General features: G+C 46.9%; 9 protein-coding genes across 24 annotated transcripts; 5 read left to right on the forward strand and 4 right to left on the reverse strand.

Annotated features, from left to right (window-relative positions):
- Positions 1-4,694: 4,694 nt before the first annotated feature.
- Positions 4,695-27,129, forward strand: SNED1 (sushi, nidogen and EGF like domains 1). 6 transcript variants are annotated; one of them, XM_050308217.1, is made up of 33 exons: positions 4,696-4,987; positions 7,916-8,203; positions 8,672-8,812; positions 9,504-9,666; positions 10,612-10,737; positions 10,860-10,973; positions 11,739-11,849; positions 12,095-12,208; positions 12,331-12,447; positions 12,705-12,830; positions 13,088-13,192; positions 13,628-13,741; positions 13,875-13,991; positions 14,430-14,546; positions 14,625-14,741; positions 14,972-15,085; positions 15,166-15,339; positions 15,514-15,627; positions 16,498-16,611; positions 17,033-17,146; positions 17,228-17,341; positions 17,917-18,213; positions 20,297-20,480; positions 20,567-20,679; positions 21,179-21,457; positions 21,840-21,984; positions 22,295-22,377; positions 23,123-23,209; positions 23,409-23,525; positions 23,994-24,081; positions 24,671-24,754; positions 24,951-24,989; positions 25,371-27,129. In XM_050308217.1, the coding sequence occupies exons 1-32, from the start codon at positions 4,784-4,786 to the stop codon at positions 24,985-24,987; spliced, it is 4,332 nt and encodes a 1,443-aa protein (XP_050164174.1). In that variant the 5' UTR covers positions 4,696-4,783; the 3' UTR covers positions 24,988-24,989; positions 25,371-27,129. The 6 variants fall into 6 exon arrangements, with proteins under 6 accessions (XP_050164176.1, XP_050164179.1, XP_050164174.1 ...); XM_050308216.1 differs by having other exon boundaries at positions 11,736-11,849; positions 25,371-27,128; XM_050308219.1 differs by lacking the exon at positions 23,123-23,209 and having other exon boundaries at positions 4,695-4,987; positions 11,736-11,849.
- Positions 27,130-27,212: 83 nt separating this feature from the next.
- Positions 27,213-28,411, reverse strand: MTERF4 (mitochondrial transcription termination factor 4). Its single transcript, XM_050308223.1, has 3 exons — positions 28,063-28,411; positions 27,808-27,992; positions 27,213-27,725 (listed from the first exon to the last, which is right to left on the reverse strand). Exons 1-3 carry the CDS (start codon positions 28,409-28,411, stop codon positions 27,372-27,374), a joined length of 888 nt encoding a protein of 295 aa, XP_050164180.1. The 3' UTR covers positions 27,213-27,371.
- A 691-nt stretch (positions 28,412-29,102) lies between these two features.
- PASK (PAS domain containing serine/threonine kinase) lies at positions 29,103-45,511 on the reverse strand. Of its 2 annotated transcripts, XM_050308531.1 has the most exons (16): positions 45,321-45,511; positions 44,191-44,426; positions 42,937-43,107; positions 41,663-41,803; positions 40,975-41,109; positions 40,006-40,293; positions 39,534-39,633; positions 37,838-38,012; positions 35,793-36,535; positions 35,025-35,206; positions 34,381-34,548; positions 33,507-33,632; positions 32,772-32,906; positions 31,144-31,343; positions 29,778-29,911; positions 29,103-29,541 (listed from the first exon to the last, which is right to left on the reverse strand). In XM_050308531.1, exons 1-16 carry the CDS (start codon positions 45,490-45,492, stop codon positions 29,381-29,383), a joined length of 3,267 nt encoding a protein of 1,088 aa, XP_050164488.1. In that variant the 5' UTR covers positions 45,493-45,511; the 3' UTR covers positions 29,103-29,380. The 2 variants fall into 2 exon arrangements, 1 of the variants encoding a protein (XP_050164488.1); XR_007627955.1 differs by lacking the exon at positions 29,103-29,541 and having other exon boundaries at positions 29,819-29,911; positions 30,842-31,343.
- A 973-nt stretch (positions 45,512-46,484) lies between these two features.
- On the forward strand, positions 46,485-61,658 carry PPP1R7 (protein phosphatase 1 regulatory subunit 7). 2 transcript variants are annotated; one of them, XM_050308719.1, is made up of 11 exons: positions 46,487-46,558; positions 47,245-47,322; positions 47,491-47,613; positions 51,226-51,281; positions 52,216-52,281; positions 53,012-53,142; positions 54,027-54,189; positions 57,317-57,433; positions 58,677-58,781; positions 58,944-59,030; positions 61,261-61,658. In XM_050308719.1, exons 2-11 carry the CDS (start codon positions 47,280-47,282, stop codon positions 61,435-61,437), a joined length of 1,068 nt encoding a protein of 355 aa, XP_050164676.1. In that variant the 5' UTR covers positions 46,487-46,558; positions 47,245-47,279; the 3' UTR covers positions 61,438-61,658. The 2 variants fall into 2 exon arrangements, with proteins under 2 accessions (XP_050164677.1, XP_050164676.1); XM_050308720.1 differs by lacking the exon at positions 47,245-47,322 and having other exon boundaries at positions 46,485-46,558.
- A 1,112-nt stretch (positions 61,659-62,770) lies between these two features.
- On the reverse strand, positions 62,771-102,039 carry HDLBP (high density lipoprotein binding protein). Of its 3 annotated transcripts, none has more exons than XM_050308716.1 (28): positions 101,891-102,039; positions 83,769-83,836; positions 83,124-83,236; positions 82,040-82,194; positions 81,397-81,612; positions 79,582-79,788; positions 78,901-79,116; positions 77,878-78,084; positions 77,576-77,683; positions 76,935-77,039; positions 76,412-76,490; positions 75,640-75,779; positions 75,249-75,353; positions 74,864-74,977; positions 74,449-74,535; positions 74,162-74,293; positions 73,630-73,848; positions 72,582-72,803; positions 72,139-72,357; positions 71,319-71,457; positions 70,769-70,923; positions 70,044-70,148; positions 69,203-69,337; positions 68,518-68,661; positions 68,167-68,352; positions 66,417-66,533; positions 65,804-65,932; positions 62,771-65,169 (listed from the first exon to the last, which is right to left on the reverse strand). In XM_050308716.1, exons 3-28 carry the CDS (start codon positions 83,197-83,199, stop codon positions 65,083-65,085), a joined length of 3,804 nt encoding a protein of 1,267 aa, XP_050164673.1. In that variant the 5' UTR covers positions 83,200-83,236; positions 83,769-83,836; positions 101,891-102,039; the 3' UTR covers positions 62,771-65,082. The 3 variants fall into 3 exon arrangements, with proteins under 3 accessions (XP_050164673.1, XP_050164675.1, XP_050164674.1); XM_050308718.1 differs by lacking the exon at positions 101,891-102,039 and adding an exon at positions 101,836-101,852; XM_050308717.1 differs by lacking the exon at positions 101,891-102,039 and adding an exon at positions 87,944-88,051.
- A 44-nt stretch (positions 102,040-102,083) lies between these two features.
- SEPTIN2 (septin 2) lies at positions 102,084-121,504 on the forward strand. The gene is made up of 13 exons (XM_050308234.1): positions 102,084-102,156; positions 104,764-104,796; positions 105,893-106,013; positions 109,173-109,259; positions 110,159-110,282; positions 111,585-111,719; positions 111,952-112,069; positions 113,412-113,513; positions 113,792-113,937; positions 114,569-114,652; positions 116,414-116,471; positions 118,325-118,437; positions 118,830-121,504. The coding sequence occupies exons 2-12, from the start codon at positions 104,788-104,790 to the stop codon at positions 118,427-118,429; spliced, it is 1,089 nt and encodes a 362-aa protein (XP_050164191.1). The 5' UTR covers positions 102,084-102,156; positions 104,764-104,787; the 3' UTR covers positions 118,430-118,437; positions 118,830-121,504.
- Positions 121,505-132,042: 10,538 nt separating this feature from the next.
- On the forward strand, positions 132,043-199,892 carry FARP2 (FERM, ARH/RhoGEF and pleckstrin domain protein 2). Of its 7 annotated transcripts, none has more exons than XR_007627873.1 (28): positions 132,043-132,124; positions 136,645-136,868; positions 151,334-151,438; positions 152,829-152,871; positions 156,551-156,629; positions 157,292-157,389; positions 159,423-159,537; positions 168,621-168,768; positions 169,476-169,565; positions 170,664-170,827; positions 170,972-171,040; positions 171,601-171,658; positions 172,329-172,569; positions 183,335-183,513; positions 183,835-183,924; positions 185,164-185,297; positions 186,161-186,242; positions 187,100-187,337; positions 188,110-188,240; positions 188,955-189,023; positions 189,408-189,497; positions 189,843-189,863; positions 190,122-190,204; positions 192,283-192,401; positions 193,159-193,322; positions 195,260-195,399; positions 196,005-196,112; positions 196,863-196,898. XR_007627873.1 is itself a non-coding variant. In XM_050307771.1 (28 exons), exons 2-28 carry the CDS (start codon positions 136,665-136,667, stop codon positions 198,233-198,235), a joined length of 3,165 nt encoding a protein of 1,054 aa, XP_050163728.1. In that variant the 5' UTR covers positions 132,043-132,124; positions 136,645-136,664; the 3' UTR covers positions 198,236-199,892. The 7 variants fall into 7 exon arrangements, 5 of the variants coding, with proteins under 5 accessions (XP_050163728.1, XP_050163730.1, XP_050163729.1 ...); XR_007627874.1 differs by having other exon boundaries at positions 195,287-195,399; XM_050307771.1 differs by lacking the exon at positions 195,260-195,399 and adding an exon at positions 198,145-199,892 and having other exon boundaries at positions 196,863-197,014.
- Positions 199,893-201,572: 1,680 nt separating this feature from the next.
- On the reverse strand, positions 201,573-219,507 carry STK25 (serine/threonine kinase 25). The gene is made up of 12 exons (XM_050307774.1): positions 219,376-219,507; positions 218,458-218,584; positions 212,129-212,359; positions 210,892-210,948; positions 210,339-210,447; positions 208,953-209,110; positions 208,506-208,691; positions 208,226-208,371; positions 207,273-207,387; positions 206,906-206,977; positions 204,305-204,441; positions 201,573-203,692 (listed from the first exon to the last, which is right to left on the reverse strand). The coding sequence occupies exons 2-12, from the start codon at positions 218,506-218,508 to the stop codon at positions 203,653-203,655; spliced, it is 1,302 nt and encodes a 433-aa protein (XP_050163731.1). The 5' UTR covers positions 218,509-218,584; positions 219,376-219,507; the 3' UTR covers positions 201,573-203,652.
- Positions 219,508-234,723: 15,216 nt separating this feature from the next.
- BOK (BCL2 family apoptosis regulator BOK) lies at positions 234,724-253,432 on the forward strand. Its single transcript, XM_050308316.1, has 5 exons — positions 234,724-235,008; positions 235,850-236,208; positions 240,051-240,179; positions 247,775-247,938; positions 252,280-253,432. Exons 2-5 carry the CDS (start codon positions 235,986-235,988, stop codon positions 252,403-252,405), a joined length of 642 nt encoding a protein of 213 aa, XP_050164273.1. The 5' UTR covers positions 234,724-235,008; positions 235,850-235,985; the 3' UTR covers positions 252,406-253,432.
- The last annotated feature ends 17,116 nt before the right edge of the window (positions 253,433-270,548 follow it).

A 270,548-nucleotide genomic window follows, 5' to 3' on the forward strand; every position in this document is an offset into this window, starting at 1 on the left:
GTTCAGGGGGCTGTCAACACCTAACATGCATTGCCCCTAGGGCCCCAGGCGTGGGTGCAGCTCTGTGTCCCTGGCCTCTGCTGGTCCTGGGTCCTGCTCAATCCCCTGCTCAACCCCCAGCTGACCTGTGGAGCTGGGATGGAGCAATCCAGCATCCAGCCCCCTCCCCTATGGCCCTTCATCTGCCATGGCCTGTTGCTCAAAGCATGGTTCTTGTAAAAATGCGTAAATATTTATACAAGAATAATTTAAAAAACATGGTCTGTCAAATAATCAAAGCAGCAGAACATCCGAGGAGCTTTCAGCTGGATTGGGAAACCTCGTGTTGCTTTCCGATGCCCTGCTGCAATGCTGGGGGTGCTCATGGCCAGCCCCAGCCCTGTGGGATGCTGGATTCGCGGACACAAGTTCACAAGAACTTTGAAGTCTTCATTAACGTCCCGTGGTAGCGAGTGGCTTTCACTTACAGCAACCCAGCTGCCTGCTGCAGGAATCAGAGCCAGGGATGGGGCCTCACCAAGCACTGGTTTCAGCCTCCTGTCCTGGTTTCAGCACTGTCCTCTGCACTGGGACTGCACCAGGAGCGGGAGATATCCCTGGGTGAAGTGTTTTGTCCCTGTCTTCCCCTGACCTGCATGGCAAGGCCAGGGGTTGAAGGATGGCAGCTGAGCTGGCAGGGTGACCGCTGGTGCTATGGGGTGGCTGGGGTACTCTGCTCTGGCACCCTCCAGAGCTGGCAGCACCCTCAGCATTTCAAAAGCTTGCCTTTTGCAGTGCTGGGGTGAGAGCCTTGGACCAGGGAATTCCTCTGGGGAATAGGATTTGTGTTCATCCCAATGGTCCCACCTCCTTGTTTATGCTGGTGTCAGCAGATGCCAGCAGAGCCACAGCTCCTCTCCTGTGTCCTGGTGGCACCATGTCCACCCAGCACCACCGAGCAGCCCTGAACTAGTGCTCCCCAGGGGAACAGCACCTGGAGCCTCCCAGTCCCATGTCCTTCTCTTGCTCTGGGGCTCCTCTGGCTAGGGCAAGTTATGAGACACAACTGCCACCCAGTGATGTCCCTGCCACAGTAGCTTAGATGACACATGGCCAGCAGATGGCCGTGTGGTTCAGGAGGGGTCCCAGGTGGCAGGAGAAAGTGAAGGGATAGGAGAGGGAAGATGTTCCCCCTGTTCCCACAGCCCTGTAGAGCAGAAACAGGCATTGCTGGGGGCTCAGGCAGTGCACAGGGAGCGGGAGCTGGGTGTTGCAGTAACCTCCATCCTCCTGGCTGCTCTCCAGCCCCTTCCCACCACCCACATCTGTGTGTGCGATCTGTGTTGCTGCATTCTTTGAGACTGAGCCAGATAAAGAGTTCAAACACTTTCATTAAATGTCAGCTCCCCGCAAACTCTCACACACCTCCCTGGGCTACCTGGCTGCCTCTCCCACCCTGGGGAGGGGGTTCCTGGGACCAGTTCTCCCCATGGGAGGTGATGCTTGTGCAGCACATGTGTTCGGCATCCGCAGGGAACAACACTCTTTGGGCTCGGTCCAACTAGCTGCAAAGGAGGGAAGAGCCAAATCCAAACCATGTGCTGACCTGCAGCCCCCTCTGTCCTAATGCATCCATGCTGAATGCACTGTGGATCATTAATAGCTCCCCAGGTCCCTTCCACACGTCCTGTCCCCCAAGCACAGAGTCTGGCCGAGATGGAGGGTGGATAGGGTTTTGTGCTCTTTTCCAGTGGTTCTCTAGGACTGCCTTTTGTGAGAGGTAGTGGGCAACCACAGAGCTGTGAGCGGCAGCTGGGAGGAACCTGGAGGCAACTGCTTGTGTATTTGGGGCAACCCTGAAACTGTGATGCCAAGCAGAGACAGGCTTGGGGTCACCAGAAGGATCTCTGCCTCTATCCCTTGTTTTTGGAGGTGACATCCACCTCTCCCTCTGGCACAGCTTTGCAGTGGGGAGCTGGTCCTGTAGCATGCTGGTGCCAACTGGTCTCCTCAACCCCCTTGCTGGGTGCCCATGGAGTCCGGGTGGAAGCACCAAGTCCAAGCACTCTGGGACCTATGATGGGGTGATTCCCTGGGGAGCATCCCCGGCTGCAGGTGCCAGGGAAGCTGGAATGAGCGTCAGGATGCCCCTGGGACCTGCACGGTCCTCTCCACAGCCTGACAGCCCCCTTGGGATGGGTGTGGTGGGTCCTGCCCCCATTTTGAGGGCCACCAAGGAGCTGGACACAACAAAGGTGGTGTCCAGGTGGAGGAAAGGGGTATCTGTTTCTGGAGAGGGAGCGGGTGGTGGAGGACAGAGTTTGGCCAGATGGTGTGGGGAAAGGGCTGCTTTCCCCCGTGCTCCCCCCAGCATTTTCAGCACAGAGCCCAGCTTCACACCAGCTCCAGCTTTGGGCCCAGAGGAAATATCTGCATCTGGGGCCCACAGCTGTTCTCCCCGCTCAGTTTACTGCTTCCAATTTAATGTCCTGGTGAGTTGGGCTGGGATGACATGGGGGGAGCATTGTGATGCTTTTCTGTGAGAAGCGTGCCTGGAAGAAAATCCTCCCTTCACACTCACGATGGCTGCCCTTCCCCTCTCATGGAGGAAAACCCACCCTGAGAAGCCTAGGATGGCCCCTGTGGGGACGCTCATGGCAGAGGGGCAGGTTGGTGCCACAATGCCCCGGTGTTCCTTGGAAGCTGAGCTTGCAGCAGGGCCTGGGAGGGCACAGCAGAGCCAGGATATGGGACTTCTGGGGTCATGGGGCTCACTCTCACAGGTGCAAGGTGGTAGATGGTTACAGGCAGAAGACCCCCCTGCCGAGTCACTCCCCAAAAGAGATGGGTCTTGGTTGCACCCCCAAGCCACAGATGGGCCGTGTGGGGAGGATGGCAGTGCCCCTCCTGCCTCCCCCCACAGCATCCCCTGGGGCTTGGGCTAGGGCAGGGTTGTGCAGCCTAATGCCTTCCAGAAGATCAGCAGGGAATGGCCAGGGAGGGTAATTCATATCAAACCCATAAAACCTTTATTAGTGTCCCGGGGGAGAAATCCGGATGTGGCCGTTTATTTATTTTGGAATTCGATTTTTTTTTTTCTCTTTTCCTTTTAACATTTTCTTCCTAGAGATTTTTAAAGGGACAGAGTCACCTCTGTGGGATTGGCAATGGGGCTCAGCCAGGGCTGCCTGCATTGAGGGCATTTGGTCCTGGAGCACTGGTGCTGGCTGAGATGCACTGGCTTCCTGGGGGTCAGGCTGATCTTGGGGTCCAGCTTTGGGGCCACTCGGAGGGGAAGGAGGTCCTGGAGCTGTGAGGGACTGTGGGGGGGTCATGCTGCCCCAGAGCCCCACAGTGTGCCCCTGAGTGCTGCATCCCTGCTTCCCACTTTTTGCCTTCCACCCTTCACCCCACGCCTTCGTGTCCTTAACTACAGAGAGATGATGATCCCCATGCCAGCAGTGCGTGGGTGAGGATTTTGGGAGCACCCTTGTGCTGATGGCAGAGCACAGCCCCCGGTGAGGCAGACTTTCCGTGGCAGTGTCCATGGCCGGTCCTCACCCAGTCCCAATGTTGTTCACTCTTTACATAATTTGTTCCTTGGCCCCTTTTCAGGTGTACCTCGCAATCCTGACAGCAGAGGATATTTATACTGCAGGGGTGTGGAATAACATGGAAAACCTCTGGAGCTGGGAATGGATTCCCACATTGTGCCAGCACCAGAGGTAGGTGGTGGGCCTCCCCCGTTTTTCTGGGCCTGGAGGGGCTCTCCCTCACATCCACCCTGGCACTTTGGATGCTTTTGCCGTGGGACAAGTTGGGCACCAGGAGATGGAAGAGGACCCTGAGCCCCCCACCCCCAATCCAGCAGGTTCCCTCACCCCAGCATCTGCCCACGGTGGCATAGGTAGCGCTCATCATTAATTGATAATTAATCAGAATCAGTTTTTGGTTGGTCTCTCCAGGGGCAGCCTTCCACTTTCCTGGGAGCTCAGCCTCTCCCAATAAAACCATTTCCCGATGATAAACGTAGGGTGGGTGTGTTTGTTTTGCTTGTTTTTTTTTTTTTCTCCAGTAGACAAAGAAGCCCTTGAGCCTGGAGCGTAACCTAAAACATGGCATTCCTGAAAAGAATTTCCTGATAATATTTTTAGCACCTGGAAAAAAAAAAAAAGAAAAAAAAAAGAAGGGGGGGGGGAAGCCAAAAAAAAAGGAAATGACACAGGTTTTTTTCTCTCTTCCACTCTTTTTTTTTTTCCTCATCCAGTCCGGTGTTTCAAGGGAGCAGAGGGGACCGCTGCTGAGCCACTGCTGGAGGGAGCGGCTGGTCGCGGAGGGGGGCTCTGCGCCCACGCGTGGTTTCGGGTGGGAGCTGCTCTTCCCGCGGGAGGCAAAAGGGGAGGTGGTGGGAGGGGGGGCACCCCCTGGCTGTGGTGCCCCACGCGCGAACCCCCTCCCGTGTCCCCCTCCTCCCACGCCGCCCGTGGGGGACCCCGCCCCCTGGCCCCGCCCCCCGGCGCGCCGAGCGCCCATTGGGTGGCCGTGCCCGGGCTATGCAAATGAGGCGCGGGGGCGGGGCCCACGCGGGGCAGGCCCTGCCGTGCGCTGCGCTGGGCGCGGGTCGCGCTGAGCTCCGCGCCGTCCGTGCCGGCACCGCTCCGGCAGCGCCTGCCCTGCCCTGCCCTGCCCTGCCCTGCCCTGCCCTGCCCTGCCCTGCCTTTGCCCCCTTCTCTTCCCTTCCCTTTCCCCGCCATGCCTCGGTGGCTGGTGCCCCCGTGAGAGGCGAGCGGCGTTGCCGGCGGCCATGCGGGTCCTGGCAGGTTGGGCCGTGCTGGTGGCCCTGGGCGAGTGGCTGTGGGCTGGTGGTGAGGTGCCGCTAGGGGACTTCTACCCCTTCGGGCCGGCCCAGGGCGACGCCGCCACACGGAAGCAGGACGACGGTGGCTCCGAGCTCCGGCCTCTCTCCATCCCCTTCCCCTTCTTTGGTGCGGGGCACACTGGCCTCTATGTGAGTAATTTCGGCTTATTTCTTCTTATTTCCTCGTGTTTCCTCTGATTCACTCCCACTTGTTTCCTCCTATTTGCTCCCTCTTATTTGTTTCCTGCTCTACCCTCTTATTCCCTCTCTCCTATTTATTTTCTCTTCTTCCTCTCCTCTTCCCTGTCCTGCTCGGATGAATCTGAGTTTCCTTAAGGGCCATCAGATGATCCCTGCTTAACTGGAAGCATCAGAAGAACTAGCAGTGTGCCAAGGGTGATGCAGTGGCCCCTGGGCTTGGGAAGCAGGCTGGACCCCTGGCTCAGTGTGAGGGGGTCCCCAGGGAGAGTCCTGGCCCTGCTGTACTGGGAATCCTGGGCAAAGCGCTCACCTGCAGTGGGGAGCCTGCACTTAGCCCTGGCTGGAGCCAGCAGTACCTGCATACCCACACCTTGTGGGCCTGACCTGGTGACATGCTGGGGGATCCCGGCAGCAGGGATCCCTGGACACATCTGGTGGGCAAGAGCTTGGAGCTGGTGTGCTGCAGCCCCGGCATGGTGGTCCCTGGCTGGCGGCCCTTGGGGGCAGTGGTGGGGCTCTGAGTGTGATGCAGAATAAACGTGCCCACCCTTTGGGCTGCCCATTTGGCACATTCCACTTGCCTGTGCCCACTGGGCTCCTGGGACTACTGGTGACATACTTCCTTGCAGCCCCCAATCCACCTGGAGGGGACTGTGGCCAGAGGGCTTGAGTCACATCTGGCCCGTCATATCCACCGCAACTATGGCCATTGGGCAGAGGGGCACCTCTGAGTAGCTGGCTGTCCATGGAGTCTTTTGGGTGGTGCTGCCTTGTGTCCTGGAGTGAGATCTGGACTCTCCACAGCAGTTGCCACCTGGCACAGTGAATCCTTCAGTTTCCTGGTCCATTCTCCCTGGTTTGCTCTGGACTGACTGATGATCCAGACCCAGCTGGTGGAGGAGAGGGCTGAGCATCACCTTGGTGCCATCCTGCAGCTGGGGTCATGTACTGTCCCACTGCTTTGGCTCAGCACAGGGTGTGCTTGGTCCTACCTGGTAGTGTTTTTCCCTGATCAGAGTGCCAGCCCTGCCATGGAATGGGAGGGACCTGGGCTTGGAGTGTGGACCACCGTGAGCAGATAAAAAGGTTGGGGAAAGCCAGGTGATGTGATGATTGTCCCATACAGGGTCCACAGTGCGGCTCTAGGTCTTGGAGGGGCTGCAGGGGTCAGAGGGCAGTACATTCCCTTCCCCTGAGCCAAGCCCTCCCTGGCTCTGCAGAGAGCCAGCTTGCCTGCCCCCAGCGTGGGAGTCCATGTGGCAGGGGCTCTCCTGCCCAAGGGAGCTGCTGTCTGGGGGGACTGGAACAGGGCTGGGCTCACCTGGAAATCTCTGTCCTCAAGGGCTGTCTCCACCCCCTTCTCTTTCACAAAACCCAGCAACAACAAAAAAAGTCCTTCTTGGCTCTGGTTCTCTCCCATCTTGCTTTAATCAAGGGAAGAATGTTCCTCTGCAGACACAGTGGGGTTACGGAGGCTTTGGGAAAACAGAATCCTCTTTCCCTTAGTCACAGTAAGGACTGCCCAGTGTTTGAATGGAAGGGCTGAGGAACCCTCCTTGGGAACTGGGGACCTTCCCTAGGGGCTGCACAAGGCCATCACAGCTCAGCCCTGGCCCCCTGCCTGGGTGTGCTGGCAGCTGTGGTGAAGGCATGCTGGCTTCCCCATGGCTCCTGGGGATGCTGGCTCCCGGCTCCTTGTCAGCCTGTGAGTGTGACACCGGTGCCTGCCCTGTGTGCTAGAGCTGCTCTCTCCACTTGAGAGCCTCTTGCCTGCACTATGTCCCCCTTTCCCACCCTGCAGCCTGGGGGCTTGCCAGAGGCAGACATTGTACACTGGAGAGCTTGGCTGGGGGCTGTGTGCTCCTGCCTGTCCCACTGTCACTTGAGGGCTGGGGAATGGAGAAGCTGGGAGCTGCCTGCCCTTCTGAACCTGGCAGAGTGCTGGCAGGGTTTCCTTCTGGGAATTTGAGAGCTCAGAGTGAGAGCATTTCCCTTTGATCCCTGCCCCCTCACAGCTTCTTCAGGCAGGCAGGGTATTTCTTCCACTTCCTCACTCCTGCTGCATCTGCAAGCCTTGAGGCAGCACTGCAGGCAGCAGCATCCCCTATTTCTAGCTTCCTTACCTGGGCTGAGAGCGGCCTCTGCCACACATCCCTGGGCCAACCATAACTGCCCCAGTTAATTAGTGCCAGGGAACAGCTTGGAGCATCTCACCCTGGGGGTCTGCTGTCCCCCACTTTAATGAGAGCAGCCTGCTGGAGCACTGGGGGCTTTGCGTGGGGTGGTGGCCCTTGATCACCTGGGGACCACAAGCCCCTTGGTTCACTTGGAATGCTATGCATGCCGGTGGATGGATTGCTGCCCAGCGAGGCTCAACACATCCTGGGCCAGTGCCCACATGGCTCAAGGACAACCCCCCCTGCCAGGAGGGTCACAGTGGTGCCTGGCTGCAGACCCCAGCCCCCTGGCTGCATGTGAGCTGTGAGAGCAGGGAGTGAGCTTGGCCCCTCACCCCGGCCGAGAGCACTGCCGCGAGATGGCCCCGTGCACTGGGCACTGTTTGTTTAAAGTGCTGGGCTCCTGCAGTTTTCGCAGCTGTTCCCTTTCCTCTGGCCCGAAGAACAGGGCTCGGTTTGTTCAGGCCGTTGCCTGCAGCTGCGCTCCAGCAAGCAGGCGGCCGGGGTGGGGGACTGCGGGTGTTGTGGGTGCCGGGGCACGTCTCGTCTCTGCTTCTAAGGACAGGAAGGGGAAGTGCTCCAATATTTGTGGAAAGGGGAGAGGGAGAGAAAGGTGAAATGGAAAGCACCTCTAAAACACGGATTCCTGCCGGCAGCGGGAGTTAACTGACCATCCGTTTCTTTTCCTCCCTCTCCATAGGTAAACAACAACGGGATCATCTCATTCCTGAAGGAGGTCTCCCAGTTCACACCGGTGGCCTTCCCCATCTCCAAGGACCGGCGTGTGGTTGCTGCTTTCTGGGCGGACGTGGATAACCGGCGGGCAGGCGAGGTGTATTACCGAGAGAGCACCGAGCAGCCCATCTTGGAGAGGGCGAGCAGGGACATTGCTCAGTATTTCCCTGAGTTCCCTGGATTTTCTGCACAGTGGGTCTTCATCGCCACCTGGTACCGAGTCACCTTCTTCGGGGGCAGCTCATTTTCACCAGTGAGTAACTGGGGCGAAGCAGCCACCCCAGCTCCATGCCTTCCATGGTGGTGTGGCTCCTGCCACATGTGTCACGGAGCTGGAAGCAGGGCTGAGTTGACCACGATGGCTCCATCCACAGTACGTTGCTGTGACAGAGCAGCGGTGGGCTGGCAATACCAACCCTCCTCTTTGTGCCACGTGGGGGCTTTATGTCACCAGCAGCCACCTTCTTGTGCAGCTACGAGGTGCTATTTTCCTTCCAGATGCCCGATATCCATATTTCCCCCCCTTTTCCTGGGAGGAGAAGCAAGATCTTCTGGCTGGTGATCACAGTGTATTATGATTAAAAATAATTAAACTCAAGTGCCTATTCTCACAGAGGAGGACTGGGGTCAAAGAAACAACCCTTTGCAGAATGTTCCTTCCGTCACTGTATTTTCTGACGGTTCATCTTCCCTCACTGCTTTCTTCCCCTCCCTGCCGCAGGTAAACACTTTCCAGATCGTCCTCATCACGGATGGCAAGCTCTCCTTCACCATCTTCAACTATGAGTCCATCACCTGGACGACGGGTATGCACGCCAGCAGTGGGGGGGACTTTGCCGGGCTTGGTGGCATCGCGGCACAGGTAAGCGGTGAACATGGCCCCTGGGGCTCCTCGGTAGCACATCCGCCCTGCGAGCTCATGGCTCCTGGTGGTGGAAAACCTGCCCCTGCTTTTTTTTTTACTTTTCCCCCTTCCCTCCCCTCTTCAGAGTTCTTAAATATCTGTGTGTGCCCTGGCTCCCAAAGCTGAGACCATACAGGGGGCTTTGTTATCCTGAAACCACAGGTCTTTGCCTTGGCTGCTGCCTCATAGTCCCTTTTCCTTCCTAACCTCAGCCTTTAAGAGCAGCTGCCACAGCCAGCATAGCTTTTGCTTGTATTTTTATTTCTTCCGTGTGTGTGTTATGTTTAAGGGAAAAAAAGCCAACACCCACACCCGCAAAAACCCCAATACCCACTTGGATGTGTGAATTTACCAACAGTTGATCTGTGCTTGGCTCCCTGCCTGCCAGCCTGCAGCAGGCAGGGTGCTGCAGGTGGAGGGGAAGTGGATGGGATTTGAATGCTGGGGGAGAGACTAAACAAGCCTAGCAGCCACTTCACCCTGTGGTCCCAGCACGTGGCCAGGGCTGAGCGCTGGCCGGTGGCATGTGGAAGGGAACAGTTGGTCCGAGCAGTGCCACCAGTGGCACTGAGTGGCAGGAGAGAAGAGTCCAGTTGCCTTTCCCCATGCACTGGTGATGTCTCTTTACCCTCTGCCCTTGTCCTCCCAGGCAGGTTTTAACGCTGGTGATGGAAAGCGCTACTTCAACATCCCTGGATCCCGCACTGATGACATCGCTGACGTGGAGATGACGACAAATGTGGGTATCCCCGGGCGCTGGGTGTTCAGAATCGATGATGCCCAGGTGCAAGTGGGGGGCTGCAGCAATACAAGTAAGAGGACAGCAGTTAGGTTTACTTAACTCCCAACCCGACCCCGCACTGTTCTCCAGCCCCATCCTTCCCTGCCTCAACCCCCACCTCCGCGGGGTGGAAGAGATGTCTCAAAGGGCTTTGGGGGGAGAGGGGAGGCAGCCATGGTGGGGACTGTCTTCAGCACTGGCCATGGCTTGGGATGGCACCTGTGGGTGCCCTGGGGCTGGGAAGGGGCTGGGAGAACAAATGGGGAGGGGAGGAAGATTTCTGAGATTAAAAGATCCTGTGGGGAGTGATGAGGGAGGCTGGGGAGGAGGTGATGCACACAGGTGGGACTCCACCAGCCCACTGCCAGACAGGGCATGAGGGGCCATCACCCCTGGGGAGTGCACATGTCTGTCAGTCCCAGGAGGCTGGACTGAGCCATGTGGAGGGCTGCTCAGTGCCAGCCTGCCATGTGGGGCCAGGTTGCCAGGGTCTGGGCCACAGTCCCCACCCCAGGGGTCAGGGGTCCTGACATGTCCCCCATGGAGCTGCTGGCCTCCAGTTCCTCATCTCCACTCCCCTTGACCATTTGTTTGCCACACGTGATCTGCGTGTCTTGTGTGTTATCGGTGGATTTGCTGTACATGGGCTGTCCTGTCCCCTTTCTCTCTGCCCTGGATGTGTGAGGCCATGTCCATGTCCCTCCAGCCAGTGAGGCAAACCACGTGCAGCCTCTCCCCCTTGCACAGGAGGAATAAAACTGCTTCCTGCAGGAGGAATAAACCCCTTCCTGTCTCAGGGGAACCCTTGAGGAGCAGACCCTGCCCCACCATCAGGCAGGCAGCCCTGTGGGCTCCCTGAGCACCCCAGGGAGCTGGGTGGGTGCAGACACAGACCTTGGCACTGGTGTGGCTGGAAGGCGGCGGGTGAGCCCTGTCAGGGCAGGGGCTGATGGAGGGGCACTGCCTGTCCCCACAGCCTCTGTCTGCCTGACGCTGCGGCCCTGTCTAAATGGGGGGAAGTGTATTGAGGACTGCATCACAGGGAACCCCTCCTACACCTGCTCCTGCCTGGCCGGCTTTACTGGGAAGAGGTGCCATGTTGGTGAGTGCTTGGCTGCAGGGAGCAGGTCTTACTCCCGCTGTCACTGCTGCGTGCTGGCAGTCTGTGTGTCCCTGCTGTGCCCCTGCCCTGAGCTCCTGTCCCCATCTGGGGCTCTGTTTCAGATGTGGATGAGTGTCTCTCCCACCCGTGTCAGAATGGAGCCACCTGCCTCAATGGTGCCGGCAGCTTCACCTGCAGGTGCCCACCAGGCTTCAGAGGCAACAACTGCGAGACCGGTGAGCAGTGCAGCATTTGCAGAGACCCCAGGCTTGAGGGGCACTGCTGCTCTCGGGGAGGGCTCTTCAGACCAGAGCTCCTGCAGTAGCTGCTGAGCTCGAGCAGTTTGTGACAGCCAGTTTGGATTTCAGCTTGCTGCAGGCAAAGGAAGCTTTTCTCTGGCCATGAGCCCTTCCTGCTGCAGACTCTTCTGAGGGCTTGGCTCAACACTGCCGCCAGCACTCTCCTACCACCACGCCCTTAGTGAGAAAAGTGCTGGTCAGTTCTCAAACAGAAGCTTTGCAGGCCCTGCTTTTGCAGGTGATGCTCTGGTCCCAAGCCCTTCGAAGCTGGTGGGGACTCTCCCAGTCCCTGGCAGGGGCCATGGTGACTGGTTTCCTCCGCTGCTGGCCTCTACCTGCCTGTGGAAGTGCCGCCAAAGCATTTGGCTCCCAGCAAACTGCCATGCTAGTGGAGAAGGCAGGAAGGGAGTTGACTTTTGGGAAAGGGAGGGAGGGAGAAATGCCCAGCGCAGCATACTGACATCCAGGAGATGCAGGGGGTTGAAAGAGCTGAGCTGCCTGAGGAAGGGTTTTGGGGACAGTCATGACTGTGGACATGGCCACTGTCTCCTGACAGAAGGTGCGCTGGTGGCACTGAAGTGTGCTCTCTGCTTGGCCCTGGTATCACCATGGGTGTAGAGGGTGCCACTTGCTGGTCCTGCACTGGGGTTGACATCCTCCCTCTTTTTTTTTTTTTTTTTTTTTGGTGTTCCTCTGCAGCAGAATCACCCTGTGAGAACAGGGTGTGCCAGAATGGTGGGAAATGCGAGGTGGTGAACAGGACAGCGGCATGCTTCTGCCAGCCAGGGTTCACAGGGGTGGACTGCCAAACAGGTGGGTGACAGGAGCAGATATACGGAGTGGAGATGGTGACATTTCGCACCTTGACAAGCTGCCTTCCCACCCAGCTTCACTCCTGGACATGGTTTCGGGAGGGGAACACTCAGAATTGCCAGTGGCTTGGATGGTTTTCCATCTGTTGCCTTTGCTCTCCCAAGCCTCATCTGGGCTGGGAGGCACTGGATAAGCTGGTTGTGTCCACACATGACCTGACCATCTCTTCTGGCTTCTCTTTGCAGAGGTGAACGAGTGCGAGTCCAGCCCATGCCTGAACGGTGGGCACTGTGTTGACCTGGTTGATAACTACACCTGTGTGTGCCTGGAGCCCTTTGTGGGACAGCGCTGCGAGACAGGTGCCTGCACCCCCAGTTGACCCATGCCAGGGACTGTGTCCCCTGTGTTCTGCTGGCCATCGTGGCCCTGTCCTGGGCCTGGGTTCTCCTCATCACTCACTCCTTTGCTTTCCCTTTCCCAGATTCGTCTTCCTGCGAGGACCGGAGCTGCCAGAACCGGCAGACGTGCAACTACATCCGCCCTGGCCGCTATATCTGCACCTGCTCCCCGGGTTATTACGGCAACAACTGCCAGTATGGTGTGTGGGGTTGCACCTTGACCGGCCTGGCATGGGAGCTGCAGTCAGGGGAGCCGGGCGGGAAGGGGCGAATACTGTAAAGGGGCTGTGTCAGTCATAGGCACTGCTGAAACTGGTGGGCAGCGTGTGTGGAGGGGCCATGGTGCTGCCAGGAGGGAACCCCCTCCGGTGAGGCTGCTTGGCTATGCTGGGGCCTCCAGCGGGACCCCCAGTACAAAGGGTGGACCCCTCTGACTCAGGCTCCCCATTCCTTGCAGGTGGGCCCCGCATGCCTGGAGCCTGCCTCTCCCACCCGTGCCAAAATGCAGGCAGCTGCCTGGAGACTGAGCAGGGCTACGTCTGCGAGTGCCAGGAGGGCTACACTGGACAGGACTGTCGAGACCGTGAGTACCAACCGAGGGGTCTTGCTAGTGGGGTTTAGGATCTCAAGGGGAGCCTTCATCCTCCTGAGAGGGAGAAGCGGCAGCTCCAGAGAGCCTGTTCAGAACAGCGGGTTTGTCCTGCTGAATGAGGCTGTGTCTGGATGTCTGGGGGCCTCAGGGCTGCTGCTCACCTGAGCTTCTCCTGGCAAGGCTGCTTGTCTGTCCTGGCTCTACAAGAAGGAGAGATCCTGGGAAGCTCCTATCCTCCTCTCTTGCAGAGCTCTCTGAGGGCTGTGAGTGTCGCAATGGGGGCAGTTGTCTGGAGGGGAACGTCACCATCTGCCAGTGCCCTCCTGGCTTTTTTGGTCTCCTCTGTGAATTTGGTAAGTGGAAGCTTCTTGCTCACTGTGTTTTTTCACTCGGGAATGCTTGAACCAGGCAGGCTGTGGGCAAGCAAGGAGAAACTGCCCATGCCTGAGCCTAGCACAGTGCCAGGGGCACACAGTGAATTTGAGCCTGGAAATATGTCCCCTGGTGAGATGGCAGTGTTTCCATCTCTATCAGTCCCCCTTGAGCCGTGCCTCTCCCAGTCTCTGCCCCAGCCCAGCTCCCATGAATGGGGAGGGAGTCGCAGCCTTTGTGTGCTCCCTCTCCAAAGGCATCCAGGCTGGACATTGCCACTTGCACTGTCTGTACCATGGGGTATAGAATGTCTGTCCCATCTCATTGGACCCTGAAAAGTTAGGAAACCCCTGTTTCCATCTGGGTGTCCTCCTGCCACTGGCTGAGGAAGGCTGGCGCTGCCCGTGTGTTTGCAGAAGTCACCACGACACCGTGCAACATGAACACGCAGTGCCCTGATGGCGGGTACTGCATGGAGTATGGCGGGAGCTACCTCTGCGTCTGCCACACCGACTACGGCACCAACCACAGTAAGGCTCGGCCCTGGGGATGCGAGAGCAGCCCTGGGGTGGGGGTGAGCAGGGAGCACTGTCACCAGTGGGGGAGCTGCCCTTGTATCCCTGGCAATATGTCCTCAGCGAAACACTGTGTTTGGCTTTGTAGCGATGCCGTCCCCCTGCGACTCAGAGCCCTGCCTGAATGGGGGGTCCTGCAAGGTTCATGACGACTCCTACATCTGCGAGTGTCCTCAAGGCTTCCTTGGCATGCACTGCGAGAAAGGTACGTGCACAGTGCTCCCTGTGGCCCCAGCACCTGGCAGGGGGTGGGAGAAAAGCTTAGACCTTTCTGTGAGACGAGCAGTAGCTTGCAGAGCTGGACGTTGGTGTGGGTTATCTCATCCCATCCTGCAGGGTAGATGAGGATTGTATGGCACCCAACAGTTGCAGCAGCTGATACAGTTGTTTCCTGTACAACACCATCGGTGTTGGAGTTTTTTTACATGCCTGAGCTTCTGCCCTTGGGAGCAACTGCCAGTCTCTGGCTTGATGTGCCTGCATGATATGCCCCAAGGGCCCATCATGAGTCTGCATGGGCGTGATTTTGGTGGTGTTGGTGGGCCCAGGATGCACTTAGCTTTCCTGCAGTGAGGGGTTTGGTGGGGTGCTGGCGGGAGGCAGTGGCTCCGGGTGACCACTGCTCTCGGCGCTCTCTCTGCAGCCAAGCCTCGGCTCTGCAGCACAGGGCCCTGCCGCAACGGGGGCACCTGCAGGGAGGCGGATGGCGAGTACCACTGCACCTGCCCCTACCGCTTCACCGGCAAGCACTGCGAGATCGGTACGGCCCCCCGGCTCCCCTGCGGGGACCAGAGGCGGCGGCTGGCCCACTAGGCTCATGCCTGCCCTATGCCCCCAGGTAAGCCAGACCCCTGTGCCTCGGGGCCCTGCCAGAACGGGGGCACCTGCTTCCACTACATCGGCAAGTACAAGTGCGACTGTCCCCCAGGCTACACCGGGCGCCACTGCGAGATTGGTAGGTGTGAGGAGGGAGTGCCGGTGCTGGCAGCTGCTGGGGGGGATTGACAGGCCTGACAGCCGTGACACCAGCAAGCAAACCTTGCTGCTTGCTTTAAGCCCCCTTCCCTGTCATTTGAAGTGCTGCAACTCTTCCTTGTGCCCTGCTGCAAGGGGAAGGGGGCTAGCTCCGGTTTCTGAGCTCTGCCAGCTCTGCAGCAGCTGTTTTTTACTCTGCTTTTCTTCCAGTGCCCTCCCCATGCTTCCTTAGCCCCTGTGAGAATGGAGCTACCTGTGAGGACCTCGGTGGGGGCTATGCTTGCACCTGCCCCATGGGCTATGTAGGGAAGCACTGCCAGTCTGGTAAGGGTCTTGAGCTTCCCCTTCCGGCTGTGGACTTGGGGTGCCTGTGGGGGCCCCACTCATCTCCTGTCTCTCGCCAGAGGTCGACTGTGGCATCCCCAGCGATGTGAAGCACGCCCAGGCCTCTTTCAACTCCACCAAGGTGGGCTCTCTGGCTGAATATCAGTGTGAGCTGGGTTACACCCTCAGTCAGCACAACCATCCCCGTGTCTGCCACATGCCAGGTGTCTGGAGTGACCCCCCGGAATGTGATGGTGAGGAGTGCTGGGGAGTGGACAAGCCCTGAGGCACCATCCCAATGGGCCATGGTCACAGCTGTGGTTTGGTGACCCCAGGACATGTATTCCAGTTGTCCCCTGCCCCCCCAGGGATCCCTACCCTGTGCTCACGTCTCTCACCTTGTCTCTCCCGTGCCCAAATACCTGCAGAGATCGATGAGTGCCAGTCCCAGCCCTGCCTGAATGGTGGCCAGTGCAAGGACCGTGTCGCTGCATTCCTGTGCCTGTGTGAGCCGGGTTACGCTGGGCACCACTGCGAGTTGGGTAAGAGACCGTGCCAGGCATGCTCCAGGACTGTCAGTCCCTTCCACATCCCCCAACCCTTGGGAAACCCCAGTGGGTTGTGAATTCCATGGCCAGGAGCTAAGCTACCTGCTCTTTGTGTGTGCTTGGATCAGCCTGAGGCAAGGGCTCCTCTCCCAGGGCTTCTGAACAGCTGTGGGATTTACCACTGGAGAGACACTGCTCTTGGTTGGGCAGAGGAACAGGCAGGACTGTGGGGGCATGAGGGCTATATCCCTCACTAACAGATGCTGCATGGGCATCTCTGTTGCTGGCAGGGCAGTGACTTCTGCTGACGCATGTTTAGGCCAAACAGAGAAGCTCCAGATCTTGGGACCTGGATGGGAAGTTCCCTGTGTGGCTCCAAAGCTCTCAGCCACAAAATGGAGCGAAAAGCAGCTTGAGGTCACATGTATTTGACTGTGCTCCCATGTATGCTTGTCATTGTGGTTGCATGTGCATGCTGGTTGAAGGGGATGATGGGCAACATAGTGGGTGGTGACCTCCAGCTCAGCTCCCTGGGGCCTGGGCAGAGGTCAGTGGTAGGAGAAGGTGGGCTACCTGTCAGGGGTTAGATGAGGGGACATGCCACAGACCTCCTGTTGGATCTCTTGGTGCAGCCCCACACTGCCAGTTGTGTCCCTGAGGGAATGTTCCTGGTGCCATGTGCCTGCTGCAGGGGCAGGTGTGAGGCAGTTGACATCCAGTAGCAGGGATGTTCCTGGCCACTGGGACCCAAGTGTCATGGGGAGGGTCCATGCCTGTTGAAGAAGCGCTGCCTCCCTGAGCCCTGTCCCCAGCCAGCAGCTATCTCAGTGCTGAGCTGGTGTCTTTCTTTCTGCTGGTCCCCAGATGTTGACGAGTGCCAGTCTGAGCCCTGCAAGAACAGCGGGACCTGCCAGGACCTCCCTGGGTCCTTTGCTTGCTACTGTCCTGAGGGCTTCCTGGGGACCCAGTGTGAGACAGGTAGGGACTCTGCCTTCCCGAGGCAATGGGAGGCTGCACTCTGGGCACTGGGACATGACCAGGGCCAGTACCAAGACCAGCTGGTCATTGTCTTGGGCACCTTGACCCCAAGCCATCACTCACTGTTTCACCTCCTTGCCTGCAGTTTTGGGGGCAGAACTGAAAGTGCTCTGATGGGGAAGGAGCAAGGAATGAGGTGTCTGCCAGTTACGGACCCCCTTTCAATTGTGTACACCCCTGCCAAGGGATGTGGCCACCACGGTGCTTGGAGGGAATTCAGTGTCCAACTCAGCTGTGCCAAACCCTGGGCTACACACCTGCCCTGCTTCCCCCTTGGGGTCGGTTGGCATTGCTTGCCTGTGGGAGCTGCCTCCTGGCAGACCAGGGGCCTTGCTCACCACTGGCCTCCTCCCACCTCCAGAAGTGGACGCCTGTGAGTCAGACCCTTGTCGAAATGGAGGGCACTGTGAAAGCTACGGGGGCTCCTACCTCTGTGTGTGCCCAGAAGGTTTCTTCGGCTACCACTGTGAGACAGGTGAGGCAGGCAGGGCAGCGCAGGGCGGCCGCGGGGCCAGTGGCACTGCTGACACTGCTGAACCCAGCACCTCTCCCACAGCCAGTGACCCGTGCTTCTCCAGCCCCTGCGGGAGCAGAGGCTACTGCCTGCCCAGCAACGGCACCCACAGCTGCACCTGCAAAGTCAGCTACACAGGCAAGAGCTGCGAAAAAGGTAAAGGCCCTCAGCAGCAGCAGCAGGATGTGGTGTGGGGCTCGACGCCAGCCCGGCAGTGCCCACCACCCACAAGGGGCTCAACATCCGGGACCAGCAGCACTCCCTGAGGCAGACAGGGCTGGGGTCTCGCCTTGGGGGGCAGCCCGTGCCTCACCAATGCGGTGGGTGGGTGCTGGCATGCTGAATCGATGCCACAGGCGCTGGGCTTGGCACCAGGATGCTGGGGACAGGTTTTCCCTGCAGCAGTGTCAATCCCTCAGATGCCCTCAGGAGGGGAGGCTGAGGTGTTTGAGGGAAGCCTCCTGACACTGACCTCCCCAGGATGCCTCGCCCTGTGCCACAGTGGCAAGCGCTTGACCAGGGAGTGATGCCAGGGAGTACTTCCAGTAACCTGGCTCCTCCTATGCCCACCGGGCCAGAGGTGGCTTGTGCCCCCAGAGCCCCTGCCAGATATGCCAAGGGAGACAGTGACAGCCCTGTCCTCCCTCACTGCTCTGCCGCTCACTGCCGGGGTCTGTTCTCTAAAGATTCATGGCGTTACCTTTCCCTTTACTTTTGCTCACACCCTGAAGAATTGCTGCCACCAACCTCATTAAAGGTGGAAAGGGTGGAGGACACTGGTGTGTTGATTTCTTGGCACCCACCTGAGGACGCAGCCGCCAGGCAACTCATTGACGGCTACGCCGTGACGTACGTATCCCTCGACGGCTCTTACCGCAGGACAGATTTTGTGGACCGAAGTCGTTCTGCCCACCAATTGCGGGCACTAACCTCCGGCAGAGCCTACAATATTTCTGTCTTTTCAGTCAAACGCAACGTGAACAACAAGAATGATATCAGCAGGCCCGTCATGCTCACCACGCGCACTAGTGAGTAGCGCCCCTGGGGGGATCACGGTCGTGCAGCCCCCGCAGGTGCCAGGGCTTGTGCTGCCGCCTCCAGCCTGCCGCCAGCTCCAGCGTGGTGTCACACCTGGTGGGTTTGCTGGTGCAGATCCTCAAATCCAACCAGGGGCCTCTGGAAGGTGCTCGGCACAGAGAATTGCTGTTCTCTTTGCTGTGAGTAAAAGGAGATGGACCCCCTGTGGCTCACCCTGTCCAGGGGCTGTAAGGGAACTGGTCACAGGGACTGCTCCTGGCTCCTGTTTATCAGGACCAGGCTGTGCTGCTCCTGGTCACTGTGCCCAGGGTAGCACTGACCCCTTGAGCTGCTTGGCTGAGCTGCAGAAGCCCCCAGGCAAGGTGGGCAGCGGGGTTTGTGTCATCTCTGCCAACAACAAGCACTGTGGGTGAGGCACCCTGCCGTGGCACTGGGCTTGGTGTTGGGATGTGTGAGGGCAGAGACTGACAGGGACCTCTACTCCATGGGCACAGTGATGCCTCTGGGACATGGACAGGCAGAGGAGCTGTGATCCTGCTTTTTAAGGATTGTAGAAATCAAGAGCAAGCAGGGTGGAGGGAATTAGACTTAGGAAAGATGGTCTCTGAGGAGAGGAGGATGGTAGTGGGCCTGTAAGCCACATGCCCCGCAGCGGGCTGAGACCAAGTGAAGCACAGGGGAGGAGATAGCAGCATGGTGCTGGGCACAGCATCTTGTGGGGCCTCAAGCCAGGGCTGGATGCTGGTTGGTCAGTGGGAACCGGGCTTGGGATGGCCCCTTGAGTGTGCCATGGGCTTAGCAGTCACTAGTGGTGTTCCCCAGGGCTCAGTTTTGAGGCTGGTCCTGGTTAACATCTGTATTGATGATCTGGATGTGGGGATTGAGTGCACCCTCAGTGGATTTGCAGACTGGCACCAGGCTGGGTGGGAGTGTTGATCTGCTGGAGGGTAGGAAGGCTCTGCAGAGAAACCTGGACAGACTCAATTATTGGGCCAAGGACAACTGCAGGAGGTTCTACAAGACCAAGTGCTGGGTCTTGTACTTGGGTCACAACAAGCCCCTGCAATGCTCTAGGCTTAGGGGGAGTGGCTCGAGAGGTGCTCTGCAGGAAGGGAGTTGGAGGTGCTGGTTGACAGCAGGCTCAGTATGAACCAACAGTGTGCCCAGGTGGCCAAGAAGGCCAGTGGCTTGTGTCAGTATCTTGGCTTGTATCAGCAGTAGTGTAGCCAGCAGGACTAAGGCAGTGACCATCCCCCTGTACCCAGCATTGGTGAGGCTGTATTGTGTTCAGTTTTGGGTCCTTCGCTTCAGAAAGGACATTGAGGTGATGGAGCATGCCTAGAGGTCAACAAGGCTCATGAAGGGTCTAGAAAATATGCTTTCAGAGGAATGACTGAGGGACCTGGGTTTGTTAGTCTCAAAGAGGAGGCTTGGGGGGGGATCTCATTGCTCTATACAACTCCCTGAAAGGAGGTTGTAGTGAGGTGGGGACTGGTCTCTTCTTCTATGCCTCTCACTGTTGAGAGGACAAGAGGAAATGGCCTTAAACTGAGACGGGAGATACAGATTAGATATTAGAAAAAAATTTGTCACTGTTAGAGGGGTCAGGCATTGGAATAGGTTGTCCAGAGAGGTGGTAGAGTGATCACCCCTGGAGGTGTTCAAGAGGCACCTGAATCTGGTGCTGGGTAATGTGGTTTCGGGGTTACAGTGGTAGTGCTGGGTGGATGGTTGGACTGGATGATCTTCCAACCCTGATGATTCTATGATTAGGACCAAGCCTGGGCACTATGGCCCCTTTGGAGCTTTTGATGGCACGCTGGGGCCAGAGTGGAACAGCCTCAGGGGTGCCTCGGGTGGCACAAGGCCCTGTGGGCATGCAGATGGATGTGCCTCCCCCCTGCCTTGAGGTGGTGAGGATGGGAGAACATGAGTTCAGCAGGACAGGTGGCACTGAGCGGCTCCACTGGGGAAGCTGATCCAGAGGTGCAGGCAGGACCCCCCTTGGGGGCACATGGGGAAGGAATGGGGTGACCCATAATGACCACAGCCCTCTCCGCTTGCTCCGGCCAGGACCGCGTCCGGTGGAAGGCTTTGAGATCACGAATGTGACAGCCAGTGCCATCACGGTGCAGTGGGCCCTTCACCGGCTCCAGCACTCCACTGTCAGTAGGGTGAGGGTCTCCATCCACCAACTGGGGGACCTGGCAGGCCGCACCGTGGAGCTGAACAGCAGCGTGGCCAAATATACCTTCCTGTGAGTGAGGCAGTGGTGGGTGCCAGGGCATTGGCCCCCCAGGCTGCCCTGCTTACCCCTTCCCACCCTACCTTTCTCTTCCACAGGGACCTGCAGCCAGGAGAGAGATACATCGTCCATGTCACGACACTGAGCGGTCTGGGGACCGAAGACCACCCCTCAGAGAGCCTGTCCACAGCCCCTTTTCATGTGTGGACGAGTGAGTGGGGTTGCCTTTGCCACCCTGGCTTGGTAGGCGCAGGGGCTTGGCAAAAAGCTGTGGAGAGGGGAAGGTGTGGGAGCTGCCAGGCTGCCAGCACAGCGGGCAGGAGGTGTGCAGGCAACTCTGGTAAGGGCAGGAAAGGTAGTGGCATGTCCTCCCCTGCAAAACGTTGTTCACTGTCTGAGACCAGCATGAGCTCAGCCCCATGCATCACCCACGTGAGCCAGATTCATCCCCTGCTGTCAAACAGCTAAAGGGCGAGGGCAGACTTGTGTGCTAGGGTGCAGTGAGGCTCTGCCTGTCTTGGCAGGGACCCAGCACTGCACATCCCCTCCTGGTGCATCCCACGGCTGGAGCAGAGCTCAGGGCTGGTCTGGGCAGTGCCAGGCAACCTGGGGCCCTGGTACACTCGTAAGGTGGTGTGAGCAAGTGGGGCAGTGGCCATTCAAGGATACCAGCTCTGACCATTTTCTTTCCTACCCCCTGCCTGCCACAGGGCCTCTTCCCCCGCAAAACCTCACCACCTCACATGTCACTGCCACTTCTGTGTCCATGGCGTGGGAGCAGCCGCCCGCCGGCACCATGGAGGGGTACATCATCAACGTCACCACTGCTCAGAGTGTCAAGAGCCGCTACGTGCCTAATGGGAAACTCGTGTCCTACACGGTGCGGGACCTGCAGCCTGGGCAGCGGTACCGCCTGTCCGTGACAGCTGTGCAGAACACGGAGCAAGGCCAGCTGCACAGCGAGCCTGTCCACCTCTACATCACCACCTGTGAGTGCTTGCGGGTCTCTGCTGGATTGCTGCAGCACAAGGGAGGCAATGGGATGACAGGGAAGCAGGCTCTGGAGCGGAAACCAGTTGACCAACAGAGAGCCCTTGCTGCCCCAGCACTGGGTGTCTGCACCAGGCTGTGGGGACAGAATACAGGTCCATTGCAGAGAGGTGGGGTTGCAGGATGCTGCCTCTGTTAGTGAAGGGCAGATGCAGAGCCACAGCTTGGTGATGGGCACTTGCAGCCCCAGGGTATGCACAGTGTCACCAGACAGCCCTAAATGGCAGCCTGGGATGGGATGGAATGATGGGACTGGCTAGGAGGTGGGTTGCTGTGCTGGCTCATGCTGCTACCCACTAAGCCTCACCTTTTGATCTGCAGTGCAGAGGGATGTGGCTCCAGAGAGACGGTGGAGCCAAGCTGGACACCCCCGGGTTCTGCGCAACAGGCTGCCCCCAGCTTTCCTGCCCGAGCTCCGCTTGCTAGCAGATCATGACACAGCTGAGGAGGCCTCACCAGCCCCCAGGTAGGCACTGCTCCAGCACTCCTGGCTCTTCCACTAGCACTCGGCCCAAGCACTAGGCTGAGCCAGCCCCTTTTCCCAGATCCCATGTGCAGATGTCTGCAGGGTCGAGCTCTGCTCCTGCTGGAGTGTAGCCTCTTGCCCACCCGCTGGGGTCCTAAGCCAGGCAGACCCTTGCTCTGTGAGCAGGTCCCCTGCAGGACTCGCACAGAGCCTGATGTCACCAGTGTTTGCTTTACCTAGCTGTCATGAACCCCAGCACGAGGTCTGGGGCCCCCACAGTGCCCTGTACCCTTACTCTCTCCTCTCACAGGTTCACAGAGCTGGTGGATGGCAGGGGGAGAATCAGCGCCAGGTTTGGCCCTGTGTTGGGAAAATCCATCACTGTGAAGACACGTAAGTGCTCCGTTACCTTTCTGTCCTGATCCTGTCATCCAGTGGCATCTCCTGCATCTTCCCCCAGGATAAAGTGGGAGCTGGGCAGGTTGCTGTAGGGCTAGGGGAGCCACAGAGGAGGGTGGAGCTGTCTCACCCAGCCCTGGGCAGGCAAACATCTGCTAGACCCCTGCCAGGGAAGAGGGGTGACTCACAGCCAGTAGGGGAGCCCAGAGAGTGACCCTCACTGATGGGAGGCAATGCTGACTGTGGCATGGCTTGCCAGACAGTGGCCTCACAGCCCTCCAGCACAGTCCCTGCCTGCCCAGCAGCCTCAGTCCCCACTGCCAATAACAACCTCGCACCCGAGGAGGGCACCTGGGTGAGAAACCCCTCAATAGTCCAGCCCTAACACCCCATTTTCCATCCCCAGAAGATGAGGGGCACAAGTGCCAGCCCAAGATACTCTAGCAGGCTGGGGAACCCCATGCCATGGGGTGAGGAAGGAGCCTGGCACACTTGCCTGAGGGCAATCCGGGCTTGCTGCACATCCTGGCTCTGCCTCTGCAGGACTCTGTGTCCCTCAGCCCTCCAGGAGGCGTGAGGGGATCACCCCAGTTCTAGGGATGCCAACTGAGAAGGGCTAAAGCAGTGCCTCAGGCCTGACCAGTGCCCCAATACTGCGGGCAGGCTGGATCCCCTTGGAGGGGCTGCCTTTGGGTCTGGCTTTGGCCCAGAGGTGACGTTTGGCCATCTTGTTGTCCAGAGCCAGAGGCTCCAGTGAAGCTGGAGAACACGGAGGTGTCCAGCCGGGACAGTCTGGCACTGCAGCTGCATGAGGCGAAGAGCAGGAGTAAGTCCCAGGGGAGACCCACAGCAGCACGGACCCAGCCCTGGCCCCACAGACAGGGTGCTCAGCACCAGCCTCCCTTCCCTGGGGGCATGGCATGTGTCCCTGCCCACCATCTCTCCCTGGGAGCATCCTGGCATGCTGGGGGCTTGTTAGGGCTGTGCTATGGTCCCAGGGTCTGACGGCCAGGCATTTTTTACAGGAGAGGGGCGGAACTGCTCCACAAATCCCTGCAGGAATGGAGGCACCTGCACCAGAGACGCCGAGTCCTACCACTGTGCCTGTCGCCCAGGGTTCAAGGGCCGGCTCTGCCAGCTGGGTGAGTGCCAGGCTGTGCCAGAAGACCAAGCTCCCTCCTGCAACGCCAGGCTGGTGGCTGTCCATCATGAGTTCCCCAGGACGTAGATCACCCAGCGCACCATGTCAGCACCCGGGGCCTCCCACCACACCTAAGGTCTATTAGAGATCAGTGTCATGCTGGCAGCTGGGAGAGGGGCTGCTCTTGGCAGTTTGGGGAGATGTGAGAGTGCAGGTCTGCTCCCCACTCTTGGCTGAGCTCTCCACCTCTGTCTGGGAAGGCCAGGCCCCTGCCTTGCCCACAGAGTTGCCTAGGCACTGCGAGGCTGGGGGCTCCACTTCTCCTGGTGAGTCACCTCTTTTGAGCCCAACTGTCCAGCACAGCCAAGGAGAAGCCAGGCAGGCCTCACCAGCCCCTTGCCATGGGGCACAGGCAGGCAGGACCAGGGATGGGCTCACTGATAGCTCCCCTCTCCTATTCCCCAAGCAGCCTGCAAGAAGGTGCCACACTCGTGCACGCGGCTGTACTCGGAAACCAAGTCATTCCCAGTGTGGGAAGGAGGCACCTGCCACTACCTGTGAGTACTGCCTGCAGGTTGTGCTCCCCCCTTCACCCTGTGCTCCGAGCTGGGGATGTCTCCCCATGGCTTGGCTTTGAGGAAGGGAGAGCAAGTGTGAGGCTGTCTCCAACCCCAGCTGGCAGCTGCCCCCTCCCCAGTGCAGGGTATGCAGCCTGTCATGCCCCTGTGGCTGCCCCTCAATGCATTTCAGGGCAGGGTGTTGCTGAAGCAAAATCTCTGTACTGGTGTTACCCACCCCCACGGCAGCAAGGTTGTATTTGGTGTGCGTGACCCCCAAACAGCAGCAGATCCCACCCAGCTCCTGTTGCCTCTCCATGTACAACCAGAGGGCTGGGGGAGCCCTGCTGCAATGCCAGGGCATGGGAGGCTCTGTTGTCGCCCCCTGTCTCCTTGTGACGGAAGCAAAAAGGCCTGGCTATGTGAGGATCAGCCCTCAGGCACACCAGGCCTGAGCCCCGTTCCTGCCAAGGATGGCTACTGCATCCTGGAAGGAAACAGGGAAACACCCAGACTCTACCTCAGCACTCATAAAAGCACATCTTGTCCCTGTTGTTCCCTACATGTCACCCCTCCACTGTGTGTGCAGGTACAGGAGAGTCTACAAGGTACACCAGGACGTCTGCTACAAGGAGAGCTGTGCGAGCAGTGGTTCCGAGAGGACAACCAGCAGGTACAGCCAGCAGCAGCACACTGAGCGTGCCAGCCTTCCTGTGACCCTGGACAGGAGGATGCAGCTGGCAGGTGGTCCCCAGCATGCATGGGCACACTCAGGCTGGGGTAGATTGGGAGAGGGGTGCAGGCATGACTGCTGCGAGCAATGTCCAAGGGGCACAGGGCTGATGGTGCTCTCCTCCCTTCTCTTCCAGAAAACCAAGCAACAGTCACACACTGAAGAAGCCGTAGAAGTAAGTACCTGTTCCAGCCCTCCTCAGCCCCAGGCAGCGGCAGTTCTTGTACAGGGAGTCGGGGAGGTGGAAGGGTGGAGGCCAGGGCACACCTGTAGCTCACCCCTCCCATGTTGAGGAGGTGTGAGGGCTTGTGGCTGAGGGCTCCTGGTTGTGTCTGGGATGGAGGAGCAGAAGGCAATGTTCTGCTTTCCCCTGGCTCTGCAGCTTCATGAACAAGAGATTGCTGCACAGATTCCTGCACAGGCGGAAGCTGGAGCCCTGGAGAGGGCAGGTCCCCTTCTCCCAGCCTGAGATGGGTGCACAGGGTGGGAAGAGACAGCTGTGGGGCTTTTGGGGGATTCCGCACACCAGCTTAATTTTCCTCCTCCTCCTCCACAGGGTTTAAAGCAGTAGAAGCTTCATCTTTCCACATCTAAGGGCTTTTTGAACACCAGGAAGATCAGATCTGCTCACTGCGTTGAAGCTCACTGCTCACAGCAGGGGCACCTTCCTGCCTCGTGTTAGCCTCTCCCTGTCCTCCAGCCTGTTAGGCAGCCAGGTCAGCAGACAGGGCAGTGCTCACTTCCCCCTGCCAGCCCAGCACTGCCTTTGCTGGTTTGCCTCCCTCCGGCCGCCTCTCTGCCCCTGAGGAGCTGAGCACCAGTACCCCCAAAGGGGCCAGCCCTGCTCGGGCCCCCCAGCCACTCTGCACAAGCGATGGGCTCCCCGCTCCACTCAGGGATCAGCCCAGCAACTTGCCAACAGCATCTGCACCAACCTGTTTTTGTAATCCAAGGTTATAAATTACCTATAACCCTCAAATAAAACAGTTTAATGCAGAGCAAAAAGCCTTAGCCATCAACTGAAACATGGCCCCCAAAAATCTGCTCGGAGGAAATGTTCCAACCTCTCTAGATGAGTTAAAAATGGTGAGCAGCTCCGAGCAGTGAGGCGAGCATGGACAGTGGAGGCACATTTCTGTTTCCTCTGCTCTAGTAGGGGAAACTGATGCAGCTTCTTCTGCCTGCCTTTTTTCTTTGCTTTGTAAACAATTCCTAGTTTTAACCAAATTTCCAGCTCAAAAACCAATAGAGCACCTAGAAAGAATTCTAAAAGTGATCTCTAGGTGAAGTCTGTCAGCTGAGGCATGCCACTGCCACCACACTTGTTGTAACTGCCCCACATCACCACAGGGCCCAGCAGAGGCTGGTGCCAATGCCAGCCCCACATGCCATCCCCCTGTGCTACTTCCAGCGTTTACCTTCCCTGTGCCAGCAGCGCTGTGGAGTGTGTGGAGGAGAGAACCAGCACACAGCACTGTGGCAGGGCAGGCAAAGAAAGAGTGTAGTTTAGAAATGTTCCTAGTTTTTGTGAGTTTGTATGACAACACTAGTTAAACATAGATTTGTGTATTAATGTACACAGTGTATATTATAAATTAATACATACCAGAGATATATCGCAGTTATGGTATAGAGCATTATGTCCCCAGCAGCGTGGGGTTATCCCAGGGGGGAGACCCTCCCCTCCCACCTAGCATCACTGAACTCTATAGCTCAGCCATACCTCTCAAGTGGCGGCCTGGAAGTTGCTCTTGGAGCGGGACAGGCCTAGGAGTTTCAGTGCTCCTGGCATCACCCTTTTCCTGCCAGGAGCAGTGTAATAATAGTGCTCAGCAGAGACAAGGTAAAACCTTGGCCCCCTGGCCAGCAGGATGCTGTGCTCCTCCACTGCCTCTATCTCTCATCCCAGAGGAGAGACATGTTTTGTATTCCTCCAAGACTGTCTGGTCCTGCTTCAGCTATATGGCAAGCACAGCAGCACTACCTCCCCAGGGCAGGAGAGGAAGCCTGGGACGAGCAGGGCAAGGAGAAACCCAGGCCAGCCTCTGTTCTCTGTGAGGGACATGAAGGGTTTAGGGCCATGGTAAGAAAGCTTTTGCATCCCTGCCCTGTCAGCCACGAGATCAGTGCTGACACTGGCTGTGGAGGTGGAGGCAGCCCTGCCATGGGACAGTCCTGTTTCCACAGGGCCTGTCCCCACAGCCCCGGGAAGTCTGGTCCTGCTGCCAGCTGGCATAGCAGCCCACTGCCTCCCACCCTACAGCTGGCAAAGTATGTAATGCAGCCTTGGAAATAAATTGGGGGGGGTGTTTGTTTTTTTTAAAATAAAAACACTTTATGGAAACTGGATTTTTTTAAAAGTAGTTGGTCAATGGCCAATGAGGAAGAATGAGTGGTGTTGTATTTGACAGACTGGATTTATTGGTGCCCCACACATGGGGCCCTGCAGCCACCATGGCTCTTACTGATGCGGGGTGAGAGCCCAGAGCACCCATGGGTGCAGTGGGGTGGTGGAGTGCACCAGCATGGGAGGGCTTGGGCACCTCGGAGCCTCACCTCACTCTGGGACTGTTTTACTTCTTTCACTGTCCAAATCATCTTCCTCTTCATATAGTGCATCCACTTCCTCCTCCTTCCCCTCTTCCTCCTCCTCCCGAGCCAGCAGTTTCTTGAAGACCTCATACTCCTCTGCGGTAGAGCAGGCCAGGTTGGCCACGAAGTCTTTCTCCGGGAGCTGAAGGATGTCCTTCAGTTTTGGGTTACTGGTTTGTATCTGCCCTTTGTATGGGGTCTCGTAGAGCCCCCGGCGCTCTAGGAAGATGTGCCGGTTCCGGAGCTCGGCAAAGGGCATTTGGAAGAGTCGAGCCTTCACCATCTCCTTCTGCCGGACCCCCATTCTGAAGTAAGCGTACTGCGGGCGGGACGGGGGGTGTCAGGCACAGCCCCATCCCCGCGGCAGGCTCCGGCAGGGAGGGGGAGATGCCGATCCTCACCTGGAAGTGGTGATGGAGGCTGCGCGGCTCCTCCAGCAGGACGGCGGGACAGGTGCCCAGCACGTCCCGCAGCTGCTCCGCCGTGAAGAGGCAGCGCTCCCGCAGCAGCCGCACCGCCGCCGCCAGCCTCTTCCGGGGCACGGCGAAGAGCTGGGGGCAGCGGCTCACGGCCCGCTGCAGCCGACCTGCGGGCACAGGGTCAGCGGGCCGGCCCGAGCCCCGGCGTGCCCCCCAATCCTCCCAGCGCCGCCCTACCTCCGTCCAGCCCCAGGCGCCGCAGCTCCTCGGCGCGCTCCCGCAGCCGCTCCGTGGGCAGCCGCAGCAGCGCCGGGCTCTGCTCCAGCAGCGCCAGCGCGGCCTCGGCGCTCAGCCCCAGCAGCAGCAGCTGCGCCGCCGCCGCCTCCCGGCGCTCGGGGTCGAGCCGGGGCTGCAGCCCCTGCAGCCGCCGGGCCTGCTCCTGAGTGAAGCCCATGGCCCGCAGCGCCGCCGCCTCCCCGCAGCCGCGGCGCGGGCACGGCCAGGGCGCAGCTCCGAGGAGCGCCCGCCCCGCCACCACCACCGCCCGGCCGGCCCCGCACGGCAGCGGCAGCGGCAGCCCCGCCATGGCCCGGCCCGGCCCCGCGCGGAGCGGGCGGGAGGGCCCCGCCGCGCTGCTCCGCCCCCGCCGCCCTGGCAGCGCTGGGAACCAGGAGGAGCGGCCGGGTCAGAGCCAGGCGTGGCCCTGTCGGCCTGTGCCTACCCCGGCACGAGGGGTGCCTTGCTCGGGGCAGAGCTGAGCGGTACCGCGGGCGGAGCGCCTTGCGCTGCCCATGGCCTGCAGAGGCGATGCCCGGGTCATCTTCCCGGGCCGGAGCCGAGGTGCAGCCCCACTGCGGTGCTACAGAGCAGTGTACCGTGAGGGCAGCTAGTGAGGAGTTCGGATGGAGACAGCAGGGTCCAAAGATGGATTCAGAGCTAATCTTTAGTAATTTACGTGGCTTTAAGCTGAGTCCTGTTGCTTCTCTGCAAAGCTGCAGCTGCAACCGGCAGAACTGCTGCCTCTCCCACCACTTCCTCACAAGCAGCCTAACCCTGAGCTGCACCCCGAAATGCTCCTGTTACCTGTGTCTCAATCAAATTCTCTTTATTGAATCTATTTTTTCTTTCCAACATCTTTGTCTCATCAAAATCAAGGACTACATTCCTGGCTATAGAGAGGACTCTGACATAAAGAAAGGACACCACCACCCCAGTCCCCCACCCCCAAATCATGATTATATGTCTGGTTTTAAGGCTCCTTTGCACACAAATACTCCAGAAAACACCCAGAGGTGTTATCACTAATTTATTCATTCACTTTTTAGAAAGATATAAAAACTACATATAAAAAGTAAAAGCAGACAATAAATATATATTCTGAGTTATGGACAGTTTGAACAACATTAAAATCTTGGCCTCACAGGTTTGAAGCACGTCCTGAGTAAGAACACTAATAAACTGTGCACACATGGGTATCAGCAGGTGACCTTTGGTTGGGAACTATCCCACTAACACTGTTCAGATTTCTATAGATCACTGCTGGATGAAGAAGCCTTCAGGAGGTCTCACCTGGCACAGCAGAGATGTACACCTCTTCCCAGGTGTAATCAGCCAGGTTCACAGGTTGCCGCAGCCAAGGATCCTCTGCCAGCACAGCTAGAGTCATGCGCTGCTCTGGAATGGGGTGCAGAAGCCCAGCCATGAGATCCATGAGACCTGGGCAGAGACAGCACAGGGATGGCTCAGGCTGTATTTTAGGCAGGCTGGGAATGTGAGATATGATTTATATTCAAAGATTGACAAATCCCCCAAACTCTGCTGCACTGAGCAGCTTTTAAAGTCATCACAGAGCACATTGGGGAGTTTCTTTTCAGGCTTCCCCTTTACTTGTGTTGAAAAAACACTGCTTATACTTCCCCACTCCTTTAAAAAAGCAAATGGAAAGAGCTTACCATCTGACACGGGGCGAGGAGGATTCAGGACAGCTGCCAGGGCCTCCTCCAGCTCACAGAAGGGATTCTCCCCAAGCACCAAGGTGTAAAGGGTGATGCCAAGCGACCACATCTCCAGCTCAGGGCCACGGTACCTGTGCAGAGATAAGCTTGCCTAAACTCAGATTGCAAGTATATACAAAAGTATATGCAAAAAGAGTAACAACAAAAAAGGAGGTTGACAGCCCTTGTGCCCAATTTTTATTTTAACACAGGAAGTTTGTGAGAATTCTAAGCAGGTTCTCATGTGTTTGAGGAGTCTGCATTATCCTTCTCCAGGAAATAAAACCACCACAGAATGGCCAACCAGTTTCTGTTGATGAGTGTGTGTAACGTGCACCCAGATTTCCACACCAGTAAGCTGGTGACAAGAGAACTTACCCCTCCACCTTCTTCACCATAAGCCAAAACTATCAAGTAAATATTTAACTGGAAGAGCAAACAGGTCCCCCCAGCCCTTTCAAAACAAAAAAATTCCATTTGAGAAAACATGACAGTTCTATCACACAGTAACAGGGAGAACTCCCAGGGCAGAGCTGCTTGCTTCGCCTTCCATCTCATTCCCAGTGGGAATTTCCTCTCCTCCTGTCATTGCTTGTTCCCCCTACCCTGTTATGAGGAGCTGCCTGAAGGAGCAATGAAAACAGCAGTGAAGGTGGGAGCAAGATACATACAGGCACATACAATTACTGCAGGCACCACCTTGGGATGGGGAGGTTTCCTCGTGGATCGGGTACAGGACTGCCAGCTGCCAGGTACAGAGTACTTGGAGAGAGAAAGGACAGGGAAGAGATAGCCAAGATTCGGGCAGCACATCCAAAACAGCAGCAAGAGAAGTTGCAAGGGAAGAACCCTCGAGTCCCAAGGAGCACAAAAATCAGTGGGGAGATGAACAAGGATTCAACTGCAAAGATTCAAGTACAGGGAAGCACGTAGGAAAGGAGAGAACACACAAGATGACAGTGTGAGAATACAAGGCACAGACACATGAAGAGCAGGTGCTATTGACAGCAATACTTGCTTACACCACCTGTCTAGAAGAGCAGCTTTTGGTAGAGAAGGCCTGACAACAGACTTAGAAACAACTTTGTACATATTCAAGCTTTTACAGCTGATTTCTGTCACCACAGTGCCCTACTTTGTATGCACTCAAATTTTCACAAAGGATTTCTGTCACTGCAGTGCCTTGAATCTCGCTGCAGTTTCCTGTGGTTAGATACTCTAGCAGAGTTCCAATGGCACAGCAACTTGGCTTCTCTGTTCCAGCCTTGCACACATGGGCTTTTGGTGTGATGGCACAAAAATAGCTTTTCAGAGGGTTACATACGGTTTGCCAGACAGCACTTCTGGTGAGCAGTATTCAATTGTCCCACAGAAGGTATAAAACAATTTCCCAGGTTCCAGGTAAGCAGCTGAACCAAAGTCCACTAATTTAATTGTGAAATCTGCAGCAATGACAATGTTTTCATCCTTGATATCTCTGTGAAGGATGTTCCTACAGTGGAGATACCCAACAGCTGAGACAAGCTGAAAGAGGAGCAAAGAACTAGGTGTTACTACATGGAGGTGTCCTGGATAATCGACGTGGCATCACAGTGTTCCAAGAGTCACATTTCAGCTTGTTTTGACACTATCTAAACAATACATACATCCTAATTATGGTAACTGGAAATGATCCCAGGTCCTCCTGTCAGCATTGCTGCAGTGGGTGCTGCAATGCTCTTGGGAGAGACAAATACAAAAGGCTTTTCTTGCTTTCCTCTCACAAATGTGCAGGAGGAGGGGATGCTGCAGTCATGATGTGATCATTTTTTTTGGTGAGAAGCTTCAGAGCTCACTGCTACAATCCTGTAGGTTACTCTATTTTTATCCCAGCTTCACTTGGAGGGTCTTTTGGCTTCCCCAGAAAGATATTACTGTGCACCTCCCATACTGCAGGATGACAAAGCATTTAAGAGTACAGTTTGGTATAAATAATAGAGTCACTCCTCAATTCCATTCCTCTTCCTGCACAATTCATGCATTAGTGCCATAATTAAGGATAGCATCAGAATGATACTACCTTGGAGACATTCGTGATCCCTACAATGCATTTAACAAGAAAAGCAGATGGCTGAGGGAGAAAAGGTTCTATTTATAATCCTCCGCAGAGAAATGCTGTACAGATCTGAGGAAACAAGGCAGCCCTACAAACTGCAGGCTGCGTTAGAGAAAGGGCTGATCCATCACAAGGCTAAAGGGACATCAATACCTCAGATGAGGGGAGGGTGGGCACAGCAGGGATGTGGGGGGTTGAGCATGTGCTTAGCTATTCCTGCATACCACAGAGCAAGGAATTTACTCCAGAACTCAGGAGGGGGTGTTACTTGGGGCCTGCTGCTGTGGTTAACTCTCTGAACAAAGGACAATTCAGCTCTCAATTCACCTGCTGGGCACCTTCCTGACCCACAGGAAAACTACCCTGAGTTACTTTGCATTATGCCGCTTTAAAATCCAAGAGAATTTCTTGATTTAAAGAACAGATCCCTTTACCCCTATAACCAGTCTAAACAAAGAGCTGAACTAAGTGAAAATGTGGCTTTTGTGGAGCTTGGGGCAGCTTCTGTGAGCTTCCTTCCTCCCTCAGAGAAAGTGTGACTGCTACATGAATGGCATCCTGGTGACAGGGGCTGTGTGCTGCCCCAGTCACAGCTGAGGGGCCGTGGTTCCACTGGAAACCCTTACAGGCAGTAAGGTCCTGCAAAGGTTTCTCTGTTACAAGTTTCTAGGTAAACCTTAACAAGGTTTCTTCAGGCAGCGTTTCAATCAATCCTACACACTAATGAGGAAAGCTTCTGCAGGTATTGAACACGGCTCCAATTCAGCACACCAGCTGATTAGCCAGTATGAAGTGAAACAGGGCCCTGGTTCTTATATTAACCAAATCTTACCTGCATGTAGCATTTGTGCTCTCACCTGTCTGAATATATAACTCGCTAATGGCTCATCCAAGTTGGGCTGATTATCAATGAATGTAAAGAGATCCAGACCAGAGCCATGCTTCTCCATCACCAGCTGGAAAAAGCACTCATTTTCAAATACATCCAGCACCTATAAATAACAGACTGGTTTAATCATGTGCTTCATCCTCAAACAGCCTTTTTTTTTTTAAGCAAACACTGCTCTTCTCTTGGAGATTTAATTGATGTATATTATAATCTTCAAGGTCTCATTTCACTGAGCACAAATGTTTCTTGAAAAGAGTACAGAGCTAAAACCGAGAGCAGAACTAAACCTAAGAGGAATTTGCTTTCTGAGGAAAAAACACACGACCCCCAAACCAAAACCAACAACCCCAAACCAAAGAGGACGAATCAAGATATGTATCCAGATTATTTACTGAACGAATACATGTTCAGATGTGACATCACACTTCCAAGATATGCATATTACCATCTTGAAATAGCGTACAGGCTTTTTTTCTGTTAAGAGTCACATCTTCAGATCAGTTTGGGGTAAAAGTGTCAAAGCAAGTGGTAGTCTGCTGTGACACACACTCCTAAACAAAGCAGGATAGATAGGTTCCTTTTTTTCCCCACAAAGGCAGATTCAGTACAGGATACTTCACTCCTGAAGAGGAACAGGAGACACCAAGTATTCAAAGGAACCACCTGATGCAGTGCAAACGGCATTCACTCCAAGTCACTGTACCTTAATGATACTGGGGTGCTGCAGCTTCAGCAGGATTGCAATTTCTTGAGTGACCCTCCCCAGCTCGGGATCATCTACCCAGCAGTCCTCCAGCACTCTCTCCTTCCAGATGAACTTCACGACAACCTACACAGACAACAGCATTCAGCATCACCTGCAAAAGCACCGCTTTGAGTGTCAGGTAAGTTAATTTCCAGGAACTCTGTTAGTCACTCATATTAACTAGAAGGCTGGAAGTAACCCAATGTGAACAGCTATATTATCTTTAAAGATTTTTAAAGCAATTTAATCCTAGAAGCCAAATGATGCACATAAATGCACATATTTATTGCTGTTCTGAATTCCAAAGGCTTTGACAGGCCAGCTGTCTTATCAACCAGTTACAGCAGTGGTGGCACACGAGTACAATGGAGGGAAATGAGCACTTAACATCCATGCAGAGAAACACCAGAGCTTGCTGATACTTCTGCTGATAAAGAGGAGGATGCCGTAACATAAACATCTCTACTCCATATCCTTGAGTCATGGCACAATAAAGACTTTGAGGTTTGCCATTTTCTTTAGTAACAGAAGACTAAAACCTGTAATTCTGTTAAGCCTAATGTTAATTTCTTTCAACAGGTTCAATTAGCTACATTCATCAGTTCATTAGCTCATTCTGCACCTGTTGTCTCACATTCATACATCAGTGCAAATGTTTTGCTGTGCTGTTTCCATGAGGCTTGCTTTTTCAGATTTCTATTTAAATGAAGCAAAACCCCAAACTACCAAACAGAAGCTTCTAACAGTGTAGTGTTGACAGAATATGAACACCCTAACCTTTCAGTTTTCATCCCAAATAATTATTGCAGTAGAGCTGAAAGAAATACTTCACCTCCTGATGATCTTTCTTGCCCCTGGCAGTCCAGACAAAGCCAAAAGCGCCTTTGCCAATAAGACTGAGAGTGCTGTAATTTTTTGCATATTCTCCCTCACAAGCTCTTAATCCTTCAAGTTCTTCAGCTCTTCGGGAATTATTGAAAAGTGAAGTTGATCTGCTGGCCTAGGTACATATAGATAGGTAACAACAGCAAAAAAAAATGAGCAAGTCACGGAATCTTGTTTATAAAATGAATAAATACTGAAAAGAACATACAAATCTGCAAGAATTGCTAAAAGGTGAAATCTTTGGTTCTGAGAGTGAGAACTCTATGTTGATACAATCGTCACCAGACAAGTTAAGTACAGGTCTAATCTGCAGTACATTTCAATACACAGCAGCTCCTTAGAGTCTCCTGCAGATCGGAACTGTGTTGTTCAGGTTGGAAAGCTACACTAAACTACACTAAACTGCACACCAGAAATGTTACAACATAGCAATTTGAAACTTTTTTCTTTTTAACATAAAAGTAGGGAAACAAAGAAACAGCAATATGCACCCCTCCACCTCATAACGTTAATTTGAAAAACTTTTTCAACTTCAAATTAACAATCAAACAAGGAAAGAAATGCTCAGTATTCAAAGGCAGGATTTCTTACTTCTCCAAGACTGTTTGTAGAAAGATCAGCAACAGACTGGGCAGAGCTTGCTAGGCTGGAGAGCAAAAGCTGGGTCTTTGCTACAGCTTCCTTCTGGCTCTGCGAAAGGTCTTTCACCACCCAGACACAGAAAAGTGCAGTGGGGTCCTGCAGTTCTGCACATTTCACCTCAAAGAGTACACCTGTAGGAACAGGTGAGGAAGTTAAAATGGTAGAATGCAACCTTAGCGTTTAACAAGACCACAGACATTTTAGGACAAAATTCTGAGCTCTGAACAAAGAGCAATTCATTTGGGGAACACCTTCTCAGTAAAGAATCATCAGAGGGGCTGACGCCAGCATAGCTATTCTGGAGGTACCTCTCAGCTACCTCCACAGTTCCCACCTCCAGCAGAAGCTTTTGTCAGTGTCCAATTGTGATTATTCATTTTGCATTGTTATTCTAAATTACATAAAAATGGAGCTTTTACAGCTTTACAGTGGAGTTTGTATTTTCTGTTCAGAAAAAGTTATCAGGTTCAAACTTTTTAATTGTGTTCTAAGAATATTTCTGACTCTTCAGTAGGGATTAATATCTTAACTTTGTATTTTATACCACCTCCATTTCTAATACCCTCTGAATAGACTTAAATACCAGTTTTTCTTCTAGATGCTCCTTCCCTTCTCTCCACTGTGAGCTTCTAACCAGAACTGTCTGCCTTCTGCAAAAATGTGGTTTAAAAGAGCACCCTGATAAGAGTCTTGGGAAGGGGAGAAGGTTTAACTTACTGAACTGTGAACCGTCTCTGTGACAGCAATTCCCAGTGTAGCTGCCTTCCAGAATCTCCCAGGTCAAAGGAGCTGCTGGATTCAGCCTTCCTTCTCGTTTCACCGGGGTTGATGTTACTTTTCTCTCCATGTTTTGCTGCCTCTGGCAGGTCAGCCACCCAGAACCAGCTTCTGTGGTAACACCACTCAGCAGCTGCTTTCCTTGGCCAGTGGAAAAAGCGCTGTTTGTCTCAGTTAGCACATTGGAGTCCTCTGCATCAGACGAGCATGCTCCTACAGGAGCTGCAGTAACACCTAAAAAACTGTCTGAGTTCCCCTTGACACAAGTATTCAGACCCAGTACCTCAAGACCAGAGCAAATACAGTTCAGTTCAGTGTCTGATTGTTTAACATCTTCAGAGATTGTGGCAACTCCCGGTGCAGAAGCACTGTGACCCGTTTTATTTCCTGAACAAACATCACAGACAGTATTTCTTTCATGTGCAAAGCAGGCTGGAGCATCATTTGGCAGGCAGTTTTCAACAACAATGTGCTCAAGGCTGGAATGCTCTGCGTCACACCTCGAGTTTGTTTTTGACACCTGACCTGTAACCACGTGGCTTTGAAAATCTTGTCTGCAGTCCAGTGCTGTCCCAGGCCATGGCTCATCCATTGTTGGTGTTCCAGGTGAGTTACAGGTAACATCAGAAGGCAGCTTCACTGGGCCATAGGATGAGGTATTTGGAATGTCTTCTAGCCTAGAACTAACAGGCAACCAGAGAGCATCTTTTGAGAATTATCTGATCCTGAAGTTTCCACTGCTCTACACTGTTCCACTGCTCTGATCGTGTCAAGGCAGGTTTTGGGATAAGGCTCTCTGGTGGACTGACAGCCCATCAGTAAGCAAGGCTGTCCTCATTGCAAAGATTCAAAGTTGTCAGCAACATCATGATGCCAAAAGAATGAGAAAACTGTCCTGCTGTATCCTACTCTTGTTACTATGGTCACTATTTAAAACTTGCACCGATTGTTTTAAGTTTGAAAGAAAAAGGTAGAAAGCTGTTGGCACAGGCATCCAAAATCCTAACAAATTTTCCAAAGAAGAGCAGGTACACTCAAACGGCACTCTTTCCCTATGGATAATTTCCTTCTCTAGCTTAATTTCTAAATATAGATCACAAATCATTTGTCATCACAAAAAAAGCCAATACATGTGGCAGGATACTTCCAGTTTCGAGAACAGGAGATCCATTGTCTGTCCAACAGAAGATGGATGTCCCCATCCATCAGTTTATCCAGGGTTCACTGAAGCCCAAGGTATTGCACAAGGTGTTTTGCAAGCATCTCCATCAGTAAAAAAGCAGAGTAGAAAAACAATGGAGCAGAGCACTTACAATCCAAGTATGACGTGAGAGACATAAATCCAGGAGAGCACCAACAATGAGACTGTCAGTCTCTTTAAAAAGCAGCAAGAATGGTGCTGTAATAGTCTATATCTTAAAATGGACAGCAAATACTTCTCAAGGGTTAGAATTTTTAATGTGGAAGGCTTAAAATTTGACTTGCAGTAAACCATGAGCATCATATATGTACTTGTACAGAATTTCTAACCTTGTAACAGGAAAAAGACCTGGAAAGGTAGAATAAAAATGACTGGACTTTAGTAACACAGTACTCTGTTTTAATGGATGACCTGACAGTTACACTGAGCCCCAAAAGGAATAACATTTAAAATTCACTCCAGGTAATCTGGCTTCAGTGCAACACCAGCTGGAAGGAGACAAACATTTGCTGTTTATGATCTCATGAAGGCAAAGCCTAATTACCTTCCCTAGTCTGGGTGAAACATTTGGTCCCTTTTAGAGGTGGAATTCCTGTAACTTTACAATGGTAGGTTGTGCAAACCAAAATAAAAATCTAAGGTAGGCAAAGCTCAGCCTGTCTTGCAAACAGCACTCAGATTCTAAAGACAGCAAAATGTGGAAGGCCCTTGTTACACCTTCCCACAGCTTGCCACCACAGCTCTTCATTTTCCCAAGTGAATATGCAGTCCATGAAATGCCTACCTATTAGTGGGGGTGGATGCCACTTCAGGAGGTGAGGGAGGAGAAAAGAAATTGGTGCCATCCTTTTGTTTATTCTTGTCATGTATTAATTTGTCATCTTTGCGTCTTTGTTCCAATTTCTGCTCTTCATCTCGTGACAGAAGGTGTGCTAAAGATGCTGCCAAGAAGCTGCTGTCTGTACCAAAGAGGAAACAAAATCATACCAACTTAACCTTTTATATTTAGTCTTCAGAGGCTACAGTGATTAAAAATAAACCTGGAACTGCCTTGGTCTGTCTTGTCCCTAAGGAATTGAGTATAAAAGACTTGATTAAGGCAAAACAGTCAAAATATGAGCATTCCACTTCATTTTTAGAAATCATCACATGCAGGAATCTACACATTTTAGGGCTGACAAAATCTGCTTTTCTATCGAAGCTCTTGAACAGGTATTGGTATCATGGGTTAGCAGCTTGAACTGAAGTTCAGAGACCTAAAAAAAGGCCAATAACATATAGAGACTGGAATTAAAATGATCATACAAGTAGCAGCAGCAAAAAAAAAAAAAAAGAAGTACAAACCACACACATATACTGTCCATTCCAAACACATAAAATTACAAGGTTTGTACTGGATTTATATAATTCACTGAAGTTGTAAGATAAAAAAAGTACACCATCCAAATATATTTGAAAGAACAAGACATAAAGTTCTTTCGTTTTCCAGTGACAACCGATCAGAAGAGAAAACATGAGTTTGGAAGATGAAGTAAACCAAGTATTGTTGCTGCAGAAGAAAGTAATGAGCAACGAGATTTGAATCTAGAACAATTCTTCCATTAGTAATACCTGAGTGTGCCAAGATTGCTTCCTCACTGAAGAACTGAATTATTCCTAGATTAGTGGCATCATTTTAAAGAATTACCTAAGAAACTGTCTAGGAACTCTTCTTTGTTCCAGTGGGGTGCTTTGGTATCAATGTAGATGAGCATTTCTGAGCAAAGAGAAAAAGAAAATGGGGAAAAACCCAAAAGGAGACAAAACCAGCAGAAGAGATCTCCTGCAATATGGATGAAAGCGTGCATTTATTCTCTGTGCTGGGCTGAGCTAGCCGGAAAGACGGATTTGGAAGCACGAGGCTTCCTTGCTTCTGTTTATTCCTGTTGTGTTTAGAGAAGTAAAATTTTGATAAATTTTTCATAAATGCAGCAAAATGCATCAGAAGAATATGTGATGCCTCCCTAACTGAAACACCAAAGCCACATAACATTGACTATTACCCAGCAACACAAGCCAATTCAGAAGAATATTAGATTTTCCCCTTAAAATATTGATCCTAAGCATCTACAGCTCTGCTGCAGTACAGTCACAAAAGCTGTACTTTACACATCTTAAAATACCGAAGGATCCTAGCAGGGGAGGGAGGGGAAGTGCTTTGTTAAATATAAGCATTCTCTATTGACAGTGTAACTTCCAGCTTGGATATCCAGTTTCATCTTCCTGGCAACGAAGAGAGAAGCACAATCTTAGGTGAATAATTCTCTTTACCTGAACTTATAGTGGAAACCCAGTTCAAAAACTGCATGGGGGGATGTTGCTTTTATGAAGAATGTTCCCATGTCTGCAGATGAACCTCTAGTCCCTGCTCTTTTTCCCTTAGTTACAGCAGCCAGAGCCAGCTGTAGGGCAGGCAGTAACACCTTCAGAGAGGCACTCACCCTCTGTCCCCGTGGAGTCGTCCAGAGGAGGTAAAGGCAAAGAACACTCACTGCTTCTCTCCATGTTGTTATAGAAACCAGGGATCAGGAATGTAATGTTCTAAAACAAAGAATGAAACCTTATAAAACTAAGCCAGCTCTCACAGGGTGGGGGCAAATGCTAACAATCTGTGTTTGTGAACCTGATTCTCATGGATAGCCAGGCAAAAGTGATCCACATGACTAATGGAGAAAATAGGATTGTGCAGTTTGCTTTGGGCTGCTTGAATTCCATATCTATAGCTCCTTAGCACTGCAAGTCTTAGCAATTACAGCACAGGATTGGTGCTGTATCATCCTACACCTCACTGACCAAATACAAGGAACACAGGTTTTGTCACAAACAAGGAGTGTAAAAGACAACTTCACAATTCCAGTGGATATGCTGCCAGACATAGCAGTCTTCTGGGAGGGTTTAAGCCTCTTATCTTACCTTTCCCAACAGTTCTTTCTTCTCATAGCCAAAGAGCATTAAAGCAAAACTATCGTTGATGCCACAGATGATTCCATCTGACTGGACAGTAATAAGACCACTGATGGTGGAGAAAACCACAACTGTAGCAGAGTACTGACAGCCTGGGAGAGAGCCTTCTGCCTGCAGAATCCCATCCTTCTGCACCCTTCCTTGGTCCTCCTCCAGAAGGCTGACTTGCAGCTTTAAACTGAGAGGAAACACGTTACCCTCTCTGGATCGGCCTACAGCTCGCTGGGTCCTGAGGGTCTAAATTAAAGCAAAAAAAACCCACAAACAACCAAACAAAACTCAAACAGAAAACCTCTAACTAACCAAATGTTTTGGCTTTATTCCAGAATTCATATAAAGTGACACAGGCATTCTTAGGAAAAAGGAGTAGGAAAAGAAAAATGAACCAAACTTGTGAATATCTAAATGAGCAATATCTGGTTTTCTAAGGATTTGGAACCTAGTGTTGAACTCCTATATAAATATCTGGATGATGAAGATCAGTCCATACTGCAGCTTTTCAGCAAATTAGGCATTCATAAGAAGGCCTCTAAACTCCCTAGATGCCCAGTTTCATGGCATTTTCAAGATCTGGGTATTCTTTCACTCCTCAGACAGACATGATTAAAACGGACTAAAAAATTCAAAGGAACCTTAGAGGGCTTACAGAGACAGCACAGTGTCCTAAAAAACCACAGTACTGGAGAAAAGTGTCTTTCTCCAGGACAGATTCCACAGTGAGAGGTCAGGGCTTGGTCTCATTCCTACTTGGGAACTCTTCAGACAGCAGCTCCACAAATGAGCAGCAAACCCTTTTCCAGGGGATTTAGGGTTCTCTCTGAAAAGGCTGTTTCCTGTTTCATGAAGAGTGAAAACAGCATGCACACGTGTTCCAAGTGGGCAGGCTATGGAAGACTAAGGTTGGTGCTTATACTGTACCTTTGGGATTTTTTTGCCTAGAGGAGGGATCTGCACAGAAGGAATCAGGTCCTTTATGTGGAGCCCAACTATTTCTTCCGATGTTGGGTAGCCATGGAGATGGGCAAAAAGGAGGTCACATGATGTAATCTCTCCCTTGGGAAGAAAATTTTACAGGACTGTTAAAATTTTAGCATTTTAGCCACAGTCCACTCAATCCTTTGACAATTGTTTCTGTAAATATCTAAGCAACGGAAGGAAATTTCATTCTGCAGTCCCCTGGTGGACACAACTCGCTCCGTAAAAGCAGACACAGCATAATGCAATACTCTGACATCACTGTGCAAGGAGCCTGCCCTTTCCCTGGGGAAGAGGCAGGGGAGTCCAGCACTCCTCACAGAATGTTCCTCAGCAAGCTGATCCCTTCACAAGAGCATCTGTGTCACAAATAACCACCCCTCTGCCAAACTGCTCCAGTCCCTGGAGGAGAGACAGCGTATCTTTATGTGGGTTGCAAAACACATCAAGGTGAGCCACGTGGGAGATCCGTGCACAGGTCCTGCAAGCACAATCCCAGTTTCAGGCTCTGCTGTGGACACACTCCATGTTCACAAACAGCAATCTGTGCCTGCTGCCTTTGGGATACGTTTGGCTCACACATAAACTCTCACAGATTACAATGTCATTCGACTGTTAGGAAAACACTCACATCAGCCCTGAAGCAAACAGAAGCTGAAAGTCTTTCCACTGGTTCCAGCACAACCACACAACGCTGGGTGTCCTTGCTTCTTATTTGCCTCTGCCAGACTGAGACGGGGATCTTCTGGTTGAGGCGGCCTGTAACATCCATCTTCCCCCAGGAATCAGAGATGGACACATCACTTACTAAGACTGTGGTTACTTAGCAAGAATTTCAAAGAAGAGTAAGATATTGAGGTAAGGTATCTCCCTGCCATTGTTAGAAGAATGTTGTTTCTTGACTACTTTTTATTATTTTATGAGAAGAAACAGTTTTAATACAGAGATGAAAAGGTCTGAAAATAAACCACTGATCATACACAAAACGTTACTTGGGTATTGTCTCTCCTTGCCTGAGGAAGACTGAAGTTATTTCCTTCAGCAGAATAAATGAGCCACTCTAGCACCTTGCATTTAGTGAGAAGTGCCTCTCAGAGATGCCTCTCAGGATGCCCAGTGGTGCTAAAGAACACTCCCCATTAGTAACACAGTTCTTACTTTGAGATGCAAAAAACAGTGGTTTAACTTCTTATGGGAGTAGATTCTCCTCAGATCAGAAAATGTTTATTTATCTTATAGCCTGCAAGGTTTATATCAAGCCTTTTATGTGATCTTGACAGAATGGGTTTACGAATTATGCAGTGACTCCTATAAAGCACTTGGAATGGCTTGGAATTAGTGCCTTTACCAGATATTTAATTTTAATCTTGGGTTTCACTGAATCAAACATTTTTTTCTTTCTCCCCCCATATCAAACTGAGGATTCAGGAAGATGAAGCTCTAAGATACTGACAATTTCAGTACAAAAATAACACACCAGGAAGAATATGAGCTCATTTTCCAAGGATTTTCTACTGACAGCTCAGAACAGTAGCAAAAGGAAATAATTTTGAGACATTTCTAATGCACTTCTCTTACAAACAACCCCATTCTAGGACAAATATCCATTCTATTCTTTTACACAAAACTATGGTGTTTTGGCACCAACACTTCACTGGCTCGTAACTTTATAATATGCACAATGCAACTTAAGATAATTTATAATATATTTTTAAGGGCCAGACGATTGGGAACTTTTCCATAATAGACTTTTTCCATCTTAAGCAATTCTATTGATTTAAGTTTTTTTAAAATCTAATGTGCTTTAAGTTCTGATTTGGTCAAGTTATGGTTTAAAAGTTTGCAGATGTGTGAATTCAAGGGGATAAAGATGGTAGGGAATATTTCCTTGAACATTTCACGTACCACAGTTCCTGAAAGCACCGATGACCATTCATAAGTTTCTAGGTACTCCTCACCCACAGCTTCCCACACCTCTTGACTGGGTTTGGATATCAAGTGGGACAGCTTTTGGCCAATGAGTTCCTGACTGCTGCACCCAAGCAGCTTGCAGGCTCGATCATTAGCCACTAAGATCTAGAAAAAAAAAACCAGAAACAAAACAAAACAAAGAATAAAAGCTGTAAGTTTTGTTAATAGGCCATCATGTCCTCAGGTTACTGTTTTAATGTCTTGTAATATCCCTTCCTCTTCTTGAAAATGGACCAGTTCTTTAGAATTCTGGGTTTGTTAAAGTTTCTTAATCTAGGACATTACTTGCCCACATATCTTCTTGGTTAGGAGGTTTTGAGACGTTGCTTTCCATTTAGGTTTCCTGCTCTCTTTTAACTGTAAATAATTGCATCCATGGAAGCAAAACTACAAAGCTGTACTTGCAAGCAAAGCCTAGGCAAGCCACAAAATCATATCCAGCCTCTAAGGTGTGCAGTGATCATACCAGTCATCGACACACTTGAGCCTGTGTTCACAGAGCAAGTCAGGATTAAATGCCTTTAAGATGGGTAAAACCGAACTGTCAGTTCAAGCTAAAAAATGGCACAGACCTTTTGAAGTTTTCAGGACTCAATTTTAGATTCCTTTCACGACAGAAACAGAGAACTACTTCCCAACATAAAAGGCATATTTACTGGGGCAGATAAAGAGACTTTGAGCCACCACAAACACATCCCAGGCTTGGTACTTTACAGAGGAGAGGCTTGAAGCACATTCTGCTGTTGCATTCTTCCCTCATGCCACTACATAGCTGCATTCTTATAGAATCATAGAATAATTTGGGCTGGAAGGGACCTTGAAGACCATCCAGTTCCACTCTCCTGCCATGGGTAGGGATACTTTCCTGTGGAACAAGTTGTTCCAAGCCCTGTCCAACCTGGCCTTGAACACTTCCAGGAATGGGCAGCCCACCTCCCGGGGCTGTTTGAAATAAGACTCGAGACATCCACGCTTCTGCCATTACCTTGTATATTTTTCTAACTACGACTTGCAATGGAAATAAACTCATTGTCAGTCTTTGGAAGACTACTGAGCTGGAGCAGACTACAAAATGCCTTCATAGCACTCTGATTACACGTAGGAATAACAGCCATTTTAGCCTGTCTGATGTCACACAACCTGCACCAGTTACAGAGAGCTCAGTGCAGCAGGCAGCCCTGCAAATACCTCTGTTGTGCTGGCGTCCACGGTGAAGATGGCTTTGTTTGGGTTGCGTGCAGCAGCTGGGAGGTGCTGGCTGGATTCCTCCACAGCAGGGGCGTGCAAAAAGGAGCAAGAAGCAGAGCTTGCAATGGAAATGGAGAGAGAGGCGGAATCCCACTGAGCCCATGAGTTACCAGTTTTGCTGGAACAAATGTTACGAGCTGTCAGTGAGGACAAACAGTAGGAGCTCCATTTCTCCCCTAGGAAAAGAGAAAGATCAGAAATGCAGCTGTAACAGGAGTGTCAGAGGAATGAATTAAAAAAATAAAACAGGGACACTCCTAATAAATGTATCTTTTGGAATCACAGCCACCAGAACATGTAAAATCAGTCCACAGACTAAAAAAACTTGCCAAGGTCCATAAGTTTCAACCAGCCTACTTAACTTTCATTTTTCACTCAGCAGATTTTAAAATGTTTTGAAATCTTTCAAATTAAAGAAGAAATGGTTATTAAATAATTGCAGTAGGTGCTGAAGCCCTTATTAAACACTGCATTTGTCAGAAACCAGTTAATTAGCTGTTTACACCAAAATACCTCTGCCTACACCAATGTTTCAAGCTACACAATGCCAAGTGATTGTACAAAAATTTTCAAAGGTTTTGCCTGTAAAGAACATTTCTCTCAGAAGGGGCATGAGCAGACAAACACCATCACTCCAATCCCAAATCAGTAAGGAGCTTTGAAGGTTTAGCAGTACTAGAAGAAGCATTATGAACAACTCATCACAAGGACATTTCTGCATTTATGCAGTGCACACAGTATGAACACACCACGATAAAACAAGGAGACCTGTGTCTGGACACACTGACAGATTCCAGTATAACAACATTTTTCTCCTCAGTTGGAAATCTTTTGTGGTTTAGATAATTATACAGGTTGGCAGGGTGGTCTGATGGCAGGCAATAAAAGTTGCCCAGGGACAAGTACAAGTGCAGAGCACCTATCCAGTAATACTTCCCCTGTAAACTCCTAGCCTGCAGTAATCCACCACTCAGGTGCTTACTGAACAAGTGTCACCTCTAGGTTTGGGGAAGGGGAGGAGGAAGATCTGAAAGCTCCATGGGAACTCAATCTCTCAATACAATGCTCACCAGACAGAGATGCTCTAAGCCGACAGAGTCCAGAGAGACGACTTTTCCTGCTCTTGTTGCCCCAGGGGTAGGATCTACTTAGCTTATCGGAATCATTCAAGCAGGTAAGGACTAAACCCGTTGATGAAGGCAGGCGGCCCCCTTCAGAGGCGCTATAAGCCTTGGCTGCCATGATCCCGCTCTGGTTGCCACGCCACACCCAAGGAGCTGCAACAGAAACAGAGGGGATTGAATCAGCCTCGCGGGCTGGCACTGATGCTCACAGGTAGCCCTGTAATTTACAGCAATACACTCATTCCCTGTGTGTCCTGATCGGTGTTTGGTCTGTGCGGTGACTCGGTTGACTTATCGTTCTGCCCTGCTGGTGCAGGACAATTGTGACCGACATGTCTCTGCCAGGTCTGCTGAGCACCCACCCAGCACCCTCTCCCCGTTCCGGCCGGTTTTAGGAGCAAAAGCTTTGGCACTCTGGGAAGTCACTCCTAGTTTTGAATCAGCAAGTGTGGCACAGCCTTCCTCCCTCCCTCCCTCCCCCCGCCAGAGCGCTGCCCGGGCCCCTGCGGCCCCACCACGACCACACAGCGCGGCACGGTCCGGCCCGGTCACGGTCAGGTGGGGTGCGGCCGACGGGCTCAGGTCGCCGCCACGGCCACAGGTCGCCAGGGGGCGGGACACAGCAGCCACGCCAGCCAATGAGCAAAGGCGTTGTGGAGACAGGCACGGAGCGGAGCCAATGGAACGCCAGCGCGGGAGAAGGCAAAAGAGATTTGCGTCTCCCGCCTCACCCTCCCCTTCCCCGCCGCCGCCGCCACACGCGGGGCCCCGCGCCCCGGGCTGCAGGCCCGAGGCAGCACGGCCCACCTGCTCCGGGGCGGAAGGCTGCAGGTGGGCAGCGATCCTCCGAAGGCTTTGCAGGCGGAAACGCGCAACGCGTCGGGCCCGAGGCGCTGGTGGGGAGGGAGCGGGTCCCCGGACGCCTCCCGCCCTGCCCGTGGGGAACTACAGCTCCCAGGAGGCCGCGGGGCGCGCTGGCGCGCGTGCGCGCGAGGAGGAGGCAGAGGCGGGGGCGCTGCCCTGCCCCCTGGGCGCTCAGCCTGCAGGTGATTGGCTGCGGCGCGGCGCCAGCGGCGGGCCCTGATTGGCTGTGCGGGCGGCGGGGGCGGTTTCCGGAAGCGGCGGCGGGAGGAGGAGCGCGATGGCGGCGGAGAGCGGAGCGGGCCCGCAGGAGATGATGGAGGGTGAGAGCCCGCGGCGCTGCCGCGGCTGCCGCGGGGGCTGGGGCGGCGCGGCTGGCTGCTCGGGCGCCGCCGCCTGGCGAAAGGGCTGCCAGCTGCACGCCGACGGACTTTTGGCCCCCCGCGTCCGGGCAGCCCCCGGGTGCCCACCCCGAGAGCCGCTGGCCGCGGGGCCGGGCCCTGGCGGGGCCGCCGGGCACGGGGGGACGGTGTGGGTCACCAGGGCATGGCGTGGTGCTTCCCCCGGGCCCCCCCCGTGGGGTTCCGTGCGCCAGGGGAGGAAGGAGAAGGGTTGCGGAGGTGACTGTGACATAAAAAATAAAGATAATTAGAAAGAAACCAACCTTCTGACTGGCACTGGTTTTCCTGAGTCCCCCGATGAAAGGAGAGCAAATACTGAGGGGGGGACGAGGAGGAGCGAGGAGCTTCAGGTCCCAGGCCCAGGGTGGCCACCGGAGCTGTGGCTCTGTAAATATGAAGGGATCTATCAGGTTGTTGTGGGGAGACTGTTGCCTTTATCTGCAGGGATTTTTTTATTGATGCCTTCACTTCTTCGTGTCATTGGTACTATTGTACATGATACTGATTTTTTTTCCTAAAACCTTTTAAAAATGTAATAGTTCTGATTCCATCTCCGTAATCTTTGGAATTGCACTTAATTGATCTAAGAAATTTCCTTTTTCCTCCAGTCTTCTTCCCAGATTGTTGGTTTTAGGAAGATGTGATGGGAGGAAAAAGTGCATCCAAAATCAAAGTAGAAACAAGGGGTAAGAGGCCTTTTATTTAAGACTAAACCTTTCATTTAGTTAACTTAGGATTTCTACTAACTGCATAGTGGTATCTGTGAACCCTGGTTATTATTTCTGCTTGCTGCTCCTCCCCCCCGTGCCCCACTGCTGGAAGTGCCTCACTGTGCCGCTCTGTGTCTCCTGCAGTGGACAAGCGGATCGAGTCGGAGGAGTCTGGGGACGAGGAAGGGAGGAAGCAGGCGGTTCGCCTGGTGGCAGACCTGAGCCAGCAGAGCCTGAGGGATGAGCAGAACGGCGAGAACTCTGCAGGTACCGTGCCAGCCCCGGCGTCCCCTCGGTGCAGCAGCCCCCCGGTGCTCCTCCTGCCTGTGTCAGTGCTGGTTATCAGCACCAATCTGCCCCAGAGCAACCTTTAAATTTGAATAAATGGTAGTGTTATCATAGCTAGAATAAAGCTTCATGCTTTTTATGGAAGTACCTTCGATTTATTATTATTATTATTATTTTTAGATTTAGATTTATTTATCCATCCGTGTTTCTCTTCGAAACGTTCAATATCAAAACGCGAAACATCTTTATGCCTACTTTGTTCAGGGTGGAAATGTAGAAAATTAATTGGGAAAGGTGCTGGAAATGTTCACTGGAAATAATCCCAAGCAGCTTTTCATAACTGCTGTAGTTTATGTAGTCTTTTACCTGAAGAGTTGCCAGATTCCTCTGGAAGGCAGTGAGGACTATTCCTAGGTGGATTGAAGGGAGCCAACAATTTTTATTTTTTTTATTTATTTTTTTTTTAAATTTTAATTTAAAGATTCTGAGACATACCAAAATTATATCTTTGAATCCTCTCAGATTTAATCTTTTGCTACTGTTGCTACTGTTTGTATTAGAACACAGGGTAGAAATGTTGACAGACTTTTTTTAAGCCTGTGCACGTTTGGCGGGCGGGTTTTCGGTGGATTGTGTGGAATTTGTCAGAGCAGATCCATGTCTGCAACCCCTGTGTGGTGATATGATCCGGGCTTCTGGTGCTAGCTGACAGTCTGAGGTGTAACAGCATCCTTTTGATAGAGCTGTCCATCTCATTATTGTTGGTCTGGTACTGCAAGGGAAATAATGCAGCAAATTTTAATTCTTTTTGACTACACATCTACTGCAGATCCCTTCTCTTAACCTTGCACAGTGGGATTTGACAGAGTATTTTTGAACTAGTTATTTAAATTGTTAATGTCAAATTAATTTAAATTGTTATTTAAATCTCATATCCTAACTAAATGCACTCCATGTAGGTCTGATTCCTTGCTGATAGTTTAAAACCCCTTTATATTAATTAGAAAATGCTGTGGTGATGCCTATGAAAGAGCACACTTTGCAAACTGTACATCCCAAGCACTGTATGATTCATACAAAAAAGGAGATAAGACAGTGCTTACATGCCTGGAACCACGAGTGTTTACTCAGCTGGTGTGACTTAGCTGTGTGTTTAGGGTTATATTGTGCACTTTGTTCCCCTGGAAATTCTATTAAAGCAAATACAGAAGTGACGTACTTTTATTCCAGTGAAAGCAAGAAAAACACTTTCAGATTTAATTGCTGAATTACATTTGTGTACTATTTAATATCATGACTGTATTGCTACTCTTTCCAAACTGCTTGCGTTAAAAAAACTTCAGCTAGGGCAGAAACCAAACAGAGGAATAATTTTTGAACACTTGAGATAGTTTTCACAGTCAGCTTTGAGTTTCTCAGCTGCAAGGGAAAATTAAAGAGTTTTCCACATTTTTTCCACAGAAGATCATAAGTAGAAAGAGAGCTTGAGCAGCTGAAATTTCAAATTCATCATTTAACTGATTCTCTGAGGAATAGAGCCTCTGGTTAGAAAGCTTATAACTGAGCTATTTATAATATTCTTCGTGCGTATGCAGATAAAAAGTGTAGTTAGGCTTTTTGTTGCTTTAAATGCTTGTGAGACCGTGAACTTACGTAACTTGGTAATGACTGTTCCTAGTGTGGAATTTGGGGTTCCTGAATGGTGGATTTTTTTCCTGACTCTGCAAAGCCACGTGTCTTGCAGGCATAGGTTACACAAAACTTCACTTTTGGAACTTCACTGCCACAGCAATGGGATTTTTTTCCCCCCTTGAGAAACGTGTTCTGTTGGGAAGTGTGGAATAAAGCAGTTTGCAAGGGAAATTGCAGTCCTGGCTGTAATGTCGGTTTAGAGTGTTTTATATCCAGTCAGTTCATAAATAAAGTGACTTTAAATTTGCTATAACTCTTCTTCTCTTCCTCTCCTCTTCCTCTTCTCTTCCTCTTCATGTACTTTAACATTTTCATACCAATACTGACTCAGAACTGATATCAGATGCACATCTCACTCAGGCTGCTGTATGGAGCACTTTATACACAGTACACAAACTTCATGAGGGTTGCCTCTGTTACATAACTGCAGTGCCTGCATGTTCAGTTTTAATTGCTTTTATTTATTTCTTCATTTAATTGGTTTTATTTCAGTGAGTTTGATACGTATCCTGTGTGATTTGCTCTTACATGCTTGGATTTGAGTGCTGCTTTCCCACGCTGGCTCCACCACAACGGGTCTCTCAAAGCCACATGGCAAAAAAAATAGGAGGAGCTGCCCCTTGACAGGTCCCAGAGCAGAGTATTTAACACATTGCCTAAATCAAATGTGCATAAATGAAAATGTTCAAGCCTGCCAGCCAAACAAGGTCAAAGGGGAACAGCCTTGGTAGCAGAAGGGTAGGGTATCCCATTCCCTTGCTGAAGTGGATAGCTTTGATCTGCAATGAAAATAAAGAAATGCAAGGGTTGCCCACGGCTGAATTGCTGACAGGCAGACGTACCCCTGTCAGTTTTGGTGGCATTTCTATCCTGTGTTCAATGTCCCCGAGCCTCCCAGCTCATTTTGGATCCCCAAAATAAAATCTATGTTCCCTGCTAATTTAGACTGTAAAAAAAAAAAAAAAAAATTAGAAGATGAGGATTGCTTTTCAGTCTTAACTTCTGTCAGTCAGTTCACTGAGTCTCTCTTTCCTGTTTGAAAGCCCAGGCAAGAGCAGCAGCCCAAATACAGGAAGGTCAGTGATGATCTGTAGACTGTCAAACCCTTGTAGTTTGATGACAACATTAAAAATTGTGATGCTTGCACTGTTTGTCCTTACACTGCTACTTAGAAGACCAAGCATCAGAAGGATGTTAAATACAGGAACATTTGGCATTTACAAGGATGTGGTTACCGTGCTGGGCTGTGAAAATAGTCACTACTACTGGGTTAGTGGAATGAGCTTGCATACAGTAATGCAAGAGTCAGTGCAAAGCCTTTGGGCTTCGTGACTGTAATTAAAGTTGCTTGTTTTTTTGGTAATAGTTAAACACATGAAGTAAAAAAGCTTCCATGTTGTATGTCAGTTTTGCAAAGCTGACTCAGGCTTTAGGGTTTTTTTTTGGAAATTTATGCAACTGGCACACCTTCTTCAGTAAATGGGAATCTGCATGAATTATTCAGCATGAAATTCTCCAGTAAACTTCCCTCCTTCCTGTGCTGTGGTAGAAGCACAGCAAATACTGGGCTGCCTTCCAGAGCTGTAAAGGCATTTCCCAAGAAAATGCATTCAGTGTGATACACAATGTTGTCTGGCATAGTAGTGGGTTCAGCCAAACAAAGGAAGGGAGATCCATCCAAAAATGTGCACAACAGTGACATAAACTGGCAGTGCTAATAAAAAAAAAAAAAGCTGAAGGATAGGATTGTTGAGGTGCTTGGTCGTTCCTGGTGCTCTCACTAGACAGTTTAGATTCCCTTTTGGCAGTGTTTTATTGAGTTGTCAGAGGAGCACAGGCACCTTTCCTGCCTTTAGCTGTCAGGTACAGAGGTTCATAATGTATTTGCTTCTTGTGCAGGAGAAGCAGAGACACCAGTGGACATGGAGACTATTAGCCTGGACCCAGAAGCTGAGGTAAAGGCAGATTTTTGTCCTTATGGGCTTTATACAGCAGGAAGCAAAGGTAGGCAAAGGCAAGTATTGAAACCTGGTTAAAAGATCTGATTCTTCTGAAGGTGCTGGCTACCACAATCCTCCACAGAATTGATTCAGAGCCTTTAGACTAGAAATAGAGGTGTTCTATTCTTGATCAGTAGCTGAAACATTTCCTTAGGACTTTAGAATTTTAAATTAAACACAGAGGCACTGAAAGTGAAGCTGTGCTGCAGGAGGGGCTACGAGCCTCTGTGAGAATATCTTAATGAACTGTTTGCTGCTGTGAGCCCTGTGATTTGGAATAGGCACAGTGACTTATCCAACCTAATGCCTTGGCATCAGCAGCCTGGTGAGCCTGTGAGCTGGAGAGCTTTTGAGCTTGGGTGGGGAAGTACTCTGCTTCTCTTTGACCTGCAAAACTGGAGCATCTGGGGCTGAACAGCACAGATGTGAAGGGCATCAGCTGATTGCCAGTGCAGAGCTGATGTTCACAGAACCACCGGTTATTCAAACTGTCAGTGGTTCCTGCTCATCTGAGGCCTGGAACTGGAAAAGTGTTCCAGTTAAGCCCTAGAAAAGCAGGTAAGAGAACTTTATGCAAAACTTTTTCATGGTAGACAGCAGAATTTTTCTGTCTCGATAAATTCTGAAGATTTCTAATTTTGGCAAAACAGTGCTCAGGCTCAGGAAAGGGCTGTTGCCTTTTTGCAGCTGACAAACTTAGGACAGTGCTTCACCTGTGGTGGTAAAATCATGTGCCAAACCCAACCTCCAAAAGCTGTTTGAAGGGAAGTTTTAATGAGCTACACATTTCGTAAGACTGTAATTTTCCTTACTTCAAAGGACCGTGTTGGGTCTTGGAAGACCAGGTTTGTTTTGAAATAACTGCCAGATCCCTCCATTTCTCTTTCAGGATGTTGACTTGAATCATTTCCGAATTGGGAAGATTGAAGGATTTGAGGTGCTCAAGAAAGTGAAGGTAAATAGGGAATAGAGTCCCTGTTCACTCCAAAAAGTGAAGGTAACTAGGGAAGAGAAGTCCTAGGGAATAGAGAATGCTTCTTGGAACTGGGCATTTTGTAGATCTAACCTATAAGAGGACAGATATAGAGTCTCTTTTTGGCTGAGGTCTTAATGAGTTCACTTTAGCTGAAGGAGGTAGAGTTTGCCCGTTTGCCAAGTAGTTATAATAAAATTCCTCAGATTTTGTAAGTTACTTTTGGAAGTGGATGAGAGCAAATGTATCAGGGCACATCCTAAGAGATACGTCCTGGACTTGTACAGCAGGCTGAACATAGAATAACATGGGTGGGAAGGTACCTCTGGAGGTCTCTGGTAAATCCCTGCTCAAAGCAGGCCCAGTTAGAACATGTTGCCTAGGGCCTTCTCCGAGCTCTTGAGTATTTCCTAAGACAGAGATTATGTAGCCTCCCTGGGCTGCTCTTAGTGTCTGACCATCCTAGTTAAAAGATGTCCTTCTGTAGAGCTGGAATAAATCAAGAAATGATTGTATTTAAAAAAAACCCAAACAAGCAACCAAAAAAAAAAAAAAAAAAAACCCCAAAACCCAACAAACCAACAACAACCAGCAAAACCTAATCAGGAACCACCCTGCACACATACCTTATTGTCTGTAAGCCAAAAGACATTACATGCTGTCCTCCATATCCATTTTCCTGTTTCTTTTTAAACTTTCCCCCACCAATTAGACCCTGTGTCTCCGTCAGAATTTGATTAAGCACATTGAGAACCTGGAGCAGTTGCAGACCTTGCGGGAGCTGGATCTCTATGACAATCAAATCCGGAAGATTGAGAACTTGGAGACTCTGGTGGAACTTGAGTGAGTCCAGTGGAATCACTAGGATTAGGCTGGGGGTGGTTTGTGACTGCATTACTCAGGCTGGACTTTTTCCAGTGTTTATCACGCAGGCCCTTTCTCAGAATTCATTTGAGTGCTCTGTGAAGGATGATGTCTATTCTCTATTGATATTTAACCTGTGCAGTAAACTAGTTTCATTATCCTGAAGCTCCCCAGGGACAGGCAGCTGGAAATGAAACCTGTGCTGTGTAAGGCAGTGAGAATGACAGGTGGTTGCAGCTTCCATGCAAGTGTGGGAGTGCTCAGGCACCCCTTGCTCTTGGCAGCGAGAGCTCTGTGTAACAGGTTTTCATTCCTGCAAAAATGACAAGAGGTTTCAGGTAAGGTTATGATTTTTTTTTTTTTTTGGAGGGTGTTAGGGAAGGAGTAGGGGCCCTTCACAGTTTCTGGCACTTGTCTGGGATCACCCTGGAGATACATTACAAAACTGTTCCCACTGGGGCATGGACTGGCCTACTTCTCATGGTCACAACTGCTTCCTGCCTGTGGGAGGCCTTGACATGGTCCTATCAGAGGCAGATCTTGTAGGCAAATACCTTTCCCAAGGAAAATGCAGATTGGCTTCCTCCCACAGTGGCTCCATGGCTGGGCTAAATAATGGCTGTCTTCTGCATGTGTCAGATGATTTTTTTAAATTTTTTTGCTGACACACTACAGAAATATTTTGAAAGTCATATTTGTTGTATTTTCTGATAGAAAGAAATTACACTCATGACTTTAGATTCAAGGCCTAGCAAAGGCTTGATCTCTGCAGATAGTGAGGTTCCCCACCAATTTACAAGTGCTTCTTTCAGAATAATGAATGCCTGATGGACTGATGAGATCTTTGGTTTGTTTTACCTCAGGATCCTGGACATCTCCTTTAACGTTCTGCGACACATTGAAGGACTAGATCGGCTTACCCAGCTTAAAAAACTCTTCCTTGTCAACAACAAAATCAGCAAAATTGAGAATTTGAGCAACTTGCAGATGCTACAGATGTTAGAGTTGGGATCAAATCGAATTCGGGTAGGCTTGCTCTACAAGATGTTAACTGGAGAGTTTTGAGCTCTTTGGCTTGGGATTAGCATTTTCTGAAAGTGCACTTTGTTGACTTTGACTTGCAATTTTGTTGTTTTTTATTGTTCTAGTCATTCACTGTTCTTATTGCTGTGCGTGCTGGATCCTTTCCTTATGCATTAGTGCTTGGCTACTAAATCACTATTTATGAATTTCTGTCTTTAATGAACTTGTGTATCCCCTGTGTGCTTCCTTTTTCAGGTCATAGTTTCCTCCTGCTAGAGAGCCAAGCCTATCAAAACTAGCATTTGTTTTCTCTTACCTTTTTGCAGACTGGTGCTGTGTCGATGAAACCTGTTGAATGCAAACTTGAGTTTGATTTGTATGTGTAGTTGACAGCCTGCTGTGGCAGTCAGTCTCGCTCAGGAAAAAGATTTTCTTGAGGCTTTGCTCTGAAATGCCTCAAAAACCTGGTGCTGCACTTCTGATTGCTTTTGGTTTTTATTGTTCAGTTTGTGACTTTTTCAGTTTAGGTGACTGAAAGTCTGTGCCACTTACAGAGCAGCAGTTCTGAGTAGTCTCTCCTGTCCCTAAGGTATGATTCTCTGTATTTGCCCAGTTTGTAAGACAACTGGTTAGACAGGTGACACAACACACTTGCAACATGCAAAGTAAACTTGTTTGGTTTTTTTTTTTGAAGCTTTTTCGATTACATATTCTTTAGAAAATACTCATAACAGATGAGTGCATTTCAATCAGTGTGGCCTAAGCTGGTGCTCCCCATTTACAGTCTCTGAGAAATTACTCGTTATGCTGAAAGAACAAAGTTGAACAAGATCTGTATTTCCTCTTTATTTCAGGACTTGTGGAAGCACATTTTGTAGAAAAGAAGGAAACTTCAGCTACTAGAAACAGCTTTTTAGGGCAGAAATGTGTGTTGCTTTTTCGAAGTGGAAGAATTTTGGTTTGTTCCTAAAGCTAAACCGGACTGAATTTTTTTCCAACCAAAGAAACTTCTGCTTTGGAAATGAAATTATTTAGGGGAATAAATCTGTCAGATCAGATGAGGGATTAGGAACCTTAGGGTTGCATAGGTTGGGGGAACAGGAGTTATAGAGAAAAGCACTTTGATTTTTCAGAAACAGAACAGGCTAAGCATACTGATCCTTACATTTCAAAAGCTGGGTTATGTAAAACTGTACTGTATTCCATACCTAAGCATCTTTATCCTCTGGAAAAAAAGAAATCCAGCTACATTTCTGAATTGGTACTTAGGTGCTGCACTTCCAATAATGTCAAGCCAAGGAATATATTTTAAACAATGAGGTTATATATTTTATGTGTGTATTCTCAGTGTTGAGCCTGAGCACATTAACAGAGCAACTGAACCCCCCCCCACCCCTGAAATTGTCACGGAATGGGTAACAGAAACTTCTTAAATTACTTTATTTTTAGTGGGGTTTTTTTCTGTTTTTATCTGTTAATTCTATTCTGACTTCTTCAGACAACAGTGCTCTGTGCTTCTAATTGCTTTACTGGAGTGACTAACCTCTGCCTAAGCGTGGCATGAAGAAATCTCATGTTATTTGAGGGCACCTAAGAACTCTTGTCCTAGTTTTCTGTTGCTAGGGTGGCTTGGCTGGATGTTTTAGGGGTGGCCGTATCCTTAACTTTTTAGGGTACAAGCCTGTGGACTGTTCAGAGCGCTCTTGGCTCTGAGGTGCCCGATTGACTCCTTCTCTGTACACCAAAGCTCTGCACTAAGGCTGTTTTTCTCTGCTGGACACTCAACCTCTTGGTGTGCACTCACCCTGCAGTCCCTCATGACTTAGCACTTGTTGCTCTGTTCCTTTTTGAATGAATGGTGGGGAGAAGAACTTTAAGTTTGAGCTGACACGTTTCATGCTTTTTTCTCAGAGTTGGACTGAGGCAACTATAATGCAAGCACTTCTTTACTTGTTCCTTAGGGTTTTGTCCCCTCATGTCCATCTGTCCCATTCTTCTCCCTGTCCTGAGTCTTCAGTGTTTCCTCCTCAGGGCTAGGGGAGCTGCCAATGAGCAGCAAATCTGTCATTTTTCTTGCAAGGTCATAACAGGGGTAAGTCCGTAGGCTAGAAAGAGAGTGAATCCAAATTTGAGCTGCTTAACACCTTCTGTTCAGTCTTTTGGCAGTTGTGGGATGGAGGTTGAAAAGCTTCTTTCCTTTCCAGAGTGTCTCTGTAAGTTCACAGTGTGTGTGTTTGTGTCCATCTTCCTCTTCTTTCTGTTATACACGCACAGGTAAATGTGCACCCATGCTCAAACACACAGTAATCCCAGTGGTGCTAGGACTCTGTGGCTTGTCTCTCCAGCACTACTGATCTGAAACTCTGCCAGGCAGGAAGAATGTGGGAAAGCTGAGATGTCACAGCCTCCTTGAGCACAGAGGCACAGCTCTGGGTGTGTCTGTGTCCATATTGTTATTCTTCTCTGAGCTGAAGTCTGGTTTTAAAATTCTTACCTCTTTTAACAGTATCCTGGTCTTTTAATTAAGAGGTTTTCCACTGAGAAAAAAAGTGTTTTCTTTCCTTTTATTTTCAGGAGCCTTTTATAATCCCACCCCTTTCCCCATTTTTTTCCCCGTTTTCACTCTTCTGTTCATGCTTTCTCCCTTCCTCTGTAAATAAATAATATGACTCTCCCTGATACCTCACAGAGATCCTCATCTTCTCCCACTGAAGGCTGAGCTCAGGAGTTAAACTGGTACAGTGTATATGTTCTCCCAGTAGCATGTGTGTTTAAAACGTGTACACCACTTAAACTGGTATGTGTGTGTTCTGCCAGTAGCATGACTACATAGCCCAGTAGTTACATCTATTAACACCTAAACCTGTGAGACAGTTAACCTTGCTTATGGCAGAGAAGCTGAACAACTTGCCTCTGTGTTATGCAGTCACTGATTCTCAGGACTAACTTTGCAAACTGCGTTTTCTCCTCCCAGGTTCTCTTTCCGTTCACTAGTGACACACTTTTCTTGCTTCACAAATCTTCTGCCCTGGATGCACCGGCTATAACATGGCTATAAAATGGCAGCCACGTCTACCAAGTGGAGTTTTGCCTCACAGCAGTAACACAGTCTCCTCTGGTCATTCTGCAGGCAATTGAAAACATTGACACCTTGGCTAATCTTGACAGTCTGTTCCTCGGAAAGAATAAAATCACCAAGCTCCAGAATTTGGACGCACTGACAAACCTGACTGTGCTCAGCATACAGGTATTGGTTTTATTCTGAACAGCCTTTGTGCCTCAAAACATTTTGTGATTTATAATCAGCTCTTCTGAATCACAGAATGGTTTGGGTTAGAAGGTTACTTCCAACCCAAATGTAGTTCCAATCTCTTGCTGTGGGCAGGGACACCTTCCACTAGCCCAGGTTGCTCCAAGTCCCTTCCAGCCTGGCCTTGGACACTTCCAGGGATGGGGCAGCCACAGCTTCTCTGGGCAACCTGTGCCAGGGCCTCACCACCCTCACAGGGAAGAATTCCTTTCTGATATGTAATTAAACCTGCCCTCCTTCAGCTTAAGGCCATTCCCCCTTGTCCTATGTGAAAAATCCCTCTCCAGCCTCCTTGTAAACCGCCCAGCAGCAGGTCTGCAGTGTTGGAGTTGAACTCCTGTACTGGAAGGAAGTGTGATATTCTCCTGTGTTGTCTTTTCTCATCCTTTCATGCTACTTGAGATTGACAGCCACCGATAAAATGATAAATGTTTGATTTTTGTGGAAGGAAGAAGAGGAAATGAATGTTAATCCTGCATTTCGTTCCTGAAATACTGTTTCCTAATGTGTTACAGTAACATCTGATGCATTACCCCGGGAAGTCCTTATAATGGCAGTGACTCAGTGTTGCTGCCTTCTTCCTGAAGAGCCAAGAGCCTGGACTAAATGAAATCTATTCTTAATGAGCTTTTGGAGAGCTCATTAAAAAGGTGGAATAAAAGATACTCAGCCAGTTGCTTTCAGAGAGTCCCCTTCTCATCAGTATGACAACGCTGGCACATTCTAATGTCTCTTACGGCTGTTGGCAGGACAGACGTGCTGGCTCCGTGTGGTAGCACCTGCACTGCACCGTTGTTCCGTAGGAGGTGCAGCAGAGTGCAGTGGGATTGAGGTGCTGTAACCTCTCCACTGACCATCCCGTTAAAAAGACCTACAAAATGAACGCTGTTCATGCATAGGCCTGTTGCTTGTAAAGACACCAAGTGGAAAGCTTTCAGGCTGCACATTTTGATGGGAAGGTCAGAGTCTGATTCTTCTAAACTTGGAGACTGTGACTCCCATGGTACTTCCTCATGCATCAGTGATGCAGAGATCAAACAGCTGAGCTCACGAGGTCAGTGTGGGCCCAAGCAGACTATCTCCCCTTCCCAGCCATACTTCGGAGAAATGGTTTTTCCCCAGTGACTCACATGGGTTTGAGTTTATTTGGAGTGGTACTAAACAGCTGCTACACTTCCAGAATAACCGTCTGACCAAGATTGAGGGGCTGCAGAGCTTGGTGAATTTGCGGGAGTTGTACCTCAGCCACAACGGCATCGAAGTCATCGAGGGACTGGAGAACAATGTAAGCAGGCTCTTGCTGACTGTGCAGCACAATTGTTGCCCTAAGCTGCTCCTGTTAATGGCTTCTCTGGAAGTTTTTGTTCAACTCGGGGCCTAAAAAAAAGTGGGACAGAGAAGATGAAAAGAAATCTGGTCTAATATTTTTCATGTTTGCTTTGTCTAGAACAAACTCACAATGTTGGACATTGCATCCAACAGAATCAAGAAGATTGAGAATATCAGCCACCTAACAGAGCTGCAGGAGTTCTGGGTAAGCACAGGCCAGAGGCTATTCCCTAAAATGTCTGTACAGCAGTGAAACCCTTCTGATGGGCAGCATGTGGGTATGTGTGTCTTGGAGTGAACTCCTCTAGATCTGGTGATCAGCTTTAAGATCTTGACAGTCTGCATGGATAAAGTGTCTGGTGGTTTTCCCTAAGGAAAGAGAAGAGCTTAAAAAATTCTTTGCAGAGCTTTGCCAAGTGTAAGGAAGCCTCTGTCTGCCTAGGAAATAAGCCCTGCCTTCACGCTCAGGGTGGTTATGAAACAGTCCCACGTGTCCTATTTCTTGCAGCTCATCTTTTTCTAAGTGAGCATGACAGAGCAATGGGGAAGCACAGTGCCTGTTCAGAGCAGAGCTGGTATTTTTAGGGCATTATAAATACGAAGAAAATTAAACCACCTTCTGGTTTACTTCCATTCCTATGAGGTAGATAACAGCTTAGGGTTGCTTCTGTTTCCTTCTGGCACCCCGAATCGCTAAGCCCTTTGTGATTCCTAAGTCAGCTCAGGAAACTCAGAGACACCCCCTCCTGAAGCATGAACACCCTGCCATGTTTGGGAGCTGTGTACAAATCTGCTCATGTGAAAAAACGGGGAAGAAGCAGCAAATGTTCATGAGCTGGCACGGGCTTCAGCTCTTGAAGAGTTCCTGCATTCAAGGCTGAGAATAAGAGCTGTGCGTCATAGTGTCTGTTGTTTGGAGTTTGGTTATTTAAACTGTTGAGCAGAGGCTGAGAGAAAAGGAGTGCAAAGCAGCTTCAAATGAAACCCAGCTAGGGCCTGTAGTCCTGTCCCCTTGGGTCATTTCCCTAGTCTTTCAGTGTGGCTTAGGAGACAGCTGGGAGTGTTACCTGTCCCCGCCTGTTCCATAAGGAACTCTTTAAGTAACAGGAGCTGAGAAACCCATGACACCTTTTGGGCAGTAAAAGTGAGGCAGTTCAGTGTTGCTGGTGTGGGGCCTGTCCTGCTCTTGTGCAATTTCCTCCAGTCTTCCTCTTTGCTGCTGCTCTGTTTACAGGAGGTGTCAGCATTGCACTGCTGGTTGCACTTGTACTGAAAGGCCACATCTGAACCTCATTGGATTGGTTTGCAAAACCACCAGTGTGTTTGGAGTCCTTTGACAGAACATGCCCTGGCCAAGATCTGTTAGCTGAGCCTGAGAAATGCTCTCCTGTCTTTGTTCCACTTCTATGTTAAAAAAACAGAGTTGTGTGACAAGGAGCAGGGCAGAATTTTCTTCAATGCAAGCGAGTGTTGTATCTCCCAATTTATATTTTCACTGACTGCACAGTTAAAGCCACATAAAAATGTCCTTTAACACCTTAAGGAAGCAGAATTTAAAATCCTAGACACTGTGGGAGTCTTCTAGCAGTTTCCCAATACCACATCCACAGTGGTGGGACTGAGACATCTCGAGGTTGAATGACTGGGCTGAAGTGACATTGTGATGAGCTGTAGCAGAATAAGACACTCCACTGTGATTTTTTTATATTTTATGTGAAGGTGGCATTGCTGTGGTGACTCCTCTGTATCCAAAAGCAAAGGGTGCTTGTGTCTCAGGGTTGGATATGTGGCATGTGGCCACCTTGCAGCTTTGCTTCCTTGTTGGGCAGCTGAAGCACTCATTCCTTTGTGTGGGAATCCCTTTGCTGTGCCAGCAATAAGACAGGCAGAGAACCCAAATTAGAGAGCTTGGCATTTTCTCTGGAGTGCAGAAGCAGTTTTTGTGGGGAAGTGATGTAGAGGAGAGAGGAAAATGTTGCTTTTGTCATTGTGGGACCTTTTTTTTAATATTTCCTGGGAAGCTATGAAAGTAAAGATATATAGATGTCCCAGTGGAAATAAATATTGATATAAATATTTCCAGCCCATAAATGCACAGTGTATGGGTGGGAGATGGTATAGAGACTGGCCCGGTGCCTTGCAGTGTCTTTCCCTGCGTAGTGGTTGGACTGGATGTGCCATCTGAAGGGCAGAGCAGCCACCAGGAGGGTGTGGGTGAGGAGGGAGTAGTGGCGAGGCCGGGGGTGTGAGGCAGGAAAGCCCATCTCAGAGGTTCCAGGGGGAGAAGGATCTTGTAGTCAGGGTCTTCTTTGATGCATGTGATGCTTGTGCAGCGATGTTGCCCTGGGAGCAGCGATCCTGGGCAGCACTGGGTTCCTGTGGGCAGGCCTGGCGTGGGGGTACAGTGGGTGAGTGTGCCTGTGTGTGCCCTGCAGATGAACGACAATCTCGTAGAGAGCTGGAGTGACCTGGACGAGCTGAAAGGGGCCAAGAACTTGGAGACTGTATACCTGGAACGAAACCCTCTGCAGAAGGATCCCCAGTACCGACGCAAAATCATGCTGGCCCTCCCAACTGTCCGGCAGATCGATGCCACATTCGTTCGATTCTGAGCCTCCTGCTGCCCTCTCTCCCCTGCCCTCCTCTGAGAAATGTCCCAGCAGGGTTTTTTATCCACTCACCACTCCCCAGGTCTTCAGTACACTGACACTCATGGGACAAATAGTCAATTAAAAGCACTGAAACCAGATCTAGTGTACAATGCACTCATTGTTTTTGAAATGTTGTTGTTATTATTATTATTATTATTAAATCTTAACACAAGAGCCTTCAATGTGCCTATGTTTGTTATTTCATGGGGGAGGTTTTGCCAGAAAGTGTTTGCAACAGACTGAAGCCACGTGGAGCTGCTTGCTAACTGTGTTGACTCTGTGACAGACCTTCATGTTAGGAATGTCCTCGCAAACACCATGTCAAGGCTCAATGGTGATGTGTAGAAAGGTGAGAAAAGATCTGATGGAGATGCCTAGCCAGGTTAGTTACCACGTGTGAGTCAGTGCTAAATATCTGCTGGTAGAACGTGGGGCTGTGGGGGGAGTAGCCTTTTTGCAGTAATTTTATTTTTTTAAGCATAGGTACGAGCTCATGAGAAGGTCGGGGACAAACTGATACTAATATATTAATGGTGAGCAAGGTAAGGGTTTGTTAGGACTTTGACAGTGTTTGCCATCAGAAAATATGAATTATGTCCTGCTTCCACTGAACATGGTGATGTGGCATTGCTGTCCCTCTGAACCTCTCTTTGATCCGGGCAATTAACTGCATCCCCCCAGCAAATGGAAAACCTCCCAGGGGAATGCTTGCTGTCTGCCACTGTGTTGGTCTGACAGTCATGTCATCAGCCCAGGGGAATGAGTTAGAAACAGGCGTGTTGTGTGAAAATTTGCTCTCAGTGGTAGTTTGATTCATTCTCATCTGACATGGATTTGAATCTTTGGAAGAGTGGGAAGAATCCCTTCCTCAGCAGGAGACCAGAAATATTAAGCAGGACAGTGTAGCCTGGTGAAAGATTTTAGTTTCCCTTTGTGGGCTATGTGCCATTTGCTCACCTGCAGCTCTGCTGTTCTGGTTGCAGAGCAGCTGAGCAAAAGGGACCATAGCTAGTGCCTCCCTCCTGTCCACTGCGCTGGCAACGTCCCTGGCACTCCCTTCCTGAGTGCCAAGTGGGATGGTGCCTCCCTAGAAAGAGGGCGTAGCCTCCACCACTGCCCTTGCCTCCTCCCTCGATCCACTGGTTGCTGTGGGAGTCCCACCCCATTAAGGGTCCGGCCACAGCAGAGGGCTCCAGTGTGCAAGCTGGAACTCCTCAGCCCAGGCTAAACCGGGCCCAGCATGGGCTGCTTTGGATCTCACCCCACCAGCAGAAATAATATCCACCACACTCCAAGCTGTTTCAGGTTTTATTTTAGAATTTATAAAATTCCAGTGTCATCCATACTCATGAGCCTTTTTACATGTTTGCATATAGTCTCCAAATTCCAAAGTTAAGGCCAAGGGATCATTGCTATGGAAACGTACAATATGGAAGACGTCAAAGAGAGGAAATGGACACATGCCACCGTCTGCTGCGGAAGGAGGGTGGTGGGGGGGACAGTACTAGGTACAATCACTTCATGACCTTCTTTATAGTGGAGGGTTGGGCTGTGGGGCATGAGCCCATGGCAGTGGGTGCCCCGGATGTAACTCAAGCCTTGCTGTGCAACTGGTGAGGGCACAGGGGCATTAAGAGGAGGAGGGTGTGGTAGGCTTGGTGATGCAGGACAGGCCTAAGCTACAGGGTATTAACCATTTTTTGACAGACACAGATGAGAAGGTATCACCCTAGCTCTGCTGGACCCCTCCTGTCTCCCCTGCTGGAGGCAAGGCTACCCTGTCCTTCCAGGGCAACCAGACACCCCACAACGGGCCATGGTCCATTTCACTTGGTTCTCAGACTTAAGGAGAGCACTGTGAGGTTTTGATTTGACTTCTGCATAGCAGTCTCTGCCAAGAAGAGCTGGCGCGGGAGGGAAAAAGCATCGGCATGTTCAGCCTGCCCCATGGAGAGAAAGACAAGAAGGCTAGGCTCAGCCTGCCAGAGTTTTGCTCCCTCATCAGCACTAGAGAAGAGAGGCTCGGGACTCCTGCTTGTCCAAGAGGTGAAGCAGCTGGGATAGAGGAATGGCTCAGACTACAAGCTCTGTAGGACTGAGGCAGGGGAGTAGGGGCACATGGAAACTCCATGTTCCATGCCTCCCTCCACAAAGATGTGGTTTTCCTCTTACTGGCTGGAGGAGCTTGGACACAGTCCCCTTCAAGCAAGTCGTGGCAGGGCCCAGGTACAAGTGGCCCCGAGTACAGACCACGGATGACCTTCTACCACCATATGATGGAGGCCTCGGGAGGGCTTAGCCTACACTTCAGTCAGAGCAAGAGCCTGACTCACACAACCTTTGCAGCCAAGGGCTGCAGCACAGCTGCGCTTGTGGCCCTGGGGCTGAGCCCTGTGCTAGCTCAGCACAGTCTTACGGAATCACAGCCTGCCTCAGTGTCACCTTGCTCAGCTTCCCTCTGGAGCAGCTCCCACAGCCACGCAGAGACACAAGGCTCCTCTTGCTTCTCCTCCACGCTTCTGCTCTGGCTGCCCAGGCAACAGCTGGAACAGCTGCTCACCCATGACTGCTGAGAGGCCCCCATCATACTGACATCTGAGGTAGAAAGAAGGCAATAGGAACGGTGTCACTGCCGCTCACGCCGAGCTGCTGCAGCGCTAGCAGGGGACCACAGCTCCTCTGGGCCGTGCGTCCCACCAGCTGCTCCTGAGCCGCGCCACCACGGTGACCTCAGACGACCCAAACCTGTCCCGTCCGGTCACGCTGCCACGTGCTGGCTCTCCTGCCTGCTCACAGAGACCATGGGGAACTAGGAGCGGGGTCTGTCATCAAGCACTGGAAGACTGGCCATGTGTGCAGGCTGGGGCTGTGCTTGGTGTGGCGCAGGGGCGCACGCTTGCTGCACTCACGGGTGTTTTCCTGACCAGGGTAGCCGTATGTTGTTCCATCTCTGTTGCCTCTACAACCTATTGAAGGTTTTGTTCCTCAAAAAGCAAGTTTCTAACCTTTTAGATTATTTTAAGCTCTCCCCACAGTCAGCTATCAGCATTAAATGAATTTTTGGCGGTTAAAAGGAAAAAAAGTTGATTGCACTCTACAAAGGTAAGGTAAGGCCTGGGATAAACACAAAGGAAAGAGGGCAAACGTTTTGGCTTTAGAAAGTCAAGGAAATTTATTTCCTGAGGTCATGAGACAGGAAGTAGATTCCTAGCCACAGTAAAGGAGGTCTCCTAATGAAGGCGAGAATGCCTAGTCAGACATGCTCAAGAGAGCAGATTGCTCTGCTAGCGCTTGGGAAGCTGCAAATCTTAGCCACTTGGAGTCAATTATGAAGTTTCTAACAAAAACACACACATTTAGTGTTTGAATCTGAGTGGAAGCCTTGTTCCAAAGGAGGAAAGAATATCCATCAAGAGATGAGGGTGGGTCCTAGCCACGGTGATAGCTGAGGGGAGCAGGATGGGGTCTAGCACTCCAGACACCATTAGGAGACCTCTTGGGGCAATTGACTTGTGCTCCAGCCGCTGGGTCAGATTTCAGACAGGAAGTATTTGTGGCAGGTTAGTGTCAGGTCAGCGGGCTGGAGGAGTTTCTGCTTCCAGGTCATTATCGTTTGGGTCCCCAGGGAAGAGTCTTGGGGGCCACTTGAGCCCCAAAGCTGGGGAAGTCTTCAGAACTGCTCATATCAGGGGCCTAGAGCAAACAAAAAGGGAACAAGTTAAGCTCCTGCCCTGCTGTGAACCTACACGGTGAGGCCCTGAGCTAAGCGGCATCATTGATGTCCCAGGAGCAGAGACAACAGGGCAGGGACAAAAAGGATCATTGTAACATAGAACTGCCCAGGGTGGAGCGTGGAGCCATCTAGGGATGACATCAAGGAGGGTGCAGAAGGCAAAAGGGTTCCAAAGGTTCCAGCTCAGTAACTGGGCCACTGGAGCAGGGTCACACCAAGCCTGCAGCAGTGCCAGGACAGCTGAGGATGAGCTGCCACACGCTCCAGCTCACAGCTGCAAACACTGAGCCAGTTCTGTGCTGCAGCAAAGGGCACCCTGTCCCTACCCCTAAAACAACGTGACCTGGCAGGACACTTTCTGGTAAGGGTACCCCATTCCCCAACAGCTCCACAGTGGGGTAGCCAAAGTGGGCTTTGAGAGCTAGAGAGGAGAGCCCAGGCCTGTGCTCAGTTTGCACAGGCCACAAAGAGCAGGAGGGCCCTTCACAGCTTTCTCTGTCACCAAGGAGGGAGAGTGTTCTGTGTCCCCAGCCCAGATAGGAGGGTCCCCATGCCCTGTGGCCCCAGCCCACAGCAGAAGCAGCACTCACTCACCTTCTCGTTGTTGACAGTGGCCCAGGGGGCATCTCTCACCACAAAACCCTTGGATGGGGCCTTGGACTCTTCATGTGAGGGGGGCTTCATATATACCTGCATCGCCTCATTGTCCACCACATCTGCAAGCTGCAGTAACACAACCAATAAGGGGGGAACTGGATATCTCCTCAAGTTGGTATAACATGCCCACTCTCTATCTTACCAGCTGCAACCCATTCAAGCTCACCAGCTGTTCTACAGTGACTGAATACAGTGTTTCAGCATTAATCTGAGAGCCACAACTCCTAACTGGTGCAAGCTGCTGCAAGGCAAGCGCATGCACATGCTGGGATGTCCCAGCATTCTCTCTCACTGTCCTCTCCTGGACAGAGGGGGCAGTCCAACTGGTTTGAGGGACAGATACACAGGGGGCTGACTATCACCTGCACAGGGCTTAAGTTCTCCAGTGCAGTGGAAGAAAATACCACTTCTTGGTATTTTCTGAGTATATGTCTGAGATATATATAGAAGTATGTATCTTCCTGGTATATGTCTGAGATACTTCAAACATCTAACTCTGTGGCAGGGGAAATTCTTGCTAAGCCCCCCCACAGATTTGCTGAACACTTACATATTCCTCCTCCAAGTTCAGGATGTGATCAATAGCTTCTTCTACGTTCTCAGGGAGTCCTGTCACAGTCACACAGTTGGGGTCAGGAGCTCCACTCTGGGGAAAGCGAATATCCACCTGCAACAAAAGAAACAGGACAGGACTTACACCTGCACATCTGAAATGCCACAGACTCCCCACAAGCCTCATCATTAGGATTCACAAATCACCGTCTTTTCACAGCCACTGGTCTGTTTAGGACCTCCATAGCTCAGACACCAGGGGGTAAGCCGGAATATACCTGTCCCAAAGCTTACCAAGTTTCCTGTGAAGGAAAGCAGAAGAGTCTTTCGAGCATCCCCTGCTGCTCTCACTCCCAGAGGCTCGCTGCTATCTGGGCAGCTCCTGCAGCAGAGGCAGGGAGCATTTCCAGACAGTGTCCTTGCACTGTTACAAGCATTTTTACCACCGAGCCACCAACATCATGAAGCACAATGAGCTTTTCTGTGTCTGACACAGAGTAATCCTGGGCCAGGTGAACAGGGTCGAGCACGGCAGTCTAGAAACAGGCAGTGTAATGTGGATGATGTAGCTTCCAGGGGTTTGCTTTGTCCTAGTTCTTGGTTGTTTTTAGACTGGTACTGGGGGAGAACATTAAGCTGTGGGAGCCCTCTTTGCCATACTGCCTTTGCCTGGAGACTGTGAAGGTGGCGCAATTTTTGGGAAGAGGTTTTTTCTTGGTTCTCGGTAGTGAATGCCCTTTTGTGGATAGGGCACCTTCTTTAGATATACTTTTTGCTATTACTACTGCTGTTTTATTGTGATTTTAGTACACTGTTATTTCAACTCAATCTCTCCTTACTGTCCCTTCATTATTGGAAGGGGCAGGGGAAAGGGAGTGGCTTATTTGGAGTTTAGTTTCCTGCTGGTTGTTAAAACCAGCACAACCCCAGGGACTGCGCTCTCTCACAGCCTGCCTTCCAGAGGGATGCAGGAAAGCTGCACAAGACAGGACCAAACCCAAAGACTGCTCATTGGGGAACCAAACAGCTTGTTTCAACAACTGAGTCCAGCCAAGATCCAAGTCTCCAAAACCCCATTCCTCTGGATTCACGTTCACTGCTGCCCCTGCAGTAAAACCTGCTGCTGATGCCACATAGCTGAGGAGGTCTAGGCACAGCTTCCTCACAGAGACACCAGCAAGAGACCTGGCTGCCCACTCTAGTAATCAGAGTAGCTGACATAACCACCTCCTCCTCTCTCAGAAGACCAGCTGTGATTCTGTCTGCAAGAAACCCAACAAAAGGGCTGCAGAGAGGGACAGAGCTCAGTGCTGCTTGCAGGGCTGATCCAGAGCAACAAGGAAGAATTCTCAGGTCCTCTTCTGGCTGGGTTCCATCAAAACAGGAAAAGTTCCTAGCCTGGTTCTCAGAGGAATGTGACTCAGAGCTGAGGTAGTGTGGGGATGCTTCGGCTGGTGTCTGGATGCAGTGTCCAGACAGCCCAGATATCCTGGGCATACCAGGGTGCCCTGGCCCAGGGATGCTGCTCGTATGCTGGTGGGAACACAGCTGGAGGTGAGCAGGGCAGCACTGGCTTTCTTTTGTGTCTGTTGCAGCTGAAGGTGCTCAATAGGCACAGGACACAGGGACCACAAGATGTGAGCCTCAGGCTCCCGAATTCAGCACCAAGCTGGTACAAAGCTCTTCACACAGGAGCAACTGGCCACTCAGGTCCAGCCTGACCTCTGCTGTGTCGGCCCACCACTCACCTTGAACTCATCCATGATTTTGCGGATGGCTTTACCACGTGCACCAATGATGCGCGCATGAACACGATGGTCCAGGGTCACATCCTCAGAAACCATCTGCTCCAGCTCCCCAACAATCTTCATGATGGCATCCCGGGCAGCCTCGGCGTTCTTCTCATAGCCAGTGATGGTGATCTGGTCTTGGGCCTGGGGCACAGAGACATGTTGAGAGACCAGGCTCATAAGCAACTTCTCTCCGCTAATCCCCTTTACCATCCACCTTATCCAAAGGCAGTGGAGAGAGTTCAGAGCTCTCAAGAAGATGCTCAGAGACAAACACCAGCCATTCTTGTACTAACTCTGATGTCTCACCTGGCTTTCATCATCCTTGTCAGGGAACTGGATGTTGACCTCATGCTCTGTGCGTATCTGGGTGATCACTGCTCCCTTCCGCCCAATGATTTTAGGGTGATACTTGGGATCCACAGTGACTGTCAGCTTGAAGCTTCGCAAGGCCTGGAACAGGAGAAGCAGAGTGAGAGCAGGGAACACACCACAGCTGGTCCAGTGACATCCACTGAAGTCCCAGCATTTCCTTCTGACTTCTGAAATGCATGGAATATAATCTGCAGCACCATTGTTAAAGTGTACATGGTTACAGAAGAGTGCCCAAGCTATCTGCTGGGGCCTTGTGCTTTCACCAAGTTCAGTAGGAAACTACAAACAGCAACCAACCACCCAACTCATCCCTCACTTATTTATTCAGAACTGTGGTAAGGATTCAGTAAGGACAGGTACAGAGAGACTGCCAGCACAGTGAGATTCCTACCCAGCAGTATCTCGAAGGTATGTGAAGGTGAGAGAGACTCCGACAGTCCAAAGTTACATCTCCAAACTCTCCCATCAGTTTGTGTTAAATGAGTTACCTTTGGTTAACTCATTTAACACCCACAGAACAGCTAAGGCTGGTCTTAAATGGTGAGGAGTTCCAGGAGTCCGTGCCCAGAGGCTGAAGCCATGTTTGTTTGGAAGGAAGAAGGACAGGCACAAGCCTTACCCGATCCTCTTGTTCAGCTTGCAGCTCCTTCACTCTTTCCAGTAGCCCGGCCTTGGCACGGTCCAGGTTGGTAGCCAGCCCAGTGATGGTGATGATATCCGACTGCAGCTCAGGAGCAGGCACCTGGATGTTCACCTGAGTAACAAGGAGCAATTACCATTTTGTACCACTGCTTGTTCTGTATCACCTGTGATGCCTCTCACTGCAGGTTGGCATCTCACTGGTCTCCCCTGCCACCAAAGGCCAGCTCCCACCCAGGCAGCCTAAAAGCCACAGAATGGTTCAGGTTGGAAAGGACCTCTGAAGGTCACCAAGCTGGGCCACCCAGAGTCAGTTGCCTGGGACCGTTTCTAGATTGTTTTTGAAGAGAACTCTGTTTCTCCAGCCATTATCAGGCTGCTTTGCTGCAGGGCTTCAGCCCCCAGCAGTCCCTGTACCAGCCCAGAGAGGTCAGGAAACAAATACATGTTCAATAGCACTGTCTGCAGCCAACAAGCACCAACCCTGAGAGTCCCTGTTGGCTCTGGGGAATTCTCCTGAATGGGCAGGCACAGCTGTTTCCCATGGCCCGGGAGGAAAACAATTCTCACACTGGTGAGGAATCCCTGCAGACGCCAACCAAGTCGTGCAATGCTCACAACATCAACACTGATCATACAGCTTCAGCACGAAACCTGCTGAGCCCTGGAGCCAGGGACCAAACCACAAAGGGATCAATTTCCTACTACCTGGTCAAGTTGTAACAGACCTGAGTATGTTGCAACTGACTGTCACCACCTTAAACACGGTCACTTACAGATTCTCCAGGATAGAGGAGATGGAAGGAAGGGGAACAACTTACTTCAAACTCATCCATCATTTTGCGGATCCCACTTCCTTTCTGGCCAATGATGTAACGGTGAAGATCAAAGGGAACTTCCACCTCGATGGTGACAGGAACCAGAGCCTACAGGAGATGGAGCATAGTTTACCAGTGAAAAGACTTCTCCTGTCTCCCAGCTTGCTGTATACTTGCCCAAAAGAATATGTTGCTGAACTGAGGTACATTTCCTTGTAGTCAGGATACAAACTCTACAGGAAGAGAGAAAAGCTGGGAACACCAAGATGACCTGTTGTGTGTTGAAGCATGTTTTCCAAACAAGCAATCTGAAACTTGGGGCACAGGCTATTTTCATATCCTTGGCATTTTCCAAGTCTAGCAGAGACTTGGAAAACATAACTATGAGAGGATGGCAAGGTCTGCTAAAGCTGGAATGATTCAGACTCAGTCAAACTCCTCCTCATTCCAGCTGTGCTCCATAAAACAAGCATGTCATACTTTTATGGCAAATAACTTGGGGCCGCCTACAAGCTTTGCAAGGTCATGCAAAGTATAATACAACTGAAGTCACCAGGCTAAGCCACAGAGCAAAGGGGCTGCCCTTGAGTGGTGCAGACTCCCTCTACAGCCAGCAACACTGATCACCTGCATTGCACCCTGCACTGACCAGCTTTTACTACGACCACCAAAGCTTACATCCAGGCATCAATATCTAAACAGGGTAAGGGGTTGAGAAAGCCACACACCTGCAGTGCCTCCTTTGCTGCCTCGCACTTCTCCCTGCGGCCAGAGATGATGATGATATCACACTTCTTCGGAGAGCTGGGATCTGTGTCCTTCCCATCCTTGCCTTCCCCACCTTCCTCACCATTCTCCTGCACAGCTGGATCTGCAACAGGAGCTGGAAACATGGAAAGTCTTGTGTTCAATGCACAGAGCCCCATCCTTGTTCATCATCCCCCCACCTTCAGATCCTCAGGCTCAGCCAGCAGTGAGAGCTCAGAGAGACCTTGGTAAGCTCGTAGAGCCCTTTTTGTTGGGGTAGGTCCTCGTCCTCCCTGCACTCTGCAGTTACATGTCCACAATGCCCAGGTCTGTGGTTTGACCTCCTAAAAGTGTCCCTCTTCCCAAGAGGGTTAAGGTTGATGCTAAGCCCAGATTCAAGGACACTGCAGAAACACCAGGGATCAGTTTTCCATAGATTTTAAATAGAACATGTCAATTGTATGGAGTGCTGGCACATTACACTTATTTAATCATCCCAACTTCCACGTGAACATGCATCCATAGGTATACCTGGGTTCTCCTCCCTGTCAGGGAATTTGATCTGGACACCATAGTCCCGGGTGATCTGCTGGATCCGGGATCCTTTGGGGCCCATAATGGAGCGGTGGAACTTTTGTGGGATGGTGCATTCGATTGTCACTTGAGCTTCCTGTGGGAAAGCAGAGTTGCTCTATTGCAATGTAGCCTCTTTCACACCAGAAAACAGGATGCTTGTGCATGGTGAAATCCAAAATTGGACAGAGAGGAGTCAGAAAAGATAAAGTTTTCCTAGAATCATTCTCTCTTGGAGAAGTTAGCAGGGGGTTTAAAGAAGACTATCTCCAACCCAGAATATTAAAGGCTTCCAAGAGCAAAGCTCAAGCTCTTTATTACCTTTAAGAGAAGGATGCATTAAAAGGAAGGAAAAAAGATAAAGAATAAATGAGGGAGGGAAGGAGGAACGAGAACAGGTTTGACAGTTGGCTGCTTCCAAAAGCAAATACTAACAGCACAAGAAACCACAGAAAGCAACCACTGCCCAAGACCAGGCATGGAGAGGCACAGGAAGGCTCTAATCTTTTAATGTCTAGATGTACACCAAGGAGTGGTCTCCTACTTCCACTCCTAAAGACCAAGAAGATGGTCAGAGGAGGCAATTCCTTCACACAGCATTGCCATTTTGGAGCCAGCTGCCACTCCCCAGGCTGCAGACTCCATATGTTGACAGCAAAGGTTCAAATCCCAGAACTACCATGGGACTTGTTCTCATAAAGCTTGGCCACACAGCAGGTTCAAGGAGGGCACTGCTGAAGTAACGAAGTACAGAAGAAACAGTTTATCTGCGACATACCAGGTCCTCGATGATCTCCTGGATGCGTTTCTTGGCTGCCTCCACACAATCCTTGGCTCCCTTGAGGGTGACTTTATCACTCTGGGTGCCAGAGCGTGGGAAGCTGACCATCACACCACCATATTCATCTGCAATCTCACGCAGAACTTGTCCTCTTCGGATGACAAAGTGGCGGTGGTGCTTGGGGTCAACCACCATGGAGTCCTCAACCACATTATCCTGCCAATAGATGACAGCTAGTCAGCCCTGTCTGTCCTGGTGATAAGCATGAGATGGCTGCACTCAACAGCAATCAGCTTACAACCTCACCCCAAAAAGGTTGAATGATCTTCCTGAGCTCCCATGAAGGGCAGCAAATGGTTTTAGGACAAGCAGGTCCTCCATACTGACTTGTTACATCTTGCTACAGTGAGAGGAAGGAATGTAGAAAAAGTAGATCATACCAAGTTCTTGATGAGGGCCTCCAACTCCTTCTGTGCCTCTTTGACAGCCTCCTCCGTTCCCATGATAGTGATCAGCTCCTGATCTTTGTCCTCAGAGGTGGGGAAGATGATGCGGGCCCCAGTATTGTCACGCACCTTACGGATGTTGCCACCACCCTTACCAATGAGGAACTTGTGGTACTCTGGCTTTGCACGGAGGTCCACGGTGTAACTCTTTGTTTGCTGAAAGGAGCCAGAGACCCGTGGAACGTGTCAATATATAGAAAATAATCACCAGCATCAACAGTCAGCACGTGGGTATGTTACCCGCACCCACACACAGAGTGTTGCAAGAACAAGGTAGGTAGATGTAGTATGCTGTCAAAGTAAAAAAGGTATACAATGTCTTAAAATTAAAAACACTACCCCAAAGATGTTCTCGGGGCTGGAAATCTAACTGTACACTCAGCATGACCAGTGAGAATACAAGCAGAGACTTCCCTAGAAGAAGGGTCTGACCCTCACGCAAGGCAATACAACCACTTGCTAACTGACTGCTGCAAGCCAGGCCACAGAGGCAACCATCCAATTCACATAGGGAACATGTTCACATGCTGACCCCAGACAGGGGCTTTTGCTATTAAAATGACCAGTCAGTCAGTCAGCCACAACAACAAGCAATGTCTTGTAACCAGAAGTTCTCAAACCTAGACACACATAATGAAATGGAAGAACTGGAGCTGAAATTCAGAGATCAGGAAAAAAAGTGAAGGACATCAGCAGAAGTTGTTTTGGAGAAGTGTAGATACCCAAGTGCATTTAAGCCACAAGAGCAGGGAGCCATAACTCTTTGAGTGTGTTGCCAGCCTGGGCAGAGAAGCATTACAGCCAGTTCTTCTATCCATGAGGGGCAGAAGACCCTTGTCCAATCTGTACTCAAATTCCTCAAAAGAGGATTTGTCTGTCTGATGTGAGAGGCTTCCCAGCAGGCAGAGGGAATCACTTCAACCTCCAAAAAGAAACAGCTGGCCAAACCAAGCTGTTCCTTCCCCTATGAGACAAGGCTCACCTTCTCCTCTGCCAGATGCAGCAGCTGTTTCTTGGCTTTCTCCACATCCTGGGCTGGGCCCCTGATGGTCACGGTGTCACTCCCAGAGCCCTCGGTGGGGAAGTGGATGTGGACTCCACCACACTCCTCCATGATGGAGCGGATGAAGCGGCCTTTGGCGCCAATGAGGGAATTGTGCAGTTTGGAAGGAATGGAGACCTCCACTTCTGTGATGTTGGCCTAAGGGAGGACAGTATGGGGTGTTAGTTCAGCTGCAGCAATGTGTTTGCACCCACTCTGCTTTCCCTCTAACTCCCACATTGCCAGGAGCTTTGCAGGAGCTGTGTGTAAGAAATGCCTGACCAGAGGGAATTGAGACTGGTCCCTCCTAACACATGAGCAGCCACAAACTTCAGTTGAAGTGTCAAGACCACACTGACACCCACATTTGTCTCCTCCCTGCCCAACCCCACTACAAGCACTTCTATATTTATACCTCTTATATTTATATTTTCATGCCCCTCATCTGCCACAGGCCAGTTGTTTCACTTACCAGTTCCTTCTGGATAGCCAGAATTCTGTGGCGAGCAGCCTCACAGTTGGCTTTCTTGCCTGTGATAACAATTGTCTCCGAGTTGCTGTTCTCTGCTGGGAGATCAATTTTGGTGTTGCTTTCTTCACGGATCTGCCACAAAAAAAACCCCAACAAAATCATTTGATAGGTGTCCCATGTTGGAAAAAAAGACCTCAGAGGTTTCATTTTGCACTACCAATGAGCAGGAGGGACCTGGTTGCAGCCAGTGACCACAACAGGCACTGGAGACAGGAAAGATATCTTACCTTCTTGATGTTGGCACCTCCTTTCCCTATGATGTTCTTGTGGAATTGTTTGAAGATGGGAACAGAAATAGAAAAGCTGTTTTCAACCTAAGGGAGAAAGGAAGGGACAACTGAAGATTACACTGTCATGGTAAGTGAAGCACCATCCCAGGAATTGGATAAACAAGCTCCTGACAATAGGCTTAGACCCAAGGAATTCTCTGTACAAGAGACTTGCATGAACAAGCAAAGACAGGTACCTTCTCCTATGGCCCTTATATAACAGGCATTACCCACCTGCCCCCATCCAGATAGAACAATGTCCACAGCTCCCTCATCTTGAGCTGTGTCAGCCCTAGCCAAGCTACTACAACTTGCTCTAATCCAAGGTTATCCAGATATGGGGGAGAGAACATCAGACTGAAGTTTCCCTTACCAGGTCTGCCACCATCTTTTGCATGTACTTGGTGCACTTCTCCACCTCGTTTTTGGGACCTCTGAGTTGGACGATGTCACTCTTGTGTGCAGGGTCTGGGAAGTTGATGATAACCTGCAGGAGATGGTCATTTAGAGTCAACTCAAGCAAATGCAAGAATTGTGTCAGACACGTGCAAAGGTTGGGGAGATCCTGCACATCCCCTTTCTCTTTTGTTAGCAGTCTCTGGCCAAAGGGACCATCATCTCAAACATACTAGATGTACGAGCAGCTACACATTTCTCATACTTACAGAGACACTAAATTTATGACTTTAGTGACAATGTGTCTACTACCCAAGCAGGAAATATCCTCTCTGGATTCCTTCCCTCCTAGAAAGCCTTACCTCTGGGAATTTCTCCCGGATTTCCCGGATCCGCTCACCCTTCTGCCCAATGATGGTCCGGTGAAATTTCTGCTCAATGATTAGGTCCTTGGTGCGTTCATTTTCCTGTGGAGAAGAGAGTTTACATGGAGTGTTCAGCAGGAGAGCCACAAACTCATAATCACCAGTTTGCTGCCTGACAGTTCACTTGCCAGCATTGTCTCTCTTTTCTCCTCCAGACATAATTCACTCTTAAGTTGACAGGAAAGGGGATCCAAGGGAATAGAGGAACTTGCACTTGTCATGAGATCCAAGTGCTCAGTAGGCTAGGGGCACACACCTGCACCAGAAGGTTACCAGGAAACATAAGAGCCCAAACCCTGTGGCCTCCCAAGCATCACATCCCACTAACCATACGGGAAGCGAGTTCCAGCAGCTCTTTCTTGGCCTGTTGGACCCCCTGTGGGTCTCCTTCAATTCTGATCAGGTTGCTCTTCTCATTGTCCGGGGGAATGCGCACTGACACCTTGTAGAGGTCCTTGATCCTGTTAACTGCAAGGCAAGGCCTGTGGTGACACACTCTGCTAGGCCAAGAATCTGAAGCAAGACACCTTGACTATCACTGCTTAGAGGCTCTTTAAGAAGTAAATCAGCCTCTGAGGAGAAGCAAGAGGGGTAGGGTTGAACCAGGAGGAAGTGCCTCTTCACCCTGGGGTTCAGCAAGAGCAGATCCATGCCATACAAAAATCTGTACAAGTAAATACTGTGGCATCTAGTTCACTTGACAGAGTGAGGCATCTGTTTCTTCCCCAAACAGCACCACATTTAGACCAGAAGATGCTCATGCATTTCCAATCCTAAAGTCTTTTTTGGGGAGAAACTCACCCCAATTTCTGCTGAATGCAATTCATATAGATGAACTTGAAAAAAAAGAGAGAAGAGAATTCTCTAGTCTGGCCCCTCAGAAAAAAAAAATTCCTCCTGGACATGGCAAAGTAATCTGTTCAATTTTCCAAGACACTTCACACATGCCAACTTATCTCCTTGTCCCAACCTCACTCCAGAAGAGCAGAGGCAATGTGAGGGAGCACAGCACCCTGGATGAGCTGCAGAGCCACAATATGATCGAAATATTCAGGCAGAAAGTCCAAACACAGGAAGGATTAGAAAGGCATCCCACTTACTGTTAGCTCCATTCTTGCCAATGAGGTGTCGGTGAAATTTGTGGTCTACGTTGATTTCTGCATAATCCATCCGGTTGATCTGTAAAGAATTGAACAGGGCTCTAGGCAGGGCAGAGCTGTTTGTGCCCAACATGACTGCCCACTGCCAGTGCCAGCACTGAGTCTCCAGCAGCCAGCTACAGGCATTCCTCCCTGCTATGGGGCAGAGCAGAACACTCCTCTGGTTTGAGCTGAGAGCACCATGTTTATATAACGTTTTAAGGGACTTAAATGCTTCTCCAGCTGGGACTGAAAGAGAATCCTTCCTTCTCTGCATCAAAAGACTTAAGATGACTTTTTAAGACTGCTATGAACAAGCTTCATAACCAAGGGTTTTGCTCATCTGCCACACCACTTGCCTTCTGCAAGTTCTGTTAAGCCTGTCAAGATATCCCACAGATGTGATCTACACTTCATCTGTGCTCTGTTGCCCCATCTTTCCCCACTTTCTTCTTACATACTATAACTAGTACCACTAACTTACCAGATCCTTGACCATGACTTCAATCTGTTCCTGAGCCACATTCACATCTTCTGTAGGTCCTTCCAAAGTGATTTTGTCTTCTCCTTCGGTGAATTCAATGTGAACCTTAAGACACAAGGCAAGGAAACCCATCAGAATTTTCAAAGACACAAGACAGGCCAATGCAGTCAGTCAGACCTACACCATCTGCCACTAAGGGTACACACATCATTCCCATGGTTTTACAAGTGGGATACTTACAATTCTGGCCATATCACAGTGTCCAGACCATAAGGCTTTGGTGCTGTCCTGGAGACTGCATGGGCTTTGAAGAAGTCCCTCATCTAACCTTTCCCTAAATACCACCTAACTCACCAGGGAGAAGCCTCATTGAAATCAGCATTTGCAGGTATCCTACTACATTAATTCTCCAAATAGTACTACATAAGGCTTCCCCTGAAGGACTCAACCCTTAAAAGTAAAATAGGATGAATAGTGTTTGAGGCAGCAGAAGTTTATAGCTCCTCTTAATACTATAAGATTAGTGTCATTTCCTCCCTGGTTTTATTCACGCTAGAATACATTTCTCTCTCCTACAAAGAGTGATCTGGACTAAACCATATTCTGCTTCAGGGGGTGCTAAGCTAATAGCTCATCCATACCTTTGGCATCTGCTGAGTTATTTTGGCCAGGTTTTGTCCTTTCTTTCCAATGATGAAACGATGAAGCCAAGAGGGGGCTGAGACCGAGGAGACGGTAAAACTGTTTGCCTGAGAGACAGAGAAGTTGTTTGATGGACAGACTACAGAGGCTTTCACAAAAATTCCATTCCAATTCCCATGCTGCAACCTCAATATTGAGTTCTAAGCTGCATCTCTGACAGCCCAACTGAGACCACCCTCCAACACCTGTCAATGCCCACAAATGTGTCTTCATGGGGCTTTCAAAAGAGGCCTGTCAGTACCTTTGCATAGACTTCAGTCAGTGCTTGCCCAAGCTTTTCAGGTTCGCCTCGCAGTATCACCGTCTCCGAGCTGCTGTCAGTGGGTGGGATCTCGACAGAGACTCCAGTTTTCTCCAAGATCTCCTGCAGGGAATTCCCCTTGGGGCCGATGACATACTTGTGCTGGGACTTCTTCACCTCCACTGCAATGGTAGTAGTCTTCTTTTTCTGTAGGAGCAGAGGCACTGGGGCATCAATCACAAGGGAGTAGGGAAGGACAAGAGTGAAAGGGAGAGACACAAGATGCAGTGAAGCTCTGCACCCAGGAAAGAGCAAAGCAAAGGTGAACAGAGGGATTCTGCAGTACCCTAGCATCTTTGGGACCCTGCCTGTAGAAAGCCCTGTTCTCAAAAATTCACAGGTGAAGTAAGAAAATTCTGTGTCAGCTCCCTGGGACACTACATGGAAGAGACCACATGCACACCCCAGCCCTTGCACAATGCCCAGCTGTCCCCAGGCAGTGTGGTAATGCAACACTGTGTAGGCTATTAGGCTATAAGCTGATTATCTCTATTGAAATCCAGACTGGTATAAATACAGACCTAACCATGAGGAAAACCAGATCAACAACCTACAACAAGGATATTCACAGTGAAGCTAGCTGTGGAAAATAAAATGCAATTTCCGCTTCACCAACTTTTACTGTAGCGACTTTGATACTGTCAGCTGGCCACACTGTAGCCTCCACACTTCCCTTCCTTTGTAGTACCTCTGTGAACACACGCCCGGGGAGCTCTTAGTGGTCTGCTAATTCCCATGACACAGAAAATCAGGAGATCTATCACCTCCCAGGCAGAATCACCCCAAGTCCCACTCTGCTGAGCAAGAAAATGCTAAGACCTGGGTCCACTAATGCAAGGGCTGTTGAGCAAGAGTTGAACACAAAGACGATGCAACTGAGGGATGCACAAAAGCAGAACAAGAAGGGAAGAGGGGCTGTGAGGAGGTGGGGGGAAGATGGAAAGCTTTATGGACCATCCATACCTTTTCCTCATAGATCTTCTTAACACGAGCCACAGCCTGAGCCAGCTGTTCCTTTTCTCCTGTGAAGACTATCTCTGTCTTATTAACACTGGGTGGAGGAATGTTGATGCGCGTCCCTGTGTCCTGCATGAGCTCGCTCACCAGCTTGTTGTAAGGGCCAGCAATAAAAGGGTGGTACACTTTCTCCACATCCAGCCGCTCCACGGCACGCTTATCCTGGAAGGGTCCAGGACAAACCTTAGTGGGAACTGATATCAATATTACCATCTCTGCCACACACAGCTAAATTCCCATTGCCGTCTTGTTTGACCCTCTGGCCCCAAGCACCCTTTTCAGTTTGCAGGCTCCATGCCTTTCCATCTAGAAATTCTGCTGTTGCCAATTTATGATATTCACCTCTGTAATCTCCTGCCTTATCTCAGCTAGCACCTACTATGGTTCACTTCAAATTATCAAACTGCTTATCTACTTCAGAGAGGGACAAAAAGGAGAACCAGAAGATACAGAATATGGCAGGAGTGTTCATATAGCCAGTGGCATGGTGTATGTCTCTGTTCAGACTAACAACCTCACAATTTTAGGCACTGGCTGTGGCCATGGTGGCTACAAGCATCCAATATACCATGGAGAAGAAAAATGGCCATTTGGCTAATGACATGAGAGATCACAGGACTGAAGTACCTGCTCAGCAGAGATAAGCAGGATCTCGTGTCGGGCCTTCTCAATCCCTTCTTTAGTGCCGGTGATCTTGATCTGGTTGCTGGGGTCATCCGGGCGGGGGATCTGGATTTTGGTTGCAGTTTTGAGCTCCAGGTCCTGCAGCTTCTCGCCGTTCTTTCCAATGACAAAACGGTGGTGCTCCTTGGGGATGGCAACTGTCGCTGAAGCCTGCGACACAAGAGCCAAGCATCTATGAGAGCCCTTGCCTGCACAGGGAAAGCAAGTCATGTGCTGCTTGGTGGTACCACTGAGGAGCGAACATAATGCCTTCCAGCACATCCTGTCCAAGGACGGATACTATGTCAGAACAGCTGATCTACAGTGCCTGTATCCCAGGACACTAAACCCCACTATTCCCTCAAAAGCCTTCTTTTTGTACAGGAGCAGCATTCTGAATTAGCAAAGGCCTTAAGGCATAGATGAGGAGGTGCCTATGCTCCCGTGTCTCACAGTCTCTCAGTGCCAGAGAGAAACTGGGGCGATGGCTCTGGAGTAGAGTTTATCTGAACTCTGACATCTGCTGCCAAGACTACAGAGAACAAGACACAGCCTGACTCCTAGGAAACTGAAATTCAACACCAAAAACCCACTCCAGCAGGCAGACAGCTCAGAGATGCTTACCACTCCTGAATGCTAAGGTGTCTTCATTGCAGCACATGCTGCTCCTGGGACTGCTTCAAGATGGTTCCTCTTGGAAAAGGGGGTCCCCAGAGCTTCCCTCAATTTACCATTAAAGGACTGGTTTGTAACAGGGATTCCTGACTTCTTCCCTTTTCACCAAGTGTTTACTGAGCTGGTAGCTTAGGATTGCTATCATGCTCTTGATCCCTGTGAATATGTAACTACTAACTAATTAAGACACTTAAAATTCAAGCTACAATGGAAAATAAATAAACCAAATCAAAAAAAGATCACTTGGTGTGTCTCTTCAACTCTGTGTGCATGTATGATGCCACCCAAGCCTAGAAGAAGTTGGAATACAGACACACCTTTCAGATCCAGGGCCAGGGCAGGAGGACGGATATTTGAGGACAGTGCAGTAGGGATCTGTGGCAGCACAGTCTAATCTATTATGTAGGGTTTGTCCCTTTCTCTTCCCTCTGGCAGGGTATGACACACAGGCTGAACAGCACTAAGAATCCATGGTGTTAACTATTGCATTAACTACCTTGGACATTACACTTTAAAACACACCACGACACCCGGCTGTGATACACCCTGACACGACCTACCATCTTGATTATGAACTCAAGAATCTGAAGGTAAGAAATCAAAACCCAGAGAACTGAAAGGAAAAGCAACTGAAACAAGGGGGCTGCAATTGCTTACCAGTGTGGCTCAAGTTACACAACACAGCACCCTGATCGGAAGCTTTCAGCATTTGGCAGAACTCCCTCTTCTCTACTTTTCTTTCTCCCACCCCTTCATGCTCTCCTCTGAAGGACTTCAGAGGAAGCACTGGCCCGTTCTCATACACTGCAAGCTTTGTATGAGGGGCCTGCACTCCCACCAGCACCAGCACCTCAGCACAGAGATTTCAGACTCCACCCTTCATGCAACACCATGGCCTGTAATTAGCTTTGAACCCTATTTTAAGTCTCATTTCCATTCCAAATTGCCAATTGTTTGCTTTGAAAATATATGGCAAAGCTGAATTAGTCATCTAATAATACCTCTATGGCTTACAAGCCATGGCTTAAATGCCCAAGGGTCTCAAAGCATTTCAGATTCTTGGGGAAGAGCAAGATGAAGTGAGAAACAGTTAGCTGCCCTTACCTGAGTCTGCAGTCGAGCGACAATTTCCTTCCGAGCCTTCATGACTGCTTCCAGCTTGCCAGAGACCATGATAGAAAGGCCCTGGTCCTTTGCAAGAGACAGCTCCAGGTGAGCTCCTGTCTTCTGCATGATGTCAAGGCAGATCTTGGCCTGCTCGCCTTCTCCAAACTGATTCATGTCCTTGTATTTCCTCTCCTCCAGTGGCACATGAAACACCTGCTCAGACACAGGACAGATAAAAGGGCACAGCAAACTGTCAGTGTGCTTTTGCTTGACAGTGCCTCCCTGTCTCATGGCCATACAAAACTTCAGTGGCATGCTGACCTCCCAGGTTTGTGCGACCAGTCTGTCCCACACTGGGACTCTTCCTAAAGGGGGATTAGCACTCACTATAGGAATTCTGCAATCCTCCCTTCAGGTATTCTTCACCTATTTGTAAAACAGGGATGCAGAGCTTTTTCTGGACAGTTTTCCAACACATCCTTCCCTTCCAGAGCAGTCCTAGCTCTCAGCTGCAGCACCAGGGTAAAGTACAGCAAACAGCCTGCCATACCAAGGATTTCATACTCCAAGGAATGCTTCACTTCACCTGCTTTTGGGAATGGGGAAAAGGAGGGAGATAAAAACATCCAATCCCACCAACCTGAGTGATGACAGAAGCCTTTATTGGTCGAATTTTGCTCCAGGGACCAGCAGGTTCCTGGGCAGCTTCCAAACATGGTGCTTTCTCAGGGAGTGGAGGGAAGGCTTCCTTGTAGGTTGGAGGATCATTCTCTTCTTCAGAGTTTAAAGCTGTAACTGGGGTAAAGCAAATAGAGTAAATGAGACGCTCTCCCCACAGGAAATGCTCCTGTTCACAGGCAGTGCAATTGTAATTAGGCACCACTAACAAGGGAGAGCAAATGGCTTGTGCACTGCTATTAATCCTATTACATCTATGCCTGTGGAGCTGCCAAGTCTGGAGCACGACTGACCCCAGCATAGCACAGACTGCAGTGGATGCCACGAACAAACAGCCTTGTCTGAGCTGGCACAATGCATGCAGGGAGTGAACGTGCAAGTGAATGGCGGCAGCAAACAGCACCTTATTGCCAACTTTGTCAAGAGGAGCTTAATTAGGAGAGAATAGGCTGAGCAGAAAGAAGTGAAAGGACCAGAGCAAGGGTGCAGGTCAGAAGGGGATAAGACAAACATAAGCTCGGGAGCAAGGCAGAGAGAAGGGCTATAGTTAGGGCAAAGTCCAGGGAAAGCCTGTACATTATGTTCGACTCAGTTGTGCACTGAGTTGTGCCAAGTGGGCCAGCTCACAGCTGGGGATGGCTGCCAAAATCCATCACTGAGTCAGTTCATACCGTTACAGTGACTTCCCCAGCACCTGGCTGAGCAAAGGAAGGAAATGACAGCCCAGCACACTGATTCCACGAGGCTCTCATGTAGCCCAGTACCCCACTCTTGCATGTGCCCCGTTCCCAGGGCTGGCAGCACTGCCAGCCAGAGCTCTCTGAAGCGTCAAGGCTTGTCTCCTCACTGCCTTCCACTGTGCAGCACCACCACTGTGCTGCTGAGAGTGAAAAGCCAGAGTCTGGCAAAACACTAACCTAGGAACAGAGAATGCAATGTCTGCATGCTTGTGCTCACACAGAGCGAGCCTGGGTAAGAACATGGAACATTGCCTGTGCAGTCTGGATCTAGAGGCACATCACAGGAAGTCAGCTGTGTTTGCTCACCTTTCACTTGCTGCTGAGCCAGGCCACTGCGGTGTTCAGCAAAGCTCTCCTGGGTCAAAACTGCCACGGAGCTCATTGTCGACCTCCCACCCACACACAATCCGGGTATGCCACTGGAAGAGACAGGTGGCAATAATATCACAACTCAGGATGCACAGTCATTCCAGGAAGACAAAGTATCTGCTACTGAGTACTCTTCCAGTTATCCTCTTGAAAAGCACCCACAGTGCCCCTTGGCTGCCCAGTTCCCTTGTTAAACCAGACAGGAACTCAGGGGAGATATTTCCTCCAAGTACAGTGATCACCAAAACCAGAGCTCCTCATTAAGAAGGCAGAGGATGTGCAACCTAAGAAGGTCACTGGAAAGAGGGACACCAGAAGTTGTTAAAGCATAATCTAATTAATCTATCAATTATTAATGGTGTGCAATTTTTAAATGAGTATGCGAATGTCTGGGTAGTCAGCCCAGTCAGTCATTGTCTATCCCTAGAGAGAAAAGAAAAAGGGTCTAGGAAGCTGCCTCTTCCCGAGAAACTTATTTAGGTACCTGAACTCCTGCTGACTTAGGGAGACACTCAGAAAGCCCCTCTGTCAAGTAAGCTCAGCAACAGCACGATCTATGGCTCTCCCAAAATATGAACTTACCAGCTAAATGGTCAGTAGCCAGAGAGTCCGTCCTGTAAGCTGCCCGTCTGTCAGCCTGCCAGCTTTTGCTTTACAGAAAAAAAAAAAAAATTAGTGACTACTCCAAGACAACAGAAGACCACAACACCCCTGTTACTGTAACTTTCAAAAGAGCACCCTATCCAAAACACTCTCATACCCAGTTGCATCTCACCACACACGACACATCATGTTTTACTAGGGTTACAGGTAGTGCCACTATCTACTCAACCCTCACAGCAGGAAGCCTGGAGTAGCTACTCTTTCATCACACTGGCTACAAGAGTAGCCATCTAGTATTAGACAAAAATACAGTCAATTAATAACAGATGTGCAAGACAGACACGAAATTTAAGGGTTGCAAGCAAGAGCATCAACATCTAGTCAGAAGAGACTAACAACCTGAAAACCTGCCAACAACACTGCCATCAGTCACAAGTTAGGAATGTAGTTTAGTGGAGCTTGGGTGAATCAACATAGACGTCCTCACAAACTAAGGCAAACACTCAGGGCTCCCCACACTCAGCTGCTGGGCAGTCCAGCTCTGCAGTTTTTATTGAAATAAGATCATACACCAGAAATTAAATTCTGTCTCCAGCCCTAAATCTGCAAGTCAGAAAAAGAAAATTCTGGTTTACATGGACTGTTTTAAATGTGTACACAAGATGGAACTAGGAAAAAAAATACACTGTTGGGACGAACTTTAAATCTCCTGAATCTAGATCTACAGATTTACTGAAAAAAGTGTTCTAGAATACAAGTAAAAATGTAAAAGCCAGTACAGTACACACTCTGCCAGATGTACAACAGCCATCCACACCCAGAGTTCCCCGTAGCCATTACATGTGCTCCTGCAGGGCTTGCACTCTTCCTAAAATCCAGTGCTTTTGCCTGCTCCTGGGAAAAGAGGCTCCTCTCCCACACATACCCTGCAGTGCTCTTCAGACCATCTTCTGAACAGCAAACTAAGACACTTTTCAGAAAAGTGACAGTTGCCATCTCCAACCTTCCAATGTGCCAGAAACGGCTCCCAAAAACCCAGCGTTGCTGAAGGGGTGTCTCACATCACACTAAAGCTGTGACACAGTAAGGGAAGGCAGCAGTGGCAGAAGGAGGAAAAAACAACAAGAGCAGTGACACAATGGGGCCATACAGGCCTGATCTGCACCTCAGCCAAGGTTGAGGTTTTCCCCTACTTCAACACACCTCTTACAAGGCAGCACGACCTGTGCTGTCAGAGCAATAGAGCTAATGTTGCAATTAATCCTGTAATGATCTCCTACTCCGACGCAAGCAGGTACCAGGCCAGCCAGTCATGCTGCTGAAGTACAGCTGCTACAGCACGCAGACCTCTGCAAGGCATTTGACGGTGTACAGAAAGGGTAGCTGTACAGAAACCCGATCCTGGAGAAATACCTGAGTTCTCCTCACTATCCAGGGTTATGCCATGGTATAACATGTGGTTATATGTTCCTGGCACATGCCTGCATGGCTCAAGCTGCCACAGATCCAAGGAAAGTGCATTAGTGGCATGGCACCTGTCCCAGACCATCTCAGCAATGCCTGCAGACTCCATGGCGGCTCCTCCAGCCTGTTGGGTCACTGGTAAGGGTGCCACCACCTCATGGCAAGCTACAAACAGGAATGAGGGCAGGAAGAAGCAGCATCCTAGACATCACAAGCAGCTGCTGAAGTCTGGTTGGAGGCTTGCTAACAGTACAAATATCCTTGTAACTCTCACTTCTCCAGAAAGCTCCACCTGGCTGACCTGGCACGTGCTCTGCTCCTTAGAGAAGGAGCGTAAGACAAGAAGTCAGTGAACGACACCCAATATAGTGCCTACCTGAAAGCCACGACCTCAAGGCACAGCTGCTGGTTTCATTGTGTACACACCAGCTGCAGAAATCTTTCTTGCAGCTTCCTTCCACCTCAGAGAACAGCCAGATATTCAAAGAGAAACTGAAGGCCAGGGTTTATCCATATGAATTTCTGTCTCGTGACCCATATAACAAGCTAAGAGCAAATGCTCCTCATCTCCAGCAACCCCAAGCATCTGGTATATTGTAGGTCTCAGGGATTCTTCTCTGGCCAAAATCGAAGGCAGCCATTAGAATGGTATTTTAAGTGTAACATCGAAAACAGCAGCTCAGGCATTGCTTTTGGATCCTACACCTCCTTGGTTTCCCACTTAGGTTTTGAAACTAAGGTTACAGCTACGTCATGCTAATGTGCGGCTGACTGGGTCAACAGGTTTCAAACTGCCAGGTTGATACACCGCCTGTAGGGTTGTCCTTGTGTGCCAAAAGAAGTTTCAGAAGTCTAGAGCACGCTTAAATAAAGAGAATGAAATAATCCTAAAAATAACCTCCAGCAAGGGCCAGACCTAACCACACGGGAAACATTTGTATGAAGAGAAACAAAAGCAAAGTCATGAGTTAGGCTGCCAATACAATCAGTACTTGTGAACAGAAATGTCAGTTACGTGTTATTTAAAAGTATAATTAATAAAAACATTAGCACTTTGTTAATGGAGGTAGCTACAAGCCAGCGCTGCAAGGACCACACGCAGCAGCAGCTCTGGGCTGGTTGTGGTAGCCACTGTCCTCTGTCAGATGTTCATGTAGAGCAGGTCGATCTTTTGGTAGATGAGTGATCACAGATGAAAATACCTGCTTTCTGAAAACTGACTGGACTCCCAGAGATGAAAGGCCCAGATCCCTTGGTTTTGGGGGGATCATGCTGGCAGACAGTTGCTGTGTGGCAGGATGAAGTGTTTCCCTTAGCATCTATTCGTGCAACACGATCGCACCTCTGGGCGCCACCAGCCCTACATCTGACCCATCCCCCGTGTTTACTCTTCCACTAGCGCCGGCCTCGCCGCCACGTCCTGCCCCGGACAGGAGGAGCCCTGTGCCAGCCCCGCCACTGAGGACGTGCACCCGGTCGCGTCCTGCTGGCCGGCCGGCGGGGCAGGCCCCGGCGGTGCCTCTCACCGGGGCTGAGGAAGGGCTTCCACGGCCGCGCTCCGAGAGGGGCATCGGCCCTGGGGAGCCTCCCGCGCGGAGCTGTCTGCGCGCGGAGCCTGCCCGGGCCCGCACCGCCACCATGTCCCCCTGGGCAGCGGCACAGCGCTGCCCCTCCGCTCGGCCCCGCGGTGCCCGGTCAAGGGGTGGGGGAGCCGCCAGGCCCTCCGGGCCGGGCCGGGCGGGCGGTGCTGCCGCCAGCGCCACCTCAGCACTGCCGCCACCGGGGGCGGGGCGGCGGGGCGGGGCGGCGCCCTTAAAGGGCCCGGCCGACCCCGCTGTCACCGCGCCCCCGGCGGGGCCGAGCGCGAGGGGGCGGCGGGGGCGCGCCCAGCTCAGTGGGACTGTGCGGGAACGGGGCCGGAGCGCGGCGAGTGCCGGGGACAACTGCAGCCCCGACAGCCCCAGCCGGCGCGGCCCTGCGGGCTGCAGGCCGAGGGTGGCCGCGTCAGGCGAGCAGGGGACAGGCGCTCCCGTGGGGCCCGGTAACAGCCCCGAGCCCGACTCCGAGGCCGCCGGAACGCTGCCGGTGGCGGCAGCGCAGGGAACACGGACAGCGCCGGACTGGGCGGTGACACCTCCCGCCGCCGGCGGTGGCCAGGGAACAGGGCCAGGGCGCTCGCCCCTCTTAGCCACGGCAGGAGTGGAGTGCTCAGCCCCGCGGCCCGGGACAGGCTGGCAGCAAGCTGCCGGCGCTCCGCGGTCTGCCCGACGCTGGACGAACGCCCGCCGCTTTGGCTCGTAATGCGATCAAACCCTACCAACGCCTGGGACGGCGCGGAGCCGCTCCGGCCTGGCCGCCCCCTCCCCGCGAATCCAAGGGGCCCGGCGTCCCCACCGGCCCGGCCCCGCACCCAGCGCTACGCGGCAGCTGCTGCGGGCCGGCACAGCCGTGTCAGCGCCGGCCGAGGCCGCGCCGTGGGGCTGCACTCGCCCTGACCTCCCGCCGCCGGCTGCCCCCGCCGGACTTTGCCCGGCCCGGCCGGCGGGAAGTTAGCGCGAAGTTTCCCAGCGGCGCCGACACGTCGGTGCCCTGGGGAGGATGCGAGGCCGCTCCGGGCCGGGCCGCCCGCCCCGCCAGCCTCCACGTCGGCGCCGCGGCGGAGGAGCCGCCCCCCGTCCCCCGTGACTCACTCCGGCCGGTGCCCGCTCGCCCGCCCTGCTGGAGAACCGGAGCGCTCCTGGGAGAGCGGCACGGCGCCCGCCCCGTCGGCTATATAGGCCGGGCCGCTGCCAATCCCCGGCCCGCACGTCAGCGGGACATGCCCCTTCGCGGCGGGGCCGGCCCGCCACGCGTGCCCCGCGCCGCCGGGGCCGGCCCGCCACCCGCCCGAGCTGTCCGGGAGCCGGAGGCTCTGCCGGCAGCCCCAGCTCTCGCAGCCCGGCCCAGCCCGACCCGCGGGGTGCACGGCGAAGGAGGCGAACTGCGGGTGGCTGCCGCCCGCTCTGCGCGACCCGGCTCCCCGCTCCGGGCTGACACCCGCGGGACAGGCCCGTCCCCCTTCCCCGAAACCGCGCATTCACCCCCAGAACGCGCTTCCCACTCGCGGCCCGGCAGCAGAGAGACCTGGGGCTGCTGCAGGACCGAGCCCCGCGCTGGCCCTGCCCCAGCCCCGCGGCGGCCTCGGGGACGCAGCTCAGTGCCACATAGCTCAGGATTACCCACTTCGGCCGAGCCCGGTTTCACGCAGGTTTAGCGAGCTGGAGTGGCTCTCGAGGGCTCTGATCAGTCTGAAAAACACAGCTGGCACCGGAGAGAGTGAACACCTGGGGCTCCTGCCCGGTTCCCCGAGTGGGAAGGGACACCGGGGCCCCGGCCCCAGGCGGCCCCTCGATCCTCCTCCTCCTGCGCAGACTGTGTCAGAGCAGCAGCTACATGGTGCGAGGTTGCAGGCAGGAGAAGGGGCCAGGTAAGAGCAAGAATGAAAAAACCCTAACCAAACAAAAAAACGACACCCCTCCCCCCCAAACCACAACACACATCCCTCTCCCCCATAAAAATAAAGAAATTTAAAAAATTCCTCTCCTTATTCCAATCTTCAATTTGGAAATTGGGAAGAGGAAAAGAGGGGGAAGGCAAGCCAGCGAGCACAATGCCCTCCTTTCCTACAGAGAGGGTGTTTATTAGTTTGTGCAATATCAATGTTTTTAATTATTAGTTTTGCACCCTCAAGGAACTGAGGAAAAAAACCCATCAGTGTAAAAAGACACAGAATTTGAACTGATTTTTGCATTAGCTCAGTCTCTGCCCATTTTCCTACACAGCATTAATTTTTCTTATCATTCATACCTTGTACTTAGTGACTGTTTTTCTCATTCCCACCTTGCTCTCTTCCCAGACCCTGCCTAATGAAATGCAAGAACCTGCTCTGTGGAGCTCTGACCACAGAAATTCAAGATCTTTGGGACAACTGCTTTTGATTACGTGCAGTAATTTTTAGAGACTTCATGCACTGTATTTATAGAAACATGGATGGTATTTAGCCTTTAGTAAAATTATTATTACTTATTGCTAATGAACAAGAGTAGATTTCTCCATTTTTCCTCTTTTAATCTTCTGGCTGGGAGGACATCATTAAAGCACTTGAACTTTTTGACACAATTCATCGCTATAAATAAAAACACACTTGTGGGTGAAATCAGGAAGTGTGCAAAACGGCAAACAGTCGTCAAGAGTTGACACCATGCCCAGGCACCTCAGTGATCTATCTCCCCCCACGGCGGCCTCTCCTCAGAAAGCCTGTTGATCTCCGTGCGGATGCAGGGATACTGCTCCAAGCCTGGGGCTGCCGCACAGAAAGGCAGCGACTGCTGCTGCCACGTCATATACGCTCCGGGAGCTGGCTCCGGCTGCTCCAACACAAACCGCCTGGGCTGCGGATGCCAGCAGCAGCACCCTGTAAGGCACACAAGCAGGCTCGTGCCTACCGAGACAGAGCTGGCTCATGCAAAAGCAGAGCTCCAGGAACCTGGTAAAGCAGAGCACCTCCAGACTTAGGGCACTTCTGCTTCCAGACAGCAGCTGGAGTGCAAGGTGTTGTAATTTGGGACTCCGAGCCTGAGCCGCTGAACCTCACTTGAGGTGCTTTTCTGACGCTCTTAGTCCCTTGTGTTTATCTCTCCAGTGCAAAACAGGCAGGCTCCTTGCAACGCTCTAACTTTACTGTGTCCAATTAACTCTGACATAAGTCCCGTGATACCCCTGTGCCAAGGAAACAGAAGAGCATCACAGTTCTCAGCCTGGAGCATCTTTCCAAGACACCAACATCCTTATCCCTCAACTCCACCTCATTACCAGTTCAGCAGGGGTCCTCTGTGGGGACATGCCACCTTGTGCCTATGGGACAACTGCACAGCCCTCTCCTGTTATCTCTATGTAGTGCTGCTGCAGCCACTGGGGTTGCCAGGTCATTATGGATTTCTGGCTTCTATCACTGCTTCCTCTCTGGGTTTATTTAAGAGGGAATCTTCCCCACGTGTTTCTGTAGCTCTTCTTTTATTTGCAGCTGCAAGTGGCGGGAGGGAAGCCTGCCAGTCCCAGAAGTTACTGGAAGGCATCTCACTGTGTGCTACCCTCAAATAACAATTTCTGTTGAAGGAAACCTGTCACAGGCTGTTTTCCTTACAGGAAGATCTTCCACAGGGAGAGAAGGGGGGCAAAGGGGGAGGAAGAGCTCACCTTTCCTCCCACATTTAGTAAGTACAGAAGTGTCCTGTGCATAGACAAAAACACATTTAGAGGGTGCCAGGAGGCTTATTTCAACCCGCTGCTCCCGCCAGCAAATCAACCATCCATGTCCCACCCCATCCTTCTTCAGTGAGGTGATGGAGTACAGGCAGAGACGGGCCTGCAGGGGCTCCTTGGGACGTCTTCTATCTACTTACTTGCCCACAAATTCAATCTCCCATTAAAAAATGAATAAATAAAAAATACACTTGTCATGGAGATGTGTGCAAAATGGCTCGTCCATAAGTAAGGCATAGGAATTTTTGGTAGCTGAGAGGAATGGAGACAGAAGAAGGTACCCAACCTCCTGACAAACACTAAACACTCTCCATCTAGCATCCCATATCTTGGCAGCATAAAAACAGACCCTAGTTTCATAACTTGTGAAAAAAAATGAAAAAGAAGCCTCCCAAAGAGAGCACCAAAGTGCAGCAGAAAGGGTGAAGGGTTGGGCAATGTGTAGTTTCTGTGGCTTATCAAACTGGCATCTCATGTCACCAGTCGGAAGAAGGACACAGAAATGGGACCAGCAAAAATACTAAACATTCACAGAGATAAAACTAACACTGAACAGGTTTGGGCCTTGGTTTTTTGGAGCATGTGTTCAACATCCATGTGAAAGCAAAGGCTGAGGAGTTAAGAAGCTTTCCATAATCACTCCACCCCCAGGACTCTTAGGGAAGGGAGAGGAAACTTCCAGCTCCTTAAACCACTGGAGCAATGACCACAAAAAGATTGGTCTTTCCTGGCACATTCACCCTCAGCTGAGCTGGGATTTTGCAAAAGATTTCTTCTAGCCTGTTCGTATTTTCTGTTGTTATAAGAGATTCCAATTTTTCCTGCCAGAAACTGCAAGCCTTATTTGGAAAGCAACCCAAGTGTGCTCCAAAGAGTGTGTGCTGTGATTTTATTTCCTGTTAAATATAACTCCAGATTTCTAAAACTGTACAAATAAGCACCCTTTTTGTACCCTGGGTGCTTATCCCACACACTGAAGTCAGAGAACACAACAAAAGAACTACCCCTGAAAGCATCCATTTCAGCACGTCCCTCACACGAAGAGAAAAGGGCTCAGGGAATACTTTGCATCACACTAGAAAAAGAAGTGGAAGAGGATTCAGGATGCAGGGCACTCCTATGCCAAAGAGTACTGGGGTTGTCAGCCAAAGCAAGCAAAATGCATGTTTCAGCTCTAAAGCTATTGCTGTGGCTCACTCTTTCATCTTCCAATAAAATGTTTGCATTTCTACAGGAAAAATCTCTATTAAATTGAAGTTAAGGGTCAAATTATACAGACCTTCCTGCTAAGAGAATTAAAAAAGAGTTTCATCACAAGAAATGACAATGTGAGTCCACATTGCTTATGTCTCAGTGAATCTGAGACCAGTTTTTTCTTATCTGCCATGAAGAAGGAAACTTCCAGGGATATGCAAATTAGACACCTATCTTCCCCACACACCAGCACCGGGAAGAAATTATTCCATAGGCTAAATTCTTCCCCTTGGCTGTACTAAATGCAACACCACCATATTCAGAGACCCACTGTAAATACCCAAGTAGAGAACTACAGACAGAAAGAAAAGTCTATCTGAGTGTAGACCCTAATCCCAAATCCAACCATTTAGTGATGTTGTGAAGAAGGGAGGGCGGGAGAATGAAGACGAGTGTTTGTCTCACATGGGACCTGGGTGGTATAAATAAAGGGTCCCAGGTGAGTGCAATGCAACTTGCCTTTCTCCTGGTAAGGTTGTTTATTGAGGTAAGAGGTTGTTTATTAAGGTAACATGGTTTATGCAACCATCAGCTAGCAAAGAAGACATACACTGCCCTTCCTAGCCTATCCTAGGGTGCTCTGTAACAAGGGGCATGCAGAATAGGTAGGAAGAACAGGAGTAACTCACTGGTGTGGACAAGTGTGAACAAAGAGCTTCAGGCCTTCTGACTGCAGAGGGAGGAAAAGCTGCTGGTTTTACACAGGGGTACTGAGAAAATGAGATTTAATGCAAAAAAAAAAGTCAAGAAACTCAAGCTCTACTTAGATTTGCTGCTGATTTAGTCAATTGGCCAGTGGAATCCTCTCGGTTGCCCTGGTTGTGCACACACAGCCTCTGGATTTATTCTGTGGACTCATTATTTCATTTCAGGTTGTTCAGAATGCTGTGATCCTTGGATGTCAGGTGCTGTGACAAAAAAAATGCCTTTTCAGAGATGAGGAAGAGAGTCAATAGACAGTTTAATAAATTCAGTCCAAAAGCAAAGCAAAAGGAAGACACAGAGGACAGGTCAGAGTCTGCCCTTCCACTTTCACTGGGAGAGAAATCTGATTTTACATAAACTCAGCTTTCAAGGAGACAGTGCAAAGGAGTAGAAACAAATTTCAGGTTCTTGGCCTTGGGGAGCAAATAAACACTTTCATGAGGAATAAACATGACGGATAAAGTATCTTCCAGTTTCACAGTAAAGCAAAACACTGCCTTGACTGAAAGAAAAAGAAATTGACTTGAAAAAGAAATTCAGAAAACAAAGATTCCAAATACATTGCCGGGATCACAGAAATTCAGAATATGTGGCAACAGGTTTGAGGGATGAGTCTTGGGGACCTCTAGTCCAACATCCTGCTCAAAACAGAGTCAGACCAGTGTATTCAGGGCTTTCCTCACTCAGGTCTTGAAAACCTTCAGAGCTACACAGTCCAACACCTGATTATCCTTACAATGAAAAAAGGTTTCTTACTTGCAGTTAGAGCCTTTAATTTCAATGCTGGCTCTTCATGCTGATCTGAACTTGCTTTTTAGTTTAAGTTACCACCACACTGCGTGCTTATCACATCCAGCTACTTTCAGAGTGGTGCTGCAGCACTGCTCTCTGTTCACAACCTACACTGCAGAAGAACAAAAATCTTCAACGAGTAACGAGCTGAGAGGCACTTCCCAAAGCCTGCTAAGTATCCCAGTTACCCAAACAGCAAGGATTTTGGAGATACTGTAGAACAAAGCAGGCACTATATTCTTTCTGCTCTTCAAAAGGAAAAACTTTCACTTCACCACCTTCACTGGGTTGGAGTTCTTTTGTTTACCTTTCAGTGTCTCCTGTTCCCTCTCCAATGGCCGCTACAATTTAAATGAACACGTGGCAACTTTTAATTTTTTTTTTTCTTTTAAAGAGATGCTGCCAGCAGTTCTCATGCACTATACATCACCTAACTTGAAAAGGCAAGGGACTTGCAAGACCTGAACTTACATTTTCTAAACATATGGCAGTTAAAGTCAACTGTGTCCCTTAGTTCGACCCTGTCACCACACTCTAAGACCCTCCTCCAGGTACTCTTAGGGTCATGTTTTGCAGGGCAGAATTTAAGGACTTGCTTCCAGCAGTGTATAAAGATGACAACAACCACTTATTTTCATGACAATTAGGTAAATATATACAGCAAATAAAATTAAAAAAAAAAAAAGAAATAAAAGAAGAAAAGCGGCAAACCAAATGAGACCTCCCTAATGCCATTCTTCAGAGAGGCAATGGAAAAATTGCAACTTAAACAAAAGTGTAAACAGACATTTGGGTTTGTCTGCTTTGTTTGGTTTTCAGTTCTTCATAATCTTGCTTAACTACTTTAAAACCAGGTATTGTACAGAAAAACCTAAGCAAAGTGGTTCAAGGCTCCTTGAAATATGTTAAAGATTCTTCAGTTTCTAATGTTTGTTGGATAACGAAGACTCAAGAGAATGCTGAAGCTCCATTTTTATAAACTTTCTATGCACTCTGGTATGTTTTACTCTGAGTTCCACTTCCCCAAGTCACGTGGCTTCATAAAACTCTCTAATTCTGTACATTTTTCTTTATTTCTATTTTTCAGTGGCAACAAGCAGTTTGAAATTACGACCCAGAAAAGATAGTGTTATTATGACAAACAAAACCCTCAAAAGAGTAAATCCTGAAACTTGCAGGGGAGGCTAGAGCTTTGTTTGGAGAGGAAAGGAACTATTTCAAATTGAAGAAAAAAAAAAATCTTCAGTTTGGCAACAATTCCTCTGAAAAGGCATTAAAGTAAATACCTGATTCCAACTGCCTTTTGGAAAAGCAGTGCTGGGACCCTCACTATTTAAGCACTGCCTTCCCTTTGTCCTATTCATAGCACATGCAACAGGGGCTCAGCACATCCACAGACAAGCACTAATTCCTAATCTCTACGAGGCCAAGCAAAAGGCTCTTCATGTGTTAGACAGAATTACATCACAGTGATCTAAACTGACAGTGAAAAAACCAGACAGTCTTCCCTTCCAAATCTCCAAGGCCACTCTAAGCCTGCTATGAAAGAAGAGAGAGGGAGATAGCGAGAACTCAGAGTAAAACTATTTCCCCTAATTGTTACAAATAATATTATTTTACGCTTAAACCTCCTTTTCATAACTGAAATGTTCTCAGTTCCACCCTGCTCATCTTTGGGCTGAATTGAAATGGTATGTGGGCCATTTTAGGTACAATTTTTTGGTTTGATACTTCATGCTGCCTACTCCTCCACTCACCTTGTTATTTTCTTTTGGATTAACAGAGTGGTGTTCTGAGCAAGAGGAGTTTTCAAATACAACAGAGGGGTTTCTCAAATTTGCAAGAACTCCTAACCTTGTGTAAATATTCACTGCTTGCTCTCATTCTACCTACAATTATGCAGCAAGTAACAGAGTCATGAACTCAGGATTTTAATTTCATGGAACTATAAGAGCAAGGTGTAGAACTCAACTTTTAAGTTTCCTCAAGGCTACATAGGCAGCTCTACTTTTAAGCAACAGTCATATACCTATAACTTGCTATTTTCCAGACATTCCAAGGGATCTTGTAAGACCAAACACCTAAATCCCAGCAGGCTGTATCAACTACTGAAGTATTAATTTTGAAAACAAAGGCATATACACTAACAGGCCAACCATAATATATCCCTACTCTTACCCTGCCTGCTCTGGGAGTTGTTCTTTTCAGGTTTCCTTTCAACTGCTCCGGCACAGGTTTACATTCAGCTTTATCACTTGCACAGAGATAACAGCAAATCTACTCCCTACTGCGCAATGGAAACAGCCAGGGCCTGGTTTGCAAAGAGCAGAGTCCTGCTCTCCTCTCTGGGAAGGGCAGGGGAGGTCAGGCAGCCCACACCACCTCCAGTGCCCACTGGAGACATATAAATGCTGCCCAATTTCTGGGGAGAGCAGCAACAAGTCCATTTCAATCACTCCCGCCCTCCTGACCCACTGGGGTTTTTCCCTGGCTTTGCCTCTGTCCCTGCCAATGGGGAAATCTTAACTCTGACTCTTATTCTCTTCCTTTTTCCTAACTCAACCCATATACCCATCCCATGCCTGAGGTCCCTGTTCCTGCTACACAGCTTGCCCTAGTCTTTGTTTGTCACTCATCTTTGGCAATTATTCAGTTTATTTTGTGAAACATCCAGTTTGATCCTCAGTGCCAGGAATGCAGAGATAGACAGAAACACAAGACCAGAAACAAGTAGAAGAAAACCAGCAAGGGGTGCTACTGCTCCCTAATAGAACACTGGTCATCAAGGAAGTCAGCATTACTCTGAAAAAGGAGGTTATTGACTTTTCAGACTCACTGCAAAACTTTTAGAATACCATTCAACCAAAACTAGCAGGGGTGGGGGATGGGGACAGGGGAGTGATGCCCATGCTGTGTGCCAATACCCTAAACCAAGCCTGAAAGTTGAATGATGTAAGAAGATTATTCCACTTATCCAATCTCCGATGAAAAATATGCCAGAGGTTAGCTTTATGAAAATCAGCTATACCTGCCTCATGCTACTTACTGTGAGATATGATACCTGTAACCTTCCTTTTAAACTAGAGTCCTGATACACACCTTACCCCCTGGCCTGTGTAGAGGTCAGATGGCACCTTATGGGCTTTGCCACAGATCTCAACAAGCAACTATCACCTAGTAACACAGGGAGAAAGCTGGGTCCTGCATCCTCCAAACAGACAGTAACAGCCAAAACACAACAGGGTTCCAAGTCCTTCCTCCTTAAAACCCAGTTAGTTGCTGGGATGTTGCCGAATTCATAGCTACAGCACACAAGCATTGATTGTCATATCATCAGCACTCGCAGAAACTCTCATTCCCAGGTATTTCTCATGCAGGCGAAAGGTGTGCTGTGCACACAAGTTATATGTGTGGATGCTTCTACCAGACATGATCGTATGCTGACATATGTTTATAAGCAAGTCCATTGTGGAATTCTGCTTCCTGGTTTTGCTTTGTTTGCTTGTTCTGGTGTTGGTTTTTTTTGGGGGGGAGGGAGGTATGGGTGTTTCTTTTCTTCCATTAATGCTACACAAATCTATCCATTCTATCCCCAAACTTCTCCCAAATGATTCTCTCTCATCACTGAAAGGTCTTCAGGAAAGACAGTAAAACTACTGCTGGAAAACAGTTCCAAATGCTGTGTTGTATAAGAGAATCTGGTACTACTTCCATTTTGCATCAACAAGTAAATCCATGTTATTTTGCAATTAAATTAAATAGTGTCACTTAAGGGAGGTTGCATAAATATTGCTGTGCTATTCAATCCCCTCAAAGGCAAAACTTTTCCTGTGATTCATCATTTCTCGGTGCCTTACAGCTACTGAACCAATCCCTTTCCTTCTTCCAGTGCTGTTTTTCCACTGAAGTTAAACTCATTATGATTTCCTCTAACTGAGCCTTTTGTGGTCCATCTTTTCTCTCAGGTCTCTCCCCCGCTTTTTTCTGTCTGCTGCTTTGCAAGGGCCTCTTTTGTGCCTCTAGCTGGACATAGCTCCTTGCTCCAACCTCTGCTCCTCACAAAAGAGTAACATGCTTCCCTTGCTGCCTCAGCAACACAGCCAGCCCTCTGCACCCGCAGGAAGTACTTAAATGTACTTAAGTTACTTACGTGCTCGCATATCCAGTAATAATTAGCAAAATATTACTAGATATCTTCAAGGCTTGAAAGATCCACCAGATGCAAGATTCAACAACATTAAACCAGTCGTGAGAGATAAATGATGTTTACCAGGAGGATCAAAGAAAAGTATCTGTATTACACAGCAGCTGCTAGAAAGGATTCCCGTATTTCTATGAGATCAGTGGGAAAATAAGAGAGCTTGTGTAGGTAGAAACACTAAAGACTACCTAAGTGAAGTAAAAATGAACCATTTCAGCTTTAATATACATTTCTTATCAAACAAAATAAACCCGGAACACTCATCACTGCCTGACTACTTCTCCTTGTTATAATTAAAACCTTAAACACATAAAGCCTCTAGCAACTCAGTCTTCTATACACATAAAATATGCTAAATATAAAGAAGCCTTTCCCTCCTTGCTCTGGCTGGAAATTGTCCTCCTCATTTATTGACACTTTTTTTTTCCCAAAATGACTCTCTGATTGCCTTTCACTGAAGTCACACCATGAGAGCTAAGAGGCAACAGGAGTTCATGGAAGGAAGACAGGGAAAATGGTCACTAGAATCATTAGGCATGCAGGACTTTTCCATTTAAGATAGGAATGCAAATCATAAGATTTTAATAGCAGATTTTTAGGACATAAACAGTCTTTATTTTAAAGCTAAAGGACAGATAAATATAAAGCTATGCATTGAAATTTTTCAGGTGTAATCCCACATCCAGGATAAACCTGTAATCCAGAATTATTCTTCTAAAACTAGAAAATTCTAAAATGGAAAGAACTCTCGAAACAAGCCCTAGATTCCTGCCTTAATGACCAGCCTATCACAAGCACCTGGGGGGCAGAGACCAGCTCCTGGTGTCCCCTGCATCCTCTGCAATCCCTTCCCCAACAGGCCCTACTGACCTCCCTCCCACTCCAAACACAACAGCCCACAGTCAATACCACAGCCCCCTGGCAACACAGACTCTTCTAGACCAAAGGCCTAGAAGAAACAGTAAGTAAAATAAAAAAAAAAAATCAGCAAAGCCCATCAAGCTATACAACAGAGTTCTACTTTCAAGGGTAGTGTAATTAGGAAGAGAGGCCTAATCCTGCATCTGGGTTTTACTTTCCTGTCTCTTCTTTATCTGTTTTCATATTTTAATACAAATAACACCTACTTACTTCTTGTACAGACACACGTTGCAAAAGTTCTGTAGGCTCTGGGTCTGTCAGTAATGTGCTCTTGGACAAGCCAGACTCATTACCCTCATTACCTCCTGGATGAACATGCCTTTCTCAGCCCACTTTAAAAATCCCCACTGCAACTTCATCAGTGGTGCACAGAATCCCAGACTGTTTTGGGTTGAAAGGGGCCTTAAACACCATCCAGATCCGTCCCCTTCCACTAGACCAGGTTGTGCCAAGCCCCATCCAACCCGGCCTTGAACACTTCCAAGGATGGGGCAGCCACAACTATTTTGTGTATCTTCATCAAGACTGTAACAGCATTACCATAAGGGTTCAAAACACCCATGGGGACACTCGCCAGTCTTGCCATTTCACTTTAAGGTTCATTTTATAAGCTCCACACAGGACAGGCCTGAGGATTTCCTTCTGAAGAATTCTTGAATACAAAACAAAGTTGAACCATTGCCAAGTGACTTTTTTTAAAAAAGAGAAGCAACATTTTCACATAAATCTGATACTCCACAGAAACCCATGGCTCAAACTGTCAAAATCCTCCCACTCATGGTAAATGAACCGTTCATTCATCAAGGGAGGTTTCGATTGGATATTGTGAAAAATTTCTTTCCTGAAGGAGTGGTCAGGCACTGGCATAGGCTGCCCAGCAGTCACCATCCCTGGAAGTGTTCAAGAGATGTGTGGATGAGGCACTTGGGAACATGGGTTAGTGGTGAACACAGCAGTGATGAGTTAATGGCTGGACTTTTCCATCCTAAATGATTCTGTGATTCCTACCACATACCCCCCACATTCAGTTTGAACATTCTGGACTGGTCCAAGTGCCACTGCTGACTATTTTGACCATCTGACTTGTAGTGATTGGGTGAATTACCCAAATTTTCATTGCAGCACAATCCTAAGTGCATTTGTACCAGCTTAGCAAGCTTCTATATACAAAGAGAAGACTATGTTTTGGGAAAGGCTGTATCACCTGAAATATTGTAACCAGTAAACATCCCAATTTCCTTCAAAAAGGTGCAAACTACACATGCTGACTTGTCTGGGATGTCTCTCACTTGGATAACAGCTATGAAGCCAAGGTTACAGAGCTCTCTCCTAACAGACCATACTGGTTTCAGAGGTAGCTTAATATCAATGGAAAACGACCAGTTACTTGACTCAGAACCGCCCTTACCTGCCAAAACCAAGTTACTATTATTACCACTATGCTATGCAACATAATGACAACACTATGATCCAATTCCAGTTGAAGGGAAAGGTAGGGGGAACATAATAACCTTTAAAATTGCAAGAAGTAACATCATGCTTTTTTTTCCTTTTCAGGCAAAACTGGGGAAGATCAGAGAAAGGAGACAATGAGAAATCAGCTTAACTTGCAAGAAAGGAGACAGGAGCATATGTCACACCACCAGGAGTGAAAACACCAGAATGATTTATATAGGACATGGAGCAATCTTTAACAGCTTCTCAGAAGCTACTTGGAAAACTTGCTTTGGGAACGATCTGGGCTTCCTGTACTTTGCCACAATGGCAAAGCTCAGGCTGGCTGGTTACACTGCCTCTGCAACTCCAGTTACACACTGCCAGGTACTGTTACCTCCACATCTAGTGGGAGCTTTCCCTATGCCTGTCATTCTGATCCAGAAAAAACTATACTATTGTGGACTTTTATGAAAAAGGTTGGGGTTTTTTTTTGGTGGATGGCCTCGCCTATGATTTGGGCCATGCTGTACAAAAATCCACGTATAAACAGGAAGACTGTTTTTTTCCTAACACCTTAAATCTAAACAGACAAAGGGTTGGAGAATAGAGAGCTTTAGCAGTCACACAGCTACACATTAGGTTACTGCTTCCTTTCCTGCCTCATCTTTGATGTATATTCCTCTACCACAGGGAGGGATATCCAACCCACCTATGAAACAATACATGAAATACCACTTCTAAATCAGGTTTGGGGGAAAAGAAACCCAAACCACACTACTATCTGTCTTCTAACTGCAGACAGTTGTCTAGCATTTGGATAGCAGCAGCAGGAAAAATGGAGACTCAATCATGAGGCAGCAGCTTCACTCGCCTTACCGAGCAGAAATCATATGATAAAGCAATACAGCACATATCAGTGTGCAGATTTTTCTGTCATTACACAACAGCATAGGAAAATTCCTTCAAACTCCTTGGGACTGAATGTCACTAATCTTTACTTCCCAGACACAGAGTGAAGAACCTGGATTCAAATTCTAAACTTAGAACTGTGAATTCAGGGCCCTTGGCTCATCTCACCAGTTACGAGGGAACTGCTGTCTCAATTACCAACATTTCCAGCACGATCTGCTCTCTTGCTTCTCCTCTTTTAGTGGAAAGACTTACTCGTGCCAATTGGGAATCCTTCCCTACTGTCTGGGGAAGGCCAGCATGGGAAGCGTTACTTATCATGTGTCACATTGCTCCAGCTATAGCTCAAGAATCATCAACGCCCCATGCTTAACCCTCTTCAGCGCTGCTGGATTGCTGGATCATCCTGGTCTATAAATAACCCCCAATAAAACCACACTGCAGGCCTAGAGAGCAGGTCAGCAGAGGCAGAATTTCCCCTCTATCATGCACAGAGGCGGCTGGCGCTACCTGCAGTGCCACAGGTGAGGCCAAAACCCTCCCGCAGAGCGGCCCACAGCGCAGCCTCAGCTTTCGGGCCCACGGGCGGTGGGCAAGGAGACTACAGCACTCTGAGAGCCCACAGCAGTCCGGCACCGGGGGCACAGGGCCGCCACCGGCCGGAGGAGAGGGGAAGGCGACCGCCTCCTCAACCGCGTCCCCTCAGTGGCGGGGCGGGCCCGCCCGCCGCAGGGAAGGGAAGCGGGGCAATGACTCATGGCTTTTATCGGCTCCGGGCTGACGCCGGAGCGTTCCCCGCCGCCCAGGCGGCGGAGCGGGACCTCGGGTTGCGGAGCGGGTCCCTGGGGCGGCCCCGCGCCCCGGCCCGGCCCGGCGCGGTGCGGGGGGCGCCGGCGGCACGTGGCCCTCGCTGCGCCAATGGGAGCGGCCGCGACCATAGAGCGGGGCCGGGCGCCCGCCAGACATCCCGCCCGCAGCCCGTCTCGCTGCTGCCGCCATCTTGCTGCAGGCGGCGGAACGCGCCCGGCCGCAGAGCCGGGCCCGCACCCTCCTCCCGCTTACCTGAGGCGCTCCCGCCCCCGCCCTCCCGCGCGGCCGGCGCCGGGCCCGGTGTTACCTCTGGTCGGCCCGCAGCGAAGCCTATGCTGGGTACAAGGCCGAGGGCCCGGCCGCCATCTTGGTGCAGCAGAGGGATGTGCGTGACCTACAACATGCGGGCGGCCCCGCCCCGTCCCCGCGTGTTGCTATGGCGATGGGGCCGGCGCATGCGCGCCGGGTCAGGCTCCGCCCGGGGCGGGGCCTGCGGGCAGGGCGGCACCGCCCCTTCCCCTGGCCGTGCGCGCGCGGGAGCCGAGCTCGCGGTCCGGCGGAGGGAGGCGCGAGGTGAGGGCGGCGGGCGCTGAGGGGCGACGGGCACTGCCCTGTCCTGCCCCGCTTCGCCTCGGGGGAGCTCGGTGAGGGGCGGCGGGCACTGCCCTGTCCTGCCCTGCTTCACCTCGGGGGAGCTCGGTGAGGGGCGGCGGGCACTGCCCTGTCCTGCCCCGCTTCACCTCGGGGGAGCTCGGTGAGGGGCGGCGGGCACTGCCCTGTCCTGCCCCGCTTCGCCTCGGGGGAGCTCGGTGAGGGGCGGTGGGCACTGCCCTGTCCTGCCCCGCTTCGCCTCGGGGGAGCTCGGTGAGGGGCGGTGGGCGCTGCCCTGCCTCGCCTTGGGGCACCTCGGGGTCCCTCTGAGCGGCTGCAAAGCCCCGGGACTGAGACGAGGGGGCCGGGAGGGGCGCTGGGAAAGAGTCTGTCCCTTGCAGCCGCGCAGACGGACCCCCCGAGCTGGGGGTTTCGGGTGAGGTTGGGCGGTGCTGGTGAGGAGGGAGCGAGGGGGCCGAAGGGGCCGCGGGCGGTGCCGGGGAGGTGAGGCAGCGCCCTGCCCGCCCGCCCAGCGCGGGGCCTGGTGGTCGTGTGGGCCGCCGTGGGACCCCCGAGCGGGGGGCCCTCCTCACAGCGGGTGAGGCGGCCGCTTCTGAACACGCTCCTGTGGAAAACTCCGGCAGCGCTGTTGAAAACCCGGGGGAGTGAGGAACATCACCGACCAGCTCCTGAGGAAAATCTGGGCTCCTCCAAGGCTGAGTCCTGACTGTGTGGGAGTGCTGGGCCCCGAGGGGAACGCTGTGGGAAAGATCATACATGAAAGATTTCTGAGCTTAGTCCATATGTTAAAACGTAATAACCATCTGCATAACTCCACTTCGTTTCTTGGTAGCTGTGAGAAACTTTCCTCCTCTCTTTGCCTGGTTCTGAGAAATAGTTGGGTGACAGATAAGTCTCACAAATTAAAAGAATGTTCTTATGTGTTCCAGCAGGATCTAGTTTTGTTTGGCATTGAAAATTGCTCATGGAGGATTGTTAAGCAGGAATCAATGACATCAGTCATCAGGAAACGCTCTTGGAAGGAAGAGTTGCTATCAGAGCAATCTTGCATGATGATAAAGGGCTCACGGATAACCTCTTAAGTAGTTGAATAATTCACAGGTCATAGACCAGTATACAGATGTTGCAGATGATGGAATTTATTTTTAGCATGAAATTTCTCTTGAGAAATGTGTTATCCAGTTTTTATTTTGTGTGAATAATCAGGGTGCCAGATTGTTGTCAGCTAAGTTCAGCTTCATGAAAAAGGACACCAAATGGCTTCAGTGTTTAACGTCTGTACTCTATCCTTGCCATTAAAAATTCCCTCTCAGTAACCACCTCTTCCTTATTGGGGTGATTGCTACGGTGGAGGAAGTAATTCGGTAACTCTTACCAGTGAAGTAGTCACAGCGAGCTAAAAAGTTGCATCTTTGTAAACCTAAATGAGGTTGCAATTGTGTACATATACATTATATACAGTAACTTTGAGAAGCAAATGCTGTAAGTCATCCCTGAGTTTGAAACAACTTTACCTGCTCCTTGGTACAAAAAGTTGGGCTCTGTTCGTCTGACACTAGACAGCTTGTTTTGACTCAAGAAGCAGTTTGGTGCCATTTCACAGGAAGCTGAACCTGCTGACAAAAATCTACTCGGAAGATGGAAAAAATCAGGCAGTGATAAAAAGTGGTAATGAGCTAGCTAGAGAAAAGGGAACTGTGGGCTTAGGGAGTGGGAACAGATACCTTTTGGTTAGAGGGTGATCCAGGGGAGGGTCTAGAAAGGAGACTTGTGGTCTCACAGATACTATTATATACTGATGTTTTTATGTTGTCACAGTAAAAGCCTTGATCTCTTGGATTCATCCAGGTCAGTGTGTTAGGGCTGTGGATGAGTCTATGTGTCAAGAGACTTTTTTGCACAGAGGTGTTGGATGAGAAATTTTTTTTAAATTTTTTTTAAGAAATATCTTTGGCATCTATTTTGTATTTTACACACAGCTGCATGTGAAAATTTTATATTGGCAACAGAAGGTAAAATGACTGAGTTTACAAGCATCTAGATAAAAGAGGAGGAGGAAAAGATTCATATTGAAACTGTTAGCTCTTTACAGAACACTCAAGCATGAATGGAAATGTTGAGGGGAAGGAGGCTTGAAAGAAAAAAAAAAAACAAACATGAGTTTGGGGGTTTTTAGCTTTGAAAAAAGTGTTTCCTGTAAAGAGCAAGATGTCTCTGAGCAGGGTGTTTGGTTTGGTTCATTTCCTGAAAGAGTGTGAACCTTTCAGGCTTCAGAATGGTTTGTCCTGTGTCTGGTGCCTTCAGCACTCCATGTTCATGTTGTTTGAATTTATTGTCTGGCCATGTTCGTAGGGACAATGGTAGCTGAAAATTCTGCCCCTCATTAGTACAGGAGAGTCAAATACCTGTACCCTGTGAAGGAATTGACACTGTTTCAGAATCTGGACATCCAATTAGGAACGCTGCTTCTGTTAATTTAGTGTGCAACAGTGGATATTACACTGGTTTGTTGCTTTTTTTTTTTTTCTTGTGCAATTTTTAATAAGCTGAAAAACTTTATTTTTCCAGATTTGTTCCTGTCCTTCCCTAAAAATGTCCAAGGTAAGAATAACATTTCTGTCTTCCAGTATGACAATGTGAAACAGATAATCTGTTTTTAAAATATTGATCTTCATGGACAAAATGTGCAACTTGCGTTGTGTTTGATGTATGCTTTATTATCAGTCCATAAGAGAGAATTCACATTTAGAAGACATGATACTGAAATATTGAGTGATGTAAAACATACATTAAATTACTTTCCTGCAAGTATAAACCTCTGCAGTTAACTAATACTCTTGGAAGGATTTAATTTTGGTCGTGGAGTTGTACACAAGCTCCCTGGTGCATCTTCATTGAAACTTCCATTGTGCTACTTTGTTTTGAGGAGGAACCATTTAAGAAAATTATGTTCTTAGATCTAATTTCTTCATTAGAAAGGATTGGTGATAACCTACAATATTGTTGGCCTACTGGACATACACCTAAATCTTGGCCCCCAGGATTTGGTATGGTGCATAAAACATCTCTGTCGGCTTATTGGAGTGAAATGAATGATAAAGGGTGCTTGAGTGATGTGTTTGAAGAGGTGAACTAAGAGATCTAAAGATTTCTCAGCCATATTCGTAGTAGTGGGCATTCCAAACACTATGGTGTAAATTCCCCTTCCCCCCACTTTGAGAGCTCTCTGAAGAGCACTTCCAGCAGATGACTGTCACTCCATGAGTTGCTCAGGGTTTTCCTTTGAATGTGCTAAGAGTGTATTAGAAATTATCATCTTTTTATTCAAGTCCATAAAAACTGGGCTCAAGGTTTTTTATGTTAACTGTGTGTGAAGACACTGTTTAAAGTACGGAATTAGTGACCACACTTCATATTTTGTCACACTTTGATAAATGGTTGTTTGGGATTTTGTTTCTTTTTTACTTCAGGTGTTCTGGGCTGGAGAGCTGAATAAATGAAATTTTTTATAAGCTCTAGGTCAGTGTAGTTTTCTGTACTTCTTTGTGAAACTGTTGAGTAGTAGGAACCTCTGAGTAGTTCCCTCTCCGTATGTCATACAGCTTCAAACCATTTGAAATCAACAAGGAAGGCAGTTATACAGACAAGTATGTCGTGAGTGATTGCTTATTATTGTCTTATTTTATTTCATTTTTAGCAACAGCCTGCTCAATTTACCAATCCAGAAACTCCTGGCTATGTTGGATTTGCAAACCTTCCCAATCAGGTTCACCGAAAATCTGTGAAAAAGGGGTTTGAATTTACTCTTATGGTGGTTGGTAAGGAAACACTTTTATAGTCTTTCTCAAAATTAGTACTTGCTCACGGGGAATTTGAAGTTAAAATGAATGTTAATTCCACTATTGTAAGGCTCCAGCTTGCATCACCTGTACTTTCTTTTATGGTTTGTTAATTTCCTTTTTTATAGTTTATTAATTCTTGCAGCAATTGTTTTCCACACTTCAAACCATGTTTGAATACATTAATAGGTTTGTGAGCAAAGAAATTCTGTTATGCACTCCAGCAATCATTTCTTCCTTTCTTTTCTCCTGTCTTACAGTTTTCAAGCATTCCATTTAAAATGTAGTTTTAAACTGGTTTTGCATTTGAATACAGTCTTTATTCACTTCCACGTTTTTATTAAGAGAGTTGTATTAAGGAGAACATTCTATTTAAAATGTTGTTTATGCTTCTGTAGTTCAACATAATCTGAACTCTGCTCTTTCCACCCCTTTAAATACTCTTGTAAAAGAAGAGAGAATTGGTTTTGATGTGAGCTCTTACTTTTTATATGGATCATGATTTTCTGTTTGCAGTTGTAATTTAAAGTGTAACTGATAATTCATTAAGAGTCTGTGTTGGTATCTAGAATGGAAAGAAAGATGTGGTGTCTGCAGAAATATCTTGATCCTTTGGGAAGTTGATTGCTGTTCAAAGTTATGTGGACTCCCAAATCAGACTCGGGTGTTTTCTCTGTCTCTCCAGTTGGACGCTGTAACTTCTGAGTTTTGGTGTTTGAACTCTGCCGTTCTCGCTTTTAAATAGGCTTTTGCAAAAAGTACCTTAATAGAATTAGGCTCTTTATTACCTGGCACCACAAGAAGTAAATCCCATTTGTATGTTAGACTTGTCCAAGAGAGATCACAGTGGGAATGAGCAGGAGAGGTGAGATAGTACAGGATGGGAGGTGTTTAAGTTCTTAATTGTTTTTTGGATTCCAGTAGTTACAGGGAGAGTCTATGCTCTCAAACCTTTCATTAGTTTTGCCAGATGACAGCCCTGGCACTGCTGTTATCCTGTTTCTATCTTTTGTACTTCGTTGTTGGACAGACTTGCCCTTGTCTTTGACTTCCTAGAATTTTATCGTAGTTGTTTACTGTATCTTTCTTTGGATTTCCTTTGAATGATACCATAAAGGATATCACATAAAATCTAAGGGTAAAGCCAAACTATAAGCAGCTGTTTCAAATTATGGTATCTGCTGTAACTCTTCAGAATTTACAGTTCACTGAGCCTAAAAACTTGGAAGTTTTGAGAAAGAAAAGATGTGCTTTCTCTGCTGCAGCTAAACTTAATTTCCAGATTTCTTTGAGACTAATTGGGATTAGTGCCATGTGAAAGGGTCCTGGCAGAGAGCAATGTAAAATTGTATAGACCAACAGTTGTTTCTAGCCCCTTGTAAAATAAAAATAGAGGGGAAATGACATGGTGTAAGAATATCAGAAAGGCAATTAATCCACCCATGTCAGAGTAAAATGGAACTTTACAGTCATTGCCTGCCAATATTTTGAGGGATAAATGAAAACTACAAGAAGAGAACTTGGAAAAATGTCATTTCATTGAAAATTTGGAGTGGTATTTTAAGATACACTAGCAGAGGGAGGCAGCTGATGTAAGATAAAATAAACTGTGCTTTAAATTGTTGATTATTTCAACAGTTTGGAATGTGAATTCTTTCCCTTCAAATATGCACAGGGTTTAACTATGTTCCCTTGTGGGCTGTGTCACAGTGCCTATATTCAACTATCATTCTTCATTAAGTTGCCATTTTTTTTCATTTCTGAGCATGATAATACTTCTTTTAAAGCTGTCTGCACTAACAGAGTCCTAATCAATGATTTTTCTTTTTCACAGTGTTTTTTTTCTTTTTCTGTTTACTGTGGTGTCTGAAAATATGAGTTGAATTTGCCTGCTTGGCTGTGTTGCTCCCAAAGAAATCCAAATCACTTGTATTTATTAACAATTTTGTGTTCATTCTCATTACTGAGCTATGACTTCATCTAAATAGTTATTTCACTTAAGAGTCACTAAACTACTGTAGCCAGTATAATCCTTGACAGCAACTATGAAAACTGATTTGGTTAATGTATTATATTTACCCAAACTGCAAGTATGGTGTGTGGCACTGGATGAAATCATACTTTTTTTGGTTTTACTGAAATGATTCCATGTGGCTGTTGAGTAACTCTGGGTGCATGTCTCCACTGGTGAAGGCTGCACTGGTACAAGCTGATTTTGAGAACTGCATTCTGTGAGGCAGTAAAAACTGGCAGCTCTTACTCCAATATTTGTTTAAAAACAATTTCCATCCTTTTTTTTTCGTTTTGTTCAGGTATTTTAGTCAGACTCCTATTGCAGAACAGTCTGTGTTACTTAGGGATTATGTGGCCCACCATTTTTAACATCTAATTTTTCTAATTCATTTCTGTCAACACCTGAAACAAAGCTAAAATTCTACAAAAGTATCTCTTCAGTGAATTCAAGTACTGAGCACTTCAAGAAGCTGCTCTTTTTTATGTTGTGAACATTTGTTGTGATTAAGATCTTGATCTTTAACTAATTACTTGACCTTTGAACTTTTCCCTCATGGCTTGGTCAGTAGCCCTAGAACAAAAATCTATGGTATCATTGGGTAATCCCCAAGTTCATCAGTATGAAAAAAAAATGCTCAGTGGTCCTGTCATATTTCTCTTTCCTTGGGTTCTTGTTTGCCATATTAGCATAAAAAGCAGAAATAAATCCCCCTTAATGATGTCTGGGTCTACAGACAATGCCTTTTTCATTGTTTAAATTGATGATATAGCCTAGGCAGGATCTAGTTTCTCACTAGGTATGATCTTTCACATTCTGGAGTGGTAAGAGAAATCTATGCCTTAAAAAATCAGGAGATATGAAATGGGAAATATTAAGTTTAAATTGATCAGACCTCCATTTGACTAGCAGATTTAATTACAAATCATCAGTGAAGGCTCTGGGAAAGTGTATTATAAAGGTGAGATGTAAAAATTGTTATTCAACCTTTTTGTGCAAACTTTTCCTATTCAAAATTATAAATTGTAAATTTTTAATTTGACAGAAGGATGAAAAAATTTATAGTCAGATAATACTGTCTGGATACAATTGAAATTATCTATGTACATATTTTGAATTCATTACAGGTGAATCTGGATTGGGAAAATCTACATTAATAAACAGCCTCTTCTTGACGGATCTCTACCCAGAAAGGATAATCCCAGGAGCTGCTGGTAAATACACCTTTGTTCTAGTTCCTCTGTGCTCAATGATTTTCAGACTTGAATGCTTTAATCTTTGGAATTTAGTAACAATCAGCAGTGATTTCTACCTGTAATAATTTCTAATGTATTTCATGACACTTGAACTGTGTCATAGAATTGGTTTCCTCTGCACCAGATATCTATGGGATGTTTATTATTTAGTCCTTGCGCGTATTCTATTAGCACCGAGAAAGTTGATCCCTTCTTCTGCTTAAAGAAAGTCATTGTGTCACAGAAAGATAAACAGTCTTTATTTATTTAGCTTTATTTAACTTTATTTAGTTTTTAATCAATTGCAATTTTAAACATATGAATTGTTTACACCTGCTTGGATTGCACTCTAATTTGTTTGCTTTGGGTTGGTATTTAGTGAATGTGAACTTCACCTCCTGTTGTTCTTCAGTCCCTTGTCCTTTTTTTATCCTGTTAACCAAGGCATACAATAATCCAACAGAAGAGAATATTGTAAGAAAATAGAGGAAAATGCTATTTCCCCCCTTTGCTAGTTGTTTAATTACTTGATTTTTAATAGTTTATCATGCTAGCTGATGATTACTTATCACATTCAGCCTTAGGAAAAAATCCATTATGCATAATTTCATATTGTTCTCCAATTACCTACAATTTTGTCTCAATCCCTTTTGCTTTAGTTTCTACGCTACATATAAGAAAAGCATGAAGTCTCATATTATCCTCTAACAACATCTGAAGAATTTATGTATTGAGTCTTGCTGTTATCAGGGCCTGAGAATGTAATCCATAGAATAATATTTCTATGGTTGTATCTGCCAGTTAGTCTTCGGAGCTTATCTCAAAGTGACACGTTCTTACAAATCCAATTCTGAAATACCAAGTTTGTTGTCTTTCAGATAAGATTGAACGCACCGTGCAGATTGAAGCCTCGACAGTTGAGATCGAAGAGAGAGGCGTGAAACTGCGTCTGACAGTTGTAGATACACCAGGATACGGGGACGCTATCAACTGTCGAGATTGGTGTGTGCACAGAGAGTATACCTTGATCTGTGTGTGGAGACTGACATGCATTTCACTTGTATGTCCTTGGGGGAGGGAACACGGGGTGTGTGTGAAATGCGGAATATGAGGTGCGATTTTCGTGGGATTTTTAGAAAACCACGTTTTCTAATTTTGAGGAAGCTTAACTTAAGTGTTACGAATTAATTCAGATACATGTAAAGAGGCATCAGTAACTTCCACACAACTTGAAATAAATTTTGTGACACACATATGGGGTTTTTTTCAGTCAACTTTCTTAAACTTGAAAGAGCTTTAAGTGAAAAGTGACCTTGACTTAATTTGTAGTCACAAAGTTATGGAACCACTGGGACACAAGAATTTCAACAATACTCTGAGAAAGCAAAGCACCTAGTCTTTAGTGTGAACAAAAATCCACCTTTATATCTTGCCCACATTCACTTGAGCATTCTCAGATTTTGTGCTTCATTTTTAAGTGCTTTTCATCATCTTTGGTTCTGATTGTTTGGTTTGAAGGGGTTTTTTTACAAATTTACAAGTACTGAGAAATGTACTCAGTAAGTACTGTAGTAAGTACTGAGAAATAATCTGGAGATCAGTGGCAATCAGTTTCCAATGGTAATCCCTTTCCCCACATCTCTCAGGCCTCTGAACCTCGAGGTAGGAGCTGTGTAATCTCAAACCCTGTAGTAACAGAGCAAGGGGCAACAGTTTGAACCTGGAAGAGAAGGGAAGAAATGTTTTACAGTGGTGATGTTGAGACACTGGCACAAGTTGCCCAGAGAAACTGTGGCTACCCCATCCCTGGGAGTGTTCGTGGCCAGGTTTGACAGAGCTTGGAACACCCAGACTAGTGGAAGGTGTCCCTGCCCACAGCAGGGGTTTGAAACCAGGTGATCTTTAAAGGTCCCTTTCAACCCAAACCATTTTATGATTTTAAATCAATTTGAAACAAGAACATTAAATTATCTGGCACATGTGTGATTAATGCTAATAAAATATAAATACTAACCCAAGAGAAATTTGGTATGGAACTGAAGTTGTGCTATATATATGTATATTTTGTCTTACTATATATATATTAAAAAAATGCATGTAGTATCTTGTTATTCTATAATTCAGTTACAATTTTAAGATATGTGTGCTTCTGCTTTTCCAGTCCTACCGAACCAGTACATGAATTTTTTTCCATCTGAAGGTTGGTTCACCGGCAGGATGTCTTGTTGTTTTAATATTACTTTTGAAACAGCACTACAGTTACTGACCATTTGGTGATTTCTCAAATCCATATTTATTTTGCAGCTTTAAGACCATAATCGCTTACATTGATGAGCAGTTTGAGCGATACCTGCACGATGAGAGTGGTTTGAACAGAAGGCACATCATAGATAACCGGGTTCATTGCTGCTTCTATTTCATTTCACCATTTGGTCATGGGTAAGTGTTTCTCTGTCATTTTTTCTTTTACATTATTTTTTTCAGGGAGTTCGTTTGTGCCTGTTGACTTAAATTTTCAGAATCAGGTTGCCATTACTTAAGGGAGTGCTATAACTACTGGCATTATTGGATACATTCTCTCTGTGTAAAGAGAGATATTTGTGTTGGTGTGAAAGTAAATTGGTAATTTAGACTAAAAATAAATAAAACTTTTTCCATATTTTTATTTTAGCCTTAAACCTCTGGATGTTGAGTTTATGAAGGCCATACACAACAAAGTAAATATTGTACCAGTGATTGCAAAAGCTGATACACTTTCTCTGAAAGAGCGAGAGAGACTGAAGAAAAGGGTGAGTGTTTTTCTAGCTTGCAGAAATGTGTTGTCCTTTGATTGTAGCAGTATGGTGGCTGAAGGGAGGGACATTCTGATTAACCTTACTCTGTCCTAGCTGAGGAAAATATAATCTCCTGCACAGCATAACATCATTGAATATGTGGTTTGATATCTTGTAAATTATTTTATTATGTACTTAAGTGAAAAATTGTCCTTCAAGTGTTACTTGCAAAGTGGCAGATTGGCTACATTTACAATTACATTATGAGAGCATTTTGAAACTTTGGAAATATACTTAGATACATTTGCTGATGGTAATTGTTCTCTTACCTGTTTAATCAGTTGCAAAGTAGAGACTGCATCAGAATATATATACACACACACACACATATATATATATGTGTATATATATATATTTTTTTTTTTTAACCCCGTCAGACTTTTGATGGTTGAAGAATGGGTTTTTCAGAGATGTTTCTGATTTTGGGGTTGCTTTTCTTCCCCCATGTCACTCTTCTAAATCATTCCAGTTCTTCCAGGGGCAAGAGGTCTTAACACATTGAATCTTGCAGGACTTGATGCCATATTTGCTGGAGGGGAGAGCAGGAGAGCAAAGGCTGGAGGAGTCAACAAACCATCATGAGTTAATAAGAGATATGAAGTTTAGAAAGAAGGGTTAGAATTAAGTTGCCAAAAGGCATTCTTGATCCAGTCTTAGCTCTTGTATTTAAAACTTTATGTATGATTTTTTTTCAGTTATTTTGAAAATCCTTACAGCTATCTTACCTAATTTGCAATAAAAAGAGAGGCATATACTTTTGTAGAAATACTTATTGTACTAGAATTCTGCAGAAATAAGGATTGTTTTATTGTTTTTAAAGAGGAAAATTTGTGTTTATGGCAAATGGATTCCAGCTGCAGATGCCATTCTTGGCACTCATGAAGAGAGAAAAAAGTATTTGTTGTGTCTGTAACTCAGCTAGTTTTTTAAACACTCCCACCTCTACCACCCAAGTAGTAATTCAGAGGTAAGAACAAGGAGGTTTAGGAGGTTTATGCTGTGGCTTCTGAGTCAATGCTTTTATTATTACAAAAAAAAAAAAAAAAAGGTTTAAAAAACAGTTTCCACAAAAGACAGTGTTTGTGTGAACACTATTGTTTGTCTGAAAGTCTGTGGCAAGTAGTTGTTGAATATCCTGAAGAAATATAGTGTTTAAAAACAAATCGTTGTCGAGTAACTTGGATCAATAAGATAGATCCAGATTTAAGAGACTGAGTATTAAGTAATTTTATGTTAAGATTTAAAAATACTGCCTCTACATTTATATTATCTTGATTTCTTATGTTACAAATCTCAGATTCTGGATGAAATAGAAGAGCATGGCATCAAGATTTATCACCTGCCTGATGCTGAATCAGATGAGGATGAAGATTTTAAAGAGCAGACCAGACTCCTGAAGGTGTGACTGGCTTCATAGGTTACATATGTGAATAATGTATTGTATTCAGACTGCTCAGATGGCTTTAGATGAGACCTGGAGTGAGTCACTGTGTCTCTGTGCCCAGGCTTCCCTAGCTGGAAGATGATGGCAACAATTACATTCATCTTTTTACACCTTCAAATTAAAAGAATTACCAACTTATTACCATTGCATGCAGTCCTGAGCAGAACAAGAGTTGTTCTTGGAGTTGTTTGTCCTGGTCCATTATTAGTAACTTCTGCACTTTTGGCTTTCAGGCCAGCATTCCATTTTGTGTGGTGGGATCCAACCAACTCATTGAAGCCAAAGGTAAAAAAGTTAGAGGTCGGCTCTACCCATGGGGTGTAGTTGAAGTGGAGAATCCGGAGCATAATGACTTCCTGAAGCTAAGGACCATGTTAATGTAAGTTAAAAACTCCAGTTAAATGATAGCTTAAAAACCAATCACCAAGGTGCTCGAACACTATACTGGGAGTTTGAAGCGATTGTGGAATCCTTGGAGACATTCAGAATTTGTTTGGGGAAAGCTGAGCTAGGCATAGTCAGGGATTGAACCACATAGACCTGACAGGTTCTCTCCAATCTGAATTACTCAGTGATTCTTTGAAAATAATCTTTTGTCTGATTCTTTTGCTGAATGCAGTGTTGTAGCACCGTTCAAACCCCCAGGAACATAAACCAGCTTGTTTGAGGCCCTGTACTTATTTCAGATGTATCTATAGGCAGATACATCTGCAAAGGAACAGACTTCAAAAGTCCACTGGTTGTTTTTATCCAGGCTTTGCTGCTCTGTTTCTCATGCCCAGCTTCATCAAAGGACTCACCCAGGAGGACAACTTCAGCCAGGGCAGCCTCAGGGCTGAAGTGGTCCCTTTACTGCATCGATTTCCCTGAAATTAACTTTTAAATTAGTATTTTAAGAGAGTGTGCATGCTAAGCACATTAAGCCAAGGCAGTGTTGAATGTGAGAGTTCGTTAAGCAAGCTGATGTGACACAGGGATGTTTCATCTTTTAATTACTTTTTTTCCTCCAGCACCCATATGCAAGACCTTCAGGAGGTGACCCAGGACCTTCACTATGAGAACTTCCGCTCTGAAAGGCTCAAACGAGGCGGCAGGTTGTTGTCTTGTGGTTACATGCTGTTCCTTCCTCTTCTGAATTTATTTTTTGGTCTCTCATTGTCTCACCTATTGTTTCATTGCTAGGATTTGTTAGATGAAGGGCAGCTCTGTAGCTCCAGGAAGCACCAAATTCAATTGACCAGCTTACAGTGAGTGTAAGAAAAAGTATTTGGTAAATCTGAAGAGACAGTTGTGGCATTGAAAAGGAACAGTTAGATCTGTGCTTTGGTCTGAGACATGAACACAGCTGGACTGGAATGTTGGAGGTACATAAGTAGACAGATGTCAATGATAAACATTGTCTAAGAAAATCTGCAAGCTAGGCCAGGGCTGATATATTTAAAAGAGTTTTCAGAATTAACAACTGGAGTATTTGGACCGTGTCTTTAAAAAAAAGATGCTTGAGTTCTTTTGCAGTGCTTTCTTAAACATGCCATGCATAAGTAATTTTCTTTACCTAGCAGTCACAGTGCTGTCAGCCCTATTTTGAGCTGGGGTGGTTTGAGCACAGCTTTCGTGGTAAGGGAGAAGGGCAGAACACCCCACTTTTAACTGCAATAGCAGGATTTGTAAAGTTGTGATGGTGAGTTCTTGTGGAAAATTGGCTGTTTCCTGATTTAGATGTTTCAGCTGCGTCTCTTACTGCAGCCACTAGAGGGTTCCAAATTGCACATTTCAGGGGCTTTGGTGCATTTTGCAAAGCTTTTGCCATCCTGCTGTTGACAGAAGTTTTGTCATATGCCTGGGCAGTTTTCAGCCAAAGGAGTTTGTCTCTGCCTGTAGCACTGGCCTACAAGTCCAATTTTGCCCTTTGGGCAAGATGAAGTGCCCTTCTCTCCTGGCTTTTTAGATCCTGACTTCTGAAGTTCAAGGTAAAACCCCCCAAATTTCCCAAGTTCTGATGTTATTCAACAGATGTGTAGAAAGGCCTTAGAAGTATTGCTACCTAAGGTCATCCAGAGTTAAATCAATTTTTAAAATTTTTAGAGGATTTAAAGTTGCCTCTGCCAGTGACCTGTGGCAATAAGTTGGTGTTAATTTGGGTTATATGAAACTAAACATGTTTTGGTATCTTGTCTAGTGAAGTGGCCAATATACCTTTGTTTTCACATTTCTGAAATGGATGTTAGAATGCAGTCAGGTTTACTGTAAGAGAGGATAGTTTGCATGTGAATTTTTTTCAATCTTGCACCTCCCCCACTAAGAGGGCTTGGCAATAGGTGCCTGTTGACTGTATTCATTAATATTCCCAGAGGTTTTGGGGCACAGAGGATTTTTTGACAATCTGTTTCTTCATTAAACTTTTAACAAACACCAGTTTGTTCACTTTGTATTTTTGATGGCATTTGCTTGATTAGATCCATTAGCAGATCTTTCTGTTGTGACATGGAGTTGGAGAAAGCTGTTAACAAAGCAGTAGGCGGTCTTGAATAGAGCCAGGTGGGAATCAGTCGCTTCTCCCAGGTAACAAGGGACAGAACAACAGGAAACGGGCTCAAATTGCACCAGGGGAGGTTTAAATTGGATATTAGGAAAAATTTCTTCACTGAAAGGGTGGTCAGGCACTGGCACAGGCTGCTTAGGGCAGTGATGGAGTCAGCATCCCTGGAAGAGTTCAAAAGGCTTGTGGATGTGGCATTTGGGGATGTGGTTTAGTGGTGAACACAGTGCTGGGTTAATAGTTGGACTTCATGATCTTGGAAGGCTTTTCCAAACTTAATGGTTTCATGTTTCTAACAATACTCATCTTATTGTAGGAAAATAGAAGATGAAGAAGTAAATAAAGACCAGATTCTGCTTGAGAAGGAAGCAGAAGTAAGATGACAGAATTTTGTATTCTTGTAATGGGGGGGATTTTTGTTCTTGTGTCACTACTTTAGGTCAAATTATTTATATGGTCTTGGTAATTTGTAAAGGAAAAGACAGTTATATATGTTTACCAATATAAAGTTATATAAGGTTCAATGAGAAAATGGAATGCAAAGACGTGCAGAGGAGTCTCAGGATAGGGATTTTTTGGAACAAATGGAATCTGTTAAAATTCCATTCCATTGTAGTGCTCAGCAATGGATGAAACACACACTGTGTGGGCAAGGAGAACCAATCTCACAAAACATGCAAAGGTTCTACAGTTAACAACTGCAGATTGGGAAGAAGTCAATTTAGCTCTGCAACAAAGGAGGGAATGATGGCAGGAATGGTCAGGAATAAAGAATGAAACAAATTCTCCTTCTGCCACTATAACAAATTCATAATGGGTAACTCTAATGCGCTTTTTGTTGTATCCCTAACTCAAAAAAGGGTATATCCAAGACTAGGAAAAGTACAGTGAATAGCAAAAACTGGACAGAAAGGCTGAAGTGGAGACCTGAAGCAGGTCCTGTACAAGGGGAGATGGGGTTAGTGCTCTTGTTGAGAAGTAGATACCAGAAGGGAAAGGGCCTTACATGGTTATAGATGGCAGGATGAATGGGAATCTACTGTACAGGCAAGAGGTCTTGGTTACTGGGATTAACAGGTGGCTGATTTAAAAAATTCAAAGTTAAAAAAGATGCTTCTAAGATAGTCTGTAAATTGTGAAACTCATTAGCATGGCATTTGTGCATAAGAAGGTATTTTTGAGCAGATAAGCCCAAAAATGCTGAGAGACTGGAGACTTTGCTTTCTGCATGAATGCGCTCGCTAAATGCAAAGGTAGAATTTTTTGTTTTAACAAGTTCCGAAGGGACAGATTCTCGAGTTTGAGAGTGTGTGTGGGTAAGTTCTGGGAGCGGGCATCTCGTGTTCAGGCTCTTCCATGTGCTTCCTAAGAGCCAGTACTGGAGAGGGGGCTGAGTTAGATGAACTCCTGAGCTTGCCCTAGCACAAGCAGATGCTCAGCCTTCTGTTAGTGATCTTAGTGGTGACAAAAGGTCTCAAAAGATAACCAGAGTAAAAATGAAAAGGATTGTTGTTTCAAGGAATATGAAAAAAAAAAAAAGAATAGTGTAACATTCTGCAGGTTTAACTCTGTTTGGTTTGAGTTAACAGTGTAAGTGCACAAAGGCAAAGGCACCCAAAATTATTCCAGTGAGGCTGACTTGCCACCTCTCAGAGCTGGGTACAATAAAAGAATTTAAGTACTGTAATATGAATTAATCTTAGTAGCTGAGTTACATAATTACCTTGTGTTTAAATGTTGCAAAAACTGACCTTCAACCAAGTTTAATAATGCTTATGTCTTCTTGGGTGATTTGCCTCTAATACTTGCTTCGAACTAGTCATCACTAGCAAGGGAGTTGGGGAGCAATCCTGACAATTTTTTTTTTTTTGGTGGCAGATACTGGTATAGTTTGGAGGAACATAAACAAGCTGCTTTTCTTCTTGTGATAAACTTTAGTAACTGTGTTTATTCAGCACTTCAGCAGCATCATTTTTATGCATTTAACTTCAGAGACTTCCATTTAGAGATGCTTAAAAGTCCCATCCCACAGTGCAATAATAAAGCCTGTTTATTCCGGTCAGTAAATGCCAATCTCTTCAGGGATGAAGAGCAGTAGAAGATACCGTAACCCAAGGTCAGATAAAGAAAATTTGTTTTATATAAACAAATAATAGGTTGGTGACAGTGAAGAATTATGTTGTGAGGGGAGATTAGGCTACAGAATTCTTCTGTGCTACTTTTCCAGCTGCGCCGCATGCAGGAGATGATTGCGAGAATGCAGGCACAGATGCAGATGCAGATGCAAAGTGGAGAAGGTGACAGCAGTGCAGTTCACGGGCACCATGTGTGAAGTCGTGGGTAAGATGTTCAAACAACTACTTGAAGGGTTCTCCTTTAGCTGCCCACTAGTGTGACTGGTATTAAGAAGTTCTGGAAAAATGTTTACAAGATGCGTTTCCATAGGTTTCAATTTGAATTTTAATTTTTAAGGATTAACTGGTGTTTGTGAAGTGAAATGACTCGGAGTCATTGTTGTGGTGTTGTGTGTATGTGTATATGCAAATTTTCCAGAAACTCAATACAATATATGCTGGTAAGAAGTCGTCTTTGAAATAGTTTAAACAGTTGATTCTCAAGCTCATAATGCAGCCATTGTTTCCTTGTGACTTATAAAACATGTGCAGTTTTTTGGGGTTTCTAACTGAGAAGACAACTGATCTGAAATTTGTATTTTCCTGCCTTGTTTTTAGATGACTTTATCTCCTGACTCAAAGGAGACCTTCTGGAGTTGGATTGCAGTGGTGTTGGAGCAGAAAGGATGCCTCTTGCTCCCATGTGACTTGGAGCTGGCTGTAGAGTTTAATGTGGGAATGTTTTGTGGTAACTCTTGTGAGATGTATTTTGTAACATGTAGTCACACAATATTTTATATATTATACACTTTTGACTTTGGTTTTTTTTAGTCATTCTTACGTTGAGGTTGTTTTTGATTTCCCATTGTATTAGGGATACAAAATAGACATTGAAACTTTTCTAGCCTGATACAGCATTAGATAATACTTTTTTTTAATATACCTTATTAGCTCTCTACTTTTAACTTTGTATTCCATTTAGAAAACAAATGTCTGTCAGTGATATCTTCCTCAGAGCCAGGTATCAGTCACCTCACTAAGGATCCCTGCAAGGTTGATTTTATATCTATTGCAGTGTTTACATGTGTGTGTCTGGGAGACCATCAGCCCCTTCTCTGTCTCTGCTCACTGCAGGAGGATTTCCTTGGCTTCTGCAAGCATCAAATGAAAACTCAAGCATTCCTTGTGTCTTAGCAAAAGAAAGAAGAGGAAATGCCTCTGGGAGAGGCACACTGTATGTTACATGGCAGGCGTTATTTCCTTCAGATTTAACCTTGATGGTTATTATTTGCCTAAAATCTCTTACTCTCCAGCAGCTAATTTTGAAGAGTTTCTTGTAGGTTAGCACAAGTCAGTCCCTCTGTTTTCTGGTGTTATTGTATCCAAATAAACTTGAATAATGCTGATATTGTTAAATGAGGTAAACCCCAAAGAGTAGTTTTCTATGCACGTGTATTTCCTATATCCAAAAGCATAAAAAATTCTATAATCCCTAATTAGTATTTTGATAATATTTTTAGGGCATTGAAAACTGTTAAATATAGTATAAAATATATACTAGCACACTTCTGTTTTTAAAAGTAATCTGTGCCTGACAGGATCAATGCAAACCGTATTTTAAGCTCTTGCTCCAAGATGGAGTCAGCAGTGTTACTTTGGACATGACTCTGATTTTTTTTAATTAGGCCAAGGTTACTTCCCTTAACACTGATAGCACAGGAGGCTGTTTTCAGCTTGGCTGGACTTGTGCTGCATATCATGCCTGGAATTGTGTTTGCAGCAGGAATCACATCTGTAGCACACAGCTGCCCAGGTGGTAGCTGACAGGGCAAGCAGTGACACACCTTGGGTTGTCCACTGCTTCTGATAAAGCCAGCATTCAGACTTCTTCTTCTGATCTGTTGCAAAACATCCTTATCAAAACAGCTAATAAACAGGTAGAATTACAACTTCTTTCTTCTCTTTGAGCTCAGGTGCAGCTGTGACTTTTATAAATTTTTTTAATGTTTCTTTGACAAAAATAACAGGATTTCTACAGCTAATGTGTAATTCCACTGGTACTTCAGTGGTTAGATTAAATACAAACCTGCTAAGCAACTGAAACTTTTACCTGCCTGAAACTACTGTTTATAAACTGGTTTATGTTTGAATCTTTCTAAAAATATGCAATAAACCCCTGCATCATAGGCTTTGCTGGGGAGCTTCAGCTCTCTTTACGAAAGCAATTACTGTCAAAGTTGGACACAGCTCATTTGACCTTCCCTAACCTTGACAAAAGTGAAAACAAGAACCTTTTTGTGTGCTGAGATTCACAGAAGCGTTAAGTCCCGTCTTGTCAAATATTTGCATACAAAACTTGGGTGGAAAAACGTGTGCTTCTAAATTCTTGGGTTGCTTTTTCAAAAGAAAGTACAGAAACAAAGCAATGTGGCAGCACTGTCACAGAACACTCCACACCACCCTATTTATTTCTGTTGCTATGAGCCTGTACTCGAAGAAAAACTGTGAAATCTAAAGTGTCTGCACAGGGACCTCGTTGTACATGTCACTCTCCCTGTGTTTGTTGGGTTGATAGTTTTTTCCTGGAATTTTTAACATGGAAAGAAAAGTAGATTGTCCATGCGTTTGGTGCTGTTTGTTCACTACCTGTGGAACTATTTCAGGCAATATGTGATTCTTTGAAATAGCACATATCTATTAAAATATTTGATAAGGATATAGTATTTTGTTTGGTTCTTAGACAAAAAAGATTTTTGATCTACAGATTCTAGCAGGATAAATATTTTTGTATGTTGTTTTGGTTTTTTTGAGGGGGAAATGCAAGTTTATGGCACTTGCCATTTTAACTGCAATACTCAAAGACAGGTAATTGCTGCTTCTTCCTAAGCCCTTGGGGTGATTGCTCATAGTGTGCCTGATGTCTCTGAAGGTCTATTTCCCCTACACTTTCCTTGAGATGGTCTTGAAATCTGTGGCTTCATGTTAAGACATGTAAAGTGGGACTACTTTTCTCAGAAGCTGTTTCAGACAAACTCAGCTGCTGGTAGAAGAACGACTCAAAGTATCAGAAAGACTTGGGGACAAAAGGTAGATGTTGTCTGGTGGCTTGTTGAACCAGCACAGTTGTTTTTCTGTTACAGCATTGTGACGGTTTTCATTTTAGGAGTCAGAATACTTTGGAATTTGCAGAGCTTTATAGTTGGCAGCATTTATTATGTGTTCTTGGTACAAAAATCTGTTATATTCTGTTTTATGTACTGCCATTAACCAAAAGGATAATAAAAAAATGCTAAAAAAAATTTTGTTTTTATTACGATTCTTTATTATAATCAATCCTGGCAATATTAATTTGTGGTGATATGTTTGAAATATTGTCCTCATTCCTGCCAGGACAGGGTTAATTTTTGCAGCAACCAAGATGGGCCATGGCCAGGACCTGGAGATTGTTCTCTACCACCTCATGGCAGTGCTGGGGGCAGGGCAAAGGAGTCTTCTCCAGGGAGAAGGGGCTCCTTCCCAGTGAGTAAGAGTGGTGCTGGTCCTGAGCCAGAGGGAGCGATGTGGCTGCCTGAATCCTTCTCTCTTTTGTACACTTTTGTTATTAATATTGTTGCTGTTACTGTTCTTTTTCTTATCTCATGGCTGTTTCCAGTAAATTGTTCCTATCTCAATCTTTATCTCCAATTCTCCTCTCCAGCCACCAGCAAGGGGTGGGGGTGGAGTGAGTGAGCACCAGTGTGGTTTGGAGTTTCAGTGGGAACACTAAATTGGGGAGTACACTTCCTAAACCGTGACAAGCATAAAGGAGAAATGCAGTTGTGGTTGAGAGAGAACACGATGAACCTGCATCAACTGTAGTCATTAAGTATTGTGTGCTCTGAGTGTATTGGAACAGTGCATTTGCCCGTGGCTGTTCCCAGAGCTCCCAAAGTCCTACCCATGGGATCTTGCTTTTTCAGCAGCTTTCACCAAACTTGCATGACCCTTAATCATGATGTTAGCATAGAATGGAGCTGCTTATTCTTAGGTGGGGCTTTAAGGGTCATTATTTTCTCCTGCTTCATTTCTGGCGAGAGTTAAAGACTGGTTGATCCTTTTTCTACATATTCCAAAATAATTTAGGCTTCATCTTCCCGTAAAACAACTTCAATGGCCCTTATGGCTGTTGCAGATTAAGAACCTGGTGGCTGCGTCCTTGTTTTTGGATTCTTGAACTAACTGATTTTAGAGCAATACTTTAAATTGGGAATGTGTGGCTTTTGCTCATGCCCTGCTCTGGAATGATCTCTGTATGTTCATGTTTTCTTTAGCTGAAATATTTGGTGTGGAACTGGTACAGTAAAGGAAGATTCATCTCTAGGTTATAGTGAGAAAAGGAAGCATCCTGAATATGTGAGACCTGCTTTTTGAAAGAAAGCTTTTTATTTGTACTGTTTGTGTTGGTTTTTTTGTTTTTTTTTTCCAGAATGCCATCCTTTCAGTCAGGTGTAGAAGACTACTTTCCTTGAAATCAAATCCGATTCTGGAAAGGAGTGCTGGAAAAAAATTGCACTAAGAGTTGCACAATTACTGGATTACTGGAAAACTTATTATAAAAAGATCTACCAGATTTGTTAGTTCCATGCACACAAACAAAAAGAATTGTAATTGTGGACAGGGAGTGAAATAGAGTGTCAGAACTGAACTGTAAACACCTCACAAAACCGGGTAGGTGTATTGTAAGCTTTCTGTTCAGAAACATGTGGATTGGTGCAAGTGGTCTTCTCAAACCTTTTTATATTATACACTCTTAGGTAGGAAAAAAGGGAGATAGGTCTTGCAAAAAAACCCCCCAACAATAAAAAGAGTATAAATATTATGAAAATCATTATAATCCCAACTAGCCATATTGAAAATGTCCTTTGTACATTCTTTTGCTATTGACAGGACTAGCAGGAAGGTTACACTAGTGCACTAATGCATTGTGCTCACATGCTGGACCAAGTTTTATTTTGCTTTAAATCTGCTTAATAGACACAAGTTATCCCATTACTTTGGAGGAATTGCAGGGTATCATTAGGATATGGCTATGCAGATAAACTCATATATTTGTTATATTCAAGCGTACAACTGAATCTATTTGGATGCAGATTTTTCTAGAAAGGTGTACTTGTATCTTTTAACCTTTCCTTCTGAATTAATTTCTCATGCAATTTATGCTTACACTTCTATGAATGTTTCTTTCCTAGGATTCTAATAATCTCTGTGCTACTCAGTAGATTTTTCTCTGCTTTTATTAGACTCCTGCCCTTTCTTTGTTCCTGCCATTTGGGATCCTGCAAGCTCCTGGCATTTTTCTCGTATTTCATCTATACTTTTGGGGTAACATTTTTGTAGGTTCCACTTGTGCTAGTTAGAGTGATGGCGGCTTGGATGCCCAAATGAAGGGAGTAGCTGGAGCTTCCTCCCTGGCCACTGAGGCTCTTCAGCAAGGAATGAGGGTGGAGATCATTCAGAGCTTGTGGTGTGCCTTTTCCAGGCTGTTTTGAATATTAGGATGGCTGGGCTGGAGATCAGATTTACGCTGCTTGCTCTCAGGCTTTCCGTTTGGGTGACACCTGGGGATGAATTAGTCATACGTCTGTCTTCATAAACACTAATAACCTCAGATCAAGTGACTGAGGAGAAAGCTGTCCTGTGATGAGAGAGGAAAAGAATGCTTGGCATTTCATTAACAAATGCTACCAAAACCGACTGTATTCAGCCTTTCCCTTAATGCACTATCAGTTGACTTGCCTGGGCAGCCATGTTGAAAAGTCCAGTGCAAAAAGGATGGAGTTTTTCACTGTTTCATGTTCTACAGAAACTGGCAATTAGTAGGAAATCCTCCCAAGACTGAAAGAAATTTGGTTCAGACTCATGAATTGTAACTTTGATGTCAGAGTCCTCTGCTGCTTCTATCTGAGTAGACAGCATGAGTGCAGAAAAGTGCCTTGTTTTCAGATAATTCTCTTGCTCTACACAGTCAAATATTGTCTGGATCTTTCTGAGTGTCTGAACATGGCTAGGCACACCTCATGTGTCCGTTTCATTGGCTATTCCATGGCGTTCTTGCTGGTTTATCTTGCTTCTGTGCCCTGAAGGGGGATTTCCATCAGGATTTTATTAGCTTGTTACACAGATTTAGTGGTTTAAAAAAGAAAAATGTGGTGAACAAAATATCTACTAACTCCTGTTTCTTGACCTCTGGGTAATGAAAAATGAAAAATGTCACTTTTCCTGCATTTTTCTGGACACTTAGTAATAGATCCTGACATGCTGCATACTTTAGGGAAGTGTCTGAACTAGAGGGCAAACAAAGTTACTAATGGCTTGCAGTCTGGGTAATGCACAAGAACATAATCCATAAAGGATTTGGGAAGAGTTGAAACTGTTTCTTGGGAAGACATCGCACTGCAATTCAATGCGAAGGACTCCAGGGAGTTGTATACTCCTCCCTATCTGCTGTTTTCTCAACGTTGTGTATGGAATAATGCACAAAGAGCTTAACACAGGGCTCCTGCTGACAGAGAGAAAGCCAGAAACTCTTAAAGGATTCCTGCAGCGGAAGAAAGCTGTGCTTGAAACACTTCATAACTCAGCCTGCTCTAGAGGTTTTCCCACAGCCCACAATTCCCAAGGGCATTCCTCTCGAAAGTCAACTGCTAGCAGCTTTTTGTCTCAGGGCACTGTTCCCACCGTGTCTGCCACCTCTTCCTGGAGATGTTGAGCTTGGCTCTGGGCTGTTGTATGTCCTATTCCTTCGGAGAGCCTGGAAGGCACATGGCTGGCAGTGCAGGCCAGTTTACCAGTGGGGCAGGTATTGTCCTTGAGCTGGAGCAGACCTTGGCCGTGTAGTTGATTCCTGATGAACTGAACCTTTTCATCGCCCAAAAACTGGGAGGTGCTGTCACCTGCTCGTGTGTCCTTTTAGATTTGTATGGTGCTGAAACCAGTGACCAGGTGACCACGTGCAGCGAAGTCACATTTGATGTCATTGTTGGTCAAGGCCAGAAACTGGGAATGGAGTTCAAAAAGAGGAAGAAGATTGTCTAAGAGGTGGTGTGGTGGCCAGCCATGCCGCCAGTGCAGCCCAGACACGATGGGATCACCTAGGCCTGGCTCACAGCCACAGCAGGGTGTGCCCGAGTTTCAGGCGTGTTGTGAAGTTTCTGCAGCATTTAGCAAGGCAAGATCTGATGTAGCTGTGTGTTTGCAAGTTTAGTTTCGGTGCTTGAAATGCAGGAGGCAAATGAATTTCACTCCCACCCACAGGAATGAGAGCCTGTCAGTCCAGCGAGGCAGAGGAGGTATCCGGCTGCCTCTGATGGAGAACAACACGCTTTTGGGAAACTACCTGTGGCAAGAGCAGAGGCAGCCCCACAGCCAGCCTGCTTGGCTGTATGGAGCAGTCCCAAGCAGTATGGAGCTTGCTGTATGCAAGCAGTGCAGCGCTTTGATTGCTGTAGGAAACGCTGGACTCCTAGACAGGAAAAGAATGAGGAGCTCTACTCTCTCTCCTGAGCCTAGCACTTACCCTGATCCCTTTTAGACCCGGTGCAAACAGGTTTGTAGAACTGAAGCAGCCAGTTGTTTACTCTCTGTCCCAGCCCTACTTGGCCCTTAGCTTTGCACATATCATTTGTGGTGATGTAACTGGTGTCAGGTTTGAGGCACGGCTGCGTTCCAAGAGGGATCCACGTTGGCCGGTGGAAATTTCTCCCCAGCCGTATAAGTTGCATCAAGAAAGACATTGAAAAAGTCAGGGAGATCTGAGCTGTAAGTCCTGCCTTCCATTAGCAACTTGGCCATGTTGAGGCATCATGTTTAAAGTGCCTCAGGTTGGCTGTTCCTCTGTTTTTTATTGAGAAACAATTTGAAGCTGGTGGGGCAATGAAAAGGAGTTACCTTATTTTTAGAAGCAGAAGCCAAAAAATTCAGGGGAAAAACCCATGTAGGAAGCAGAGGAGTTCCCAAGTGATGTGAAGGTAACTCAGCGTATTCTATAGAATAGGTAAATAAATACACCCTGAGAGCAAATGCAAAACACTCATTAGAACAGACCCTGTGCTTCTTCAACAGCGTATTTCTTAAAAAAGAGAAAGGCACTGACAGTAAAAGGCTTTGTTCAGAACATGCCCACTCCTGTGCCTCACAATTTGCAATTCCCCCGTTGTTTTATTGTTCTTGTCAAATTTTTACTTCGAAGAAGCTTTTTCATCAAGGGAGAGCCTAAACCCTTGGTCAAGCTATTTCTGTAGTGGCACTTGCTCTGAGTTTGGAGCTTCTGCCCTGCAGAGAACATGTGATTTGGCTCTCCAGGAGTACTTTACTCTCTTTGAAAGTTTGTACCCAGAGCAAGAAAACTGGTTTGAATCTTTCTTTCCTGCCCATCAAATGGTCTCTGGCTGCTTTGAAACATGGAAGCACAGCGTGGCAGGGACAGTTGTCTGTGTGTCTGACAGCTGGGCTCACCTTGGAATCTGACTCTCAGCAGCAGTGGGACTGCCGTGCTCTGTGTCCTGGCACAAACAGCTGGAACAATCCTTTTGGTTGGGAGCAAAGTGGGGAATCTGCCAGTTTGGTTTGCCAGGAGTCTGTGTCTGGCTGCCTCATTTCTGAAAGGACCTTAAGGCAGCACAGTATATGTTACTGAAGCCTCAGCTCAGGTTTATTTGGCAGTAAAATATTTGCCAGGCTTAGCTGTGTCTAATGTTTAGAGATTCTAACTTTATCTTTTTATTCTGAAGTGTCCTATCCATCAAATAGAACTAGGCCTTTTTCTCCTTTTTTTTGTTTTAAACATAAAACCTTATTAACTGGGCTTTTGTGTAGTTGTTTTGACTAAAGTTAATTGTGAAGGTGAGGTGACCTTTCTTGTCAGAATTTCAGATTTTGGGGGAGTGGTGGTTTCTGTTTGGGGATGTCTTGTTCCCCACCCCTCAAACATAGAAATTTTTGATGTAGATATTTGAGGCACAGTACAAGTTATGACTGGAGCTCCTCTGATGTAACAAATCCCAGCTTGATTTGATGGGCAGGGAAATGAGATTAACCTCAATGGGATTTAAAAATAAAAAAAGAACAGAGCATTCTGACATTCCCAGTTGTATGGGGTTTTTTTTTTCAGGCCTTGCTGCTTCAGACATGCTTGGTTATCCTCACAGTGCAGGCCTGTTACACGTAAGAGAGAAATAAAAGGTGTAGTTGTAGAAGGGACTGGTATGTGCTTAACATTTAAGCTGTTACAGTCACAGAACTAACATCTATTGACAAAACTTAGCACTCGATTTAAATCAAATTTAGTGGAATTCTGGGAATTTGTGCTCTTGTGCAATAGGATCGATGTACCACGTGGGGGCAATAAGGGATTGTCTGTGCCTGAGCTTTTACCTGTGGATGAAAAACACAGGAGACACAGTTGTCAGATTGTGCCTGCACTTTTGTTCCAGTGTCATGGCTTAGCAGCCGTTTCTCTTTGCAGTTTGTAGCTTGTCTACGCTCTTGATTTTTGTGCTGTGGCTTCAGAACTGCTGCTGGCTACAGACTGAACCTTCTGGGTAGGGAGGACGTGTTTGGACAAGTTCACTAATCAGAACGAGAGAAGCTGCCGAGCGAGTGAGTCTCTGTGCGCAGGTATGAACATATGCTGTGCTTAATTGACTTGTTCTAATTGCCACTTTCACCATGAGAGCCAAGTTAAAAATTCGGATACAATTCTGAAAGTCAAAGTAGGTGATTGCAAAAAGGGATTGCAGCCTCTCGGGTTTTTTTCCTGTTAGCAGACATTTTTCCTGTACACAAGTGACCAGGCGTGTTCTAAAGAATCGGTTAGTATTGAGAGTTTAATCCTAGGTCTCAGGCTGAGGCTAGTGGACTTTGCACTTATAAAGGCTAATATAAAGGCCAATATAATTGGTAGTTGCAATGTGTGTAGAAGGGCTCTTGAAAAATGCCCCAAAGGGGAGCAATCTGAGAAGCCCAAAGACTTCCTTCTCTGAGAAGTGCTAGAGAATGATTGTTGGGGGGCAGTAGTATTTAAGATTGGAAGTGGAAAATTCCCCCCACAGAGACTGCAAATATCTGTAGCATGGAAATCAGTTTCTCAAGTTGGTTTAGCAAGGTACTGTTAATGCTGAGTGCCTTTGCCATTCCATCTCTGCCAGTAGAAGGAGGTGCATTCTGCCCCTTTTTGAAGTTTCCGCATTCATTGCTGTGGAAGAACAGTAATTCTGTGCCTGCACATCAGTTTTAACACTCAGTAAGTGACCTGGAGTGAGAGAGTAATTCTGGAAAGTGGTATGTACAGGTATGGCTGTGTTGTTCATTCTTTGTGTTGATCATGTGGATTATATCTCCCACTATGCAGCAACTCCTGTTCACCTTGACTTGAGTCTTTTGCCATTTGCTAACGACAGTTGGAGATTGATCAAATTCTGTGATTTCACTCTTTTCATGTTTTTCTACCATCTGGGCCACTAGTGGGCTGTTGAGTACAGAACAACACCCCACTATAATCACTGAAATTGCCTTGGTTTTGCTATTTGGTGCTCTTTGTCACTCTTGGTAGAGAACTTGTTAATCAGTGATGAGACAGGTTGAGGAATGATTTATTGATCCATCTAGACTGATCTCTATGTGATGTGGAAGGCATTCCGAAAAATGGGTCAGTGAGACAAGACAACTAGTCTCTGTTTGGTTCTGCTGCACAGACTGAAAAGTACTTTGCTGAATTCTTCAGGGCTGAAACACTTCCAGACCAGGAATATGACCAGGGTAGTAACTAATTGTCATGGCAGTCTATCTAAGATGTGAACACCATTATGGAAATGTGAGTTTTTCCCTTGGTGGACCTCTGAGGTGTTCTGCAGCTGGTGATGTGACACCAGGTCCTCAAAAGTGATGGAAGAGTGATCATCCCGTGGAGAAAGCTCTCAGCCCTTGCAGTTAGGCCTAAGTGACACTGTGCTTAGGCTTGGGTTAAGCATGTCTAAAGCAAAGTGTTGAATACCTCCAGGTGGTAATGGATGGGAGAACTGTTGTACAAGGCACTGGCTTGAACCAAAGTAGGACAGCAACAGTGAACTGGGACAATCAAAGCTCTGTGAACTGCCCCAGAAGGGATTCTGGTGCTTTCAGTGACCTACCTGTAATGAAATCCATAACAATCCATCTTCCTAGACAGAAGGGGAGACATAATGTAAGCTTTTGAAACTGCTTGCCTTGCTATTATGAGATGGGGAGACCTCTGAGACACAGAGCTTTGTAGTGTGTATTTGGAAAGTATACGCTGACAAAATCAGCAATAGGTATAATTTTTCAGCCTGCAGAGTTGCTCTTTGCCATGGTGAAGGATCTGAACGATCTGAAAGGCTTCTGAAAGAAGCTTTTCCAAGTTTCTTGGTTGATAAGAAATCTGCTTTGAAGGACTTCCTCCATCCTCATCCAGAGGATGATTAAAGAAAGAGATGACATCATGGTGTAGTATAAGGGCAATTCTAATTGTCTCACTCAGGCCAAGAGGAGAATATGGTGTAGATTATCTGTTATACTAGTTCAGTGAGTGAGTTACAGCTTGTAATCAGTTTCTTCCTCACAGGGAGAAAGTTGTGCTTTGTTCTGACACTGCATCCTTCCAACAGCAACAGCTGGCTTTCATGTGTGATGACATTCTTCTTCTAGCTTTGTTCTCTAAACTTTTCCTCCTCCTGCTGTAAAGGCTTCAAACACTGTGTGGATGGTTGGAAAATTTGACTTCATGGGTGTTATGGAAACTCAGAGGTCTTTGTGGGTAACCATAAACAACATACTGCTGAGTCTGGGTATAGTAGGTCAGATAACCATCCACTCTCTCTTTCAGCTTTCAAAATTACCAAACATCACATCTCAAACATGTTTTTTATTAGAGTTGATGAGGATTTATTAAATGATTGAGTGTGTAGTACAGAGATTCAGCCTGACAAGGCACTTCCTATTTGTATTATGTTTGGTTGGGAGTAGGAATTGCAGAGGGTAGAGCTGTCACCTTCTAGACTGTAAAACTGGAGTCTTGTCACTTCTTGTCCCTTCCCCTGCCTGTGGTGGCAGGTGATGCCATATGTCTCTTTGCAGCCTGGTTCTAAGTGTGCAAGTAGAAGTGTGAAAGTGGGTGGTGACTCCTCTAATATATATATATATATACACACACACTGCATCCAGCTCTGGGGTCCCCAGCAGAGGAAGACACAGCTATGTTGGAGCAAATCCAGAGGAGGCCACCAGGATGATTAGAGGGATGGAACACCTCTGCTATAAGGAAGGGATGGGACAATTGGGATTGTTCAACCTGGAGAAGAGAAGGTTTTGGGGAGATCTAATTGTGGCCTTTCAGTACCTGAAGGGTACACAGGCCTGGAGCTGAGCGTTAAGACAGAGATGCTGGGGATGTGAACACTTAAACATGCTGAACCTTTGTGCAGCTTCTCCTTACTGGATTGTTTCAGCACAGTAAATTACTTGTGTTTTGGGTGAGGAATAAAGTCTGGACTGTAGAGTGAAGCATGAAGAGGAGCAGCAGGGAGTTGATGCTTCTAAAGCCTCTGCCGTATCTGTAATTATTGCTTCCTCTACCTTAGCATGGTCATATGTGGCTTTTAAAGTGATCGCATCGGATTTGTTCTCGGACTTAGCAGCAGCTGCTTTTTTGCACAAGAAAACTTTAGTGCTCTTTTTAGATGTTAAAGCAAGTGATTGAAATGAAGATGACTCTGAAGCACTTGAAAGGATGTGAAACTATATTAGCACTTAAGTTGCAAATAAACCTGCCTGCTCAGTTTCCATTGCCTATGGAAGAGCCAAGCAAATGGCAGGCAAATAGAACACTGAGAAAGCCGTATCAGTAATGAGAGCACTTCATTTGATTGAAATCACAATTGACGTCATGAATGGAGTAGTCTAAAATGCTGGCTATACTTTTACAACTTTCCTTTTTTTTTTTTTTATTTGTATCCATGAGATTCTTCAGCTCCGTTTCACTTTTTAAGGAAAACAAATCATGGGATATATTTTTTAAAACCTTGTGCCTTTTGTTCTTTTGAAGACGTGAGAATGCTGCTAGTCAGGAATAACTCATTAAATTTGTGAGCTGCCTTTTTCTACGGGTGAGCGCGGTGAAGCTGCTTCAGGTTGAAAGGGCTGTTCTGCACGATTTGTGTGTGTTTGTTCTTACAAAAGTCATCTGCTATGTTAACATGCCGATTTTCAAATCGTTGTGAAAATGTCGAGTTCTCAGAAAACAAGGTGGCTCCTCGAATTTCTCGTGCTCCTGCCCACCAACCAACCCCTGCCTGGACACCTCTGCGCTGGATTTTGGGCGCAGCGCACCCCTGCCTTCTGTAGCGCCGAGGCTCTCTCCCTACCCCCTCTTAAAACGCGCCTGTGAGAAACTCAACCAGACACGAGGGCCTAAAATACTCATTCAGAGCGGAACACGTTAAGATTTTTCGGCCTGAACCGAACCGTGGAGCTTGGTTACTGGCACACGGTGTCACCCCCGGGGGTGGCGTTTCCTTGTGCACATGCGATGCGCGGCGGGGCAGGAGGAGGGGGCGGTGCCTGTGGTGATCCATGCGCGGGGCCGACCCCACCCGGGGAGCGGTAACGGGACCCGGGGCAGCCTCGGGGGGCTCCGTTCGGGCCCCGAGGCTGCCCAGGTCCCGTTACCACCCAGGTGAACCGGCCCGCCCTCCGCCGGCCCCGCCCTCCCCGCCCCTGCCCTCGCCGCCCCGCCCTCCCCGCCAGCCCCACCCATTCCCCCGCCGGCCAATAGGAACGCGGGACGCGGGGGCGGGGCGGGGCCAGCGTGGGGCCGGTGCGGGCGGTGGCGGCGGCTCCGGCGGGACAGGCCCGGCTCGGAGGTGAGGAGAGAGCGGGGATCGGGATCGGGATGGGATCGGGATGGGATGGGATCGACCCGACCCCACAACCGGGGCCGTGGGGGAGAGCGGGCGCGGGGCGGGAGCTGAGAGAAAGCAGGAGCGGCGCCGCCGGCGAGCGGCGCCCCAGGCCGGTGTCTCGGCTCGGCCCGCCCCGCCCCGCCTGCGCGTCCGCCGCTTCCGCCGCTTCCAGGCCGGCGTGTGGCTTGCGGGGGGAGAGCCGTGAGACCCTCCCGTCGCGGCCGTGTGGAGGGACGGTGGTCGGAGGGGAGCGTGGGGTGCGGGTGGCGCGGAGACGTGTGTGCTGTCACAGCGGGCCGCTCGGAGCGTTCGTGCCTCTTCTCGGCCGTGGGTGGGTTTCCTGGTGCATCGGCGTAGTGATGCTGAGCGGTGGGTGTTGCTCGGCGAGAAAGCTGAAAGAGGAAAGTTTGCTTCTGGTGACTGAAAGGGACCTGATCTGAGAGTACTTCCTCGCTGCTCCGTGCGTGCTCCCGCCACGCTCAGGCAGTGGGGATCCCTTTGTATGGAAGGCAGGGATCACCCTGCTCACATTGGGCGGCGGGGAAACTGGCCTTACTTCAGACCTGCCTTCTGCACGGGGGAAGGAAGGACCCTGTCACTGACCAAAAGACGCTGTGCTCAGAGGACTTCCTTTGAAAGCCCTTGGTATCATCCCTGGAAGTGTCCAAGGCCACGTTGGATGGGGCTCAGAGCAACCTGATCTAGTGGAAGGTGTCCCTGCCCACGGCAGGGGGTTGGAACAAGATGGGCTTTAAGGTCCCTTCTAACCCCAACCGCTGTGTTTCTATGATCTTGCTTGTCCTCAGCTGTAAGCTGCCTTTCCAGATTTGCTGCTAGCTGAAAATGCTGTCTTGCTTGTCTTGAATAAAATAAGTTTATTCCATCCAAGTAGAAGATGAAGCTCATTGTGACTTAAAAGCTATTTCAAAAAGATGACAAAAAATAAAAAGTACAAAAAGTAAAAATATATACAGCTACCTAAATTTCGTAAGTTTTGGTTTATATGCTCCTTCACTTAGGGCTGAGAGCAAGAGGGAGCTGATATGGGTTTGGTGCCTGGTCCCTGTTTGTAGGAAATTATCAGGACAAGCACTAGGTGCAGACAAGTTCAGGGAGGGGCAATGAAGGCAGATTTTTATCTTAGAACCACTAATATTGTGGTAATGTTGCATTTTAGTTTCTCTGTGGTGAGGCTGTGTTGTGGCTTGCCCGGGGCAGGAGGCTCTCAGTGCTGTGGGACAGTCTGCTCTGCCTGTAAAACCTCTTGGTCCTCCTGGTGCCTGTAACATTTCTCAGGCTTCACTAGTTTATTTTCCTCCTCCTTTCATGTAGTCAGCCCCTTCAGCTGAAGTGTTTCTCAAACCATGGCACAACAGTTCTTGTCAGGAAATGTCATATGTAGTCAGAGTACATAAAACATGATAGGTAACTAATTGGTGGTAAAACTGGAAATAGTGCTTGGCTTGGTTAACATTCCTCACACGTTGGGTTTTGGAGGCAGTGGGAGCAAACAAGACTGTTTGGGGGTTGTTAATAGTTATGATGGCATCAGTAGGGTGCTCTGTCAGGGAATGGGATGTGGCATGGAGACATGCTCCCAGCTGCCACAGCAGGCAGGGCACTGCTCTTCTGGGGATCAAGCTTGCTTCTGCACATTGTGTTTTCTGCCTAGTGTTTGTTAGGCCTTTAAAATCTGAATATGTGCTGGCCAGGGTAAATATTTTTAGGAACGTGTCATCAGCAAGACACGAGGCCAAGCCCTTTTGAGTTCACTTTTCGTGTTACCACCTGTGGGGAAGGACTTTGACATCTGCAGTTTCTGCTTGAAACTTTGGTCTCTCCTGGCGGGTGACCAGAGCTAGTGAGAATACCCAGGAGCTCCTCATTAGTCGGGATTTGGGTGGCCTGCCTGCCTGCCTTGCCTTCAGGAAGCGGCTGGCTCCAGCTGGAGGGGAGGCTGCTGAAGGCTCTGCCACGGGGCCGCTCCGTGTTCTGCCTCGGCTGTCGCTGCTTGCATTTTTTCCCTTTTGAGTAACTGCAGTGTCTGTCCCTTCCAGGAGCTGTTTATTCAGGAGGGGATGAATGTGCTCACGGAGCACTAACTTTAGGAGCAGGTGGCTAATAAACAACCTTGTGGGGAGTGTGACCGATCCTGGGCAGCTCCAGTTGCTCATGGGCTCCTGAAAGGCAGCAGCAAAAACCTTACAGTGCAGTTACATGATAAGGGACACGGTGTCAGGAGGATACAGATGACACTGAGGTCTGGTTTCTCTTCAGATCAGCACTTTAGAGATGTAACCTGGGCACATCTCTCTGCTGAATTTTGCTGTTAGGGTGGTTTTAAAATTTCTGAGCTAAAAGTTTTTCTGCTTGGCTGTGTGGCCACACAAACCAAGAAATTCAGCAAAAGGATAACACAAAACACTTTGAGAAAGAAACTTTCTGCTTATTTGTCACCCAGAGCTGGTAAGCTGGACACTGGGCAGTGTGTGCCCACTTTTATGTTGAGATCATCCTTCATACTGGATTCAGTTTTGGACTCCTGAAGCATGGTCAGAGAAGGGAGCTGAGCTGGGGAAGGGTCTGGAGCACAGCTCTGATGAGGGAGCTGCAGGGCCTCAGCCTGGAAAAAAGGAGACTCAAGGGACCTTCTCACTCTACGACTCTGACAGGAGGGTGGAGCCAGATGGGGGTCGGGCTCTACTCCCAGGGCACAAGGGACAGGACAAAGGGAAACGGCCTCAAGTTGTGCCAGGGGAGGTTTAGATTGAGCGTTAGGGAAAATTGCTTCATTGAAAGGGTAGTGAGGCACTGCACAGGCTGCCCAGGGCAGTCTCTGGAAGTGTCATAAACATTTGTGGATAGGGCATCTGGGTACATGGTTTGCTGATGGTGTTGGCAGTGCTGCATTAATGGTTGGACCTGACATTTTTTTCCAGCCCTTCTGTGATTCTCATGCATGTAGGGTCAGCTGGGAGGTTGGAGACTCTCTCTGGTGGTCTCAGCTGCCCTGCTCAGGCAGCGCTCGCAGAGGCCAAACAAGTCTTGTGGTGGGTGTGATTAGGTAGGAGGCATCTGTCTGCCCTCCTAGGAGAAGTTTATCTGTACAGGGGTATGCAAGTATAAAAATAAAATCCCCCATAATGTTACTGGTCTGTAGGCTGAGAAGGCATTTGACCAGACTCTATATGTGTAAGGATTGAAACCTAAATCACTCCCTGCTAATTTGTAAGGACATGTAAGGCTGGCTCCATTCAAATCCTTGGAGCAGGCTGCCTACCTACTTGCAGCAGAGGGACAAAGGAATGTTTTCATGAGCTGCCTCTCTCCTTTTCAGACAAAACAATAACCTAACACTCCCTTGGATTTTCTGTGGTGGGCTCACCAAGTGAAGGCTGTTCCAGCTGCAGTACCCACATAATTTGGATTGTTCAGGCACACTGTGGTATTTGGGTAATGCACCCAAAAGCACCGAGAAGCCTCAGCCTTCCTGCTGAGCATCTTGCACCTTGCTGCCAAATACTCTGTGCCAGTGGTGAGCGTGGGGCTGGGGCTGTGGTGCATCCTGAGCCCACATGCCTCACTTTCCGTGTGGATCCTGCTGTGATCCCTGTGCAAATATCAGCACTGCTCCAGTGGCGTGGGAGAGCTGGGGAGAGCCATGTGGGACTTGTTCCCCATGTCAAATTAAACATTTGCTCTGCACAACTGCCACCAAACCATGACAGCAAGACTCATGGTGTAGGAGTCAGCCTAGCTGAACTAATGTTGGTCTCTGTAATTGCGATTTTTGCCCACTGATTTAATCTGGGCAGGTTTGCTAAAGAGGTGAGGAACTGTTATCTGCAGCCAGTGCCTGATGAAGGCTCTGAGCTGCCAGCAGTTTAAGGTTTTGTATGAGTCATCATTTTGGGGATGGAGAAAGTTAATTGTTCCTGTTATCTTGGGGTGTGGTCAGTGGGATGGTTGGGTACAGGTGAGAGGCACAGTTCTGCCTTACCCTTCGCTGCCTGTCTGCAGCGCTCATGCTGCTGGTGGTAGGGAGCCCAATCAGCAGGAAAACTCATCAGAAACTAGTGTGTCAGAAGGGTGCAGGGCAGAGGTTTGAGTATCCTATTTCCTAACCATGTTTCTGAATGGTTATTTTTTCTTGCTACTTTTTCTTCCCAGCGTCTGGATTTTAGTCATAATAGAATGGTTTGGGTTGGAAGGGACCCTTAAAGCTCATCTCATTCCACTCCCTGCTACGGGCAGGGATACCTTCCACTAGACCAGGTTACTCCAAACCCTGTCCAACCTGGCCTTAAACACTTCTGTCTTTGACCAGAGTTTCGTTAACCTTATTATTGGTTTTGCTAGAGGGACAAAGAGCCTTAAATAAGGATTTTGTGATAGCGCTTCAGTGGGTTGTATTTTCACACGGAATGTCTGTGAGAGATCTTTCAGGCTGTAACCATCTGTTTTCTTCCACATTTCTTTAGACTCTGCTCACCGTTGGAAGATGGGAGAGATAGAAGGAACATACAGAGTTCTGCAGACACCGGGCTCTCGTTTGGGTGCCCAGAAAACCGCAGGAGTGAGTACCTTGGAGCCAGGACAGAACCTCTCCTCTGCCATGGCATCATCGCCTGCCAAAGCGCACGAGCGTGACCTCCCCATCAAAATCAAGATGTTGGACAACACAGTGGAAGTACTTGACATTGAGGTAAGAGAGATTGAAACCTGATTTCGAGTACACTGAGCCTCCGATGGTGTAAAGCTCACAAGGATGTGGCTCTGTACGGAGCTGGGATGCTTCGAGGCGATATCTGAATAAAGATTCCTGTTGGGATTTTACCTGCTTACAAGTAGTGAAATTAGTTGCACGGCTTGTTTTTTAAGGTCTTTTAAGTTTAACAGATGTTTTGTGTTTTTAACAGACTTCAAACATAAGTGCACACTGTAAGGAGAGTCTTTCACTGTTGTTTGCTTTGGGGGAACACCAACTGTCTCCTGCCAAGCTGTTCTTGCTTCCTGAGCCACATGCAGCTTTGTCAGTTTGGCAGCTGGGAGAGCAGAAGAGCTTTGCCTTAGTTACTGATTTATATTAAGTATTCTAATGGTTTGTATCCTCTTCAAGCAAACTTGCTCATCTTTGAAAGTCTTTGATTGCTGCCATGCTTTAGAAAGGAGGCACCAAACCAGTGTCAGTGTTTCTGAAAATATTTAAAAGTGTGCTTGGGGAAAGCTGCCATAAGACATACGAACCATGCTCACATTGGGAGGATTCGGCTTTTAAAGAAGTTTTTATTCTTCCAATTCTTGTTACATTTTCAGTGTTGACCTCAGCTTAATTCTAGCTTGCCTTAGATCTGTTGTCAGAAGACAGTTGTGTTCTAGTGCAGATACTCAGCTATCAGGTATTCTGTGTTAGTATCAAATCTGTAATCAGTAGTTTATAATTAGCACTTGTAACCTTAGTTTGTTGCATAGACTCAAAAGAGTTTTTCCAAATGTGAAAAGTATGTCTGCGGAGTTCTGAAGAAATAGTGGCTTTTGGGAATGTCTTATACAGATTCTGTCCAGCTGTTCAACTCTCAAACAAGAAATTTGCCTTTTTTTTTTTTTTTTGTTTGTGAGACTGTGCCTGTATCCTCCCACCTGAGCACACACAGGGTACTGCAAACCCCAGCTCATGTACTGCACAGAACACAAAAGCCTCTTTTTTTCCCTTTAAATTATGTCAGAATATTTTTTAGGAAATCTGCTGACTTTGATTCTTTTGAAGGATGATTTTATTTATATTTCCAAGTTGGTGTAGACATTGGTGTTTTGATTTAAAAAAAAACAAAACCCCAAGCAACACCCCCAGCCCTGTAATTTTGAAAATCAGTGCAAGGCCAGGCTGGATGAGGCTTTGAGCAACCTGTGTTGTTGAGAGCGGTGAGGAGAAGGGGTCAGCCTTGGGTCAGGCCCAGAGTGTCGAGCACAAAAAACTCCAGAGTCAGCAGCTGTGGCATTAGAGTCCTGCTAATACACTGCCTCCATGGCCTTTCATTTTTGTCTCAATGAGGCAGCAATGACAGCAAACAGGCATGAAGTGGTAAGCTGTGACCCTCTGCCTCCTGATTTCTTTGGTGAGCTGTTGGGATAGCAGGAACTGTTGACTACTGTTTGTAACGGAAAATGAGAATTTTTCACTTAGGGCAAGAGTGAGGAAGAGGCAGCCACGTGGCTGAATAGGTGGTGTGAGCTGGCACAGTTAGTTTTTTTAAAAAATAATATGAGAAATTGGTGATTAAGCAGCTGTCCTGGAGGGGTGGAGGTTCTGATCGTTGTGCCACTTGTCCACTCTTTGCTTTTCCAATTTTTTTCACTGGGTGTAAAAACAGGAGGTGATGTTGTGGGCTTTGTGTTCGATTCAAGTCAGCAATAGTTAGTGCAGTGGGACACAGGCCTTTCCCCTGGGCTCATGGCACTGCCTGCTCAGGGAGATGTAGCTGGTGGCAAAAGGAGGTTTTGGGTTTTTTTTTCCCCTGATCAAATAGTTTTCTGTGAGAACAAATGGCAAATGACTTTATGCTGGGAAAAGGGATGTGTCAGTGCAGGAGAGTGACTGGGCACAGGGTCAGCTCCTGGAGGGGCCCTTCTCTGTGTATCGTGGTGGGGAAACTGGTGCAGGAACCTTGTTTATTGCCTTGCTGCCTAAAATGAGCCACTGCAGCATTTTTAACCATATGGGATACACACAGTAGCCACAATAACAACTTAATCCAGGCAGCTTTCACTTATCATCCTCTCCTTTCTCCTGTCTCTCCCAACAGGAGTTGGTGGGTGCTCTCATTGGTGTACCTAGAACAGTGTGTTAGAAGTTCAGTATAGCTACGTTCCACCACCTTTTGTCTAAAATCCACTTTTTCTCTCTCCACTCTCCCTGTCTGTATTGTAAGGTTTGCTTTCTAACTGGGAATTTTATTAATCAGTAAGAGGGAATTATTCTTAAAAGTATGCTGGAGCAGAACTCTTCTTCAAGGAATCTGATTTGAATGTTAGAGGATAGAGAAATGCTCAATGTTTTCTAGAGTTTAAAAAACTGAAAATGGGCTATTTATGGTTTCTCTTTTCCCTCCCAAAACAGAAAAGAGAATTAAATATACTCATCCAAAGCCAGGCTGCAATATTCATTATTTTCATGGGTTGGGTTTTTTTCCCATTTTACAGCCAACTTGTTTAGTCAGCTCTAATTTTGCATTTGCCATGTCACAGGGTGCCTGGCCTCTTCCCTCCAAACTAAGTCTGTCTGAAGGGTGGTTGTGCAGACTATGAGATGAATGATCAGAAGATTCAATTTAGTTCCGACTGTGGGCACACTTCAAAGTAATCATGGTTTTACAGTAGAAGTTCTGTCAACTTTCCAGATTTTCTGAAGAGATTAAACTTGGAGGCCTTTGATCAGCACAAAAATATGGCAGACTCTTAAAGTAGAAGGGCCTGGGTTGGGTTGAATTCACCGAAATGACATTTAATGAAATTGCTGCCATAATGTGATGTTTAATAGTTGGTCTTTATGTTGTTCCTTATGTAGGAAATACGTGTTATGTAGGAAATTCTCTTACATGAATAATGCTCTATGCTATGAGGAAGTGCCCCAGAAAAAGAAGTTTAGATTTTTTATGCTTCAAGTTTACCAAATTGTTTTGGGGAGAGTTTGGCACCTCTTCAAGGGCATGTGCTTCCTCTTTTCCCTCTGCTTGAACGTCGAATATAATTTGAGACTGAAAAATACTTTTTCATTATATTATAGTAGATTTTTTTCTCTATTTCACCTATTGGAGAATGAATTCTGTAGAACTGTAATAGCCATTGTAAAATCATAGCATGGTTCTTTGCTCTCAGCAGATCCAGTCAGGTCTGCCTGCATGCTCTACTTAAGGGGAAAATTTAAACTGGAATTTTTTGCTCTCATTTTTTGCTCTCTTTTTGGGTTGTTTTGAGCACAGAAGTCTTTTATTTTTATTTTTTATTTAATATATAATGAAGTAATGATGTTCTACATCCCTACAGTGCTGTGTGATGTGTCCCTCTCCCTGTGACACCAGCGGATTCCTGACAGGGAGATGTTCCACTCCACTGCTGTTCTTGAGAACAGGCTAGTTAGATATCAGTACACTTTAATGTCCCTCTTTATTGTCTTATTAAGTATTGTCCTCTCACTGTTCATGTCTACTTTGGTGTTTACTGATGTGACCCTATGAAACTATTACATTATTACAAAACTGAAGTGGCTTATTCCATGCTGAGCTGAAAATAGGGACTCGATTACTCTGATAGAGATACTGTCTTTGCTGCCCACTTATATGACTCTTGCTTGGCTTATTTAAATTTATAAATTGCATTATTATAAGTGCAAAGCTACTTTTCATCCCTAAGTTTGGAGTGGAATAGAATAACTCTGGTTATTCTGGTTTCTGTGCAGTTCGCAGTTATCTGAAAGGTGCCATGAAATTGGCTCCCCCTTGGATGTCTATTGCTCCTGACCAGCTATCAGAAGCCCTGAAATCAGAAGCTGGGCTGGGACTGCAGGAGGGCTTTGGGATGGCAGAGGAAGTGATCTGACTGCAGTCTGCTTCCCATGGCTTGGAGAGTGTGTTTTCCACTTGTGCGCGCTGCAAAGCGCTGCTCGCAGTAACTGCGTACGGTACCCTTAGTGCCCCTGAGAACTGTGGCGGGGATGATGCGAAAACCACGCAACTCAAAAAGCTGCTGTTGAGCAGTTTTAAGTAAGGAATGTGTATGTTACGAAGTGAGATCACATTGTGGGCACTGAAAAGCACTGCCTGTGTGCCGTGGTGAACCCCGAGCGCGTTGCCAGTGGGATGGGCAGCCGCCGGTGGCTCTCTGGGGCGTAGCCACACTCTGGCACTCGCTGCCCTCCCGCCTCTGCCTTGCTCTCCCTGCGCCTGCTTAGACCTTCCCTTCATGAAGCTCTTCCCCTCTGTGCTGTGAAAGTATTAACAGCTTAAATAAGTGGGGAGCGGAGGGACAGGCTGCTGTTGAATCCTATTAAGTGCTGTGCTGGAGGAACTGAGGTGCTGTTGGTCAGCTCAGTGTTCTTCTTCCCTGGCCAGGAAGAAATAGTCAAAATTCCAGAAAGAATCATAGCCAGATGTTTGTCATTGCTTTGGTTTGACGCTCCTAAATATGGCAAATAAGCTGCCTTAGGACTTATTTTTGTCTGACCTCAGAAGAGAAAGTTAGTAATTCACTATTTTAAATTTGAAGTTAATATAGGGTTTAAAAAGAAGGTAACTGAAACTTTGCAATTTGTGTACTTTTTGATTCGACTGTATATTTTTTAGACCTGTTATTTTGTGTGTGGAGGCTCAACTTTTTTGATGCTATGTAGGAATGTGGTATTGGGTGGGGAAAGGTGAAACTGCAGCCATTTTATTGACAGACATTTGTGGGGGTGTGTGTTTTGTTCATTTGTGGTTGTATTTTTTTTTTTTTTTAGGGAAAATGTGAACTTAAATTGTGTAATAAACCCATTTTATTATTTTACAATTCTCTTGACACTAGGTGTCCCATTATGTGTAAAGAAAATTGAATTATGCTGCAGCAAAGGAGAAACAATCTGAATATTCCTGTATGAAAAGTTGATTGTGTGCACGTGTTGTAACTTAAGACACAGAAACCATTTAGGAAAATGGTCAGGTGTTATCACAGTCCTATGCCATTTAGTCAGAACAACTATAAGAAATGCTGTATTCAAAAATAAAAGTTAGTCCACTGGAAAACCCTTTTTTGGCTGTGTGTGACATTCAAAGTTGGGTCCACATATGGGTAAATATGTAGAATATATGGAGCCTCAGAGAGAAAAAAAACCCCAACACCAAACTAAGAAACAACCTGCAGGCAGCTAAAGACAGCTACAGAAGTGCAGTGTGCTGTGCAGCAGGTCAGAGGAACTTGAGGTTTGTGCCTACAGAAAAAAGGGACGTGGAGGTGAGCAGGGATGGTGTCTCGTGGTGCTGCCAGTTCAGAGCAGCACAGCCTTGGGGATGTGCATTTAGTGAAATGGGGTTACAGCAGCACATCTGTGTGTCAGCCATTTCTCCTTACAACCAAAGTCACCTTGGGCAAGGACAGTGTTGCCTACATTGGTAAAAGGGAGCCACTGAATATTTAAAAAACTCTGCTATGGCGGCACTGCCTAGCGTGAGATTTACTTTTCAAGGCTGTGATGTTGAAGGACCCCTCTTTTTGACAGAGCAGTCACTCATTAATAAAAACAAGAATTAGAAAAGAAAAGGGCGGGGGGAAAAGGCTTTGTAGAGACTCTGTTAGAGCTGTCTGTGTCTTCAACTGAAATCACGAAGGAATAGCATTGCTGTGCCCTCAGTTCTCTTCTCGGGCAGGTAGCCTGAAGCCAGGGGTGTAGGAAAGACTCCTGCTGGCGAGGGGGAAGTCAGCAAAGCTTGGGCTTGTCTAATCTGGTGTGTGTAGGTATTTATTAACCCATCACCATGTTATCGAACCTCTGCTCAAAGTACGGTGGAGATTGATGTTAGGAAAGCTTTTACAATTTTGGATTTGCATAAAACAAAAGAGAGTTTGTCCTTTCCTGTAAAAATAACTCGTTTGCGTAGAGTTTCATGACTGTGTTAATTTCTTCATGTTTTAAACTATTTCCTTTGGGCAGGCTTCCTCAGAGTGGTGTGTCAGCCTGGAGTAACGCAACACCTCTCAGGGAAAGTACAGATCCTGGGTGCTGTAACAACTCTCCTCTGAGGGAAAGCTGAGAGAGCTGGGGTTGTGCAGCCTGGAGAAGAGAAGGCCCCAGGGTGACCTTGTTGTGATCTTTGAGTACCTGAAGAGGCTCTAAGAGAGCTGGAGAGGGACTTTGGACAAGAGCCTGGATTGATGAGACAAGGAGGAATGGCTTCAGAGGGCAGGGTTAGGTGGGATATTAGGAGGAGATTCTTCCCTGTGAGGGTGCTGAGGCATAGGCTGCCCAGAGAAGCTGTGGCTGCCCCATCCCTGGAAGTGTCCAAGGCCAAGTTGGACAAGGCTTGGAGCAACCTGGGAAGGTGGAATGTGTCCCTGCCCATGGCAGTGTGTTGGAACAGGATGGTCTTTTAGGCCCCTTCCAAGCCAAACCATTCTGGAATTCTGTGAAAGCCCAGAACAAATCTGGGAAATGTGGGCATGGATGATGGTTTTGAGGCAAAAGCAAAATTAATGGAGAAAGACTTGCAATTTTAGTATGTTTCTTACATGAACGAAGGAAAACAAAATATCATCTGTGTTTAAAGTGGCTTTAAAATATAGTTTTATTTATATACATATATATAGGCATGAAATGATACTGTGCAAGTTCCCAGAGCACTCACAGTCTAAGTGCATGAAGTGACCAGGCCCATCTGAGGGAACAGGTATAGAGAGGTGCAGGGGTTTGCACAAGTGTGCAGGGGCTTGTAGCAAAGTTCATGAGGGAAGAAATTGTGATCAGTGTCCTAATGACTAATCCCTTCACTTTGTTATGCTGGTTTACAGCTTGTGCGAACAAAGTAGATGTTTAGACTTTCTGTTATGAATCTGATTTTGGGATTAGCCACCCCAAAGCAGCTCTCCTCTGTGATATTGTTGCTGCTATCACTTGAATGTTTGATTATTAGCAAGCAGCAACTCTGGTACCAAATCATCAGGCAGTACTATTGTCCTGTGAAACTCTGTCTGAGCGGTCCAGGGTTTTAATTTGCGTGACTTTGCTCTTCCCCACGTAGTCTGGAGCAGTGCATGAAGCAGAGGTATTGGGGGTTCACATCTGTATTTATTTCTCCAGGTAATGAAAGCAACTGAGAATTTCTACTTGATGGCAAATATTTTCAATGTGGGTCTTCTATGGGCTGTTTGTAACTAGCACTTGGGATCCATGTGTTGAACTGAGAGCTTAACTGTGGTGCCATTTGATTTTTCTCTGAGCGCAGTGTGTTTTATTCCAAGTATTACAGGTATTTCATCGTGGCACCATTTTTAAAACTTGAGACCATTTTTTTTACCTCTATATACTGTCTACCTAAGTATACATTTCCCAATCTGTTCACGTAATTCCCTCCCTCTTGGGGATCTTTTCCCATGTCAGCCAATTGTTGTTTTCCTACTTTCAGGCATCCAGCGAGTCTAGCCACGCTGGAAAAGCATGTTTGTTGGGTAGGACTGGTTCATTTGGCAGTGAAGGGCTTTAACACTGCTTGAACCTTTAAATGATTACAGTTTTAAAGCTAGCTTTAATTAAATGAGCCAGAGGCTTCCATTTCTAGAATAATTTGTCTAGCTGTGGGTTCTGCTTAAGAAACCCCTGGCAAACCCACATCAAAAGTAACCACTGAAATCTTAGGACAAAAAAAAATTATGGGGAGGGAGTCATAGGATTATTTATTTTTAAAACAAAAAATTATGCCCAATATTGAGTGCAATAATGGAACTTAAAATAGCTTAGATATTGATATTTGTGTTTGCAGCTTCCATTTTTAAGTATACTGGATTTCAGTGCTGTGTAGAAATATTGTAACATGGTATTTTAAAAAAGAAGCAAATTTTCAATGTGAAAGTGCACACTGCCCCATTTTGTGATGAAGTAGTTTTGGAATAATTTTCAGGGTGGGGGAGTTCAGTCTGTGACCATGGTACATGCTATGCTGCGAGGCCCTGGCTTGGGTGGGTGTGGATGTTGGTGTTGCATTAACAGAAGTGATTCTCAGTGTCCAGGGCTGCCCTGCCAGCACAGGGACATGGGAAACCAGGGCTGGCCAAGGGTTTGGCTCCCTCAGGGGAGCTGGGTGCTGGAAGACTGCTGCTGCAAGTGGGAGACCTGGCAGCTGCACTGTGCTCTCTGGGGGAAAGGAAAAAGAAGGTTTTAAAAAAAATAAATTCATACCAGTGACTAGGGTAGAAGGTTGGATGAAATTTCACAAACCTTATATGTGTGCTGGGTCAGCTCCGTGACCAGTTCAGGTAGAATTTGGGATTGGCAACCTCAGTCAGTGGCAGGTGGGGACTGCAGGGCATGAGGACCTTGTACCAGAGTCACATCCCCTGATGTCACTGGCAGGGCATCCTGTGTTCTGTAAGCTGTTAAATGCTCTGCAGTCTGCTCTAGGTATGGTCTCAGTAAAGTAATCTGTAGTTGAGACCTGTCAATATGGAAGAGTGAATAAAAAATAATGTATTTAAAATACTGTTTTTCTTCACAAAGAGTTAAAAAAGAAATTGAAAGAATCGAAGCCTAAAGTTTTTGTTAAATGCTCAGATGATCAAAATGAAATAGTACTTAAGCAGTTTGGCTGAGCACATGAAACCAGAGTTTGACACAGTTGTCACCAGATACCCATTTTTGTGGGGAGGCAGGGAATGCTTTCACTGGAGTCACTAGATCCAATCAAAATTGAAGAAAATAATAAAGTACTGAAAAGGAAGGCAGTTATTTCTTACTTTCCCAGTCTGCAGATTAAATACTAGATATGGAGCAGTAAGGTCTTCTTGTTTTAGCCACGAAAACACAAAGTTAATGAATGGTCTTCCTTGCCATCTTAGATTATTTCCTTCTTTCTAATAAACATGTGAGCGTCCACCCTGTATTCAGAAATGCAGTTTTTGTTTATGTGTGGCATTAATGATAGTTATTAACAGAGAGTTTTGAGGGTGTTTTTTCTGTCTCACACTGCATTTGGACAGAGACCTAACAGATTACAGGAGGATTGGAGATAAACAGTGCTATAAACTCACTGAAATGTTTGCATATTTGTGATTAAGAAAGGAAATAACAAGCCTATGTGTAGTTGCCAATTTTTTTTTTTTTTTTAATTTGCCAAAAATGAGAAATCACATTTTCCTTAGGAAGACCACTGAAGTCCCCCAAAGAAGAAAAAGCAATAAAATCCATGACTGGTGAAGGGACCTTTATTTAACTCTGTTCCCTTTGCTCTGGCTATTCTCAGGGCACTCTGTGTTGGTTCCATGTTGGCTCTGTTGGCTGCTTGTCAGTGATGATGTCAAACCTAAACTGCTCCCTCTCATGCAGATCCACTATTTATTGGAGGGTTTGGTTTCCTGACAGTTGCAGATTTCTGTAACGCAGAATCCAAGGTGTTTGCTGACATTGGGGACCGGTGCCTCCCCTGGCTCTGGCTGCACAAGTGTTTCCATTCTATACCTCTAGTTTGTAACTCTTCAGTTTTTCCAAACTCTTGACTTTTGCACTGATACTTTTTTTTCTCTTTCCCTTCCAGCTTAACTGCTGCCAAAAGTGGATTTCTTTATTGGAAAGTTTGAGCAAGGGCAGCTTGTCCATTTTGGAAGATGAGAACACTACTCGTTATGAAAGTACCAGGGCTTTTTTGTTTTTAAATTAAAAATATGTGAAAGCAGAAAGTTAAGATGTTCTGGAAGACAAGTTTGGGAGTTAGAGAAGAATTGATTTCTAGAATTGATTTCTATGGTCTACTGTTTGAGCTATGGCTATGTGTTCCCAGTTTGTTTTCCTCCCTGAGCTCAAATGTTATGGCTCATAGAGAGGATCTGCCATGTGGGTAGTGATATTTGAGAAAATAGCAAATAACACTTGGGTTGATTCTCCCCCTCTACTCTGCTCTGGTGAGACCTCACCTGTGGTGCTGCATCCAGCTCTGGGCTCATGGCACAAGACAGATGTGGAGCTGCTGCAGTGAGTCCAGAAGAGGCCATGGGAGATGCTTCAAGGGCTGGAGCTCCTCTACTCTGGAGAAAGGCTGTGAGAGCTGGGGGTGTTCAGCCTGGAGAAGAGAAGGCTCTGGGAAGACCTTAGAACCCCTTCCAGTGCCTGAAGCAGCTCCAAGAGAGCTGGAGAGGGACTTTGGGCAAGGGCCTGGAGGGGCAGGATAGGGGGGAATCGCTTCACACTGACAGAGGGCGGAGTTAGATGGGATCTTGGTGGTGAGGCCCTGGCACAGGCTTCCCAGAGAAGCTGTGGCTGCCCCATCCCTGGAGTGTTCAAGGCCAGGTTGGATGGCCCTTGGAGCAACTTGGGATAATGGAAGGTGTTTCTACCCATGGAATGAGATGATACTTAAAGTTGCTTCCAACCCAAACCGTCCTGTGATTCTATGATTCTATAAAACAAAAAATAACTGGTTTTACGACTTTTTAATATTATTTATATTTTACTCCTCTGTCCTAAAGATTGCTAACATTGAATATGTTTATTTTTCTGATAAAGCAACAAATACAGATACCTCCTTCAGGCAAGAAACTTCAGCTGAAAATGCTTGATCCTATGGATTTCTGTTCCCCATCTTAGGCTGTTTTAGCAGTGAGCTGGGTCTGAAGGTGTTGCTTCTGTTGCCATGCAGGGCTCTCTGTGGCATCACCACCAGTCAGGGTACCCTGCTTGCACTTGCACAGTTCTGAGGGAACTTTTCAAGCTTGATCTGAATATACAAATCAATTTGAAATAAGTCTATTGTGCTGAACAGTCTTCTAGTGATGACTTGTTAAAATTATCTGCAGTAATGGTTAGAACTGGATTACTGAGGAAAACTGTTGTTAGCTGCCTATTTAATTTCTTTTTACTGTTTTTTCCTTTCTTTATATGTGAAATAATTCAGTAATATCAGTAGTTGTTGTCTTGGCAGAAAATAAAGAGTAATTGAGAAGTTTGGAATGGAAAATATGCTGTGTTGTGGATTTGTATTGAAAGCAGGACCTTTCTGAAATGCATTCATGCAGCTGCTTGCCCTGATGCCAGAATTACAGCAATTAGGGAATTACTTAAAATATTTTACTTTGTGCTGCTTTTATGCAAATAAAACAGTGACATGGAGCTGCCCACTATATCACTTTCACTTTTGTCCACTTCAAAATGTCCAGCTTTTTGGAAAGGATGGTTATAAACATAGTAAACAATTTGAGGAACTAAAGTGCTCCAAGAAGAGTTTTCCCACAGCATTTGAGGTACAATAGTAAAAAATCCTGTTCTGTCTCAAGCTTTTGAAACTCACTTTAAAATAAAATTAATACTGTTCTTTCAAAATGTGGCATTTGTCTTCTGAAGGATGTGAAATGCTACTCAGCTTAGACTGGGGGTTTTCTTGACACCCAAAATTATAGTTGTTAGCCCAAGCAAAATTATTTTATGCTTTTATAATTTGATCAGTTGCCAAGTGCTCCCAGTTTTAACCATCTTAATTTCTTCATCTTCAGTTTCTCTTGAAGGAGCATGGGCTTGACAGTGGAAGGAGAGGTACCAGGGATATGTGGCATACAGGTTGTTTTTTTGGTTGGTTGGTTGGTTGGTTGGTTTTTTTTGGAGAGATGAAGGCAGCTGGACTGTCTTCAGGCATGGAGCTTGGTGGAGCCACAGAGATGTAACTCAGTTTAAATGGGGGAAACCTGTGCATTACGATCCATTGGGATAATTTTAATTCCTGTACGTAACTAGCCATGGACAGGACACAGATTACTTAATCAGCACAGTGCACAGTTTGGCTGTAAAACTTGTCTGATGGTTAGCAGGCACCTTTCACAGGTTAATCCAAGTGTGTCAGTTCTAACAGAAGGTGGCTGGAACCAGAATTGCTGCTTGTTTCACAAATGAGATTTGGGTTGCAGGACATCTCTTGGTCAGGGGCTTCTAGAGGTCAGTAGGTCTGTCCATGAAAAGGCAAGTGGCATGTCCCATCTTCTGCACATGGAAGAATATGATGATGGTCAGGGTATTGCTGCATCCCCACAAATATTGCTGGCTGAAAAGTATTCCCTTCTTGGATCTGTGGGACCTGGGAGCAGGAGGCATATGTGTGTGCTTATCAGTACCTTAAAAAAAGAGTCCTACTATATTTAAAGATATTTCTGTTACTATTTGAAGCTTTATTCACAAGTACATAGCAAGAAATGTATTTCATTTGGAAGTTAAAAATCTAACTTTCAAAATGCATTTCTCCAGGCACCTGCCCCCTCTGGCAGAGTCTGTAACCTGCCTGGGAAATGTGTCTGGAGACAGCAGAGCAACAATGTAATTTACTGGACATGTGGCTGCCATTATTTGTATCATTCTTTATTTCATTGTCACCATTTAAAAAGCAAAACCCATACCCTCAGAGCCTTCTGTAAGCACGGATTTTGGCTAAAAAAAAAATTTAAATGTGTTCTTACAAAAAAAATGCCATTTTAGACTTGTTCAGAAAAAGAGGAGAGTGCTCCTGCTCATGTACTGTGTCATCCCTCAGCCAGGCATCTCTGTGCCCTCTGCAGTCACCAAGAACTGGATCACTTCTCCCGACTTGCAGTTTTATTTGGGGGTTTCAGTGTCAGTGGCCTGAGCCAGTGTGATATCAAGAACCTTTTGAATGACTCGTGTTTGTGCCAGATGAATTCACCCGACCAAAGCTTCCCACCTGTGGTTGCCCTTGTAGGTAACGTGAGTGGTAAAAGGATGAGTGAGAGGGATGAGCCAATCTCGTGTTGTTCTGTCCTGTTTCTGTGATTTTCTCTGAGGTTACAGTGTTGGATTGCATCAGCTCCACTCACACCAGTTCAAATACCAAAGCTATGTCAGATATGCAGCACTGCTCAGCTGTCAAACTTTTTCTCACTGAAGTTTTGGGGTTTTTTTTAAGTGTTACAGAGGCATTTAGCTGAATTGCATAGTTTTAAAAATTACAGTTAATGTTTTTACTGTAAGAAGCATTTGCTTTTGAATTTTTTGTGCACCCCAGTAATGTGAAACAATTGCCCCAGCTTTCACCATATTTTATACTTTTTAAACCTAAAGTGGCCCATTCTTTCTCTCAGATGTTTTCATTTACATTTTATTAAATTATTCTAATTCTAACACTAGTTTAGCTTTAAAATGAATAAGGGTAGATTTAGATTAAAAGCAGAAAGAAATTCTTCCCTGTGAGGGTGGGGAGGCCCTGGCACAGGTTGCCCAGAGATGCCATCGCTGCCCCATCCCTGGAAGTGTTCTAGGCCAGGTTGGACAGGGCTTGGAGCAACCTGGGATAGTGGAAGATGTCTCTGGAACTAGATGAGCTTTAAGGTCCCTTCCAACCCAAACCATTCTGTGATAACTTATTATAATGTCTAATACTTTTAAAAAGAGACACTGTTCTGAGTTTAAAGAGTCAGTTACAGAACTCTGTGCCTGCTTTGATGGGAAAGTTGTGGAGTCTTCCATCACTCCGACTCTTCCACATGAACAAACCTCTGTGGCATCAGTGCTGCCAGCATGTTCTGTCAGGTACCCAGCTGACCAGAATGATGCCAGACCCTGTCACTGCAGTTGTAGGATCACTTACATGGTCCCAGGTGTAGCTTTGTGGCTGTGCAACCTCTCTCTGCACCCTGCTAGGTTTTGTGTGTTGCTGGAATGGGTACCTAGAGGTGTGATAGCCCTTTGGATCCTTCTCTGAGTGATGGCTTGATGTGTGAGTTCATAAATGCTCTTTTTCTTGTGGTGGCTGCTACAGTCATGCTGAGAGCAAGCTGGGATGATTGAACAAGCAGCCCCAAGGGGAGCTGGTTTTGATGTGCTATGGAAGTTTCCTGTTTTTCTCCCATGTTGCCATAGCTGCTTTCTGACAGTGTTTGGTTTGTGGGTTTGCCTCTAACTTGACTGTCAATAAGAGTTGGTGAGTGGGTTTCTTGAGGGAGGGATTCATTGAAAGGACTCCACAGCAAGTGTGGTGTAAGAGGAGGGTTGGTTGGGTTCCTGCTGGTCTGCACGGGGCCCTGGAGTCCCTGGTGTTGGAAGGAGCGAGGGGTCTGCATGGAGCAGGGATCTGGCAGTCCCTGCTCGGTGTGCTGCTGGGGCAGACCACACCATCCAGCTACACAAACAAACGTGTGGGTTTATTGAAGGAGCTGCAAATAGCCTGCAGCTGGTCTCCTCGGGTCTCCTGGCTGACCCTGCTGTGAGAAGGAGGCTGGACGTAGGTGACCTCCAGTGGCCCCTTCCAGCTTCAGTTCCTCCGGTTCTGTGAAGGATTTTTATGTGGAACTGTGCCTCTGTTTGTGTGTTACAGTGACAAGGAAGATGTGAAAAATCTTTGTGATACTTTTCAACAGTTTCTAAAGATGCCATAATTTGTTTTTTAATTTGCTGGAAACTTATACATATTAATCTCATTGTAACTTTTTTTATTACTTCCTTAGTCAAAATGTTACGGCCAGACATTACTGACAGAAGTTTACAAGCATCTGAATTTGATTGAGTCAGACTACTTTGGAATTGAGTTCCAGAACCTCCAGTCATATTGGGTGCGTACTCTGACAATTTGGGTTTAATAAAAAGCTTGGGTGAATGCAGTTCCTTGAGTGTTAAAAGTGTCCAAGTCTACTGGAGTGTCCTGTAGGATCATCTCTTGGATTCTTGTAGATCTGTGTAGCTTACCAGATGATGACAACTACTAAAGCAGAGGGGAGGAATCAGATCCTGCTGCTTCTAAAATCTCAGAAAATATATAAAGCTGTTAAATAGCTGCTGATATTCCCACTTTCAGGGGACAGAAATAAAATCCTCCTTTCCTCTGGAAAGGGAAACATGAAGTCAAAGTGTACTCTGTGGAGCACCTATAAAATCGTATTACAGTGTGTAACTTTGGTAGCATTCATATTTATCCTCATTTAATTCTGCCTTCAGTTATAGCCCTTGAAGAGCCATCACAAACCTCTTTCCAACACAAACCTCAGCAGGCATACAGGCCTGCAAGCTTTTAAAATCATTGATCTAGATCAATGCTGACACCTTTAAGCCTCCTAGCCACTTATCCTATACCTTGCAAAGAGGACAATGTGGCTTCTAAACCAGAAAATGTTCCCCAAACCCTCTTTTCGTTTTTTTCTTTCCCTTTTTCTAGTTTTAGGACATGCAGAAAATGAGACTGAGAACATAGGGAATGCTGGTAGTACTAATCCACGCTGCTCTTGAGCTGAGGAAATACAGTAAAACTTGTTTAGTTTCCAGTTCTTCTGCATGGTTTCCAAACTGTTACTGCAGCTAATAACGTTCTTAAAATCCTCATCTGTCTTTCAGACAGAGCAGTAACTAGTAAGGACCAAACATAATTGTCTTGTAACAGTTTCCTCTTTGGAGGGGTGAGGAAAATAAAAAGTGGGGCATCCAGAATATTTTGCATTACTTTTATGGATGCTCCTGTTACAAGAACACCAACAGTCTTTCTTTTAAAATGTGCTTGTCAAAAGAGGAAAAATGCTGGGAAATTAATAACGAGTAAAAACCCTTAAGTAGGTAGGTAAGAGTGCCAGAAAAAGCATGGAAAGGGAAAAAAAATTGGACTTCTTCTTGTTGTCCAGACTTTCTGTAATTCTGCAGCCTGGCTCCTGTCGGGCCATGGGTTTTGGCATGACTCTTGCCTTCTTGGCAGTGGGGCTGTGCTTTTGCTGAGTGGGCTCTTTTTCTGTCCAGAGGAGCTTTAAGCACAGATCAGTGATTTTTCTACTGATGCATGAGAAATGTCAATTCAAATAGATAAGTTTGCTTTACGCTCTTTGTAAAGCAAAGGAATTACTGCACTGCGGAAGAAATGCTACTCATAAATTACTGCTTGATTTAAATTTACTTTTGATGTTTTCATATTATATTCAAATAAGAATGTCAGTTTGTAATTTTTTTTCTCTGCAATTTCAGATTTGGCTGGAACCTATGAAACCTGTTATTAAGCAAGTACGGAGTAAGTAGTTTTAAAAAAGGAAGTTTTCCTTAATTTGCATCTGCTTTATGTGGGTTGCTTTCACAATTACTACTTGATTTACTGGTTATGCTTCCCTGCAAATTACACATGGTAGGGGTGATAGTGGTTCCTGTTGGAACATGCCAACCTGACGTTTTTAATATGGTGGGTGGAATGGAAACTTACTGCAGGTAGGATTCTTTCTCTGATAAATATCTAGATAGACTGGGTCAGCTGGTGTTATGGTGAAGTGAAATATAACACTTGCTGTTTGTAAGCTTTTGGAAGTTGTGTTGTCATACCGTGGGAAGAAAAAGGAATATTTTGGCTGATTCCCATGTGAGCTCTTTCCATGTGCTCAGGAGCAGCTTTGCTGGGAGAGCAGAGGTAGGGATCTCCTTCCTGGGTGGTGGCTGCAGCTTCAGAGCTTCTGCTTTGGCTGTAAAATGTGGTTCTGCTCCCTGGCCAGGAGGATGCTGCAATAGCGAGGCTGTCTTGCCTTTATCCCACTCTAAAAAGTAATGTGAGAGGCACTCTAAAGGTGAAAAATAATTGAAGAATGCAGCATGCAGGTTGGTTCTTCAGATGTTGAAAGATTAGATCCAGCTTTTTTTTTTTTTTTTCCTTTAGAAAAGAGTTAAGCTGTTTGTTTTCTGGTTCTGAGTGCAGAGACTTTGTGGAAGAACAAGATCAGGAGGGTGTGGTGGATTCCTACTCCTTTCCAAATTCTGATTGAAATACGTTGAAAATTAGTACTGGGAAGTAGTTTTGAGTTACTCTTCTGCCTAAAATTGATTGCCAGAAAATATGAAATCACCAATTCTAGCTAATTTTTTAACATTAAAGTCAGGATTTTGACTTTTGCCAACATTGGTTTTTAAGCAGAAGAGCCAAACCAGCTATAAAAGAAGGCTTCCTTCAGAGGGTATACAATACTTTCTGTTTTCCCCACCAAAAAAATGTTGGACTGCCAACTTTTTATATATTCCTGACTGGAAGGAATTATATCCTTGTTAAAAGATCTGGTGGACCACAGCTCTGCAGTGCTGCTTGGTTACTCCTTCTGTATTCTCTTCTATACCATATAAATTGGGGAATCTTGACCTTAGATGGTGTTCCCTGATGGGACAAATATTGGTCTAAAATGGTCTAAAATCATGAGGGCTTGCTAATATTTATGGCTGCTTTTTGATCTACCATGACATTATGTTGCCAGTGAAAAAGAAAGATTTATTTTAAAATTTCTAAAATTCTAATCTGTAAGAGGTACCAGTCACTTGTCTGGCAGGTGTTCGCGTTCTGAAATCAGTTTTAAATTGATTGAAATTTCTTGTTTTCTATACATTGGGCTTTTTGTTTGTCTGAGGTTTTTTTTAGAATTTAATGATTTTGAAGTTAACCTTTAAACTTCTAGTCCAGCAGCAGGGGAATGTTGTCATTGGCTTTAAGGTGTTCCAGCTCAAATGTGTTGGTTGATGTTGCTGGTGATTGCTGTGTAGCTGCAGATATGCACTTCTGAGTCTTTGACATCCTCTCTAGACACAAAAGTTCTTGATTTACTTTAAATTACTCTTGGCTAGTGACCTGTTCTGAGATACATTTAGCATTGTGTTTTGTGGTAAGAATTTTACTGTGATTGTTTTCAAATGAATGCAGTCAGTTTTACTACCAAACCACTCCAGAAGGCAAGGGGTTTGGATCCAGATTTTCAGCTCCCTAACAGGCACAGAATATCAGGTTGGCCTTTGGGTACCTTGTCTGAGGTGCTGCCAGTTTATGTAGCGTTGTGTTCACCATCCCTGCCCAAGTAAGTTTTCCTTACATCTCTTTTATTGTTGTCTTTGTTTTTGCTCAGATTTGGCTTCTTAAAATAAATTCTGCATCTCTGTTAACACTGGTCAAGTGTTTCTTTTCCTGATTTGAATGGGACTTATTTATAGAGGAAAGGCAAGGTTGACTAAACAAAAAGAGGAGGGTTGTGCTACAGAGGCAAATATGCAGTATTATGCTTTTAATTTTTTATATTTATTGTCATTTGATGTAAGTGATGCTCAAAACACTTCCAAAATTGCTCCCACATTAATACTTTCCAGTTGATTGGCATCACTAACATGCAGTATTGTTGTTGACCTTGTGAAGATCTTCCAAAGGCTCAGGATATTTTCAGAAATTTGATGTGAAGTTTTGGGGTTTTTTACTGGAATCATTAAAACCATTTTTCTCACTTGCTACGTCTCAAGAACTATAAAGTCCTTAGTCTCTGCCATATGTAAGCTTTCTGTGTCATTATACGGTGTTATTTTCCAACCTTCTTTTATTTCTAGATGTTGCAGTGTAATTGGGATGTGGATTGTAGTTTTTTTTGTTCACCAAAGCTTTGGTGATTCTGGGATTGGAGGCAGGGAGCTGCTCTTGTGACAGCTGTGATAATCTCTGAGTCAGTTCTCCTAGTCAAAAAGCCAAGTCTGAAATTCCCTCATTAACAAACAAGAGAGTGAGTGGAGAAACGTTCAGCATATGAGAATTGGATATTCCAGACAGAAGAAATCAGTGTGCCGTGGGGCTGATGGGGTTAAACTGGACTTTGTCAAGCTTTAAGAGATCTTGGTGCTTAAAATAAATTAAAGCAGGCTGTCTTGTACTTACCAGCATGCTCCAACAAATTTGATTTTTTTTTTTTTTAATTTCAATTTGTCTAAGCTTGCTTTGAAACTGCAGTGGCACATGGAGTCCCAGGGTGGCTGGGCCTGGCTCTTGCCCAGAGTGTGCCTGCAGATGTCCGGTGGATGCTCAGCAGACTCCTGTAAGGACAGGCTGGCCAGTGCTCTGCCTGCCTGTGAAATACTTGGCCTCATCTGTTTTAAGGCAGGAAAAACAACTGGTGGTGCCCAGTCCTGGCATGGAGAGTGACTGTGGTACCCTGTGGTAATTCCTTCAAACATGTGGATGAAGCGGCGATTGTGGTTCAGCTTGATGAGTCGTGATGCTGGAACGGTTAACGCAGACGAGTCGCGGTTGTGTTTTGTTGTAAAATGCTACTGAGAGGCTTATGGACTGTTCCCAACAGTGACTGAGAACTCTGTTTAGTTTTGAATATTAAATTAGTTTTCTGCCTGTTGTTGAGATGGGCAAGGAAGTGTTGAAAATGGGAGGAAATGGGTATTACCAGGCGTGCCGGGAGCAGGCTGCAAACACCCTTTATCTCTGCAGGGAGCCAGCTGGGTCCAGCCAGGCTCGTGGGTTCAGTTCTGATCATGTGGTTGGTGTAGGGAGCCTGTGGATGTGTCTCCCCTCTCCTCCCCTTCTGGGACCTCTCTCACTGGGTCACCTGCGATGCTGTTGTGTGCAGCCAAGTAGTTGCTTTGGGGTATTTCAGATTTCATGTTGAATGGAGCTCTTCTTACAGCGCTGAGCCTGCAGACTCACCTTGGCAGTGGTATCCAAGTTCCTCTGGAAACCAGCTGCTGTATGTCCGTTGACATGGACAATCTGTACCCCAGAGCATGCTGTGGTTAGCTGGGAGTTGAAATCTGGCTAGACTTCATGTGTGTTGTGTTTCTCTGCTCATTGGCAAATAGAATATGCGTGTACTTATGAAGAATGCCTGGTTTTTTTTGTTGTTGTTGTTGTTTGGTTGGTTGGGGTTTTTTTTGTGTGAAATGACCAACTTTTCTTCTAGGACCAAAGACTACAATGCTTCGTCTAGCTGTGAAGTTTTTCCCTCCAGACCCGGGTCAGTTGCAAGAGGAATATACCAGGTAAAGTAGTTATAGAACTATTAGATTTGCATTACCTACTGAATTAATAGGGAGGTAAGGGTAGGAGGGCAGCACAGCTGCTTCCTAACAGAACTCAGATGGAAGATGAGTCAAAGAGCACTTGGAGTGAGTGTCGCAGTTTCAGCAGACATGTGTTGGCAGATGAATGGTATCAGAAAAAATACTTTTCAAAACAGAGAACAGCACAGATTAGGGCTTGCCAACATCATGGTGTCAGAGGAGTCAGAGTATATAGAAAATAATAAAATTTATAAACAGTGCCTATATAAAATAATCAAGTATGTACTTTGGTAAGTTATTTAGTATTTAAACTTCTGAAGCCCACAGTTTGCAGCTAAAAATGACAGCTGCAGTTACTGTACAAATGAACCCTGCTTAAAACGTGGTTTTCTTTCTACTTCCTTGTTCCTGTGAGTCCGTTGTGCTGGATCAGTCCTGTGTTGATAAATTGCACTGGACAAGTCACAGGTTATTTTGTTTGATTTGAGTGTCCTTGGTAGCCAGGCTGCTGTGTTACCTTGGGTTTGGAGAGAGGAAGAATTAGGAGTTTCTGGTATTAAAAGCCCCTGCTCAGTTGTTCTGTGGTCCTTTCATCTGTCAGGATGGTCCTTGTAACTCCAACCCTTGTACCTCTCCCTCAGGTACCTGTTTGCGTTGCAAATCAAGAGAGACCTGGCAGAGGAGCGACTGACCTGCAGTGACAACACAGCAGCTCTGCTGGTCTCCCACCTTTTGCAGTGTGAGTATCCCAGCTGGGCTGACATCAGTGCCCGTGCTGGCCCAGGTTAAATAGCCCACAGAAGCTTTTGGTAACTAAAAGCCATCTCTGCCTCATGGTATTTCCTTCCCTACACACTGTAAAACATGTTGATTTTCAGCCCTGGAATGGTCATCCAGGCTGGCTGTGGGGAGGAACAGCTGGTGCTTACGTATGAGATAACTTTGGCTTCGTGGAGGCTGTTGGAAACCAAATGCCTTCCGTGTTGTCTGTTGTCCCTGGCTCTGCAGGCCATGTCACCAGCCCTCCACATCTTCCAGACAGATGTTCCCATCTGCCTCTGTGCTCCCTCGACTTGGCTTCTCACTTTCCCCGTGCCTAGGGGAAGATGGGTGTATAGGAACTGGGCTGAAACACAGCTAGAACTGTGCCAGAACAAGTTCCACAGTGGGGCTGTCAGCAGCAGCTTTCTTCCTCACTAGGAGGGAAAATAAAAATGGGAAACAATTGACTTGGAAGCCCTCCATGCTGCTGCTGACTTGGTCTGTCTGTGCCTAAAGACCTAAAATCATGACCTTTGAGACAAGGGGCTGGAAACCTTGATTGGGTTTGGACACCAAATTGCTGGAGCAGCAGCCGGAGTGTTCACAGATCTGCAGCCCGAGCTGCAGACAGGGCCTTTGGAGGCTCTTTGATGGCTGGAAGCAAAAGCTGTTCAATGATGTTCTTCACACATGCACTGCTAAATAATTATTGGTTATCTAATTCTGCATTGCCATATAATAATGCAGTTATAATAGTTAGGGTGATTTGATTTTATTTTATTTATCTTGTGTGTGTGCCATTAAAAACCTGCTTATGATTTCTCAGCAGTGGGGAACTGGTGAGCAAACCTCACCATCGGGCCTTCCTTAGCTTGATTCTGCTCTTCTGGAAAATTGGATGTGAGAAAGAATAGTTTTATTTTGAACAGAAATTATTTTACAGAAATCCTTTAAATATTTTTTACTTGTTTTGTGTGCTGGCTTGATTCTAAACAGGATTTGCTGTGTTCTTTTTAAGAACAAGTCCACTCCTTTCTCTGACAGTAGCTGATGGCAGATGCTATGGGGAAGCCCTCAGACACAGAGCAGGCATATTGCAACTCTTCCTTTGCTGCATCCATCCCATAATCTTGGCATGTGGCCTTTCTAAGTCACAGATTACCTGCATCTGTGTGTTTAGTTGCCCTTGTGTTTGTCTGATTTTTGATTTTGCTTATATTTTTGGCATCCTTTCAGGGAAATGAGCCTCACAGCTTAGTTTTTTGGGGGAGGTTTTAGGGTAATGTGTACTTTTGTCCTTTAAAAACTTTAGTGCTTTAATTTAGTATTGTAACTTCATATTTTACTATCAGCAAAAGTCAAATTACTTCTTAAAATGTATTTATTCAACCTGTAATTTCTATATACATCTGCCGTGTGTTCTGCCTGCCCTGTGCTTTTCTTTCCCAAGCTGAAGACTTCCAGTTGCTTCATATTGTATCAGATGGAAGCCATTCTGCACTTTCTAATCATGCTTTTTCCTCCTGTAAATCTCTTCCTAAATCCACTGTGTTGTATCTGAAAGACATGGGTGTGTGAAGGGGAGACCAAAGCTCCAGATGTAATTTACCACCTTCCCAAGTAGCCTTGCCCATTACTACTTTACATATGTTTAGAAAAAGATGCATTGAAACACAGTGGTTGGTTTGAGGTATCTGTAAGTAACAAATGTTCACACCACCTCGTGGGTTTTTTACACATCTTGGACCCTTAAGAAGTCTAGATTTTCCAAATTATGTTTAAATACTGCTCTAATCCCCAGGAAGTCTACTTGGGATAAATGTGAGAGTTTGGTAAAATGAAGCTGGATAGAAAGTGTGATGCACAACTTTGAAGCACTTAAAGGCTCTTGGAGTCTCTGTAATTCCTTACCAACTATTTTTGGTCATGGTTCCTTTTCCATTGTTTCTTCTTACTCTAACACTGCTTTGTTTTCTTCTTATTCTAAAATTGTTCTATTTTCTGTCGTAGCCGAAATAGGGGATTTCGATGAATCGGAGGATCGAGAACACCTTAAAACAAACCAGTATTTGCCAAACCAGGAAAGAATTGAAGGAAAGATCCTGGAGTTCCACAAGAAGCATGTGTAAGTGAGGATTAATGTAAACCCCTAATGTAACCCCTGGGGAGCATGCAGGCATGCAGTGCTTGGGGGAGGTCAAGCATGCCATATGATAGGATGATGTTAACAGAGTGTGAATTAAACACCATTTACATTGAGCAAGGAAAGTTGGGTGTAGCAGTAGTTACATAGTTAGGATGGAGTTGTTGGGCAGTAGTTTTTTCTCAAGTGATTATTGCAGCGTACCTTTAATAACAAGACAAAGAAAGCCATCATATAATAATGGGTTTAGGCAAAATAATTCTTCAGAATTTCCAGTCTACAAAGTTTAGGCTCAGTTTGCCAGCAAATGCATAGGTCTTGCTTTTGTCTAAATAATTAGAAATTAATTGCATCATGCTCATTCTGTACTCATTAAGCACAAGAGAGATGAAGAAGGATGGAGGCAGTGGGGGAGAAATTACTTTCACCAGAATTCATGCAACACCTTATCTTACAGGTGGGGTATTTCTGAAGTAACGGGAGATTATTGGTGACAAAGAAACTCTTCACCACAAATATAAAACTGGTTCTAAGATGCAGTCAGGAACTGCAGGAACTTATTCTATAATTTGAGACCTTGAATATTAGGATTTAGCAATTTGAAGTGCTTTTATTAATTGTGAATAACTACATGCCTGCTTTATTGTGCCTGGCTGCGTGTTTTAATCCAAATGCTATACTAGAAAGTTAAATGTTCCTTTTGCTTTATGTGGGTAAAATCATGGATCATTGCTGACTGACTTTCTTTTAAGACAGAACAAGGTGGTTTCTGAGGGCAGCATCTGTGTTTAAGGCCAAGACACATCCTGTAGTATTGCAGCCATACTATTATAATGATTGTAAATCTTACTGTAAAGTAGTGTTTTAGAAGTGCACATGCAATCCATGTGAAGATTAACAGCTGAGGCATGTAGTTAGAAAAGGTTGCCATTGAGCTTTAGCAATAACCTTCAAGGCATATTTTGAATCCCCTACACCTGTGGAAAAACTTTTGTTGGAGAGATGTCATTTTGCAAGCGCTGCAGTCCTAAAAATAGCTGTGACTTCTGTGGTTTAACCCCAGCTCAGCCCCACACAGCTGCTTGGTCCCCCTCGGTGGGATTGGGAGTAGAGAATTGGAAGGGTGAAAGTGGGAAGACCCAGGGGTTGAGATACAGACAGTTTAACAGGTGAAGCAAAAGCCACCCAAGCATGCAGAGCAAAGCCAGGAATTCATTCCTTACTGTCCATGGGCAGGCAGGTGTTCAGCCATCCTCAGGAAAGAGGTTTCCATCTCACATAACGATGACTGGGGAAGACAAACACCATCACTCCGAATGTCCTTTTCTTCCTCCTTCTCCCCCTGGCTCTACATGCTGAGCGTGATGCCATATGGGGTGGAATATCCCTGAGGTCAGCTGGGGTCAGCTGTCCTGGCTGTGACCCCTTCCAACTTGTTGTGCTCTCCCAGTCCCTCGCCAGTGGAGTGTGTGTAGAGCAGAGAAGGCCTTGGTTCTGTGTGAACTTTGCTCAGCAACAAGGAAAACATCCCTGGGTTATCAACACTGTTTTCAGCACAAATCCAAAACACAGCTCCATACCAGCCACTGTGAAGAAAATTACCTCAACCCCAGTCCCAACTGGGACAACATCTCTTCTCTCTTCCCTTACTCAGGGAGTATTGGCCACCCTTTCCTATCTTTAGCAGCTGAGGAGGTCCCGTGTTTTCTCAGTGTAGACACATTTTTCCTCACTTCTGTTCCAAGGAACAGGCAGGAACAGGGACCTGGGGCATTTGGCTCCTTCTTGGTGATGCAAAGTGCAGTTGGACAGACATAAATATTTCCCTCTCATGTTAGCCTGGTGTGTCATATTTTTGTTTTAGTGGTTTATTTTCATTTTTTAATTTCCTTTAATTGACCTTTGTTATTCCTCCACTTACCTTGAGCAGACTGGTATTTTCAAGGCCAGGTTGGATGGGGCTTGGAGCAACCTGGTCTAGTGGAAGGTGTCCCTGTCCGTGGCAGGGAGAGTTGGAACCTGATGATGTTTAAGGTCCCTTCCAACCTAAACCATGCTATGATTCTGTGATTCTTTAGTGATGAGTGCTTCTAACAGAGATTTTTGTACTAACTGAGCATCCAGGAAGAGAAACCCATTTCTGGCAGGATAGCTCATCTCCAGACCACTGCTGCAGCGCCTTCTTTGTGCCTCAGTTTTCCTTCTTTTTTTTAAATTGCTTCACTGTAGCTATTAGAAGTGGTAGGGAGTAATCAAACTGAATAAAGCAGAACCTGTATATCCAATCCATTCTGTATATTAAGAATGTTGTAACCAGAGAGCTGACAACTGAAAGCTTATTTTCTATTAAATTTATTTTTTTCTTTCACTTTGACAAATACTTTCTTTTACTTCCACAAGTATACTATACTTTGCAAATGTAGTAATGATAAACAGAGTGACTTGTATTTTTGGTATTGCACATTACTTAGTTGCTTCAGCAAGAGCTCAAGTTAACTTTACTTATTTCTGTAGTTTATTAAAAAAAAAAGGGTTTTTATTTTGTAGATGGTGTATTGATGGTGGTGCAGTTAAATCCTGACACCCAGACACTCAAAATACTGGTTTTACTGTAGTGTAGTGTATTCTACTACTAAGAGTAGTAGAATACCTTCCGTGAGGTGAGTGCAATCCAGGATTCAACATGTGTTCACATGGCTGTGGTTTCTTTGTCAGGAAAGAAGTAGAAGATTTTATAAATTTATTTTTATGTTTACTGTTGTCCCTTATGTCCTTTCACAACTTGTTAGCCTAGTTGTCCATGATTTAAATTCTTTCAATTGTGTGTAAATTAGAAAAATTCTAACTTTACACTTCACCTTTGAAGTTCTGTATTGATCACTGGGTTTAAATGCTCTCCAAATCACCTAACACTTGACAGCATTTATTCTGAATCCATTGCCACGGGAATATTGTAACACACAACCAGTACTGTATAGATAAGTGGATGTAAGGAACCTTTATGTTAAAACCTATTGCACTGACAGTGATTTTTGCTGGAAATACTGGTAATAGGTAGTCTGTTGTCCATTGACCTGGGGAAGATTAAGTAGATTTATCTGCTTAATGGCTGAACAAAATTAGAGCAGATTGTTTTGAGGCTGGGCTGTGCAGCTAAGCCTGCAGCCATCATCTGAGGGCAGTTACTGAAACTGCTCTCTTTGTACCTGTCTGTGGCACAGCCGGAGCTGCCCGGCTTCGTTCCCGGCTTCCCCACACCGGGTTCTGCCTTCTTTGGTAGGCACGGGCAGGTGGTGTGCAAGAGAACACTCTTAATGCTGGCTACTGCCTTATTTTTTTTTTTTTTCTGAGATGTACCGTGCTTTGGGTCACATCTAACGGTACGTGAAATAACTGTCAGTGATTTTGCATCGGTTACACCAGACTGTTCCTGAGGAATTTTTAGTACTATGTAGCTCCAATTTTCTAGTTGCCATTTTGTTTTTGTTTCCCTTGCCTTCCAACCCTCCTTGCCAACCTCAGCACCCTCTTTAAAAGACAAAGCTCCACTTTCATTCCTAATGTCGTTGTGTTCAAAAGAATTATAGCAGGAATTAGTGTGGGTGGGAGTTACACACAGTACTCTCAGAGTGTAACTCAGGAAAGAGGTTTCCATCTCACATAACGATGACTGGGGAAGACAAACACCGTCACTCCGAATGTCCTTTTCTTCCTCCTTCTCCCCCTGGCTCTACATGCTGAGCGTGATGCCATATGGGGTGGAATATCCCTGAGGTCAGCTGGGGTCAGCTGTCCTGGCTGTGACCCCTTCCAACTTGTTGTGCTCTCCCAGTCCCTCGCCAGTGGAGTGTGTGTAGAGCAGAGAAGGCCTTGGTTCTGTGTGAACTTTGCTCAGCAACAAGGAAAACATCCCTGGGTTATCAACACTGTTTTCAGCACAAATCCAAAACACAGCTCCATACCAGCCACTGTGAAGAAAATTACCTCAACCCCAGTCCCAACTGGGACAACATCTCTTCTCTCTTCCCTTACTCAGGGAGTATTGGCCACCCTTTCCTATCTTTAGCAGCTGAGGAGGTCCCGTGTTTTCTCAGTGTAGACACATTTTTCCTCACTTCTGTTCCAAGGAACAGGCAGGAACAGGGACCTGGGGCATTTGGCTCCTTCTTGGTGATGCAAAGTGCAGTTGGACAGACATAAATATTTCCCTCTCATGTTAGCCTGGTGTGTCATATTTTTGTTTTAGTGGTTTATTTTCATTTTTTAATTTCCTTTAATTGACCTTTGTTATTCCTCCACTTACCTTGAGCAGACTGGTATTTTCAAGGCCAGGTTGGATGGGGCTTGGAGCAACCTGATCTAGTGGAAGGTGTCCCTGTCTGTGGCAGGGAGAGTTGGAACCTGATGATGTTTAAGGTCCCTTCCAACCTAAACCATGCTATGATTCTGTGATTCTTTAGTGATGAGTGCTTCTAACAGAGATTTTTGTACTAACTGAGCATCCAGGAAGAGAAACCCATTTCTGGCAGGATAGCTCATCTCCAGACCACTGCTGCAGCGCCTTCTTTGTGCCTCAGTTTTCCTTCTTTTTTTTTAAATTGCTTCACTGTAGCTATTAGAAGTGGTAGGGAGTAATCAAACTGAATAAAGCAGAACCTGTATATCCAATCCATTCTGTATATTAAGAATGTTGTAACCAGAGAGCTGACAACTGAAAGCTTATTTTCTATTAAATTTATTTTTTTCTTTCACTTTGACAAATACTTTCTTTTACTTCCACAAGTATACTATACTTTGCAAATGTAGTAATGATAAACAGAGTGACTTGTATTTTTGGTATTGCACATTACTTAGTTGCTTCAGCAAGAGCTCAAGTTAACTTTACTTATTTCTGTAGTTTATTAAAAAAAAAAGGGTTTTTATTTTGTAGATGGTGTATTGATGGTGGTGCAGTTAAATCCTGACACCCAGACACTCAAAATACTGGTTTTACTGTAGTGTAGTGTATTCTACTACTAAGAGTAGTAGAATACCTTCCGTGAGGTGAGTGCAATCCAGGATTCAACAGGTGTTCACATGGCTGTGGTTTCTTTGTCAGGAAAGAAGTAGAAGATTTTATAAATTTAATTTTATGTTTACTGTTGTCCCTTATGTCCTTTCACAACTTGTTAGCCTAGTTGTCCATGATTTAAATTCTTTCAATTGTGTGTAAATTAGAAAAATTCTAACTTTACACTTCACCTTTGAAGTTCTGTATTGATCACTGGGTTTAAATGCTCTCCAAATCACCTAACACTTGACAGCATTTATTCTGAATCCATTGCCACGGGAATATTGTAACACACAACCAATACTGTATAGATAAGTGGATGTAAGGAACCTTTATGTTAAAACCTATTGCACTGACAGTGATTTTTGCTGGAAATACTGGTAATAGGTAGTCTGTTGTCCATTGACCTGGGGAAGATTAAGTAGATTTATCTGCTTAATGGCTGAACAAAATTAGAGCAGATTGTTTTGAGGCTGGGCTGTGCAGCTAAGCCTGCAGCCATCATCTGAGGGCAGTTACTGAAACTGCTCTCTTTGTACCTGTCTGTGGCACAGCCGGAGCTGCCCGGCTTCGTTCCCGGCTTCCCCACACCGGGTTCTGCCTTCTTTGGTAGGCACAGGCAGGTGGTGTGCAAGAGAACACTCTTAATGCTGGCTACTGTCTTATTTTTTTTTTTTTTCTGAGATGTGCTGTGCTTTGGGTCGTATCTAACGGTACGTGAAATAACTGTCAGTGATTTTGCATCGGTTACACCAGACTGTTCCTGAGGAATTTTTAGTACTATGTAGCTCCAATTTTCTAGTTGCCATTTTGTTTTTGTTTCCCTTGCCTTCCAACCCTCCTTACCAACCTCAGCACCCTCTTTAAAAGACAAAGCTCCACTTTCATTCCTAATGTCGTTGTGTTCAAAAGAATTATAGCAGGAATTAGTGTGGGTGGGAGTTACACACAGTACTCTCAGAGTGTAATTCAGGAAGCTGTAGCCAAAAGTAGGATTTATGATCTACCTCTTTTGTCTTGTATGTGTTTAATAAACAGGAGCCGTGGTTCTCCTGCTTTTATGATGCAGTTAAGGAATCTGTGGTAGAAATGGAAACAACACTTAAAGCTGGTATTAAAAGCACTTGCTCATTTCAGTGAGGGGAAGAGAAATCTGCTTTACCAGTTGAAGCTCTTGGTACATAACTAGTACATGTAACAGTAACAGTGGTAGAAATGCAGCTACAAAACTCTCTCTGTAGTTTGGCATTTCTTTTTCCATTTGAAATCAGGTTTTTGTTCCTCTGTGAGTGTTCTTTGCAATCCCTTTATACATACATGGTCACAAATATTGACATTTGGATAAGGGTGGATTATGGACTGAACTTGTAAACTTAGGAATGTCACTGAATCCCTGCCTTCTGCAGTTGGCAAATAAATGTGGGATTTCCTGTTGCAGTGTTTTAGATTCTTGTTTTCCCCCTTGTGAATGAATAAGGCAACAGAACACTGCTGAATTCCTGTTGTCAAATGTGTGTGCATTCAGTCTTACTTTCTCAGGGCATTTTGTGTATGTGTGTGCTTTACTCTAAGGAACATTTTACTGAGTATCAAAGAAGCATTGTTTTTTCTAACAACTTCCATTTTTAAAGTCCTAGCATACTAAATAAGTTTCATAATTGAACTCTAAATTGTAGAGACAGTTCCTACATGGAGTTAGTTAATATATATTGCCATCATCCCTGGTTCTGATAAATTCAAATGTAAAAATCATTCTCTTCAATATTCTCTATATTTTAAAAAAATCTATATGCAGCTAAACTGTTGTTTAACCTAACACACGACTCTAGGTAAATAAAGGAGGTATTTTTAAGGAGCATGACTAGAAAGGCAAGTTAGGAGGAGCAGGAGAATTTATTTAGTGCCGATGTTGTGGTTGGCACTCCGTAGTACACAAAAATAGGTAATGCTAAAAGTAGTTTATCATCTGTTTTAATGAAATGAAGATTTATGGAAGGAAGGCTGTTTCTCGGAAAACAGGGGTTTTAAAATTTGGCTTAGTCTGTGTGTGCAGGAATCTAATCTGGTTTCAGCACTACTTGGTTGTAAATAGAATAATAATAAATTTTTATCACTTATGTCTTCCTTCTATCATTACTTTTGTCCTAGTGAACTTGCACAGGGCTCATGCATGGCTCATGTAGCACTTACTTGGAAGTAATTTGGTATTTATTATTTCTAATCATTGTCAGTAATGATTATCAGTCACTTTATCCAACTGTGGCTGAAATAACCTCACTGCTCTGAGTGCCTCTGCAGGTCGTGTGCTGGTGGTGTTTCATAGAATCACAGGCTGGTTTGGGCTGGAAGAGACCTTAAAGATCATCTTGTTCCACCTCCTACCATAGGCAGGGACACCTTCCACTAAACCTGGTTGCTCCAAGTCCCATCAAACCTGACCTGGGACAATTCCAGGGATGGGGCAGCCACAGCTTCTCTGGGCAGCCTGTGCCAGAGCCTCACCACCCTCACAGGGAAGAATTTCTGTTAACATCTACTATAAATTTCTTTTTTTTTAGTTTAAAACCATTCCCCATTGTGCTGTCACTATCTGCCCATATAAAAAGTCCCCCTCTCTCTTTTCTATGAGCCCTCAAGTACTGAAAGGCCACAGTGAGGTTTCCCCAGAGCCTTCTCTTCTGTACACCCACAGTCTGTCTCCATAGCAGAGGGGCTTCAGCCCTCGAAGCATCTCCTTGGCTTCCTCTGGTCTTGCTCCAGCAGCTCCATGTTCTCCTGATGTTGGGGGCCCCAGAAGTGGACGCAGCGCTGCAGGTGGGGTTTCCATGGAGTTGGCACAGGAGAAGGGTCTTCTGCCTTACCTGGTTCTCCTGGACTGTATTTATGCCTAAAACTGGACCACGGTGTTGTCTTGCAGGATGTTTAGTTCAGAGACTTCCTCGGGCAACAGGCTTGTGTTTGTGATAAGGACTTTGCTTTGTCGTGTAACTGGGGCACCATCAGTAGCAATGGCTGGACTTGATCATCTTCGAGGTCTTTCCCAGATGTAGTGATTTTGTGATTCTATGATTCTAAGAACTCTCTTCATTTCCATGGCAGCATATGTTCATGGAGGATCCTAAACCCCTTGTCAGGACCCCTGAACTGATAGCAAGTGGTTTGACTTACAGGAAAAAGTCTTGTACCAGCTGAAAAATATAGTACAATATAATACTATAATACAATACGCTCCCTGTCATGCAGAAAAACTGGGGGGGGTGAGAAAAAAAAACCACGACTGTTTTCATGCAGGAGAACAAAATGTCAGTGACATCAGCTAACGTGGGGAGCAGTGAGAGCTGAATCTTTGATGGGTGTGTGCCAGAGTCCTGAACAGTCTCTGTGTTGCTGTATTGGATGTTGTGCGCCCTCACAGAGCAGTTGCTCCCTTCTGTGTGCAGCTTCCTCCTGTTTTCAGTGTACTTTCGACAGCAGATGAGGTTTCATTTTAAAGATCCTTCTCTGGATTCCTTGCTGTGGAGATAATTATCCAGCTGAAGACTGGGGGAATATGCTGTACCTGCTAGTATTAGAGCAATAATTTTGTAGTCTCAAAACCAGACCTGAATTGGGTCATTCTGTTGCAATATTTGGTTTGTTTCTGTTGTGCTGGCTACGCAGCTCTGCCAGCTCTCACGTCTTATCTGGTTCACGCTGATGTGTACACAAGCAAGCAGAGGAAAGAGCATAGTGGATTGAAATTGGATTTGTTCAACTTCATAGTTTCAAAAACGAGCTAGTTAACATCTGGTTTAGTTAGCATCTGTCTTGGGATGCATTTGAGGTTGGTCATCAGCTGTGTCATACAGAACTCTTACAGAACTTTCAGTGTAATACTTAACTTGGGGTGAAACTACCCAAATAGATGAGACAGAAAATTCTCATTTAGTGCCAGAGTTCAGACTTAAGTTCATTAGCTGTGTTGATATTATTATAGAATCAGATTGCTCTTAAAACTTTTTCTTCCTCTTTATAGGGGTCAAACTCCTGCTGAATCTGACTTTCAAGTGCTTGAAATTGCCCGGAAACTGGAGATGTATGGCATCAGGTTCCACCTTGCCTCCGACCGTGAGGGCACCAAAATCAACCTGGCGGTTTCACACATGGGTGTGCTGGTGTTCCAGGTACAGTGGGGAGGGTGGAGTGTGTCTGTCTGTCCATTAGCATGTGTTGGAGTAAGTCTCTCATTTTAATATCAGGTGTCTCTCATGACTCTGATGCCACCAACAGTGGCAGTGAGGTAGAGGGGCTTTGTGTGAGAGTTAGATGTGTGATCAGGGAAGGTCATCAGTTCATTTGCTGCAGCCCAGGAACAGGTTTGTCATCCCAGAATTTTAGTTCAGTTTCCCTTCTTTCAATTTGCAGTGTATTTTTGTTAGGATACCATTGCTCTTAGTGTGTAGAAGTGCTGATTGATTGAAGTGATTGGAGCAATTAGTGTTACTGTGTTTGTTGTATTAAATAAACCACTCAGTGCTCAGTCCTGTTTATGAATGCAGATGTTGTTTTCCTCTTGCCAAAACACAGAGGCAGTTGATCTACTAAAATATTTCCATTTTTCATTTGTTTTGTGTCTTACCTGTTCTTTGGTGACTGTGGGGCAGCTTCTTTTTGGAGGTGCATGAGCCACTGCAGTCCTGCAATTGCTTGCAGACTCCTCAGGGGCCTCTTTCTTGCTTACGGGAATATTGTCACCAGAACTAAAAATACAGCAGAATGTGTTGGGGTGGGAAGGTGTCCACATACACATGTCTATATAACTGCTACAGAATTTTGCTTGTTACTCTTCTGAAACTTTTGCCAACTTTTAACTGTTCTCATTTTAATTCAGGGTAACACAAAAATCAATACCTTCAACTGGTCCAAAGTCCGTAAACTGAGCTTCAAGAGGAAAAGATTCCTTATTAAGCTCCACCCAGAGGTCTGTGTAAGTTTTACTGTAATATAGAATGGTCAGTTGAAAAAAATACCTATACTTCATTATATTATGAACATTTCTAGAGTTTGTGATTTTGTGAAACAGCCTCAGCAGGGCAGGCTTTGGCTTCATCATTCAAGTATAAATCTTTCCTTTCTCTCCCCACAACTGTCACCTTAGATTTTTAGGTTTTGTGTTTCAACCTCAGCTTACCCTTGACATAGGCATACACATGTATAAATGTAAGACAGAAAAAAATTACTAAACCCAAGTATTTGGTGCATCCTGTCTCTGTACTTCTACTCTGAAAAAGTTACATCCAGTTTCTTGATTCAAATGAGAATAACCTGTTAGGCCTCAGGAAGGAATATGTGGCTGAGATTGTATTGTTGGAGCTTAATTTTAAGGGGAGTGTGATTACTCTATCTTTACTATGCATCTGTACAGGAGAAGTGTTATTTTTCATGCTTGGCTGATTTACAATGAATGTGTTTGATTGCAGATGTCATCAAAGTTGTTGCTTCCACACTGGATGACTAGATTAATTTATATTAAAGGGCATTTATATTAAAAAGGGCAAAACCCACCTTTGGACATAATATAATTACATGTATCAAGGACACCTGAAACAGGACACACTGTCTGCCTATGTAGTAATGTGTCTAACATAGAGACCCTCAGAAATTTCATGTGATAAATGTACTCTGACATATGCAGTATTTTCTAGTCTTGTCTAAATCTCACTTAAGTGAGAGAAGCATCAGAACTCCTAAAAAAGGAGAAATATTTTAAAATTGCTACTATTTCATATATTTTAATTTCTTTGAAATTTCTAAAGGTGGGTTATATTGAGCATGTTTCTAAAGCCAAGTGCATTTTAAACACTTTTACAGTTTCAAGGTAAGCAAATATTTTTGAAAACCATTAAATGATTTTTGACTGCCTTCAGAATCACTCCTATTCTTTAAGGCTTATGAGAAGTGACTTAGCAAAATTCTGCATCTCACTGAAGTTCAACCTTTTTGTTTGCACCCACTTGTTCTTTCCTTTGCTCCTCACTGTCACTTTATTTGCTACTTAACTTCTGTGTTTTTTCTCCAGGGCCCGTATCAAGATACATTGGAGTTTCTTTTGGGAAGTAGGGATGAGTGTAAAAACTTCTGGAAAATCTGTGTTGAGTATCACACGTTCTTTAGGCTGTTTGATCAGCCAAAGCCAAAGGCTAAAGCAGTGTTCTTCACCAGAGGGTCATCGTTCAGATACAGGTAGGGAGAAACAGAACAGAGCCATTAAAGCTGAACTCATGTCTTAGAAAAATGAGATCAAAAGGAAGAAGTATTCTAAAGTCATTTCATCTCTAATGCCCATCCCCTGTGTTTGATAACGTTTGTACTTTTGTGGGTTCACAGTGGACGGACACAGAAGCAACTAGTGGATTATATTAAGGACAGTGGGATGAAGAGAACTCCATATGAAAGGTAAGATCAAAGAGCTTTGTAAGGTGAAATGGGACTTTCACAGTGCCCTTATTGGCTAAATTTCAGTGTTTTAAATGAGAGGAAACAACCTCAAGTTGTGCCAGGGGAGGTTTAGGTTCGATATGAGGGAAAATTTCTTCACTGAACAGGTGGTCAGGCACTGGCATGGGCTGCCCAGGGCAGTGGTGCAGTCACCATCCCTGGAGATGTTCAAAAAACATGGAGATGTGACACTTGGGGACACAGCTTAGTGCTGGGCTTGGCAGTGCTGGGGGAGCAGTTGAACTCAATGATCTCAGAGATCTTTTCCAACCTGAATGATTCTGTGATTCTATGAATGACCTGGGTATTGCTTTATTCTATTGTTTGTGTGTTTATGACTCCTGCATCGTTTAATTTACAACTCCTTTGACCTTTTAAATCTCAAACTAGTTTTTAAAAAAACTTTGTAAAATGGAGCTTGAGACGTGCCTGTTGGCTGTTGGGATGGTGATGGGTGACTGGGGAGGGGAGGAGGCTGGTTCATGTCTTGGATGCTCACAGGCTGCTCTGTCCCACAGGAGGCACAGCAAGGTCAGAGCGTCCACGCGCACCTCCAACACAGATGTGCCAAAACAGGTCAGTTCTGCAGTGCTCTTGGTGTTGTGGTCAGGGGCATTGACAAACAGCCTTCTGAGGTGATAGTGAAGGAGTCAACCCTTCAGAATTGCTTTCACTGGTTATTCTTCATCCCTGCTTCACAGTTCTTTTTGTGCGTGTTACTGGTTTGATAGTTGTAGGCAATGGAGTGTAAAGTCAGTAGTATTTTGCTTTTCAAAGTTCAGGTGAACTGAAAAGGAAATGTCAGACTTTCTAGTATATTATCATTTCAGAGGATTAGTTTGTCTCCAAGTGCTCTCTGGCAGTCTCGAGTTCATTGTATTGATGCCTTCTGCAGACCACAGCAAGAAACAAGCATTTCACTGACTGCACTTGTGTTCCATGGGAGAGGTTAAGGAAGCATCACGGAATTTCACTGTCATTTTGTTATTTTTCCTTGTAGATGCTTGTTTAGCAGAGGCTATAAAATACATGGATTTAATTTTCCATCCAGTTATCAGAATTAAAGAAAAAAGACCTTGTCTCTTAGGGGGCTGCTGGATCAGCTTCTGTGCAGTGTTTTGTTTGCTGTAAAGTGAGCTCCTCTGAAGCAAATATTCCTTCTGCATCTGTATGTAACTGCATTTGTTTTTCATGTATTACAAAAACCTTTTTATCTGTTGTGTTTCTGCTTTTTTTCTCCTCTTAGAGTGTCCCATTCACTGAGGGCTTGAGAACCCCAGGGTCTCCTGCCTCGACAGCTGCCCCCTTTTACTCGGTTCACTCCTCGACCAGTCCTGCTCCTGTCCTGCCCATCTTTGCTGAATCCAGCCCTTCCTCCTTGGACTCCCGAGCGCCATACACAAGGATTCCAGACAAAACCACTGCAGCACCAGCAGAAGAAGCAGGGAGGAATCTGATGCAGCAACCCGGATCTCCCGTGCTCCAAGGTGTTGGGTTTGGTAGTGTTGAAGGAAACTGTAACCTGTCTTGTCCTGTTGTTGAGAGTGATTGTGGTGTAGATGCAGACATAGAGAGGAGTAGTAAGGAGAGCAGGGTTGCTGGTTGTAAAAATGACAATGATGAGGATGACTTTACCACAGGTGTATTCATTGCTGAAAAAGAGCAGCAGCACGGCAGCCGAGGTACCCCTCTTTTCACACTGACAAATGCACAGTTACAGGTGTCAGAGGAGTTTATTGATGATGACCCAGCAGAAATGTCCTTTTTTGCTGGGGGCTCTGAGGCATTTTCCTACGTGTACAGTGGGTTAGAGTTAAAGGGTTCTGAGTTTTCCAAGTGTATGTCCGAGTCACCTCGTTTAACTACAGATGCCCTGCAGCAAAACACAGTCTCTGCTCAGTCGAGCCCCGACAGGTACTCAACCGAAGCTGTGGATATGAATATGGAAGAGGAGTTTGAATTTGAAGAAGGGAGTGATTTCAACGGCAACGAGAGGCCGTCGGACACCTCGGAGCTGTTTGAGGTGAAGGCCCAAGCGAGCAGAATGCAGAGCCTCCTGAGCCCCTCTGAAACGAGTTCCCTCATCAACAACCGCTCTGAGAGCAGCTCCCTCAATAACCTGCCACTGAATGGTACGTGCTCCCTGCACACCTATGGCTCTGCCAACCATTCGGAGGCCAGCTCCATGGTGAACTTCCCTGCCTACTCAGTGCGCTCCGAGTCCAGCTCAGCCTTCCAGTTCACGGACATTATTGACCAACTGGAGCAGCTGAGCTATCCACCCACCACCACAGAAGACTCCAGCAGCACGGACACGGACTCCTGGGACTCCGAAACTGCTGCGCCCCTGGATGTAAATCTTTTTTTTAGTAACCCTTTTGCTCAAGCCACTGAGGATAACTTGGGTTTTGACTTTCAGAATAATTTAAAAAATCTCACGCAAGAAGACTGGACAGAGAAGTCACATGTCAATCACGAGTCTTGATTTTTGTGATTGACCCCTCTATGATGTTCAGGCTTGGAAGTCAAAAGGGTGTCATGTCAGTTGCTTTAGGAAATAAAACCCCAATCCAATGGCTGGATTTTAAATCACATAACGTAGTTAATTTTTTTTTTTTTTGGTTAATTCATATACCTCTTCAGTTTCCTTCAAAGCATCCAGGCTTTGGTGCTGCGTTTCTATGCATCACACTGCATCAAGAATGGGTTATAATAGGCTACAACGTTGGAAAATACTGCATTTAGGAAAACCCACTGATTTCAGAGAAGTTAAGTATCAACTGGCTCATGCAGACATCACAACTTACAGTGTAGTGAAGGATTTCTTTGGCTATAAACGTATCTGTAAGAGTCTGATATATGCTGTTCCTGCAACACCTGCATAAAACAGTTACTTTTGCACATGCTTATTAACCAGCAGCTGCTTCCACTAAATTGCCCATTTTCCAGCGCTGTAGCAAGATCCTCATTTTGGTTTTGTTTCTGCAATCAAAAAAAAGAACACTCTTCAAATCATCTCTGAAGGACAGTTTTAAAATATCAACCTATGCAATATCTCTGTGGTATTCTTTGAAGAATAAATAGCCTGTGTGGTAGTTTGGAAGAGGAAATGTGTACACAGCCAAGCAGTCACCACATTTCTTGTGAAGACAATCATATTTGCTGACTTCCAAGTGCCTTCAGCAGTCCAGCAGCAAACATTTTGCAGTTTGGAGATATACAGAGACTATAAAAGCACTTAATCCCCATAACGTTTTGTCTCACCTTCTTTCTCATTATTTAGTCACTCTGCATAAAAATATTTATAGTACGCTTTTCTGAGTTAATTTGTATCTGTGGAGGAGAACTAGTGGTAAACCCGGTGATAGCTTTAACTTTTTCTTTAAAATATGGGCTGTATTTAGAAAAATATCAAAATTTTCTGAGAAATTGAGTTGTTAGGAGTGGTGAATACTGGAGACAACAGCGAGAGCTTCAGGGCTTCTAAAAATTCTTTTAGGTGGATGACTTTGATGTGAGACTTGACCTATAAGTTTGAAAGTGTAATTGAAAAGACAGTTACTGAACTGGCCACATCTAATTTAGCAACATTTATTGAGGCGAAACAGCAAAAGTTGTGAAATGTCCTTCCTAACTGCCATGGATCAGGGTGGTTGAATTACAGAATCACAGAATCAATTAGGTTGGAAAAGACCTCTGAGATCACAGAGTCCAACCTGAGCTTTGGCTCGCAATAGCAGTTTTTACAGTATTTTGCTTTTGTACAAGAAAGAATGTGAAATCCATTACACCTGACCCAGATCTTGTGCATCATCTCCTTCAGCTGTTGGTTTTGGGGTTCCCTTCTGCCCAGTTTTCAGTCCTTTGCAGAGAGACTGCAGTACTGATGCAGTCAGTGCCTCCAAAATAAGCAACTTAGTTACAATCATAACTTTATACTCAATATTACTGATATCAGTTAAAGATCTTAATTGTTTACTCAAACATTTAAAAAGTATTATTATTTCTCAAAATTCTGATAACTAGAACTTCAATGGAATGTTTCTCAACATGTGGCAGAACAGGAGGAGGTAAAACCTGCTTTAGTCACCTATTTCTTCCATCTTAGTTTTACCAAAGTGTGATTATTCTACACAGTGCTTTCATTTGTCTCACTTAACTTACTGTGTTTGAGTGAAATCTCTGTTGTCCCACGAGAAACCTGTCTGCTTTGACAGTGGCACAGAAAGCCAAAGCACTTTTAGAACAAAGTATTAGCTCAGACCTCCTGGAATGTACAACAGTTTGCTCTTTTTTTTGTTTATAAGTGCTATATGTTACCTGTATTTCCCTCCTATTGAATGTGTGTTCTGGCTCTTTGTGTGACTTTATTCAGGCCTGTGGAGATGATGTCCTGGGTGTGTGGTGTGACATTTCAAAACAGGACTTGGAGGAGGTCTGTAGTGGTGTCCAAAGCTGGTGCCTTTAAGTATGTTTTTAGGTGCTTTGTCTGATCTCCTCTCACAACGAACTAGTAAGGAAGAAAAAGAAATCAGAAAAAAGACAGATTTCTCTCTGCAAACTCTATAACAGGTGGCAGCATCAGGGACAAATATGTAGACATAGAGAAAGGCTGTTAGTTTCTTGAATCTTCTAAAAACAGAATCAGGATTCAGCTATGACATATAACTGTGTCTGCCTCTGTTTCATGTCCTGTGCCCCAGTCACAAGCATTCCCTCTAAATGTGTTAGAATTGCTTAATATGGGAAAAAAATCCAACTAAATTCTCTTGGTTTTCAAAAGATCTTAGGAAAAAGCTGCCTGTGTTTTCAATGGACAGGCTTCCAAATTTTCCTTTCTTGCATCACAGTTAGTTTGAAAAGGCATCTTCAGTGGTTTTTTTTCTTGTATTTTGCAATGGTGCAGATCTTTTATTGGCCATTTTAAATCTCAGGGATTTGTTTTTTTAAAAGAAAGTAATAAGGGTCTTGCTGTAGTGTCCCTTTTGTTTTCTAAAGGAATGGGAGTGACTAGAATCTCAATCCATAAGTTTAGGGCAGGCTATGTGGATCCACAGGTGAGGACAGAGTAGGGGAGCTTTGACTCTGGTACAGATAGTTTTAGATGAAGGTTTTAGTAAGAGCGAGAGTTCAGAGCTGCTGCTGTGCCCCTGCTAGTTCTATGTGTGCTCTGACTGACTGATAGCACAGAGCTGTTATGGTTTCCTTCTGTGCTTCTCTTGATTTCCAAAGCCATATGGCTTCTGAGGGTATCTTTGCATACTGAGCTGTGTTGTTTTGTTCATGGTTTCCTAGACAGACACAAAAGAGTAGAAAATTTAGTTTGTGAGTAGAGTTTTTATTATAGCAAGAAAGCTGTGAGCAAAGGTTCTTCATCATTTCCTTCAGAGGCATAAGTTCAGAGACACTTTCCAGTAGAAATGGAGAGAAAAAAACAACTTCCCTCAAGGGAATGGGATGGTTCTGACCTTAGCGGGGAGCTCGAATACCATGTGCGGGTTTTTCAATGCAGTGGAGCCATGCCAGGCATCCTCTTCTCCACTGACTGTCTCCTGAGGTGGCAGGAGAAGGTGAGAGAAGGAATGGCTTTCCCTGCTCTGTCCCCTTCATTTGTCTTTGAGTAGTGTGAGGGAACTGGTGAACTGCAGGGCAGTGTGGTGTGTCCTGAGTCCTGCTGATGCTGCTGAGTTTTCAGCATTATTTCCTGTGGTTTTTTTTTTTTTTACAGTGTTGTTACTAAAAATTTAGTTTCCTGGTACTGATTTCTGTTTATTTCCTGAACACACCAGTTTTCTTCTCACAAAGTAGTGAACTGGCAGGTGTGGCGTTGGTGCCAACCACCTCACCAAGAGCCAGGAGCCTTGCAGACCCCTGAGCAGCAACTGCTGCTACAGGAACCACGTGCGTGGAAAACAGGGGAGATGACTTATTAAAAATGAGAAGATCTTTATCAAGTATCCCATGCAAGAAGAAAGCATTTGAGGAGCTGTGGTAGAGCAGATAAAGCCTAGGTGTAAACTTTGTGAGTCCACAGCCAGCGAGTGGTCATCCCCCAAGCCCCCAACACCCACCTCTGCAGGTACGTTCTTTCTCGTTTGCTTTCCACCCCCCCTGTGCAGGAGGCTGGGGGGACATACACAGGTACGTACATTTCTAGTCAATGCACAGGTTTTGGTGCTGTGATTTTCCAGTAGGAGAACTGCAGGTGTTTCCAGGTTCGTTCCCCTGCTTCCACAGAGTGCACCCAGCAGCTGTTGCAGGGGTGGCTCGGCAAAAGGAGGGTGCTGGAGCCATCGCTCCTACTCCACAGGGAGTTTTCCTGTGGAAGCAGGGCTGTTTTCCATCCTTCCATGTCCCTCTTCTGCTTTAGCAAACATGCAACCGTAGGAAGCATGTCAATGCCGGTGGCTTTTCCCAATGAGTTAGGCTGCTGGGCTTAGCTCTGCATATCGAACTGCACATTGCAGTGTGACTAAAAGGCACCAAAAATGCGTGTCTTGAGTGAGTAATTTAATCTGCATCTGTACTCCTCTCTGTGTATACTTACAACCTTTCTATGCTTAAATACATTTATTAAATGTAAAGCACTACATCAGAGCATTTTTGTCATCTATGCAGTTAGTGAAACTTCATTTGCACAAAAACATAGGTCATGGAATATTCTCTGACCTATCCATCATCTGGTTAAGCTTTGGTAAAATTACTAACCTGTGTTACCTATTGTGTGTAGACTTTGTAATTTTAAAGTACTCATTCATTAGTAAAGTAATACATGCTGTATATTCCCAGGACTTGCCAGATTTTATCTTAGGATGGAATAGGGCCATATATTGATCTACTCTCAACTTTCACTTTATTTTCTAGTGGATTTCAGAGTTGTTGGATAATCTGGATAATACCAAGTATTGATCTCCTTTTTCCTGTGTTTGTTTGTATTGTGGTCATAGGTGATTTTGTTTAAAGGATTTCTGTTTTATTTTGTTGGTGGCTTGGTTGTGGTTTGGCATTGGGTGTTTTTGTTTGGGTTTTTTTTGGTGGTGGTAGTTTTTGTTTAGTTGCAAGGTAAGATTTTGAGAAGACACTAATAAAAATTATTATAATTTTATGCTTTTTGGTGCAAACCTGTCGTTAAGTCATTCCCATTATTGTCATTTTGCAAAATGTTCTAAGCCATAGTTACTCAGTACCGATGGAATGAATGAGTATAATCACAGTTCTCAGTGTAGTCCTTTAGCTGTAATTGCCTGTCATTTTTAGGAGCTCTTACACCTCACTGCTCACAAATGCAGTGTGTATATGTATGGCTGTACATATACACTGTATATGCTGTATAAAGATGGGGAGAATTTACAGTTCTGAATGCATCATAAAATCCACTTAATTCATTACCTGCTCATGGGCTCTCATAGGACTAGTCCAGCAGGTGAGCTGGAGCTTTGGAGGTTCAAATTTGGAGTGTGGTTAATTGAACCTGGTCTGTGGGAAGGTGTTGCTGTACGTTTTCCAAAGTCACAATATTCCACTGTTGCTCGAAACACAAAATTCCAGTTTATCGATACATACAGGGGTACGTGTGCCTTGGTTAGAGGGACTCCCCCGTTCCATAGGTGCTACTCTTGCCAGGAAAGGATTACATTAAAACAAAGAGAGCTGGAATTTCTTAATTGATCTCTTGAACTTTTATCTTTTATACGCTAAATGTTTATTGAATTATATGTTGGGGTTTTGAGTATCTTTGTGTCTGTTCAGATTTGCAATTATGAAACTACAGATTTGTACTAATTCATAATTTTAATTGTTTATGCAATAAAACAAGGAAAACTTTGATATAAATGACAACATGGGCTTTTTAGCTTTATTTTCGTTACCCTTGTCTTTGAAATAGAATAAATATTTGTTCTCCTAGCCAAGGCATCTTAAGAGTTCTCTTCCCAGCTTTCTCCAGACAGTTTTCTCCCTGTACCCCTTCATTGAAAGTAGAGCACAATTGGGACAAACACTGGTGTGTGGGTTTCAAATTCCTGGTGTGTGCAGACCTTTTGCTTGGCATACATATGGGACTGGAAGTTCAGATTTCTTTGTAGGAATTACATTTATTGGGGAGACCTTTTCTTTTAAACTGGATGTGTCCCTCGAACTCTCTCCTGTATACCTGGTTTTATTGGAAGTTTGTCCTTTATTGCAAACATAGCATGTGGAGGCAATTGCACGTTTTCTAGGTGGAAAGTTCTCCTGCAGGAGTCCATGGCCAATGTTTAGGTAAATTCTCTTTTCCTGCAAACAGCATGGCCTTTACAAAGCAGGGGGGAGGTGGCAAAAGAAGGGAGGTTGTTTCAGGTGCTGGGTGTAACCATAAAACCGGGAGCAGCCTTTGGACTCTCCAACAGTACCGGGTGTAGATGTGGCTTCACAGGTACACACAGTTGCACTGGGGCACGTGCCATGTGCTATAAACCTGCTTTAACGTTTAATGTGATCTGTACCTGTTTGAGGATAAGAAAGAGATCTTTGAATTTAAAGTCTCTTATGTGGGTTTTTAGGCTTTTAGATAATTTTCAAGATTCTCCCTCTCTCCCAACTATCCTTCATCTTTTTAAAGGAAAGATTTGCAGGGGGGAAAAATCTATTGGTTGTGGTATTTTGAAATAAGGAAGGTAGGGTGTTTTCTAGGATTTCACTTGTAGTATGTTGGCTTGCTAATGACTTCGCTCTGGAAATAATTATTTGGTCTGTGCATGAAATGGGTTCAGCAGGGCATTGAGCAGAAGAGGGGCTCTGAGTGGACTCCCATCTTTTTCTAGTCAGCCTCTGCTGGGTGTTAAGCCTAAAAACAGTCTCATCTGTTTGAAGTAGTAGTAATAACAATAATATAATAATAAAGTTATTTTTCTGTGAAATGCAAGAGGCCCTCCATTTGATAAGGAGTCATTGGTGACATTGAACCCTCATATAGCTTTTTTCCATCCCATAATTCTCTGTATTACTGGGATACTATTTTAGTTGTCTGTCTTTGAATTATTTTAGGCATCCAGGCATAAAGCTTATAGAACCTATACTTACATTTTATTTTGGCCCACCTGTGCATTGAAATCTGGCTTTCTGTGTAGGAACTGAATTTAGATTGAGGAATGGAAATACCCTCTGAAAAACTAACTGGGAAGTGATGTCAAAAGCTTATTATCATTCTACTTGTTACCTCAGGGGAAACCAAATGGAGCCTGCTTCTACATAACCAATATTACCAAGTAGCTGTGGTGGATAAGGCCAGCATCCTCACCCAAGTCTGTAGCTGTGCTCATGCAAACTACAGTGCTTTTGCCATGCTTTATTGATGACTTTTTATTTCAATTACATGCATGTTGGTCTTTTTATGACACTGGGTTTGTTTGCTTAAGGATACATGTTTCTAACTACATAGTGAAAGAAGCATTAGTAGTCTTAAAGATCTTTGAGTATGAATATTACACCGAGCTGATGCATTTTTGGATGTTGCCTTAAGTGCATTTGTATGTGATGTGGAAGCAGAAGTTTGCTGTGTGCAGAATGCAGCTGTGTCTGAGGGTCTGGGCTGCAGCACTGAATCCCCACGTCATTGCAGGAAAGCCCTGGCTCCTGCTTGCAGCACTTACGAACACCAATTTGGGGTGTTTGTGTGACTTACTTGTAGAGAACAATTTTCTACTTTGTGCAGAACATTGAAACATGGAAACATTCCTCTGAAAGAATAATCCCTTTTCATATATCTGGAGGATGCTGCCTGCAGGGAAGGGAGGACCTCGGAGCACTAGGGTTTGATCTTTGCATCAATATTTCTACCTAATTAGGAGTTTTCTACATTGAACAGCTGTTGAAATGGCTTCTCCCTTTACCATCCTTCCCCTGGAGAATAAGGAATTGCTGTACATCCTACCTGCTTGCCTGAAGTCCCCCTGTGCTGCTCTGGTGAAGAAGACTTGGATTATGAGAATGAAAATTTCAGTCCTCACCTGTAATGTCATCTGCCAAGACACATCATCATACTGGGCATTTATCAAACATTTAATGAAACAAATGTTAGCCAAAAAGCTAACCCAAGCTGCTCTGCAACATTTTTATAGTCTTTTCTAGAAAAGGCAAATTTTGGAAGTGACAGGAGAAGAGAAGATGCCCTTAAGCTGAAGGAGGGTAGTTTCAAATGGGGTATTGGGAGTAAATTCTTCCCCATGAGGGTGGTGAGGCTCTGGCACAGGTTGCCCAGAGAAGCTGTGGCTGCCCCATCCCTGAAGTGTCCAAGGTCAGGTTGGACGGGGCTTGGAGCAACCCGGAATAGTGGAAGGTATCCCAGCCCACAGCAGGGCTGGGGAACGAGATGAACTTTAAGGTCCGTCCAACCCAAACCATTCTGGGATTCTGTGAATATGTCTCTCATTTCCATCAGTCACTCTGGCCTTGGGCTGTGGGGTTCTTGCTTTTGGATGCAGTATTTGAAATTAATTTACCAGCCAGCTTACCAACCCAACTGAAATAGGCAAGGAGTGAAGTTTAGAGCAAGTTACATCCCATTTGCTCCTCCTGTATCTGAGCTTTTGGGCTGTCTGGAAACAATGCAAGTTACTGCTTCATGTTAAATTCCAATAACTTAAAGAAACTCCTCTCCCCTGCAAGCTCATTTGTTTGGAAGCTCTTGTTTCAGAATTCCTGGCATGTAAAAGCAAACTTTGAATAAACTCCTGTATCTGGATAGGTAAAACAAATGCCAGACAGTGCTACTTTCCAGGGGTGATATTAAAAGTAGTGGGAATGGAGACAGTGCTCAGGCAGAAGCAAAAATCTGCTCCAGAATTGGTACTGGACTAGTGTATGAATAGTTAACTCCGCAGCCTGGATGATCTGAATCTCTTCCAGGTGACCGAGTGCAGCACTGTTTAGCTTCCTGCGTTTGTCCATGTGGAATTACAGGCTGGGGCTGCCTCGCCCTGGGTGTGCTTCCCGAGCCTGAGCAGCTGGGAATCGAAAGCTCTCAACTCCTTCTCCAGCACCCGAGCCTCGTGACTGTGTCAGGAAATACTGTATATCTGTGGAGACTGATTTTTTTTTTCTTTTTTTTTTTTTTTTAAAGCCTTTTGTGGTGATTTCTAAGTAATCTGGGAAATGATGGGTTGGCAGTTTAGGGTTGGCTCTTGATTTCCCTGTTTGCCTTTGGGCAGGTGGTTTAGCACTTGTGACTCAACAAATCCTGCTGGGGAGGCTTGGGAGCGTGGCTGGGTGTTTGAGCAGGAGATACTGAAGTGATGGTACATGTTTAGTTGCCTCATCTGAGGAAACTCATCTGTTTATCACAGGGAAGATCAGAAAAAATAGTATATGAGGTTAGGAGGAATTTTGTGTGTGTAGTGTAATTGGAGCGTCTGTTGCCTTTGTTTGGTCCCAAAAAGCCAATCTTGCATGGTCATTTTCTCTGTGAACCCCCAAGAGGGGGTCCACATGCTGAAAAGAGGAGGCTTAAATTCACTGCGATGGTGCCTTATGTGCAGAAATCTCTAAAGGATCCACAAATGAAATAATAATAATAATATTTTTTAAAAAGGCAATTAATAATCTAAAGCAAAACAGTACCTGTTGCTCCTGCTTGTAATAGGTTTAGCTGTGGATTGTGTCCATTCAGTTAATACTCAGTGCTGCAAAATTGGTTTCCTTGAGGTTATTCTATTTGTATATTAGAAGAGCCAGGAATGGACTCTCTTGCATGCTCCCTCTCTATATAGCAAGAGGTTTTCCTCTGCCGCTGGACCAAATTTGGAGATTCCCTGATTTCTGAATGTATTTTTAACATACTTTGTCATCTGGAGTGGTGAGTTGTGGAATGATTTGTCCTAGCTTTTCCCTGGGTTGAAAAGTAGCTCTTGTATTGAGAAGGAAAAATGAAAGCTGTGTTCTTGTCCCTGCAGTATAACCCTATGTTGTGAACTGTGTTGCTGATCAACAGCACTTTTTCCTTGACACTAAGCAATTTATCCTTCCCTTAACTGCAGATGTAGCAGTGTCCATCCTTACTGCACTGCCACATAACCCATGGGATCAGGGAACGTTTCCTTTGCTTTGAGATATACACTGAAGTCTTTGGATCTGTATGCCTTTTTGGTCTTTTGCCTTCTTAAAAATACTATGAGAATGCAATTCTGGTTTGCTGTAACAGTGAGTAATCACCTTAGTTGCATTATCTTTGAAATAATTTTCTCTCCTTTTCCACTCCATTTTCTTGTTCTCACCCAGGCCTCCCCGTGGACCATCCCCAGCTCTCCTCTCTTGTGCTGAAGAATCCCCTGGGCTTGACCCCGGCCTTTCAGGTGAACTTGAACGCAGCTGCCCAGGGCTCATCCCCTCTGCTGAGTCCTGTCCTCAGCGACGCTGGCGGGGCCAGGATAGAAGAGGATGATGAAATGAAACGGAAGGTAAGATCATGACGTAGCTGGGAAGTGATGGTGTCAGGTGAGGAGCTGTGCTGGGCACTGATGGTGTCAGTAGAGGAGGGCACTGAATGTTTTATGACAGTCGACATATAACTGACGTTATTTTTCAATAATCTTGAAATATAAAAAATACTGTGAAGTCATTGTTTGGGAATTGATACTGAACACAGAGATGCCCTGTTAGTAACGGGCTGCTCCATTTGCACACAGCAAGGGGAAATGGATGTAAGGTTTGAGCTGATGCTCAGTAATAACTAGAGCATTTGTGTTTTACTTTTTATTGATGGCTGTGTATCCTTTCAGCGCTACCCCACCGACAAGGCGTACTTCATAGCAAAGGAGATTCTCGCCACGGAACGGACCTATTTAAAAGACCTGGAAGTTATCACAGTGGTAAGGGGGTTTGGCTTTCTTTAATTTTTTTTTGTTTGGCTTTTCTTGGCACATTTGTGCCCAATTGTTAGTTTGGAAAAACTTGGAATTTCTTCCTAACATATAGCATAATCCATTAGCCAAGTAGCTGTCCCCTTCCTTGTTCCATGGCTCCTCCTGTGGGAGAGCAGATACCTTCTCTGGACTTCTGACATTAGCTCCAGCAGCTCCATCCGGTTCCATCCTGATAATTTAGTCAAACTTTTCCTCTTAAAACTGTGAACAGAGACACCCTAAAAGTGTTTTGCATTCAGTTTCAGTGATAGCTGCCAGCTCTGCTTGTAACCTGACCATCACCTCAGCAGTTTTCCTTGGGAAGCTTTTATCCTTTGTGCCTTTGGATCTGAGAGCAGATGGCAGTTGCAAAGGGCATCAAGGGCCCATGGGGGTTTGAGGAGTTTTGTCTTGTTTTCTGGTTTCTTTTTCTTCCACTCCCTTTTATCCAGACTAGGCAAGTGAGTCTTGGTTTGGAGGACAGTGTGAGTTTCCAGCTTTGTTTCTGAATGAGCTTTTTTGTTCGTGAGCTCCATGTTTGAGCACCGTGACTGTTGCATTTCTATAAGCTGTTGTTTTAATTTTATCCAAGAAAAGCTGGAGTCCCTTAAAGCCCTGCATCTTCAGTTGAGGTGTTCTCTGCATCTTCAGCGTGCACCATCTCACTCCAATTCCTCCTACAGGCTTCCCAGCACTTCTAAGAGATGGGGGAACACCTGGCACCTCAGAGGATTTTTGTAATATCCCCGTCCCTGCCAGAAAGTGGGGAACCGAAAGCGATAAAGTGCAGAGTGTGACCTGCAACGAGATGTCTCCAACTGCTGAGTAACTTGCACAGGGCTCCAAGGTGTATGAGAGCAGTTGTGTCTGCATGGAAGTGACAGCAGTGGTGTGACAGCAGCTGGGGCAACCACTGGTAACTGACTGTCACTCAGCTGTCACCAACCATCCCATCATTGCATTCCAAAACACGCTCATGCCCAGAGCCAGCCACATGTCTCATCTTCCTAATGTTTGGCAAGGAAAAAAAAAAACCCATCTTTTCATTTTTCACAAATTACGTCTTCCCTAAATATTCCTCCTTCCTTCCTGCTGTTTCCCTGTGCATACCTTCTCCTTCCCCATCGCTGCAGGAGCGGGAATCTCTGATTTAACGATGAACTTCCAAAGTAGAGAAATTGATCGGAATTTCTGATTTTCTGGCAGTGGTTCCGCAGCGCGGTCATCAAGGAGAATGCCATGCCAGAGGGCCTGATGACACTGCTCTTCTCCAACATAGACCCCATCTATGAGTTCCATCGAGGCTTTCTGAAAGAGATTGAACAAAGGCTGTCGCTCTGGTAAGCGAACAGGGGGACCTTTTTCTACACTCTCATGTGAAAACCAGACTTAGTCGCTCTTTGAACTGGTATTTCTGCATCAGTAGAATTCAGGAGAAGTCTTTTACTAAATTATAGTTATAAAAAAAGTACTAAATGCATTGTGCAAAGCCCATTTTTCAAGCTCTGCCTTGTGTATAATACCCTGTAGTCAGTCATGTGAGTTGTGCATCAGACCAAGGGTTTTGTGATCACAGAACCATTAATGTTGGAAAAGACCCTTAAGATTGTCAAGTCCAGTCGCTAATATAACCTGGTAATGTCTCTCAAACCTTAGAAAAGAGAAGGAACACAAGGTCAAAACGATAATCTCTGTGTTTTTTCCACACCTTCCAGTTAATGAAACTCCAGCTGAAAATCTAGGAAACATTTTTTTGTAGTTAAGATGAGAGTTCAGTTCTTGCAGCACCATTTATTTCACAGAGCATGTTTTTAGTCTCTTAGCCTTTGCATTGCTTTCTCCTGACCTGACATGTTACATATTATAATATAATTACCATTCAAAAGGAGTATGACCAAAAATAAATTCAGGTGTGATCATGTTACAACATTTATTCAAGGATCTGAGAGTTCAGCTCCTGAATAGACTTTCACACAAATTCATTTCTAGTCCTTTTTCAGTTTTCTAAGCATAGTTTTGTGTTTGTTACTTCATACAGCTTCCATATTTAATGTAACATGTTTTCCATCTGAACAGTGAAATGGGAATCTCAAGTGGCTAAAGATCATGTCTTGAATTACAGAGGAAGATGGAGGGAGGAAATAGAAATTTCTTGATCCCCCGTTTACATTGCCTTCTTATTTCCTCCTTGTGTGTGTTCCAGGGAAGGCAGAACCAATGCTCACGTGAAAGGAGATTACCAGCGCATTGGAGATGTCATGCTCAGGAATATGCGCATCCTAAAGGTAAATACAGGATTCAAGAAATGAAATTTTGGGATTATTGAGTCTTTTTTTTTTCATTTTGTCAAGGATCAGAGTTCAAGGTTTAGTATTTCCACTAATCACAGAATCACAGGATGATTTGGTTTGGAACGGACCTCAAAGCTCCTCCAGTCCCACCCGCTGCCCACCTTCCACTATTCCAGGTTGCTCCATACCCAGCCTGGCTATGAACAGTTCCAGGGATGGGACAGCCACAGCTTCTCTGGGCAACCTGTGCCAGGGCCTCACCTCCCTCACAGGGAAGAAATTCTTCCCTAAATCCAATGTAATCCTGCTATATTTCAGTCAGTCTTGAAGTAACTTGCAAACAATTATTGTTGATAACAATTTAAAAAGAAAACATAATAAAATAATTGCATGAAGGCTTTGTATCACTGTTTTTTTATTTAGCCACTTACATTTACCTTGAGAAAAGGTGTTTTTACTTATTCAGCAGAAAAGAAAGAAAAATTGTTTCTTTAGCTCCCCTATTGAGACCCTGGTTCGTAAGGTTATTTAATTCGAAAATATACGTATTTTTTAAAGACAGAGCTTTTGCAATGAAGTCACCTTTGTTTGGTGCAGAGTGCCTCTGTGGAACAGTTACACTTGTGCTGTAGTAGTGGAGTAATTATTCCATTAAAACTAGTGGCTTGAGTGGGAGTGCAGGTGTGTGGGGCGGATATTTTGACTACCAGCATTTGGTATATTCCCAGCAGGCACGGGCACAAGTGCCATACAGACCTATTTTGACCCTGACTGGGAGCTGTCTGCCACTTTCTTGAATTATGAAAGACTGTTTTCCTTTGTTCCGAGTAATCCTTTGTCCGATTCCCCAGGAGTTCACCAGTTACCTGCAGAAGCACGACGAGGTCCTGACAGAACTGGAGAAAGCAACCAAGCGCCTCAAGAAGCTGGAGATGGTTTATAAGGAGTTTGAGCTGCAGAAGGTTTGCTACCTGCCCCTCAACACCTTTCTGCTCAAACCCATCCAGAGACTGATGCACTACAAGCTGATTCTGGGTAGGCTGTGCAAGCACTACACGGCGGAGCACCGGGACTTTGCCGACTGCCGCAGTGAGTGAGCCCCCAGCTGTGTGCCTGCTGCCAGACACCCCTTCCACGGACATCCAAAATTTTGCCTGTACCCTGGGGAGACAAGAATTGTAGAATCATAGAATCGTGGAGTGGTTTGGGTTGGAAGGGACATTAAAACTGACCTCGTTGCACTCTGCTCCCGTGGGTGGGGACACCTTCCACTAGACCAGGGTGCTCACAGCACCCTCTTCAACCTGGTCTGGAACACTTAAGTTCAATTATGTCCACAAATTCAGTGTAAATGCTTTTTGTCTGACGCTCCAGGAAGTGGTTTTCTCATGGTAATCTTAAAGGCTCCCAAGATAATCTTAAAGGCTCTCAAGATTTCAACCGAAGCTGAAAATTAGTCCTTTTCTTGTCTCCCTTTTTAGCAGGGAAAAAAGTAGGTTTTTAGAAGTAAAAATGTGACCAAAAAATGCTTGTTTTGTAGTATCAAAACCGCAGATATTAAATTCCATTCATGACAAAGTAATCTTTGGCAGAAATAGTTGGCTTTAATTTTTTACTTTTTGTGCTATAAGTTGCTTGTTAGTCTCTACTTACCTGCTGGGTAGCTCTAAAACACACTTTAAGAAGTTAGCAGTTGGACTGGGTGATCATTGCAGGTCCCTTCCAGCTAAACTGTTCTGTTTTAAAGCTGGCTATAAATTTCAGATATAAATTTCAGATTCAGTTTTCCAGGAGTGGGTGAAATGGGTGACCTGGGTTTCTCTGCTCTGCTCTGATCCCCTCGGTGCTGTTTTCCGTACAGACGCGCTGAAGGAAGTCACAGAGATGACATCGCAGCTGCAGCACAGCCTCATCCGCCTGGAAAACTTCCAGAAGCTGATAGAGCTGCAGCATGACCTGATTGGGATAGACAATCTCACAGCACCTGGCAGGGTAGGTCCCTCTGCTTCATTTTTAGAGCCTGTATTGGTTTTATTGCCAAGGAAGTGCCTTTGAACCATGGATTTGCCATTGCTGCCCCTCTGGTTTATGGGATGACTGTAAAGTGTCTGTGTAACTGTCTCATAGTAAATCCCATGGATGATGGGACCATCACCTTGGTGATGTCCTGAGGAACAGATCAAAAATGCTTCTACTGAGACTCTGGCTGCAGTTCTGTGTTTCCAGTACAGATACTGGGTACACTGGTGCTCTGTGTTTGAGTGGGAACTGCATAGGAAATCCACTCCCAGCATGGAACTGGGCTAAACTGGTGTCTCTGTTTTACAGGAATTTGTGTAGCTCCTGCCTGGTTTTTTGTTTCTTTGTTTTTGATAGATGTGTTGGGCATAAATACAGGAGCATCGCATGTGCTTTGGGGATGCTATGGCAGTCACTGCGGTGGGATGTAAGTGTGATAGGTGAACTGCTGGTGTCCGACAGGAATTCTGCTTCTTTCCTTTCTCTTCCTTCACTGATTTAAATGCTGGCTGCAGCAAGGAGCTGATTCTTGTCACAAAACAGGAGGAGAAGTGTCATCTGGCCTTTAACAAATCTGTTAGTGATCACTGCTGGGCACCAATCAACATCTGTGTACTCTGGGATGAAAATGAAATTCTCTAGTTGGGAAAGATCAAGCTTTGTCTAACTTTCTCTTTTCTGCTGCAGGAGTTTATTCGGGAAGGTTGCTTGTACAAGCTCACTAAGAAGGGCTTACAGCAGCGGATGTTCTTTCTGGTGGGTGTTGCTTTTGGCTTTCATAAACCCAAAGTCTTCAACATAAAGTTATTGGGAAAGTGTGTTTTCATGTGCCTGTGTCAAAAATTAGCACCTGAGACTGAAATGTTTAGATGGGATGTTTAGAAAGCATGACTGTGGCACTACTTCTGGTCAACTTGGTTCCTTAATGGCACAGTTTTAACAGAGTTTTAAAATTTAATTGCCTCTCTTGTTAATAAACGTGAGTGGATTTAAGGAAAGTCTGCCAAACTGACTGAGAAATGGCATTTTTCATGCATCTACTGCGGCCTTTAAACAACAGATTTTTAAGGAGATGTCAAAAAATCCTTGTCCCTGCCTGCTGCTTTCAGAACACTGATTGTCCTCTTCCTGCCTTTCCAGTTCTCAGATATGTTACTGTACACAAGCAAAGGGGTCACAGGGACAAATCAGTTCAAAATCCACGGACACCTCTCTCTGCATGGCATGTTGGTAAGTGGTTCCAAGTTGCACCACAGGGTTAAGGAGATGGCTTTGCCTAGGGCAGGTTGAGGAATTCCTTCAGGGCACAAGGACCAAAGCCACAAACTGCTCCCAGGCCGGTCTCAGCAGCCTTGTCTGCAGGTGATGAACCTTTTCCTTCCACATTAGCAAAACAATTGGAGCACACCCTCTTGTCCTTTCATTTTCACACTGCTGTGAGAGGCTGATCTGGAAATAGGGATTTATTTATCCTGGTGTTTTGACCCCCCTGCACACACCTAGGCGTATAACCAGCCCTCCTGCCTCCCCATCCCCTGTTCTGATGGGATTGTTCTTTCTGTCTTTGGTTTGCAGCTGATAGTGCTCGACCCTCCGGTAAGTAATGAGTCAAATCTACTCTGACCACTTTCCTTGCCCTGTTGGATGTGGTGTTGTGCTCCTGCAGTAGAACCACACAATAGATTGTAATATAGAGCCAAAATAAACTTGGAAGTAGGTGGTTTTCCTCAAAAAGTAGCTGTTCCACACTTCCTGCAACCAGGTTTGACTCCAATCCCAGCTAGAAAAGGAGGACAGTTTTAGTGTTTATTGATTACTGAGCAGTGATGAGAAAAATCTTTTCTTTTTCTGCAGGTGGAGGAAAGTGAGAATGAATGGGCCGTCCCACACTGCTTCACCATCTATTCTGCACAGAAAACCATAGTGGTGGCAGCCAGGTAATCCTGGTTTTCCTCGATTGCCTGTGGCTTTGAGGGATTCCTTCTCCAGAAAGTTACTGCTTGACTGGTGCAGGGCTAGGGGGGGATGTTTCATGCACCCTCTGGACTTCAGAATAAGCCCAGGACACTCCACAACTCCTTTTTCAGTGTTGAGTTTTGGGAAGGAGTAGTTTATCCTGATCCCCACAGCATGGGCAACAGGTGAGGAGGGGATTCTGCCACTCTGCCCCTGCTCAGGTGAGATTCCTCCCTGAAGCTCCAGCTCTGGGGTCCCCAGCACAGGAAGGACATGGAGCTGCTGGAGCGAGTCCAGAGGAGGCACCAAGATGATCAGAGGGATTCAGGAAAGGCTGATTGGGAGAGTTGGGATTGTTCAGTTTGGAGAAGAGAAGGCTTTGGGGTGACCTAATTGTGGCCTTCAAGTACCTGAAGGGAGCCAACAAGGAATAAGGAGAGAGACTGTTTACAAGAGTCTGGAGTGACAGGACTGGGGGGAATGGCTGCCCACTGACAGAGAGCAGGGTTAGATTGGACATAGGGGTGGGGAGGCCCTGGCACAGGTTGCCCAGAGAAGCTGTGGCTGTCCCATCCCTGGAAGTGTTCAAGGCCAGGTTGGACAGGGCTTGGAGCAACCTGGGCTAGTGGAAGGTGTCCCTACCCATGGCAGGGGGTGGAATGAGATGAGCTTTGAAGTGTGATTCTATCTCACCCAAAACACAAACAGCAGCAATAACATTGCCATTGTGTTGGTTTACTTGTGAGTTGCCAGTGTCATCCTTCAAGCCACTACAGGAGAAATCCAAACATACAAATATTTTAGAGACCTAAAAGAATTAAACTCCAGAACATGCAAATTCCTGTAAGGAGGGGAGAGTTCCTGCAAGATCTGATGGAAAGGAGAGGAAAAATCAAAGGCTGACTTGGAGATAAAACCAATTCCTTTTCAGTCTAACTTATCCTTGGGCAGTGAGTTTGGTACCTTTCTGTTGCTTTCTTCCTGAATTGTACTTAGGGTATCTCCTGTACCTGGTGTCTCAGGATCAGTTTTAGGAGGGTTTGTCCTTCTGCAGGTGTGCTGAAAAGGCAGATGGAGTTGGGAATGCTAAGGATGCAGGGTGGGAACACTAAATCTCAACCTTAGATCATAGGGTTTTTTACTGCTTGATGACCTGTTCTTGAAAAATAACCACTACAGAATATCCACACATCAGGTGTGTAGTGGCACAGGAACCAATACTTTTGATATGCAGCCTAACAACTGAAAATGTCCTTTTTTTTTTTTTAAGATCAACCATTTCTCAGCAGCTGCAAATCATAAGGTGCTTGAAAGATTCTTAAATTTGGAAAAATAAATAAAATTTTTACATTGTCATAACTTTGAAATAGCTCAGAATACGTGTAAGAAATAAAGATTGCTGCTGGGCTTAGACCATGTGCGAAACCTTTACTCCAAATTAAAAACTTTCAGAAAAAAAGAGATGGTTACCAAAAGAAAAAAAGAATTGTGGCCTTGTCTAAAGGCAAACCTTCCTCTGTTGCATATCCATGGATACAGAGACACGCTGAGGAGCTGTGAATCTCCCATCCTGTAATGGAACCTGTGAGGGGTGAAGGAAACCTCCTCTTCCTGCACTCTGGGTTTTACTCACGTGAGATGTCAGATCCCTTTAGAAGATGGGATGTCTTTCAAGTTGCCTTTTATCCTTCAAAAATATAATTGCTCATACCCCTCCATCTCCAAAATGTTTGATTCCTTTTCTGAGCCCAAAAGCTCTGGAGGGGATGCTCTGTGCCCTCCCCCAGCTGTCTGTTCATTCTCTCTGCAGTAAAGTTCAAGTGTTTGATGGTTATTTTAGTCTTATTTCAAGGCTTGAGTATAGAGATGAAGGCTGTGTGAGGTCTGTTTCCTCTCTGGAAAGCTCCTGCTTTGGAGGAATTCTAATTTTGCTTTGATTTATCTAATGGAAAGGGACTGCCCCTTGTTTTGGGTGGTGACCTGTGCCTCCTGCCAGCACACGGGCACTCAGTCACAGCTCTGGGCTGGAGGATCCCCATTCCCACTGCTTCTCTTGCAGTACTCGCCTGGAGATGGGGAAGTGGATGGAAGACCTAAACGTGGCAATTGAAATGGCCAAGAAATCTACTGAGAAATCTGAGATGCTTCTGGAAAACTCTGTGTGCAACCGCTCCAATAGTAAGTGATGTTTCCTGCCTCCTTGAAAAGCAGCAGTTGTCCTGTCCTTTTCACCTTTCCTGATGTGAATTTGATGACATAAATGAAGTATTTTTATAATTCATATAGTAATGGAGAGTTAATGGAGCTTTGGTTTTAATCAAGAGGAATATGCTTGTCTTCCTAGACTGACGTTCAAGGTAGCTTTAAATGCAGCAGAGATCCTCCCATTGCAGAATTGTTAATTTTATAAGGTACTTATTCATCTCTTGCATAGATTTTTCTCAATTTAACATGTAGTGATTTTTTTCCGTCCAAACTGTGGTATCTTTGGAGGGCAGCTTTTACATTCCTGTGTCTGTCTGGTGGCATGGCTGTGCTGAAACATGCAGTGTGCCTTCTAGGAACACTGTGCTGTTCCTCCCGACTCAAGAGGAAGTTGTGGTCATGTTTGTTTGTTTGACACAGCACTTAATCAAAGCATTCTGTGATTTTATTCGAGTGGAAGGTATCCCTGCCCATGGCAGGGTGTCGGAACGAGATGAGCTTTAAGGTGCCTTCCAACTCAAACCATCCTGTGATCCTATGAATCAGCTGCCCCAGGCAGAGCTGAGTAGCAAAAATCAGATCAATTTGCTCAGTGAGTGCTCACAGGAGCTGTGCAACCAGTTCAGCTTGACCATGGCAAGAGAAAACAGCCTTTCTGAGGAATCCCAGCTTCTCTTGCTCTTTGTACTGCACAGTTTTCTTAAACCGCTGCCCAATTCTCCTCCCCCAGGATCCTCTGATGAGGTCTCTCTAGAACAGGAGTCTGAAGATGACATACACTCCTCTCGTAGCTCCTTGGACAGGCAGAGTCACCACCGTGCCAACACAACCATGCACGTGTGCTGGTACCGCAACACCAGCGTCTCCATGACTGACCACAGTGTGGCCGTCGAGGTACCGCGGGGGCAGCGCTCGCCTCTCTCTGTCCCTCCTGCCCCGGCCTCCGTCTCCCATTCCTCCTCGGCAGCATTTCTGTATCCGGGGAGAGCACGGGCCATCGAACACCACCGCATGCTTGTCCCCTCTCTGCATGTCTGTGTGTCTGTACTCACGCTCTCCGTGCAGCAGGGCTTTGCTTTGGCAACGGCACCAAAGCAGGGAAAGCTGAAAGGAAACCCAGGATATCCTAGGACTGAGTTGTTCCTTTGGGTTTCATCCTCCTTCACTGGAGGACTGACCGACCCCCTGCACTGGGCACTGGTGAGGAGCCTCGACTCCTGTGTTTGGTTTTGGGCCCCTCCTGACAAGGAAGACATTGAGGGACTGGAGTGTGTCCAGAGAAGGGCAGCAGAGCTGGGCAAGTGTCTGGAGAACAGGTCTGATGAGAAGCAGTTCAGGGAGCTGGGCAGGCTCAGCCTGGAGAAAAGGAGGCTCCTGGGGACTTTCTCAATCTCTGCAACTCCCTGACAGAAGAGGAGAGCTGCAGGAGGGTCAGGCTCTGCTCCCAAGGAATAAGGGACAGGACAAGAAGAAACAGCCTCAAGTTGTGCAAGGGGAGGGTCAGGTTGGATATTAAGGAAAATTTCTTCACTGAAAGAGTGGTTAAGCATTGGAGCAGGCTACCCAAGCAGTGGTGGAGTCACGATCCCTGAAGTATTCAAAAAATGTGTGGATGTGGCACTTCACTATATGGTTTAGTGGGATTTGGTCAGAGGTTGGACTTAATGATCTTGGAGGTCTTTTCCAACCTTACTGGTTCTGTGATTCTATGAGTTACCTATCCATGATATTTCCCTTCAGAGACTGACTCTGCTGTACTGAGCTCTGGTTAGCTGCTGTACTGCACCCAGAATTAAGAAGAGGGAGTTCAGTTCAGTGGGAATACACCTTCTCTGCCCTTCCCTTGCTGGCAGGACTGAACCAGCCAGTTGCCTTTTCGTGGCAGCATCACGTTATGCTGAGCACAGTTGTTTATTGTGTCCTTGCTGAGGTGTTCAAGAGCAGGCTGGATGGAGCTCTGAGCAGCCTGGTTTAGTGGAATGTGTCCCTGCCCTCAGCAGAGAGGTGGAATAAGATGAGCTTTAAGGTCCCTTCCAACCCAAACCATTCTGGGATCCTCTGACTCTGTGAGCCGCTGGTACCTCGGATCTTGCCATTTGGTGCGGCGCAATGTGGCACTGGTGGCATGTTTGGGTACTGAATCCTGAATCCTGAGGATTTCAAGACAGATCAGTTCAGCACTCCTTACACTGCTTGCCCCACCTCTGTGGTTTCACTTTAGGCAGCAGTTTGGCAGGTAGGACACCTTCCTGGAGGCTGGCATGCTTGGAAGGCTTCCAGAAGTGGGAAGGACCCTAAGTACTGTGGAGAGAAAAAGGAGGTCACTAACTAGACAACAGCAATGGGGCAGCGTGCTGTGGTGCTGCTGCCTGTCCCTGCCTGCCCTGCCCTGCTCCTGAGGAACGTGTTTAATAGAAGAAGTTAAAAGTTTGGCCACTGGAGCTCCTGGGTTTTCCTGATACAGAGTGCCTGTGGGTCTGCTGGGTAAGAGAAATGCTATAGATGTTACTTGGGCTTGGGGTCCAGAAGTTGGGCACTTGAGCTGGTTTCTGTTGTGATTTCTGTTGGAGAGGACAGGCCTGCCTTTCCCTGCTGACACCTTTGGAAAAGGCACCAGTCTCACAGTTTTATGCCTGGATAATGAGCCCACCCTGCTTTAGGTTTTGGGATTGAACGTGAGTTCTTGCACTCTCTCTTGCTCTGATCTGTTCCGTGTTCTAACACCATTGTTTTTTTCACAATCCTTTTTCCTTTAACAGCCGCCTTTCTTGCATCACTTCTCTCACCCTAACATTCTGTTTTTCTATTTCTCTCCCCCTTTCTCTGCTCAGTTTTCTGCTCTCTTGCTGTTTCTCCAGAGCTTCCTCCTCGCTATTTGCTGGGCCAGGCCCAACGGCCCAACACAATCACCCATGTTTGTTGGTACCGGAACCAGAGCCTATCCCTGTCTGATTACCTGTGCATGATCCAGGTAAAGATGCCTCTCACGTTCTGCACTGGTGGGGAGGAGCCATGGGATGCCCAGAAAAATGTCCTGCCTCTTAACTGCTCACTTGCTGGCGTGAGGATGCTCATCCTCAGCAGCAGGGTTGTACTATTGCCTTGTAGAGACAGGATTTCCTTCTGTTTATGCCTCACAAAATGGTTCTCTGTGTAAATCTACCATGTATCCTGTCTGTTTCTCAAATCCCAAAATCGCTGCGCTGTCATTCTGTGGTGTAGGTTTCCTTATCCCCCTGGCTGACGCCAAGGCAGTGGTGTTCCCCTCCCTGCAGCCCCTTCCACGCTGGCTTGGCTTTGCGTAGCTGCCACGTGTCACTTGTCCCCACCTCTGCCACCCTCTGTTTCGTCTCCTGCTTTACTTCCCTTCTCATGCAGAGTGTTCCATGTGGGTTTTCTGCACATAAGAAAGGGTGGCTGAAGGGATGGACCCTGGTGGCTGTCACCAGACCTGGGAGGCCTTTTACACTGGGGAGCAAGTGCAGGAGCAGTTGATGCAGGCAGCCTGGGGCTGTTTACCTGCAGCAGGATGGCAACCTGTGGTCTCACAGCAGTTCTCTTTTCCTTCTGTGCTAGAACCAGCTCTCTGGATATTTGCTGAGGAAGTTCAAGAACAGCAATGGCTGGCAGAAACTGTGGGTTGTCTTCACCAACTTCTGTTTGTTTTTCTACAAAACACACCAGGTGAGCAGGGGTAGGTGAGGGGATGGTGTTTAGGGTGTTGGGGATGCCTGGAGGTCCTTGCCTTTCAGCTCCAGGGGCAGCTCACTGCTGTTTGAGGTAGTTCATAATAAAGCTGGTCTCTGAAAAGCTGTGGGCCCTCCTTGTGGAATTTAATCAGGATTTCCAGTTCTGGTGGTACTGACCTTCTGTGGGTCCCCCCATGCAGTGACTAATGGAGGTGAAGGACCTGGCAGCCTTCAGGCAGTATTGGCCCACTTCTCTCCCTTCTGGGCTTTCTGGGCTTTAGCTCAGATCAACAGGCTCCAGGGATTTTCCTGCCCATGGTGCAGCAAACCGTGCTGCAGCTCAACCTTTTCACCTTATTAACCCAACAAACTGTGTTTATTAACCCAATTACTGGGTTATTGTGGCTTCTCGCCTCCAGGACACGTTTGATTTGGGAGGGTTATTTTACCTTTTGTGTCAGATCTGTGCTTAGAGTTCCACAGAAAGGGTGCAGAGAGGGAAGAGGGAGCCCAGGCAGTAGCGACGGGCAGGGGAACAAGCAAATAACTCCATAAAAATGGTGAAAGGAGTTGGGGGGAGGTTTCATTATAAGCTGTCAGTGGCCTTGCAGAAGAGGCAGAGGCTGCTCCTCCTCCTGTCCTCTCCTAAACCAAAGTGCACAGCCCTTACCTGTGCCTGCGTGTTGGGCTGAGTGGTGTGGCAGGGGGGCCTTACACTAAGGGCTGGGCTCTTGGGCTCTTCCAGGACGATTATCCCTTGGCCAGCCTCCCGCTGCTCGGCTACACCGTCAGCTCCCCCGTGGAGGCGGATGGGATTCAGAAGGATTATGTCTTCAAGCTTCAGTTCAAGTCCCACGTGTATTTCTTCAGGGCTGAGAGCAAATACACCTTTGAGAGGTAATTTTCTGTTTCCTCCATCCTGGTGTATGACCTGCTGTTAACTCAGTGGTTGGTTGTCCTGAGACCTCTCTTTCCTCCTAGTCCGAGTGACCTTCCAGCACATTCTCAGGAATAACATTCCCTTTCACTTCCCACTGATGATATTTGGAGATCCCTCCTGTGCCAGAACCCTCCTCTGTGTTGGGAAGAGCTGGGGGTGCAACCAGACCTGTGAGCTGTGCCTTGTGCCAGGAGTCGGAGGCTTCCTTGGAGCCAGAGAGGCACGTGGGAGGAAGGGCTGTGGGGTGCTCAGCCCCACCACCTCTTTGGGTGTCAGATTTTCAGGTTCTGGAAAGATACATTTTTTTTTCTCTCTTCACCCTCTGGAAGCAGGATTTATAATAAGGCTGAGAACAACAAGTCCAGGGCTGCCTTTCACTTGGCTACTTTCTCTTTTTTTAATTATTCTTATTCTCTATAATTGCAATTAACTGCTCTTAGGGGCTTCCACACAGGATCTGAATTGTGTGTCAAATGCATCACGCACAAAACTTTGCTGTTATATTAAATGTTGAAAACCCTTGCCCTGGGTCCTGCCATGCAGGGTCGTATTGCTTGCTTTGGAATGTGGGTGTCACATGTCCCCCTTCCTTGGGAGAGTGTCACACGCTTGTGAACAGCTTAGTTATCAGCTACCCGAGCTGTAAGTTGTGCTCTTTAATCCACTGGGCTCATGTAGTGATTTCAAGGGAAAATGTCTCATTCACAGTGGGTTTGTCTTGCTTTTCTCACTGTTGCTTTGCTTTCTTCCGCATGAGTAAGGCTGTACCTAATTCCTAATTTATTGTACGAAAAGCAACAATTATTGTCAGCTTGTCGTCCTTGATAAGCACTGAGGGGAGAACATGGTGAGCTCTCAGGGGAGTTCTCTGGAACTCAGAGCACTGTAGAGCTATTGGACAGGCAACCACGTTCTGCAGGGTATTTACCACATCTCAAGCTGTTCATTTGAAGAGTCAATTTCCTAAAAGACTTGTAAAAGAAAGAGTCTGTTTTGGGAGGTTTGGGAAAGGGGTACAGCTCACAACCAAAGATAAGATTATCTGGGAGTGAGGGGCATGAGCATTTCTTACATCCTTTCTTGGCAGGTGGATGGAGGTGATCAAGAGAGCCACCAGCTCTCCGGCCAGGTCAAGCCTGCTGCTTCCCAAGGAGGAGAAGGACAGTCACACTGACTGATGCAGGGCAGAGCTGGATCTCTGCTGGCAACACCAACAAAAGAGGCAGGTGGGAACAGGAGTCTCTGGAGTTGATGAAGCAAAGACTCAAGGAGGCCTGTTTCCCCCGGTATGGGAAGTGGGAGTGAGGGGGCTGCAGACAGGCATCACATCCCTTCCTGATGGTGTGGAAGAGGGTCAAGTCTGTTCCAGTTGAACCTACTTACAGAGAACCCAACAACAGCGGTGCTCCAGAGCGCACACGTCGCAGAAGGGTTCTTGTTCTGTTGTACCTGTACAGTAACACCTTCACCTGCCCTGAAGGCCGGTGCCACCTTGTTTTTACATGTTGACTGGATGATCAGCATACATGGGAGAAACCCAGCAGCTGCCAGTGGTGTTGTGGCTCACAGCAGCGGGTGCCAGGGCTCGCTCGCCTCTCCCAGACATCGCCTGCTCTGGGTGCTCGGTGTCCCTGGCTGCACAACCCCTGTCCTGCTGCTGTCAACGTCACCCTGCTGGCACATCTCGGACTAATGGGGACCCAGAGGTGTGTTAGCTTACAGTTCATTCCAAACAGGAACTGCAGCTCTCCTAAAACAGCTCTGCTCCTCAGAAACTGCTACAGTAGCAGTTTCCAGGGAAGTGGGAGAACTGGACCTCTGCTGAGCTGTCAAGGTGTCAGTGTATTGTGGGTCGGTGCAGGGAGTGCGTGGTTTTTCCTCTGAACTCAATCACTATTCTCATATCACAGCTCCCATTTCTTTATCTTGTAGTAGGAATTATGTAAGGCACAGGATGGCATTCACTCTCCACTCTGGTGTGGGTGATGTTTTCAAGGCATTTAAGCATTGTAGGAGAACAAGCCTCTCTGAAAGTCACCGTTGCTTATGCTTTTGTCATGCAAAGACTTCTCAAAATCCCTATTCTTGCCTTTTAATTTGGGGTGGGATCCATCTTCTGCTTCTCCTGAAGGTGTAAAAGTCACTGGATTCCAGATGGAGCATTAGTGTCTGTGAGCTCTATTAAATCTCTGTATTAAATCTGAAAAGTTCGCAGCTTGTTCTGTTTTTGTAAAGCTGTCACCTTTGGGTGCCTCCACGGAAGGACTGATACACGCTAAGTGCCACAAGATGCCGTTGGACGTGGCTTTGATGGGCTCTGGGGACTCTGCTTTATATATTATTAGATAGAAAAGTGTTTGTGTACTAGCAGAAGGAACAACGCAGTGGTGCAGTGAAAGCAAAAGGAAAGTGTTGCATGTTGTGAGGATGGAGGAATGTGGAGGTCCCTGTGCCAACAGGAAGGACAGAGGCCAGCACGTGCATTCCGTATGTGCGGGATGAGGACTGCAGGGAGGGGGAATCCCCAGGGATTTGTCTCGCTTGGCATTTGCATCCTAGAGGAGTGACTGCAGAACCAGCCTTTGCCACCGCTGTCACAAAGACCATTGTCCCATCTAAGTTAAATGTACTTAATTTATTAGCATCCTCGTTTATTGTTTTTTTAATTACCTGTCGTAGTTGTATTCATGTGGATTGATTAGACATTATACTGTGGCTGAATATGACTGTTCAAAGTAAATAGCATCTTGGTATAAAACTCTCTCAGCCTGTTATTCCTGAGCCCACCATCCCATATTCAAGTTACTCAGTAGTTTTCCAAGACTGGTTTTTGGCTCACCCTGCACCAAGTGCTGCTCCCTCCAGAGTCACATGCTGAGGTGGGACTCTCAGAAACAGGAGCTTCTGGAAGGACAGCAGGCAGCAAAAGTCCCTTCTTGGGTTGGGAATACTGAGCTCAAATGTCTCTGCATTTAAAGAGGATTAGCTCAGGCTAGAAAAGCCAACAACTTTGCTATTCCTGGCAAAACTGCAGACCCCTCACCTCAGTGAGCTTTCAGTGAGGTCAGGATTTCAGTGGTGTATCAGTTCTATGAAATATTTTACTTTTCCAGAACTCTGCTGGAGTATTTTTTGTCTTTGCTACAAGCATGAGCAGTTTCCTTAACAGGACCCTTAGGCAAAACAGATTACGTCGGGTCCTTACTTACTGGTTTCTTGCTGACATGGTGTACATAAAGGGGAGATGCACTTGGGACCACATGGCTTAGTGTCTGTGATCTCACTATTTCAAAGACCATCCAGTTCCACTCCCCCACACCCCCTGCCATGGGCAGGGACACCTTCCACCAGCCCAGGTTGCTCCAAGGCCCATCCAACCTGGCCTTGGACATTTCCAGGGATGGGGCAGCCACAGCTTCTCTGGGCAACCTGTGCCAGGGCCTCCCCACCCTCACAGGGAAGACCTTCTTTGTAGTATCCCATCTAACATTGCCCTCTGTCAGTGGGAAGCTGTTCCCCCCTTGTCACCCTGGAGCCTTCTCTTCTCCAGGCTGAACAACCCCAACACCATCAGTTTTCCCTCCTTGTGCTGGCCCTTCATCCAGGGTAACACAGTCTTGCTTCATTGCTTAAGAAACCAGAACAATTGAGTTCATGCAGTAGCTTCTACCACGTTTAATGCAACAGACTGGAGCTGTTCTGGTGGCTACTCCCTTCTCTCCCTGTCCCAGGTGTGACTCTGTTTCACCAGAGAAGTCACCTCCCTCTTTCATATTGCACAGGTCTGCATCCTGCTGCCCTGAACCTGCCCAGCTGCACCACCACCCCTGTCTTGGCACAGCCTGCTGAGCTGAGGTGAGCACAAGCACGATGGCATTTAGCAAAATTCCCCCAAAAAGGAGTTAGAAGCACAGTTGTCAGTCTGTCTTCCTGGCTGCAAGGGGAAGAAGGTGAGGCAGCACTGCAGAGCTTGGTCATCACAGCCCCAGCTGTGCCCTTTACCTCTGTTCCTGCTCAGAGAAGGGGTGGTCACACACAAGGGTTTAAACATGCCTAAAGTGGCATCTCCGAAGTGCTCATCCTGTCCCTGTGGTCACATTCTCAGGGGCGTCTGATCCAACCCCTGCTGCCCTGTCTGGGCAGCAGATTATCCCTGGGCAACCAGTGCCACGGCCTGGACCCTCTCCAGCTACAAAGGGAGACAGAGAAAGGCAGAGACACCCTGCTGAGAGCTTCCACAGTCAAGCCCGAGTCTAAATAAGGCAGATAATGAACAGAATCCAGCAAAAACTGCACCCCCGCTCCCCAGCACACAGTCACACCTTTGCAAAGCAGTGTGTGCTTCCTGTAGCACCAGCAGAAAGGACAGACCTGCCTTCAGCTGTAGTTCCTCCTCACACACGAAAAACTTGGGTCTGTCTCCTGGGTGATGTGGGGGAAGACCAAGAAGGATGCAGAGAAAAGCAGCTGGAACCAATCCTTCTCCCCTAATAACACAAAGTAACACCAGCCTCATTTGTTTTGTTACTTTATTGAAAGTGGCAGATCCCTTTCAACGTTTTTAAAAACTAAACCCATTGTTGCTTTGAGTACTGGACAAAGGTTGTGGGGATTGTTTCCTTTAAAAAGGTTACTCGTTACACTGCAGAGAGTGTGAGTAACAATACAGGTACCTTATCAACACGGTTTGCTACCGTCGTGAACAGCAACTTTAAAAGCAGGCCTGCAGCCTCTACCTTCCCCCTCTCCAAGTTTCCTGTCTATACATTAACTCCTCCTAAGGGAAAAATGGGTTTGTTCTGCTCTTCCTAAATGCAGGCTCCGAGCTGGCTCTCACCACAGCAGAACACTGCTCTGCAGCAGCGATCCGGCAAAACCCAACAGCAGCACCTCTGCTCTACGGGACAGGTTCATAGTGTTGCTGAGCCTGGATTTATCCATCAGGAAGAATAAAGGATAGTCATAAGCTAAAGTGAACACTGCACACCAGGATGAGGGAACATGTGGTCCTCCTGAGCACTTAAAATCTGCAGGTCTGAATCCAAGTACCAGAAATCAAGCCTTGCTTCTAACCAAGTGGCCTGTCTCAAAAAAAACCAAACCGAACAGCTCCAGCCTCTGTTCTCAGCAGCTCTAGGGTGAGCCACATCATCCACACACAAAGACCCAGACAGAAAGATCTGGGTAACTGAGGTCTTGCTGACTTCATGGGAACCTTTATACAATTAGAGGGCAGGTCTCTAGGCAACCAGCTATCAGGGGTTATTTTCCTAAGTCTGTTTTTCTAGACCTTTAAAGTGTAGATTTAAGATCTGTGCGCTTACCTGAATTAAAGGTTTGCTTTATAAACTAGTATGATACAGAGAGCAAAGCTCCTGGGGGATGGCTCTGCTGGAATACCTTAAGGAACCAACACAGCAGATGCTTTAATTGCTCTGCTACCAAACACCACCCCAGCTTGTCAACTGGATCAGAGCCCTGGCTGCAGCAAGTTTAGATCCCAGGCTGAAGGAGGAGCTGGGAAGGAAAGGTTGAGAAGGGGACACCTAGAGCAGCTTTTAGGAACCCCCAGCCCCACCACACTGCTGCAAGCCACCCACTTTATGCCTTCCTGTAGAGGACAGGTTGTTGCCTTGAGAACTGCTATGCAGCGTCCCTCTGCCCTGTGAACCAAAGCCCTGCCAGTGCCTTTGGCTGCTGTGTTCCCCCCACTGCCCTTTTTTAACCCTTCTGCCCCATTTGGGCCTGCTCAACTCAGAGACCAGCACTGCCCAGCCTGCCTGCCTCATTGCTTCTGCTGCTGAAAGCCCCAAGGACAGGAACTCCTCCCAGCTCCCACAGCAAAAGGACCCACTTTGCCTTCTGGTTCCTGGAGACTGACAGCAAGTTCTGCTGTTGCCTGAAGTAGGTGAACCAAGGCCTAATACAAAATGATGTCCCAGAGCCAAAAAACAGTACAGTCAGCAAACCCACCCTCCTGTGAAACAACAGGCTGGGAAAGAGTGGCAGTGCATCAGCTCAGCTGCTGCTGCTCTGGGAAGCGTTTTGTTACTCGTGTGTGAAGGGGTTGAAGCGATCCTCCAGAACAACTGGAGAGCTGCTCTCGCTCTCCCAGAGACCCTAATGCCTGGAGAGCTTCCCAACATCCCTGCACTCACACATGACTGCTCACAAACACTTCTTTAGGAAGGACAGGAGGCTAAACCCATCAGACTCGCCTGTGAAACACATCTCAGTGGAAGAGAATCTCCCTCTTTTCCAGCAGCCAGGCATTTACCAGAAACAAGCTGTGAATCAAACCAAGCCAAAATGGACACATCCATAGGGAAACAATTAAAAACTGCATTGATTACATTGTAAAAACAATTAGACCACCCATCTCAGGTTCTGCAAAAGGTCTAAATTGTACTTGCATCGCAAACCCCACCCTGGGTTATCATGAAAACACGGCTAACATGAAGGCTCTGAAATGTCCTGGAGTCCGTCACACAACGTCACATCCAACGGCAGATGGTGGTCTGGATTAGAGATGTAGTTCTTTATGAAGCTGGAAAAAATCCTTCCCCCCTCACGACAGCAGCAGGGAACGTGGGTGTCAGCGGGCAGAGGTCAGGTGGTTCCGACTGTGTGAAAACCTGCCAGGAAGAAGAATGGGGTGAGGGGAACTGGTCAGCTCTGGCTGTTTGAAGCTCTCACCCAGGAGAGGGCCCAGCAGGTCTGTGGGGGAAGGGGTCTGTGTACGTCTGTCCCCATTCCCACTGCCACTGCAGTTTTTGCTGGATGAAAAAAAAGTCTTGAAAGCAAAAAACAGTGATTTAACCAAAAGCCAAGGTGGCACTTTTTTCAGGCTTTCAAGATTGTTTTAACCTAATAAAAAATTTTCAGCACTAGCATTTCACAGTAAGGAAGCAACAGTGAGAGGTCAGATCCAGCCAGTGTGTGTTTAGGAAAGGTGGGTCCTGACTGACCAACCTGATCTCCTATGACCAGGTGACCCACTTAGAGGATGAGGGAAAGGCTGTGGATGTAGTCTGCTGTCTCCCCAGCTTCTCCTGGAAAAGTTGCAGGCCATGGCTTGGACATGGGGCATGAAGAACTGCTTCCATTACATGAAAGTAGTTAAAAGAAGTGACATAGGGACTATTAAGGCAGCTCGTCACCAGTATTCACTTTTGTCTGTCTTGACTGCTTGGCACCAACCTTTCCCACACCCATGGAGTACAGCTGCCAGCTCACAGGACACTCACCTTTGTACCCGCTCCACCATGTGTGCTATCAGTTTGTCAGAGATGCCTGGGCAGGACTCCTCAGCCAAGCTAAATGCGTTCTCCAGCTCCTCCATGGCTCCCACGTTGCCTCCAGTCTGCTTGTGCTTATCTTTGAGCTGCAACCCAGAAACAGTGCATTAGGTCCTTATTTCATTGCAGAAAGCACCAGTCAAGCAGTCCAGCACTAAGGCCCTTTCCCTTTTACTGACTCCACCAAGGTGCAGAAGGCCTCTCACATTGTACTTAAACAAACCAAAAAGGTCTCTTTCTGTAGATCAGGAAGGTGGAAATCCAATGTCTGGGATTCAGATTTTTCTCTAGGTACTAATGGCAATTGAAGCCCTTACCAAAAGAGGATGTACTCTTAAACAAATTAAATTATATGAAAAATGGATCAACAGCCCCGAAAACTCATAGTGACAGCACAAAGAACTCCAGCTGTACCTGAAGCAGCACAGTCGCCTTTGCTGCTAATGACAGCCCAGTGCCCAGACACACACACAGGCTCACAAGGCAGGCAGGGCAGACAATATCCAACACCAGGAGTTAGTCACCACCACTTTTAATAACCCCAGAAAAGCTTCAGCTGCTTCCAGTGACTGGGAGGCCGAGGCAAATGACGGCCATGCCAGGGATCCTGAGCCCCTCGGCTTCCAATGCTCCTCTCCAAGAGAGCTTTACCCAGGGAGCAAGGGAAGGAAGCCCATGCACCAAGACCTCCACATGCAGCATCTGCCCTGATGAAAAGCCTCAGTTCACATCTGTCATGCTCGGTGCACTCCAACTAGGCCTCTACTTGCACATGTTTCCAGTAGTTAATTTCAAACAGCTACACCTCTGTCGAGAAGAAACTCCTGACAAGTCACTGGTGCTGATCCTGAAGGAGTCTGTCCTTGGAAACACCACATTCCCAGCCCCTGCAACAGTTCCCCATCTCCTTCCCAAAAGTGCTGATATGACAGCCCCTTTCCCAGTTCACCATCACACAAGGAGCTGAACAACAATCAAACCTCCTGCTGAAGGAGCAACGTCTGCCAGCCTACCACTGTCCAGTTCAATTAAGCTCCCATTAGGCCACGCTGATTAAAGGGCTTTACATAAGCCTCACAGTTCTTTGCCTGCAATTTTAGGATCAGCCTTTCCTGTTGTTGGAGCTCACCTTTTCTCCATGCTCTGGAAAGCAGGACAAATGTGAACACTAATCCCCAGCTGCAGCTGTCCCTGTGCTCCGAGTCCCCCACTGTGAACAAACAGTTCCCAGCCAAAAAGGGCTGCTGTTTCCTGCTGCCCAACACAAAGCTGTGAGAGGAACCCACACACACCTCTGCTCGCTCAGAAGCGGCAGGGGCGTGGAGGGCAACTCAGTTACACATGAAGGATACAGATTTCTTAGGCCAAAAATAGCTGTGATGCTAAAGCCAAGGATTTGATGTCCACCTACCAAAGGCTGCCCGCCTCAGAACAAACACAGAGCCTGTCCTGCAGGTAAGTTGCCAGTTTATCATCAGCCTTTGATGCCACACCCCTGACCTTCAGCTTGCCCAGCAGCCTGTGATGGGAGCAGTCTGTGCTGGCCTGTCTTCTCCCAGTGCAGAAGGGCTCTCTGAAGGCTAGCAGGGAATTAGAGCACTACACTGTGCTCAGCCTTACAGGCTACCTCCAACTCACTGCTTGGTCCTCCAAACGCAAATGTCATTTTCCCTCCCTGCTCCAAAAAGTTTCCAGATTTGCAGCTGCCCACATCTGTTAATTGACTCCCCATGGGCCATTTTCAATATTAGCATCCAATAACACACATGCAGGGAGGGTATATAAAAGAGCCTGTAGCCAGCCCCCCCTCATGATTATCCTCCTCTTCTCTTCCCTGAGAACATCACCCAGCTGGAAAGACAAGTCACCTCTCTGTGGATACAGATCCTATCATTAATGGCAGCTTTTACTTCAGCTCCACATCCCCACTCTGAACATGAGGCAGGGAATGGGGAGGGGGTTCCAAACACATTTTCTCTGCCTGCCTGCCTTCCAGAGGATATGTGGCAGGGAACTCCTTGGCCTTGGCATGCTACCAGTAGCAGGCTGGGTAGATCAAGAAATTGCCTAGTAACCAGCAAAGCTGACTCCTGCTCTAACCCACCTACCTTCCCCTCAATGACTCTGCTGTGGACAGCAGCACAGCAGGAGGGCAGGGGACATGCACAGTGACAGGCCAGACCAAGTACCTGTCTGCCCCAACAGAAGCTGCACTTCAGCCACAGACATCAGAGACCAGAGCTGCCTAACTGGCAAGCCTAAGACACAGGTAAGAGAGAGCTGAGGATCAGACTCCTCTATCTGATCCTCATCAGAAGACAACAGGGTAATGCTTTGCTTCCAAACACAACTGTTTTGGGGAGGACATGCCAGGGACATACTGACTTTCCCCACACACAGTCCTCTGAACAGAGGCACAAATACTTCAGAATCCCCTAACCCTACCAGATACTTCACTGCACCTCCCTTCTCCAAATCCTTCCCGTTTACTTACCCATATCATATCTCTTCACCTCCAACCAGCACAGGCACCAAGAAGGTTCTACTCACCTCCCCAAAAACTGGGTGAACAAGTGTGGAGAGACACTGTGACCGTGGTTGCCTCTTAATGGGCTCAGTAGGCTGGAAAGCAACAGAAAAAGAAGTTACAAGCACAGGCAAAAGCTCCCAGAGCACACAAAGTTCTAAGCCTTTGGTGAATTCACAGCACTTCCACGGCAGTCCCCTCACCAGGTCTTAGGAAAGCCACAGGTCACAGTACTCTGATGATGTGGAAGAGGCAATTCTGGAGCACCAGCCCTTGGTGACAGACCAAAGTAGATTTCAGATAGAACATGAGTGCCTTGTGGCTTCCCCAAGACACCCAAAAGCTTGTGTTAGTTCAGTCCACTTCAGAAAGACCAGACAGCACACAGACCTTCTGGGAACCATGGAGAGCCATTCCTTTGTGCAGCTTGCTCAAGGAATTGGGGCGAATGGTTGGTGGGAATGTCCAGATTGGACCCTGGTCTCCATCCTCTGCATCTCCGTCACTGCAAATGAAAAGGGGAAGGTCAACACAAATCCTCAGTTCCATACACCAGGGGTTTGCCCATGCATTCCTGGAGTCACAAGCTCTGCCCCACCCGGTTGCCACGTCATCCCAGAGCTCCAGGCATTTCCTTATCCCAGAAAAAAATCCTAAAGAGAAACCACTTCTACATCACATACATGGCATCAGAAGCATCTGAGCTAAGTACTACGTCATGTTTCCAAACCATCACAGTCACCTTTTTGCTCTAGCCAGCTTGAAGAAGCTTCTAGTGCTAATTAAATTTAGGAGAATTTCAAGACAATACAGGCTCAGAATTTCAGTGCCCAGGCTTAGATGTTATAAGCCAATCTTCCAGAATCCTTCATCACTTGAGTCACTGACTCTGCAGTTAAAGAGCAGCTCTGTGATACCAGGCAATAAAGTGCCCTTTCCCCACCTGACTGTCCTGCACAGCAGCAGCAAAGCTCTACCCATGAGTACACAAACACACAAACACAGCTCTTGCCAGAGTTACTAAAGCCTGTCGCTCTTGTACTTAACGGAAGGGGCATAAAATACAGGCAACAAGAGTCCTGTTTTACTATTTACACACAGACTGTTTCTTGTCAGTACTCTAACTCCTTACACTCAGCAAAGAGGCTCCACAGGTTAAGACCAGAACAGAGAACTGGCTCCCACTGAACAGGAGGTAACAGCCTGGTTCTTCAGGCAGCAGTCACTTGCTCCCACAAATGGATGCTCACAGGTCTCCCTGAGCTACCGAAAGATCTCCAGCCCTGGTGGGAAAAGGACCTGAGCTGTCTGCAGTAGGCACTCTGTGCAGAACATGTACGTACATATCGGAATCACCAGAGCTGGAATCTTCTCCATGGCCCTCTGACTTCCAGCGCTTGAATCGATCGATCAGCTCCATTAGGAATGAGGTTTTCTTGGTGTAGCGTGTGATGAACTTGTGCTTTAGCAATTCTTTAGCTGTTGGCCTCTGGAGCAGATAAGGAAAGCATGTCATGTCTAATCATCTCTGCACACACTGACTTCAAGTGGAATCACAGAATATTGTGAGCTGGAAGGGACCCAAATGGATCCTTGAGTCCATGGGCGGGCAGCAATACTCACAAATCTAGGATCCTTATTGAGACAGGCTTCCACAAACTCCTTGAAGGGCTTGCTGTGGTGACCCTCAAGTGTTGGAGGATTGTTTTTGGGGATCAAGAAGAGAACCCTCATAGGATGCAAGTCAGAATTTGGAGGTTCTCCCTTTGCTAGTTCAATGGCTGTAATTCCAAGGGACCAGATGTCTGCCTGAAAGCAGAAGAACAAGAGCAGACAGAGTGAGGAGCAATTCTACAACACGAAAGTACGCAGTTTTAGGACAGTCAAAAGGCTAATTACATAAAATCAGATGGAGTATTTCATGTCTAATACACAAACTTCTCCAGTAGACCCTGAACCATAACAGGAAAGAATCATTCCTGTAGTAAGCAGCACTTCCAATCCCTGTTCCAGTCCTAGCACCACATGTATGGTAGGCCCAAGTAGCAACCCTCCTGCTCCCAAGCTCACCTTGAAGTCATAAGCAGACTGTTTGATGACCTCTGGCGCCATCCAGAATGGAGTCCCCACAAAGGTGTTTCTCTTGATTTGGGTGTCCGTCAACTGCCCAGCCACCCCAAAGTCAGCCAGTTTCACATCTCCTTGTTCCGAAAGCAGCACGTTGGCAGCTGTTCACACAAATAAGCATTAAGTCTGCTGCCTTCTGAATCTCCAGCCCACACAGAACTGAACACTGAGGAGGGCCCTCCTACACCATTCTCCTTCACCCTCAGTGATAATCCTCAGCTTGGATTTCCAGCCTCACACCCATTCTCCTGCTCTGAACTCCACTGGGTAACATGGAACAAATTCATGCACTTGGCTGGATCATAACAGGAATATTGCTAGGGTAGGAACAAGGAGTAGATGTGAAGGGCCACACAATCAACAATGTGTGATGCCTGGCCAAACAAAAAAGGGAGGGCAACATGGCCTCTAATGGTCTTGATTTTTTGGGGGGAGTAGCATTCAGCACAGGTGAAACTGCAGATCCTTCTGAAGAGCTTAAGTCCCAGTCTTGTGCTTCTTCCATTCAGTCATAAGACAGTAACATTGTACAGGTTTGGGAATGGGGGTTTTCAGTAGGACTTTCCATCATGAGAGAGACCCTACCTACAAACTCTCAGCATTTTCCCACTGCTGGCAGCCAAGAGCCCTGCACCTCTTGCAGCTCTAAAAATGTGCAGTCTGTCACAAACATAGCAGAATCTTTTCTCCTTATCTCCCTGCATGAAGTTTCTGTGCTCTGCCTGCTCACATCCCCTCCTGCAGTGGGTCAGAGGAGTGAGCATCCAGCACTGGCCACAGCTCCCCAGCACTGTCCCTCCATCCTCCCACTGTCTTTTGATGCTCTGGGCTTGCTGTGACACTGCTCTTCAGGAGGCAGATGCCAGCTCTCTCTACACTGCACGCAGCCAATGACTATAAAAACCAGTAACAGGATAAGCTGATGCGAGCTGCCCTCATTTTCTGGGGCTGTGAACCCTGCATAAGGACAGCTCACCTTCACTGTGAGCTGTAACCATGATGGCCAGCACACACACCCCTGGGGTCCAGCAGCAAAGCAAATGTCCAGACATGAGTCAGCGAATATCTGAGCATGCCTTTCACTGACTCCTCTGCTTTAGCTCCCTGCCTGTCCAAACTCCAAGTGCCAGAGGAGAGCTACAGATCCTGTTACTCTAAACACCTAAACACATGAAAAGCATGAGTCGTGATACAGTGACAAGCATCAACAGGAGAAGCAGCACTGAGAAATAGTCTTTGAAATCTCACAGATTATCACTGTATAGTACTTCTGAATTTTATGTTACTAATGTCCCTGACAAGAAAGGGAGCTGAGCTCTCCAGTCTTACCTTTGATGTCCCTGTGGATCTTCCTCTCTGAGTGTAAATAATCCAAACCTTTTAGGATTTCTCTCAGGATAGTAGCTATATAAGTCTCCTCCAGCGGTCCCGGCTTCAGCTGATAAAGGGCAGAAAGATGACTTAAAAGAGGGTGACTGATGCCTTGGATTTTTCAGGCTCTCAGTTTATTACTTGGAAACCTTGGCCAAGAAGGTCATACTCAGCAGGAAGTACCTACTTGCACGCCTGGTGCACATTCTGCAAGCAGAATGCTGGACTTTGCACCTGGCAGCATTAAATGGAAAAACTTTGGGGGATTTTCTCCTAGTCTATCAGTCTATTAGAGGTTTCCCAAACAAGCAGGATGCTTGGACAGCTGAGCTCTGTGCAAACATTTCCTCTGCCCTGGGATAAACATAAGCAGCACGTCTGTCCTGCACTGCGCACCCCTCAGGCACAGGACTGCCAAAAAGATGGTATGTGGCAAGGAAGTGTCTGGCTTATGGGCATTTCACAAACCAAGACAATGTTTTTCATAGTGCAGAGCTTGCCATGTACTTACCAAATCCAGGGCTGACCCTCCTCCCAGGTACTCCATGATTATCCACAGCTTAGTGCCCTGTAAGCAAGAGCACAAGTCAAGAGCAAAGACAGTAATAAAAGCAGGCAGAAAAGTGAAATGGCCAGGAGGCAGCAAGACACAGGAGTAGTCCTGTACACAATCCAAGAGATGCTGCACACCACAGCTCTCAGGGCTTAAGGAAGGAGCTCCCAGCTCCCCCTTTTCTGCCGACACAGTATTATAAAGATGGATCTGACTACAGTACATTTCTAACTCTCAGTCTGCAGTTTTATCTGAGCAAGTGCCCCTCCAGGCACCAGACTGCCCAGCCCACAGAATTAAGCTTATTCTCAGGTTGGAGTCACTTAGCATCTCTCCAACAGCACATCCAGCATAACTCCTTCTTGGCAATGGCAGGGGAGCTTTGCAGCCTTTGATCTCATTCACAGGGCTGCCATCTTGAACGGTACAATTGGCAAGACACTCCTACTCCTCAAAGAAGAGATTTCCACACTGAGGTTCACAAGGTCCTGGCAGGAAAAAACCAGCGGGCCCATGAAACTACAGCAGAAGGCTGAGAATATGTATTCTGGCCTTTGAAAAATATGTAATGAATATTCAGGATCCAAAGAGCTCGGGTACTGTTTGCTGCAGTCCCAGTGCTACTTTCACCTCAAGCAGACAGCATGCAGAGGCCACCTCTGATCATCACTACTAGTAGCTTCCATTAGGGATTCCTAAGCCTGTTCTCAATGGAAGCAGTATCAGTACCCCTCCATATTCCTATTCTTTTCACCATTTCTGATGAAATGCTGATCACAAGATCACAAAATACAGTTTCAACCTTCTCTTCTTTCCAGAGGCATAAATCCCTCAGTGGTACTACCTTGCAGTGTTCTATCTTGGAAAAGTTTCCACAAACTTCCTTTCAGGAATGGTCACAAGAGGGAGAGGTCAGTCTTCAAAGAGCAATTTTCTCTTCCAGTGAAGTGCCCTGCTCTTGGTATCACACTGTACCGGGCCGGGCACCTCATTTCCATGTGCTTAGCAAGTGTCCTAGAGTCCAATTAAGAGCACACCAATGCAGCGAGTAGAGCCACTGCTGTTCCTGTTGCCACACTGGCACTCACACATTGGGCACCTTCCCGTGCTGTGTGCCACCATCCGCTGCAGTACCCACAGAGGAGCCCACACCACTCCCAAGCTGCTGGCAAGGAATCTCCATGGTTTGTCCTACCTTCAAGTATGAGCCATAGTACCGGGTGATGTAGGGACTATCACACTGGCTGAGCACCGTGATCTCCTGCTGAATGTCCTCGATCTCATCCTCAGCCTCCTCCAGATCAATGATCTTGATGGCAACCACCTCCTTGGTGCGGTTGTCGATCCCTTTATACACTTCACCGAACGACCCTTTGCCGATCCGCTCCAGCTTGGTGAACAGCTCCTCAGGGTCCACTCTGGAGTGCTAAACCAGAAAGTCGAGATGGGAATATTCCATTAGATCCCAGGGCTACAGAGCACCCCACATACCCATACAGCTCATCTCTGTATCTGTGCACCTATGGTGTTCATCAATTCATCCGAAACTCACATATCCAAAAAAGTCTGAGAAACTTGACACAGAAGATATCCAAGATTAGAACAAAACAAACCTTTTCCACAGGCTTTCTGCCCCTGCAGGAGTGGGAAAGAAGAGGGAAGTCCAGCAAGAGAATGTCAGCAAGTCTCTTTATGGAAAGTGTCAGCCCCTCTGGGACAGGACTGCTCAACTGGAGGCACTAACTGGTGCCAAAGCAGCTCCACAAGCAAGCACCTGCTCACACTTCAACAGAGACCAGCAAGGTATAGCAGAACCAGCCTTCTTTTGGCAAGAAAAACAACAAGCAAGAGGCCATAAGAATGTTTCCCTAGTCAGCCTTCCTGCACTCAAAGACTGAAATGACTTGAGTGATTTGCACCCTTCCCTACTTGTCTGGAGGGTGAAATACCCCAGAAGTATCAACACCAGTTCACATTAGCTGTCTTCTCTGCTGCAGCCTGATTTCCAGGCAGTGCCCAGCCCAGCTCTCCTCAGAGGCTTGCAGAGGGAACCTCACATCTTTTGGAAGGTCAGCAGCAAGAAGGATGCAGGAGAACAGAATGGACACTCCATCTGCCTGACCTGCTTTTTCGTGGCTGGCACGCCCAGATGCAAAGGCAAATAGCATTTCCTTCATTAGATAAGCACATCAACTGGGAAGCTGCTAACAGAAATACTGATTCTAACAGCAGCTGCACAGTTAACTCTTTATTAAGATGAGTGTGGATGAAAAAGCAGACAAACCACAATCCACCTTCTAATGCTATTTCATTTAGTACAGCTGCACAGCAGGAGGTCCTGCTCTGCTTCATGCTACTAAAATGCTTTTTGTGATTAGTTTTTCTGCCTTTTTTTAATAGTTAAAAAAAAAAACATGGAAAATATGGCCTGACCTACAGGAAGCAGCCAAGTTGCTATAGGGAGTTTTCCACACCCAGAACTTCTCAGTCTCACCTCTAACACGAGACCACTCCCTTGCAAGGGCCTTGAGCTGGCAGATTTTATCAGAGAATAGGGAAGCAGCTCTTTTTCATCTCATACCGAGGTTCTAGCAGCAGGTCATCGTTGAGCAGCCCAAGGTGCTGCTTAATGATTAAGCCAGCCCATCATTACAGGTTGTTTGCCTTCTGTGCCCAGTGCATTGCTATAAGCCAGACCCAAGTGAGCTTTACAGTCAGCTCACTTAACAGGATTTCCACACAAACTCCAGTCCAAGATACAGAAGGGTAACCAAATATCCTTTTGCATCCATAGCAACACCTAAACAGGCTGTACTTTGAAAAAATGCACTGGAAACAGACTGGAGAGGATGTGCAGACATGAAAAGAATTGGAGACACATAACAGGGACTAGAGAGAGGAAGGCAGGGTAAAGGAAGAGGATCTGAGTTTCAGAAATGCCAGGAGACAACATGAGAATGGTGACTGCAGGCAGGGAGAACAGTCTGGCTAGTCCAGGCTCACTACAGACCAGGAGCAGTTTCCACCTCTTGACCTATCTGGAGGAAGGGGTAACAACATGCCCCAGATGTTACTTTGCACAGTCACCTACTGCACCCTAAAAATGCCACTCACCACATCAGCCACTCCCACACATCAGGGAGAAGGGAGAGGAAGAGGACCACCTCCTCGAAGCACCTGCTCAGCTCCTAAAGGAAACACTACCCACATCCTGCAGGGAAGCAATGCTGCAAGAAAACCTTCCTCCCTTCCCATGTAAATAACTTTTCCACGAGGTAAGAAACAGCAAGGTGGAAGTGATTGCTGCCTTCCTCAGTGTGGCATGGCACATCAGAGAATCAGGACTGATTCTTCAAGAAAAGGATGCCAAACAGAAGAGCACTGGCTATGGCAGGCAGCTTTTGGGACAACCACCACTTTATGTGGCAGGTTCTGTAATCATGGACAGCTTGGTAAACAAGCTTCCAGACTTGGATGTTGGTTTATCCTGTTTTCTGTGGAACAAAGCAGTTCAGGTAGGGGTGGTGAAGGAGACAAAGCTTCCTGACAAGCACATACAAATTATGCCCAAGGGACTAGGGAAAACAATACAACCCTAATGGGCAGATGAGACAAGCCCACCACATTAGGGTGGAACAGGAAACTTCCTTTGTAGGTACTGGATTTACCTTCCCAGTACCTGCCACTTCAAAACTGACCTGGAAATGCTTCAGACCTCTCTGGTGACAGGGCAAGAATCTGACTCTATGGAGGGCCTGAGGATGTACATCCCTTGACACACTGGCCAAAATCACACAAGTCAGACCCAGCAACAGCCAGAACCCAGGGAGTCAGTATAGGGCCAAGAGGTACAGAGTCATTCTAGCCACGGTTACAGTCTCTGGATGCTGCTGCAGGATCAGAGTCTGCTGACAAATTTCTTCACTTTCTGTAAACAGGGAGGAGGAAACAGGCCCATCCCTGATGTAAGCAGGTCAGTGTCTGCCCAGGGGAACACCTTGTGAACTATCATGGTGGAAACCACAGAAGACATTGCCAGCTGGCATTTTCAGCAATCCTGAATTCCCATGACAAACTAAGACAGATAAAATCGTGCTAGCCTGCAGGACATCTGCTCAAAAGCCCTTGTCCATTAAAAAAAAACCTGTTTTGAGCTGCCACACAGTAACTTGCTGCTGACAAACAAATGCTCAGATCCATAGGCTTAAAAGTCTCAGCACTCACCAGACAACGGCACAAATGCAGTTCTGACAGGAATGGAGAGCTATGGAACTGCACTGCTCTGTCAGGAGAGAAGCACAGTCACACTTGGGAGCTCAAGCTGGAGGGACAGAGGAGGCAAAGAATGCACTCCATGAGCCTGATTCTCCCCTACTCCAACACATCTGCACCTGCAGAGCACCGCAGTGAGGGGTGTAACAAGCACCACCTGTCCCTCTCCTGAAAGTGAATCATCTCAGTGCCCGTTGTCAGAGGCTCACCCTGGCTGCAAATCCATGTTCTGGAACTGCACTGCTACAAACACACCTGGAAAACTTCATCAGTAAGAAGTACCATGATCCAGATGAAATGCTTTACACTTGCTTGAATGAGCACAGATAACACAAAGAGGCTTATTAGCACCTGTCACCTTTGCAACTGCTCACCAGCTAGGGTTCTTTCCATTTTCTTCCACATTCACAGAACCCATCAGGGCTGTAAAACAAAGCTCCAGGCCAGCAGCTGCTGCTGCTTTTTGTTCTACTACTGCACGTAAAACCGTTATGGGATGGTCACTACACTGTACCTTTTTGCTTGACTGAATGTTTATTACCCAGCAGTTCTGGAGCAAAAAGCCTCATGCTGTTCCTCCCCAGTGAGAGCAGTCAGGCACCAGAGATGGTTCAGGCAGGCCTGGGCAGACTTTGGAGGGGGAGCACACAATGCACGATCTCAGTTGTAAGTCCAGGAAGGGAAAAAGTATGAGAGGGATGATGACAATCTCCTAGTAATGTGTTCCACTTCTGCCCTCCAGGATCTGATCTCACAGCACAGGAAAGAAGGTCCTGACAGGTGTGGGGGTGTTTGCCATCCTGACTGATGATGCCATGCTTCAAAACAGAGCAACTCACTGCAGCCACCAGGAATTAGGAACTGCAGTGTGTTATGAGACAAGCCTGGCAGTGACACCAGCTGCTTCATGGGGAAACAAATGGGTTTTGGCAACTTTGCCACCTCCAGTTGCAGAGACGTGATATCCATAGTCTTTGAGAGGAGACTAAAGAAAGCCTACAGTAAGTATCTGCCCTCATTTCAAAGCTGCTGCCTGGAAAGATAAGCTGTGTATTGGGAACAGAAGCAAACACCACTTGAACCAGCTGAAGATCTTCTCTCTGGGCTATGTCCAGCTGGATCTCATTCTCAAAATATTCGAGAGCAAGAATCATGCCTGCATCTGCTGCATAAAACACTGAGGGGTGTTTAAACACTTTTGGAAATGAGAATTCCTTCATCTGTGTCAGGTTGGAACTGGAATCACTGTCTGTACGGGAGAGGTCTGTAACAGAAGATTGCCAAGGCCACAACACTTTACAAGCTGAAGCTGACTGGGAGCTTGGCAACCTCCAAGGGTTTACATGGAACTACAGAAGCATTTAGCATTATTTCTGACTAGAGCACTTTCCAAAAAGCCAAACAAACAAACATAACTTTCCTCTGCCAAAACACAGCGGAAGGAGGAAGTTGGTATTAATAAACCTTCTTTTCCCATTGCCTCCTCTGCTTTCCAACTTCCCACCCAGCATTTACCCACACTCCATGCTGCACACTCACCTCTGGGCCACCAGCAGAGGTGTCTGCAGCAGGCATTGTGTTCTCTTTGAGGAAATCAGCCTTGTATCTGGAAACATCCTAAAGTTTCCCTTCTATGGGAAACCTGTGACCAGCTCTTTGCAACTGTCAAAACCTGAGGCAGTTTTGAATCTCTGGACTACAGACAAGAGGGAAGTTCGTGTTCAACACTTTAATACACACTAATTTGAGACTCCCAACTCACTTCACAGGCAGTATTCTTTTGCTTCAGGGAACAAAGCATTACTTAGCCAAAAAACTTGAATGGTTTCTTCAAGGTCACATACGGAACAACAAAACTAGAAACAGAGCTCAGATCAGAGCCAAGGAAGAGAGAAACAGCCTTCTGAGCCTGCGAAATGGAGGCACAGACGCAGAACAACCTGAGGATCAGCCATCAGCACCAGAACTGGGAATAAGACAAGTCAAGCCTCTGACATCCCAAGCCAAGTCTTAGTCTTTCGATTTTCACAGTACTTCCCACTGTTCCCTAAATCCTGGTGAACAGAACTTCAGGCCAGTTAGAAATGCCCTCCCAGCAAGCCTCGGTTACACAGATTTCAAGGTTTCACCAAGGATTCTTGAAAAGACCAGAGGAATGGACAGCACGGACTGGTTTCCTATTCCAAGATCAGTGAGGCATGGGATGACATAGATCTAAGAATGACTCATATTTCCATAATAAATTCAGAGCTGAGACCACTGGAACTCTGGTAAGAAAACTTCAGAGCAACCTTCTCTATAGCTACAGAACACAGTTCTCAGCCCTAACCAGGCAGTATCCTTCCCTTTCTCTCCCTGTGCAGTGACTCACTCAGGCACTATATTTGCATTTAATTCCATACACACTTTGGGGAAACAGTGGATGTGAAAAACAGCATGCAAAGTAAGATGCATTGCAAATCAATTTTAAATCAGAAAAGGTTCAGAGAAGGCATCATCTCAAACCACTAAAGCTTCTAGTAATTCTACACCTAAGAGAACAGAAAAATGCCACAAATTCTCACAAAACATGGCTTATGAAGACCTACATGTGGTACTGACATCTGCCAATAATCAAACACACCCCACAACCCAATTCAGAGGGAAGAAGATGCAAGCCAATACCATTAATGTGGTTTAGCTTTTAGTCCCAAGTAATGACATCATCCTTCCACATTCCTCTTACGAAAATGCCATCACAACAGGAGCATTTAACTGCATCCACGGAGGCTGAGATCTCTCGGAAGAGTTACTACTCAGTATCAAATATCATTGCCTCTCACGCAGTGAGGTTACAAGCACTGTTTTTCTGAGACTAATGCCATGAACCCTTTAGGAAGGTACATCTGGCAGAGCCGACACACACAGTTTTTCTGCTCCCATTTCTAGACTTCCCCTGCCAAAAATACTCAGGCTGTCTCCCAGTGACTCCTGTCTCCCTAAGAAAAGCAAATTTAACCTCAGAGGAAGGTCCCATAGTGTATGAAGAACTACCTTTCTATACGTCTGGCAACACAACACTATCAGTCAAGACCAGCACAGTGAGACACAAGTCAGTCAGTGAACAGGAGTAAGCTGAGACGTGTGCAAGAGAGATAAAGAGTGGCAAAACATGATTTTCTGGTGATTTGTTTGAAACCCTCATATCAAGAGCAAACACTGCGACGTTTGCCCTTGAAATGAGTTTAAAACAAATTTTTAATCACCACTTACCTGGCTGGCAAATTCTCTCAGGTGAGCCATGCCTACAGGACAGTCAGACATTCGCTTCTGCAAAATCAGGGAGGGTTGGGATGTTGCAGCACAGCGGGAAAGCGATGATTTCTCATCCACTGGTTAACTGCGACAAGCAAGAACACCACAGCTCTCGTGTGAGGTTCTTAGAACCTGCCTCATTCCCCTGAAGAGTTACCTGCATCTTTTTTCTCTCCTTGATTTGCAGTTCTCCTTGAACCTGCCAGCCCATTTCTCAGTTCTTTACAGATACACCTTACAGATGTGTCAAGGAGCCTCTCTTTAATGATATACACTGACGAAGTCTCAGGCACCATTTTCCTCACCCATCACCTCGGCACACTCCCCAGTATGGCAGTGAGCCCCACAGCTCCGTCCCCTCACCACCACTCCCAGCATCATCCCCAGCACCTTCCCCAACACAACCCACAGCATCGTCCTCAGGCACCCCTTTCCTGCCGCTGCTCCCCAGCAGTCCTTTCGCTGAGGCTATCCCTCTGCTCCCGCTCTCCCCAGTACACTCGCTGGCAAAGCTCGGCTCTCCAGCGCACCTTTTCCTGCTCAGGGAACGCCAACCCTGCACCATCCCTGGCTGCTCCCCCACCAGTGCTGCCCAGTTCCGTCCCCAGCACAACTCCTCGGGGACCCTCCCTCCACCCTGGCAAACGGCTGAGCACCCTCTCCCAGCCCGGCCCAGCACCTCCCGCTCCCCTCACTGTCCCCCCCCCTCACGATGCGGCCCCACGGCTGTCCCCACCCCGACTGCCCTCAGGGCCACCTCGCCCCGCCTCACACCTCAGAGATCCCCCTCCCGGGGACTCCGCGCCCCCGCCCGCCCGGACCCCTCAGAGTCCTGTGTGGCGCACCCCGCCCTGCCCGGCCCCGAGCCCGCCGCACCTATGGGCAGGGCCGCTCCGCCGCGGGCAGCGCCATGGCCGGGCCTGGCGCGGGAGCCGCCGCCGCCCCGCCTGCCCCGGGACAGCGAGCGCGGCGGGGGGGCGGGAGCGCCGGGCCGGGCGCAACAACGCGCGCGGCGGAGCGGAGGGAGGGGGGCAGGGGCCGCGCTGCATGCCGGGAGGTGTGGTCTTCTCACCGCACCTCCCGGCTGCACAAAGCGCCTCTTCGGACTACAATACCCGGCACCCCACGCGCGCAGCGGGAGGGCGGCGGGGCGGGGCGGCGGCGCGGGGGCGGCTGGGGCGGGGAGTCCTGAGGGGCCGCGGCGGGCGCTGCCCGGCCCGGCGGCCCCCGCGGCGGGCACGGGGCTCCGGAGCCCCGTGCCCGCCGACGGGAGGAGCCGCCTTTGTCCTCTGGGCCCCGCCTCGCCGGCCCCCCTGGGGCTGTGCCCGGCAGCCCGCCGGGAGGTAGCGGGCCGGTCGGCCGTCAGCAGCTCTCCTGCCCGTTGTCCCCCGTAAGGGCGCGGGGCTGCCGGTGCCCCCCACTCCTCTGCGGGGTGCCAGGCCCTCGGGGAGCCGGCCGAGCGCACCGGGCCGTGCGGGAGCAGCAGAGGCGAGGCGAGGGGACGGGAGCTCCCTCATGGCCCCTTTCCCAGCGCTGCCTGTGCGGGGTTGGGTTTTCCTCCACGTGCTTTAATGTCGTTGCCTGATTCACGTTTTCAAAGGGAAAAAAAAACCCCAGGCCAATTTTCCCAGCCTCTGTTGCCAGGCAGCTTTGTAACACTGGCCCTGCATTTCTTCCCTGCAGTGGACAAGACCAGCCGCAGCTTTTCCCAGGCACTGGCATGAAACTCCTTTGTCACTGCCTGCTGCTTCTGATGGTGAGCTGGTGCTGCTCGGTAGCACAGGTGACTAGCAAGAGGAACAACCCTGGAACCTGTCGCTGCATGGACAGACAGATGGGTCTGGGTAGCAGCCAGCAGCTTCCTCCTCACATCCCTCTAATTTCCTCCCACATCCCTCTGATTCCCTCCCCTGTCCATCTCCCATCCCTCTGTTTCCTTGCCCCTAATCAAACCATCCAGCACTTTGAGGTACTTGAGTGAAAACATCAATTAGCTAGAGCACTGGTATCAAATACCCCTGTAATGAGATCATATCTTTGTATTTAAATCAATTGTACCTCGCTGGAAGGTTTTCACAGAGGTCTTACGTGTTGGATCCTTGGATTGCTGGAGCTTTGAGTTTATACCTAAAGGACCAGCCTTCTAGCCACACAAAATATGATTCATCTTGTTGTATAAACATCCCTATTCCAGCATGACACCTTGGCTTAAGAGGTCTACGAAGAGGCAGAGGAACCAAAGCCTTTTGTGAAGTGGGAAGAAGAAGGAGAATGGAGTTCTGCTCTGGTTCTGCTGCAGGAAGGGCTAAGGGGTGTGAAGTGTTCCCTGTTTGAACCCTCTGTATGTTACTTAGGAATCATTTCACCCTGATGGCTCAGCTCTCCACCTCCTGTCATGGATGCTCATTAATTTAGCCATGTAGTTTCATTCTTGGCGTGAGGCCAAGGGGCAGAAGTCTCACAGAAGAAGCATATATTAATTAAATGTGCCAAGTCTGAACATACACAAGCAACTATTGACTTGTTTTGTCAGATTAATTTGGGATAAGTCTTTCATAAGGGTTACTTGTGAGGGAGGATTATTTATGTGCTCAGAAGAATGCAGAAACAAACGCTGACCCTGGGGAGGCAGGTGTCCCTGACGTCCCTGTGGCTGTCCGTGGCATGTTTGTGTCCATTTGATTCCCAGAATATATCAACTAGGGCCAAAACCTTACTCTCCTGTTTATGAGTCAGTGCTGTATTCCTAGCAGAGTAGTTCTCTCTTTTAGTTTGTGGTGGTTTGTTTGGTTTTTTTTTTAGTTTATTTTAACACTAGTAATTGTGACTACAGAACAATTGTACTATATATATGTGTGTGTGTGTGTGTATATATATATATAAAACTTTTGCTTCAGCACCCAAAAGTTACCTGTGCTTTGTGTGAAGAGCTCCACCTCCAGTGACAGAAACCCAGTCCCTGCCTCCAGGAGATCTACATTTGGAAAAAGCCAGCTAAGCAAGTGCAAAAGAGTTACAGCTTTCACCTGGCCCTGGGAAGTAGAGCTGCTGGAAAGGGAGCCTTGGGCAGGATTGTGTTGTCTCCTGGCTCTGGCTCTAAGCTCCTCCCAAGCCTGTTGGGGTAGTATGGAAGATTAGCTTGTCCCAGGAGCAGGTAGGCATGACAGGGATTCTTCTGTTGCTGATGGAGCTGGTGGCTCTGGGAGCTGAGCTGGCCTTACTGCTGTGCCTTTCTTCCGTGCTAGTTCTGATGCTGCTGGTTAGCATTTGCCTTCATAGCAGTATTAGTAAGCTCTTACCTGTTCTTGCCTTTTGCTCCACAAAATTTTAGGAACTTCATGCTTTGTGGGTCCTACTCCCAAAGCTGTTTAAAATTGGTCAAAAGCTATGAGTAGGGACAAGTCAAAAATGTATGCCTGTAAGCTTGTGTATTTGCTGTCTGTGTGTGCTGAGTGGCTGCCCTGGATACTGTGGGGAAATCAGGCTAAAAACCAAAAGCATCTGTTGTGTGGGGTTTCTTCCATTGTTGGGGTTTCTTCTCGCTTTTTAAAAGTTACTTGTTCTCTATTATATGGCTTTCAAGAGGATAAGCTTGTTAATTTTTTTCTTCGCCCTTTTCTAGTTCTTGCTGTTAAAGCAAAGGGAAAAAACTCTAGAATAAACAAAAACTAGGTTAAAATCTGGTGACATTAAAAAAAATAGTATTTAAGTAAGTCTTCTGCCCAACCCCCAAACCCCACCTCAGTTCTGAAAGCTGCTTACAAGTAAGCTGTGCTGCAGTCCCCATTCCCAAGGAAGTTTTGCCTAACCATGGAGCCTGCTCTGTTCCTGTCCACATAATGGAAGCCTTTGTCAAAGGTGTGTCAAAATTGCCAAACATTCTATCTATAAAAAGGTAATTATTTCTTAAAAGTGATGTTTTCTGCTGGCAGTGTGGCATAAGCACCATTTCCCCACCTGTAGGTGGCTTGGCTCAGACAGAAAGGAGTTGGGGTGAAAATGTGGGTAAGATGTGGACTCCTAGAATCCTATAGATTGGAAAAACCCCCTAAGATCATTGAGTCCAACCATTCCCCCAACACTAACCCATGTCCCCAGGTACCACACCCACATGGTTTTAAATCACTCCAGGTATCCCACCACTGCCCTGGACAGCCTGTGCCAGTGCCTGACTACCCTTTTGGGGAAGAAATTTTTTGTGATACCCAATCTAAACCTCTTCTGGCACAACTTGATGCTGTTTCCTCTCATCCTCTCACGTGCTACTTGGGAGAAGAGACCAGCCTCTCCCTGGCTCCTACCTGCTATCAGGGAGTTGTGAGGGAGAAGGTCACCCCCAGCTTCCTCAGCCGCTCCTCATCAGACTTGTACTCCAGATCCTTCCCCAGCTTCACTGCCCTCCTTTAGACATACTCCTCTTAAGGAAGGTCAGCCTGGAGCCCCATGTAGTGATAAAAGCAAAGAAACTGGTGAGTAGACAGTGTCTAGTCTTGCTGCAGGCTTGTGCTAACTATTCATGGCCAAAACAAACCATGAGGAAAGGACCTCAAGAGCTATTGCTCTGCTCTGGATTGTGAAATCTTCCAAGAAAGCATCTGCTCATGGTTGGTTCAAACACTGATAGATTTTTCTGTAAGAATTATTCAAAACACCCGGATTAATGTTGTTCTTTCCCTCTTGAGAAGTTCGTCATGACACTGCTGTCAGAGAGGCTGTGCAGGCATCCCTGGGAGAGCTGGGCAGAGCAGTGTGGTATGGCCCTTGGGGTATGGGGCAGCTGGGCAGTGTTGGAGACAAGGACACGAGCCTGGTGCTTTTTCTGAGTTCTGAGGCTGTTCAGCCTGCCAGCAGCTCAGGGCTTTCCACTCTGTTTCTCCCCCTCCCATGCATGTAGAGGGTCTGGAGAACCCTTCCAGCGCCCTCCCTATGCTGACCCTGCTGTCAGGGAGCACTGGTGGCTCAGGGACAGGTAAGACTTTTTGGAAGGCAGCCTGGTTTGCTCTGTGTTGGTGCCAGCAGGTGGCAACAGCGCCTTTCATCCCCGGCTGCTTGCAGCGCGCAGCAGCGCCAGTGCTGCCAACCCCCCGCTGCTCCCTTGCTGCTCATCCCTTTCCTAAGTGGATCACGCAGCCCTTCGTGCTGGTGCATGAAGAGGTGCTCAAAGCCAGGCACGCAAAGCTGTTCACTCAGCCTTCATGCAGGCATCTCGCTCCCGAAAGAGGGAGCAGCTGGCTGGGCTGCAGGGTGGGTGGTGGCTGGTGCCACTGGGATCTGCCCTGGGACTCTGAGGTTTCCTGCTGCATGAGCAAGGCCGAGCCTGGTTCAGTTTCTTCTGTGTACCCTGGGTAGCACGTTAGGAATTCAGGCACGGTGAGGGTAAACCAGTGGAGAGAAGAGTGATAATGACTGTGCACACAGCTGGGTACAGCTGCCGAGTGGATGGGTGATGTTAGGTCTCCCACCTTAGCTTCGGAGTCACTATGAGACGTGGTGAGGGTTTGGAAAGGGATGACTTTTAAGGTCCCTTCCAAACCAAACAATTCCATGATTCTATGATTATTTGCAGCAGCAGCTTAGGCACCTTGAGCCTGGAGAGCCCTGACAAGTGGTAGTACTTTCCTAGCCTAAACAGAGCTGTGGAGCAGAGCGGTTTGCCTGAGAGCTGGGTGTTAAGTGCTCTTCCTGAAAGTAGAGTTACTTAGCAGGATAGATGGGGTCAGATTCTCCTGTAAAAGGTGCAGCAGAACAACTCTCTTGGTGCTGTGATGCTTGTTTGGAGAGGAGCTATTTCTGTCTCCATTTGGATACTGAGAGACTGGAGTGGTTTTCTGTATTGTTTTTCTGGAGAGCAGTGATGCGGAAGAGCACTATTGCTGCATTATGCAGTTAAGCAGTAACACTGTAAGAACAAAAGGCAAGTTTCTGACAAGAGGATCCTTTTGAATTTGCCATGGTCCCAAGGTATATGCCTTTGCCCAGTGCAAGTGGAGCTTTCCAGCCCTAGGAAAGAATGCAGTTGTATAGAGAGAAGCAAGAGTTGGACTCACCAGCAGTTTTACTCTTTGCTGTGGTTTATAGTTTGTGTCTGGACTTGGCCCCTGAGCTTCTGTACACCAGGTGCTACTTGAGGTCATACCTAAACAGTCTCTGCCTGAACTTGCAAGGTACACTGACAGTTTTAAATAGGGATGTTCTCCCTGCTCACTTTTCTTTTTGGTGAAGGTTTTGAACTGCAGCAGTATCTTACCTGAATTTAGCAAAGGAAAGGAGGAGCAGAGATCACTTTGAATCTAAATTGCTCCTTTCTTTTGTGTAAGGCATAGGTCTAGGGTTTATTAGTTCTGCTGTATTTGGGGGCATCACAGCTACTAATAAGCATAAAGCGATCGCTTTGTTTTGGCAGTAGTTTCCTGCTCTAGGTCTTAAACTGTGCTCACTGTAGAAAAGCTGGGGGAATTCAAAGAGGAATCCATACTTTACAAGATATTAGCTCAGCTTGTTAGAGCCTAGTGCTAATAACACCAAGATGGATCAGGCTGAGGTGGTACTGTGGAAATCCACTTGCTTTGATGATGGCTCTTCAGGAGATCCCTGCTTGTGTGGGGACTGCAGCAGACTGTTAAAGCTGCAGCAGTCTCCTTCCTGCTTTCATACTGTATCCCTACAAATCTTGCAATATTGGCTGTGCAGGGCTTGCTTTCTGCTGATGTTGTGGCTCTTAAGGCTGTCTTGAGTGTTGAGCAAAGAAAAGAGCCTTTATCTCCCAATCCTGCTGGCAAAGTGGAATAAATAAGATTGTGACGCTTGCAGCTGTAAAGCTCAGAGGGCAGCTGATGCTCCTGTTGGCTCAGCATCCCTTTGCTTCCCACAGTGACTAATCTCTAAATTAAACTAGCCTTCTTCCAAGCCAAGAGCATGGAATGCTTGTTCTTCCAAGCCAAGGTTTCTGGTAATGGTAGAAGACAGTTCAAGAGGATGAAGCTGAATCCTAGGTTCTTGCAGGCCTCTGTGATGTGCTGTGCTGAGGCAGGAATGGATGTGGCTAATGCAATTCCTGGACAGATTGTTGCTTTCCTGCTAGTCTCTTGTGGAAGCCGTATGCAGGTGAGTGGGTAGACCTCGCCATAAAGGATAGGTGCTGGCACACACTTTATTGGGGGGATGGACCCGGCACTTACGGAGTACTTCAGGGATAAATGCTGTCTGGAACCACAGAATATCTGTGACAATTACTGTATATGCTCCTTGAAACAGAGAAAAAAATGCTATGCTGAAACTGATAGCATGACATTGTGCTTCAGTTGCCTACCTGCTTTTAAACTGAAGCTGCTAAATATGGTTGAATCCCCTCTGAGTTATCCACCCAGGAAAATAAGGAGAAAGATAGTACTATCTGGAACTGCTGGAGAAAATAAGCTTGCTTTGACTTCCTGCCTATTGTACGTGCAGCTTGGCCAAACACCTACTTGCTCACCCATGTCCAAATTAGGAACAGAAGTACTCAGCTGTAATTCTGGTAAAACCACAGTGTGGTCACACTTGTGCTTAGAAAGGTCTCTGCAGTTCAAAACGATCACCTAACTCAGTCATCCGAGGTGCTTCTGACTCCTCTGTGTTCCAACTTTCCTCTGTGAAAATTGTACAGTGCTTTCTGAACTTTTACTGCCTGAACTGCTGCTTCATGAGGACAGTTTCAGTATGTGCAAGCCGTTTGGAGACCCCTTGGAAAGGAAACTCATGGTTTCAACTGTGTGTGGAGAACCACAGTGGAGTAAAGCCACTGTAGTGCTGATCCCTGGGTCTGAGTTCAGCATGGAAAGTCTTACGGACAAAAACCTGGTGGTTTTAGAGGGAAGGGGAGGTTAGAGGGCTTGACAGCTGACATTCCCCTTACTGACAGCATTATTTTCTTATCAATACGCATTTTTCAAGCCATTAAACTAAAATACAATACTAAATAAAACCAATTGTTCAGATGCATGTACTTCAGAGGAAAGAACTACCATGTTCCCATGAACTCCCAAGACATACCATGGAAGGGAAAACTAGCAATTCATGTAAATGAAAGACTCCTCTTTCATTTCATAGAATAGTTTCAGTTGGTAGGGGCCCTTTAAAGGTCATCTAGTCCAAACCGCCTGCAAAAGCAGAAGCATCTTCAACGAGATTTGTCCAGAAACATTTCTAAACAGGAACCTGTAGAACTACCTGGTTGAATGAATAGTTGAGTGAACTAGGATTCTGAAAAGACGTTTTTCTGTCCTCTTGTAAACCAAGAAGGTGCATAGTTACCTGCTCTTTTAGGCCTCTTTGTGTTGAGGGACTGAGTGCCAGCATTTGATCATCAGCTTAATGACCACTTGTTCATCAACTTGATGAGCACTTCCTTGGCCTCTGCTGCTGAGCCAAACCCACCATTAACAGCTCTATCCCATGAGTTTCTGCAAGGTTCAGTCATAATTTATGTAAACCACTCCAGGCCACTGCAGTTTGAGACTGATGAGCTCATGGCTGCTTCTAGAACTGAAATCACAAAGATTATATTCCTCCTAACAAAATGCTGTGTATATGTTAGTGCCAGCAAGAAATTTTATGCTGCTTTGGCTTCTATCCGGAGAAACTGGTCTGTAATTTCCAAGAAATGAGAAATCAGACCTCAAGTGAAAATATGCTTTGGGAGTTGGTGAGAGACACAGACTCTGTGCAGGTCTGAGTGAATTTTGCTCTGATAACTCACGATTAGCAGCATCTGCTTCTTTTATATCAAGAACATTGATTAAATGACTCATGCTGTACATCTACCTTACTTTGAGGCTTCTACTAGAGGGGCACTGCTGTGCTTAAACAGCAGATGTTTGGCAGGAAGCATACAAGACAGCTCAGTGGCTGCCTGTCTTCCTCCCAGAGAAGGAGATGTGCGTAGCTGCCCAGAGTGTCTTGGTGGCAATGGCAAACTACCTGGGAGTGTTTCCCTCATTGCTTGCTCCTCTCCAATGCTCCCACTTAAATGTGGGAGCTGACTGTGTGTTATTTCCCACTGTCTTTGCCACACGCAATGATGCTGAACAGCACTGATTCCCTCCCTTAAACCACTAACACTTCACTTGAAATTACTGAAGTCAGCCAAAGTGTGGAGTTACAACTGCTCACTAGAATGAGACACCTCTTTTCCCCAGAACTATAGTTTTACACATTTCTACTTCATTCTTGGGAAACACTTCCCCTAATTCTAGTTTCACTTACTAATCTCTTCCTTGCTGCTGAGAGACTTCAGATTTAACCTGGCTAGGGTATTGCTGGTTTCTCCTCTAAATCACCTGTAGACACTGCACTCATTGCCAGTTCGTGTACATCTTGCCCAGGTGAAATTTCTGGAATGTTACAGGGACCTTTTACTACAAGTTTTCCCTTAGAGTTTATTCATGTAGGTCAGTAAATATTTCATAGAATCATTTACGTTGGAAAAGACCCTTAAGATCATCAAGTCCAATTTAAGCCCTTTCTTTGCTGGAAAATAAAAATATTAGAGCTGTGATCATCTACTGAAAGTCTGAAGCGATGGAAGGCATGGCAAATGTTTGAGTATTGTAAAATAGCAGCCAACATTGCTTATGTTGAGTGGTTCTTCAGGCTCTTTGTGAAAGGTAATTAATCTTGCCCAATATGTAGTAGATTCCCCCCCCCTTGCTTACCTGGCTCCTCATAATCAAATGACAAACTGAACTAACTCAATAAGAAAGACTTCTCAGAGCTTGCAACATCTCAGAAGTCTTGATTTTGTCCCTAGAGAAGGCTTTTGGTCTCCAGCTGCTTATTCATTTCAACAGTTGACTCAGTTCAGTACCTGAATAGGAACAGTTCTGTGTAGTGGTTTTTTACTGTCACAGGTCCTTTTCTGCATTCTAGAGACCTTTTCAATGTTAAGTTTGATAGATTAATTTAGCACTTAAAAACATAATTTTATTTCTATTTTCATTTAATAGGCATTTGTATGGATGTTCAAGGGGGTATACACTAGCAAGATGAAGTTGAAATAGCCTAAGCAGAAAACACCCTGGGCACATTCAGATTTCTGATTAGTATGAGCTGGAGAATTGCTTAAATACACATCACTTTTCTCCTTTTTAGCTGAGAGAGAAACCATAGCAATGGGCTGTGTTCAGGTACAAGTAAACAGGTGAGTCTGAGACTCACCCTTTCTTAGAAATAAATATAAACTCAGATTAATATCAGTGATGTCAAAACAGGATTTGCTGCTCGCCGGTTCCTAAATATGTTTAAAATTGACTTGAATCGCTTTGAGTGAAGTGGATCCACCCTGAGCTTCTTTGGCAATATTTTTTTAATATCTGGCCAGATGTTTTCTGTTGTCATGCCAGTGCAAACTGAAGCACTTGGAGATGTGCAAGCTGGGCAAGAAGCAGAGCACCAAGAGCTTTCTGGCTCTTGCTGAACTGATGGTCCAAGACCTGCAGCAGTTCTTTCCTGAGAGCCCAGAAAAATGACCAGGGTGAACTGTGGAGCCCAGAAAGGGACGACTAACGATGGTGGGCTTTTCCTTCTTCCCTGAGCATGGGTGGGCACGTGTGTCACCTCATCCCAAACACTTAGAGCAGCTACTGCACCCAACTGCCTTTCACAGTCATGTAAACACTCCAGCCTAAAGGTTTCCAGTTGAAATAAGGGAGATAATAAAATTCATGGTCAACAAATATAAGCAACCCTGCTTTGGACAGATACTTGATTAAACTCATGTTTCAGCCAGAAGGAAGGAATTGCTTTTGTCATGGTTATTGTACGTGCAGGATTTGGATACCTCAATGTCAGGTAACAGAATGTTTCCATCTTTTCCTGTTCCTTCCCTCCTCCACTTTTAGTTAAAGTCTTTTCCATCAGAAGCCATGAAAGCTGTTGTCTTAAAAGTGCATGAAAGCCCAGACGTGCTAAGCAGTCGTTGCTCTCACGGGAGGACCTGTTTATTACCTTCTCTCAGCATTTCTCTGTCTTCTGCAGGAAGAACCTCCAGATCAGTGCAGCTGCATTTTTATGTGGACAGCCAACACTAGTGCTATAGTTTCATGGGCATTTGTCTTGATGGCAAAGCTGAGTTTCTTTCCTTCTGCTTGTAGCTACCTTGCTTGTACTAATACATCTCTGCAGATGTGCTTTGAATGGAAGGTTTATCACATCCAGATGAAAAATAACCAGTCAGCTTCCTGAACCAGCCCACAGTGCCAACAACCACTAAATTATAGTAGTGCAATTGGGAAGGACAATTTGGGAATGAGTATGAGCAGCTGGACACAAAGATTGCTGTAGCTGACCCTGCTGCTGAAAAAACCCAGCTCTATACTGCTCCAATGAGTAAGAGGGGTAAATCTTGTTTACCAGTGCAGCCTTGAAGAAAACTTTTGTCAGCATGGAGTTGTGCAAAGTCTAGAGGTGTATTAAGTATGTAGAAATGTTTTGCTGGCGATCAGGGTGGAACAGCTAAACTAATCCATCCCAATGGAGGTGCTCTGTGGTACAATACCATGTATGAAGCAATCATGCACTGCAAAATTGATCTGTGCAGACTAGAGGCATCAGCCTCCCCTCCTTGTCTGAGACCTTGAGAAGACAGTTATTTTAAGAGCATAACTGCTGCCCTGCCCAGCCATAGAGGTTCAGACTGAAGATCCTGAAGAGGTTTTCCAAAAGTCACCAAGGGTTTAATTACAAGTACGATTTCATTCAGGATATGCAAAGTTTGAGTCTAAATCCCTTGGAGCAGGTTTAGGGCATGAAGATGTTTGCAGGGTAGAGTCTTGCCCTCTGGTTATCAGATCCAGCAATCCCTTTGCCTGTGTGGGACAAGTCTGTGTTGCCAGCACGTGTCTCGCAGCCACAGATGAATGTCAGAGCTCATGAATGCTGCTGAACCAGTGCAGAAGTGCCTGCACCCCCCTCAAGCTCTTGAGATTTTGAGATCATTGCAGGCTGAAGCATCTTCCTGTCTTGTGCATGTACATTTATCACGTGTATGAGTGTGAACTGATTCCCAAACCTTGTGGGTGGTCAGTTCCTGGAGTGAGACAGAGGCTTACTCTCTGTCTTTATTGGTTAGAGCTTGAAAGGGAAGAGAACTCTGCTCTCTTGAGGACAGTGACCTTATTAGACATCTTCTTCCTACTAAAAGAGAAATTTTGGTGGTAAATATTTTATTTGTGTTTCAAAACAAAACTCCAGCTGTTGAATAACTTAAAACTTCTTATTTCTGTGTGTCTGCTGCCTTCTTGGCTCATGAGATGATCCATTCAGTAAAATGAGCCATTTGGAAACAAATTAGAAGATAGGAGACAAACAAAACAGTTATATCTATGCAATTAGGTTCTTAAGCAGATGATGCAGCATCATCAAAGTCCTAGACATAGCTAGAGGCTACTGTCTTTCAGTGCTGCCTGTAGCAACAATTGGTTAAACTCTTCTTGGACAACATTTCCAGAATAAGATTCAGGAATGCAGGTTCTATGATTCAACTCCTATACTAACATTAAATTCCTGATACAGTTTCCCCTTCACTGTGTTTGTACATCAGCTCTGGAGTACACCATATCTCTGTTCTGCCTTTGTCCAAACATATGGATAACAAAGAAGTTGTGTCTAGAGTGGCAGTGAGTTAAGAGAAGAAAATACTGGGTATCAGTGCTAATCTACATCAGAAACCAAAGTAATGGATTGGTCACTAAACTTGATGTGTATAAGTCACTAGACTTATATCCTCCTGAAGGAGAACTGTCTGATGGCTGTGGAAGATAAGCTGACTGTGACACAGCCTCTTTTGGCACTTTGCACTGCAAAATCCTCCAAGAAAGGTACTCCCAAGTGCTCCCATCAAGCAACTGATACAACTCACTCCTTGGCTGTGAGGAGGCTTTGAATCAAGGCCTCTAGAAACAAGAAAAATGTTCAAAAAGCCTCAGTATTTTGGTTAAGTCCCATTAAACTGCTATTTCCATGTATTGTTTTCTTGTTGCAGCTGGCAAAATATTTCTATGTGAAAAGAAGTGTTTCTTCAAACCTCCTTGTACAGCTTTGTAGCCCAAAGCCTGACACTGTACATGTTTTCACAGTGGTAAGTGATAACTTCACAAACAGAGACTCAAAGTATTGCTGCAAAAATCAGACAGGAAGAGTCAGGGGAGATAAGACTGTATGTTAAACTGGGTGAAATAATGCTGAACTTCTTTCAGGGATGGTTTGGTGGAAGGCATTGGTCTGCCTGCAGCGCCAGGGTTTTGCCAGAGCATCTTGTCTCTGATGGGAAATCTCTTGTAAAAGGTAGAAGCTAGCAGGATTGGTTCCCTGGCTCTCTGGAGATCAGCTCTGTGTCTTTGGCATCCCTCTGCTTCTCAAAATCCTTGCTCTGCAGGTGGTTATAACGTGGGATCTCTGTGTTACAGCGTGTAGGTTTCGCTGGAATTGTAGGCTGTGTGAGGTGGCTGGGACAGGCAGTGCAGAGTGAGACAGAACAATAACTCCGATAGGAACTGGGCTGTGGGAACACAAGGCTGAATGACCTCCTAGGGCCCTTGGGGCTATTCTTGTGCTCTTGTGGGCATTCATATCATGCAGACCCTTTCATAAACTCAGTGTGCTCTCAATTCACTGGTTATTTTGCTTCCACTGTGAATGCTAAAAAGTCTTTCCAGAGACTGCCTTCTTTTGCGGGTAAACTATTTAATATTGAGCAGAAGCTGCCCACATTTAGACTATTGCTGTGTTCTCGCTGATGTGGCTTCCCCAGGGTTTGTTTCCACTTGATACGCTTATAAAATGTAGTCATATCTCTGTGGTCCCCTGGTCTTATTAAAGGAGTGTTCCAAGCTGTTTTGGTCACTCCACCTGAGAAAGACAAGAGCTGTGGTGTGAAGCCTGTTTTTCCATCCAGAACACTGTCATGCCTGTAATAGCTACACTGGTAGCAGTGGTTTGGGGTGATACAAGCTGCTTTTGCACTGTTTCCTGCCACTCCTTTGCCACAGGGGTTTTCCTATTACAGATCAAGTCTCTAAGCATAAACACACTATGGAAAAAGGGGCTCCAATTACACCAACAGCTCCTTGGATTGTAACGCTCTGTCCTTTTGCAGGCAGCTGAGCATTGTATGCTGTAGTTTTATCTATTTTTACTTGCAGAGGCATCTTTCAGTGTGAGGCTGTATTTTTAGTGTGTGAATAACACAGGTAGAATACCATGCACTGTTGGTTGGGTTTTTTTGGGTAATACAAAGTTTGGTTTATTATACACAGCCCTCATGCTTCTAGTTTCTGTGTCTTTGCAGCAGGGTGGAAGTTGAGGGGGTGCTGCATGCTGTGACAGTTGGGCAGGGAACATGTGGGATGAGATTGGCACCCGTGGGGAGCTGGGAGGCACTGTGGCCCTTGCATATTTGCCAGAATTCTGGGAAACATTATCATTAGTTAAGCAATACTGATATTTAAGCACTCATCTTTGTTTCAGAGCCCTGCTGAATAGGGGCAGTTTAGATAGAGCTCCTATTTCAAGATGTCAGCTGCTACAGTAAGCTAAGACATTAATTTTAATGATTTTTTCAGCCCTCAGGGTTGCAAAGGCAAGAATATGATTTTCCAAGAGAATATCAGGCCCACTCTGCAGGGAAGGGCTGGGTTAGGGGTGGGCAGTAGCACAGGATCTCTGGAGCCTTGATTTCAGCATCTATGGGATGGGTCTCTGTCTATATTTAAATTTCAGGAAGGCTGTTGGATAAAACCAGATTTCTGAGAGAATCTTTGAGCAAACACGTCTGATGCTGGACAAGCACAGTCACTGTTGCCATCTTACCATTATCACATCGAGCTGAGCTGAGGTCCCAGCTGGCTACCGCTGCATACATGTACCTTTCCTTAACCCTGCTCCTTTCCCAGAAAAAGGCAGCTCAGAAAGAAGATCCGTTGCTGCAGGGTATCAGGTACCTCAGCCCTCCCTCCTCCAACACAGCAAAGCAGTATCCTGCAATCCAGTTAATGGCAGCCAACATGCTCTGTGTTAATCTGTGCGTGAGTTGTGTGTTGGATGCTGGCCAGAGTGTTCGATACATCACATAATAAGGCTTTTTCATGCCGTTCTTTTGTTCCTTTTTATCCCTCAAATTTGAGGCCAGCAGTGGTGCAGGTTATACTTGAGGCACTTTTGTGATCAACAACCTTGCAGAGGTGTACTTGCCTCTGTCTTTTCTTGAAGGCAATAAGATCACAACAGTTTTTTCTCACTTCTGTGTTTTGAACATGCCACATACTCAGTTGTTAATCTACAAATTGTTATTTGTTGGGGAGAATTTGTGTTTGGGCTGGTAGAATTTCTTGGCTGCAGGAAACTTCTGTTACTAAAACTTCTTTTGTTTCAAATCATAACACAAAAGGCCAACGTTTGGATGTGGTTTATTGAGATGAAATGGTATCACACATGCACATAGAAGAAAGTTGAGCATTATGGCATCAATACCATAATGTTGCAACAAGAAGTTGATGATGAAATGAATTTATAAATATATTGGAACTAGCTGAAATGTTTTCCTTGAACCTTATATGTTGGTTTTCTTAACATACGGAGATAAAATGGACATGTTCCTGCAAAACACTTCATTCTGGAAAAACTATTTCCTATCAGCAAACCCACTTAATATTTTTTTAAACTAGACTACTCGTACCTTGGGGAAATGCAAACGCCGCTTGCCTTAGCCCCGAGCTGTGGCTCTTGTTGCTAATCATAAATCATCATAGAATCACAGAATTGTTTAGGTGTGAAGGGACCTTACAGATTATCTATTTCCAACCCCGTGTCATGGGCAGGGACAAAGTCCAAAATGATGGAGGGAATTGAATAGGTAGAACTAACCCATGGTTGAAGTATGACAGCGTGTAATTCCCCCACCTGGCTACCGTATGAAAATGACTGGTCAACTTTGACTCTGCAAAAGCTGCTGTGGGAATTCAGGAGGAGCTGTTCCTGTTTCAGCAGTGCTTTCATCACTGTCTGTTACGTGGAGTAACCTGGTCCAGAAATTATGCTCTCGCTCTCACCCCAAAGTCGTGGGTTTCCTTGAACAAAGCCCAACAAAGAAAAACAAAGAACCTCCTTAAGAGAGAAGAAAGGGGAGGAGAAAACGTCTCTCTCTGGCTGTAGCAACCCCACCTCCCGGTTATTTCATCTTCCTTACAAGGCTAAAGCCAGAAGCTTTCCTCTGTGCCTGAGTCCCTTAAAAGCAGGAGAGCAAGCCCCAAGAATCCCAGTGGAGTGCAGCCAGGATGCAGGGCTGACAGAAATGGGGAAGGAGGCACTGGCGTGAGCCCTGCAGAGAGCACAGCAGAGGAGGCTGGTGCTCTCCAGAGAAGTGTGACAGTAAGCTATGAATCCTAAACCAGGTATTCAGTGATGCAGATCTTCTAAAGAAACGTGAAACCAAACCCAAAAAGAAATCACTGAGGGGGAAAAAGTGCAACACGAGAGGTAAATATATTTTTCCTTGGGATAAACAGAAATGACTGGCTTTATTTTGTTTGAAAATCATCATTGTAAGTAGGTGTCTGAAACTGCAGACTGAAAAAATGCATTTACTAGCATTTGAATAAAGACTGGTCTGACTGAAATCAGCACTGGGTTAAAAACTCGGATGAATTGAGATGACTGAAGAAATTTTGAAGTTGTTCTTTTTAAAACTTTGTAAAAATCTACTTTTCTGTTTTGCTCTCTCTGCTACTCCTAGGGGTTTTCAAGAAGTAGTATGCACGTTGCTTTGGGGAAAAAGAGTGGCAGAACCAAAACCTAAACTGAGAATGTGGTAAACTGTCTCTATTGAAACATTCCAAATTTCCCATACCCCTGTTTTTGCAATAGTGCCATTTCTTCAGAAAGATCCATGACCTACTGAGCTGGAATGTCTATTGACATCTGGTTGAGGTAACTGTAGCCGGTATTTGGGATTATTTTTTTTTTTTCCAGTTTAATTGAAACAAGCTGAGATTGTCTACACATTCTATGAATTGTTCCCACACTCTGACCATGTGGTCTCTTTGACGGGTAATTCTAGAACTGCCAAATCTGAACTGGAAAAGAGAAAATACCTTGAGAGTTCAGAACTGCAGCCCTTCCATGCTGCAGCTCTGACCATGCTGACAGGATTCTAGAAGGGAAGTCAGAGTGGCCAAAAGATGAAGGACTTTGCTCCTTTTCTGTCAGATGGACCGGGACAAATGTGATACTACTGACTTTAGTGTAACTGTATTCTTGGGCTTCTGAGTTACATCTTTGCTGCGATGCTAGAGGACTTACAGATGCTTTTATTCACCAGGTAAAATGAAAAACTGGCCTGTGGAGAAGAGCTGCTGGGAGTTGTGACAAACTACGAGATCGAGGGACTGCTCATCAAAGGCACTGGCTCAGCCTTCCAGCCAGTGCGTGCAGAGGTGTGGGTTCAGAAGTTGAGGATGGAAGTGCTGCATCGTTCCTCAGTCTTTGCTGCAGAAGTGATGGAGGTTTTTGACAGGTCTCCCACGGACAAGGAGCTTGTGTCCCAAGCCAAGGCTCTCTGCAGAGACTACATAAACTCGAGGCTGATTCGGGCGGGTGTCAGCTGGAGCAAACCCGAGTACAACGTCCCGGTGCCTGGGGGTAAGCTGGCCGAGGTGTCCACCATCCTGCTGCGACTGGGTGAGTCCCTGCCGGCACGGGGGGGAACTGAAACTTTGTGGAGCAATTTGCACCAGACTAAGGTTTCTGGAAGAGGCTTTTCAAGTGATGATATAGAGGATTTTCTTTGCTTTTCTGCTTGGGGCGTTTAGTTTTGGTTTTGGTGATCTTCCCTAAACAGCTCTTTTGCTTGGGTTTCCTCAGTCCCTTGGAGCATTGCTCAGCACAGGGTTTCTGCAGAGCTGCTTTTTTCTGAGGACTTACAACAACTCAAAATCATGGTGTGGTCCAAGAAAGCCCAACAGCAAACTAATTCTGTCTGCACAGGACTCCAGCTGTGTAACAGTTCTCACAGTACTTCCAGCAGTCTTTCTCAGCTGGGCATTTTAGGTGGTCTTGTAGTGTTTTCTCCAGACCTGAGTGACTTGGCTGCCGTGATGCAATCCAGCAACCGAGCCTGGCGTCTAGTAGGGCACTGCTGCCTCTAGACTTGGGCTTCAGCAGTAGCTCACCCAGATGCAAGGACCTTTGCTTTGGAGGTAGCTGGCTTACAAAGTGTACACTGGAGATTTTATGAAAGCTGCTTTTGAATGACAGTGTGTTTTTAATTTTCTTTCATCTATCCTAATCATTCCACAAGACCTGAGTTTCTTGCTTTTTGCTGGAGCAGGGAGGAGTTTGGCTGATGTTGCCTGTCATATGGTGCCATTTGGTGCCCCCCTCATGGCACAGCAACTGCGGGGGCTGCAGGGAGAGCAGTCTGAAGGTCAAGCCTGAAGGCTGTGATTTGAAGACATGCTCTAGAGCTGTGTGTGTACCAGGAGCACCCTCTAATGCTGTCAGTTGCCTGGCTTTTTGTTTTGGGTTATAGCATCCTGTGTGCTCAGGTCTAGCTGCTTTGTCTTTTGGGATCCCAGCACCCTCATTCTTGCAGGTTGCTTCCAACATCCCTCTTTGCCTGCAGGCTGGTGTTTTAGTTCACATCTGGCTTGGAAACTACCACCAGCATTTGCATCTGATTTAATTACACCAGAGTTCAAATAAGTCTGGTGAAATAACCTTTAGCTGGGCCTAGCAAACTCAGGACCAGGGCTGGTCTCCCCACTTTCTCCCATTTCTACCTCTGTTTGAGTTTCTTTTTAAGGCATAGCTGTCTTTCTTTTAATTGACTTTTTTTTTTTATTATTTGTTCTTTTTCACTTTTTCTTTCCTATGCTGACTTCTGTTTTTGTTTCCAGTCGTTGTTTGATCTTCGGGCAATTTTTTTTGTTGTTGTTCTGTCAATCTCACTGCTTTTTTGTCCTCCCTTTCTGCATGGGTTGAGGGTTGAGATTTATTTGCTTTCAACCAGATCTTCTGTGGGTGGCCAGGAATATGTTAAAGGGCAAGCAGGTGGCACACTGGATCTGAAGGCGTCTCCTGGATGACTCTCCTGTTACTTATCTACGTCCAGATGGAAAGATTTGGCTGATAGTCCTTGGAATTTGGCAGCTTCTCTGAGCAAATCTGTTTGGAGAGTGCCATGTGGTACCTTTGCAACAAGAAGGGTGAGCAGTTCCTCCTCATTAGGATGAAGAGTTTTTTCTGTCCTGTTTCTTCAGAAACTCCACTTGCCACATGGCCCATCCCTTTCTTTTCCCCTTTGCTGCTCTCACCAGCACAAGTCTGAGTGGTATCCAGCCGCTTGCCAGGAATGGTAGTCCTTAGCCACTTCCTAAGCAGTGCAACAAGCCAGGCCAGTTTTTTCTGCTGTAATAGTGCTGAGAAGCCTGTGGAGATGAGAAGCTGGAGTATTTGTTAGCTGCCTTGGATGTAGAGAGTCCAATGAACTGACTGATGGGCCAACAGGGGTGCTGGCAATCCAGTTGCGGTCTTGGGGAGCGAGAGCCCATTAGCTCAGTGAGGCTTAGCAGATAATTAGTGCAATTAATGAGTCAGAAGTGGTAAAACCTAAAAATGATGTGGCCAAATGAGGCACCCCAGACCAAACTGCTGTGTGTGTCAGAGCTCTGGTTTATCTGAACTTGTATTTCCTCTGGCCAAGGCCCAGGGAAGCCCTTTGACCACTGCAATGAGCTTCTGCGAATGGGAAATGTCACTGCTTCACTGCTGACTTCTCCATAATCACTGGAGGAAGGAGGAGAAGCCCCAGAATTGCTCTAAATGTTGCAAAGTCAGACATCTGAACAAGGGCACTGAAGATCAGCACCAATGTAACGTGCTGCAGGAGAGGTCCTGGGACTGCTGCTGGGACAGGGAATGCTTTCCCTCCCCAGATGCTCCTGTTTGCCCTGTGCCTTGCTGTAGGGTGGGGCATGTGTGCCTCCAAACAGACCCTGATCTCATCTGGGGCCTCCAAGCACTGCTTATTAGAAGCTGCAACAATGGCAGGCTACCAAGTGCTGATCCCAGCCTCCCGTGCCTCCCTCACAGCTAACTAGGGCTATCCCCATTTCCTTACATTTACCAGGAAGCCTTTGTGCTGCCTGTGAGGGGAAAACAGCTGTTGAGTAGTGCAACTAAGGTTTCTTCTTATCGGGGCTGACCATGTGTTGGCAGGATTTCCTCTTGCCGTTAGGCTGGGACAATCCCATACTCAGAAAGAGCCAGGAGAGCTCAGCTGTGGAATTCTGTAGAGCTAGGTTTTGACTGTGCTGAGTGCCAGTTAAATGAATTAAGGATCAGTAGCTAATGACTCTGGAACAAGCTCCTGATTGCAGTGGCATCTTCCTTTTTAGCTCCCATATAAATGAAATTTTGAGGAGGATCAGTTGCCCTCTGGCTGGGACAAGTCACCTGGATCTTGCAGTGGGAGGTAAAGCTTTTGGGATAGCTCTTCCTTTTCCCAGAGCACCCTTGTGCAGAAGAGCACAGTGTGTCCTAAATCTAAGTCATAGGACTCTCTGTGCACAAAGGACCTTGATCTTATGTGATGTGTCGTGTCATGCTCCTGCAGCAGCCATGAAACCTTCGTTAAATATCCATGATCCCCTATAGAGAGCGAAATTCCTTGGTTGTTTTGCTACAGAGGAAAAGCTTTACTTTTATTTCCCAAGCTCCATTGCTCAGTCCTGTGGGAGAAGGTTCTCTGTTTGTCCTTAGTAATTCCATCTTGGTCGTCAAGCTGGCCTGACACCTCCAGCCATTTCCCAGCTGGGGAAAAAACAGTCTGGAGGTGAAAGCATATGTCTGTGCGTGTCAGGAACCTTGCTGCTGAGGAGTCAGGCATGCAAATGAACATCACTTTAACCATTTGGAGGAGAGAAAGAACTCCAGATCAGTGCTCTGCCTGTGTGAGTGTAGAACAGCTGAGCTGAGAGCCTCTTTGCTCAATTAATGTTGTGCAGCTCTGGGTGAATCCTTGGCTTTCATCAGCCTCCAGCATTCTTGAGTTGCTCTCATTTGCTTTCAGGCATTTTTGTACACGCCTGATGGGGTGCTGGGAAAGGGCGTATCTCTCAAAAGCTTACATGGATGTGCATGCCTCTTTCTCACTTCTGAAATAAAATGAGAGGGCTTTGCTTATCTGGAGACTGTCTCCGGTGTTGAAGGAAAGCCAGGCAGCCAGCCTGGGAACAGCATTTCAGGGATTACTGCAGCTACACCACTGACACAGGGCCATGGGCTGTCCCCACTCTGTTTAGAAGTGCCAGGCACAGGGGATATTGGGAAAGGAGGGTGCAGGTGGTAGGGAACTGCATCTAAATGACCCTAAGCACTCTACTGCCTGCTTAAACTTGGGTGGAGCTGTGGTTCAGTCTGTTTGGCTGAAGGGATCTGTGGGGTGGCCCTAGGCGTAGTTCCTACAGGATAAGAGCAGGCCTTGGTGTTGTGTGTGCTGACTCCTGGCTGTTTGTTCCCAGGGGATGAGCTGGAATACATTCGCCCCAATGTCTACCGGAATATTGCCCGCCAACTGAACATCTCGCTGCACTCGGAGACGGTGGTGACAGACGCCTTCCTGGCAGTGGCTGCCCAGATTTTCACTGCAGGTAATGTACCTGGACACATACACAGACAGGGCTGGGTGGAAAAGAACAGGATGGAGCCACCTGTCTCAAAGAAGGCATGTTTCTGGGATAGCCTGCAAGGTGGAGCCTGGTTTCTGAAAGGGCTGTGGGCAGTTTGGCAGTGTGCCCTGCTTTAATGATTTAATGAGAGCTCCTCTCAGCTCTGTTCTGGCAGGGAAATGCCCTGTGTTGTTATATCCTCCCAGCAGGTTCTGGCTCATTCTAGAAGGCACCTCCTGCCCTTCCTCGATAGGAGGTGGTGTTACCTCATCGCATGGGTAGGTCACTCATTCCAAGCTCCTTTGCTCACCATTGGCAACTGCAGAAGATTCATTGCATGGGAGTCTCCCTTGTTCCAGCTCATGCTGCTGATGCTGGGAGCCAGAACCAACTCATCACAAGGAAGTTCCTCTCTTCCTGGCTTCCTTTCCCACAGCAATAGCCAGAGCTGCAATGGAGTCTGATGTTTCTCCTTTCTCATATTGGTAGAGTCTTGGCCCTGAAGGCTTTTCCAGATGGGCAGGTGCTTTGAACTTTCTCCCTGATTAGATGCTGCTGCTGTCAGGCTGGTTCCAGCAATGATGGTCAAAAGCAAAAATACACCCTCTGCTGTGTTCCTGCAAGGGAACCTCAGCCTCCCCTGGAAACAGTCCCTGCCAGTGACTGGAAATGCAGCCTGTGGGAACTGAGGGAAGAGAAACCCTTTACACAGACATTTGTGTCAGGCAGGTCCTGACATTGTCCTAGGTTTTCTGCAATGTCTTGTGTTGTCTGTGGAAGGACAGTAGATCTTAGAGACTGGAAACAAAACCAAAAATAAAAGGAAAAACAACCAAAGATAGCAACTTGCATAGCAGTGTTAAAGCACTGGAACCAGTGACAATGACCTGCCAAGTGTCACAGGACGCAGTGACTCTTGTCACATTGGGAAGAGTTACTACAGTATAGAAGTCCAGGCTTCTGTTGTACTTTCAAACAGGCTTCCTCACTTAAAACCTTTTTCTCTTCACAATCAGCTGTGCTGCTTTTTGCAGAACCACTGCCACCCTGGAGAAGCCTTGAAATGGAGAAGGTGTGAAGTGTGTTGTGGTGGAGAGAATGGATCCTCCCTAGAATCACAGCAATGGCAAAATAGATCTCCAAGAGGGACTGCTCAGGCAGGGCTCCTGGCAGGTCAAGGAGGGCAGATTTACTCTGAGTTAGGGGAAACTGATGCTGTGTCATGGGAAATTGATGGAACTGGATTGGGTGGCTAGTCCTGCAGCCCTCAGCAGCCTTTCAGAGATGCCTGGGATGCAGAGTGCCTTTTCACAGGGCTGGCCTGGGAGGTCCTGTGAGCTCAGAAAGCAAGAGCTGGGCAAGTATAGCAGGAATGTCTGAGTGTGGCTGTGTTCAAAGGGCAGGTGCCCTGTCTTGTCACTTGGTGCTGAGCTTTACTTGCTTAAAGGATTACAGAAAAACAAGGGTCAGGTATGTGCATTGCAGGTGAGTAGGTGATCTTCTTAGATGACTAGAGCTGACTGCATCAGAACTGGCCCACCTCCAGAGCTGAAGTGACACAGGGACCTAAGCCAGAAAGGTGGATGGCTGCAAGTGGAGCAGGCTGTGTGTGCTGCTATGCTGCATAAACATGACGCTGGGGAGAAAGCCCTGCTGCCTTCTAGGAATCCTGCCCTCAATGCATATTGACAAATTCATTGAGAGCTGCATTTTTTGGTGCTCTTCAACTTCTCAGCTCAGGAGGCAAACGCAAGGCATGGATGGTTTAAAATTAAAGCTAGGAGTCATAATTCTTGGTACCAAATCCTTGGTTTTCAGGGTAGTAAGAATGGAATCTGAGCTCAGCCCTGTGAGGCTGGCAATGCTGGAGACTTTGGGAGCATGGTAGAAACCCAGGCTCAAGCTCTGTTACCAGTGCTGCACCTTGTCTGGGGACACCGTGCTGCAGAAATGGCTGGCAGTGGGATGGCTGCACAGGGGGCGGATTCAAACCTTCCCAGTGCTCTCTATGCCTTGTTTTTATTTCTTTCTCATCTCTGCCACTCTGCTGGGGGTTGTGTATTCAATTCAACTTGTTATTGTGATTTCTCTTGGTAGAAGTTGCTGAAGGGCAGAGGAGTATGCTGATTTTTAACATTCCTGGATCCTACTGCAGTCTCAAGACTCAGCATTTAATGCTAAATCCAGCAAATCAGAGTTGGCTGTGACAGCCAGACACTCATTCCTTACTTTTTTTTTCATAGTTCAGAGGAAAGAGGCTCTTATGGAGCAAAGGAAACCAGACACTCAAGTTCTGTCTGAGTTTTCATGCCAATTACCAAGGGCTAAACCATCTCAGGCTGTTTTTCACTGTGCAGTTAATTAAGAAAACAGCTACAGTCTGGCACTGCAGTGCCTAGACAGCCTGGGGAGCCCCAGTAGTCACTCACAATGCCTTTCCAGCAAGAGAGTGGGGGATTTTGATCCTTTCTTGATGGAGAGATTTTCTCCTTAATCTTTCACATGTCTATCTTCCACACTCTAGTCTGGTTTTGAGTCTTAACAGTGTAGCTCTGGCTGTGCTTGTTCCTGTCCCTGCTGTCTACGAGTCTTGACTAAGCCCTGGGCAGCCTGTTGCAATGCCTGACCACCCTTTCAGTGAAGGAATTTTTCCTAATATCCAATCCAAACCTCCCCTGGGGCAACTTCAGGCCATTTCCTCTTGTCCCGTTGCTTGTCATCTGGGTGAAGAGACTATGGTAAAGGTCAAGCTGTATTTTGCTCCCCTGTTTCCATGCAACCCATTAGTTCTTCAGGGTGAGGAGAGCTCATCTGTGTGGAGATGTGCACCTCAGAGCCCTGATCTGCTTTGGATGGTGAAGGATCTGCAGCAGCATCACCTCTGCGATGTTACCATCAGTTCTGCTGTGTGCTCCAAAGTTGCTCTGCAGGCAGCAGGAGACTCTCCCCTGACTTAACAGGCTGTGAATTGGGGCCTAGCTGAGCTGACATTTACATTAGCTGTTCAAATTAATCCCAGAAGGAAGGGGTCACTTGGTGGAGAAACAAAAGTAGAAAAGGGGCAGGCATTTTCTTTTCCTAAGGAAACAGTCCCCTGCTGTTTGTAAGAGCTGCTAGGCTGGTGAAAGACTGGATATGGCACTCAGTGCCACGGTCTGGTTGACAAGGTGTTGTTAGGTCACAGGTTAGACTCCAGGGTCTCAGAGGTCTTTTCTAACCTAGCTGATTCTGTGATTCTGGGGTGGAACAAGATGAACTTTGAGTTCCCTTCCAGCCCAAACCATTCTGTCATTCTATGGAATGCTGTTAGAAATGTACCCTACTGCTCCCTCATTGCTTAGGCCTTAAGACTAGAGCTCCCTGCCTTGTGCACATCTCTCTTGGCTTCTTTCTCTCCACCAAAGCATATTGTGTCTGGCTGTATTCTTCCAGCTGTTGAAATGTAGCACTGGATCATGTTTCTTTTAGGTCTGACTTGCAAGTGAGGCTTTGATGCGGAGTGGAGCAGAGGGAAGTTTATTTGAGTAACCTCGGGTAGTGTGGTGCTCTGAGACCGCACAGCCATGTCTCATGGCTTCTTGAGCTCTCCCCTGGGGCAGGCAGGCTCATATGAGCAGGAACACTTTCAAGAGCACTCCTCTCCTGCTAATTCATTTTCCCCTGGGCTTGCCAGTGTTTACATACTTTCAGCTCCATGGCTGGCCTTGAGTCTGTACCTTGTATTTCTTATTTTTTATAATGCCTTCTAAGCAGCTCTTCACTTTTTCCATATCCTTTTGTTCCATCTCTGTGAGCAGAAGTTTTGGAGCTTTCTCTGTTTTGATCATTCCCTTCTGGACCAGTTTTCCTTTCCCTGTTGTTGTTAGCTCCTGTGTGTGCTAGTCCACACAGTAGGAAGGCCTATGAATGGATTGTCTTGCCTGGTGATGTGTGCCCATTTCACCCAGCATGGATGGCAGCCAAGCCTTTTGAGGAATTTGGAGCAAGATGATGTGTCTTCACTGCTCATGCACTGGCCAGATGCAATTCCAGCTTATCCTGAGGGATGCCTCACACTAATGTCACCCTGAAGCTGGCCTGAACATCGTGAGGGACAGAGGCACTGCCCTTTCAGTAGACTGTGCTCCTCTGCCCCTTCCAAGGGAGTCCTTGAGAGAGAAAAGTTAATGGAGCTGGTGTCCTGGGAAAGTGCAGAGGAGGGCTGCTGAGGCACGTTCCCCTGTCCTGTCCTGTTTGGGGCTGGATGGCTGCTGGAGCCCTCCTGGGCAGGGGGACCGGCCACAGGCCCAGGTGTTGGAGGTGTCTGCTCTTCCCTTGTTTCAGGGCTCCCCTACATCAGGTGAGAACAAGAGCATAAGCTGTGTCCTGCTTTTGCAGGTGAGGAGCCCAGCCAGCTGTCTCCATCTTCTGGCTCCAGCAGTGACAATAGACATATGAAAATCAGGAGGCAATTTCCTCCCCACCCCCCACCCCCATGGCCTGGTTGTGCTGGTAACAGGAAAAGCAGACTGAAAGATTGGTTTGACCCTGATGGACGTGCTCTGGGGAGAGGATGTGACCGCCAAGCCCTCCACATCCATCACCATGATAAGCATTGGCCAACAGCTCATCCTCTTTCTGCTGCCCAGTGAAAGGGAGAGGGGTTCTCTCCATGTGCCAGGGAACCCCTCACCTTGTGCAAGTCCTGCAGCAGGTGCCACTATGGAACAACCTTGGCATGGAGGCTGGAGGTGAAGGGCTTCCTTGCCCATCCTCCCTGGACTGATGTGTCTTAGAGTAAACTGCTTTCCTGTGTGCTGGGGAAGTCATGGGTCTCTTGAGCCTTTATCTTTCATTGGCTGTGGATGCACTTTTCTTCTGTTGGAAAGAGAAACTTGGGTTTAAAACTTAAACAAGACTGCAGCTGTCTTTCTGTACCAGAGTGACCTCAGCCCTGTCAGTCTTCATTACTTCCATGTAAATATCTCAGAGCTAATGGACTTGCTTCAGATACTTAAAGAGTGCGGTCAATAAAAACTTGGGAATAAGCCAGTGAACTCTTCCCTGGAATTTTGGGTAACTTTGGTTCATGAAACTCGAGCTTTAAGGATCCATATTTTTGCAGGGATGGAGAACTGTATAACTGACTTACACTAAAGCTGAGTATAAGCCTGTCCCAGAGATATCATCAGCAAGGTGTGTAACCCCTTAAAACCCCTTTCATTAGGTAGAGACATACCTGCACTGGGACTCTTTCTTGCTGGGAGAACCCCTCTGTCTAGTGTTTTCTCATGTGGTTTCATAGTCTCTGGCTCGTTCTGCTGGCTGTCATGGTGACACACAATGTGAGAAAGGCAGATAAATAGTGTGAATGCCACACAGGCAGTGAACTTCCTGAGTGACAGCTCCAGGGAAGGGACACTGCAGGGCTTGCTCGGCAAATAAAGCCAAGACAAGAATAACAGTCGCTTTAGTTGTATTAATAACTTCCTCTGATCTCGGGGATAGTGCTGGGGAGGAACAGTATCACAGGGGACACCGAGCTACTGCTGTCACTCTTGCTGCAGAGCCTCACGAAAGGATCATCTGTAGATTTTGATCTTACATTAGTCATGAGTGAAAAGTGGCTTTTTTTGGAACGCTGAATAGATTTTCACCAGTCTAACAAGGTATTCCTGTGGCTGACATTTGAAGAGTTCTTCTAAAGTTTAGTACTTTTTTTATTTAGGGAAAGAAAAGAAAAGTGATTCTTAAAGGTGTTAGTGTGAGTGTCCCTTTTGAGTCACTAAGTGGAAGAACTGTGGAAATGCTCTGAAATCTGCATGTTTTTTGAGGAAAATGGGGTGCTCTGCTGCAGTGAGAACACCTGTGAGGAGGCTGGAGCACCATCCCAGAGATGGGAGTGCCTGGGGATCTGAGAGTGCAGTAAAGGAAAGAGAGAGACTCTTCACCCCATTTAAACTGTATTTTTGCTTGCTGAGCACATCCAGTTTTCTGATGGTGCGTTTAACCCCTCCAGGCGAACAAATCTTTCCATCCTCTCACCTGTTTTCTTTCTCGTTGCAACCCTGTAGAACAGTTCTGTGTGGTTTTTAAATACTGGAACTTCACCAGGCTTCTGCTATGTTTGGGAGAGACCTTGGACAGATTCCATAGAGACCTAACATTGTAAAATACTTCACAGTATGCTTGATAAATATGGCTATTCCAGATAAGAAAGCAGGGGAGGAATTCAACTTCCTAGCCAATCCAAAGGAAATCCATGTGCCATTGTGCAGTGGTAGTTCTGCATGGGAGCAAAAGGGTTGCATTTCCAGATCACTGGTCCTGATAAAAGCCTGATGAGAGACAGCTGGCTGTGATGTTTGAGCATAAAGAGTTTATGCCCAGTGGTGCTGGTAAAGCGTGGGGGAGACCCCAGGAAGTTGGGTGGTACCCAGAGCTGAGCTCAAGCGCCTATCATTAGCACTGACAGGAAGATGACTGCTGCTGTGACAATTTCCATGGAGCTCTTGCTGTGGGCAAGTCAGCCTGGCAGGAAGTCTGTCCTCTGGGAGATTGAATAACTGACTGACCCTCCATCCCTGCACTGCCCTCAGTGGGGTAGGATAGGCAGTGTTAAATATTGTAGGCAGAGTGGCCAGATTCTTAAAGCTACCAGTTTTTCAGGTGGAGACTGAGGTGTACTCCTCACGTAGAGGAGGATGCCAACACTGATCAACAGCTTCCTCATGAGGGGAAGAGGAAGGACAGGCACTCTGCTTTCTGGTGACAGGACCCAAGGGAATGGCATGAAGCTATGTCAGGGGGGTTAGATTGGGTATTAGAAAAAGGCTCTTCACCTAGAGGGTGGTTGGGCACTGGAACAGGCTCCCCAGGGCAGTGATCACAGCCCCAAACCTGCCAGAGCTCAAGGAGTGTTTGGACACGGCTCTCAGGCACATGATGGGATTGTTGGGGCTGTTCTGTGTAGGACAGGGGTTGGTCTTGATGATCCTTGTCTGTCCCTTCCAACTCAGGATTCTATGAATCCTACATTCCAGCTGTGATTCTGTGAACCCTCTTGACCCTGTACCTTTGCCTCTCTTTTTTGCTTTTGTGCCATGGAAGAACTGAAGATGCTTATCTCGTGTGCTTTGCGTGTCACGTTGGGACAGTTTTCTCTAATCTAGAAAAAGGGTGTTAAAGAGTTGTTCTGATGGCAAAAACCCCATGTTGTTCAAACTATTTCAATTCCATCACCTCCTGTGCAGCATGTGCGTGGCTGGGAGCCAATGGCAATGCAAACCATGGTGGTGCACTTCTTCTCTGCCCTGCTGGTGCCTTTGGGCTGCTTTTCCCAAAGCTGTTCCCCCAGTGCTGAGAGGTGGTCAAACCATACCAAGGTCAGATTATTTCATTCTGCCTCTTGGTTTTGGAGAGTTTTCCCCAGTCCTGGTCCCCTAGTATTTCTTTTCCCCCACAGTGGAGAGCACGCAGAACTGTGGCTGCATGCAGGCAGCATGGACATGTTTTAAGAAGAAGAACCATTTCCTTTGGTTATTCAAGACTGAACTCTGTGTGTGTGTAAATCTGAATGACCTTTCTTCTTTTCTCAGGCATAACATGGGGCAAGGTGGTGTCTCTCTACGCCGTGGCAGCGGGGCTGGCCGTGGACTGCGTGCGGCACGCGCAGCCAGCCATGGTTCACACCATCGTCGACTGCTTGGGAGAGTTTGTCCGCAAGACCTTGGTGACGTGGCTGAAAAGGAGAGGAGGCTGGGTAAGAAATGCTGTCTGATCAAATTTGCTTCTGCACGTGCAGACCAGAGAACATCCCGATTAATGAAAGTGGGAGTGTCCCCACTGCAGCTTTATGCTGAAAAGACGGTGTGAAATTCTCTTCCACAGCCCTGTGGTCACCTCTGTCCTGCTGACACCTTGTTAGACTTAGCTCTGTTACTGGTCCTACCCTGTGTAGCTGAGCCAAGATAATTCAATCCTGGCCCACCAGCACCTATTCCTGATCTTCTCTGGACCTAATAGCCAGTCACAGTCAGAGACTGCAAATAGGGGTCATTTTAGTGAGGCCCTGGCACAGATTGCCCAGAGAAGCTGTGGCTGCCCCATCCCTGCAATTGTTCCAGGCCAAGTTAGACAGGGCTTGGACCAACCTGGTCTAGTGGAAGGTGTCTCTGCCCTAGGCAGGTGTTTGAACTAGATGGTCTTTAAGGTCTCTTCCAACTCAAACCATTCTCTGATTCTCTTGTCCAGCTGTTTTCCAGAAACTAAAAAAACCAAGGCTTGCCAACTTAATTCTCCTTTCACCTTTAAGCATCTGATTTCTTTGGTCTCTATACCCAATGGGAGCACTGGCTCCTGTGGAGGATTGTTCAGAGTAAGAACTTTACTTTGGTCTTGTGGAATAGCCAGACACCTTTCCAGTGGCTTCCCCAGCAGACTGGAATGACTGGCTGGCAGCTGGGTGGTGCACGTATGTACCAGGTTCCGTGTGCCTGTCTGGCAGGGGCATGGACACTCCTTGGAGCGATAGAGCCCAAAGTGCTTTGGTGTGCTGCCAGGAAGATGCTGCCTGGAGGTAAATACTGCCCTATGACACCACTGAGTTCATGGGACATCTTGTTCCCAAGGCATGTGCTGTTTCCAGACAGCCTCAGCAGCAAATTCCCTCTTTTCCAAGAGGTGAAATTTATTCCTGAGCCGTCAGGAAATAGTCAGGCACTTCCCACCCTCACCGACCCGGGGAGTGGGGGGGACGTCTTTTCCCAAGCTGAGTATTGCTCCTCTGTGCTAAGACTTCCCAAGTGTGCCTGTAGCTGGTTCAGTCACCTGATTTCTCCAGGAGTGAAGGCACCTTTTTTGGTGAAGAGCAGCTGGGAGAGTAGCATTGTTCTGGTTTTGTATCCCTTTGTGCCCTTTTGTATCCCTTTGTATCCCTAAGTGCCAATCCTACCTTAAATCATCCCTGCCCTCTCTGAAACTGTGTCACCTTGAGGCCAACTGACTCAGGTGACTGTTTGGTTGGGCTAAAAGTAACCTTTGATTTGAATGCCCTGATCTATTCCGTTTTGCATCCACACAACTAATTCTGCCGAGGCAGGTAAAGAGGATATCCTGGGATTAAGTAGCACTGTTCCTGCCTGTGAATACCTGTCCCTGCCTCAGTGTTATTTGAGTCTTACTTTAACTTTGTACCTGTAGAGCTGCTTGAAATGTGTTCTCTGAAACAGTTTTTCCTTTGGAAAAGATCCAGTTTCATTAAAATGGAAATGTTGCGTAGGAACTTGTCTCCTTCTGGTTTCCAACTATTTTTTTTCTTTGTTTTGATAAAACTTGCATGTTCTGATAAGTTAGCATCTTGTTTTAAGTTTTGTATTACTTCATTAGAGTTCAAAACAAGTTGTTTGGATAGTTCCAAAAGGATATTTTTGGAAAGTTTGTCACAAAGCAGACAAGCTGCAAAACAAGCTGTGACAAGGGGCTATTTGCCCACCAGAAATGAGGGGCCCTTCAAGTCTGGGGGAAAGCTACTAATCATCTTGTCATCTTGTGCTGTGCTTCCCTGAATGTTCTTCCTCTTGATCTGCAGGCACTGCAGCAAGGTATTTCCCAGCCCTTGTTCACTAAGAGGCCAGACCAAACAACTCTGTGATGGGGACCCTGTTGCCTACTGCCTGGCCTAGCTGGTGTTAGTTTGTCTTGGCACAAAGTCCTTGTTTCCCCTGTGCACATGGCTCCCATCAGCTCAGATGGAGGCTGCCAAGAGTAACCACTGTGCCCTGAGCTGGTCCAGAAAAGCCACTGTGGAGACCTTGGAAAGGCATATGAAATTCTCCCCTCAGCAGCAGGTTCCCACACTGCTTCCACGGGGTGGAGAAGACCCTACCCCACAAAACCCAACTCAAACCTCTTCGGAGGAATGAAGAAAGTTTGAACCTTTGAGGCATCATCTCTTCTTGTGGAGAGTTTGCAGCCTCAGTAGTGTCTTTACAGTAGAATAGGAAAATTTTAATTTTCTTAGCAGCATTTGCTACAGAGCAGTGCATGTGACTCGAACTTGTTTGAACAATTAATACAGAAGATCAAACTGCTTTTGCAGCAGTTTATCAGTGCCTGACAAGGCTCAAAGACCTGCTTTATTAAGTCACTTTGAAGTTTTCAATTCCAGTGCCTTATCAGGTATGCTTGATTTGGATAAGAGCAGCTAAGGCAATTGTTATACAGCTGTGCAATTTTGCTTATCTAAGCAAGCCCCATACAAATTTGTAAATGCTTCTGAGTGTAACTCCTCTTGGTTAGAGCAGTGAGCCCACTGTCTTTGGGAGAACATAGCAGGGCTTTAAGGAGTTCACATTTTCTCATCTGGCAGTTAACCCTCTGCAGCTGTAATCAACCCAGTGTGCATATCTGGGCCCTTTACAGGCTCACATGAAACACTTAAGTCCTTCAGAGCTTATGTTTCTCATGGATCAGGTACCCTAACATACATGTTCAGACAGGTACCTGCATGTCATGACTTCTTCTCGACTAAAGGCACAGCTTGACACATCTTTGTCTTAAACATGACACTGTGCAGGTTGCTAAAATTGAACAGGCTGAATCAGTTCAGACTTTTTTCAAATGCAAATAGGGTGAGTGTGCTAAGCCATCTCTGAAAGTATTCAGGGACACCCACTTTGCTTTCCTCCACAGAACAGATAAAGTACCTACAATCACCGGTACCACACTGCAGCATCTTCTGTTAGCTGCCTTGGCTGTGTGCTACGTTTGCTCATGTTTTTTTGCTATAAGCAGCAGTATTTCCACACCTTGGTGCTGACTCAGCTTCCTCCTGTCATCCTGTTTTTTCCCATCCTTACGTGCCTGTATTCATTCCTCCTGCAGTCTCTGCTTGTCAGTTATTCATGGGCTCAGCATCTCCTGTTGCTCCCAGGAGATCAGTGGAGCGGGGAGCTGCATCATGCCAGCCTTCCAGACACTGTGGGGGAGGAACTGCTGGAAAACATGGCTGCTGTCATCAGAGCTTTGGTCTGTAGATGACAAAGGGATCAGTTAGTACTGCTGTGCTCACTAACCAGGCACCAGCATTCATTTCTTCAGCCGCCTTTTGCTTCCTTCTAATGATGACCAAAGTTGGTGATGTGGGGCTCACCCATGTCTTCAACACAGGCAGAAGGACTGGAGAAGATTATTGGAGAATTCATCATCTCTCGTGTCCTGTTTTAGGGATGAACATTTCAGGATTTAGAGCCTGTACCCTGTGTTACTCAACCACAGTCCACATCTCCTTGTGCTAGGCTGAAGTTTATCCACAACTCAGTTATATCACTGACAGAGCTTCTAATATTGATTCCTCCACAAGAAAATGCAATTTTCTTTCTATCTTTGTCCTGTTCACTTTACCCTCTGGGTATTTTCCACCTTCTCCTCCCCATGCCAGGTGAGAGCCTGTCTTCATCAATATGCTGGGTTGTTGTTATTTTTTATTCATTGCAGGCCAGCTTCCCTTCTTGTTAACACTTGAAAACAGCTGCCCAAGCGATCTTTGAATCTGGCCCATGTGTCTGAGAGGCACCTCTGCCAGCATTCATATTTCCACACACAAAACTTGCATTGCTTTAGATTTAAATCAGGGGTTGGCTTGCTTGATTGTCTTCCAAAGAAAACACTAAGGCAAGAGAAAAAGTGCAAGCAACTTGAGCTGATATTAAACAGGACAACCTCTGGGAAGCATCTGGCTTTACAGAAAAGGATGGGAATACTGATACTGCCAAAGCTTCCTAGACCTTTCAAACAGGGAAAGAAAGTTGTATTTAGCTATTCAAAATGGAAAATACTGGACAATCTTCCTGTCCAGCACTTCTTTCCTCAGTGGTGGCTGAGAAGGGGGGACACTTTGCCTTGTTGATGGGGAATGAGGAAAGTGTATTTTGCAGGGCTCTTGGGCCTGATTTAATAACTTTTGGTGTGTGGAAGTGTCAGAACAAACTCCTGGTGCTGCAGCAGCAGTGGTGTGGTGCTGTGGGTTGTGGGGTTGGGAGAGCCTGCAGTGGTGGCTGATGTGGGCACCTCTCTCTGACGCTCTCTCTTCCCTCCTCATTAGGCAGACATCACAAAATGCGTGGTGAATACTGACCCCAGCCTGCGTTCCCACTGGCTCGTGGCTGCTGTTTGCAGCTTTGGTCACTTCCTCAAGGCCATCTTCTTTGTCCTGCTGCCTGAGAGATGAGTCCGAGTTGCCAAGTGCAGCCCCCCTTCCCCATCTCCTTCCCCCACTCTGGAAGCAACAAGAAGTGACTGGAGAAGTAATTCCAGATAGGTAACGGCAATTTCTGAAGAGGAGGAAGAGAAGAACCGGGACAAACAAAAGGCTTGTTCTCCTCTCCCTTCATCTAGGAGCAAATCATCAACCATAGTCTCCTTTTGCAGCCACAGGAGCCTCTCTGACCATTAATTCTTTCGAGAACCTTGTTTCCCGGGTAACTTGCATGTGTGGCCTGGCTGTTACCAGTCCCTGAGCATGCTGATGGCAGCCATGTGCACCATGGAATGTCGGATGCCTGTTCCTTACAGCTGTGTTGCATGGTTATGGTAGTGCCAGGCAGAGGGGAGGAGGAAGGGAATATTATTTGAAATGGGGTAAGCAAATAGGAGAGGAGGGAGAGTCCCTCCTTCACTCCATGTGATTCCCCTTTCAGTCCCCAGACTTGCCTTGTGTTAATTCTTGTGGTTACGTTTGTGCTTAAAGTTCATCTCCTTTATCCCTAACTGACTTGCTGGGCTCTGCCCCAGCACAGCATGGTGGGTTTTTAACAGGATAAACCCAAACATTTTGTCAGTAGATGCTTCTCCCTGACATGTGTTGGAAATCGGTCTGAGTGGCCATGTGAGGGGCAGGATGAGAAGGCTGCACGCAATGCAGCACGAGAGTGTGTTTTGTTGACTCCTCTTGCTGAACTCACACACTGTTCAAACAGGAGAAGGAGGGGCAACTCCTTCGAGCAACAACTCGGGATGGAATTTCATCATGAGGAGAAATGGTTTTTCCACTGAGATTTTGTCGAAGCTAAGCATGGAAGTAGGAAGGGCCAAGGGGCATGAGCAGAAGTAGGGAAACAGTAAGTGAACTGGCTGGCATTGTGAAGGGGGTGAGCTGTGGCAGAAGTAGCTGATGTATGTTTCTCTGTTAATCTCCTTGGAAGTACAAATTGAAGTCTTCTTTGTGGCAAACAATAAAAGAAATAGGTGGTGTTTCACTATTGCACAGGCTATTGTGTTTGTTTCCAGAGTTAACAATTCCAAAAAAGGCCAGAACAGTGCAGAGACAAACACTCTGGCCATGCTAAAAATACTTCAGCTTTTCCCCTGGTAGAGCATGTTAACGTGTTAAAACTACAACTCACCCAGTTCATGCCTGGAATTTAACCCATGTTGTTGCCATGTCAGAAATGTGCTGTTTTCACCAACAGATGTGGGGCCTTGCTGACATCAGAAGGGAAAGGCTGTGGAGCCTCTTCTCTGCCAAAGCTTCACGGAGACACCCTGCTCAGTGCCTTGCTCCCAAGAGTGTGGCAATAAACACAGAAAAAAACCCCTTCTGGATTAAGAACATGTGGCACTATGGGAGGTTTTGCTGGGTTTTTTTTCCTGATTTCTCTCCCAAATATTTAGAGAGGTTTTACTCTTCCATCCAGGAGTTACAAATGTGTTTGAGAATAAAGCAAAGCCTTGATTTTTGGTACAATCTGCGGGCAGGATCTCTTCTAGCAGTTATTAGTGCTGTGCTCTGACCAGCAGAAACCCTAGCAGAGGATGTGTAGGGGTTAGATCCTTGCACATTCCTGCTTTTGGCTGCTCTAGCCCTCTGCACTTTGGCTGATGCCTTGGCATATGGGTACCGGGCCCAGCTTTAGCCCTAGTGCATCCCACTGAAGGGTGCTGTATCAGCTTGGTCTACAAGTACGTTATCAGTAGTAAAGCAATTCTTGTGGGTCAAAACCCTTAAAGGGCAGCCTCCCCCAATTCACAATCCCCCAACAAAACCACTCACTGACAAGGAGAGAGCCTTGCATTCTACATCAAAGCTATGTGCTGCCTTTCATAGTGGGTAGGGAGACCTTGGGCTGGGTTATACTGATGAAGTTCCCAGAGTGAATGCAGCTGATGTGCACTGAGGTTGGAGCATTTTTATGTGTGTAAAGCTTGCAGCAGTTCCCCAAATAAACCCAAACTGCCAAAGGAATATTTAATTTTTTTCCTTCCTGACATAATTATACTGGCATTAGGAGTTTTGCTGGCACCTCTTAACAGTTGGGACTTCCTTCGTTAGGTTCTTGGTAGATCCGGCTATGGAAATTTAGGGCAGGTACAGAACACATGGTGAACTACACTAATCACTTTTGAGCAGCAGAGAGAGGATCCCCTCCCATCTGCAACAGAGGCACAAAAAGTTGTCCTAATGGAACCTGTGGAAAAGTAGACTTTGGATTTCTAGATTTGGATTTTCTGGAAGTACCCTGGTTGTGTGCAGACTTTGGCTTGGACAGCTTCACAGCTCATCAAGTCCAGCTTGCCTTATCATGCCTTGTGTTTTATGGAGTGTATGGGAGTTACTGAAGCAGTACAGTCTGACACTGGCACTGGCAAGGCCTCTCTCAATTTAGATGCTGTTTTGAAATGTAATACTTCAGGTTACTGCCTCTTTTTTCAGTAAACTAATGATATCAGAGAGACTACTGAGGAACATAAAGAGTTAAATGTACCAATTAAGTGGATTTAACAAAAAGATAATGACAAGCCAAATAAAGCAGCATTGCTGGAAAGGAATGTGTGTGGGTGGGAAGGGGGTTACAGAGGCAGACAAAGGCTCAGCCTGGAAACTACCAATAATGAAGAGGTGATTTTGCTCCCCTCGAATATGTTTCAGACTTCTCTGGCTTTTGTCTGTCTTCTTGCTAGTCCCTGTGAAATATATACTAGGGCTGAATGGTGTGTTGCTCACCTTGCACTTGGTGTTAAAGGATGATCTTTTGACTCTTCTCATTCCTGTAAATAACCACATCAGCACCAGCCTTGCCACCAAAATAAACAACAAAACAAACAGAATTGCACACACAGCTGTGCATTTGGAAAGTAACAGTCTTGAGCATGACACAGCCAAGTTTTTATGTTGTGCTCAGTCCTAGCTGTAATGTTTAGGCGTTTCGGAGTACTTCCAGAGGTCTTTTACAATCTCAACAATTCTGGGGCTCTGTGATTTTTCTATTCCCGCTTCTCTTTTGGCCAGTCCTACCTGATGGGAGACATCAGGGTTGGTTGTTTATCACCCCAATAAACATTTTCCTTTTAAATGATTGGTGAAGGTCCTAGGACTAGGTCTAATTTATTTAGTTGTTCAAGAAAATCATGAAAAAACAAGTACCAAAGTTAGTACTGCAGTACTCTTGTGCTGCTCCATACCGAAAGCCTGATGCTCTTCCAGCATCAGAATCTGAAAACACCCCAACTAGCCATCTCATCCTTCCCCCCGGCAATGTTCTTCGAATGATCTGCTTGAGAACACTGCTTGTAGTAAAATCTGCCTTCATTTTTTTTAAGCTGTTTCTTCACACTGAGTGTTCTAAGTGAGACTTAGCTACACACAAACCATCTTGGGGGCTGCTCCCTGTCCCCAGTGATCTTTCAGTCCACTGTTTTTGCTGAAGGGCAGCAGTCATGGGGGTGTGGGGGGCAGACCTCCTCTCAGCGCAGGGACACATGGCTGCTGCTCACCCTGTAAGGCACACATAAAATCCAGATGGGCTTTAGCTGTCTTCTGCCTTTCTGTCCTACCAGAAGAGTTGGAAGCATAGGGAAAAGATGAGACAGGGTCAGGTGAAGGCATGGGAAATGCCTAGGAGGAAGCAGAAGGAGGGAGAAAGGGTTGGATGGAGGTGGGGAAATGGCATATAGTATTTCTGTGGTTATGGAGTGCTTTGCAGAGGAGATCGTCTGGTGTGCTACAGCAGCAGGGAATGTAAAGGTCAGAGAGCAGTGCCTGGAGGAACCTGAGCCTCAGCTCTGCTTTGTTGACAGAAAAACTCACATCCAGTAAGGATTATCCCACCATCCTTCACCTCCGGCGCCAACCTCATTCTCTGTTTGTTTATAGCAGATCTACAGAGAAATACCTGCTTTATCACAAAAGTGAGGAGCAGAAAAGCTGTCTTGGCTTGGGAGTTTCAATGATGAGCATTTGACAGGGCTTATCCTGTCCTAGACATGGTCTTGCTCCAATCACAGCCTGAGCTATACCTCTCCCATGTCAAACACTGGCAGCAGGTTCACCTTCTTCAAAGCAACTGAAGAAAGTGGTCTCCGTCTTGCAGCAGATGTCACCTGTGTTCCTGCACTGCTTTTTCTCCTGCAAACAGAAAGAAAACAGTCTGTGAAGCCCTGAATTTATCAGACTTGCATCTGTATTATAGACCAAAGTACAGAACAATAGCAACAGGGAGTGAGAGTGAAATTTCCTGGGAAATTGCAACATGAAACTTCCTCATTTTCAGACTTGTTCTTTAGACTCTGGGAAAAAGCTCTGCTGAAGTTTTTTTTCATTCTCCTTTTAATGTGCAAAGTCTGCAAGTGGGGTTTTTTTGTGCATAATTAAACTGAATATGAAGCAGATTGTAAGTCCTTTAGACGACTTTCTGAAAAGATCAGTCCCTGAAGGCGTTCCAACAGCTTTGCCAAGAGCCTTCTGGATGTGGCTCTTGTCAACGTGTGTCCCCTTGAATTTCTTCACTGTCATCATTTTTTTAAGTCTACTATTTATAATTTTATAGGCATAGATTTGCCACAGATTAATTATTCTCTTAGGACAATGTGAAAACAATGCATGCTACTAGATTAATGACAAGAAAACAGCAATTTAATGTAGCGCTGGCTGACTCTATAAATTTCTTCTATGCAAGTGGTTTGACAGCTGGAGTTTAAATACTCCCTCTGAAAAGCCTGTAACCTCTTTAACTCTAAACATTTTGACCCACTGGGATTAGGAGCCCCCAGCACAGCTAAACAGAGCGATCCTTGATTGAACTTTACACCGTCACCAGGACCTGGAAGTTCATTGCATGTTCAAGCAGAGTCTGTGGGAAATAGAGTGCCCCAGGGTCAGTCATAGGACATGAAGACCACGTACAGGCAAGGTCAGATGAAAAAAAAAAGCTTCCCCTTTCACAGAAGTTAAAAAAATAAAGAGTTGGGAAGGGAATTTCCAGCTTCCTTACAGGCATATTTCAGAGCTTTAACTCAGGAGAAATTTCACCTCTTTGCCCACAGACCAGCAGACAGCACCAGAGTTTGTCTTCTCCATCACTCAGGAAGACTTGCTGATACCTCTCTACTGGTGTCAAATACAATCCCCTGTTGTTTCAAATTTCCACTTCTAGCCCTATCCTGTGACCTTCACTGTTGCTTTTGTTGAGCTCTGTGTTTAAGCAAGATAAGGTGTATTTTCTATTCCCCTACCCCTGCTGGAATGTGACTCGTGGTGGGTCTGCCCTTGAGTCCCTTTCAGTCATCTGAAGGGCAACTGGTTTGGACTTTGGAGGACTATGGGCAGCATCAAGGACTTTCAGTGTCACTAATCTGATGGGCCACTTGGCAAGACCAGTCCTCTCAGTGTCTCACCTGACTCTCATTAGGCAGGAGCTGGAGATCCTGCAGCCTGTCCCTGCTATGCAGATCCATTCTCCCAGTGCTCTGTGACACTGTTCAGGCAACATATAGCCACCTGAAAGTTGAACTTGAAGCCCTCTCAGCATCATGGTGTTGCCTTTTCACTCCTAACATGGAGGTGTTAGTTGGGGGCTGTGCAGTGGTGACCACGGGGACAGTTTGTTCCCGGTTCCCACCAGAGCTGAGCCTGGATTTTCTGGTAGTCTAAGAAGGGGATTAAAGCCTCCCCCCAAAATAGTCTTTTATTTTGATCTCCTTGGCACTTCAAAAGAACAATTAAATCACTCTTAAGCTGCTAGAACATACTTTGCTCTCAGTTCCTCAGCCAGGAATGGCCAGTCTGTCCTTTTTAAGCCTGGCAAGCATCTGCCAGCTGACTCGCTTGCCTTGTGCTGTCAGCTTTCCCTCTCAGTTCACTGGCATTGCTCCTGAGCAAAGGTGTCTGACCCTCACGGCCACCTGACCCAGCAGGTTGTTTTTCTCCCCGAGAAGGCAACCCCGTGCAAACCATGTCGTGGCTGTGGCAGAGTCAGGTGCTCCCCTGAACAGCATCGTGCCCCACTGCCTGGTGTGTTCTCCCTTTCGTTAGGGCTGATGCATGCATTTATACAGGGGGGAAAAGGAGAAAGCATGGCTGGCATTTGAAAGGGAGCAAACAACTCCAAGGGTTGTGTTCAGAACCAGTCCTGCTGCTGAGAGGCTGCTGCCATCAGGGTTTGGGTACACATCATGGGCACTCCCTGGCTGATGCACACCACGAGCCTGTAATCTGTGGCTAATGGTAGATTACTTGAAGCTGGGAAAAGGTGCTAGGAATATCTGTGCCCTTGGGGTTTATAGCTTAGCTGGAGGAGGAGAACAGCACTACTAAAAATACTTACATGTTCAAGCTCACGATTTGTCTCTGAGAGCAACGGATTCACAGAGTCTAGCCCATGCTGTGTATTATTACAAGCAATAAATTTGGAGGCTGGAACTAGCTGGAACTAAATTATGAGGTGCCCTTCCCAAAGCCTGCAGCACATCAGGGGGACGACTGGAAAAATTGCACAGCAGATTTGCTTATATTTAAAGAGTTTAATAAAAATAAAGAAGTTAGTAGAATGGCTTGTATTGACTTTTATTGATTCACTGCCTTGAGGATTTCTGTAGGCATGAAGAATGGATGGAGCAAGAATGCTGTGTGGGGCAGCTGAGTGGGGTGTTGTGCCATCAGAAAGGTTTTCCTGTCCGTTTTAGGCTTCAGCTCCAGTTTCAGAACTGGAGCTGGAGGAGAAGGGACACACAGCCGTCCCGGGATGGGTGAGGGCACAGCAGCTGGGAGAAGGCAGCCTGGCACCCAACCCCAGGGCTCTGGCCCTTTGAGTGGCTGCTGAATCTCCTGCCAAAGGGCTGTTTCTATTTGCTGCCTCCCACGGCAAACACGGCTCCAGGGCTGAGCAGAAACAACGTCTTGAGGACACCAGGAGCCTGAACTGTCGACATGCCAAGATTAATGTGCAGTAACTTAAATCAGTTTATTTAGGAGTTCATAAAATGTAAAGCACTGAAGGAAAGGAGAAGACAAAGCTGTAAAGGGTGCAGTGTGGTCCAGGAGTATCCCATGGATTCACAGTGTACTTTCCAAAACCCAGTTATCTTGTGGAGACAGCTTCTTAGCAAGAAGCATTTGTTGACTCCATATAGTTCTCTCTGCAGACATAAAAATTTCAATCAGCCACGCATTTGAAGGGAAGAAGACCAGCTGAGAAAACATTTGCCCTTTTTCAAAGAGCTTTATTTACTTTAGGATCAGAGTGATTTAGCATGGAGGCACCAGCCGGGGCTGGAGGCAAAGCTGCACTTCCCTTGAAGAGGGAGTTGAGGATTAGATCAAAAGTGGAATTTAATCCTGGTATCTTTCACTTGAAATATCTAACAAAGTGCCTCCAATTTACTTTCAGCAACTTCTCCAAGAACAGTGATGTCCTCAGGCTTTGAGGGAGTGAAATACTGGGCCACTTGTCTGGAGGAAGCGAGCCATGTGCATGCCTTCCTGCCCCATTACCATGGGTAGAGCTGAATGTTCCCATCTCATGACCAGAAACCAAGCAGAGAAAGAAGACTGGAGCACCAAGGGAATGAACAGGGTGATTTAATATCCTAGAACTGATGCACAAAAGACCTGAGGCCTTGAAGGGATCACACAGGACAACACAGCTGACCTCTGTATTTGCAGGGCACATCTCTCCCAGGCTGACTCTGTAGAGGGAGTCTCTTCCTTCCCCATGGGCTCAGTGCTCAGGGTGCTGGCTCTGGGACAGGCAAGGGGCTCCTGGCAGAGCTGGCTCTACACTGTGGTGGCATCACTGATGCCAACATTGGACAACAGCCTCTAAGCACAAGCCAGTTGCCTTCTGTCTCCCCCACCTTTTCTGACTTACAGTTTAACTTACAAAACACAACACTGATTTTAAATGCTTGGAGAAAAATTGTGAATGTTCAGCCCAAACTCTCAGTTCCAGACTGCAGGGGCCCATCTGGCTTTGCATGTGCCTTGGGTGGCCAGGAGCCCCAGACTGAGCGGCTGGACCAGGCACATCTTGAAACTGTTCAGAGGAGAATGAGAAGATGTTGGCATTCACTGGTGGCACTGGGAGAGAAGCAAAAGACAACCAAAGCCAGTCGAAAACCATGTGGAAGGAAGAAATTTGTTCTCATGCAAGATACTGTGTATGTTCTCTTTATCTGTCTGATGAGAGGTAACTCCCTTGCTACAAGTGATAAAATTCTCACAGACATGCCTGGAGGCTCCCACAGAGGGGCCAGGCAGGCCATAAAGCACAAGGGGAGAACTCAGCCTGGGGTTTTACTGCACATGCAAAAGGTGTTGTCATAAAAGCACCAAAATGGGTTTCCGTTTTTGCCTTTTTGGCCAGCTGTATTGATCATTTGGATATATATTGCAGTGTTCTTCACTGATAAAATAAATTTTCTTTAAAACTTTAGCCACAGTCCGGTGCCTTACAGAGGGGTAGGTTTAGATTGGATATTAGGAAAGATTTCTTCACTGGTGATCAAACATTGAGACAGGCTGCCCAGCGCAGTGGTGGATTCACTGTCCCTGGAGGGATCTGAAAGCTGTGGTGGATATGGCACTTGAGGGACATGGGTTACTTGTGGCCTTGGCAGTGCTTGGGGAATGGTTGGACTTGCTGACCTTTTCCAACCTTAATCATTCTGTGATTCTATGATTAATCCTATTTTGCATGGCTGACAGCTCCTGAGAGTGGCCTTTGCCAGATCACAAGAGGCAGAGAGAGCAGAGCAGGGTTCAACTTTGCACCCTTAAAATGGGCAGGCTTAGGAGGGCACTACCTGCCTTCACCTGCTATAGAAGCCTTGTGTGTTAGAGAGCAACAGTGTCTCCTGGGGAGGCTGTGGGCAGCCTCCAGTGCTGATTCCCACAGTCTGGAGAGGGAGGAGCTGTGGAAGATCCCAGAACCGCGTCCCCACAGACCTCTCACACACGCAGCCATCTCAGGGGAGCACCGAGTCCCAGACAGAAGTGTGCATACACAGCACAGACAAATGGGATTTACAGGTGCTGGTTTCCTCATCTTACTCCTGGGAGCAGGAGTATCAAGGGTGCACAGAAGACTGAGAAAAACAGCTCTAAAGGGGAAAAATATTTGCAAACGTGCCTGTTCCCCAGGCATTCCAAGCAGTATGCTTGGAAAAACCCCCGACCCCTCTAGTAACAGTTCAATCTGCTAAAAATATGATATTTGACTCAAAAAGCAATCTGGGAACCTAAACATTACCCTCATCCCCATTGCTCCAGCCTCTCCCAGCCAGCCCCAATGTCCATGGGCAGGAAGGCAGGCAGTGTCTGCTGCCTCCCAGGCAGCACCAAGGTGCTGAGGAGACCCACCCACCACAGCGAGATGGTCCATTTTCTGATAAATGTTGGTAATTAAGAGCTCTGGCTCCCGATGATGTGCATCCTATAAAGACATTAAATGAAGGATGTGCTGTCGCCACTCTTGAAAAACTAAACAAATCAGAGAAAAATAAATAAAAGGAGCACTAGAAGGAAGCAGAGTCTGGGCTGCATTTCCGGGCTTGGGATGCTGCTTCTGCAGGTGCAAACATTTATGGGCATGGATTTGTGATGGCAGTTGAAGCCGTGGAGTGGAGTTATCCACACAAACTCAAACCCTAAATGAAATCTGATCCATGTGTCAGCTGGATCTCAAAGTTCTTTCACTTGTAGTAACTCCTATTAAATCTTTACTCTCATTTCAGGTACTACTTCCAGGTAGTGGGATATCCTCCTAGTTTAGGAGACAAAAAAGACTCCAGCTTCTATTTAATTGCATTTCCTACTACACACATAATATTTTTTGACCTCCAAACTATTTCTGGAAATACCTGTCATTTCAGGAGAGCAGACCACCCTCCCTTGTGCCTCTCATGAGTGGAATTATGTTTTATTGTGACCAGAGAGCTACTGAGCCAAATGCTTGGTAGCATTTGGCAGCATGGGCAAAAGTGCACAACCAGTCCTGAAAACACGAGGCTTTGGACATCAGGTTGTTTGTGCCAGAATGGGCATGTTGAGCCAGGTGCCAACACAGAGAGATGGACCTTTTAGAGAAATCCAGTAATTTTCCAGCACTAGAGAACACTGGTCCTCCCACAGCACTGCTTTCACCACTGCACCAAGGGGTCAGGAGGGCACCAGCCTGCTCCCAGGGCACTGCTGGTGGCCACCTTCCTTGTGTCACATTGGAGGTGGATGAATCTACACTTCAGGTTGCTTTGCTGGTGTCTGGCTGAATGCACAGAATCAGGCTACAAAAACTCACTGTAGTGCTGCAAAACCTCCACAGTGCATGGCCTGGTCTTGTCTCAGAGGGACACATGATCATTATTCAAACACATGATCATTCACAGTGCTTAGATAATGATAGGATTACAAGAAAAATCTCCACGTCTGGATACTCCAGTGCTTTAGGCAGCAGCAGAATAATATTTCAAGGCTGGGAGACAGAAGTGTGCATAGAAGAATTCCCCTTTTGGCACAGCTGGTGCTTGTAGCCAGGGGTGGTTATTTATGTCCCTGCTTGAGCTACTCTGTAGCTCCCACGTCTCTTGAGCAGCTCTGTTGGGCAGCCGGACCTTGCACTGGTGCTAATGTTGCAATCTGTCTCAAATATTCCCATTTCTCAATTACTTATTTTATTTTTCCTTTACCGTCAAGGCTGGCCTTTTTCTTCTGTCAGTCGCTGGAGGCAATAACAGAGCAGATTTCTTCCTTTGCCCTCAAAACTAAAGGCTTTTGGGTCAAATACACCAGCCCCATCCCTCCAGCCCTTACAGCTGGGTGTTGGATCACCCATGCCATGGCTGGAAAATGTTGCATACGAGTAAAATGGACTTTATAGTGCTACAGTAGCTGCTGTTCAAAAGTTGCAGAGGGGTTTGACAGAGGAAGCTCGGTTGCTGGAGTTTTGTTTCTTGTGGAAACCAGGCTAAAAAAAGGCTAAAAATAAACCCACTCCAGGCTGACAGCTCTGTCACAACAGGCAGCATGCAGTGGGAATGCAGGGCATCTCCTCCACAGCCTGTCTGTGGCTGATCCATGCAACAGTCACAATGGATTTCAGATGAAGGATCATTGGTCTTCTGAAGGCTGGGACTGACTGCTTGCTGAAGCAATAGTCAGGGCCATGCTCTGACACTGTGGTCCTGGTTTTGGCACTAACCCAGGTGATGTCTTTGTTGGTGGCGATGCCACTGCTGGTGATGCCATTCTGGCAGCTTTGGAGCTGTAAGATACACGTGGTGCCCACAGAGCTCTGCTTCTCAGCTCCCTTCCCACACCTCTGCTGCTTTTCCCAGGCTATTTTCACCCATAATACTTTTCACCACACTATGCCCCAGGCTTCAAATCGTGATCACCGTGTTGATCCTGTCCATTGACGTCTCTTCCACAACAAAGCTAGGAGTTCATTTGGACAAACTCGGCTGTGTGGGCAACGCTCTCAGGCTGGTGAGGCCTCGCTGCCTGCAGCCTCGGGCGTGTTTCAACAGTGCTGTGAACCATCAGCACTTTTAAAGAAAAATGAAATAATCAGGCCAGATCTTGTCAAAACCTCTCACCTGATGGATGGAATCTGTTTACTTTATTGCTTTTAAAAAAAAAAAAAAAAAAGAGAGAGAGAGAAGCTAATTAAATCTCATCAGAGCCATACCTGTTTTCATCCAAAAGCTACTGCCAACACACCTCTGGACTTATGAGAAGTTGAGCATGGGCTGCCTCATGTGAGAGGTGTGCACCTCTTGCAGGCCCTGGAAGGGCTTAACTGTAGGGAAGGTTGAGAGCCAAATGTACAATATCCAGGTCAGGGGCTCCATCCCAAAACTGGCTGGGGAGTCTTTGCAGAGGAGAGACAAGAATGGAGAAAATTCAGGCAGCTGTGTTCTGCAGCTTGCTTGTGAGCTGCCTACAGCTGGCTGGAGGTGAACAAGAGGTAGGTTAGCCGTGCAATTTAGGGCTATGCCAGCTCCATAACACAAAAGGAACTAAGAGCAGTCATGGAAAATAGCACTGGCTTAACACGTGCTCTTGGTCCCTCATTAGACACATGAGACATTCCTAAAAGACCCAGAGGCCTCCTGCCTCTGGTACTGATTTCAGAAAAATACCACCTTTCATGCTGGGAAGGAGAAGTCCAAAACCTCAAGGAAAGGGACTAAACTCCAAGTTGCAGTAAGATACCTAGTATTGTGGGTTGGCTTTTCTCAAGCACCAAGAATACACCATTTCTCTTGACTTAGGACATGAGATGTCAGTTCAGGGGAAAAAGGAAGCCAGGCTGTATGTTGTGCATAAATCTGGTGGCCCTTGTAGGCCCAAACCTTGGCTGTGATTCTTTTAAAGTCTCTCAATAGCTGGTAAGGACACAGTGTCAGATGTGGAGAAGGAGTTGCTGCTCCTTCCTTCCACAGCCTCTCCTCTGCCCTGGTGCCACCAGGGATGGATGGATGGATGGATACATGGATGCATGGATGATGCAACACTTTGGCTGAGCAGTTTTCTGAATAAAAAGTCTGTTTTGCAGGAGTTGCTCCCCAAACAAGTCGTAGCTCCCCAAACAAGTTGCCAGCCTAGTACAAAACACATTTTCACCAAGATGTCAACACACCATGAATGACTTCAGCCAAAAATGGGGTGAAAAGGTGTGGTCATCTGAAGAGGTGGGAATAATGCAGGAGATTCTCTGTCCAGGCTCTGGATGGAGGTTGGTAACACCCGTGTGCAGGAGGGTTGAAGCCCAAAGGGAGCTGCAAGCTGTTCTCTGGTGCTGTTCCATTTAGAGAAGCAGCAGGGCTGTGTCTGGCAGAGTGACAAAGCTCCTTCTTCCGTGACTCATTTCAGGAGAACAGCTTTGGTAAGCAAAAATTTTGCACTTCTGTGATTTCAGAGGGTGTGAACTAAAAAAAAAATAAAAATTAAAATTAATTAAAAAAATAAAAGCCTCAGTTGAGTCCAACTGAGAACAGAGGCAACACGGCTGTGGGCTCAGCCGTATGCCCCGAGGCAGGAGCAGGGCACACTGTAGTCCATGTGCCACAGGGCAGGCCAACCCAGGCAGAAATGGAACTGCCTGCAGCAAAACCCAGGTTGGCTCTACAACATGTTGTTAAAGCAGGTGGCTAGGAATTCAGTGTGGCTGTAAGGATGTCATCCTCCCACTCACCTGCTCTGTGACTCATCCTGGTGAGCTCATCCAGGAAAGGCAGGAGGGTGCTGCCAGCCTGGCTGGGTGGAAAGGCCCCAGCTGCACAAGGAGATGTTGACCCGCACCAGTAAAGCTGCTGGTGGAAATGGGCAGCATGAGTTTGACACTGTTCAGCAGTTCACTGAGATTAGGGCTAGCCCGTGGTTGGGGTGCCAAGGGGGAGAAGCAGAAACGTCCCAGGTGTCCAGCCTTCCCTTTCCTGTCCCTTCAAGGAGAGCAAACTCAGCAAGGGCAATGTGGCCAGTGTGCCTGTGGAGCACTGGTAACCGTGTTTCATCCCCCTGGAGTGCTCTGAGTGAAGCCATGAGAGCTCCAGAGCAGGATCTCATCTCTGCAGCAGTGTGATGGGTACACAGTGCATGTTGTCACCTGTACTTACCTCCCACCTCTACCAGGAGCATCCCCAGCATCACCACCTTACTTTTTGGTGCCATCACAAGCATTTGTAGGGGTCACCACTACCAAAAGAATAAAAGACTGTCATGGAAAGCCCTGGTATTCCAGTTTGTTTTCAATGAAAGACTGTTCTCTTTGCACTTCCATCTTAAAAGAAAACAATTCTGAAGCCCAGGAGAGTACCACTAGCCTGCCTACTGGGTTTTTTCTCTTCACTTCCTCCCTCTGTACATCATTGTTTTTCTTTCTCAGATGTCTCTGTGCAGCTTAGAAGGTGAAGAGAAGCTTCAGAAAGGGTAGCTGAGGCTGCAGTCTGGGCTGCTGCTGCCCTCTCCTGGGTCCAAGACAGCCAAGAAACCAAGAGAAGATTTTTTAAAAGAGATTCCCTGCAAGTCTGGGTGCAAGTCACTCTTAGCAGATCCTCTCTCAGCCTCGCAGGGAAAAAGGAGAACAGCCTTCAGAGGGTGCCAGGCCCAAGGATGCTGATATAGGGCTTGCCTTTACCTAGGTTGTATAGGGCTTGCCTGGCTGTGCCATTTGAAAACCTTTTGTCAGATGCCTTCGTGAGTCCCAGTGAAGTTTATGGCAAGACAATGCATGATCAGCTTGAGGTGCAGGGGTACAGGTGTACTGGCCCAGTATTGTGGGAGCTTGTGCTTTCTCATCTCAGTTGCTGCCTGTTCCCTCCAGGATGGTTTTGTTTATATTAAACCAAAAACCTTTCAAAATAAGATGCTATGGCTGATTATTTGTACTCCAGACAAGTCTCCAGGTCTGTCCCTCACTTCTGGCTCCACTGCCAGCTGGAACAAAACCTCATATGGCATCTTTTGACCTGTCTTGCCCAAGCTTTGGCTGACCCTTGCCCAGGACCCCACCCCAGACGGAGGGAGCACCCAGCCAGGTGAGCACCCAGACCTTCAATTCAGGAGGGAATCTCACTCTAGCTTGGTCCTTCTGCAATGATATGAGGGTATCCCCTTTCCAAAATCTCTGTATTTGGAGCCTCTGGGTCCTTTCGCTTGCCTCACCAAAAATGGCCAAGGAATCATAGAATCCTAAAATGATTTTGTTTGTAAGGGACCTTGAAGACCACCTGGTTCTACCCACCTGCTACAGCAGGAACAGCTTCCTCAGGATTCCTCCTGATGGAAGAACCTGTGTAGACGCGTACGAAGGTTCGGGAATAGTCCATGGGTACCTATGGAACACAGAAATAACACGGACAGTTACTGCCATAGCTAATGATAAGAGGATGCCGAATCCTCCCCCGTGATGCCAAGAGCCCTTAATGCAGCAATTGGCTCATGGTTTCAGAAGCCACTTAGAGGCTTATTCTGGTGTCAGTGCCTTGTGAGCAGCTGGGAGCTCAGTGCTGGAGGGCTCCAAGGCTCTGGGGTGTTATTGGAGTCCTGGCTCTCTTCTCTGTGTGGGAGCACAGGAGAAGGTGGAGTCAGTGGTCTTCCTCTACTTACAGACTGTCCAGGAATGGGAGGCTTGGGGTCAGTGATCCACACCCATATCTTCCAGAAAAGTCATCTCAGAGCAGAAAGAAGCCCCAAGACACAGGCTGGGGCTGGAGTCCTCTCTGCCACAGAATGCTCCAGCCTGCAGGTATGAACCCAACCACATCTTGGATACCAAACCCCTCTCCAGATGTGCTACCACAAAACCCTGTGGCAGCCAGGAGCAGCAGATGGATTTCCACGAGATGGTGCCAGACCTATGTGAAGGGAGCTGGGTGCCCTGTGCACCCATGGGCAGAGGTTCCTCACCCTTTCCTTACTCACCAGCCCAAACCCATATTGAAGCTGGCTTCACACAAGCAACCACTCATGTTGTTCCAGGTATTTAAGAGTCAAATTAGCCCACTTATTGAAAACATCAAATGTTTGAAGAGCTGGGGAAAAGAGGAGTTGCTGCCACATGACCTACCTCCCAGGTAGCACCAGTTGCAAAGCACAGGCACGAGGCCACCATGATGGTCAGCGTGACATGGGCCCGGTGGGAGCTGTATCTTGCTGCTCTTGGTGGACCACGTGTCACATCTCAGCCCTGGGCTTGTCGGTTCTGCCATAAGAACAAACTGCGTGGGCAGTAATTCTTCCCCCAAATGCTCTTCCAGTCAGTGATGGAAAACTCCATCATGGGCTATTAAATATGAAGTCCCTGAGCCACAAATCCGGCACCAGTCGGAAGTGCCAGACTATTTATACACTCCCTTGTAAGAGCCATAGCAGACCTTTGGCTGTCTCCACTGCTTTTTGAATGTTTTCCAGTCCAGCTATATGCTTCCAAGGCAGGGAGAGCAGAAATGTACTCCGTGAATTATGGATGTGTGGAGGGTCGTAATGATGTTCTCCCTTTTAGAGGCTCCTCTTTTCTAAATGATTTTTAACCTGCGCTTCTTGTTCAAACAGTGCTTGGACTAACTGGTAACTCTGAGCTCTCATTCTAGGGAGGGGATAGCTTGGGGTACATTGTAAGACTGAAGAGAAGAAAATAAAAAACCCCACATTTGTCCCCATTCAATACCAGCTGCCATTTTATTGTCTTCTTACACAGTGTCACAGATTGTTGTTCACCCTAAATCGCCAATGGGCTTGTCACCACATGGACCACACAGAGGTGGAAGCTGTGAGCTGGAGGGTTGGAGACAGGGTTGCACACCAGCACCAGGGTTTTGTCCAGTCTGGATGGCTGGAATCCTCTCCTAAATGTGCTGTTTCATCCTTCACCATCTTCTCTGCTTGCTCCTCTTCATCCTCCCCAGCAGCCAGGAGGAGCAGGAGGAAGGCAGGAGGAAGGCAGGGGGCAGACAGTGCTGGGGTGTGTGAGGAGAGGACCAAAGTGGCTGATCCTGGGGGTGGAGCAGTGGTGACCCCAGCTGTTCCTGGTCCTAGAAGGAAGTGGTGGTAGTTACAGCAGTGCTCCCCAGCCAGGCTCCCCACTGCACCACACATTGAAGCATGGCTGAGGAGGGCACATCCCTGTGCCTGGGAGCAGTATCTGATGGGGCAGGATGTGTGCAGGGAGTAGGGAAGCTTTCCCACCTGTTTCCCCTCCATTTCCCCAACTCCTGACAAATGCTAGCCCATCCCCTGCACTGCCTGGGAGCTCTTGTCCCCATCCCTGGGAGGCTGCAGGCAGGACACTGAGCAGCTCTGGCTTGTCCCTCACCCTCGTGGTGGGGATGAATGGGACCATGTACCCAAGGCAGCTCCATTCCATCTGCATGGAGCGTGAAGAGAGCGAGATATGATGTGCAGCAGGAGGAAATTCTTGGTGTCCTAAGTACATAAAAACCAGTGTGGTATCAATCCCTTTGGGGCCTGAACTCTTTTGTCCCACGCTGACAGGCTGAAATAGAAAAACATCTCTATTCCTATCCTCTCCCTTCTGCAAGAGCAGAGCCCTTGGGGCCCACAGCCCTGCCCACAGCAGGATTTGAAGGGCTGGGTTCAGGGTTGTGGTGTGACAAAATGCTTGATGAAGGCTTTGCCTTATCTGCTCATCCTAACCACCCATAACTGGTCCCACACACTTGCAGTGCACCAGGTCGAGGCCCTGTCTCCCTGAGCCATCTGCCTGCCGGCTGGGCTGCCGGTGGCCCCGTTTTCCCCTTGCTCCATCCTGAGCGCCAGGACTCAGTCTGCTAAAATCCCCACCGAAGGTGGGATTACCAGGCGCTGTCTGGAGCTCAGATCACCTGGATTTTTCAGTCTTGGGCAGAGGATAGACAGGAAAATAAAAATGGGATAGGGTTGGGAGGCTGGCATGGAGCTCCCTAGGGAGTGGAAGGAGGTGTCTCCCGGGGCTGAGCAGCTGATTTAGCTCCTGGAAGGATTCATGCCAGATGAATCATTTTTGTTGGGTGTTTGATATCCTGTTTTGTTCTGCCTGGGCTGGGAGACAGCCACAGTTCCCTACTCAGCTTAGTACTTCACACACAATGGAAGAAGAGATGCTCAAGGACTGTGTGGCTGGTGGCCAGGAGTGGATCTAGGCGAGGTCTATGAAGAGCATCATGGCACATAAGAACCTTCCACCTCTGCACTGCCACGTCTAAGGACAGGGGTTGGCTGGGCAATGAAAAACTGCAAGAGAAGAGCTGTCAGAGTATCACCAACAGCATCAGCCTACCACCTTGCATGGGATGGGCTGGGAGCCAGTGGACACCCTGACTTTAGCCCAGCTAAAACTGAAGCCAATGGGACTGGGCAGTTCTGGGGTGTTCGAGCTTTCTTCAGCACATCAGGGGAAACACAGACCCTTTAACTGAATCCACGGAGCAGCCCTTGCCCTCCACCCACCTCCTTCAGCTTTTTGCAAACCCTGGATTTTTCCTAACCTAGAAATGGAGCCATAAAGTGCTGGGGCACTGCTATCAGTAACTCCAGGAGGGGCTTCCCTAAGATTTCCCCACCAGCTTTAGTACTGCTTGAAGGTAGAGGCTTGGGTTTCCTGG

Source organism: Myiozetetes cayanensis, unplaced genomic scaffold, assembly GCF_022539395.1.
Source record: "Myiozetetes cayanensis isolate MyiCay16 unplaced genomic scaffold, myiCay2020 scf13, whole genome shotgun sequence".
NCBI classification, from domain to species: Eukaryota; Metazoa; Chordata; class Aves; order Passeriformes; family Tyrannidae; genus Myiozetetes; species Myiozetetes cayanensis.

What these genes read in the sequence shown, in the direction of transcription:
- FARP2 (XM_050307768.1), top strand. Translation starts at nt 136,665, where the DNA reads ATGGGAGAGATAGAAGGAACATACAGAGTTCTGCAGACACCGGGCTCT. An exon ending in TTGCAAGAGGAATATACCAG is followed by an intron (nt 156,630 to 157,291) that starts GTAAAGTAGTTA and finishes CCTCTCCCTCAG; the next exon opens with GTACCTGTTTGCGTTGCAAA. An exon ending in GGGTCATCGTTCAGATACAG is followed by an intron (nt 170,828 to 170,971) that starts GTAGGGAGAAAC and finishes GTGGGTTCACAG; the next exon opens with TGGACGGACACAGAAGCAAC.
- HDLBP (XM_050308716.1), bottom strand. Translation starts at nt 83,199, where the DNA reads ATGAGCTCCGTGGCAGTTTTGACCCAGGAGAGCTTTGCTGAACACCGC. An exon ending in TGCTTATCTCTGCTGAGCAG is followed by an intron (nt 79,117 to 79,581) that starts GTACTTCAGTCC and finishes GGACCCTTCCAG; the next exon opens with GATAAGCGTGCCGTGGAGCG. An exon ending in TAACTCAGCAGATGCCAAAG is followed by an intron (nt 77,040 to 77,575) that starts GTATGGATGAGC and finishes TTGTGTCTTAAG; the next exon opens with GTTCACATTGAATTCACCGA.
- STK25 (XM_050307774.1), bottom strand. Translation starts at nt 218,508, where the DNA reads ATGTCTGACTGTCCTGTAGGCATGGCTCACCTGAGAGAATTTGCCAGC. An exon ending in AGTCTGCTTATGACTTCAAG is followed by an intron (nt 208,692 to 208,952) that starts GTGAGCTTGGGA and finishes TTCTGCTTTCAG; the next exon opens with GCAGACATCTGGTCCCTTGG. An exon ending in ATGGTGGAGCGGGTACAAAG is followed by an intron (nt 203,693 to 204,304) that starts GTGAGTGTCCTG and finishes TCTTCCTGGCAG; the next exon opens with GTTTTCACACAGTCGGAACC.
- PPP1R7 (XM_050308720.1), top strand. Translation starts at nt 46,516, where the DNA reads ATGGCGGCGGAGAGCGGAGCGGGCCCGCAGGAGATGATGGAGG. An exon ending in GAACGGCGAGAACTCTGCAG is followed by an intron (nt 47,614 to 51,225) that starts GTACCGTGCCAG and finishes CTTCTTGTGCAG; the next exon opens with GAGAAGCAGAGACACCAGTG. An exon ending in AGGTGCTCAAGAAAGTGAAG is followed by an intron (nt 52,282 to 53,011) that starts GTAAATAGGGAA and finishes CCCACCAATTAG; the next exon opens with ACCCTGTGTCTCCGTCAGAA.
- SEPTIN2 (XM_050308234.1), top strand. An exon ending in ATTTCACCATTTGGTCATGG is followed by an intron (nt 111,720 to 111,951) that starts GTAAGTGTTTCT and finishes TTTTTATTTTAG; the next exon opens with CCTTAAACCTCTGGATGTTG. An exon ending in GAGAGAGACTGAAGAAAAGG is followed by an intron (nt 112,070 to 113,411) that starts GTGAGTGTTTTT and finishes TACAAATCTCAG; the next exon opens with ATTCTGGATGAAATAGAAGA.
- BOK (XM_050308316.1), top strand. Translation starts at nt 235,986, where the DNA reads ATGGAAGTGCTGCATCGTTCCTCAGTCTTTGCTGCAGAAGTGATGGAG. An exon ending in TGCCCAGATTTTCACTGCAG is followed by an intron (nt 240,180 to 247,774) that starts GTAATGTACCTG and finishes TTCTTTTCTCAG; the next exon opens with GCATAACATGGGGCAAGGTG. An exon ending in TGAAAAGGAGAGGAGGCTGG is followed by an intron (nt 247,939 to 252,279) that starts GTAAGAAATGCT and finishes CCTCCTCATTAG; the next exon opens with GCAGACATCACAAAATGCGT.
- MTERF4 (XM_050308223.1), bottom strand. Translation starts at nt 28,411, where the DNA reads ATGGCGGGGCTGCCGCTGCCGCTGCCGTGCGGGGCCGGCCGGGCGGTG. An exon ending in GCGCCTGGGGCTGGACGGAG is followed by an intron (nt 27,993 to 28,062) that starts GTAGGGCGGCGC and finishes CTGTGCCCGCAG; the next exon opens with GTCGGCTGCAGCGGGCCGTG. An exon ending in GCCTCCATCACCACTTCCAG is followed by an intron (nt 27,726 to 27,807) that starts GTGAGGATCGGC and finishes TCCCGCCCGCAG; the next exon opens with TACGCTTACTTCAGAATGGG.
- SNED1 (XM_050308216.1), top strand. Translation starts at nt 4,784, where the DNA reads ATGCGGGTCCTGGCAGGTTGGGCCGTGCTGGTGGCCCTGGGCGAGTGG. An exon ending in AGGGAAGCACTGCCAGTCTG is followed by an intron (nt 15,086 to 15,165) that starts GTAAGGGTCTTG and finishes GTCTCTCGCCAG; the next exon opens with AGGTCGACTGTGGCATCCCC. An exon ending in CCACCTCTACATCACCACCT is followed by an intron (nt 21,458 to 21,839) that starts GTGAGTGCTTGC and finishes TTTGATCTGCAG; the next exon opens with TGCAGAGGGATGTGGCTCCA.
- PASK (XM_050308531.1), bottom strand. Translation starts at nt 45,492, where the DNA reads ATGGCAGCCAAGGCTTATAGCGCCTCTGAAGGGGGCCGCCTGCCTTCA. An exon ending in CAGAGACGGTTCACAGTTCA is followed by an intron (nt 35,207 to 35,792) that starts GTAAGTTAAACC and finishes CTGTTCCTACAG; the next exon opens with GTGTACTCTTTGAGGTGAAA. An exon ending in TCCTCGCCCCGTGTCAGATG is followed by an intron (nt 29,542 to 29,777) that starts GTAAGCTCTTTC and finishes GTCTCTGCCCAG; the next exon opens with GTCTCATGGATCTCATGGCT.